The 243,793-nt window shown below is 41.0% G+C and overlaps 1 protein-coding gene across 3 annotated transcripts; it reads right to left on the bottom strand.

Annotated features, from left to right (window-relative positions):
* Nucleotides 1-17,311: 17,311 nt before the first annotated feature.
* LOC126195353 (uncharacterized) lies at nt 17,312-178,577 on the bottom strand. 3 transcript variants are annotated; one of them, XM_049933932.1, is made up of 14 exons: nt 178,421-178,577; nt 142,945-143,116; nt 131,268-131,313; nt 121,450-121,721; nt 98,616-98,803; nt 97,387-97,516; nt 74,668-74,733; nt 74,518-74,577; nt 72,496-72,580; nt 49,394-49,555; nt 47,738-47,874; nt 44,478-44,740; nt 30,714-30,818; nt 17,312-19,905 (listed from the first exon to the last, which is right to left on the bottom strand). In XM_049933932.1, exons 2-14 carry the CDS (start codon nt 143,059-143,061, stop codon nt 19,767-19,769), a joined length of 1,770 nt encoding a protein of 589 aa, XP_049789889.1. In that variant the 5' UTR covers nt 143,062-143,116; nt 178,421-178,577; the 3' UTR covers nt 17,312-19,766. The 3 variants fall into 3 exon arrangements, with proteins under 3 accessions (XP_049789889.1, XP_049789887.1, XP_049789888.1); XM_049933930.1 differs by lacking the exon at nt 97,387-97,516 and adding an exon at nt 81,288-81,429; XM_049933931.1 differs by lacking the exons at nt 97,387-97,516; nt 178,421-178,577 and adding exons at nt 81,288-81,429; nt 178,280-178,416.
* Nucleotides 178,578-243,793: the final 65,216 nt, after the last annotated feature.

Below are 243,793 nucleotides of genomic sequence, written 5' to 3'. Positions count from 1 at the left end.
GTGCAGTGCCATGTGTTTCAAACAGTGCTTCTAGCGACAGCTGCTCGCACAATGCGAACACGCCCACCGCGCAGGCAGCCGCCCCGCATTTTGTAAACATTCCCCCTCTCTCGCGCGCCAACCAAGTTATTCGGCAGCCATCGCAGTTCCCCGTGCGACGCCAATGCTTCTCTCATGCACGCCGGTTACTCAAGGCAAAGCTAACAACAGACAGTTGCTGCACGCCCTGATCCACTCCATGCTGTGCATGCAGGCAACCTCTCCAAACAAGTGCTCACCATGCTCACGTAATAGGCATGTGACTTTCGTGCTGCCTTTTACGACTCGCACTAACGGCTACGCCTCATCGCGCCCAACTCGTCCCAAAACTTCACGTCAGGACGTTACTCAGCCTCGTGTGCAGTTCTCAGTCTCTTCCGTCACTGATGGAATGACACACAAGGTAATTACCACTGCCGGCCCTCCTATTAGGCATAAGGTTAGATGCCTCAACCCCATTAAGTTGTGTGCGGCCCGGTAACAAAGTAACAAACTTCTGGAGGCAGTCATTCTACAGCTATCGGACAGCAATTGGTCTTCACTGATTCACCTCGTCATCAAACACGATGGTTCTTTTTGAATTTGTGGTGATTACAGATGCTTAAACGCTTGTACCATCACGAACAATTACCCAGTGCCGAACATAATCGATTTCACCCATATGTTATTGGATGCCACAATCATGAGTGTGATTGACTGTAAGCGTGCCTATCACCAGATTCCCATAGCACCGGAAGACATTCCAAAGACTGCTATGCTATCATCACGCCAATCAGTTTATTCCAATACAACTTCATGCCATTCAGCTTAAAGAATGCGGCACAAACGTGGCAATGTTTCATTGACTCAATCTTACGACAGTTCGAGTTCTGCTTTGCATACCTGGATGACATACTCATTTTCAGCAAGTTGACTGAGGACCACGAAGATCATTTATCCCAGGCCCTCCAGACCTTGAACTCCAATAGTGTCGAGGTCAACAATGATAAATTCCAATTGCGCCAGTCTTCAGTGACATATCTGGGTAACACCATCTCCGCAGATGGAATACAGCTTCCCAAATCCTGCATGCAGGCTATCGCGTCATTGCCACCCCTGGCTTCGTACAAAGAACTCCGACGTTTCCTGGGTAATATAAATTACTACTGTCGACATCTACCTTCTGCCGCCACCACGCAGGCCACACTGACGGACTCACTGTCCAGCAAACAGACTTCAGTCCATAAGCCAGTCCGTTGGTCTGAAGCTGTGCTAGAGGCCTTCAGGGCTCTAAAGACAGCCTTAGCTCACACCGTCATACTCGCCCACCATGATCCGCCTACCAAGTTGTTCATCACTACGGGTGCCAACGGTATCACGGTCAGGGCAGAATTACAGCAACGCAAAGGCGACACGGTTTCACCCCTTCATGTCTTCTCTAAAAAACTGTCTACAGCACAGAAGAAATATTCCACTTTTGATAGAGAACCTCTGGCGGTCTATGAAGCCATCAAACACTTTCGCCCTGACATCGAGGGCCATTCTTTCTTCATCCTTACTGTCCACAAACCCCTGGCAGACGCCTTCTGCAACCCTCCCAAGGACCCACCCCCTTCTACCTGGTCTCTCAATTTGCTAAGGACGTACGCTACATCAAAGACATGGAAAACATCCCCGCTGATTTCTTTTCGCCGATCAATACTGTCTCGTGCATCATCGATTTATCCGACCTCGCCACTCTCCAGGCCTCTGACGAGTAATCTCAAGCTCTCCTCACGGATCCTCAGACATTGCTTGTATTTACCAAAGCCGTGTTCCCTGGCATTTTGGACAAAGTGTGGTGCGACTCTTCTACTGGAACTCTGCGGCCATTGCTCCCTCCCACGTTGAGCCGACAAGCTGTTGACGCCTTGCATAACCTTGCCCACCCTGGCATCTCCATCACCACATGCTTCGTCATCGAGCGTTTAGTTTGGAAAAATGTTAAGCAGGGCTGTCAAACCTGGGCATGCTGCTGCATTTCCTGCCAATGCAACATGATCAGATGCCACACCTCCCACCCCCCCACCCCACCCCCCACCCCCCACCCCCTTGGCAAGTTTGACATTCCGCAAGGACGTTTTCATCATGTACATATCGACCTTATAGGCCCTCTGCCACTGTCAGAGGACCACAGATATATCCTCTTCACAATTGACCGCATGTCTCGTTGGGTGGAAGCTGTTCCTTTACCCAACATCACAGCAGAAACCGTGGTCAAGGGATTTGTCTCATTATGGATCGCTAGGTTCGGTTGTCCATCCACCATCAACACTGATGTGGGGGGGCTGTGTGGCATCGATAGATCAGATCGACCACGTAAAGCATGATGTTTGAACTCTAACTGCTCTCATGAGCTGCCATGTTAATGTTCCAGTCAGCCTTTGTACAGTGTACACGTGTATCTTTCTTTGTGCTGAAATATATATATATATATATGTATAAACATTTATGGGAACAGTTTGATGCGTGTACAGTTATCCGTATTCCCATTTCCCATAAAATCATGAATTAATTCCATTTATGAAAGATGCACATCCTGGTAGAGATTTTTACATAGTGTGATGAAATTAGCTTGTCATTGCAAGGCAAGAGAAGTTTTGAATTTTTTCAGTTCAAGAAAACATTTTTTTTCTTTTCCGCTAAAAATGAATATTTGACTGAAAATAATTTTAAAATAGATTAAGAAGTTTCTAAACTACTAAACTATTTACAGAGCACTTACATGACATGGAAAAACTCGTCTGGAATATTTTCTGAAGGTTAGTGAGGATAAGTCATGGGTTGAAATCAATTTTCCATAACAGCTAAACTGGTAGGCCTTTGTACAGTGTACACGTGTATCTTTCTTCGTGCTGAAAAAAAAAAAAAAAAAAAAAAAAAAAAAAAAAAAAAAAAAAAAAAAAAAAAAAAAAATATATATATATATATATATATATATATATATATATATATATATAACAGAGGGAAACATTCCACGTGGAAAAAATATATCTAAAAAGAAAGATGATGAGACTTACCAAACAAAAGCGCTGGCAGGTCGATAGACACACAAACAAACACAAATATACACACAAAATTCAAGCTTTCGCAACAAACTGTTGCCTCATCAGGAAAGAGGGAAGGAGAGGGAAAGACGAAAGGATGTGGGTTTTAAGGGAGAGGGTAAGGAGTCATTCCAATCCCGGGAGCGGAAAGACTTACCTTAGGGGGAAAAAAGGACAGGTATACACTCGCACACACACACATATCCATCCACACATACAGACACAAGCAGACATATTTAAAGAATTAAAGGTGACATTGATTCAAAGCAAAGGCACAAGCATCAACTGTTATATAATATCTGGGTCAATTTATCAGAAGAATATGAGATCTGTCCCAAAAATTAAATTAACTTCGTCCATAAAAATTTTCTGTATGTACCTTTTACTTATTGTGCATGGTCTTCTGAGAAATACTCTCCTCCACAATTGATACACTGCTCCCAATGCCATTTCCATTTCTGGAAGCAGTGTTGGTACACCTCTTGCAGGATCGTGTCAAGTGCTGTCTGCAAATTTTATTTTATCTTGTACATTGTTGCAAGTCTTCACCATTTCAATGGGGTTTTCAGCTTTGGAATTTAAAAAAGAAGTCTTCAGAGGCCAGGTCTGGAGAGTATGGAGGATGAGACAGGACAGTGATTTCGTTTTTTATGGAATAGTCATGCACCAATAGGGATGTATGTGTGGTTGAGTTATTGTGATACAAGAGCCATGAATTATTTCACCACAATTCAGGCCATTTCCTTCTCACATTTTCTCACAGGCTTCACAACATTTCCAGATAGTACCATCAATTAACAGTTTGTCCCTGTGGCACAAATTCATGGTGAACTAATCCTTCAAAGTCAAATAAAACTATCGGCATGGCTCTGACATTTGACCTGATATGGTGACCTTTGTTTGATCTTGGAGAACCTTCCCCATCCCATTGGGAAGGCTGAACCTTGATCTCAACATCATAACCATAGATCCATGTCTCATCACCAGTTATGATTCTCTTAAGGAACACCTTGTTCTCATTTGCACGATCCAAACGCTCTTCACAGATTGTGGGGCAAAGGTCTTTCTGGTCTTGACTCAGGAGCCGTGGGATGAACTTGGTGGCAACACGATGCATATCAAGATGCTGTGTAAGAATTTCATGATATGATCTAACTGAAATGTTACATTCTTCTGCAGTCTCTCAGACATTCAGTCTTCAATTGACATGCACAGTTTAATTGTTGTTCCTGACATGAGCATTGTGAATAGACATCGAAGGATGTCGTGAACGAGGATCATCTTTAACGTCCATCCAGCCATTCTGAAACTGTGTGAACCATTTTAAGACCAAGTACAGCTTAATCATTATCACCATAGGCTTCCTGCATCATTTGATTTGTCTCTGTAAAGTTTTTCTTGAGTTTCAATCAAAATTTAATGCAGATGCATTGCTCCTCCAACTCTGCCATCTCGATATACAGACAATGTTCTACTCAGTACAGCACTGAACAATAACTCACAGACATACAACAATGAAACTTCTCACAGTCATGCATTGAACACAGGCATGTGCAGGGACACCAACTACATTTTGCTCCAACATACCATTGGTGCAAAATTACGAATGTTCTGGAATTTTTTGAAAAGACCTCACATTTGAGTTTATAGAAACAAGCTACTTATAGAAACAAGCTACTTATAGAAACAAGCTACTCTTGTTTTACTTCCACTTAGCAGTGCAGATACATGTGAAGCAGGATTTTTTGACTATACTGCAATGAAGACAAAATTCAAAGATAAAGTTCAGGAACAGGCTGACACCATGCTAGAATTAGAATTAGCGGTAGTAGTAGTAGTAGTAGTAGTAGTAGTAGTAGTATTAGTAGTAATAGTAGTTTTATTCATCCGTAGATCTCTCTTTACAAGGATATAGGACATATCAAAGTATTTACAAGTTTAGACCAATTTAAAATAAGCTAATTTGTGTACACATACCCTTTTCAGACTTCTAATTCGAGACAATCATTAGGTTTACTTCTGGCATAAATACTTTTTTTACATATAACTTGTTAAATAATGTAATGCTGCACTGTATACTTATATCTCACTACCAATCACTGCACGCACTATACACACATTGTTTCATGACACCTGACTCACTACACATACAGGTACTATTGTATCTGATATCAAGAAGATTTGTGTGAGGAATTTAAGGACCCCTTTATCACTGAAGCCATTGAAAACTTTATTCCACTTTGTTGTTATGAGTTAAGAAAAATATAAAATAATCACTAAATACATTTGAAATAAGATAATTCATTTTTTCTTATTTAAAAAATGTTATTATGATTTCTATGTTATTAATTATGACTATAATGGAAGTTATCATTGACTAAAACTAGTCTTTCTCAATTTTTCAAACTTTCAAGTTTATTAACCTTAAAAAAAGGGTGTTTCCATAAAGTACAAGGATTCTCAAAGTGTTCTGTCAGAGGAAAAGTTTGAGAACCCCTGGAAATTAAGACCCTCTTACCCCCCATTCTTCCCACTCCTGCCACAGTCGTATTGAACCACATCCCAACTCCCCAGCCCTGCTCCCAACCGCTTGCCTCATCTATCATGATTAGATTAGATTAGTTTTTCGTTCCATAGATCCGTGTTCAGGAGATCCTCGTGGATGTGGAACATGTCACCCTTTTTTTTTTTTTTTTACTAATAGTATGAATATATACAATACGTCATTTGTTTCTATTAAAAAATTCGTCAATGGAGTAGAAGAAGTTGGCCACTAGTAAGTCTTCAGGCTCCTTTTAAACTGATCTTTATTTGTTACTAAATTTTTTATGTTTGCTGGCAAATTATTGAAGATGAGTGTTCCTGAGTAGTGGACCCCTTTTTGAACTAAAGTAAGTGCTTTTAAGTCCTTGTGCAGATCATTTTTGTTCCTGGTATTGTATGTATGAACTGAGCTGTTTGTTGGAAAAAGAGATATATTATTTAGGACAAATTTCATTAATGAGTAAATATACTGAGAGGCAGTAGTTAATATACCCAGTTCTACTGAAGAGGTTTCTACAAGACGTCCATGAATTTACTCCACAAATAATACGTATTACCCGCTTTTGGACTCTGAAAACTTTTGTTTGACTTGAAGAGTTACCCCAAAATATTATACAATATGACATTATGGAATGAAAGTAGGCAAAGTATGCAAGCTCTTTCACTTTTATGTCGCCTATGTCTCCTAACACTCGAATTGCAAATACAGACTTGTTAAGGCGTTTCTGCAGTTCTGTGGTGTGCTCCTCCCAACTGAATTTATTATCAAGTAGTAATCCCAGGAATTTAAGACTGTCAAACTCTTCTATTTGCTCTTCTTTGTACTTTATGCATATGCTGGGTGGAAACCTCTCACAGGTTCTGCATTGCATATAGTGAGTCTTTTCGATGTTTAGTGTCAGGAGTTGGCTTTAAACCATTTATTAATATCCATGAAAATATCATTAGCAGATCTTTATAGAACTACACTCAACATACTATTTATTGCAATACTTGTGTCATCAGCAAACAAAATGAACTCTGCTTCTGGCAGTGTAATTGATGAGAGATCATTAATGTGCACAAGAAAAAGCAATGGCTCCAAGATGGATCCTTGTGGGACACCACATGTAATTTCTTCCCATTCTGATGATGACTGATGACTTAATTCACTAGTCCCTTGCACTGAGACCATTTGTTTCCTGTTAGCGAGGTATGACCTGAACCATTTTGCAGCACTGCCCGTGACACCATAGAATTCTAATTTATTTAAAAGGATGTTGTGGTTTACACAATCAAATGCCTTTGACAAATCACAGAAAATACCTGCTGCTTGTAACTTGTTATTTAATGAATTAAGTACATTTTCACTGTAGGTGTAAATAGCCTTTTCGATATTAGAACCCTTCAGAAATCCAAACTGTGTCCTTGATAATATGTTATTTGTGGTCAGATGGTTGAGAAGCTGCCTGTACATTACTTTTTCTAAAATGTTTGAGAATGCTGGCAAAAGTGAAATCGGTCTGTAGTTTGATGGCATCTCTTTATCCCCTTTCTTGAATAGAGGCTTAACATCTGCATATTTCAGCCTGTCAGGAATTGTCCCAGTTATAATTGACTGGTTACACAAGTAACTTAGAATTGTACTAAACTCACAAGAACATGCCTTAATTAACTTTGTTGATATTTCATTGTAACCACTAGAATGCTTTGTTTTTAAAGATTTTATTATGGAAGTTATTTCTTTTGGTGAAGTGAGTGACATATTCATGTACCTGAAGCTATTTGTAATGGCTAGTTTCGGATATTCAAGTGCATTATTTACTGATCCTGACAATCCCATTCTATCAGTAATGGATTTAAAGTACTTGTTAAACAGATTTGCCACACAATGCCCATCGGTTACTAATGTGTCCTCTACCCTTAGTGCTATTTGCTCCTCTTTCACTATATCCCATATTGTTTTTATTTTGTTCCCTGACATTGCTATATTCTTCTCATAGTGCATTTGTTTAGATGTCTGAATTACTTTTTTTAATATTTTACAGTATTCCTTGTATTTAGCTAAATCATCAGCATTGGAGCTATTCTTGGTCGACAGATACATTTTCCTTTTTTTCTTACAGGAAATCTTTATTCCTTGTGTGATCCATGATTTTATTATAGACTTCTGTTTAATTTGAGTAACTTTTAGAGGAAAACAGTTTTCAAACATGGTACTGACATTGTTCATGAATGTGTTATATTTTTCATTCATGTCATGAGCACTATAAACATCTTTCCAGTTCATATCTTTGAGGAGTTTTCTAAAACACAAAATTTTTGGTTGATTGAATACTCTCCTGTACACAGATTTAGCAGTCTTGATAATCTGCTTAGAATTTACATCTAAAACAAGGAGCTGCGTGTCATGATCTGATAGTCCATTTATTACAGGTTTTATGATATGAATTTGTTCCTTTGATTTGTCTATAAAAATGTTATCAATGGCTGTCCTTGAGGATTTAGTGATCCTAGTTGGAAAGTTTACAGTGTGAGTTAGATTGAAAGACAACATTACTAACTGCAGTGAATGTTTACTGGAAGATTGCATTAGAAAATCTGTATTAAGTCACCAGCAATCAAAATTTCTTTGTTTCTTCCTGTTAAATAACCCAAAAGAGCTTCTAGATGATTTATGAATAGCTCCTGCAGGTGCTCGGTAAATAGTTACTGTTATATAGGATCTGTTATGGAACTCTACTTCTGTTGCACATGCTTCTAGATGCTGTTCTAAACAGAATTTATTAATGTCAATGTTCTTGAATTTATGGCAGTTTTTAATAAATGTGGCAACTCCTCCTCCATCCATATCTACTCTGCAGAAGTAGAAAGCTAGTTTAAATCCTGAAATGTCTAATATATCTATACCAGTGGTCACTTGATGTTCAGAGAGGCAGATTATGTCAATTTGGTTAGATGAATTCATTTCATCGATACAAATGAGTAGTTCAGCAACTTTATTTCTGAGACCCGGAATGTTCTGGTGTAATAAAGATAACTGATACTGCATACTAATGGGATTATAACTGCTTTGGTGAAGATGAACTGGCAGTTTCTGATTACTTTCTGTTAAACATTGTTTAAATGGAGGCTGTATGCTAAAATCTGACTCCTGTTCATCTGTTTTCTCAAACTGAGTGTGTCTGCCAATCTCTCTTAAAACTCGTTTTCTATCCCCCTTCCCTATCCTAAAAAAGGCATCCCTCTGACACCTGTGACCACTGGTATTTTACCGCTTGTGACAGTGTCCCCCCTTAAGTTTTCTGCAATCAGCCCAGACAGTTTTCCCTTCCCTTTCCTATTGAGGTGAAGGCCATGCCTAGTATAGTCCCACCTATCAATAGCATCCACAGGAATCAAACCAATATGGGACCCTATATCCATCCTAAGCAGCCACTCCAACTCAAAGTTCACCCTCCCTACAGAAGAGTTCAAATGAGGCCGATCATGGCGTCTCAACACAGACACTTATCCCACACTTGTATACTTCATTGCTGATGCTATCTTCACCAGGTCACTCTCTATGGAATATTCAGAGTCTCTGTCAGTGCTACTTCCCGGACCACCCACTATAATCATGGCATCCTCCTTCGTGAAATCCTTGCATAAAGAGCCTATATCCTCTGTTACCTGTCCCAGATCTGCACTAGGCTTGAAAAAGTTTGTGACCTGGTACTCTGGACCTAGATTTTCCTGCAGTAGTTGGCCGACACCTGTACCATGGGAACTACCTAACAACAGAACTTTCTTTCTCTTTACAAATTTCCCTGTCTTTTTCAAGTCCTTGAAATCTTGTTGTGCCCTTTCTACAGCTTCAGCTACACGAGGCTCATCCGATTCTGACTGAGGCAACAGGTCAAATCTATTTTCAAGATTTATCACAAAGCTGTCTGATGCTCTCCTTTGTCTGTTCCCCCTATTACCTGTTGCCACTTCCCACCTCTGTTCACCCTTCTCCCTCTTTAACCTGTCCAGATCCTCCCTTGCCTTGTCTAGGTCAGCTTGAATAGCTGCAATTTTCCCTTCCTGTTCCAGTATATTCCTATCTGTACTGCAGATCCTACAATACCACTGGTGAGCCTCATTTATGTCCCCATTTCCCACGCCACTACATTCGCCCCAATGAAAGAAACTACAGCACCCATCACACCATACCCCGGAACTAATGATCCTACGGCATGTCACACACTTCTCACTCATGGCAAAAACAGAAATCATATAAACTGATTTAAGTACTGACTAAAACGTAAACAAAGGACCCTAGAAACTATTCAGGCAGATATAAATAAATTGAAAGAGTAATGAATAAAAAAACTGGTGATTACATATAAGTTTAAGTCACTGTTTACTTACGATATGCGCACATGGAATTAAGCCTAAAATCTGTGCTATAGGTGCGAGAAGGAAAATAAACTTCTTACCCCGTTTAATCTTATTTAACACTTCCACTAATGTAACAACACTTATAATATATTTATACCAACTGGAAACGCTTACTTATGATTCGCGCGCATTAAATTAGGCCTAGGATTCATGCTACAGGCGCGAGAAGAAAAATACACTTCTTACACCGTTTAATCTTATTTCATACTTCACTAACACTTCCACTAATTTAACAACACTTATATTATATTTATAACACCTGTAGACGTTTAAAAATATTAAAAATAGCTTAATAACAATGCTTTTTATAATTATTTAGTGCAGCAAATACTCGAAGAGTCCGCGTCGGCGCAGTGTTGCCAATCATATCCCTGCAATAGACCTTGATGCAAGTCCTGTCCCACACATCCTCCATCCTCCCGTCACTACCTTCTCCAGTCTGGTCACAGGCAGCTCCTATTCCATCAAAGAAAGTGCTATCTGTGAATGCAGTCATGTGATCTACAAACATAGCTGCAACCACTGTCCAGCTTTGTAAGTGGGTGATAACCAACAAGCTGTTTGTCCTCAAACTGTGGCCAAGGGACAGTTGGATCACCTAGTTGCTGAACGTGCTGCCCAATGCAGTGTGCTTCATTCAAGCAACTGCTTCACAGCCTCTGCTATCTGGATCCTTCTTATCAACACTAGCTTTTCTGAATTGGACAGGTGGAAACTATCCCTACAGTATTTTTTATGTTCCTGTAACCTCCATCGCCTCAACCTTCACTAGTCTCTGCCCTTCGTCTAACTAAACCTTTCGCTGCTCCCACTCCAGCACTGCACAGCCTTCTACTCCACCAACACACCCACTTTTTTTCCCTCCTCTACATCTCTCCTTTTCCATCCCCCCCCCCCCCCCCCCATCCCAGCATGCTCCCACAAGCTGCACTTCATCTTCCATCACACCTAATCTTCCATGTCTGCCAGTTGCTATACACAGTCTAGCCTCAGTAGCTTAAGACAATGGTCATGTGTGTGTGAGTTGTGCTTGTGAGAATGTATGTGTGTTTTGTACTAATGAAGGCACCCTTGTGGCCAAAAGTTTAAATGTACAGCAGTCTTTGTTGTGCCTGTCTGTGACTGTGTCTCCTCTATATGGTGAGTAGTGATCTACTCTTCTCATGATACTGTAGTAAAGTGTTCAATTATATCCTACATAAAGTCCTGCTATGCAAGCTTAAATTATACAGTTTGTGTTGGTGGGAGCTGTTCTAGAAACTGTTGCAGTCTACTTGAATAACAGATGACAGATTGTCTCAGTGCAAGGAGTAGACTGAAATGAAAATAAGTTACAACATAGTGTGCCACTGGGATCCATACTGTGGCCTCTGTTGTTCTTAATTTTTGTTAATGACATAGTCTCCAATAGGAAAACCTTGCAGTTCGTGAATGATACAAACTTGTTTTCTAAAGGGGAGAATATCATTCACACTATTTGGTTTTATTCAGTGAGACCGAGGATTAATTTTTCATGAACAAGATGAACATAAATGAAGATAAAATGCAGCTGATGATTTGCAGCCTCATTGATACTGGAGCACTGTGTGACACAACAGCCATTAAAGCTTTGGGCTTTTTCACTGATACTAAGTTAACCTGGCAGCAGCACACTAGACACACATGTTCCAAATTTTCATAGGTCCCTTACCTCTTGAGAGACTAAAAGGTATCCTGCTAACAGAAAGTACCTACCAACAGTGTACTACTGGAATTTCCCACAATCACATTAGCTATGGGCTATTGCTGTGTAACCACTCTCCCGGCTGCAAGACTGTGCCTTTATTGCAAAAGAAAGCAATAAGGACCGTCATCTCAAGCAAAAAAACTGATGACTGTAAACCATTTTTTCAGATTAGGATATCAGCGTACATATATTCAGCTACCCCATTCGTACAAATATAGATCTTGAGACCTACAGAAAGAGGAATGAAATTCATTGAAACAGCTCTGACAACACAGTCACTATAGACAGGCCAAGATATTGATTAACAAAGACACAAAACTGCTTCCCAACAGTGGCCCTAAAATTATTCAGTGCACTACCTCAGGATAGTCAGTCATTACCATTGAAAAAATTTAGAAATAATTTTTTTTTTGTAAATTAAAAGAGCAACCTTTTTCCAGTACTAAAGAACATTTCTCTGGTGACAGAACTACCTGAGCTGTGTATCAGTGTCATGACCACAAGAACAACAATCCTGCTCTTTGAGTACACACTGTTCTAGTATTGATTTTATAGTTCAGTTATTATTATAAAATAAATTTTAATCTAGTTCTCTACTTTAATATATTTTTAGTATCCATTTTAGTACCACAGTTTGAACTGCGATAATACACACATTTTATTGAGTTAGTGTATATGTGTGGATGGATATGTGTGTGTGTGGGAGTGTATACCCGTCCTTTTTTCCCCCTAAGGTAAGTCTTTCCACTCCCGGGATTGGAATGACTCCTTACCCTCTCCCTTAAAACCCACATCCTTTCGTCTTTCCCTCTCCTTCCCTCTTTCCTGATGAGGCAACAGTTTGTTGCGAAAGCTTGAATTTTGTGTGTATGTTTGTGTGTCTATCGACGTGCCAGCGCTTTCGTTTGGTAAGTCACATCATCTTTGTTTTTAGATATTTTTTTCCCACGTGGAATGTTTCCCTCTATTATATTAATAATATTGTAATCTTGACACAGTCTGTCCTGCCACGGCAGGTGAATGATATCATCATCATCATCAGCCAGTTCAATCATTAGATGATGTGGCCTCTTCAAGTCGTGGATTCAGGTAGGCTTTCAGCAGTCTCCTCCAAGTGGGACGGTCTTGAGCAGTTCTCTGCCAGGTGTCACCAGCGATCTTCTTGATGTCTTTGTCCCATCTGTCTGGTGGTCTTCCTCTGGGCCTCCGGTGCTCTCTCGGACTCCAGTACTAGCTTCGTCCAACTGTTGTCTTTTCTTCTTGCGACATGGCCAGCCCACTGCCATTTCGAGGAACCTACTGTCTCTAAGATGTCATTAACCTTCGTCACAGACCGGATGTCATCTGCCATTTTCCTGTCCTTTCTTGTATAGCCCAGCATTGATCTCTCCTTGGCTCTCTGTGCTGTCCTAAGTTTCCCTTTTGTAAATGAGTTCAGTGTCCATGTCTCGCAGCCATACGTCATCACAGGAAGAATGCATTGATCAAATACTGCTTTCTTCAAATTTACTGGCATTTTTGATCTGAATACTTTTGAATTCTTCCCAAATGCTTGTGCCAGCCAAGCTTGATGCGTCGATAGGTTTCTGGCCTTATGTATCCCTTCATATTTATAATCTGGCCAAGGTAGACATATTCATTGACCTCTTCTAATAGACTGTCCTTGACTTTCACATCTCCAGCTGGGGCCCATTTGTTGGACATTACTTTTGTTTTGGAAAGGTTCATGTTCAAGCCAACCAGCTGAATGAAAATGTCTGCTTGTGTCTGTGTATGTGCGGATGGATATGTGTGTGTGTGCGAGTGTATGCCTGTCCTTTTTTCACCCTAAGGTAAGTCTTTCCGCTCCTGGGATTGGAATGACTCCTTACCCTCTCCCTTAAAACCCACATCCTTTCGTCTTTCCCTCTCCTTCCCTCTTTCCTGATGAGGCAACAGTTTGTTGCAAAACCTTGAATTTCGTGTGTATGTTTGTGTGTCTATGGACCTGCCAGCACTTTCGTTCGGTAAGTCACATCATCTGTGTTTCTAGATATATTTTTCCCACGTGGAATGTTTCCCTCTGTTATATTCATAGCTAATAAATAGTTACATGAGGTGATTCTCTAGGTAGGCTTGAGGTCTCTTAGAAGAACTTTGAAGCAATAAAGTGGATGAGTCACGTAACACAAATATTGACAACTGTTACACTAAATGTCAGTGTCTGTGTGTGTAATAATTTACATTAAAAATCTGTAACACGAAACTGTTTACTATAGCCTGTGCTACATAGGACAGCTTCACTGCACATAGAGCCAGAGCGGTAAGGAAGCGTGGAGGGATGGGAACAGCACAAGTGTGGCAGCAGAGAGGGGACAAAGTCGACATTGCTGAACTGTGTTGCCAAGAAAACAGTCAGGCTCGTTTGCTTACAGTACATCATATTATATGTTCAAATCTATGAGGGGAATAGTAAATATTAATTTTGATCAGTTGTCATGAGAGAAATATTAATTGACGTCTTGATGACATTGCGTCCACTGCTCCACAGATTTACTCTGAATTACGTCAGGAGGCGAGAACAGTTGACACAGCTTCATGAAGACGTGAAGTACAATTATTCTCAAAATGACAACTGTCTAACAACAAGATTTTTGATACTGCTTGCTGTAATTATCATTTATTGTGATTTGAACTGTATTATAAGTAAAAATTTAATAAACAACAAAATTAACTTCAGGCACAAACCGAAACCATTCTATTTGGTTGACAACTGCTTCTACTCAACAGAATTTTTAAATATGTGAAAGGTGTATATGTGTGTGTGTTTGACTATAGTTAAGTGTAATCACTGTGCATAAAAAAGAATTAGTGGTAGGAAAGACTAATGTAAAAGACTATCGTAAAAATGGTCAGCAAGTTGTCATATTTTTCGCTGCTAATGGGCATTATGAGTGTAAACTAACTCATTCGACTTACAGTGAGAGACTGCATTTATAATCAAGCAAACAATTACTCATCATCTGGGAATAACTCCAGGGAATGCTGACTGATAACATTGAAACCCACCGATATCTCGACAAGTAACAGCTACTGTCATTTTAGGACCATATCCAGTTCGTGCCTTGAAAATGACAGGTTTACATGTGGAAATACTGGACTTCTGATGAATTTATCCAGCTGCATTCTCATGTGTTATTAGAGCACACAACATGTTGGGAGAAGCTTAACTTCTTCTTGGGAAATATGTTGAACATTATAGTCTGCATAAATCAAAGGGTACAAAGTCCTAATCAAATAGTCTAGGAAGTTCTCATTATTATGTATGCAACTGATATTTTAACAAACACATTTTTTAAACCATGAGCCTTTAAAACTAAGAAATATTATTACTTTGTTCCAAAGTCTACATTGTAATACCATTGTCACTTCTATTTGAGCCTGTTTCTGAACAATCCGATGTAAATTTACAATGACAGTTTCAAGGCTTATATCCATCATCACTTGCCCGTAAACTTCTTCTATCTGAAACTTCTCAGCATGTCACACAGACTGTGTCCACTCTACAGATGGGATGTTATCTATTGCCTCATGCACAAACCATTCAGTGTATGTTATCTTGAATGTTTTGTTTTTTTCTCCAACACAGCCTTAACCCTTTGTCCAAATTAATTCCATTGGGCTATACAAATGGTGATACATGGGTTAACGCGAAACTGTGTGATCCCGTACATGTGCAAGGAAGTCAAGTTTGTTTGTTCTGTCATGTGACTTGTATAAATTAATGAGCTGCATGAGATCGGCATGTGTCTGGTTTATAATGTGCTTAATATTTTTATTTTTAAGCCAGGGAAAAATATCCACTTTTCTGGTGTTTGTAATTGGTGTTTTCTCTATAATAGTCAAATTATAATGCAATGACTAACTTCGAAGTGAGGTATGATAAGAATTGTGAATCACATAACAAAACTGACAGCGTTCATTTCTGAATGGTAGTTACAGCTATTTTTCTTACACGTAGATACAAGTTTATTCTCAGAAACAAAACTGGAAGAAGAGTCAGCATGCAAATAATTATCTGAGGACCTATTCCTATGAGAACCTTAAGACGGCCAGTACCATCGCTCATTTTCCAACAGATTATCCTGGAATGATTCTAATTGACCCATGTTTCATCAGGGTAATACATTGTTGAACTATCTCCTTCTCTTGTATCATGAATCTTTATATGGAATGTAGTTTGTGCTGCACCTATGTCACTTCTTTGAACTAAAAACTTCCTTCTTAACAAATCTGGAACCAATGCCTCTTAAAATTCTTTACACTGACGAAGTGCGCACCATTGAAGCCAATTTTCTCCTGCATAACTGTAACACATTTTTATGATGTCAGGCATTCTCACTCACATGGAGCACTTTAAAACATTGTTGTTAAGACCACCAATTTGTGTTACAGGTTCCTTGTGTTTTTGATGCTTTCCAGGTGACCCTACAGGTGACACTTTCATTTGCAATTCTCTTGCCAGGACCACATGGTTCTGGAGTTTATTCTTGTGCCTTCAAATGTCAACAGCAGGTGACCTGCTATCAAATTCACATTTGAAAAAGTTATAAATGTGGTAAATAATTCCCCTCGCCTGATTATGAAGCACTTCACATTTACTGCTATCACGTGACTTTTTTTAACCACACTTAAACATTTACAGATACACATTCACAGTTATAGTGTTACAAGAAGAAAAAAGAAAACAAAAGAAAACTAAAAGCTGAATGAAGAATTTGGCTGTCACGAAGTATGGCAACAGAGCAGCGTATAGGAGTGAGATTCTTCCTGTCTAGCTGCAACTCACTGCTAGTGGCTCTGATAGAGAATGAATATTATTGGTGGCCAGTGGCTAGTGGAGGGGGATGCGCAGAATGGCTGATAACTGGGCTGCCTTCCTACATGATGTGGACTTTAGTAAGCAGAAACCACTAACTTCTATTTGAAAATTGTTCTTCAGCATATAGTGTTAAATACACGTACTGTGTTGTTAAGATATTGGATGGTGAAACTGTTATGGAAACAGACACTTTAGAAGTCAGAAGAATCTCAAATGTGCCTAAACCTGATAAGTTCTCATACCACTACTGTCTATAGAAAATGTGAAGAACAATGCATCTAACATATTTTTTACCTTTACAGTTATTATTTCTACATGCAAAAATAAGTCAATTAAGGTAAATTTTGAAGGTGAATACAGTATTTGATTTTAAATGAACTGATAGGTTCTAAAGACACCTAAAAGCCTTTAATATCAAAAATCACTACTTAACACGAGGAGATAAAGTTGATACTTGATACATATGTAACACCACACACACACACACAAACACACACACACATTTTCTATATACCAGAAGTTGAGTTTATAAGGAAAGCAAGATTTATTTCTCTCTCTTCCTTTACTTTCTCAAAAGAACATGAATTACCAATTACTAGTATTTGAAATGATGATGGTGACAATAATTCTTTTTACAGGTTTCTTGAGCATAATGAACTACTAAACATAAAATTCCTTGTTACGTATTTTATTAAATAATTTCATAATAAAGATATACAAAAGATCTTTGGTAATGAAGTGCAGTGTACCATGAAAGATTTTGCAATTATAGAAATGTGCATGAAGATGTAGTGTGTTGATGAAAATTGTAGTTTCTTTACAGTACACAAGACAAATTGTAAATTCACATTACTAACATTTGATAGTAAATCATGCTGTAGAATTCTTAATAATTTTCAAGTTTTTTCTTTGATCACAGTGACAGCCAGATCACTGCAGTAAATACATTCTTTTTGCAATGGCTGATATCAAAATGCAAGAAGTTTCACCTGAAGATAAGGTGATAGCTCATGAAATATTTCCACATATATAAACAACTGTAAGTATTACAAACAATAGATATTACAGACAATAAATCAGTGGCAGTCCCATCATGAAGTAATAATTTGCTCTGCAGACAAAGCTACATCAGTGACAACATAGATAGGAGCATGAAAACATGTTTGAAGGAAATGATTTCCTACTAGAGGGATAAAACACTAAATGATTACTGGAAACAATCTTTCAAAATGCTACTGTAATATTTTGTCTTGTGAATATACAGGGTGTACATACAGTCCGGGAACACTTTCAATTATTTATTGCACAAGAATCAAACATTGTACAGGTATCATAAATAAGTCATTTTGAAGAGAAACTCTGAAAGTTTTTTTTTTTCCCCTGTGTATACCGCCACAGCGTAGTTTGGTAATTTGCCGACAGTCAGTGCTAGTCACAAACATGGCGAGTTCAGGTGCGGAGCGAGCTTTCTGTGTGTTGGAGTTCGACAAAAACAAGTGTGCTACAGCTGTTCAATGGATGTTTAGAACTATGTACAGTAAGAAGCCACCACAAAGGAAGACCATTTACCACTGGCACAACAAATTCGTTACGACGGGTTACTTGTACCCGGCAAAGAGAAGCCGACGTCCCAGTGTGAGTGAAAAGAATGTGGAGCACGAATGAGAGCACTGTCACTGGATATTCCTACTTGGACATGTTGGAGCAATGGCTGATGCCTCAAATGCAGTCGCACTCTCCATTCATCTTTCAGTAGGACGGGGCTCCACCCCATTTTCATCGTGAAGTGCGTGGGGACCTGAACACGGAGCTGCCGCATCGCTGGATTGGCCGTGCTACAGAAGGGCACAGCTGTTTCATGAAATGGCCTCCCTGATCACCAGATTTCATTTCATGTGAATTTTTTCTGTGGGGACACGTTAAAGATCTGGTATATGTACCACCTCTACCACGTGACATAGCAGACCTCCGGGAGAGAACATGGGAAGTGACTGCCACAGTCGAAGATGCCATGCTGGGACGGGTATGGCAAGAATTCAATAACTGTATTGATGTCTGCCGGGTCACTCAAGGTTCGCATATCGAATGTTGGGAAAAATAAAAACTTTCAGAGTTTCTCTTCAAAATGCAATATGTATGACATCTGTACAATGTTTAGTTCTTGTGCAACAAATAATTGGAAGTGCTCCCGGACTTTATGTACACCCTGTATATAATTTAGCATACTGAGCCTTGCAATTAACCAGAGTAAGATTTCTTTTATTGACTTGTTCTTATTAAATAGAATGCATATTACTGACAAGGAACATAATGAACATGACTGGCAATTTTAAATGACCATCTTGTTTTTTGGGCATTTTTAGTTGTGTTTCTCCATTACATGATGCTGACAGTGTGTATATGAGAACAGTTGTTATAATTTAGGGTAAATATTAAATTTGTTTATAAGTACAGAAATCTCCAAACCAGTGTCTCCAATGTAGATAAGAAGATTTTAGCTATTGCTAATTCAAAAATACATTGTCATATGAATCAGTAGTAGTATGCATATATGTGTTTTGTGTGTGTGTGTGGTTTTTTTCACCATATCTGTTTCATGTGTTACAAATGTTTTTCAGCTTATTTATCATAGCTTATCTTAAAAAACTAACTGAATGAATGATAATTTAAGAATCACTGGGTATAATGTATCACAGCCTTAATCTATCAATGCTATTAAGGTACAAGAAACTTTCTTCTGTACAGAAAACATAAAATACAAGAATTTATCTCAAAACACTTAATAATCAAATCACTTTACATTCATGATTCAATATAATATATTGATTTTGCACTGGTTGCTTTCTCATTATCCTTCATTGTGAAAACAGTTAAATAATCTGTAAAGAATGCTAATGACAGGAATGAAGAATATTAACAACTTATACACATAGGAACACAGAACATTGCAAAATTTTCAGCGAACAAATATATTTACAAAAAAAGGTTGAATATTTATTTACAATAAAAAAGTCTGATCTGTCCTCTCTATTCCTGCATGTACAGTAATGCTGTACAGCCTTGTAAAATATTCAGTCAGAAACCAATTGTTCTTACGAAATATTTGCACTACAAACATTCAGTTTCCTCAAGTCCTGTATAAAACACTTTTGAGATATTTTGGGTTGTTCGATTTATAAAGTATTAGATTGTCAAGACATTTTTGAAGTTCCCAAACATCTCTCAAGTCTTCTTCAGATCCTTCTTCAAAGCTGAGGTAGGATGTCCTGGGCAGGAAAAAAAATAGATATCATAAAGAGACAGTAAAAAAGAGACCTGAAAATCTTAATTAGGTACATCTGCGTATTCATTGAAAATAAACTAATGAGCCAAGACATAATGATCACTGCCCTCCATGTGAGAGCGTAGCAGAGACAAATGGGCAATGTTTGTAGTAATGGTACTAGCTGCAACTGGGGAAATCCACTAAGACATAAGTGACTTTGACAGAAGGCAGATTGTTATAGCCTGGCACATGGAAACAAACATGTCAGAACTGGTGAAGCTGGTAGACTGTTCACGTACACTGTCGTGAGCATCTATGCAAACAGGTTGAAGGATGGTAAACCAAAATTACGTGCAAGGTGTTGGATGACCATGGCTGGTAGTAGAATGTGGAGGTTGGAGGCTTGTCCACTCTGTAAAGAAGCCAATCTGATGAAAGAGAGATAGTGCTGGTACAGGCACAAGTGTTTCAGAGAACACTGTTAAGTGCACATTGTCAAACATAGGTCTCTGCAACAGATGAATCGTGTGTTCTCATATGGAGTCAAAAACATCAGTTACGGTCGCAGTGGGCAGAGGTCATCAAGACTGGACCATGAATCAGTGGAATTGTGTTGCCTGGTCAGATGAATCACATTTCACTATCCAGAATGAGATTTTCACTCTGCAGCGGAGTGTGCACTGATATGAAACTTACTGGCAGATTAAAACAGTGTGCCCGACCGAGACTCGAACTCGGGACCTTTGCCTTTCGTGGGCAAGTGCTCTACCATCTGAGCTACCAAAGCACGACTCATGCCCGGTACTCACAGCTTTACTTCTGCCAGTACCTCGTCTCCTACCTTCCAAACTTTACAGAAGTTCTCCTGCGAAACTTGCAGAACTAGCACTCCTGAAAGAAAGAATATTGCGGAGACATGGCTTAGCCACAGCCTGGGGGATGTCTCCAGAATGACATTTTCACTCTGCAGTGGAGTGTGCGCTGATATGAAACTTCCTGGCAGATTAAAACTGTGTGCCCGACCAAGACTCGAACTCGGGACCTTTGCCTTTTGCGGGCAAGTGCTCTACCATCTGAGCTACCAAAGCACGACTCACACCCGGTACTCACAGCTTTACTTCTGCCAGTACCTCGCCTCCTACCTTCCGAACTTTAGAGAAGCTCTCCTGCGAAACTTGCAGAACTAGCACTCCTGAAAATGTTGCTCCTTGGTCTTTCTGCATTTCAGCACAATTTTCTAGTAGTGTGAATTCTTATCGCTATTCAATAGCATCATTCAGAAAAAGCTTTGTGGTAGTTCCAACATTATCCAGTAGGTCATTTATATATGTTGTGAAAAGTAATGGTCCCATAACACTTCCTTGAAGTACACGCAAAATTACTTTTATGTCTGGAGATTTTTCTCCAATAAGAATAACAAGCTGTGTTCAGTATGCTAGACACCCTTCAATCCAACCACACAGCTGGTCTGGTATTCTGTATGTTCCTGTTTTGTTTATTAGGCAGTAATGTGGAACTGTATCGAACATCTTCCAGAAGTCAAGGAACACAGCAAAAACCTGGGCACCAGTGCCTATTGCTTTCTGGGCCTCGAGGATGTACAGATTGAGCTGGGTTTCACACGATTGTTGATTTTGGAACCCACATTTATTCCCATAGAGCAGATTTTTGGTCTACTGGAATTTCATAATTTGTGAGAATTAAATAGCTTCAGTTTCCTTTCATCTGTTGAGATGTTTTCATTGTTTTTTCTATCCCATGCTCACGTATTTTGATATCTGTCATTTTGATACTCATGTGATGATTTAATTCCCCACTGAAACAGTTTCGATAGAAGGTGTTTAGTATTTCATGCGTCTCTCTTTCATCCCCTATTTCAGTGCCTTTATGGACACACAGTGTCTGGACAGTGGCTTAAGTCTATTTAGTCAGTTAACACAAGAGAAAAAATTCTTACGATTTTCTGTGAAGTTGGTAGATGGACTTTTGCTGTTGAATTAGTTGAATGTTTCACACATGGCTCTCCTTATTCTAATTGTGGTTTTGTTCCATTTTTGTTTGTCTATGATGCTTTGGCTACTTATAAATTAGCAGTGAAGCTCTCTTTCCTTTCATAGTGGCTTTTTAACATGGATGTTGAATCATGGCGGGTATTTTCCAGCTCTCGTAACTTTGCTTGGCACATACCTGTCTAAGGTCTAATGTAAAATACTCTTGAACCTCATCCATTGGTCCTCAATATTTTACATTCTGAAGATGGATTTTTCATGTTGACTGCTCAGGTAATCTGGAAGCTGTTTTTTGTCACTCCTGCTAAGTAGAAGCATTCAATAATGCACTGATGACCTTATGATCACTGATTCCCTGTTCCATGCTAACTGAGATGAAATTTTAGGCCTGTTGGTGACCAGAGTTCTACTTGTAGTGTGTTGCCTCCATCACCACCATTCAACCTATTTTTCAATCTGAATTTAGGATTTCACTGCTATTAATATCTGGCTTCAACCAGCTTTCTACACCTAGTTCTGTGTGGGCATTGTTATCATTTATAAGTGAGATAGTTCTGGGACCTCTCCATAGATGCTCCTGCAATTAATTAATACTGTATTAATGTTTTCTTTCTCCAATATGTCATGACGAATCTCTTTAATAACCCTCTTCCACCCTGCCTTCCCCCATCAGTATGATCTCCACAACTGCCCCTGCTTATGGCAATCTAGGGGTTCAACAATGATCAGTGATGGAAGTGGACCTATTGCCACCCCCTAAGCCACATCTTGCATCCCTCATATTCACCTGAGAGACTCATCAGAAATCAAACTTAGTAGCAGAGATCAATCTGCAGAGAAATGAGATATCTCAAGAGGTGCAGCCACTTCTATGCCACACCCTCTGTTTGGCACTCACTCCCCCATTGGCAGACTGAAGTACCACAATGGGGGCATATGATGGGCTAGTGCTGATGTCTATGCCTCTGGTCATGGTATTGGCTAACAGCGGAGCAAAGATTCTACAGGAACATTTAGTGGGGATGTCAGCATCTATCTTTCCCTTACTCAGTGAGCCGGGCACAAGCCATGCCACTTTTGCCCCTACATGCTGGTTAAATGGGGCAAAGTTTCTTGTGTCTTACAGATTAGGGTTCCCTGCTAAGCTGCAGTATCAATATGAAGTATGAGATATTGCAGTTAGCAAGTATTAAGAGTTGCTCACGGCTCTGCAGATGGTGCAAGCCAGGGGTACAAGAGCTGCGCCCTCTGGAATTATTTCTGAACTTAAATGTCTGTGCACAGACACAAACAGCCACTTGCTTGTTATCTTTTGCAGTGTTCAGACCAGGTAATTTCAGAGAGTATTTGACTATTGCCTGTAGTGCAGATTCTCTCTTTAAGCATTTACTCTGGAGTGATTTTATACACTTATGATGTCCATGTTGTGTTTTAGGCTCTGCTTCTAGCCAGACATTCACTACATAAACTTAATTATTACTGACTACTCGGAACAGCCATTTGTTTAATGGTCATCATGTGATGACTGATATTAAGCTCTCACTACATACACCGAATAGGATAGTAAACCATCTGCAATGAAATCTTTTGCTTCATAAATACCTACTTTATACATACATATAATAAAACGGGACTTAATTCCTCTTAAGCATCACAATATTGTAACTCTGAAAAAAGGAAATGTTCTACACATTATGTTCCCCAGATCATTTTTGCCTTATGCTGATTTCAGCTGCTCATACTCTTCATTTCACTTTCTTTCTGTTCTACTTTTCTTCATGACAAATGCTATTTGGAAAGGATAACAATCCTAAATGGAGGAACAATGTTGAAGGTGTGAATAATTTATTTAATTGGTGCACAGACAGGAACAGACCTATATCATTGCATTGGTCATAGAAAACATTATCCGTCAAGTTTTGAATGGTACAGAAGAGGTGCATAACAAGCCCCTGGTAAGAAATTTTACATGCACTTATCTCTTACAAAGTATGCTACAGAACCTTCAGTAACATTGCATATATGATAATGAAATAACTGCTCCAGTCCCACAGTTAGTTCAATAACATGGCTAATTTCAGCTAAGATACAATCTTCCTCAGGTGTTCATTCTGACAAATTGTTATTTTTAACTATGAGCCCAAGTAATAGGCTTCACAAGAACTGTGTATATATGAATGTGAAACATAGCATTGTAATCACTATTAAATTTCAATCCTATAATCTTCTGTCATATACACATTGTATAGGTTGAACCATGTGCTCATGCATACACTATAGTATGTTGGAGTAAGTAACTGAAGATAATGATGTACAAATTGAAAAACCAATTGTATTAAAATCAAACTATGCAAAGCAGCTATTACTTCATTACATACAATTGTATAGCTGCATAACATCCTCTAGGACAGGCAAAGCATGGACAAAACCAATTTATATTGGAAGCACTTTTGAATCTTGTCAAAACTCTTCTTACAAACTGTATGACATAGCATATGTAATTGCTGTGAGAAGAGTATCCTGCATAAATCATCCCTTAGAGATGATGTAAGATGTAACAAAGTCCTCCAGAGTTTTAAGTAATAGGGAGTATTGTGAAAAATAGCATGTCTTTCACAGTCTCAATTGGCACTCATGGATGAATGGTAAGATAGGGCCAGGCAACTGACATCTTTCAGTAAGAAGGGTTAAATTTGGAGGCAAATTAATATAAACATAACTTGTACAACTACTCAACAAATACTTGTGGGTAAAGATAATTTCACAAAACTGCAACACTGCTGTAACTGTTCAATTGTAAAAGAAAGGAAACAGAAAAAATTTTAATAAACTACAGAAGAGCTCCTCTCCGTAATGTGAATAGTAGTTATTGAAATCATCGCCATCCATACAGAAGAAGACAGTGGTTCTTAACCAAGTGAAGGAACAAGTTAACTTTAGTGTATTTGCAAGTGATGAATGGAATTATAGAATTTAGTGATGAGTATGAATTACCATTTCACCCCAGTTTTGAAGGTTTTGACAAAGTTTCTGAATGAATTTTGACTAAGTCTAGGCTAACTTTCTTTGAGAAACAAGGCACTCATTTAATGTTCAAATGAAGATGACAAACAAACACAGTTAATGTAAATTTTTAACATAGCAATTGAAGCTCCAAAATACATTGAACTCAAGCAGGAATATAAAATATTGAAATATTGTGTCTCAAGATTTTGTGTTATTAGTCAAAATATCCCTAACCTAAAAGCTACAACCAGCAACACTCCTCGGCAAAATGAGAAAATGTGTATTAAAAATGGGGAAGGCTGGATCATGGTAGTGTTGCAAGATGATTATGAAGACAACCTGCCTACAATTGCATGTAATTTCTTATACTATTCTTGTCATGAACCATGGGCCTTGCCATTGATGGGGATGGCCTGCATGCCTCAGTGATACAGATACATGTACTATAGGTGCAACCATGATGAAGGGCTACCTGTTGAGAAGCCAGACAACTGTATGGTTCCTGAAGAGGAGCAACAGCCTTTTCAGTAGTTGCAGTGTTAACAGTTTGGATGATTGACTGATCTGGCCTTGCATCATCAACCGAAACAGGCTTGCTCTGCTGATGGTGCAAATGGCTTAAAGCAAGGCACACCACAGCTGTAATTTTTCCCAAGGGCCTGCAGGTCTGCTGCATGGTTGAATGATGACAGCTTCCTCTTGCGTAAAACATCCTGGTGTTACCCCATTTGAATTTCTGGGTGGGAACTACTCAGGAGCATTTCATCATCAGGAGAAACAAAATTGGTGCTCTATAGATTGGATATGGAATGTTAGATCCCTTACTTGAGCAGGTAGGTTAGAAAATTTAGAAAGGGGAATGGATATGTTGTAGCTAGATATAGTGGGAATTATAGAAGTTTGGTGGCAGGAGGTACAGGACTTCTGGTCAGGAGAATAAAGGCTTATAAATACAAAATCAAATAGGGGTAATGCAGGAGTGGGTTTAATAATGAATAAGAAAATTGGAATGTGAGTAAAATGCTATGGACAGCATAATGAATACATCATTGTAGACAAGACAGACACAAAGCCCACACCTATCACAGTAATACAAGTTTATATGCCAACAAGCTCCAGAGATGATGAAGAGACTGAAGAACTGTGTGATTATATAAAACAAATTATCCAGATAGTTACAGGAGACAAAAAATTTAATTGTGATGGGGCACTGAAATTCGATAGCTGGAAGAGGAAGAGAAGGAAACACAGTATGTGAATATGGACTGAGGGAAGGAAATGAAAGTGGAAGCTGCCCGGTAGAACTTTGCACAGCGCACAACTTAATCACTAATGTGTGGTTTAAGAATAATAAAAGAAGGCTGTATATGTGGAAGGGGCCTGGAGGCACCACATGGCTTCATACTGATTATATAATGGTAAGGCAGGGATTTTAGAACCAGATTTTAAATTGTAAGGCATTTCCAGGGGCAGATGTGGAATCTGACCACAATTTATAGGTTATAAGCTGTAGTTTAAAACTTAAGAAATTGCAAAGAGGTAGGAAATTCAGGAGATGGGAACTGGATAAGTTGAAAGAACAAGAGGTTGTTGAGAGTTTCTGAGGGAGTAATAGGCAGCAGCTGACTAGAATGGGGAAAGGAATACGGTAGAAGACAAATGGATAACTTTAAGAGATGAAATACTAAAGACAGCAGAGGATAAAATGGGTAAAAAGGCCTAGTAGAAATCCTAGGATAACATGGAAAATATTGTATTCAACTGAAAAAAGAAGAAAATATAAAAATTCAGCAAATGAAGCAGGTGAAAGGGAATACAAACACATAAAAAATATTTTTTTTGAAAGATGACTATGAACAGCCATGAAGTAATGTATAAAATACATGTTTGACCATCAGCTGCTCTGTTATTTAAAACCCAAGTATCAACTGGTTTCAGTCACAGACCATCTTCACAAATTAGGGTTAAAACAGGTTATCCCCAACATCACAACTGCCATTACTTAAATAAAGGCCACACCTCATGTGCAGAGCAAGTCATGAATACCAGTGTACCACACAGGACTTGTACAGGCAAACATACTGTTTGGAATCCAGATCCTTCCCTCCACCACAAGCATTTGTGAATTACAAAGTTGGGAGTTTTCCTTGCAACACATCCTTTGCTCTCGTAACCAGCCTGGGATTAATATCTGTTAACCCACTGTCACCACACTCTCTACCCAACAGTTTCCACTTATTCTGTCATATCACTGCCCCCCCCCCCCCCCCACCACACCTGTTTACATCTCCACATCACCTCCATTATGTGACACTCTCCACTGGTTTTGGCACCTGTGCATCACATACCTAGCCCATTAGCCCATACACCTCCCACACCTTTCCACCGCATTCCTACCCAATATACTGGCTGCCTCTCTCAGGGCCACTACCTACCCATCCCCAACCCACCTTCCTGCCTCCCCCCCCCTCCCCCACCCTCTATCCACTCACCCAGTCAACCTGCCAAACTGAAATCATGGCACTGTGCATCTTGCTAACACTGTGTGTGTGTATGTGTGTGTGTACCAGTACACTAGCTGTAGAAAGGATTGATTCTGAAAGCTATCAAGTTTTCTTTCTCTTTTGTGTGTGCCTGTTGATGACTCAATGCATCTGCTATTCAGTGAGTGGTCTCCTCTACTCCTAAATTATTTACATTCTATCAGTATTTTCCTAATATATTTATGAATGATTAAAATTTGTTATCTTGATAATGGAACAAAGCCTAAAGAAAAATCAAGACACGTTCATAAGATCTGTCAACCCAGAAAAAGCATTTGACTACTAGTATCAAAAATCAAGACTTAATTTGAGGAAAAATTTCTGAAAACCACAGTGTACCTGCATATTCCTTTCCCCTTCTCTGCTTCTTTCCTCCCCCCTTCCCCCTCCTGATGCTGCACCATTCCTACACACTCTCACTGGCAGGGCTACAGCATCCTACCCTACCTCCACTCTGCTATCCCTCTCCCTCCACACTCCACACCTCTTGTACACTCTCCCCTCATAACCCCCCCTCCTCCCCCCCCCCCCCCCCCAGGCACCGCCTTGAACATACCTCAGTCAACCTCACTGCTCAGAGCAGTAAGGCTTTAGCAGCTGGAGACGACAGTGGCCACGTGTGTGTGTGTGTGTGTGTGTGTGTCTCAATTGTGCATGTCTTTTTCCCTGTCTGTCTAACAGCTTATCCTACTCACAAAAATACTGCTGCTCATCACCTCCTCTGTATGTTGAGTAGCATTCTATCCTATATAATATTGTTATTCCTTGATCATGGATTTTCGTTGTTTGATTTTGTCTAGTTTATTCTCTTCCATTGTACAAACCAGTTCAGTTTCCCTTTCTTCCATTTCTTTATTGCATTACATTATTCAGTGTTCATCCTTTTGTTCCTCTACTTCCTTATGTTTATTTCTCACCTGCCAAACCAAACATGCTTTCCTCTCACTTAACAAGCACTCAGGGATTCAGTAACTTCTGAGTTAGCCTGTAGCAATGGTCTCAACCACTTTCGAAACATGGCAACATGCCCATGTTGACCATACGTGCAGCTATGTGTTTGCCACTTCTCACATATATTCATCCAATTTGCACTTAGCGGACACACATAAAACCTACCAACCACCAGCATACCTCTATCTTCACAGCTGCTACCCATTTCCACCAAAAAATCCCTTCTGTACAGCCTTGTCACTTGTGATCATTGCATATAGTCTGACAAGAAGTTACTTTTCAGATAGCTCCCATTGAGACCTTAAAAGACTGAAAGTAGCCTCCCAATCTTGTTCAGAAACAGCTCTCTCACACCTGGTCTCCCAACACGCCCACTGACTTACCTGAAAGAAGTCTTTCCTCATGATTCAGTAACATCCAGGACTGGAAAAACTGAATAACACTCTCTGCCAGGGTTCTGACTACTTCTCGTTGTCTACTGAAATGAGAAATATTCTCCCCACTATGCTCCTCATCCCTCCTACAATGGTACTCCATTGTCCGCATGATCTTTCGAATATTCTGATCCATCCCCATTCCATCCCTGCTTCTAAACCGTTGCACCCTGGTTCACACCCTGCTTGATAGCCTAGGCCATCTGGATTCTTACCATCAACATCACTTTTTCTGAAATGAACAGGTGGAAACCTTCCATACAGCACATCCTTTGTTTATGTAACGACCCCCCCCCCCCCCACCACCCAACCTGAGCTTAGCCTTTGATAGTTCCTGTCCCCTGTATCTATCCATTTCCTTCTTACACACACTTTCTGTGCTCCCCAGCACACACCTGCATAGCTCTTCTCCCTCATCTGCTCCTCTCTTCTCCCACCACCGCCATCACAGCCTCTTGATGCTTCATGTATTAGCCCAACACCCTTTCCCCATGATGTCCCTGCACACAGGTAGCATTACTGCAACTTCTCACCACCTCTATCCTGTTATCTCCTCCCCATCACACACATACAACAACTACCTACCTCAGCTGAGATCACTGCTCACCACTGCTGGGTCTTAGCACTCAAGAGACAACAGTCATGTGTGTTTGAATTGTTTGTGTATGTGTTTTTCTATATATTGAGAAGGACTCTCTCCTATGCTTAGTCCATTTCTAATTGTGTCTATCTGTCACTCAGTGCCTCCTCTATGTTATGAGTATAAGTCTAACATTTCTGATATTTTTGTTAAAGGTGTACTAATATAGAGGATGAATCAAGTAAGACATAACACACCTTTTATTTCATGAACAATTACAGATATCGTAACAAGGTTTTCAACAAATGAAAGTATGGTAAGGTGTATGCACTTTGGTATGTGATAAAGAGTCTTAACTCGTATATCGAATGAGATACTGAAGCAAGTTTTTTTAAATTTTTTTATGGAACTGTATACTTTCCATAACTGCTGTCAGTAGGTCTTGGAAAGACAATTACAGTTATATAGAACTTGTTAACATTGACACTGAAACCTTTCACAAAAGAATTCAAGAAATGCAGCCAGAGTCAGTTATTGCAGTGTAATCACCATTAGCAAAGTTCTAATGCCAGGCTCCATTGTTATATGCAGCAAGACTGATCTACACTACTCAGATAAAACCTCATTTCCTGTGTGACATAAATACAAGGTCAGTTATGACTTTTGTGTATGGAACTATATCTTATGCTAGCTTCTGGGGCATCATATGGGTCTCAGAGAAACCATTTTAAATATTTGTGCAGTTCCAGGTTTTATTGGAAACAACTATGGTTATGTCAAGCAGTTGTCCATTTAAACCCTCCCCATTGCTGTTTACTCATCAAAGCTGAAACGGAAATGTTGGACATTCATACTTCATAAAGACAAACAGCCCTATTTATGGTGAAAGAAACTACTGAATGAGGTTTCTTAATTTTGAAATGAAAAAGAAAAAAAAAAAAAAAGCCTGACCTGTTTGCCTGAATACTTCTTAAAAGTAAAACACCTGCTGTCAGACAAATGTCTTTTCAAGCACTTTCAGATGCCATTAATTATGTATATCATTCCATTAAAAAAAAATCATGCTTGTATCAATATCTTGATCAATACAAGAGTTAAGACTCTTTATCACTCACCAAAGTATGTGCCTCTTTACTTACTATTGTTTCCCCAAATACCTCATTTCAATGTCTGCAACCATTTGCAAAACAAAAGGGGTGTTATGCCTTACGTGATTCACCCTGTTTATTGTCCACTCCAAGAAACAGAAAGTTTTGAAGAATGAATATGGAGTAAAAATTTCATACTCTTTGAGGCTGCTGAGGAGTTGATGGAAGTGATCAGGCAGTATATATCTTCGTAGTGGAGCAATATGCCTTAGTGTCTGCCCATCTTCTGAGAAACCACTGAACCTGTAGACAGTAACAAGAAGTCATACAAGTTTAAATGAGCCTCAGTTTGCTTATTCCATACATTAAATAAATCTGTTAAATATCTGAGATGTATGGAGAGCAATGGTTATGTTGTTATTCTATAATTTTTCATTGTGTAGCCTGATAAAATACACAAAAGAGAGGAACTGACAACATTTAAATTTGTGATTTATAATGTAAACCAAATTTAATATATATTTTTTTTAATTACTGGTGTGGCGGGCCTCACACTTTTTGTTGTTAGGGTGAAATTGCACTTTTTTCACCATCCGATTTTCCAATTCATGTTGATCTTCTGATGACTTTATTAGATGATAAATGCCAGCATCAACCGCAAACAATCCAAAAGGTCTGCACAGTCTGTCTCCTAAATTGTTCATATACATTAAGGATTCTTTGGAGAATACAGATGGCTTACTGTCAATGGCCGTGTACTGTAATGAATCTTCCTGGCAGATTAAAACTGTGTGCCGGACCGAGACTCAAACTCGGGACCTTTGCCTCAGCAAGGTTCGCAAAGAGCTTCTGTGAAGTTTGGAAGGTAGGAGACAAGGTACTGGCAGAATTGAAGCTGTGAGAACAGGTTGTGAGTCATGCTTGGGTAGCTCAGATGATAGAACACTTGCCCATGAAAGGCAAAGGTCTCGAGTTCGAGTCTCGGTCCAGCACACAGTTTTAATCTGCCAGGAAGTTTCATATCAGCGCACACTCCACTGCAGAGTGAAAATCTCATTCTCGTGTACTGTAACCCTTCTGACAGGAAACCAAGAATCCAATTGCACAAGTAATACCTGCCTTAAGGGATCGAAAGTTGTGACACATCAGCCAAGACAGCCCGATCTACATTGTGCTTTGCTGTGGAGGCTGTCAATCTAACACTGCATCAATTGCTGGAGAATAACAAGCACACTGGCATACCTGAAAGTGCTTAACATTAAAACCTACATGAAAATTAAAGAAATGTGTTGAAACATAGTAAACAAACATGCTGCATAGGCACACTGTGGGTAAACTTAAAGTTAGTGAAGGCAACATATATACAATCATAAAAATACAGTAGAAATAAATCTCCTACAAGAGACACATTCTAAAATGGGACTATATATATATCTTTTGAAAATGTAGTGTATATGACTGATGTGAAGGAGACACCAAAATACATGGAAACTGATTATGGAAGAATAAAATAGGCTACAAAATTTAAATATATATGTGAAATAATACAACAATACTTTGGCTAAGATGCTAACTTAGTGAGAGCAAGGAAGCTGAAATGGGTTTTCAATTAACAAAACCTTGTATAATAAGAAATCTTTATCCATAAATGCAAAACTCTGTCATATAACACTGTCATTAGACCAGAATGCCTTTATGCTTCAAAATTCCTTTCATTAAATACAGCCAAACAATTAGGTGAAACAGAAAACAAAGAAAGGAAAATAGTCAGGAAAATTAATGCCAGAACATGAGAATTGAAAATGGAAATTAAGAAGTAATAAATAAGTTTATGAATGAACAGAACAAATATTAGGCAGAGGAGAAGAGCTGTATTGTACAAGCATCTAAAAAGGCTAGACAAGAAAAGAATAACAAAAAGAATTTTTAACTTATTTTGACAGAAACCTTAAAACATCAGTTTAACACATTTTTGTTGCATTGATGTTACTGAACAATGTCATAAATAAATACTTGATTACTAGATACAGTCAGTTAAGTTCCATATTTCCATCAATTAATCTATAATACTTTAAATAGTCATATTGTAATTAGAAAATGCTCTTCACACAGAGAATCCAAATTCTAAGATAAGATTGTATTCATCCAAGATAGTGAAAGTTATTATGGGCAAGTAAAGAAGTTGAAGAATAAGAATAATAATAATAAGAAGAAGAACAAGAGTAAGAAAAAGAAGTGGTTAAAGTATTATAAGTAAACTAATGAAAATACGGAAATTAACTGACCTTATTGTAGTATTTGAATATTAATTTATGATCTTATTCAGTAACATCAATGCAAAGCAAATCCTGTGAAAGTAAGTGCATTCTGGAATGAGGCTTCAACTCTTCAGTACAGTGTTCATTCATAAGGTTTTTCAAATGATTATTTTATTTTATATATTTTTACCATACTTCCATCCAGAGGTGCTTCATCTGTTGAGCACACACTACAGGGACCATGTTGTCAGGGATTTCACATATGCATTGCCCATTTTTGGGGAGAAAACTAATGGTAACCTTTTTGTGATCCTGTTTATGTTCTTTCACCTGTTACATATACCCCGAGTGGGCCCATACAATATGCTGGTCTACCATGTTTTGACACTTTTCTTCTAATTTTTCATTTATGCTTTATGTTTAACCTGTTCAGATATGCCAGTGTGCTCATTGTCCCCAGCCAAATGATGTGGTGTTATATTTCTGGCTTTCACAGCTGAGCACAATGTAGATCACACTTTCCTAACTGATGTGTCACAAAGTTTAACTGCAGAGATATGCAAACATTGTAATTCTTGTAAGCATTTACGAGAACATTCTGTACATTATAAACACTGTGCTAGAGTATAAGCAATATGATTACAATGCAACCAATTAACCATTTAAAATAATCTTCCAGGCATTGGGTAATGATGATGATGGTGATGGTTGATGACAGTGACAATAATCACCACCAACACTTCTTTCAATGACTACAGTTCTGCATTGTTAAAATTGGCTAGATCTTTTTCTTTAAAGATGTTGGATGCAACATGTGGTAGCATTAGATTCACCATAGAATCCTACTAAACCAGCTGTTTCTGTGCTGCAACTGGTGAACCACTGCTCAACATCCAGCCGCAGCTTCTCATGATGTGACATGCATACAAAGTAAAATAGATGGTGGAGAGTCCTCTTCTCATTATCATGTTCGCACAATCCATAGTATGCATTTGGAATACCTACAGAAACTGAATACATCACCTACAGCATCACTTATCCATCTATTAAATTGAGCCACATGTTTTAGGCAGGTATTGGAACAAGGGGAATACCTCAGTGGTAGAAAGCTCCTGATTTGCTTTGACTCCCTTAATCTCTTACAGACAATTCAGCATGTGTACTCAGGGTATAAATCAATCCTAATGGTATAGGCACTGTTTATATAGCAACATAGTCTTTTATAGCCAAGTCCACTTCAGTGAAATTCTTTGGAGTCTGTGTCCATATTAGGCTGTGATAAAACAACCAATGTTTCATTTACTGTTGTCAGTATATTTCATCAATTTGATCGTGATTGTCATTTCTGCTTCACATATGCTATTGGGTCCTGCTGCTTCAGTGAACATTACTGGAAGCACTGTCATTACTGCCTTAACTGAATAACAGGCTCAAGACTGAGGGATATCAGATGTTTATTGCTAGAAATATTTCACATCAATTTTCACCAGTTACCGTCAGCAACCAGTGCTATTGCTAAGAAAATTTTATGTTTATTTTATTGGTTGTCATCAGTGCCATCATGATCTAATGATATTTACAAATTAGCTGGTGTTAACTGAGACCTGCCAGTCTTCCTAATACCTCAAGTATTTTGTTTAAAAGATACAGTGGGACTGCTCCACATGCATTCAGCCTGCTGGCTTGCAGTAACTGGCAATCAAGACAGAAAACACCTGAAGCTCTCCCCATAGTTCATAGCAACTGGCTGCATTGCTACTCTGACAGCCTTAATGAATTTTCACTTGTGGCAAATGGCCGTCTGACTGAAATACTTTTTCTCATGGCTCAGTGGATTTAGTTTACTGATTACACAGTATATATAATGCTTGTGCTCCATAATATGTGTCTTTGGATAGATAAAAAAATCTACTCACCAAGCAGTGGCAGGGGAACACACACAAAAGGGTTTAACTTTTACAAGCTTTTGAAGACAGTGGCTCCTTCTTCTGGCAGGAGAGTTGAAGGGGAAGGAAGAGGGGTGAAGGAAAAGGACTGGAGAGGTTTAGGGAAAGGAGTACAGTTCAGAAAAGTCACCCAGAACCCTGGGTCAGGGGAAACTTACCAGACAGGGTGAGAATGAAAGACTGATTGTTGCGGACTGCACCATACGAGATTTGAAAACCTAAGAGCTTAAAGGTGGAAGACAGAGTAATATGCAAGACAGAGATTACTACTAAAATAGCATCCATGAGTTAATAAGAGTGAGAAGCTAAGTGCATTGTATGTAACAGAGGTGGGAGGAGAGAGAATGAAAAATAGATGTCAGAAAATGAAAGATGTAGAAAACTAAAAGGGAGTGAAGAATAAAATAGTTACCATGAAGAAATGCTAAAATGGAAGGAATTAATGTAAATTAAGGCCAGGTGGGTGGCGAGAACCAAGGACATGTTGCAGTGCTAGTTCCCACCTATGGAGTTGTTAGAACTGGCGTCTGGCAGAAGAACCCAAATGGTGCGTGTGGTGAAACAGGCACCAAGGTCATGTTGTACAGCATGCTCTGCAGTGGGTATTGTTTATTGCCTGTATACCTCTGCCTATACCTATTCATCCTGACAGATAACAAGTTGGTAGTCATGCCAATTGTAAGGGGTCCGCAGGCCCTTACTACTAAATTTGCGCTCACACAGGTCGACAGGGCAACTATCGAGTAGTGTGTGTGCAGGTCGCGAGAGCTAGAGGGGGTTCACTGGAGTGCCGAGTGCTGCTTGGGTAGATTCCCGCGAGGCGGGAAGAACTGGGCGGAGAGCAGTTAGAGTTGAGATGTGCTGAAGTAAGGGTGTGGTAGGTTCCCGCGAGGCGGGCAGAGCTGTGCAGAAGCCAGCAGTCGAATTAATGCAAATTACCGGCAAAGGGAGTGGCCAGCGCCGTGGTTTAACCCCTTTGTGTTAGGATTATACGGGAAAGTGAGAAAGTTTAATTACAGAGTGATTTCAGTGATATTAAGTGCCGCTATTGAACTTCTGCGTCTACCGCGCCGGCATTACCTGGATTACAGTGACTGGATGTTGCGTGTGATGATTAAGAATAACTAAAGAAACCTGTGCTGAGATTAGCCGTCATTAACAGTGTATTGACGAAGGCAGTGGCTGTCTCCTTATTTTGTGCTTTTGCTGAGAATATAGATCTTGTTTGTGAAACTGTGTTGTGTCCTTCTTACCACCAAACAGTACGTATTACCATATTTGCGAAGGACAATACGGAATGTAACATCCCCTGAGCAGTCCAATCCGATTGCCAGCCCATTAGGTACACGGTCACATTAATTAATTATCTAATTTTGGGCTGCTATTCAGATCCCGAACGAGCGGGAACAATAAAATAAATAAAGGGCATGTTACACCCTTGGCTTACCGTGAAAGGACAAGTGCAATTTTCGGACGAGTCGTACTAATTTTTCTATGTGGAATCGGGACAGTGCATGAACGTTAAAATCGCGACAAGGAACAGTGCATTTTTTGAACAATACGAAGTAATAATATCTCACAATTGTGACTAAACTGTTTTTCTTGCCATATTAAATAGAACAATAGCGTCAACAAACTGTGTTGTAAAGTGCAAATGCGAAAATCCGCGCGAAAAACTGTGAAAAGTGGACACTAAAGAGAGACACGTGTGAACAGTAAAATAGTGAGACGAGGCGAGATTTCGTTACAAAAGTTGTTAGAAAGGTGTTTAATGGTAAAATGTTGACTGAAATTGCTTTTTGAACAGTGAAAATCGGACGGTTTAGTGTGGACCCGTAAACTGTTATGCTGACGATAATATATGGTGGCGACGCAATTAGTGAATGACGTCACGCAGAGCCACGTAGCAGTTGCACCAAAGAGCTTCGATCCGCGAGGTGATTTCACACGACACCACGGCGAGCGACGCGACTTCGAGATACCGAGCGCAATCCCGACATCTAGCGGCTGAACTACAGACTACGCCCGCCTACAGCGCCACGGAGCGACGCAACTTCGAGACAACGAGCGCAGTTCTGGCATCTAGCGGCCGAACTACGAACTACGCCCGCCTGCAGCGCCACGGAGCGGCCGACGGGGAACTACGTCGCCTTGCAGCTGATCTTCAACTTCACGCGAGCTCCAGCGGCGGCACAGCCATACCCACCTCAAACGTCAAAACATCGCGACTCGCGGTAACGTCGGTTGGTGAGTGAAGACGACGGGTTAAAATAACAGTAAATTGCAGTGTGCAATATTCACGATGAATAAACAGTTTTTAACTGCTATTTACATTAGGAAAAGTGCTCAATTGCAGTAATTTCCGAAAAGTTTGTGAAACGCACTCTGAAATATAGCATGCTTACTTATGCACACTGCACTGTATAAATGGTAATTGTTTTGGTAATTTTGCATTTATAGATTTGTGAGTGTTATGATTATCTTGTCTGAAACATTTTTACATAAATTGTGTATGTGAAAATTGTTATTGGAAATTTAGGTTTTTGAGAGCGGTTATGTTCAGTACTCATGCATGTTGTATCATTTTGGGAATTAACTGAAAGGATTGCAGGGACTGTTTGATTAGTTTCATGGTAATTAGGAGTGTTGGGTTATTGGAGGTTATTTTGTATTACTTGCCGGGGCATTAAATATAAACCAAACATGTCTACGAAAGATAAGCAGATCTGTGAGGCAGTAGTTGAAAGGAAAGGGATAGGACAGGAAGACAGGGATGATTCAGGAATCAGTGATGGTGGACTGTCATTAGATAGCCCACCAGCACATTCAACTAGTTATCCTGAGACACCGGGACAAACGATGAGAGCTAAGCTAATTTCAGAGGATGCAGAAATACGATCAATGTTGGCAACCTTGCTAAAAGAAAGTAGAGAGAGGGAAGAAAGGTTACTCAAAGTAATAGAGAAGGGTTTACAAGAAAGGGAAGAAATAATACGAAAATTAGGAGAACCACTAAAAGAAGAATTCCGAGAAACTGGAGAATCAGTAGAAAAGGGTTTACAAGAAATCAACGCATCATTTAAGAAAGGTTTACAAGAATTTAGAGAAAGCTTGGAATCAGGTAAGGAAACTATAATACAAGAAATCAGAACCTCGTACGCAAAGACGGAATGTAATCTGAAGAAGGAAATGCAGGAGTTACCAGAACGACTGAAGATGAACGTCGACGAGAGAGAGAGTAAGCTACAGAAAAATATAGTCCAGGTCCAGGGAGACATGGAGAAGATGGAAGGAGAATTAACAAAGAAGGTAGAAGACGATGTTGAAGAAACTGAAAACGAATTGGGAGAAAAGATCACCGAGGTGACGCATATGCAGAAACAATGCAACGATGTGGTTGAGGGGATAGGAGATAAGCAAAACCAATTGGCAGTCAATCCGAGAAATGCTATAGCCGTGCAGCGAGAAGAAGATGACCAGTGGGTTGCAATCGAAGGTGAGGCCTTCACTTGTGGAATCAAAAGGAAGAAAGGGACTACTAATTATGATCAGTTTGGAGGAGGATTAGTGAAGAAATGCTGGCCCAAAAGTCGTCAGTGTGCAGCGCTTGAGGACCCACTACGATGCAGACCACTTAGTAATTGGAAAGGAACGTCGGAAGAATTAGCCAAACATTTGTGTGAATTGAACGAGATTTTGGAACAACCCCTGAATGATAACGTAATGGTATATGCGATAAGAAGAAGATTGAATCAGAAAAGGCAAGGAACCGTATCAAGGAGCCTAATCAAAGATAGGGAGGCCTTAATGAAGATACTGGAGCAGTTGGAGTCTATTAAATCACAGAAATACAAGCAAGCTAATGATCGAAACAGAGAAGGGAGTAATGACCCAAGGATTCATATTAATCATTCTTCTGATTACCGAGGAAGAGGCGGAGGAACCGAAAAACCGAAGGACACTCCAGGTGAGGTTCGGTCAAGAGTGAGGGCTACTAGGAACCGAATAAACCTGCTAAGACATGGTTAGGACATTTAGCTGTAAAATGGACTTTTGAAAGAGGGAAGGGTTTATTTACATTGTGTTTTGTGATGTATTACAGTTAGAGTGGCATATTTCACGTCAAAGACTATCTAAGGATGAATATAAAACCTGTAATAACTATTTTTTAGTAATAATTCATATGTTCTGTGTTTAGGTAATGATTTTTGAGTATATATGCTGTGTGTGTTGTCATTTTAATATTGGACTAGAGAGGACTATTGCTGTTTGACGTAAAGGTTGTAATTTTGGACAATGCCATTTATGTGATGTAATAACCTTTTGTAAATTATTGTGGAGGCAGCCCACTACCGGAGTCCAGGATTATTTTGACAAATTGTAAATTCATTAATTATTTGTATTGTATGTTCTGTTCAAATGTAGCCATGTTTTAAATCCCTTGCCGATTCTTTTTTGCCTGCGGTTCAAAAGAAGTTTTTGAGGGCGGGGATGTAAGGGGTCCGCAGGCCCTTACTACTAAGTTTGCGCTCACACAGGTCGACAGGGCAACTATTGAGTAGTGTGTGTGCAGGTCGCGAGAGCTAGAGGGGGTTCACCGGAGTGCCGAGTGCTGCTTGGGTAGATTCCCGCGAGGCGGGAAGAACTGGGCGGAGAGCAGTTAGAGTTGAGATGTGCTGAAGTAAGGGTGTGGTAGGTTCCCGCGAGGCGGGCAGAGCTGTGCAGAAGCCAGCAGTCGAATTAATGCAAATTACCGGCAAAGGGAGTGGCCAGCGCCGTGGTTTAACCCCTTTGTGTTAGGATTATACGGGAAAGTGAGAAAGTTTAATTACAGAGTGATTTCAGTGATATTAAGTGCCGCTATTGAACTTCCGCGTCTACCGCGCCGGCATTACCTGGATTACAGTGATTGGATGTTGCGTGTGACGATTAAGAATAACTAAAGAAACCTGTGCTGAGATTAGCCATCATTAACAGTGTATTGACGAAGGCAGTGGCTGTCTCCTTATTTTGTGCTTTTGCTGAGAATATAGATCTTGTTTGTGAAACTGTGTTGTGTCCTTCTTACCACCAAACAGTACGTATTACCATATTTGCGAAGGATAATACGGAATGTAACATCCCCTGAGCAGTCCAATCCGATTGCCAGCCCATTAGGTACACGGTCACATTAATTAATTATCTAATTTTGGGCTGCTATTCAGATCCCGAACGAGCGGGAATAATAAAATAAAATAAAAGGGTATGTTACACAATGTAAAAGGCCAAACAGTGTTTACATAACAGCTGGTATATGACCTGTCATTTCAAAGGTGGCTCTGCCTTTGATAGTATAGGTTTTGCCAGTTACAAGGTTGGAATAGGTGGTGGTAGGAAGTGCATAGGGCACATTTTGCATTGGCGATGGTCATAGGGGTAGGAGCCATAGGGACATGTGTGTAGAAGAAGATAGGGTCTGACAAGGATGTTGTGGAGATTGGGAGGGCGGTGAAAAGCTATTCTAGGTGTGGTGAGCAATATCTTAGACAGAAAGGATCTCATTTCATGCCATGATTTTAGGAAGTCATGGCCTTGTCAAAGTAGCTGATTAATACATTCAAGACCAGGATAATACTGTGTGACAAGGGGTTACTCTGAAGTTGTTTTTTGGAGGTATCAGAAATACCAGGATTGGATGTAATGGCCTGGGAAATCTGCTTTTGAACTAGGCTGTTGGGATAATTACGTCCAGTAAAGGCTGAAGTGAGAGTGATGGTGTACTGCTATAAAGAGTCTGCATCTGAACAAATACGTTTGCCTCGAATGCCAAGCCTGTATGGGAGGGAACGTTTGACATGGAAAGAATGGCAACTGTCAAAATGTAAGTACTGTTTTTTGTTAGTAGGTTTAATGTGGATGGAAGTGTGTAGCTGACCTTTGGTGAGGATGAGATCAACATCAAGAAAAGTGGCATGGTATCTGGAACAGGACCATGTGAAATTTAATTAGGAGAAGGTGTTTAGAAATTTTTGAAGTTTTTAGGATCAGCCTCACCATGAATCCATACAGCAAAGGTGTCATCAATGTATCCAAACTAAACCAGGGGCCGAAGGAAAGCCCCCTCCAAGCAACCCATGAAAAGATTGCCATAGGAAGGAGCCACCTCAAAGGTGAAGTAATTGCTGGTAAGTATGAAGTTGATTAAAGTGAGCAAGAAGGATGTCATGGGTTTGGAATCAGGTGGGCATTGACTAAGGAAATGTTCAGAAGCAGATAGACCATGTACTTAAATGATGATTCCATCATTATCCTTCCACAGACGGAGAATCTACCACAGTGGTACTTGACCAACAGGATTATGTTAGTGAAGGTCTATGTACAGCATCTGCCATCAAGATCCCATTCCTGGGATTCAAACTAACCTCCAGTCCCTCCTAAAAACCTCAGGCCCCTCACAAGGACTTCACTTCAACCCATAGAACTTCATACCTCACCCAAACCAACCACCTCCAACTTTTACGTTCTTCCTAAGGTCCACTAAGCCAATCATCCTGGCTGTCCCAGAGTTGCTAGCTGCAAAGCACCCACCAAATGGATATCTGCCTTAGTTGATCAACACCTGCAACCCATAGTACAAAGATGCCGCCCCCCCCCCCCCCCCCCCCCCCCTATATTAAAGATACCAACCAATTCCTAGATCATCTGAAATCTGTGACCATCCTTCTCCCACCAACATGTCTGCAGCTCGTAGTCTAGTGGATAGCATCCCGGGTTCAATTCCCGGCCAGGTTGGGGATTTTCTCTACCCGGGGACTGAGTGTTTGTGTTGTCCTTATTATTCCATCATCATCATCCTCTTCATCATATGTGACAGTGTCTAGATTCGATTGCGAAATGAAATGGGCTGTGTAAGAATTGGTACTTTGTACAGGTGCTGACGACCATGCAGTTGAGCACCGCACAAACCAAACATTATCATCACCCACCACATACCTTGCTTGTCACCACTGATGCCATCTCCCTCTATACCAACACCCCCACTTACATGGTCTGTCTGCTGCTGAACATTTCCTCAGTCAATGCGCACCTGATTCCAAACCCATGACATCCTTCTCAGCCAACTCAATCAGCTGTATACTTACCAACAATTACTTCACTTTTGAAGCACAGACATACAAAAAGATCGTGGGTACAGCCATGGGAACCAGGATGGCACCTTCCAGTACCAACCTTTTCATGGGTTGCTTGGATGGGGCTCTCGTGGGATCCATAAGCCTTCAGCCCCTGGTTTGGTTTAGGTACACTGACGACATCTTTGCTGTAGGGACTTGCGTTGAGGCTGATTCTGTAAAAATTTCTCAAATTTGTAATAACTTCCCCCTAATTAAATTTCACATGGTCCTGTTCCAAATACCATGCCACTTTCCTTAATGTTCATCCCATCACCACCAAAGTCAACTACACACTTCCATCTGCATCAAGCCTACTAACAAAAAACTGTACTTACATTTTGACAGTTGTTGTCTTTTCCATGTCATAAGTTCCCTCCCATACAGACTTGGCATTCAAGGCGAAGGTATTTGATCAGATTCAGACTCTTTATAGCAATACACCATCACTCTCACTTCAGCCTTCACTGGACGTAATTATCCCAACAGCCTAGTTCAAAAGCAGATTTCCCAGGCCATTGCATCCAATCCTGGTACTGCTGATCCCTCCAAAAAACAACTTCAGAGCTCACTCCTTGTCACAAAGTATTATCCTTGTCTTGAATGTATTCATCAGCTACTTTGACAAGGCCATGACTTTCTAAAATCATGCCATGAAATGAGATCCATTCTGTCTGAGATATTGTCCATCACACCTAGAATAGCTTTTCATCACCCTCCCAATCTCCACGATATCCTTGTCAGACCCTATCTTCTTATGCACCCATCTTCCTGTGGCTCCTACTCCTGTGACTATCACCGCTCCAAAACTTTCCCATGCACTTCCTACCACCACCTATTCCAGCCTTGTAACTGGCGAAACCTATACTATCGAAGGCAGAGCCACCTTTGAAATGACAAGTCATATACCAGCCGTTATGTGAACACTGTTTAGCCTTTTACATCAGCATTACTACCACCCCATTAACAGTCAGGATGAATGGATATAGGCAGAGGGAGTATACAGGCAACACACAATATCCTGTTGGAAAACATGCTGCACAACATGACCTTGGTGCCTGTTTCACCACACGCACCATCTGGATTCTTGTCCCAGACACCAGTTTCTCAGAACTCTGCAGGTGGGAACTTTAGGAGTAAAGGAGAACATTAACCAAATAGCAGAAGTGTTGAGTCGTTGACAGGCTCACACGAAAGAGAAGGAAAACTTGCTAGCTTTCAGATTAAATCCTTTCTTGAGCTGGAGTACACACACACACACACACACACACACACACACACACACACACACACACACAAACACACAAATTAGGCCCACCTTGATGCAGCAATTACAGGTTAGTATTCACATGCCTTTTAAATTCTGTACTCTTCATAGGGAGTTATAAAAAGGTTTGGCTGTATGTTCAGGACACTGAAGAAGGCACTGAATAATCGACTAATAGAACAAATGCTTCAAAGGCTATCATCCAGTAATGAACTGACAATATTACATATTAATAGATCACCAGAAAAACAGGTGTAACTAACATAGTTGCCCATATATACCTTATTTTTTAATCAGACACCAGTCGCACTATAGCACTGGGAAAATTTAGTTGCCTGGGACAATGCAGCCATGTGTGTGCACATGCCCGCACATGTGCAAGCATATTTTCTTTATTATTTAGCTCTAAAGAGCCCACTGGCGAAAATCTTAGCAATGTGTTGAGTCTCGTGTATGTGACTATTGATCGCTCAGTGGCTCAAGTATACAGTGAGTGGTTGACTTTACTGTTAAATTATTTATTTATTTAATCTAAAAAAGATGTGTAAGACCTATAGATGAAAAAGGATAATAATCATTATCTGTATCCTACAAAATTAATGGCAAAATACGTTTTGTTTGTGAGTGTGTTGTACCTTTATTTGGGATTTTTCTGTATTAATTTTTGGACTCTTACAGAAATGTTATTATACAACTATGAAGTGCATTTTCAGTTACTTTTAATTTATTTAGGGTGTGCACAGAAGTTCAAAGTAAAAAATTGGTAACTTGAACTTTCTATTATTATTAATGTTCAAAACTGTGTAAATGATTTGCAGTTCTACAGTTTCTAGATGCAAAACTCATGCTTGGTTATGCTCTTAGGCTTTTGTGGTCTGAGTCAGTTTCCTTAAAATTGTTCTGGGTTGTAGACCATGTCATATTGTAAAATGATAAACCAACATTTTGGTCATTATTTCTAGTGGTCTTTCTCAAGGCATGTAAATGCAACATGCAATAATGTCCAAAAAATTGTTTATATCATTTTACAATGTGACCTTATCTAGAACCCAGAAGAATTTTTATGGTAACTCATACTGAAGCATTTACAGTGAATTCAGTCACCATAGCAATTCTGGTTGTATGCAGCAATCCTTGTGAATAACTTACAAATAAAGTTTCAAATGCAAGAGCAGAGGGAACTGCTGGGAATTTGATTGCATAATTGAAAAGATTTTGTTGTCTATGTGCGAACACTGACATAGAGCTCCCTATTTCTTCAACTTTTCAACAGAAGCACTGTACACTACATGTGAAATACTACTTTAAAGTAATTATTTACATTATTAGACTGTGGATAATACCTTACAACAAAGATCTTCTTGTAAACATTCCTTTGTATATTGTTGGTTATCATCTGAAGTGCATATGTAAACAGATCACTATTTGGCCTTGGCTGAAAATAGTTTATGATATAATTGTTCTCCAGAGCATTCTGGTGTAACACTGCACTTGTACTATCAACAATTATGATCACAGTATCATCTTCAGACAACAGCCTTTGAATCCATTCTTGCCGGCCAATAGCAATTTCATTCCACTGATGTGGGTCAAAGACATCGCAAACCTGAAAGAGCACATCTGAACTTTACTTATATTCAATAAGTATTATATTATCCTCTCTATAACAAAATTTTTTCCACATGCTTGAAGGCTCTCCTTCAAGTCAAAGTTTACATTTTGTTGAAAAAACAATATGATGTAATGGTTTCTGTATACAGTGTAGCTATGTCCAGGTTATTTAAAAAAATGTAAATCTTACATCCTTTACAACCATAGTTCACAAATACTGCAATCATAATTTTGTATCCTACCCAACTCACAAAGTGTCTCAGATTGTCCTTACATTTCTCATGCTACCAGATTCATATTTCTTGGCTCATACCTCTTGATCAACCCTGGCCCTTGACCTGTCCAACCCACCTACCAGTCACAACCAATCCAAAGTCCATAATAAATTTCTTCTATCCCATGACAGGAGGAGATACAGTAGACCACAGCATATTGTTAAATAAGTTAGATGAACTGGGAATAAGGGGACTTGTGAAAAAGTGGTTCCAGTCATATCTAAAAAATAGAAGACAGATAACTGAAATCTCACATATTTCAAGTTGCTCAAACTATATTTTAAAATATACTTCAGACCCAAATTATGTAAATATTGGTGTCCCACAGGGTAGTGTCCTTGGCCCAATACTATTCCTCATTTACATAAATGACTTCCCACAGAGCATCAAGCATGGACAAACAATATTGTTTGCAGAATGACTCAAATATTCTAATCAGTGACAAATCACCAGATGCACTGAAAGAAAAAGCCAAACAAACACTAAACAGTGTACGTGAGTTGGCATCCAATAATAAACTAACACTAAATTAAAAAAAAAACAAATGCTGTTAACTTCTATGTCTGCAAAAAACCACACTATAACAACTTTAAGTTAAACGATGAAACTATAGAATGTGTAGACTACACAAAATTTCTTGGTATGCATGTTGACAGTCAGTTAAAGTGGGAAGAATATATTAAAATACTTACATGGGAACCTCCCCATTGCACCCCCCTCAGATTTAGTTATAATTTGGCACAGTGGATAGGCCTTAAAAAACTGAACACAGATCAATCGAGAAAACAGGAAGAAGTTGTGTGGAACTATGAAAAAATAAACAAAATATACAAACTGAGTAGTCCATGCGTAAGATAGCCAATATTAAGGAGACAATGAAGCCAGGTGCGCCGTGGTCCTGTGGTTAGCGTGAGCAGCTGTGGAACGTGAGGTCTTTAGTTCAAATCTTTCCTCGACTGAAAATTTTACTTTCTTTATTTTCGCAAAGTTATGATCTGTCCATTCGTTCATTGATGTCTCTGTTCACTGTAATAAGATTAGTGTCTGTGTTTTGCGACCACACCGCAAAACCGTGCGATTAGTTGACGAAAGGACGTGCCTCTCCAATGGGAACCGAAAACATTTGATCGCAAGGTCATTAGGTCAACCGATTCCTCCACAGGAAAGCACGTCTGATATATTCTATGCAACACTGGTGACAGCATGTGCGTCACATGACAGGAATATGTTGTCGACCCACCTAACTAGTACACTTGGCGAATGGGTAAAAAGATTCTTCTACCTTGCCCGATTTAGGTTTTCTTGTGGATGTGATAATCACTCCCAAAAAGTGATGAAAACATAAGAGTTTGTCACAAACTGAAAATAAAAAGTTAAACTTTCCACTCGAGGGAAGACTTGAACCAAGGACTTCTCGTTCGGCAGATGGTCATGCTAACCACAGGACCACGGCGCTCCTGAGCTTACACTGTCCTTCACAGCAACTATCTTGCACGTGGACTACTCAGTTTGTATATTTTGCTTATTTTTTCACAGTTCCACACAACTTCTTCCTGTTTTCTCTATTGATCTGTGTTCAGTTTTTCAAGGCCAACTTATAACAAAATCTGAGGGGGGTGCGATGGGGAGGTTCCCTTGTTAGTAACAGAATCGCTACAGCATGCTATGCTCTTAGAATTCTGACTGCAGTGTGTGGTACTACATGTGTCAGATCTTTATATTTTTCTTATATCCACTCTGTTATTACCTATGGAATAATATTTTGGGGAGTCAACAGTAAAAATATTCAAATAGTTTTCAAATTACAGAAAAGAGCAATTCGTATAATAACCAAGAGTAGCAGTAGGGCTCACTGCCTTGAACATTTCCAAAAGCTGGAAATCCTAACTGTCCCCTGTGAATACATTTTTCAAAGTATTATGTATGTAAAAAAAAAATAAAATAAAATAAAATAAAATAAAATTGACTGCTATATGAAAAATTCTTTAGTACACAGCTATGAAACTAGAAACTAATACAATCTGCATCTAGAGAGGAAAAATAAAGTTAATACTCAGCAGAGCTTGTTGTACAATGCCATTAAATTATATAATAAATTACCCCAAAAAATAAAAGATATATTGACACAATCGGACAGTTCAAAACAAAACTAAAAATTTTTTTATTAAATAAAAGTTATTACGCAGTAACAGACTTTCTGAATTAAAAAATGTAGTGTAATTAAAATAGCCTGAATTGTAATACATGAGGAAATAATTATAATATGAAATCCAGAATTGTACAGTACTATAAGAAAATTACAAATTACATAAGGATATAAAACTAATTTAAGATACCTCAAAAATGTGTGTAAATACTAATTGTATGTGTATAATTGTAGGTATATTGTATTGTATATGATTTTGCTGACGAAATCCACACAATGTAAATTGTTACTTGGATTAATAGAGCAATAAAATAAAATAAAATAAAATAAAATAAAATAACCTTTCAGGTTTGCTGTGTTAGACTCTCTTTCTCTGAACTCCATGTGGCGCTGTGCTTTAAAGAGCACACTGTGTCATATGACAATATTTTGTGTGTGTTAGAATGTCATCTGTGAGCTGTGACTTTTTTTTCTTATTCTTATGTATAAATTTAATGACTTTGCCCTCAGTATTTAACAAAAGATATTCTTCACCATCCTAGTAGCAAATACTTGTTTGCTGTCAACTTACCTCCCAAGAAGACACCTTCTGGAGTATTTTTCTAAATGTAGTCATTAGGTCCATAAAAGGTGAACAATCACATGCATACAAAAGCAGAATTTTATCTCTTGGAAATATTCTGGGAGTCCAGTGTGGCTTGGTGCCCCCTAAGAATTAAAGACGAGCATTAAGTATGTAAGAATATAATAAAATATGTACATGAAAAAATATATTTGGAAAATAATAGAATACTGCTGTAGGTGGTGAGGGAAAACATGAATAAACAATTCCTAATTTTACATCAGTTTTTAAGCCCAATAATAATAGGAAAGAAAACTGCTCTGCACCTTTGGTCACTTACAGTATGATGAAAGACAAATTTCCCTTCTTTTCAGAATTTTTAATCTTTACTTTTTCTTTATGAAAAGAATGTATTGCTACTCACCATAAAGATGACCCACTGAGTTGCAGAGCGCACAATGAAAAGGTTGTTACGCATTGAAAGCTTTCAGCCAAAGCCTTATTCAGCAAAGAAAACACACACACACACACACACACACACACACACACACACAAGCCTGTCTGCAAGCCAACAGGTTATTTTTATGGTGAGTAGCAATCTACCTTTTTCCTAATATTGTTGATATTCCAACCTGGAATTTCCAGTGTTTGATTTTGACTTTTCTTTTTCAGTTTTCTCTCTTTCTCTCTCATTGTATTGAATATTTCATATGATATGTCTTCTTTTGCATTTTATAGGTTGTGTGACAGGTTCTTACAGGGAGTTAAAGTAGAAGGTGAGAAGACACTCTGTCTTAAACATTCTTTTTGATTTCAGGTAAAAGAGGACCTTAATACAAAATTATTACATATAATATCTCAAAATATATTAGGCAGCCATTATTAAGCAACTAGGCATGGAACATGATTGACAGATCTTTCTTCTAGTGCACTGCTGCAAAAATCTGGCACTAAAACATCATGTGATGTTTACAAAATATTGAAAAATTAAAGCAGAACAAGTCTCTCTGAATGTTTATGTTGAACTATCTATCATTAGTTCAATGATTGTTACAATCTCCACCATCTACCAACTTTAACTTATTAAATGTAATTGGATAGATAAAAATCTACTCACCAAGGAGTGGGAGGAGGAACCACATATAAAAGGTATTACTACAGGCAAGATTTGGGAGCCAGTGGGTCCTTCTTCTGGCAGAAGGGTTGAAACGAAAGGAAGAGGTATGAAGAAAAGGGGCTGGTGAGGTTTAGGGAAACAGTAGAGTTCACATAAGTCACCCCAAACCCTGGGTCGGAGGAGACTTACTGGATGGGATGAGAGGGAAAGACTGATTGTCTTTCCTTCTCATCCTGTGCAGTAAGTCTCTCCTGACCAAGGGTACGGGGAGAATTTTCAAAACTCTACCCCTCTAAACCCCAACAGTCCTTTTCCTTAACCACTCTTCCTTCCCCTTTAACCCCTCTGCTAGAAGAAGGAGCCACTGGCTCTGTAAGCTTCCAAAAAGTCATGCCTTTTAAATGTGTATTCTCCTGCCACTGCTTGGTGAGTAGATTTTTATCTATCCAATTACATTATAACTTTAACTTATTTGTCATAATGACACCGATGGATACAGAAAATGTATGCAGGTTAAGTGTAAAATAATACCTTTTAGAGAAACTAACCTTCATTATAAGACAGGTATCTCCTAAAATATTTCACAGCATGTATGACAGCAGCAAAAAAGGCAAGTGAAGCAGCTGCCCCCAAACCAATGTAGATGTAAAAAATACTGCTATCAGGTGACACGTCAGGAATTCCAGTAGGAGCTACTCCCTTAGCAGCCACTGAAAATGAAACAAATCAGTTTAAGGTTCATTTAAATAACCAACACATACAGACTATAACAGAAGGAAAATCAAATGTGTGCATTGTAATGGAAGAGGACAGTGGACCACTTTCATTATATACTGGACTACTCGATATGATCAAAAAGAACTAGAGCACTTGACAAACAAATATTTTTCATGGATTATAATAACTTTGAGGATTCTTTTTTAAGTGAACAAATGGTAAAATAATATGTTATCCTTATCCAGCTATAAAAAATTAAAACATATTATTCTTAACTAAAAAGCCAAATATACAAAACATTTCCTAAATGACGAAGAGTCATTTCAAATAAGTAATAATTATTCTCATTAATGTTATTTCTATAATTTATAATCATTGATTTAGAGAGATCCACTTCAGTTGCACTAATTATTTATTCAGACCATGGCCGGTTTTGGGATTTTAAATCCCATCTTCAGGTTTATGAAATCATTGTATTGGTAACACATAACAAGCAGTTGGGCCAGTCAGTGCAAGAGCTTCAATCACTGCATGTTGGCAGAAACTATCTGCCACCAGGCAGTAGAGACAGTAGGGGTTGGCTTTCCTACCATGCTGTTGCCTGGTGGTGGACAGTTTCCACTAACATGCAGTGACTGGAGCTCTTGCTCTGTCTGGCCTGACTGAATGTTGTGTGTTACCAATACAATAATTTCATACACTGGATGATGGGATTTTAAAATCATGAAACAAGTCATGTTTTGAATAAATAATTAATACAACCAAAACAGATCTCTCTATATTAAATATCATGCCTCTCAATTATGGATCTGCTGTGTACCATATTTACTCCACAATTTATTCTGAGTAATAGTTTAAAAGAATTTGTAAAAGAAATAATGCATCATATGTAAATACTCTGGATGTAAAATTGATATTTTGTAAGATTGCTGTACTGCTGGTGTTTTATATTTTTGTTCTGCTTGAGATAACATGTTCTGGCATGAGTTAGTTGTTGTCTGTACTTGTTATTCAGTTTGTCTGTCTGCTAGAGAGAAGGGTGACAAGTTAGCTGAGTAAATGCGGTTTAAAAGTAAAGTTGTGCCAGCAATATTAAATCAATTTTATATGAACAGCTTATTATTCATCTTAATATTATGCACGGATACAAAACTCAAATGTCTGTTTGTAACTTAGCGGAATCAGTTTATCTTCTAGACACCACAATGAGAAAAAGAAAACTACAAAGGACTACAACAAGGAAGTTAAGTAAAACTAATTTCCATTAATAATGTTCATGCTGTGGGAATTAGTTTCTCTCTGAACATGACACACAATAAAGTAGTATTACTAGGTGAGTAGGGTAAAAGGGAATGGAAGCATGTCATGAAAGAAAATCCAGATTTGAAAAGTTGCTTTATTGGAATATTAACAAGTCACTATCAGTTGCACAAAATTACCAAAATGTCTATGAACAAAGAAACCTTGCGCCAGGTGGTATACCAGTTCATGTCACGAGAGATCAATTAACTTAATCTCTTTAGAAAACATGAAGGACTCCTATGATACAGGAAATGTGACTAATTTAATATAGGGATTGAAGAACTATGCAATACACTATTAACTGGCCTTACATGGATAATGTGAGCACATCTAATCTAAAAAAAAAGAGCAATGCAAAAATGAATACATATCATGAACTGAAGTGTAGTTACAATCCACTAAAACAACTGATGCAACTGCATGGCACAATAACAAAGTTGTGGTCCACAGGTGAACTAATCTAACAATTTTTGGATGTGAGGTCCGCCAGTTACGCAAAACACCATTTTTCTCAGTACCCAAACAATTTTCGGCACCACTGTGCCATCATCAGTGGGTTTTTGTTTTTATTTATTCTGCAATGTGAACATTTTTGTTAAATGATTATAAATCATGGAAGCATGTCATGAAAGAAAATCCAGATCTGAAAAATGTTCACATTCCAGAATAAATCAAAACGAAAACCCACTGATGATGGCACAGTGGTCACGAAACATGTTTGGGTACTGAGAAAAATGGTGTTTTGCATAACTGGTGGACCTCACATCCAAAAATTTCAACTGCAAACACAGCCAATACAAGGAGCTGCAAATCAAAAAGATGGATAATCTAACAATGTTTGTACTTCATCTCTAACAGCCACATGCACAACACCACACTCACTGTATTTTAACCTGATACTCCATGATCAGAATGGCCACATTGAGACGGTGGTGAATCTTTCAGGCCCCAAAATATCATGTCAGTCCTATACCAGCTAGATCTCTGTAGGCATCAAGAGAAGCCTGCAATACTGACTGTGTAATAGGCACAAATAAGGGACTCACCTTTGCTGTGAACCTATCTTGTAGCACTACAGCAAGGCTTCAAGTGATGATAAAATTAGTATCATTTAATCACTGCACTTGTCATGTGGAAAGTTCAGTGCCATTGCAGGAAATGCTGGAGTTGGGAGCAGTTCCTGTAGCAAGCTTTGTGGGTAAAATGCAGGCACTGTGACAAAGAGGTATGTGACAAGGAAAACACTTGTCCTAGGACCCTTACAGCTCACAATGACTTTTTCTGGGTGATTTATTGTCTGCTATAATGTGTGATGGAAGGTATGAACACATAGTAGTGCATTGGCACAATGCAGCTGATACAGGAATTCTAATTTCTGTATAATTTGCTTCAGGGACAATATATCTGGAGACAATCTACCACAACTAAACCATTGTTAAAATGATGTCCAATGAAATTTTTAAAAATTTTTGTAAAATGGAGTGAAAATGTAAAATGGAGTGAAAATTAAAGATGGAGAACATTCAAATACATTTGCTGCACATACAAAACTGTGCACAGTGAGAAAGGGCTAAACAAATGACCACTTATGTAACAACACTCTAAAATATGTGCAGTGAGAGAAGAAATAACAGTTTGGCAAGAAGATGTGTGTACATTTGGCCGAGCGGTTCTAGGCACTACAGTCCGGAACCGCCCGATTGCTACGGTCGCAGGTTCGAATCCTGCCTTGGGCATGGATGTATGTGATGTCTTTAGGTTAGTTAGGTTTAATTAGCTCTAAGTTCTAGGGGACTGATGACCACAGCAGTTAAGTCCCATAGTGCTCAGAGCCATTTTTTTTATGTACATTTCATGGAGTGAAATTTTTGTACCTTCTAACAAGGTATTTAGTACCACAACACTTAATTTCAACTAACATTTAATAGTCAAATTAATAAAGAGGTTCAACAAGATTACCACATCAAGGAAACATTTTCATACATACTACTTGTCACAAAGTTTGAAATGCAAGAAAGTCAGTGACTTATTTCATTACATTAATATGAATCATTGTATCACTATCAATGTGATAAGACTCTTATATTGTACCAATATATATTTTACATTTTGCTTGAAAAAATGTGAAAGTATATTAACAGATCTTTAATAATGGGATTTAATTTGACCAAGTCAACTGCATTTGAGTTTCATTAGTTTTCCAAAATTCCTGAATGGTTCTTACAACAATATGAAAAGGATAGATTGCAACTCATCAGACAGATGAAGTGTCAAGTTGCAGACAGGCACAATGAAAAAGATTACTAAAATAACTAAGCTTCTGGATAAGTCCTTCTTATGAAATAGAAAACCCACACACAAACACAACTCACACATATGTAGACACTGTCTTGGGCATGGGGCCTGACTGCAACTGCATCTCACGTGAGTGGCAGTTTGCTAGGGTGTGTGGTGGGGCAAGGAGGAGGCACGAAGTGGGGTGCAGGAGGGATAGCAGGGCATGGGAAGGGGCAGATGCTGTGCTAGGAGCATGCAAGGACATGGTGAGGACAAAATAGGGCTGATAGAAGCAGTCTCAGTTCTGATTGTTGGGGAAGAGGGGGAGGGGAAGAAGGGGGGGGGGGGGGAGACAGGAGAGGAGTAGAAAAAGGGACAAGACTAGTAGATCTGTTGGTGGTAAGGAAGGCATATTTAGTGCTGGTGTGGGAGCAGAGAAGAGAATAGGTAGGTGGAGGGTGGAAACTAGCAAAGGCTGAGGCCAGGGGTGCTACAGGACCAAAGGATATGTTGTGGGGAGAGTTTCCACCTGCACAATTCAGAAATGCTGCTTATGTTAGGAAGAATCATGGAGGCACAGACTATAAGCAGTCACTAAAGTGAAGCACATTGTGTTGGGCAACATTTTTATTTACATCAACATCATACTCCACAAGCCACCAAACAATGTGTGCCAGAGAGTGCTTCTGGTACCACTAAATGATCCCATCTGCTTCTACATTCCATTCGCACATGGTGTGTAGGAAGAATGATTGTTGGTACACATGTGTATTAGCTCTAATTTCTTGAATTTTCTCACTGTGGTCATCTCCCAAGATGTGTATGGGAGGAGGCAATATGCTGTCTGACTCTTCCCATAAAGTTCTCTCTCTAAATTTAAATAGTAAGCCTCTCCGCGATGCACAACACCTCTCTTGTCACAACTACCATTGGTGTTTGTTGAGTACCTCTGTGACACTCAAGCATGGATTAAAAGATCTTTTGACAAAACACACCACTCTCTGTTCGATCTTCTCTACCTCTTCTATTAGTCAAACCTGGTAAGGATCCTAGATGGTACACAATACTGAAGAACTGGTCAAACAAGAGTTTTGTAAGCCACTTACTTCATGGGTGAGTAATATTTCATTAAGACTCTTCCTATGAATCTGCATCTGCTTTTCCTACTATTTGTTTTATATGGTCATTCCACTTAAGGTCACTCTGGATAATTACTCCAAGATATTTTACAGTAGACTGTTTCCAACAATTTGTCATCAATAACGTAATTGTACAGTAGTGGATTTCTTTTCCTATATGTGTGCAATACATTACGTTCATTCACATCCAGGGTCTACTCCCAGAGCCTGCACCATTCATCAATCTTCTGCAGGTCATTCTGCAACTCAGTACTGTCTCTGATGTTGCTATTTTCTTATAAACAACTGTATCGCCTATAAACAATTTTAGAGAGCTTCCGACACTTTCTATTTGATCATTTATATACATTGTAAACAGTAATGGTTCTAACAATCTTCCTTGGGGTATCTCAGAAATTCCATTTACATCTGTCAGTTTTTCTCCATTAAGAGCAATGTGTTGAGTTCCATCTGTAAGTAAGTCCTTTATCCAGTTACATATCTAGTCGAGTGCTCAGTAAGCTCGTATTTTTTTCACTAAACGGCAGTGCAGAATGGTGCCAAATACGTTCCTGAAATCAAGGAACATGTCATCAACCTGAGTGCTGTTGTCTACAGTGCTGCTGATCTGATGGACGAACATTTCACAAGATCTCTGTTTGTGGGATACATGTTGATTTTTATAGAGGAGATTTTTGTTCTGCAAAAATGCCATAGTGAGTGAACACAAAGCATGTTCCATAATTCCACAACAGACTGACATCAAGGACTTAAACTTATGATTATGTGCATCTGTTGCGTGACTCTTCTTAAAAATGGGAAAGACCTGTGCTTTTTCCCAGTCACCAGGTTCCCTTCATTGTTTCTGCTATCTATGATAAACTGCTGCTAGAAGGGGAGCAAGTTTCTTTGCATAATCTTTATAGAATCTTATAAGTATCTCATCTGGTATTGATGCCTTTCACTACTAAGCAACTGTAGTTGATCTGCCATTTTGATATTCATATGATGACTGGAAGGAGGGACTGTGTTTTGATCTTATGGGGTGAAACAATTTAAAAAGACCAAATTTAGCTTTTCAGCCTTCACTCTGTTATCTTCCTTTTCTGTGCCAGTGTGGTCACTGGTTTAATGGGCAGAGGATTTTGAACCACTTACTGATTTTACATAAGACCAAAACCTCTTAGGGTTTATATTTGCATCAGTCAACAAAAGTTTACTTCCAAAGTCAGTGAATGCTTCTCTCATTGCTCTCCTTACACTCATTTTTGCTTTGTTCAGCTATCAGTTGTCAGGTAGGTTTTAACTTCTCTTGAATCTGTGATGAAGTTCTTTTTGTTTGTGTAACAGTTTTCTAACATGGCTATTAAATCATGGTGGGTCATTCCCAGCCTTTAAGACCTTTCTCGGAACATTCTTGCGTAAGCTATCTTCAACAATGATTTTGAATTTTTCCCACTTGTGCTTCACATCTTCACCATCAGAACTGAATGTTTTGTGCTGACTGTTCAGATACTCTGCAATTTGTATCCTGTCACTCTGGCTAAACAAAAATATTTTCCTACGTTTGTTAACATTCCTTATAAGATCTATGGTCATAGTTGCTATCATAGGCTTATGACCACTGATATCTTCCTCTGCATTAACTGATTTGATAAGTTCAGGTCTGTTTGTCACTAAGAGGTCCAATACATTACCTTCTTGAGTCTGTTCTCTAATGATCTACTTCACGTTATTTTTGGACAAGACATTCAGAATGATGTCACACACATCTCTGTCTCTGAAACCAATTTTGATAGCATGTCCCTCCCAATCTACGCCTGGCAAGTTGAAGTCGCCCCCTATTACAACGGCATGCTCCGGAAAATTATTAACAAAATTATGCAAATTCTCTCTGAGTGCACTACCACAATAACTCATGACCCAGGTAGTCTATAAAAGCATCTGATTACCATTTTTGACTGAACTTTGATGCTTAACTTCATCCAGATTAATTCACATTCACAAAACTTTCGTAGATATTGTCAAAAGCTTTACTGCAGTAAATATGCCACCATCACTGGTGACTAACCTGTCCTTATGATAAATATTCCAACCTAAACTTAGAATATCATTGCTATTGACTTCTGGTTTCAACCAGCTTTCTGCCCTAATACTATCTGAATGTTCACACGTTCCACATCATTACGAAGTGTCATATTCATGATCTATGGAACAAGTATTAATCTAATCTAATCTGTTATAACCTTCAATTAGTGACACTAATTATGGAACCTTTCCTTGGATGCTCCTGCAGTTTACTAATATTGTCCTAACCTTTTTTATATCCGATCTGCAAGGATGAGTATTGTCTATGATCATTGCAGCTGATGTAATTTCGAATCTGGCAGACAACTCATCTCTGATCCCAAGGGAGGGTTCTCTATCCAAACAAATCTCCATGTGCACACATCACATACTCCCCTACCCTAGCAGATGCTTCCTGCATGTAGTGCAAGGCTAACATGTTAAGGGGAACCCTACAATTTTCTAGGTCAAGACAGTTGCAGAGTCATCTGAGAATCTGGTTTAGATCAACTGTGTGGCCCAGCTCTTACTTGGTAACAGTTTGATGATGGTCATTCATATGAACAGACAGCTTATTAGTTGTCATGCCCACATAGAAAGTGACACAGCAGTTGTAGCTTAGTCTGTTCGTAGATCGTGTGGCTGCTTTCACAAGTAGCCCTTCTTTTGAAGGGGTAGGAGATGGCTAAGACATGACCCGAGAAGTAATTGTGGGAGGATGTATGAGACATGTCTGGCATGTAGGTCTATTGCAGAAGTGGAATAGGGATGGACAAGGAAATGTAAGTCTGTAATGGCCTCAGTGAGACCCTTGGTATATCTGGAGAGGGACTGCTCATTACTGCAAATGTGATGATTGTGAATGGCTGGGCTGTGTGAAAGGGACCTCTTGGTGTGGAATGGGTAGTGGCTGTCGAAGTGGAGATATTGTTGGTGGCTGGTAGGTTTGATGTGGACATCTTTCCATACAGCCTAGCCACTTTTGGTCATCATATCAGTCCTTCTCCAAACATGCCAAGAGTCTCACTGATGCAGTCACAGACTGAAATTACCCTCTCAGTCTAGTCCAGAAACAAATCTCCAATGCCTTGTCTCTCTGATCACCTACTACCTCCCACATACCCACTGTCCAGCCACAAAGAAGCACTCATCTCGTTACTCACTACCACCTAGAACTGAAGCAACTGAATCACACTCTTCACCAACTAACTCTTGTTGTGCCCTGTAATGAGGCACAGTGGTGTTCCACAGTCCACTGAATCCACACAATACCCCTGTCCATCCCTATTGCATCCCTGCTCACAGACACTTGTCTTGTGGCCCATATCTCTGCAATAGACGTAGAAGCAAGACCTGTCCCATACATCCTCCCACTACCACCTACTATAATCCTGTCACAGTCATCCTATATCACATCAAAGGCAGGGGTACCGCAAAAGCAGCCACATGGTCTACATGGGCATGGCAACTAACAAGCTGTCTGTCCATGAGAATGACCGCCACTGGACTATGGCAGGGCAGAGCTGGACAACCCATCTGTCACTCATACTGTGCAAAATGGTGCATTTAACTTCAATGACTGCAAAATGGCTAAGCAGGGATGGCTAGAGGACAAATGTAAGGATGTAGAGGCTTATCTCACTAGCGGTAAGATAGATACCGCCTACAGGAAAATTAAAGAGACCTTTGGAGAAAAGAGAACCACTTGTATCTATATCAAGAGCTCAGATGGAAACCCAGTTCTAAGCAAAGAAGGGAAATCAGAAAGGTGGAAGGATTATATAGAGGGTCTATACAAGGGCGATGTACATGAGGACAATGTTATGGAAATGGAGGAGGATGTAGATGAAGACGAAATGGGAGATACGATACTGCATGAAGAGTTTGACAGAGCACTGAAAGACCTGATTCGAAACAAGGCCCCGGGAGTAGACCACATTCTATTAGAACTACTGACGGCCTTGGGAGAGCCAGTCCTGACAAAACTCTACCATCTGGTGAGCAAGATGTATGAGACAGGCAAAATAACCTCAGACTTCAAGAAGAATATAATAATTCCAATCCCAAAGAAAGCAGGTGCTGACAGATTTGAAAATTACTGAACAATCAGTTTAATAAGTCACGGATGCAAAATACTAATGCAGACGAATGGAAAAACTGGTAGAAGCCGACCTCGGGGAAGATCAGTTTGGATTCTGTAGAAATATTGGAACACGTGAGGCAATACTGACCCTACGATTTATCTTCGAAGCTAGATTAAGGAAAGACAAAGCTACATTTCTAGTATTTGTAGACTTAGAGAAAGCTTTTGACAATGTTGACTGGAATACTCTCTTTCAAATTCCACGTGGAGTGTTTCCCCCTATTATATTCATATCATTAATTTGAACCCAACAGTTATGTTTGTTATTGTCACTGTTGCATTTCTAAATCTTTTCTGTCATCTTACTTTCTCTTTTTGTTTGTGACTCAGTACCCTCACCCTTAAAACCCACATCCTTTCGTCTTTCCTTCTCCTTCCATCTTTCCTAATGAAGCAACCGTTGGTTGTGAAAGCTTGAATTTTGTGTGTGTTTTTGTGTTTGTCAGTGTCTCTATCACCATACCAATGCTTTCGTTTAGTAAGTTACACTCCTGGAAATTGAAATAAGAACACCGTGAATTCATTGTCCCAGGAAGGGGAAACTTTATTGACACATTCCTGGGGTCAGATACATCACATGATCACACTGACAGAACCACAGGCACATAGACACAGGCAACAGAGCATGCACAATGTCGGCACTAGTACAGTGTATATCCACCTTTCGCAGCAATGCAGGCTGCTATTCTCCCATGGAGACAATCGTAGAGATGCTGGATGTAGTCCTGTGGAACGGCTTGCCATGCCATTTCCACCTGGCGCCTCAGTTGGACCAGCATTCGTGCTGGACGTGCAGACCGCGTGAGACGACGCTTCATCCAGTCCCAAACATGCTCAATGGGGGACAGATCCGGAGATCTTGCTGGCCAGGGTAGTTGACTTACACCTTCTAGAGCACGTTGGGTGGCACGGGATACATGCGGACGTGCATTGTCCTGTTAGAACAGCAAGTTCCCTTGCCGGTCTAGGAATGGTAGAACGATGGGTTCGATGACGGTTTGGATGTACCGTGCACTATTCAGTGTCCCCTCGACGATCACCAGTGGTATACGGCCAGTGTAGGAGATCGCTCCCCAAACCATGATGCCGGGTGTTGGCCCTGTGTGCCTCGGTTGTATGCAGTCCTGATTGTGGCGCTCACCTGCACGGCGCCAAACACGCATACGACCATCATTGGCACCAAGGCAGAAGCGACTCTCATCGCTGAAGACGACACGTCTCCATTCGTCCCTCCATTCACGCCTGTCGCGACACCACTGGAGGCGGGCTGCACGATGTTGGGGCGTGAGCGGAAGACGGCCTAACGGTGTGCGGGACCGTAGCCCAGCTTCATGGAGACGGTTGCGAATGGTCCTCGCCGATACCCCAGGAGCAACAGTGTCCCTAATTTGCTGGGAAGTGGCGGTGCGGACCCCTACGGCACTGCGTAGGATCCTACGGTCTTGGCGTGCATCCGTGCGTCACTGCGGTCCGGTCCCAGGTCGACGGGCACGTGCACCTTCCGCCGACCACTGGCGACAACATCGATGTACTGTGGAGACCTCACGCCCCACGTGTTGAGCAATTCGGCGGTACGTCCACCCGGCCTCCCGCATGCCCACTATACGCCCTCGCTCAAAGTCCGTCAACTGCACATACGGTTCACGTCCACGCTGTCGCGGCATGCTACCAGTGTTAAAGACTGTGATGGAGCTCCGTATGCCACGGCAAACTGGCTGACACTGACGGCGGCGGTGCACAAATGCTGCGCAGCTAGCGCCATTCGACGGCCAACACCGCGGTTCCTGGTGTGTCCGCTGTGCCGTGCGTGTGATCATTGCTTGTACAGCCCTCTCGCAGTGTCCGGAGCAAGTATGGTGGGTCTGACACACCGGTGTCAATGTGTTCTTTTTTCCATTTCCAGGAGTGTACATCGTCTTTGTTTTTAGATATTTTTTTCCCTCGTGTAATGTTTCCCTCTATTATATTCATATCATTAATTTGAACCCAACAATTATGTTTGTTATTGTCACTGTTGCATTTCGAAATCTTTTCTGTCATCTTACTTTCTCTTTTTGTTTGTGACTTCTTACCCTCTCCCTTAAAACCCACATCCTTTCATCTTTCCCTCTCCTTCCATCTTTCCTGATGAAGCAACCGTTGGTTGTGAAAGCTTGAATTTTGTGTGTATCTTTGTGTTTGTGTCTCTATCAACATATCAACACTTTCGTTTGGTAAATTACATCATCTTTGTTTTTAGATATTTTTTTCTCTCGTGTAATGTTTCCCTCTATTATATTCATATCATTAATTTGAACCCAACAATTATGTTTGTTATTGTCACTGTTGCATTTCGAAATCTTTTCTGTCATCTTACTTTCTCTTTTTGTTTGTGACTCCTTACCCTCTCCCTTAAAACCCACATCCTTTCATCTTTCCCTCTCCTTCCATCTTTCCTGATGAAGCAACCGTTGGTTGCAAAAGCTTGAATTTTGTGTGTATGTTTGTGTTTGTTAGTGTCTCTATCAACATACCAACACTTTCGTTTGGTAAGTTACATCATCTTTGTTTTTAGATATATTTTTCCCATGTGGAATGTTTCCCTCTATTACATTCAACTATTTATTTACAGTAACATAACAGATTTTGTGGGCAATAGCTTCCAAGAACTGATCACACTATGCCTGATAGAGATGATGTGTTACTTCTTTGTGATACTTTTTACAGACAACTTTCTGAACAAATGGCAGGGTGTATGTATACATGGACAAGGAAAAAAAATTCCCGGATTTTTCCCGGTTGAAAATACACTTTCTCCCGGGTGAAAATACACCTTTTCCGTGTTATGTGACGGTATACTTTTCCTCGGGGCTGTAAAACTTATCAATCCTTAGAATGTTTATGGTTTTCTACACAGACATAGAATTTGCCGTCACTTTAGAAAACGAAACCCAGGGGGGAAAAAACACGTTTTGGAAAGATCTTTGATGTGCAGCAACATGTACGCTGAATTTTTTCGTGTTACGGAGGTATAAATTCGAATTCCACCAAACACAGCATGTTACTTTCCGAAGTAATGAAATAGAGATTACGACGCGCTTTTGTAAGCCAGTCACTGCTCATGTCACGTGATTTCACCAGCTGATGACAGCATAGGACACGTGACGTAGTCAACCAATAGCAAAGATCAATCTTCAGTAGCGCGAACACACAAAAAAGAAAAGTTAATGGTTTAAATTAATTTATATAGTGTTGCTATAAGAAAAACAAAGCTTTCACAAATAATATTGGTCTCGAAGATTAATAAGCTGCAAGAGGAGCTAAGCTTCCACATATAATAATGATCTTTTTCGCGTGTTACACTTTAAGATACATCACACAAATGTGCCAGTAAAATTTTTAATAACGACATTCTTCTGGGCTCGAAATTCTTCTAGATAGTCGTCCTCAAAGAGTTCATTTTTAAATGAGAGTCAAACGCTCTGTGATTTAAGAAATTCGTCGTACATTCTCGCACATAGGTCATCTTGCGTGAAAGGAAATTTTCTTTGAAAGTAACACTTTTCAAACCACCATTCGCAATATTTTCCCATGATCTGTTAGAAATTGGTTCGTTTCAGCAGTTGCCAGAGAGCGCCAGACAACAGGCGTCACTGCACCTGCGCATCTACGATGGCGCAGGAAGCCCGCATGTTCATACCGTAAAACATTAAAAGATTTTGCGTTATGTCATAAAAGAAACAAGACCTCAAAGGATACTTCAAGAGCATCGGAATTTCGAGAACCATACTGAAATGCATAATTCGGCTTAAAGTGCCCAATCGTATGTCCAGATTCAGATGTAAATTTTCTGGAGTACCAGTACTGTATTATCTCATGTTTGGTTCTTTATTATGGCACAATGCTATATGAGCTAGAAGATGGAAAATGTGCACTTGAAATGCAGCGAACAGTTGAAACTAGCCAACAGTGTGAAATTAAACACTTCGTTTCAAATAAACTGACTGCCTCAGCACAAAAGATTAATAAAAGCCATATCTCTTTAGCAAACCAACAAAAAATTTCATTGTTCTGCAAGGCGATTGATGCTTGACTGTCAGAAAGGTGGAAATAAAACCTGAAACTAACAACATATTTTAGCCTTCTGTAATTATGCGAACGTATTTTAATTCATTTGGTAGCTCTCGGCCACAGAAATTAGTTTTGTTTTCATTTAATGTGAGAGCAATAAACGAACAGGAAATAGCAAAATCACTAAACGTAAACACAGGTCATGTGGAGACTACCCGCCTCCCCACTACAACTCAGACTGCTCTGTGCATCAGCCCCGTATCTACGATATTTCTGAACCGGAGCAATTTAGATAGTGGCGCCCAGCCATACATCTGTAGCCAGAAGCAGGAGAAGGTACTACTCATACGTGACTTAACTGCGCATGCGCAAGAGCCCGCCCGCAACTGCTCAAATGAATCTACTGTAAACAGCTGTCACGTAACATCACATCGGAGGTAATTTATTGTTAGGAAGCATTGCATATTCTTCCTAATGCCTTTGACACACTGTGGTTCGCAGACGCTTGTATGAGAACTGTGTATATGGTGCATTTCCTTTGTGACTTTAGTTTTATTTTCTTTTTTTCTCTCGTTCATGTTTTCTTGCTGTAGTAATATTCTGCAGAAGCGGGATACAGTAATATCCTTTGTTAGAATATTGGTTCTTAACATTCAAAATCACAAAAATCTAACTGCTAACAAAAACAATGAAATATTCCCGGAATTCTAAAAAATTCCCGAGTTTTTCCCGGACGAAAAAATTCCCGGGTTTTTCCCGGATCTCCCAGATGTCCCGGGTCGTTTACACCCTGAATGGGTTATATGAGTCAAAGCAGATCATAATACATAATCCAGAAAGCCATTTACTCAGAAATGACCTTATTTTAATCAATGCAGATTACCAGTAATTAAAAAAGCAATACTGAATCAGTGATAACTCTTAATACAAGTTATTCTAAAGACTGATTGCAGAGTCATGTTCCATATATCATATGCTATTATTGATATACATGGCAGTTTTTATTTTAGTAATTTTTTGGTTATTTTATTTTATGTTTTTGGCTCTTTTATTCTCATGTCAACTCCATTCAATCGATGATTTGCATTCATACAGAACCAATTCTCTATAATGGACTTCCATGTCCATTATACTGAGGTGACCAATACAGAAAATTTCCCTTTGTCTTAAATTAACAATATACACTGTAACACAAAGAAAAAGTGATGCATCAAGAAAGAATTGTGTGAATGGTTGGAAATCTGTAGGTGTGATATACATGTAGAGATAAACAAATAATTACAGTTTCAGAATAATTAGATGATTTATCCAAGATAAAGACCTTCACAAACTGAGCAATGCAGTAATATGTTGGTCCACCTCTGGCAAGCAGTTATTTGGCTTGGAATTGATTGATAGAGTTGTTCAATGACCTCCTCAGGGATATCATGTCAAATTCTTTCCAATTGGTACGTTAGATAAAAATCCCGAGCTGGTTGCAGTGCCCTGCCCATAACGCTCCAAACATTTGCAATGTGGGTGAGATCCGTAACCTTTCTGACCAAGGTAGGGTTTGACAAGCACGAAGACAATCAGTAGAAACTCTCACGATATGCAGGTGGGTATTACGGTGTTAAAATGAAAGCCAAGGATAGCTTGCTACAAAGGGCAACAGAACGGGGTGGAGAATATTGTCGACATACCGCTGTGCTGTAAGAGTGCTGAAGATGACAACCAAAGGGGTCCTGAAGTGGCACCCCAGGCCATCACTCTTAGGGTTTGGCCTGTATGGTGGGCAACAGGCTGATATCCCACCACTGTCTGGGGTATGTCCAGACGTGTCTTTGCTGGTCACCAGGGCCTTGAACCTCATTGACTGGAGTACAAATGTTTTAAGCAATGAGTCCTACTTTGAAATGTGCCCCGATGGCCAACAAAGATATGTCCAGAGGCGCTTCAGACAATGGTGGTATACCAGCCTGACTGTTGCCCGCCATACTGCCCGACAACCGGGACCGTTTATTTTCATAGTAGGACCTCTGAGGTTGACATTCGTGACACCCTTACAGAATAGCAGTAAGTCATTGATACTCTACATCCCATTTTGTTGAATTCCATGGCAAGCCATCCTGGGCTTACACTTAAGCAAGATAATGGCCACCTGCACACTACAAGAGTTTCTACTGCTTGTCTTCATGCTTACCAAACCCTACCTTGGCAGCAAGTTTGCCAAGTCTCCCCAATTGAGAGGATTTGAAATATTATGGACAGGGATCTCCAAGCAGTTCAGGATTTTGATGGTCTAACATGTCAACTAGACAGAATTTGGCACGATATCCCTTAGGAGGAATCCAACAACTCTGTAAGTCTATGCCAAGCCGAATAACTGCTTGCATAAGTGCCAGAGGTGAACCAATGTGTTACTGACTTGTTCAATTTGTGAAGCTCTTTCCCTTGAATAAATCACCCTATTTATTTGTCTTTACGTGTACATCACATCTACTAACCTCTGTACCATTCGGATGACCTTTGTGATGCGTTATTCCCCACACCTTTAAAGTATTAAAATATAAGTGAATTAAGAGGCGTGCTGTCATTATGACATCTGGCATGCTTAACATGTAACAGTGACATCAGGAGCCACTTTATTAAAAGAAGTTGCCTCAGTTGAAGGTGCGATTATGTACAGTAGTCAGTGTAAAGGGCAGGTTGACACATAATGTGTGCCACAAACATTAAATCAGTTTATTCACTTGACATAATGTTATGGTAATTTTAGGCATCTTAAATTTTCACTCCAAGTTTTGGTCTACAATAAGAAAATAAACACTTAATATGTAAAGTATTTCAGTAGTAGCATGAACATATCAAAAGAAGTTGTTAATTTGCCAAATAACATAAAAACTGCTTGAAATTTCCTGTTTCTTTCTGTATCAATGATTTTACACTTATTTACTCTGGCAGCAACTATTTGCTTTTGGTCTCCGTTGGTACATCATTTTAGGGGACATTGGCTGGTTAAGTAAATGTCAATGTCAATGAACTTCTCCAACAGCTGTGTAACTTAAGAAGTTATTTTATTTTATTTTGAAGGCTTCCCGTTTCAGCATTTCACTGTGCCATCTTCAGAGTTGCTATCAAGGCTTTGAATGAAGCACTAGTTAAATGACTGAATTCATGATTTCCAGGGATTTATGGCACTATATGACATTTTCGGTTATTTGGAGAGATCATATGGGGCCTGAAGATCGTAAAGTGAAATACTGAAACTGGTAACCTTTGAAATAAAATAAAATAACATCTTAAGTTACACAGCTGTTGGAGAAGTTTATTGACACTGACAATTTACATTTGGTGTCAGAAACATCACTTATTCTCAGTGAAATAATAGGTTTTGTGGGGAACAGTTACCTGACAGTAGAGCACTGCTCAAATAATTTTTTGACACCTATGAAAAGTATTTGGAGCACTTGAGCTGTCACAGCATAAGAAGTAAGACAAAATACCTCTATTAGATAACTAGTTATATACCAAAAGGTGTTGTTTTAATTAATATTACTTAATCAAAACAGTGGTAAACATACAGTGATAACATTCCAAATACTTTACCTTGCCTCTACTCCAGATTTGTGCTCCAAAAATCAAATGCAATAGTCGATACACTTAATAATACACCATCCCTACAATGTAAGCTTTCACATTCAGTCTTCAGTTAAAGCTTATGGGCTGAGAGGTCACAGTCAATAAAAAATTATTACCTAAAATTTTGTCTGTGACTGAAATGCTCCTGCTGGGATGAAATAGCAACTGAACCAGGTGTTTGAGCACACCCCAAATTTATAGAGTTGTGTAACACAGCCAGGTGGGTCTATCCTACTTGTTGTTTTAGCACTCTTAATGCCAATAGTATTTTTCCCTTTTTTGGATATACAGTACCAACTTGAAATATCCAATTTCTTATTCAACCAGAAATTCATAAAACTTTATTATTCATTGTTTAATTTCTTGATTACTTATGGCAATAGTATAGTTAATTAAACTGGAAATATTCTATTTAATGGAATATTAGTAATTTATTATACATGCAAGTCATTATGTCAAGGGTGCATGATTTTGGTTTTGGTAATAAGGTTGGCACCACTTTGGTTCGACGAGTTGCTGGGCAGAGATGCGGTATGTTCCCTCTGGCAGAAACAGTGGTGTCTCACACCTCTGAGTGGAGGCACATATTATACTGTGAGCTAAGTTTCTGGGTTTTTGAATACGGCGTGCATAAGATGATAGCTGACAGTAATGGAACCACCCACGAGTCCTATTTGGGCAGAGTCCACACTTGTGACTGAAGAATCTATAGCTCACTGGTGTTGAGCGTGAAGCTGTGGCTGTGATTTTTGACATTTTGAATGTAGGATGTTATTGTGTGACTCAGAACTAAATATGATCAGCTAGTGCAAAGAAAGATAGTGCTTTGATCAGGTATTGTAAGCTGGTGTTTTGCTAATTCTGCCATCATTTTGGCCAGAGTCATTGAACTGTTTTAGTTTGCTGGAAACTGTTGTAGTTTGTTAGATAGTAACAAATCTGCACATGTACTGGAATCAAGTGGAGGTTTAATAGCAGCCAACATTAATTGTTGAGACTCCAAACCTGGAAACACTGATGATCATCCTAAAAGGGAAGCTATTGTTCTTAATTTCAGAAATTGTAATATAAATGGCAATTTTTGCAGTCATTATGAACTTCTATTTTAAAATTTTGGTCTTACAAAATGGCTTTCGGAGCTTTGTTATATGGTTGTTGATGTGTTCATCTTATTTCTGTTACAAGGCATCTCTTGGTATTATTTAATGTTTTAAGCTATCTGTTTAATAGAGTTCTAGACTCAAAAGATATTTTGTTGAGGTGTTCCTCCTCCCACTGAAGTTTTTTAGTTTTCTTATTTAAACAAATGTACAAAATTTTATTATTGGTAACTTAATCAATTGATGCCATCCCTTCAGCCTAATGTCCAGTACTGCCAGACTGTGGGAAGGTGAAATTTTTGATGAGCTAAATGTTTTTTACCCCTCCATGACCCATGGGCCTTGCTGTTGGTGGGGAGGCTTGCATGCCTCAGTGATACAGATAGCCATACCATAGGTGCAACCACAGTAGAGGGGTATCTGTTGAGAGGCCAGACAAACGTGTGGTTCCTGAAGATGGGCAGCAACCTTTTCAGCAGCTGCAGGGGCAACAGTATGGATGATTAGCTGATCTGGCCTTGCAACATTAATCAAAACGGCCTTGCTGTGCTGGTACTGAGAATGGCTGAAAGCAAGGGGAAACTACAGCCGTAATTTTTCCTGAGGGCATGCAGCTTTATTGTATGGTTAAATGATGATCATATCCCCTAGGGTAAAATATTCTGGAGGAAAAATAGTCCCCCATTTGGATCTCTGGGTGGGGACTACTCAGGAGGATGTCGTTATCAGGAGAAACAAAACTGGCGTTTGCAGATCAGAGGCTGGAATGTCAGATCCCTTAATCGGGCAGGTAGGTTAGAAAATTTAAAAAGGGAAATGGCTAGGTTAATGTTACATATAGTGGGAATTAGTGAAGTTCAGTGGCAGGAGGAACAAGACTTCTGGTCAGGTGAATACAGGATTATAAATAAAAAATCAAACAGCAGTAATGCAAGAGCAGGCTCACTAATGAATAAAAAAACTGGAATGAAGATAAGCTACAATGAACAGCATAGTGAATGCATTATTACAGCCAAGATAGACATGAAGCCCATGCCTACCACAGTAGTACAAGCTCCACAGATGATGAAGAGACTGAAGAAGTGAATGATGTAATAAAAGAAATTATTCAAATAGTTAAGGGAGACAAAAATTTAATCATCATGGTGGACTGGAATTTGATTGTAGGAAAAGGAAGAGAAGGAAAGTAATAGGTGAATATGGAATGGGAGTAAGGAATGAAAGAGGAAGCCACATGGTAGAATTTAGCACAGTGCATAACTTAACCATAGCGAACACTTGACTTAAGAATCATGAAAGAAGGTTTTATACACCCCTGGAAATGGAAAAAAGAACACATTGACACCGGTGTGTCAGACCCACCATACTTGCTCCGGACACTGCGAGAGGGCTGTACAAGCAATGATCACACGCACGGCACAGCGGACACACCAGGAACCGCGGTGTTGGCCGTCGAATGGCGCTAGCTGCGCAGCATTTGTGCACCGCCGCCGTCAGTGTCAGCCAGTTTGCCGTGGCATACGGAGCTCCATTGCAGTCTTTAACACTGGTAGCATGCCGCGACAGCGTGGACGTGAACCGTATGTGCAGTTGACGGACTTTGAGCGAGGGCGTATAGTGGGCATGCGGGAGGCCGGGTGGACGTACCGCCGAATTGCTCAACACGTGGGGCGTGAGGTCTCCACAGTACATCGATGTTGTCGCCAGTGGTCGGCGGAAGGTGCACGTGCCCGTCGACCTGGGACCGGACCGCAGCGACGCACGGATGCACGCCAAGACCTTAGGATCCTACGCAGTGCCGTAGGGGACGGCACCGCCACTTCCCAGCAAATTAGGGACACTGTTGCTCCTGGGGTATCGGCGAGGACCATTCGCAACCGTCTCCATGAAGCTGGGCTACGGTCCCGCACACCGTTAGGCCGTCTTCCGCTCACGCCCCAACATCGTGCAGCCCGCCTCCAGTGGTGACGCGACAGGCGTGAATGGAGGGACGAATGGAGACGTGTCGTCTTCAGCGATGAGAGTCGCTTCTGCCTTGGTGCCAATGATGGTCGTATGCGTGTTTGGCGCCGTGCAGGTGAGCGCCACAATCAGGACTGCATACGACCGAGGCACACAGGGCCAACACCCGGCATCATGGTGTGGGGAGCGATCTCCTACACTGGCCGTACACCACTGGTGATCGTCTAGGGGACACTGAATAGTGCACGGTACATCCAAACCGTCATCGAACCCATCGTTCTACCATTCCTAGACCGGCAAGGGAACTTGCTGTTCCAACAGGACAATGCACGTCCGCATGTATCCCGTGCCACCCAACGTGCTCTAGAAGGTGTAAGTCAACTACCCTGGCCAGCAAGATCTCCGGATCTGTCCCCCATTGAGCATGTTTGGGACTGGATGAAGCGTCGTCTCACGCGGTCTGCACGTCCAGCACGAACGCTGGTCCAACTGAGGTGCCAGGTGGAAATGGCATGGCAAGCCGTTCCACAGGACTACATCCAGCATCTCTACGATCGTCTCCATGGGAGAATAGCAGCCTGCATTGCTGTGAAAGGTGGATATACACTGTACTAGTGCCGACATTGTGCATGCTCTGTTGCCTGTGTCTATGTGTCTGTGGTTCTGTCAGTGTGATCATGTGATGTATCTGACCCCAGGAATGTGTCAATAAAGTTTCCCCTTCCTGGGACAATGAATTCACGGTGTTCTTATTTCAATTTCCAGGAGTGTATGTGAAAGAGCCCTGGATATGTTAGAAGACTTCAGATAGATCATATAATGGCAAGACAGAGATTTAGGAACCAGGTTTTAAATTGTAAGACATTTACAGGGGCAAATGTGAACCCTGACTACAATTTGTTGGTTATGAACTGTAGACTAAAACTGAAGAAATTGCAAAAAGGTAGGAATTTAGAGATGTGGGACCTGGATCAACTGAAAGAACCAGAGGTTGTACAGAGATTCAGGGAGAGCATTAGGAAATGACTGGCGAATACAGGGGAAAGACGTACAGTAGAATGAATGGGTAGCTTTGAGAGATGAAATAATGAAGGCAGCAGATGATCAAGTAGGTAAAAATTCTAGTGCTAGTATAAATCCTTGGGTGACAGAAGAGATATTGAATTTAATTGATGAAAGAAGAAAATATGAACAATACCATAAATGAAGCAGGCGAAAATGAATACAAACATCACAAAAATGAAATGGACAGGAAGTGCAAAATGGCTAAGCAGGGGTGGCTAGAGGACAAATGTAAGAATGTAGAGGTATATATCACTAGGGGTAAGATAGATACTGCCTACAGGAAAATTAAAGGGACCTAGGGAGAAAAGAGAACCACCTGTATGAATATCAAAAGCTCAGGTGGAAAATCAATCCTAAGATAAAAGAATGTAAAGCAGAAAGGTGGAAGGAGTATATATAGGGTCTATACAATGGTGATATACTTGAGGGCAGTATTATGAACATGGAAAAGGATGTAGATGAAGATGAAATGGGAGATATGATACTGTGTGAAGAATTTGACAGAGCACTGAAGAACCTAAGTCGAAACTAGGCTCCAGGAGTAGACAACATTCCATTAGAACTACTGATAGCCTTGGAAGAGCCAGCCATGGTAAAACTCTTCCATCTGCTGAGCAAGATGTATGAGGCAGGAAAAATACTCTCAGACTTCAAGAAGAATATAATAATTCCAATCCCAAAGAAAGCAGCTGTTGACAGGTGTGAAGTTTACTGAACTATCAAAATAAGTCATGGTTGCAAAATATTAACACGAATTCTTTACAAACGAATGGAAAAACTGTTTACTGACCCTACGACGTATCTTAGAAGACAGGTGAAGGAATGGCAAACCTAAGATTCTATCATTTGTAGACTTAGAAAAAGCTTTTGACAGTGTTGAATGGAATACACTCTTTCAAATTCTGAAGGTGGTAGGTGTAAAATACAGGTAGTGAAAGACCATTTATAGCTTGTATAGAAACCAGATGGCAGTTAAGAGAGTCGAGGGGCACAGAAGGGGAGCAGTGGTTGAGAAGGGGGTGAGACAGGGACTTAGCCTATCCCCAATGTTGTTGAAATGGTATATTGAGCAAGCAGTAAAGGAAACAAAAGAAAAATTTAGAGTAGGAATTAAAATCCATGCAGAAGAAATAAACACTTTGAGATTTGCTGATGACATTGTAATTCTGTCAGAGACAGCAAAGGACCTGGAAGAGCAGTTGAACAGAATGGACAGTGTCTTGAAAAGAGAATATAAGATGAACATCTATGAAAGCAAAACAAGGATAATGGAATGTAGTCAAATTAAATTGTATATAAACAGAACTGGCAGTCTGTGAGAGACTCCCATTCTTACTATGAAACACTGAAACTTATTTAAAATTGGCCTACAGCTCAATTTAAAATTGTATAAAATATAATTTTTGAACAAAAACACACACCATAACATGACAGATGGCTTGACTGATACCATAACAATGATGTGACAAGCCACTGTTTCAAAAGAAGCTTTCACAACTGAAATGCAGAGTATCTATGTGTCTGTCAAAAGATAGATTAAAATACATGTAAGACATTGAAGTGGGATTGTGTTTTCATTTTCCATGCCATAACTGTGTGTTGACAGCCTGGTGGGAGCCATATTGGTATTCATCCCAGAGCATGATGCAGGTATATGTTTTTATTTATGTTGGAAGGAAATAGAAATAACAAACATTCATAAACAACTTTTCCTTAATATCCAAAACAAAGTATAACGTAAGACCTAAAATGAAATCATACAACTGTATCTCCAGACCAAGTGACATCAGCAAAAACATATATACCCACAAGAGTTGTGGAGTTGAGTATCTACTAAGGTAAATTAATGGGGGCTTGATAAGTTGCCGAAAATAAATATTAGGTAGAGTTCAAGACATTGGAAAAAACAGAAGACATTGTGGTTAAAATAGTCTCAAGGTAGTAATGGTTGCATCATCAAGCGAGCAAGTGTATTGCCTCATGAGAGCTATTACGTGATGTTAAAGATGATTAAGACATTCAAGTTAACTATATTAAAACACTGACATATGAGAGGACAAATAATCATGAGGTTTACCAATAAGAGACAAATCAGATGCAAAAATGTTGGTTTCATGCAACAAAACACATGGTTTCTTTAGCTGCAGAAATGTCTCTGGATCCTGGAAGGTATAAAATGGAATGTGATAACATAAATGTACTGTATTCACTTAAATTAAAATAATTACCTAGATTGTAGACCCAAACACAGCTGTGGCTCTTAAGTGTCCACACTGAACTGCTGTCACATCGATCATCATTCAGAACCTCTGCCTAAATAAATGAATTATCATGTTACCAAACACAGACACTAGAATTATGGTATAACAACAGTTGTATAAGACAGTTTCTCAGAGAAGAATATGCTTATTTTATAGCAAATTTTAAAATTTTATACAATCAGTTTAGTATAGTACAAGCTCTTATTGGTTATTGACTTCCAAATGTGTCTGATATGCAGGGCAAGTTGTTATCATTTATTTACTCCACTGTTTGTATTTCAATGTGGCTTTTCTGTGTCATATTAAGTGAATGTTATCACCATGAGTGTGAATGATATAATGGTCACTGTATTCCATTTATATTTGAACACATATAACAGAAATATTTTTGTCTGAGAAAAACACTTTCATAATTGTGTGAATAATGGCACTGATGGTATCGCAAAGAAAAAGTTACATCACAAAGCAATTTTGTATACCTAAGAAATTAGACTCTCTGTAGACTCTGAAAAGGCATTTGACAGTATAACTAGAGCAAAAATTTGGAGTTCACTGTGAACTTTTGGAATCCCCAAGAAAATAATAGCTCTCGTCAAGTGCATGTATGAAAACTACACATGCCAGATTAAACATGAAGGTCTGCTTTCAGATCCAAAAGCAGTGAAAACAGGAGTTAAGCAAGGCTGCATGCTCTCACCAATACTTTTTAACATAGTACTTAATCTTGTAATTGTGGAAGCAATAGATAAAGTGAGAGGAATAAAATGGAGCAATGGGGCACATCTACAAGACCTAGATTTTGCAGATGATCTTTGCCTTCTATCCCACAGCCTAAATGACATGAAAGAGAAGCTAGAAGATCTGAAATCTGCAGTGAAGGAAGTTGACTTGAAAATTAACACCCAAAAAACTAAAGACATGCGGGCAAATGACAACAGCACTGCAGAGCTTAAGCTTGGGAGTCAGGTAATTGAAAAGGTGGATAAGTTTTGCTACTTTGGAAGCAACATTACAGCAGATGGTGGTGCAACAGAGGAAATTAACAGTCACATCAACAAAGCAACAGGAGATTTTACAACTCTACGCTCTATCTGGAGAACGAAGGAAATATCACTGAGGACCAAATTGCGGATATTTGAAAGTAATGTAAAATCTGTTTTCCTTTATGGATGTGAAACATGGGAAGTGACAAAACAGCTAATCCACAAGCTGCAGACATTCAACAACAGGTGCCTGAGGAACATCCTGGGGATACGGTGGCCAAATGTCATCTATAACGAAACTCTTTGGGAAAGAACAAACCAGAAGCCAATTGAGCTGCAAATCAGAAGCAAGAAGTGGAAATGGTTAGGACATACTCTCAGAAGACCAAATGAACATATTGCGAGAGAAGCACTTGACTGGATCCCGCAAGGATGACAGAGACGAGGCAGGCCCAAAATGACATGGAGATGGTCAGTTGAAGCAGAAGACCATCAGCAAGGAATAGGATGGGAAGAAATGAAGATACTAGCAGAAGACAGTACAAGATGGTGTTCCTTTGTTGCAGCCCTATGCTCCACATAAAGAGTTAAAGGAAATAATAATAATAATAAGAAGAAATTATGCCACTTGGTATAAAAAGATATTTTTTAACCTCGCATGTTATTATTAGAGTAAAATAAAACTGTTATCAGGAAAGCAAAATAAGGACTATGACAATGGCTAGTTACTCATGAAATATTAGCTAAATGAAAAGTGATACTCTTGTAAGTATGGTATTGCAATTTTATTCACACAATGTGCCTTAGATGACCATGTCTGCAATGGTTATTGGAGATAGATAACCCAAACAGGATACTCTTATGTTTATTTTACACATCTAGTACCATTAGACCGAATTGAAGACCAAATCTCCATAGCATGGAATAAGTTAGTACACGAAAATAATATCATAAAAGCTAGTAATAGATGAAATAATATTTACATGAAAAATAATATGTAACTTACTCTTATACAATAATTTCCAGGGGTGACATTAAATATCCTACATGATAGACCAACAGCCTCCTGTGAAAAGAAACAAAATGTAAGTGATATTTTGCACCAAAAACTAGGAGCTGCAATGAATTCCGTATGTTAAATATTCAGAATACATACTGGATCACATTCTGGATGCCTATGGTTTGGGTTGTTTGTTTCACACTGTTGCACAGTAACATTTGGCTGGAACATGAGTACACAAAATATTATAAATATTTACAAAAACTGATATGTAAAATTACAGACAGCAAATAACATATTCAAATAAATTTGATAAATACAGAGAAGAGTACCATTTATTCGAGATCTATAAAATCTCACATCTTCATTTGTGGTTTGCAACACATCTCTAAATGCTGCAACTTCTGTGACTTTTCTTGACAAATTTTGGTATCAATTTGATTTTCACCCACATGAACCAAACAGGCTGAACTCTTTTGCAGCAACTTTAATACTATTTTGAGCGTGATGAATGTGGTTCACTAACACTACCATAAAAAAAGGTACCCATCATGTACAAATATTTCTTCACATACTCAAATCATTGTTATGTTTTGGTGTGTCCAATGTGTCCTCCTATACATATTTTTAAAACTATTAATCAAATGACATTTCCAGATCATTAGTCCTACCCTAATGTTCCTACCCCTGCAATAGTTCCCATTGTAAAATTTTCCCCACAAACCCACCCACTATCACGTACCACTTCCCTACCATAGGTAAATTCTAAATCATCAAAGGCAACAACAAACATTTTGCTCACTGCATAGTTTTCTATATATGAATGAACTAAATTACTTAAGTGCCATGAATGAATACAGAAGAACTGTCTGCCTTGGGGCTATATAGGTGCTGAACATGCTGTACAGCCTGATTCAGGGGACCTTAGAGCCTGCTACAGAACACTAGGCATTTGCATCCTTCTCCACACAACCAGTTTCCTTGAACCCTGAGAATTGGAAGTCACTATCCAACTTGTTCTTGTATGTCATCACTTTCCTGGACTTAGCTTCCATTAAGATATTCCCTCTTTTTTCTTTAAATTTTTTTCAGCAATATTTCTTTACTCATTTACTAAATAGTTTACTTTTTTTTAATCTTCGTGATTCCTTACCTCTTTCTTTTCAGTTTTTCCCCATCTCCTTCTCCACTTTCCTCCTATTTTTCAGTCGCACTATTCATTGAAATTCTCATTTCTCTAACCCCTACCCCCTCTTTACCTCTCATTCTGCCATTTTATCAATGTGTTGACTGCAGCAGGCACAGTGCATAACAATGCACTGCCTTTGACCTCCTACTAATCCTGATGTCTCTTCCTCCACCTTTGTCTTTCCTCATTCTAACAACAATGAGATCCCTCTAAAACTGGGATTATGTGTTACATGGCCCTCCTTCCTATGCTTCCCAAATCTCTATCTTTGTCCTCCCTGAGGTAGGTACTAATAGTTCTGAGGGCTATTATAGGTTTCTTGCTTTTGTAAGTGTCTATTAGCAGTACTTAGAATTTAGCATCCTAGAGATAAGCACTGGCCAGCCATTCTGAAGAGAGAATGTATGTGAATGAGGCAATGACCTATTTCATGGTAAGGCTTGGGAAAGAAGAAGCATACACATACTCTTGATTACACAACCAACAGTACATTATCAGGCTGACTAGTACTGTAATACAGACCGAAGCAGATGACAATGGGAACGTCATAGAGGTACAGAATGGAGGATAAAGGCAATGTTGTAGGTAAACAAAAATTAAAAAGATGTATGAAGAGGTAAAAGGTTGAACTTATGTAGGCAGAAAATAAAATAAAATAAATATTTGCTTGTGGAAGGAAAGATGAGCAGCAATTTCTGTTGAATGTAATATGAGCCACTAAACTTTGTGCAGCAATTTCTGTTGACTGTAATATGAGCAATTTCTGTTGACTGTAATATGAGCCAATAAACTTTTAATCAATAAGCACCACTTTTTTGGACGTTTTAGTTCCATAAGATTTTTTCTAATAGGAATACACACACACACACACACACACACACACACACACACACACACACTCAAATCATCACATTCGCTGGAGCAGCAAGATTGTTTTCTATTATGTGTTTCTGTGTACCATGCATTAATCCTCTATGGGTAAGTGGTTGCCTTTCCCTTATTTTATGTAACTGTGGTTTAATGTATTATACACTATCTGATCAAAAGTATCCAGGCACCTATTAGTGGTCATTAACATGGGGTGTATCCACCCTTCGCCTTTACAACAGACTGAAGTCTGCCAGGGGCATTTGCAGTGAGGTGTCTGACTTGGAAGAATGGCAGTCCATTTTTCAAGTCATGAAACCAGAAAAGATAGTGATGTATGCTGAGGTCCAGAGCAAAGCCAACATTCTAACTCATCCCAGAGGCATTCCGTTGGGTGTGGGTAGGACTATGGGCAGAGAAGTCTATTTCAGGAATGTTAACTGCCCTCAAATCACTGCCTCATAGATACTGCTTAATGACATGGTGCACTGTCGTGGTGATACAAATAGTCATCATCTCCAAATTGTTCCTCTACCATACCCAGTACACAATGTGTGTTCATGTCCTCTGGATTTTGCAATTTATTAAGCACAATAAAGGGACCATGCCATAAACAAGAGACACATCCCAATGCCATAACATTGCCTGCTCCATCACTACTGGCACTACATGTGAAAGCAGGTGTTCTTCATGCATTCACCAAATCCAAATCATTCCATACCAATTTTCACAGGTTACAGTGTGGTTCATCAGTCCAAATCACTAATTTCCAGTCATCCAGTGTCCAGTGGTGTTGTTTTTTATATCACCTCAAGTTTTACTTACCACTGACTGCAGAAATGTGTAGCTTATAAGGAGCTTCTTGACCACTGCATCCTTTTGTAACTCCCTATGCACAGTCATCAATGTGCTAGCTGTTTTAGTGGTAGCACTTTGGAACTCACAAGTGGTTCCATCTTCTGATTTCATGTGACTTTTCACAACCACTCTCTGCAGTGCTTGACAGTTGCTCTCTGTTAGCACATATGGTTTGCCTACTCTTGGTTTAGATGTTGTTGTTCCTTCACATTTCCAGATTACACACATCACCAACAGTCAACTTGCACAGCTTTAAAAGAGCTGAAATGTTCTTCACAGATGTGTTACTCAGGTGACATCCAATAATTAGTCCACATTCTAAATCACTGAGCACTCCTTACCTATCCTTTCTGCTGTTACCGCTTCTCTACTGACAACACTATATTCCCAGAGTCCTTTTATAGTGGCAGGTCCACCTCTCATAACATCTACTGGAAAATACTTCATTACAAAGGAGGTGTCTGATTACTTTGTATCAGACAGTGTATATTAAAGTTGTGTCCATTCAATGAAGTTATATCAACTATTTTACACTTACCACCTCTACAGCTGCTGAAACGTTATCTGATTGTGAGAGATTGCTCTATAAAGGGATGGGAGTTTGGGAGAGACATCAATGGTAGCAGATTGGAGAGTGGCAAGGAGGCAGAAGAAAATAGTATTAGGAGGAAGGAGATGGGGAAGCAGATGCTATCACTACCACTCATTCATCTGCAGCTGAAATGTTGTCTTCCTCCTTTTAGGTCTGAAAGTCCATTAATAGAAGGCACAATGTCTAAACAATTTTGCATATTTATATAACAGAGGGAAACATTCCACGTGGAAAAAATATATCTAAAAAGAAAGATGATGAGACTTACCAAACAAAAGCGCTGGCAGGTCGATAGACACACAAACAAACACAAATATACACACAAAATTCAAGCTTTCGCAACAAACTGTTGCCTCATCAGGAAAGAGGGAAGGAGAGGGAAAGACGAAAGGATGTGGGTTTTAAGGGAGAGGGTAAGGAGTCATTCCAATCCTGGGAGCGGAAAGACTCAGTTGGCGAGTGTATACCTGTCCTTTTTTCCCCCTAAGGTAAGTCTTTCCGCTCCCAGGATTGGAATGACTCCTTACCCTCTCCCTTAAAACCCACATCCTTTCGTCTTTCCCTCTCCTTCCCTCTTTCCTGATGAGGCAACAGTTTGTTGCGAAAGCTTGAATTTTGTGTGTATATTTGTGTTTGTTTGTGTGTCTATCGACCTGCCAGCGCTTTTGTTTGGTAAGTCTCATCATCTTTCTTTTTAGATACAATTTTGCATATTTGTTTTATTTATTCAGTAGGCTTTACTATTTTGATTCTTGTGGTGATTTCATTTCAAGAAAATAATGTAAATGTGTAAATACACTACAAAGACACACTTCTGAATGTTTTGAATTCTGGGACATGTCTGTAATACTTGAAACATCCATGTGAGACACATCAGTTGCAAAATACAGTTATTGATTAATACCTCAACAAGTAAGATAATTCTAAATTGTCTCCTAATATCACTTTATGACAAACGTGAAAGCTAGGTCTTGAAATAGATTTTAACAAAAACTTCAAACAGTAAATTCATTGTGATAATTATCCTTATCATAATAATTCATAGACTGGAGAACAGTAGGTTCCAGAAAATATATTTTTCTTCCCTTCTGCCTATCCAATAAATAATTGTGTCTGTATTCATCATGTCATTTCTACATCTATCTGAAATTCTTCTGATCATTGCTCCGCCTAACTGATTTCTTTTTACACTATCTTTCACACAGTAATACACACATACAAAAGTGATCATGTGACAGTGTACAGGCACATTGCTCATCTGGCACTGGACATGAACTCTGACAAAGAACCAAACCTGCTCCAAAGTATGAACTGCATAGGGAATTGTTATGGATCAACTACAGGAGTGGGACAGAGTGTGTAGATGAAAGTTCTATGTTCACACTTTGCCAATTAAGTCATCAACACACATGATGGTGGCAACAAGGTCACTTTCAGAAATACTGAGCTCCCGGAAGCTAATACCCATATGTATATTTGTGTACCAATTTCTCAAATGACATATAATTATTGTTGCTGAAAAAAAATACTGAAGGTAAATGGGACAGCTAGTAACTTTAACTATTTTTATATAAAGCCAGAAGAGAACAATATTTTTTTTAAAAAAAGAAATTGATTTGGCGTTAAAGAAGAGAACATAAATGAAGAAATAAACATAAAATTATTGTTGTAAAGCACATGCTGGATGCTGGGAAAGTCTTGCTGTCCAAGTGTAAATTAATATACTGTAGTTTGTGTGAAAGTGTGTGTAGTGATATAACAACTGGACATCAAAATGCAGGCAGACAGATGGACACTAACGAAAAAAGCCACCCATACTGTTGCAAGCCAGCACCCAGCACTATGCTAAAAATAAAGATGTAACTTCCAGAAACCATCTGAAGATGAAACTGAAAAGGTTTGAAAACTCGTTCATGGAAAAAACATAATTATTCAAAAAGTGACTGGTTACAGTTTTTATTTGTCCGTATGGGCATGGCACAAAATATAAACACACAAGTGAGGTGCTCAGTTTCTTCTCTCTCTAGAAATTGATACTTCACTGCATTTGTAATTAATTATATTCTATTTTATATCTTTAGATCAAGCTGGATATTGTTTTGACCCCTTTATTTTTGATACATGTAAATTTTTAAATATTAAATAATGCCCACAGGAACATTAACATGCAAAGTTAAAGATAAAACACAAAAGCTGCAGACAAGATGAACAATAAATCACATAAGCTGTAAGCAATTATGGTCATAATAAACCTGGGTTCAAATGGAATGAAAGAGACAAGCCTCATTAGAAATATGTTTGAGAAAAAGAAAGTAAGAAAAAAAAGATCCTATTAATGAATTTGCTGGTCATTTCATACGTGAAGATCATTGCTGTACTTCCCATTAAGACTCACAGTGACTGAAAATTGAATCTATCATCAGCTTTTTCTCCCACAGTGTTGCAAAGCGAATAAAAATAATAATTAAAAAGAGAATAACACAGAAAGCTTGAAATTAAATATAAAAAGTATGAAAACTATAAGAGCATTTCTTTATTCCAGTATTGCTGATAAGTAAATATTTTCTCTTCTAACTATAGCATTGGTTCCAGGCCAATGATGGCCATTATCACAAATTTCTTGAGCCTTGTCTGCAGTTAAAAATCTAACAACTTAATGTTCAAGCAAATATCCATGGGCTACACCTACACTGATCAGAGTTCGGTAGACATTTTTGAATAAGATGAACACCAGTCTCAGACTGCCATCATATTCCAGAACTCAGAACTCACAATCTTAACTTGAGCAGTCAGGCACTTAGTGTCCCCTTACTGAACATACAGCTTTCTTGCAACAATTTAAGTGATGAAAGCTCACAAAGTAATGATTTAATTCATTCAAGCCCACTTCTGAAACACAAGCCATGAGGGAATATTAGATGTATTTAATGATTTCTGAGAAGAAAGGTAATGGAGGCCCTCCACAATTTCAAACTAAATCAAACCTTTTATGTTTAACAACTGATGTTTAGTGGCTGTGCCTTCTAAAATATGAATAAATTGTTAAGGTCATAATGTACAATGCTTGTTAAGGTCAGATGTTTTTTATGTGGTTAAAAGTTTACGAAATCACTGCATATGAAATGTTTTATGACCTGTGGTGAAAAGCATTTCTCTAGTTCACTGTTCAGTTTGATGCCACAATCCGTTCTTAATATTAAAGCAATAAGAAATAACTTTTGCTCTTAAAACAACCCACCACCTTCGACAGCTTATATGGCATCTTCTTACCATTTTTGAGCTGCAGCAGGACTGCACAATGCCACTTGTTTGACATGACTGATTCCCTGCCTCTCGCTCTATATATCCCATACTAACAAGCAATGGAATTTTTCCAATCCATGAGGAAGTAATGTTTATAAATGCAACATTTCTGTAAACACAGGCAGAATGCCACTACAGAAATTACACTTTATGGAAAGAAATTCAGAAAATGTTTAAACATTGAGCCAAGATTTGATTAAAATGACTACAACAGAAAGGAAATGACAAAAAGAATACACGAACCGGTGTAGAACTTTTCTGCAAAATACACAAAATTATAGGTAAAACAAAGAAAGCATTAGTAATGCAAGGCTGTTAATTACATTCAGAGGCAATTTATTATACCACAGGTGCCCACAAAACAAGAGAAAGCAGTAAAAAGCAAAATAATAATTAATCAAGACTAAAATATTTTCACATAATAATAAAATATTTTATTGTCTTTAGGTAATTACAGCAGTTTCCTTTATTTTTAGACAATGCATAAAAATTGCAACAGTTTACACTCTCTTTGCTATAGTGTGATGAACAATAATTGGCAATAAAGACAGTCACAGCAGTCCAGGATAATTAGATGAGCTAGTAAATTCTATAACTTTCAGCTCAGCTTACTTTTGGTGTAACTTAAGCACAAAAATGGAATTGAAAAAGAGGACACTGATCAAGTAACTTAAAATTTTAATATTACATCCTGTAATCCTTTATTCAAGTAAGTATTAAGAGGGTTTGCTGAAAAGTAATGCCTCCATATTTTTTATTGAGAACTCTTAAAGCCTCTAAAATGAAAAAAATGTTGTTAACAGTTGTTGTTGTTGTGGTCTTCAGTCCTGAGACTGGTTTGATGCAGCTCTCCATGCTACTCTATCCTGTGCAAGCTTTTTCATCTCCCAGTACCTACTGCAACCTACATCCTTCTGAATCTGCTTAGTGTATTCATCTCTTGGTCTCCCTCTACGATTTTTACTCTCCATGCTGCCCTCCAATACTAAATTGGTGATCCCTTGATGCCTCAGAACATGTCCTACCAACCGATCCCTTCTTCTGGTCAAGTTGTGCCACAAACTTCTCTTCTCCCCAATCCTATTCAGTACTTGCTCATTAGTTATGTGATCTACCCATCTAATCTTCAGCATTCTTCTGTAGCACCACATTTCGAAAGCTTCTATTCTCTTCTTGTCCAAACTATTTATCGTCCATGTTTCACTTCCATACATGGCTACACTCCATACAAATACTTTCAGAAATGACTTCCTGACACTTAAATCTATACTCGATGTTAACAAATTTCTCTTCTTCAGAAACGCTTTCCTTGCCATTGCCAGTCTACATTTTATATCCTCTCTACTTCGACCATCATCAGATATTTTGCTCCCCAAATAGCAAAACTCCTTTACTACTTTAAGTGCCTCATTTCCTAATCTAATTCCCTCAGCATCACCCGAATTAATTAGACTACATTCCATTATCCTTGTTTTGCTTTTGTTGATGTTCATCTTATATCCTCCTTTCAAGACACTGTCCATTCCATTCAACTGCTCTTCCAAGTCCTTTGCTGTCTCTGACAGAATTACAATGTCATCGGCGAAACTCAAAGTTTTTATTTCTTCTCCATGAATTTTAATACCTACTCCGAATTTTTATTTTGTTTCCTTTACTGCTTGCTCAATATACAGATTGAACAACATCGGGGAGAGGCTACAACCCTGTCTTACTCCCTTCCCAACTACTGCTTCCCTTTCATGTCCCTCGACTCTTATAACTGCCATCTGGTTTCTGTACAAATTATAAATAGCCTTTCGCTCCCTGTATTTTACCCCTGCCACCTTTAGAATTTGAAAGAGAGTATTCCAGTCAACATTGTCAAAAGCTTTCTCTAAGTCTACAAATGCTAGAAATGTAGGTTTGCCTTTTCTTAATCTTTCTTTTAAGATAAGTCATAAGGTTAGTATTGCCTCACGTGTTCCAGTGTTTCTACGGAATCCAAATTGATCTTCCCCAAGGTTGGCTTCTACTATTTTTTCCATTTGTCTGTAAAGAATTCGTGTTAGTATTTTGCAGCTGTGACTTATTAAACTGATAGTTCGGTAATGTTCACATCTGTCAACACCTTCTTTCTTTGGGATTGGAATTATTATATTCTTCTTGAAGACTGAGGGTATTTCGCCTGTTTCATACATCTTGCTCACCAGATGGTAGAGTTTTGTGCTCACCAGATGGTAGAGTTTTGTCAGGACTGGCTCTCCCTAGGCCGTCAGTAGTTCCAATGGAATGTTGTCTACTCCGGGGGCCTTGTTTCGACTCAGGTCTTTCAGTGCTCTGTCAAACACTTCACGCAGTATCATATCTCCCATTTCATCTTCATCTACATCCTCTTCCATTTCCATAATATTGTCCTCAAGTACATCGCCCTTGTATAGACCCTCTATATACTCCTTCCACCTTTCTGCTTTCCCTTCTTTGCTTAGAACTGGGTTTCCATCTGAGCTCTTGATATTCATACAAGTCGTTCTCTTATCTCCAAAGGTCTCTTTAATTTTCCTGTAGGCAGTATCTATCTTACCCCTAGTGAGATAGGCCTCTACATCCTTACATTTGTCCTCTAGCCATCCCTGCTTAGCCATTTTGCACTTCCTGTTGATCTCATTTTTGAGACGTTTGTATTCCTTTTTGCCTGCTTCATTTACTGCATTTTTATATTTTCTCCTTTCATCAATTAAATTCAATATTTCTTCTGTTACCCGAGGATTTCTACTAGCCCTCGTCTTTTTACCTAGTTGATCCTCTGCTGCCTTCGCTACTTCATCCCTCAAAGCTACCCATTCTTCTTCTACTGTAGTTCTTTCCCCCATTCCTGTCAATTGTTCCCTTATGCTCTCCCTGAAACTCTGTACAACCTCTGGTTCTTTCAGTTTATCCAGGTCCCATCTCCTTAAATTCCCACCTTTTTGCAGTTTCTTCAGTTTTAATCTACTGGTCATAACCAATAGATTGTGGTCAGAGTCCACATCTGCCCCTGGAAATGTCTTACAATTTAAAACCTGGTTCCTAAATCTCTGTCTTACCATTATATAATCTATCTGATACCTTTTAGTATCTCCAGGGTTCTTCCATGTATACAACCTTCTTTCATGATTCTTAAACAAAGTGTTAGCTATGATTATGTTGTGCTCTGTGCAAAATTCTACCAGGCGGCTTCCTCTTTCATTTCTTAGCCCCAATCCATATTCACCTACTATGTTTCCTTCTCTCCATTATCCTACACTCGAATTCCAGTCACCCATGACTATTAAATTTTCGTCTCCCTTCACAATCTGAATAATTTCTTTTATTTCATCATACATTTCTTCAATTTCTTCGTCATCTGCAGAGCTAGTTGGCACATAAATTTGTGATACTGTAGTAGGTGTGGGCTTCGTATCTATCTTGGCCACAATAATGCGTTCACTATGCTGTTTGTAGTAGCTTACCCGCATTCCTATTTTCCTATTCATTATTAAACTTACTCCTGCATTACCCCTATTTGATTTTGTGTTTATAACCCTGTAGTCACCTGACCAGAAGTCTTGTTCCTCCTGCCACCGAACTTCACTAATTCCCACTATATCTAACTTTAACCTATCCATTTCCCTTTTTAAATTTTCTAACCTACCTGCCCGATTAAGGGATCTGACATTCCACGCTCCGATCTGTGGAATGCCAATTGTAAACAGTATACATCTTTATTCTTCACGTCACAAATTGGTGTTGTTCCTATTGTTTCTCTCAATGGGTGGGATTATACTAGGCATGGTCTTCACCTCAACAGGAAAGTGAAGGGTAAACTGGCTGAGAAAATAGCAGGAAAGTTAAAGGGGGGAGGCACTGTCATGAGTGATAAAATACCAGTGGTTATAGGATTCAGAAGATACCCTTTTTTAGGGTAGCGAGGACAGAAAGAAACCAAATTTTAAGAGAGGTTAGGACTGAGACAAACCTTCAGTTTGAGAAAGCAACCAAAAAACTTAACTCAGTCATTGTGAAATGTCAGCTATCTTTAATGCATCAAAATATTCGAGGACTGAGAAATAAAATTAATGAATTAATTACCTGCATAGATGAATTAGAGTCTTCAAACCCAGCTGACATAATCTGCCTCTCTGAACAACATGTGACCACTGGTACAGAACTTTTAAGTGTTACAGGGTTTAGGTTAGCATTTCACTTTTGTCGAGCAGAAATGGAGAAAGGAGGAGTTGCCACATTCATCAGGAACTGTCATAAATTTAAGAACATATACATTCATAAATTTTGCCTAAAAGCATGTGCAAGAGAAGCAGAATTTCACAAAAAGTTCTTCATAATATTAAGTGTATATTGAGCACCTGCAGGTAACTTTAATCTGTTCATAAACCACCTTGAAGCTATACTGGTCCATTTAACAACCAAAAACAAAGAAATAGTGGTTGCTGGTGATTTCAATGTAGATTTCCTTAAAGACTCTCCCAATAAGAACTTACATGCGTTAGTAACACTATCATTCAACTTACTTCCCACGGTAAAGTTCCCCACTAGGGCAGCCAATTGAAGAGCCATTGATAATATCTTTATAGAAAAGCCCAATGAACAAAATTATATTACAAAACCAATAGTCAATGGCCTCAGACCATGACATGCAGTTCTTTCTGTTAAACGCTAATACTGAACAGGATATTAAATTTATTAAATCTGAGCTCAAGAGGGTAATCAATAAGCCAAAAATTGATTATTTTAGGACACTCCTCAGAGACATTCACTGGAATGATGTTTACAGTGTTCATGGCATGAATGAAAAATATAACACTTTTGCTAATAAAGTGCTTACCTTATTTGAACACTGTTTTCCCCCAAAACTAACTAAGGTTAGAGCAAAGTCTACAAAGAAGCCAGGGATTACTCAAGGAAGGGGTATCTTGTAAAACAAAAATAAAACTGTATCTGTCAATCCGAAACAGTCCTGATGTTGATGCTATAGCACATTGCAAGAAATACTGCAAAATATTGAAGACTGTAACACGGACATCAAAGTAAATATATTGCAAGGAAAAGATAATCATATTAGATAACAAAATAAAGACAATATGCGATATAGTGAAGAAGGAGACTGGTAGAACCAGACATGAAGAGGGACAAATAGCATTAAGAGTAAATGATACATTGGCAACAGATGTGTATAATGTTGCAGAACTTTTTAGCAAACATTTTATAACTGTTACTGAAAAGATGGGGTTGTCAGGTTCTGTAGATGCTGCTATGGAATACTTCAGACCAGACATTTCAAGTAACTTCAATAATGTGTATTTGACCCTCACTACCCCACTGGAAATAATTTCAATCATAAAAACTTTAAAATCAAAAACATTTAGTGGGTGAGATGAAATATCAACAAAGTTAATTAAAGGATGTGATTCTGAGTTAAGTAACATATTGAGCTATCTGTGTAACCAGTGGTTTATCAGTGGAATATTTCCTGAATGGTTGAAATATGCTGAAGTTAAGCCATTGTTTAAGAAGGGAGATAAAGAAATAGCATCAAATTTCCTTCCAATTTCACTTTTGCCAGCATTCTAAAAAATTTTAGAAAAAGTAAGGTACAATTGGCTTTATAACCATCTTATCCCAAATAACATACTGTCAAAGTTGCAGTTCGAATTTATAAAGGGTTATGATATTGAAAAGGCTATCTACAGTGAAAATGTGCTTAATTCATTAGACAAAAAATTGCAGGCAACTAGTATATTTTGTGATCTGTCAAAGGCATTTGACTGTGTAAATCACAATATCCTTTTAAGTAAATTAGAATATTATAGTGTAACAGGAAATGCTGCAAAATGGTTCAAATCTTATATCTCTGGCAGGAAACAAAGGGTGTTATTAGGAAAGAGACATGTATTAAGCTATCAGGCATCATTCAACTGGGAACTAATCACCTGTGGAGTCCCACAAGGTTTCATTTTAGGCCCCTTACTTTTTCTTGTGTATATCAATGACCTTTCATCAGTAACGTTACCAGATGCCACGTTCGTTTTGTTTTCCGATGATACAACCATTGCAATAAATAGCAAATCAAGTGTAGTCTTAGAAAGATTGGCTAATAAAATATTTGTGGACATTAATCACTGGTTCCTAGCCAATTCTTTGTCACTAAACTTTGAAAAAACACACTACCTGCAATTCAGAACTTGTAAGGGGTGTCCCACGAGTATATGCCTAACATACGATGACAAGCATATAGAAGAAGTGGACAGTGTTAAGTTCTTGGGATTACAGCTTGATAATAAATTCAACTGGGAGGAGCACACTGCAGAACTGCTGAAGCGTCTTAACAAATCTCTATTTGCAATGCGAATTGTGTCAGACATAGGGGATATAAAAATGAAAAAGCTGGCATACTATGCTTACTTTCATTCCATAATGTCATACGGGATTATTTTTTGGGGTAATTCATCAAGCCAAGCTAAAGTTTTCTGGGCACAAAAACGTGCAGTAGGAGTTATATGTGGTGTGAACTCAAGAACATCCTGTAGAGGCCTGTTTAGGAAACTAGGGATACTAACTACTGCTTCCCAATATTTTTATTTGTTAATGAAATTTGTCATTAAAATATATATCACTTTTTCAAACCAACAGCTCAATTCATGGAATCAATACTAGAAATAAGAATAATCTTCATGAGGATTTAAAGTCACTTACTCTTGCACAAAAAGGTATGCATTATTCAGGAACACACATTTTCAATGAAATTCAGTTTAAGAGAAACCTAAAGAATTTATTGGTGGTCAACTCCTTCTACTCCATTGATGAATTTCTCAGTAGAACCAAGTTTTTATACAGCATAATATTATGACAGTGTACTCAATATATTCATATCAGAATATTATGGCAGTCAGAGTAACTGTCAGTCACCTCCTCAATAAAGACACAAATGACCATCCAACAAACAGAAATGGAAAATCATTACACAAAATAAGAAAACTTTAAACTGACAATGATTGCTCCAAGTGAAGCAGGCAAAAGGCTATTTAATAATCAACCATAATAATTAAGACAGTGAAAGGAATTAAAATCGCTAAAAACCACATAAAGTCAAAATATCCACGGGTGTACTGCCGGTCTACAGTGTCCAACGGGCACAATATTTCGGCGATCATACATGTCGCCATCATCAGGTGAACTGACGGACTGAGCTCCTGTGAACGTGCCGGCACGTTCACAGGAGCTCAGTCCATCAGTTCACCTGATGATGGCGACATGTATGATCGCCGAAATATTGTGCCCGTTGGACACTGTAGACCGGCAGTACACCCGTGGATATTTTGATTATCAAATACGCCAGGAGAAACTCAAGAATCACAACCACATAAAGGTTTATCTCACAGAGGAATGTATGAACAGTAAGGGCAAGTATTTAAAATGTAATTAAACTTCAGATGTTATTTTATAATGAAGAGTGTATAAACATGATGGATAAAAATGTACCAACCATTTGCAATTGAATAATTTTGAAACAAAATGAATTACAGTTACTGATAACATGCAAAACAGCAGTGTATATGTTAAATTTGTTTCTGGTAGTTGGTGCTGGCAGTTCACATTGTCCATGTGCAGGTGGTGGGGTTGATGCCACAGTACAATAAAGTAGAAAACAATCATCTAGCAACAATGGCTGGGATGAGGTTGTCATTTGTGGAATTTATGGTTGTATTGAAGTGATATTGCAAGTATCAGAATATTCACTATCTACAATGGTAGTGGCAGTAAGGGTTTAAAATATGGCCACCAACATATTTCAAAATTACCTGTATTTATGATAAGTTCAAAGCTGATGGAACCGATACATATGTGAAGAAGGCAAGATCCAGCCAGTCACAAACAGTTACACATCCAGTGTCCAAAGCCACAGTATTGCAACATTTCATCCATTCACAACAAAAATTAGTAAATCAAGGAGTGTGCGAAAGCAGGATGAGTCACTCAAGAGAAAGAAACTTCCATAAGGGTGCAAGGTGGAACATGTAAATTCCAAGAATGCTATCTATGATGTAAAATTACTTGGATCAAATAACTGAATGCTATGAGTAGTTTGAGCACATGGTAGATGAGGGTGACAAATTTTCTGGAAATTTGTTTAGCCTGACAAGCCAATATTGAACCTAAGTAATACAGTGAAACCATGTCGATTGTGTTTACTGGGCTCCTGAATATTCTCATGTTCATTTGAACTAGGTTGGATGTAGTCTGTTATCATGTGGTTTGATTGGTCCCTTCTTCTCTGGGGATATTATAACAGGTCAAAATTGCCTCAGACAAGGGTTTTGCTTGACATTCAAATACTGCATGAAGGTGAAATGTCTTAAAGGAAACAAGGTGAAGTCCGACCTTACCATCATCAAGATGACAGGATGTATCTAGGCAGATCAAAGAGGACTTACAGGGTACCCATCTTGCTCTCCAGATTTAACACCTATGGACTTTTAGCTGTGGCACCATCAAGTACATTGTGTGTCAACAAAACAAGCTACAATCAATGATCTCCATAAAAAAAACTGTTGCATCATGCACTACAATAATGCTAAACACTTATAGCCATAGTTTGATCTGTAGTTCAATGCCATCAGAATTGTTTAGAAGCTTCTGCTGGTCATTTCAGACATACAATATGACTCCAAATGCCAAGAATTGTACCTACAAGACAAATCTTTATGAACGGGCTATCAAACAGTGAGTATATATTTTTCTGGATCCCCTCCCCCCCCACCTGCCCTCTCCCCCCTCTCTCCCATTTATGTGAAGACCTTTTACGTGCCTGTAAAATGTGAACCTTTTTTTAATTGTAAATGTCTTTTATACTAATTGTAATTAGGCCTCAGTACAGTGTGGAATGGTAGGTGTTATCAGAACGCAGGTAACATCTGTCTTGGTCTTTTGCTTATAAAACTGTATGATACACCCAAACTTTCAGCTGGAAATTGTCAGCTGCAGTATGCGGGCAATGAATGGATGAATAATTTGTTCCCTATACTTTTGTAAATTACTAACCTGAAACATTTGTCATAAATCAAACAATATTAAATTCTTATAGCCCTTGCAGAATAGTAAAATATGATTAGCCAAATTACAAAACATTAAGTAATTTCAGAATAAACATCATATTATTATGCCTGTCTTTACACTTTACATAGTCACTCCTCTCACAAATTCACCACTCAGCACCCTGCACTCATACTTGTCACATCATTAGGTCTATCCGTGTTTAAGTCTGGGATCACAGAGCACACAGACATCTCCACATTGGTTAAAATGAAAGTTTGTTGTTGGGAAGTCAATGCTCAGTATCTATGCAGCTTAAAGTGTGCAACTATCCAGTACACAGATAGCATCACTCATCTGTTTGTGAAAAAGTCATGGACTGGAAGGTGTAATTCTGCACTCCAACATAATAAGTGTGGAAAATATGTTTGCAAAGACTTTGGAACTGCATAATATCTTTGTGTCTTAAAATATTGGGTGAGTTAGTAAAATTTTAATGCTCTACAAACTCTAACTACTAAAGTACAAACTCTAATTACTAATTATAAATTCTGGTGTCCATACTACAAACTATTTCTTGTGCACTGTTACGTTCGTGTTCCTGTCACTGTATGGTAGGCCTTTGTGACGTCCGAAGGACTGAGACACTGATTAATAGGTGGATGAGTTCTCTTCCAGATATGTGTGCAAAGGCAGAGCTGCACATCTCTTTACCTGCAGAAACTATAATTTGTAAAACTGGAACTGCTCTCTAATGATGTAATAGTGAAAATAAAGTGGGATGAGCCACCTTTAAAATTCATCTGTTGTGTAGTCTACATCATGTGACACTCCCTTTCATAGTGCCAGTTTTCAGAATATCTTTTCAGTGCATCAAGATAAATAAACTAAGTGCAATATCAGCATCAGTTAACGGGAACATTGCAGGTTCTATACATAATCATGGAACGAGAATTTGGAATTACATTTAGCTAGGAAAAACAAACAAAAAATTCAAAACAGCAAATTACATAAAGGGGATAAAATTGTATAATAAATTGCCAAAGGAAATGAAAAAGATTACTTAAATTCAACTGTTTAAAAAGACAGCTAAAATGTTTTTCATGCTTAATGCATACCACACAATTAAAGATTTACTTAGACGACAGAAGAGTGAATAGTAATGAAAGAGAATAACTACAACACCTTGTCTCATTTCGGTACATGATCATGGTTTACTGCTTTCACAAGGAAAGCATGTCAAGATGTAAAATGCACGATATTAATGTCAGTTTTTCAGATGGACTGAGGAACAGAGATGAACATGGCCTGGAATGGAGTCTGGAGTTGAGGTAAGGGGAACAGCAGCATCTGAAGAGTCCAAGGGACATCAGCAGATGCCTATGGAATGTGAAAGGGACATCAGCAGATGTCTATGGAATGTGCAGCAGTGAAGAACAAATTGCAAGTTACCTGAAACAAATTGTACATAAATAAGGAACATTACACAATAGGAACTTACTGAATGAGGCAGCACAGATGTTAGGAGATTGACTTTGTATTTGGGAGGATGGAGTTACTCTGTCCAGCTATCCTGACATGCTTTTTTGTGGTTTTCCCAGATCTCCAAGATAAATTCCAGGATGGTTCCTTAATTAAGGCCATGGTTGACCACCTGTCCTATCCTCATAGATTACCTGTCCCATCCTCATAAAGCATATTATGTATGCTGTGTGTTGTATATCTTGATCTATTGATTTGCACTATATTACCCTGACAAATCCCATCACTGTGAGATGATCCTTGGTTGAATAAAGATAAATAAACAAAATGTACAGACAAGAACATAAATGTATTAAAAAAAGAGTTCATGTGGAAAGCACTGTTTTCTAGCAATATATGTGGAATTACTTGTTACCAGCACGAATTGCATTAAAAAACATAATAAATTATGTGTTTATACTAGCCCCTACAAAGGAAACAAAAGAAAAATTTGGAGTAGGTATTAAAATTCATGGAGAAGAAGTAAAAACTTTGAGGTTCGCCGATGACATTGTAATTCTGTCAGAGACAGCAAAGGACTTGGAAGAGCTGTTGAACGGAATGGACAGTGTCTTGAAAGGAGGATATAAGATGAACATCAACAAAAGCAAAACGAGGATAATGGAATGTAGTCAAATTAAATCGGGTGAGCTGAGGGAATTAGATTAGGAAATGAGACACTTAAAGTAGTAAAGGAGTTTTGCTATTTAGGGAGTAAAATAACTGATGATGGTCGAAGTAGAGAGGATATAAAATGTAGACTGGCAATGGCAAGGAAAGCGTTTCTGAAGAAGAGAAATTTGTTAACATCGAGTATAGATTTAAGTGTCAGGAAGTCGTTTCTGAAAGTATTTGTATGGAGTGTAGCCATGTATGGAAGTGAAACATGGACGATAACTAGTTTGGACAAGAAGAGAATAGAAGCTTTCAAAATGTGGTGCTACAGAAGAATGCTGAAGATAAGGTGGGTAGATCACATAACTAATAAGGAGGTATTGAATAGGATTGGGGAGAAGAGAAGTTTGTGGCACAACTTGACTAGAAGAAGGGATCGGTTGGTAGGACATGTTTTGAGGCATCAAGGAATCACAAATTTAGCATTGGAGGGTAGCGTGGAGGGTAAAAATCGTAGAGGGAGACCAAGAGATGAATACACTAAGCAGATTCAGAAGGATGTAGGTTGCAGTAAGTACTGGGAGATGAAGAAGCTTGCACAGGATAGAGTAGCATGGAGAGCTGCATCAAACCAGTCTCAGGACTGAAGACCACAACAACAACAACAACAACAACAACAACAACACCAGCTCCTACTAAATTGAGGATTAAAAGTTTCTTCTGCAGGCCCTTTCAACTCTGGATGAAACAAAGAACTCGGAGGTTAAAATGATAAGTATATCCTTGAAAGTTTTGGATTTACCAAGCTATATGTTTGCATCAATGGTAGCGCATATACTTTTCGGAAAACTGTTAGATAGGTTGCAATGCCACTACAGTGAAGTTCCTCACTTACACTTCTCAGAGGACTTGAACAAATGATATAAATGGCGGAAAATGTAAATGGCAGGAAATTACTTTTATGCACTTAGTGTACGTAAGTTTTATATTTCATGAACTTAAGGGCGGAAACTATCCAAAAATTTACATAAGTCAAACAGGCAGAATGTCTGAAATGTGCTTCAAAGACCATGCTTAAATTCACAACAATAAGACAGCATTTGGTGCACATCTTCTAACACTGAAGCATAGAGTTGGAATTATTGATATGCATTTGGAAATGTTGTACAATAAACCTAAGGAACATTTCCTGACAATGCTGGAAGAAATTGAGATTTTTACACACAGTCTGCAAGATCCTAGAAACACATTAAATCAACAGAAAATTTTTATTGACAGTGCATTTTTTAGAAACTTTGAAGGCCTCTTCCAATCATCCACCTCGTTGCAGCACATGTGTGATCAACAGTCCCACTCTTCAAGAAAAGACAGCAACAGCCCTTCAGCTCACACACCATCCTAGCAGCAGGACAATGCAGACTGGTTTCCATACATACTGCAAAACTGTGTGCCATACTAAGCCACCAAGCATAAGCAAATTCAATTAACTGTAACTGTCACACCCAGATCCCTGCAACTTTACTTGCTGCACGTAGTTTCACTTTAATAATTTATTGTTTTTTACTTTTTACAGTTTTATACTTTCAATTTTTTTTAAAAATTTTAATATTTAGTGACACTTCATGCAGTTCTAAGTCCTCTACGTAATTCTGCTTCCACATTTTTATCATCTTCATGTCTTTCACTGTTTATACAGCCATTGTTCTAAGACTACACTTTTCTAATATTTTAACAAAATTTTTTATAACTTTGTATTTTACACTTACAGTGTAACACCTTATGGTTTTATACTTCCAAAGTTTCACACTTTTAATATTTTTGTTAAATGGATGACTGTAATGAGTGACTGTACAGTGTAGTGTTGGGTTTATGTTGTTATGGATGAAGGGAAGGGAGAGCATGAAACTCAGTGTCACCACATAGCAAACTTATGTTGAAAAGCACCAAGCGGGCCACTGAGCTTTACATCCCTATCCAACAGACAAATCACCATCAACAGTAACATATGCCCTCACTTCATGAGATACTGTGGAGAGGTTTGGAATCTAATGCAGGACACTAGCGCAAAGACCAGTGATCAGAAACTTTATGCCACCACCTCTCCTCCTCTTGGCACCCAAATACCGGCTGTGAAACTTTCATCCACCAACAGGATTCAAGCTGGCTGACCTCCAAGCTGAGCAACACCACACCACCATCTCAGCTATGCAGGCAGATTTGTAAAATATATTATAACACTAAATTAGGGGCATGGAGCAGTATGAACTTTAAAAACAAACTTATTTTTAGGAATGAAAAAGTGGCTGTATTGACATTACTAATTATGGCCAGTAAAATTTTGTCTTAAGTTTTATTTAACTGTAAGACTTTCAAAACTGTTATATTTTTGATATCACTGTTTAACAATGTACTATGAGAAGTAATGATCACTCAGTTACATGATATGTAAGGCTCTTTAGGTTTCAGAATTTCTATGTAATGAAATAGTGTGCTAATGTCTGTAAGTCTACATAACTACATTTATTTACTTTCCAGTTTTTATTTGAACTTTGTTCCAGTAATGAAACAGTTATTTAACATTCAATCATGATGAATTACATCTATATAAAAAAAAAAGTTTCTTTTTCACTATTTGTTTACTATCTAATCAAACTATTCACACTTCACACTTTCACAGCTGTTGCATGATCCTCTGCTCACACAATATTTTCTTCACAATTGTTAGTCTCAAGTGTGTTGCTCATATTTTGTAACTACTGGAGGATCCATATAATATTCATCCAATGATAACAATTTAAGTCGCACAGAAGCTCACTAACCACTGAATTTTCCAATGTTGAAATTAAGTTACTAATTATTCATATTTTACATTAACAGTCTTTTGCCTAAGAGGTGCATTAAAATATTTTCAATTAACGCCAAAAACTGTTATGATCACCAGCGCACTCTATACAACTAACACACTGGCGGACTTCAATAATTTTGCTCCAGCTACCATTCACTGAATTGCTGAATGTCAGAGGAATCTGTTCTTTTGCCTCTCCTACATGCATAACATACTTTGTAGTATTTCCATCAGTGCAACAAGAAACAACAGTTGTAGCACATGAATGGTAATGATTATGGTTAGTGCCTCACAATCATGTAGCATTTCATACATTTTTCCATTAGTTCAAGAATCAATAGCATGTGATTTCTATTGGCATACTTTTGCATTGATTTAGAATGGTCAATCATGACAATGCCTTACTAAGGAAAAAATGGGCAATAAATAAATTTATGGCTGACATAAGAATTTTCTAATGTGTAAGAGAACCCTGAATGAAAACCAAACAATGAGATGAGTAAGGGCAATTACTCACAACAAGGACAGAAGCATTGTGCAGAAGATAGGTACCAAAATAAGAACTGAAATAAAGCTTACAAACTTATGTTCTTCAATGCCCACATGCATGCAAACAGCTATACAGTACCATTGCTGTCTCCTAATTCGGTGCAAAGTTGTTTTGGATGGAGGTAGCGAAATGAATAAGAAAGAGCTGAGGGGAAGGAAAGGACACTAAAAAGATACATGTGCTAGCAGGGGTTTTGGGTGGGGGAGGAGGGGGTGGGGGGGGGGGGGAGAGCAAGGGAAGGAGGGTGAATATGATTCCAGAGAAAACTCACTCTGTTGCAGGCAAGGGTAGTGAGTAGCATGTTGCACACATAACTGCATGCAGCAGAGGTTGCAGCTGAGTAGAGCAGAATAGAGTAAAGGCAGAGGGAGATCTCTGAGAGGACAAGGTGGAGCAAGTTCCATAGACATACAAACTGAAATGAAATGTGAGTATCCAAGGGCAATAGTGAGAATAAGACTCTGATGTTGGAAGGGGAAAGGGTAAAGGGTTTAACAAGAGCATAAAAGTAAAGCTGTCTCAACCTGAAGATTTGATTCATTACTGGAATGCTTTAGCAGGCATGATCCTATTACAAATGGTATCCTCTTAACTTCTTCTGCCCTTTGAGAGGACTAACAGTTGAATGTACAGTCTGAGCAAGTTTAACTTCGAATTTTTTTGCATTATCAGTTCATTTCTATGGGTAAAATAAAGGATTAATGACAAAAATATCCTAATATTGTCATTATTCTGTCCTAGATTTCCCATTGTTTGATTTTATTAAATATCCTAGGACTGATTGTGGACTGAAAAATTAAACAGTTGAGCAACTGAGCAGTCTGAAATTCACCAACTTAGCCATCAAGCCACAAGGCAAGAATATATGAAGACATATTGCACCATCAGTAACAATACAAAAAATTCAATTTTTCACAGTATGTTAGGTTAAAGGAAAATAATCGAATAAGTCTATGCATAATTTTGTGATTTACTGCAGTACATAATACAATGCTCTATATCTGCAACCATTTGAGTAAATGTTGTACATTATTCTAAGTGCTAAAGCAAGATGCAGCAGACATGCATTCTCAACTACAGAAATCAACTTAACCATGCAGTTGTATACAAACAAATGCCCATTATTGATAATTATTACCTCAGTGCATTCAAAATATATAATGAGCCCTCTCTCTTCACAAACATATTATACACAGCATTTGTATGTTTAGCTGACAAATATTGAAATACATTCAGAATAAAACTCTATTTGGAGTTCTTATCAGTTGTAAGAATGTGATGATATTCATTTTACACATTTCATGTGAGGGAACGGTAATATCTTGTATTACCAGTAATATTAAATATTTGTGAAGACAGAAGGCAATATTGCAATAAGTGTAATTCTAAGTGAGTAATACTCTTTCCCTTATTCAAATTTTATATGTTACACAATATTAATCTTCTTAAGGCAAAAACTACAGTAACAATTGTGCAAAAGAAAATCTTACACTTAACTCCACCACCAGAGGATTCTCCTTCTTGACATCCAAATAACAGTTTTGTTTTAGGGAGAATATAATGAGATGAGCATATTTGTTCCAAGACTGATTTAAAGGGAGCACAAAGTCTATTTTCTTCCTAGAAAAAATTAAGAATACATTTAAAATGTAATTTAATTAAAAACTACAATAAATGTTTTCCAGAAGTCCTGGCTCTTGGAACACATCTCATAACTGGAGAAACAGATTGCTTCCCAGATGTAGAGCTTGCACCTTACACCCAAGTATGTAACAGTTAACACTTAGTTTCCAATATTTTGCAAAACGATCTGCAAAGAAAATCAGTAAAGGCAAGATAAAGGTGACAAAAGGAAAACAGATTAATTAGCCCAATTATGCCAGCATTTTTACTGTTGTAAATGTTTCCAAACCAGACCAGAGAGCTCATGCATAGTTCCACTACCACCGCTATTATTACACTATTTTTGTTGACACACAGAGTATGAACCATTATTATGCAAACAATTCTATTCTCAGAATTTCATAATTCATAGAACAAATAATTTTATAATTTCAGAGTGATAAGGTCTACAGCTGCGATGAATTTTTTGAAAGATTTCACGATGCTTTCAACTGCCATTCTCTTTATTTTATGTATGATTGTACAATGTCGGCATTAGGCCATTTTCAAGTATTTTATGGGTGGTTTTTAGTAGTAAATTATGCCTTGTAAGTCATTGCTCCTATGACTCCATGGTATGCTCATAAAATAAATCTGAGATGTTTTATGCTATTTTAGGAGCACAATACTTCTGAGCAGTTATTGCAATAACTGCTCTTAAAATAGCATAAAACATCTTGGATTTATTTTATGAGCATAACATGGAGTCATAGGAGCAATGACATACAAGGCATAATTTACTACTAAAAATTATCCACTTGAAAATGGCGTAAGGCCGAAATTGCACAATCGTACATAAAATAAAGAGAATGGCAGCTGAATCTTTCAAAAAATAATTTTATGTTGTAGAAGAGAAACACAACACACACACACACACACACACACACACACACACAGAGAGAGAGAGAGAGAGAGAGAGAGAGAGAGAGAGAGAGAGAGAGAGTAACAGGGATAGAGATAGAGAGAGAGAGAGAGAGAGAGAGAGAGATAGAGAGAGAGAGAGAGAATGTTTAGTGCTTATGATAGTATTATTATCAAACATAAATTTCATACTCACGCATGTGGATTGTACTCGTACGACATATTTGGGGTTTGTATAAAAGTTTTTTGGTAAATTGATTTTATGAAAATACTGTTAGAGTATCTGTTTAGCTTTAACATTGGATTATCATCAGATGTTCTATTGGGGCGAACTTTTAGCATGTAACACCCCGTGAATACATTGTGCAATTCAGTTTCCACATACTGAAAAGAAAATCACAGCAACATTAGGATATAAATAATTAATCTCATATACAGAAAAAAAGTAAAACATTTTTCTTAGACATATCCCATTACAAGCTGAACTACAGATTTTAGTAGGAGTTAGTCACATGGAGTGAGGGACCCTTCAAGGTATACAGTCACTGTAAAGAAACTTGTAAGGAGAGAAAGTTTGATTCCATGGGAACAACAGTGCACAGTGAGTGTGGTATCTTTCAAAAAGGAGAAGGAATCCAGCAATCAGCTGCTTGACTGCTGAATTCCTTTTCCTTTTTGGAAACATAGACCACTGCATAATCAGCGTAAAACAAAGCATACGGCTATAGACAATGAGATCATGAATGATATGTGTCTGGCTGTCAAGAGGACACTGCATTAAGCCTTCAGTGACTACTGTCTCAAAAAAACGAAAGAAATTCTGGTCATTTGTAAACTCTGTTAGTGACATCAAAGTTAGTGTCCACAAACTCATGGGCAACACAAGAAGTGAAATTGAGGGTATTAAAGCAAAAGTAGTAATGAAAATTAAGAAGTACTGCCCCAATTTATTTCTCCCTTCACTGCATAGACGGATGACATATATATTAGTGTAAATGGCACTGAGAAACAGCTGAAATCGGGAAATTAAACAATGCTTCAGGATGTGATGCAATCCCTATCAGATTAAATACAGAAGTTGAGGTTGAGTTAACATCTCTTCTAATTGCAATATACCACAAATCTCTCAAACAAAAAAAAAACTATGGACAGTTGTTGCAGGAAACAGAGGTCACAACCATCTATGAGAAGGGTAGCAGAAGTGATCTACAAAGCTACCATCCAACGGACTTGACATTCATCTGTCGTAGAATATTAGAACATATTCTGAGGTAAAATTTGATGAGTTAGCTCAATCAGAATGACCTGTTCCATCTCACTCAGCATGAACTTTGAAAACATCAGTCATACAAAACTGAACTTGTGCTTTTCCCACAAGCCATAGATTCAGGCAGTCGGGTAGAAACAGTATTTACTTACATCTGAAATGCATTTGGCTCAGAACCATACCTACACTTTTATTGAAAGTATGATTATATCAACATATCAAGCAAATTTGTGACTATATTGAAGATTTCATGGTAATATGTTGGGTAGAGTTGCTGATGTCTCGAGGTAATTTCTGGTGTGCCTCAGGAAAATGTGTTGGGACCCTTACAGTTCATGTTGCACAGTATATATTATAAATTTATCATGTATTACATAATAAAAGCTCTGCTGCAGTTCCAGCAGTAAATTTAATGTGGGCATGACAACCAACCACTCTCCATCTGAATGAATGGCCAATGCCAAATTGTGGCCAATGGCAGAGTTGACTATTCAGTGGTGGAACACACAGCTGAGCACAACCTGCTTGATTTCATGGCTGCTTTACAATTCCCACCCTCTGGATCCTTCACGACTTCACCAGCTACTATCAATTATGTAGATGAGATTGTGGCACTTCCTAAATTCTAAACTTTAACGAGTCCCACAGTCTGCCATAGCAGATCACTTTCCATGCACAGTCACAACTAGATGCTCTTCAAAGCAACCAAGCTATAGTGGACACCTGCTGACTGGAATGTCTCTCCCCCACTACTGCAATCTGCTTTCTGGTGCTCTGCCTGGATCTCCTGTTAATGTGTGCGGTACCATTCTTCAGCATGCACTAGTAACGAACAGGCGCTGCAGCATCAGCATTAATATTCCTCCTTTCATTGTGAGCCAGTGCTACCGTTTGTGAGCCAGTGCTTCTGTTTGTGAACCAGTGCTTTAGTTTTGGACCAGCACCTTCAATATGGAGCCAAGTACCACCACATGATGACTATTTGGGGACAAATCAGTTGAGTTGGTCTTGAACATTGCTTCAGGCACACAGCTTGCGAGTACCATAGCTTCCCAAGCAGGACCAGTCACAATTCAGTGGCTTATGCACTGTGTGTTGTTTTCACTTTATTTTTCCTGAGGTGCTTTGGAGAGTCACCTTCTGATTTCTGGAGGCTGTAAATTTCAAGTGCAGCAACACACACAAATGACCTGTACATTGTACGGCTATGTGCCAGTTCCAAGCATCCATCTGGAGCATCCAATTCAATTATCACACAGCTTTGTATTTTCCTTCACATGCGACTATGCCTCACCACAGTGTCCCCCTTAATTTTATTCATCTTTACCCAGGGGACTCTGCTACAGATGAACTTCTAGAATGTAAATTGAGCTTTGGAACTCCTGTAAATCTTAGTGAAGGTTCCCTCCTATGAACTTTAAATGTGTGTTTGTTCTTGTAGCAGAAATGATAAGCTGAGAACTTTTACTGTGCAAGTTGTACCTAAATTGTATACAGATTGTATATTTCCCTTTATGTTTTTGTTAGATGAAATGTATTAGTGTCTACCATAATAAATAGTTTGTGTTGCCAGAACTTTGCCCTCTGCTTTTTTGTTGCTTCACTAGAACATGTATTTCATGGCATTTCCAACCTTCTCTTCTTTTCACCTTAATTTCCCTCACCCTATAGCTGTGATGTATGTTGAGCAATTAAATACTTCTGGCACTGCCTGCATTAACACGGTTGTGACCTGGACTTCAAGCACCCCATTAAACAACCCCAGTTCCTCACATACTCCATACAAGACCTTCCACATTGGGCTACCCTTCGTGTACGTCTGTGTTGCTCCATAAGGTCTGCGCATGTTTTGTCATTTCCATCCCTCACCTGCACTCACAAGTGCACCAAGTGTACAATTTTTTTCCTCTGCCTCCTGGGTGGGTTCATCCTGCACTCGTGCCTGATCAGCAGCTTACGTCAGGAAGCCATTCTGTGATGCTGACCCCTGAAATGTTGTCTGCAGCAGAGAGTGTTTCATCCAGTCATACCCCTGTACCTAGCCCATCTGAACTGCTAACTCAGTGGACAGTTTAAATCAGTTTCTCACTCAGTTTGCCCAACTCTTGACCATGTTATGCCTAAGGAATAGATCCCGCCTCCAACATATCAATCAAACAGAGCTTCTACTCACTTCCCCACACTTGACACCTGTGACCTGCACCTATGGTTTTTCTCTGTCAGGGCAATCTTAACTGGGTCAGGAATTATGAGCAACACAATACAGTTTGACCTTATCATTGCTAATCTTGAGTGTACTGTTACAGCAGAGCCCCATGGCATCATCACCAACCCTCCGTGGTCTAAAAGCTACTGTATATTAAAAGAGCACCTAATCATTTGATTGGCATCACCTGAAACACTGTGTTCCAGCACATTATTTTCTCCACAGTAGTGTTCCCACAAGAGGCCCACCCAGCTCCTGCAACACCTCTGTGCCTTAGCTGAACCCAATGTCTTGCCAGACAAGCTTTTATTCCACAACTGCAATACTCGCTTGCCTGCTGTGATGTTCACCGTGTACGGCATGTTGGTGGACCATGCCGTCATAGCAGAACAGTCATTTCAGTCCTTCAACTCCTACCTGGCCACAGCTAATACCAAGTCCCCTTAACCTCATCACCCCCCCCCCCCCAGCCACCAACTCTGGTCCCTTCCTGCCACCATGGCAACCACAAGTCCCCCAGCCAGCAGTGCAACTAGCAATTCTGTCCCCACAGCCCACACTTCATCATGCACAGTCAGGACTAGCATAAACACGGCACATTTGAACAGTGAGATGACAATCTTACCCACTGCCTTTGATCGTTTGCACCTGCCAGCTTCTACGATTCCCATCCCACCCCAATCTCGTGCAGCCCAAGGTTACTACGTTACAACCGAAACATCTCGGGCAACTATGCCTCCTCCATTTACAGCAACTGCCAGCACACACACACACACCAGTGCAAGCGTGTTACCCCTCACCCAATTGGTGTGCTCAAGAATTCATGTAATGCCGAGCCCATGTGCTGGTATCACACCTGCTTTGGTAGTGACACCATCAACTGTAGGCCACTGTGCTATGACACCCAAATGCAGTCAGTGACTGGTATCAGGTGCACCCATTTGCTCAGCAATTTCCCAGTGCCTGTTCATGCTTGACCACCATAAACCCATCTCACCAATCGCCAACCTCATTGACAACAGCTCAGACCCATCCATCTCCATGAACAAACTCCTGCCCTGGTCGAGATCCCCTCCCCTTTCCTCCTCCCTGCCACAAACAGCTCTGTCATCACTACCTACAGTCCCCATACTCATTGCATTGATCTTGGCCTTGATGAAGAGTTTCAGCATGGCCAATTTCCACTGATCCAATCCTCGGTCAATCTTCTCCCCAGCCTTACACAGAATCACCTAGTCAATGGCACGCTGGGTCACTCCACCCTCTGCCTTTTCTGCCCTGCCACTCACCTCGACATCAAACAACTTTCTTACACCAGCCCTTTTGTTAATCTCCTTTCCCACTGCTCACCCGCCCTTATCCCCAAGGTGCCCCACATCATGCTGCACTACACTATGACTACTCTGGGCCCTCCAGTTCACTGCTGTGACTGTGATCTGTCACTGGACAAGTACAAGTTTGTGGGGGTAGAAATTGAGACTTCCATTGCCACTGGAATCCTTCGCCCATCCAAAAGCCCTTCATCCTCTGCACTTAATTTAGCACCTAAGAAGGATAGGATCTGGCACCCCTGTGGTGGTTATCAGTAACTCAGTGCAAGAACCATTCCTGACCATTGTCACATTCTGTTCTTATGCAGCTGTAGTGATGACATACCTGGCACCACCATAATATTCTTATCTACTCGCGGGACACGGCTGAACACCATGTGCACCACAGGAAGATTTTTGCTTGCCTCAAAAGTTTAGAGGTCATTCTCAACATAGAAAAATTCATTTTCAGGGTAGACACAGGTCACGCCATTTCTGTTTCTGGCTTGTAATCCATACCTGAGAAAGTCCAGGTGATCTCCTAATTTCCACATCCATGACATATAAAGAGTTTTGCAGATTCCTAGGAATGGCAATTTTTTTGTAACTTCCTTAAAAATGCGGCCTCTGTTTAGAGTCCTCTCCCTGATGCACTGCAAGGAGATGGAACAAAGGGTAATACGAGGGCCGTTCAGAAAGTAACCTCCGGTTGATTTAAAAAAATACACCAAGTTAAATAAAAATATTTTAATATATACATCTTACAACTACATCTTTGCACTATTTTTCTACATAGTCTCCATAGCGATTGAGGCACTTATCGTATCTCTTCACAAGCTTTGAAATTCCTTCTGCATAAAAATCACCCGCTTGTGCCTGGAGCCAGCCTGTGACCGCATCTTTGAGCTCTTCGTCGTCATCAAACCGCTGTGACCCGAGCCATTTCTTCAAATGCATGAAGAGGTGATAATCACTTGGCGCCAGGTCTGGGCTGTAAGGTGGATGGTTGATAACGTCCCACTTGAAGGACTCAAGAAGGGCCGTTGTTCTGCGAGCAGAGTGAGGACGGGCGTTATCGTGCAAAAAAACGATACCGGAAGTCAGCATACCACGGCGTTTGTTCTGTATAGCCCGTCGTAACTTTTTTATTGTTTCACAGTACACATCTTGATTAATGGTCGTACCATGTTCCATGAATTCAACCAACAACACCCCTTTGGCATCCCAAAACACCGTTGCCATCAGTTTTCTGGCAGAAAAATCTTGCGAGGCTTTTCTTGGTTTGGTAGGCGAATTTGAATGTGCCCACATCTTTGATTGTTCTTTTGTCTCAGGGTTCACGTACTTAATCCAGGTTTCGTCACCGGTCACGATTCTGTTTAACAATGGTTCTCCTTCATCCTCATAACGTGACAGAAAGTCTAATGCAGAGGCCATTCTTTGAGTTTTGTGGTGCTCGGTAAGAATTTTGGGCACCCATCGTGCACAGAACTTACGGTAACCCAATCTTGCTGTCACTATATCGTACAAGAGAGTCTTAGAAATCTGTGGAAAACCAGTAGACAACTCCGACATTGAGAAACGTCGATTTTCACGAACTTTTGCATCAACTGTCTGAACGAGTTCGTCAGTCACCAATGATGGTCTACCACTCCTCTCTTCATCATGAACGTTTTCTCGTCCACTTTTAAATAAACGTACCCATTCACGGACAACTCCTTCACTCATAACTCTTGGTCCGTACACGGCACAAAGCTCACGATGAATAGCTGCTGCAGAATATCCTTTGGCTGTAAAGAACCTTATGACAGCACGCACTTCACATTTGGTGGGGTTTTCTATTGCAGCACACATTTCAAACTGCCACAAAAACTAAACTAGCGCAGGTACGACGTTCACTCAACCACGGCTTGATGCCGACTGACCTGTTGAGTGCGTGAACGCACAGATGGCGTCGCTACTCCCCCCACAACCCGCACTGTGACCAATCGGAGGTTACTTTCTGAACCGCCCTCGTATGTCCATACCCTAGGCCCTGCCTATGATAACCAGTTTCAATACCAATAGATATGATTGGAAACTGCTCACTGTCTATGACACAGTGAAGAACTTCCACCCTTTGGTTAAGGGATGCCCATTCACCATCTTCACTGACTACCACCCTCTTATGGCATGGTTTTGTCAGAAAGATGCCACCCAAATTTTGCACTGTCTGTTTCTTCGCAAGAGTACATGGCTCAGTTTTCTACTGATATATGCCACATAGCTGGTGTCGATAACATTGTCACTGACTGCCTCAGCTGCTCCTCCTCCTTCAGCCCTCCACAATAGGTCAATTACGTCAAGACCTGAATACCAACCTTGTTGTCCAGCTCTAACAGGTCTCTAGCACAGACCTACACATATGGTGTGAAATCCTTCCCAACCACATGCACACTGACATCTCCAAAGACCGCATCTACCCTATCTCCCCACCACCGCCTTCTGAAAACCAGCTTCCAACCACCTGCACAGTCTGGCAACTCTGGTGTCTGCTGTCCCACTTGTCTGTCACAGCAGAAGACCTTCCCCTCGCAGTCGCACCTAGATGCTCTCTATAGCACCTGTGCTATAGTGGAAACTTAGCAAATGGAATGTCTTTCCCCCACTACCACAATCTACCTACTGGTAGTTATGCCCAGAATTCACATCCATGTGTGACGCAGCATACTTCGGCATACACTAGTGATGAATGATCAATGCAGCATTCGTGTGAATGGTCCTCCCTTCATTGTGAACCAGTGCTATTGTTTGTGAGTCAGTGCTTTAGTTTCTAACCAGCATTTCAACAAGGACCTGTGCACTGACGCACAACAACTATTTGAGGACCAGCTGCATCAGTCAGCCTTGTGCATTGCCTCAGGCAGACAGCTTCTCAAGCAGGACTAGTCGCAATCCAACAGTTTATGGCTCACATGCCATTTTCCATTTAATTTTCCTGAGATCACATATTTGCCTTTTTGTTTTGGTAAATGAATTGCAGCAGTGTCTACCTTAATAAACAATTTATGTCGGTGAAATTTTGCCCTCTTGCTTTTCCTTTGCTTCACTGGAACATGCATTAAACATTGTTTTCTGCCTTCTCCTTCGTTTCTCCATGGTGTCCATTGCCCAATAGCTGTGCTGTACATTATGCAGGGAAATATTTTCAGCACTGCCAGTGTTACCATAAGACCTATCCCTACAACACGGCCTTTGATACTATAATTTTCCTAGCCTTCTTCTATTCTGGCTCTCCCTACCAATCCATTTGTCCAGGTGACTGTCCCGCAGTGTATCCTATGAACCTGCTGACTCTTTTTCCCAGCCATAGTCCTTCCCTGAGTCTACCTTCTATTCCCCATCTACTGTCTCCCATCACTCACTCCACATGACATTATCTCTTACTAATCAAGCCAGCATTGTATAGTCAGCTGCCATAGTGTGCTTATGGAGCAATAAAAGCACATGGCACAATACTTGCTTTATTATTTAATGAAAGCACCACATCAGTGCCTACTTCCATATGGCACTTGCTACCTCGAATACTAGTAAACCATAACAAATAAAGGGGGAAGAGGAGGAAAAGAAGCCAGGATATCAGCTATGGAAGACATCTGTTGCATGGGTAATCTACCAATTCCACGGAGTGAGTTGCATAGTGGGAATGTGTAAATGTCTGAGCAGGTTGGCCCTTACAATTATTACAGTGTTGTTTATACAAAAAAATTGAGTGATGGGTATAAGTATTGTGAGACCTCTGCAAGATGTGCAGTTACCTACTTCACACAATGTTCATATTGCTCACTTATACTGACTAATTACTTCATTTACTAGAGCTGCATTACCCAGCAGTAAATTTGAGAGACCAACAGAGAATGGCAGAATGTAAAAATAAGTTGGTACCTTGCTCTTCAAGCATCATTTACTAGAGCTGCATTACCCAGCAGTAAATTTGAGAGACCAACAGAGAATGGCAAAATGTAAAAATAAGTTGGTACCTTGCTCTTCAAGCAAATGCAGTCTTTACCAGATGATGAGTAGAAATGTTACAGTATTTCAGTGCTGAAAACTGGATGGAAACCTGATCGCTTTCAATAACAAAACTAATAAAAATAATTAACATGAGAAGTTTGTAGATTGTATCTGAGATTTCTTTTCTGCTATTTTCATAGTCTGAGACAGATCTACTACAAAGTCAATTCTGTTAATTGGTTCTTGTTATTGAATTGCACATGAAAAAAAGAATGGTCATGTATTGCAGCAGAAAACAGAAAAAAACAGTACAAGTAGCATAAAACAATTTAAAGATGACAGTCTAGTTGTTAATGATAAAAACTGTATGGGAACACTTCAGTCATATAAGGAATAAAACTAGAACCAATGTAAATGTTACATTATGAAAAGTATAATTCAGCAAAAGAAACATATTAAGTTTTAGGATTATAGGTGAACAAACAACGAAGCTGAGGAAAGCAAGTGGTGTTACACTTTAAAAATACTTAACCCTTTCTGCATCTGCGATTCCAAATGGCATCATTAAGTATTCCTGGCTTTTTTGAGCTTCCCAATGCTTCAATGATACTGTTTGGCATCGCTTCATGTAGTTCCAAGTTTGGCCAACAGACCACAGTGGTGTTTGCTTTCATGACTCGCCGTTTGTTTGAAGTGCAGAACAGATAAGTGTCGTGAGTTGTGCTACTGCATTTGTGAGTGAACAATAACTGTTGTGTTTAGTTTTATTCTGTGTATACTGAAATTCTTGGTTATGGAACCAACTTTACGTAGTTCCTCAAGGGCAAGGGAAAGAAATACAGTAAGTTTACAATACAGTTATGTATGCATTTTTTTGAGTAATTATTATGTAATTTCTAATGATACCATTTGGAATCATTATTTTATTTATTAACCAATAGCTTCAAAAGAACTTTTGCAATGGATATGGCATATGTGCAACATATACAGTAAATATTCATCACAAAAAAATTTTCCCTAATTTTTTTCTAAATGTGACGCACAAAGGGTTAAAGTGGTTATAATGCTGGAAGAGTGTGTGGGAAAAATAGCATCACTGGCCAGAGAAAATGACTCACAGTGATCTCTCTGAGGGTTGACAGTTGCAGGGCAGTTTGCTCTGTGACTCAAGGAGGAGGAGGAGATTAGTGTTTAACGTCCCGTCGACAGCGAGGTCATTAGAGACGGAGCGCAAGCTCGGGTGAGGGAAGGATGGGGAAGGAAATCGGCCGTGCCCTTTCAAAGGAACCATCCCGGCATTTGCCTGACGCGATTTAGGGAAATCACGGAAAACCTAAATCAGGATGGCCAGAGACGGGATTGAACCGTCGTCCTCCCGAATGCGAGTCCAGTGTGCTAACCACTGCGCCACCTCGCTCGGTCTGTGACTCAAGGGTGTTACATTGTGTACCCTTGTATGTATCAAGTTTCTATAAAATGAAGTGTGTTGCATGCTCCATACCACTGTATTTTTATTATTCATTACCATTATGTACCAGAGTTCCACAATGGTGATTGGTGACCCCCGAACTTTGCATAAATACTAAAACAGTGCAAATTCGCATTGCGACAATGTTGCCATCACACCCCCATACTGTTACACTGATTGCGAATTTCTTATAACTCTTACAACCCTCATTATCGACAGACGAACAGTGCTCCATGTGTTGCCCAAGTGATTAGAAATGACAGTGACACTTAAACATTGCAGACTTGTCACAAATTGCAAAGGCACAACAATGCAATGCAATTGCCAATCCACTTATTGACTTTGTTACAGACTCTACCAGTGTAATGTCCATCACGGCCATTATTGTACGCACTAGGTATGTGTCCACTTGATGCATATGATGTCTCCTCCATGCTGCGCAGCTGGCTGGATTACCGGCCACCACCCACCTACAGTTCTCCCTGTGCTGTGTGGCCATATTACAACCACATTACCAAACCGAACAGTCAATTGCTTCACATCTCATACTACCACCATTCCATATGGACAACTTGTGCCTGTGGTTTGCGATTGTTGAAAGCATGTTCACCTCCAATGCCACTGTCACGGGTGACATAAAGTACATCACTCTACTCAACTAACCTGCCACTCACACTGATGTTATCTATGACATCATCCTGGCACCAACATCTATGGACAAGTATAGGACTGCCAAACCAATGCTCTTACAATGTTTCTCCAGGATGCCTGAAGAGCAACTACACCAGGTATTTTACAACAAACATTTACAGGATGGGAGACTCTCCAAATTATGGCAGCATCTTTGGATCAAAATAGACCTGTGTATCAAGCCTGATGAGGTGCTGTGGATGATCTGAATCATCAAGCTCCCATACCAAGTGCACGTTGTCTTCACTTGCCCCTAGTAACCATTCCCCCCGACACCCACCTGTCCCTGGCTGACCACCTTTTTGGCATTTCTTAATATAGACACAGTTGCCGAGTGCTCCCAACCTTGCCCAGGCAACCCAACAACATTCTGCAACTGCTTTCTGATGCTGCTGCCTCATGGGCTGAGGCAGCACCTGCATGCGACGCTGCTTGCCGTGCCATGTCCTAAACCACAATTTGCTGACCGTGACGCACATGTGCATCTGCAGATTACCACCTCGCTCGGGCAACCTGGCTCCAGCCTATAGCTGACATCCAACATCATTCTGCTGCTTGGGACACTGACTTCCATGTGGCCCATGCTGACAAACTCTCAACCAGAGGCTCCGCACTGTGTTATTTTTTTTATCTTGTCAGCCATCAACAAAGGCACGGTGCACCACATTAACGATATACCCAGCCCAGAGATTAATCAGTGCCCCAGAATTCTACCCACTGGCTGCCTCCACATGGTGAAGTCAGTGGTGGACAAGTTGTTACAAACTGGAATTGTTTCCCCATCATATAGCAACTGGGCCTCATGCATCCACCACATACCTAAGAAGGGTGGCTCAGCTAGACTTTGTAAGGATTATTGGTGCCTTGAATGTTCATGCAATCATGGACAATTGCTCAGACCCTAGTATCCAAGATATCATACACTATCTTGCTGGTGCTAAAGCGTTCAGTGTAACTGACTGTAAGAAGGCGTATCTGCAGATACCAATGTTCAAAGATGACATTCACAAGACTGCCACAACCCCACCTTGTTGATTGTTCGAGTTCCTTTTCATGTCTCATGGATTAAAAAACGCTGCAGAAACCTGGAAACACTTTATAGACAGCCAGCTTTCTAAATTTTCTTTTTCTTATGCACATCTGGGTGATATCCTCATTATTTTGCCAGACATAGACTCATACTTCCTCCTTGAACAATTTCTTGGTGCTCTCAAAGCCAACAGTGTAGTGATTGACACTGAAAAATGTCTATTTCATCAGGTGCAAGTCACATCCTTGGGCCACATCATTACTGCTTCTGGCATCCACCCAGCTCCACAGCACATCAAGCTGATATATAACCTACCATCACCAGCTGACTGCAATGAACTCCTTTGTTTCCTCGGAATGGTCAGTTTCTATCATTGTCACGTGCCCCACACCACTGCCCTGCAGGGACACTTAACAAAGGTCCTCAGAGACAAAAATACAACCGCTCACAGGAAGCTCAGGTGGACCACGGACATATAGCAGTCCTTCCAAGCGATGGAGGACAATCTGATTCAGACAGCCCTCTTAGCTCACCCGATTCCTGAAGCTCCCCTGTCCATCACCACTGACACTAGTGATTTAGTAAGAGGAGCCATCCTTCAGCAAGAGGTCAGCAGTTCTGATCAACTCTTGCATTTCTTCTCCCATAAGCTCACCAAGGCACAGCGTATGTGGTCAGCTTACGACTGGGAGCTACTGGCCATAGATGAGGCCATGCGGTATTTCTGATAAGATTCTGAAGGACACCCCTTGTCATTTAAATGGATCACTGGCACCTAGCTGATGCCATCTGTAGCCCACCAAGGATGAATGCCTCTGTCATTACCATCACCTCGTATACATTAGACGATTCACTAAGGTCATCTGTCACACGAAAGGTACAGACAGCATAGTTGCCGATTACTTGTCTCGAATTGGTGCCATCTCGGTCACGGTCGACTTCGACAAGCTCGTGCAGCCTCAGCAGGATGATCCTCAGCTACAGGACCTCTTAATTATGCCTCCTTCACCCTCATCATTGAGCCAAAGTTCATCCCCAGTTCAACCTGCCCTGTCCTCTGTGACACTTCCCAGGGATGTATATGTACACTTGTCTCACAGCAATTCTGCAGAATTATTTTTGACCCGTTTCACAACTTCAACCACACCAGTGTCAAACCTTATAACTGAATGATATGTTTGGCCCCATGTTAAGTGAGACTGCAAGTTGTGGAGGAGGGCCTATGTACTGTGCCAGTAATGTAAAACCACCTGGCACACTCACCCCTTGCTAAGCACCTTCCAGCTACCGAAGGGATGCTTCAAACACATTCATGTGGACTTTGTTGGATCCCTTCCCCCCTCTGGCAACTATCACTACCTCCTCTCCATTGTTGACTGGGTAACACACTGGGTAGAGGGTACCCCCCATATAAAACATCACTGCCGAAACAGTTCCCAGAGCTCCGTATCTACCTGGTTTGTGCATTTTGACTGCCATGCCTCCATAGCTGTGGCTCAAGGTAGGCAACTGAAGTCCTTGCTGTTTTACAAACTCTGTAAACTATGCAGCATTACCCATTACAGAACCACCACCTACCACCTTCAAGGTAATGGGCGTGTTCAGAGGTGGCACCACACCCTAAGGCTGCTCTTATGTGACACAGGGACGACTGGTCTGATGCACTCCCGTGGCTGCTGCTGTGTATATGCACAGCTCGGAAACAAGACATCAGTGCCTCACTAGCCAAGATTTTATAAGGCAAGACACTACACTATCCCTTCCTGATGATTTTGTCTCTTTTGATCACCCCTCTATGCCAACCTGGCTTTCTGCCTTGGTTGACAATGTTTGTATCTGCACAGCTCGAAAACAAGACATCAGTGCCTCACTAGCCAAGATTTTATAAGGCAAGACACTACACTATCCCTTCCTGATGATTTTGTCTCTTTTGATCACCCCTCTATGCCAACCTGGCTTTCTGCCTTGGTTGACAATGTCTGGTGTCACATTACCAACCTTCATGTCCCCCTCTTCTCCTCCAGACCCCTCCTAAAATTTTCATCTCCAACACCTAGCCAAGTGTGACCATGTCATGCTGTGTGACAATACTGTCTGCACTGCACTCCAGCCCCTTTTCTCGAGCACACATAGAGTTCTCCAATGTGACCCCAACACCTGTGACATTCTGCTTAATGTCAAGCCAGTTACGGTTTCCATCACCTGACTGAAACCTGCCTGTCATCTCATCAACAAGCCTTCTCCTGATATAGACTTTACCATCACTGTGCCCCCCCCCCCTCCCCTTCCTCTTCCCTCACACCCCACCATCCCTCCCTGCGTTTGATCATTTCCAGACACTACTCAATGTCTGCTGCTTTCACTCAAAGGATCTTAGTCTCACAGTTACAGACGAGGAGCTACAAGGGTCCACGATGACTGCACGGTGTCACCTGAGTACCTGGTACACCATTTCCGCGAAGTTCCCATCTTGCCTGATAGCATTGACCCCACAACTCTTCATGCACATTGCACTGATTACGGTCACCTGATCATCTTCACTACTTGCCTGCCCCCGCCAGACAGCGAGCTCCTTGCGGAACCACCCAATACACACATACTGGGGGATACATCTTTCCCACATCCTCCACCCGTGCTCACCTGTGCCATCCACACACTCACGCATTTCCTTGACTATCATCTCTACACCCTGCACCAGACCACCCTTGCCAATGCTTCTGCCATCCTGGTTGTTGCCTCCACACTGTGGAGGGAGTGGGGGGAGGGGGGAGGGGAGGATGGAGGGACCGTTAGTTGCTGGAAAGACTAAATCAACTGACAGTGATCTCTCTGACAATTGACAGTAGCAGGGCAGTTCGCTCTGTCACTCGAGTGCGTTATGTTGTGTATCTGGATACGTACAGAGTTTCAATAAAATAAAGAGTGTGGTGACTCCATACCACTATATCATATATTACTTGATATCACTACAGACTGGAGTTCCACAAGTGTTAATGCTTATTAGGCCTAGGTGCATAGTCCACAATGGAATGGTATACTATCCTGTGGAAATGCTACTTTTTCAAAACAGTCATTTCCTGCCATCTATACATTTGAAAGTACCTGTTTCATTAAGACTCAAGGAGAGTTTTCAGCTTTGAACAGTGAGAGCCACACTTATGAAGCAAGCAACAGGAATAACTTTCTTAGAGATGTACAAAAAAATAAAAATATCATGACACTGTATAACAAAAACAAAAAAATCTCTTTTTGCATTTGCAGATAGGATCAAAAGAATACCAAAATTTAATCTTCCACAGCATTAATGAATATTTGAAACATTGCTCAAATCTGTAGATTCTGCCTTATAATCTCTCTACTCAGAAAGTTATATGTATGTGTCTATCGACCTGCCAGCGCTTTCGTTTGGTAAGTCACATCATCTTTGTTTATATATATATATATATATATATATATATATATATATATATATATATATATATATATATGTATATTGATGTATTTCTATTAATTAATATGTCTAAAAACAAAGATGATGTGACTTACCGAACGAAAGCGCTGGCAGGTCGATAGACACACAAACAAACACAAACACACACACAACAAAATTCAAGATTTCGCAACAAACTGTTGCCTCATCAGGAAAGAGGGGAAGGAGAGGGAAAGACAAAAGGATGTGGGTTTTAAGGGAGAGGGTAAGGAGTCATTCCAATCCCGGGAGCGGAAAGACTTAACTTAGGGGGAAAAAAGGACAGGTATACACTCGCACACACACACACACACACACACACACACACACACACACACACATATCCATCCACACATATACAGACATGTCTGCTTGTGTCTGTATATGTGTGGATGGATATGTGTGTGTGTGTGCGAGTGTATACCTGTCCTTTTTTCCCCCTAAGGTAAGTCTTTCCGCTCCCGCGATTGGAATGACTCCTTACCCTCTCCCTTAAAACCCACATCCTCTCGTCTTTCCCTCTCCTTCCCCTCTTTCCTGATGAGGCAACAGTTTGTTGCGAAAGCTTGAATTTTGTGTGTGTGTTTGTGTTTGTTTGTGTGTCTATCGACCTGCCAGCTCTTTCATTCGGTAAGTCGCATCATCTTTGTTTTTAGATATATTTTTCCCACGTGGAATGTTTCCCTCTATTATATTATTAATTAATATGTGTACGTATGTGTCTTTTGTGCCATATTTGTGGACATTAAATTATGTTTATTATTACTACAGGATTAATTAATACAAAGATCAATAAATAACAACATTTAGCTGCATTCTTGTTATCTTCTGCCAGGCCTCTCTATTCAGGACATCCTTCATGCATACATCTCAATGGTCCATTATTTTTTTTTTTATGTGATCATTCCAACAACATTGTAGTTGCTGCTTTTATGTCTGCCATCTGGTCTCCATTCAAAAATTTTCTTTGGCCACTGATGATATGCCATTCTCAACAAATGCCCATATAACTTTAATGATTTTCTTTCAGTTCTACCTGTCATTGTTTCATTTGTCGTCATTCTAGTTCTTACTTCAACATTAGCTTTTTTTCTCAGATTCATAGCATAAGGTATTCTTACTTTAGCAAAATCAATCCACGTTTCAGTAATTATGCGTCTTTTGTGTTTATATGTATGTACATAAAATTCTATTTTCTTGCACCTGATTAAATAAAAAAAATGCTTGTAACTCTTCAGGCTTTCCCAGCGATCTAATGACATCTTGGGTCGTCAGGTGTTCTGCTGGATATCAGCGTCGTACTTGCACGATATTTCGGTCACGTAGCTCGTAACCTTCATCAGGTGCGACCTGAGACTGCTCCTCGAGTGGACCTGGTCCAGTATTTACGTCTATGGCCTTCCCCCTCCACCAACGGCTGCAGGCGCTTCCTCTGTGGTCCGCACCCATTCCCTGCGACCTGCTGGAGCGTTGCTGCTCCGTTTTCTGTCTGCTGCCGTTCTAGGTGTTCCCTCTGAGGTCTCGCCCACCAAACCCACTCCTGGGGGTTTCAACTACGGTCGGGGGTACCAAGCGTTCACCCTGTGGTCCGCACCTGCTCACCACGACCTGTTAGAGCGTTTTCGCTCCGTTTTTCGTCCGCTGCGGCTCTGGATGTTCCCTCTGCGGTCCGCGCACACCAGTCCCACTTCTGGGTGTTCCATCTTCGGTCTGGTGCGCCTGGCAGTCCGTCAGGGGCTCGTTTTCCATCTCCATGTCTCTGGTTCTCCTGTTTGTGTAGTGTTGCAGCTGGCCCCGTTGCTCCTTTAACAGTTCCAGAGCTGGATCCCAGGCTCTGCTTAGCTGGTACCCTGTGTCACGGTTCATAAGATCGTCAGCCATTTTAATTTCTATCGATTCTCTTATAACACTGTCCCAAAATCTGGGTATGGAGACAGGAGACCTTTCAAGTACTTGGCTGTTGTGTATGTATCTGCCCCAATATTACAATTGGATGTAGGGGCACGCCCTCCTTGTGTATTTTAGGCAGACCATACAGTCTAGGTGGGTGTTTGTGCTAGAATCTTGGTATCCTCATACTTCATGGCATGATCTAGTTCTAGACAGTGTTCAGCAATGGCTGACTTAGTCACCTGCCTTAATCTAGTGTGCCTCTGATGTTCTTTGCACCTGATCTCCACAGTTCTTGTCGTCTGGCCAATGTAGGACATGCCACATTGACAAGGTATATTGTAAATCCCTGGGTTTCGTAACCCCAGGTCGTCTTTGACACTCCCCACCACCCCCCGATCTTGTTGGATGGACAGAAAACACACTTGATATTGTGTTTACGGAGGATCCTACTGATTCTGGCAGAAATAGAGCCAGCATAGGGCAGATATGACACCTTCTTTGCTTCATATTGGTCTTCTTCAGGAACCTGTGGTATAGTGGCTGGTTGGAGTGCCCTCTCAATTTGTCTGTCCGTGTATCCATTCTTGGAGAAAACTGTTTTGAGACGTTCTATCTCTATAGGTAGACTCTCTTGGTCTGGCAGGACACATGCTCTGTGGACCAAAGTCTTCAGAACCCCATCTTCTGTGCAGGGTGGTGACAGCTGCTGGCCTGCAGATATAAATCAGTGTGTGTTGGTTTTCGGTACACACTGTGGCCAATTGATCCATCTGCTTTCCTCTGGACTAGTACATCCAGAAATGGCAGCTGGCCATTCTTCTCCAGTTCCATGGTGAACTTGATATTAGGGTGGCATGAGTTAAGATGTTCAAGAAACTCATTGAGCCTGTCCATCCCATGTGGCCAGATCACGAAGGTGTCATCCACATACCTAAAGAAGCATGTGGGTTTAAATGTGGCTGTCTCCAATGCCCTCTCCTCAAAACTCTCCATAAACATGTTGGCAACCACAGGGGGCAGTGGGCTGCCCATAGCTACACCTTCAGTTTGCTCGTAATATTGGTTTCTGTACAGGAAATACATGGATGTCAGTGTATGACTGAACAGGCCCAACAGAGCACCGTCAAATTTCTCTGCAATCAGTTCTAGTGAGTCCTTCAGAGGGACCCTGGTGACCAGCGATACCACATCGAAACTAACCATGATGTCCGAATCTGTGATGTGCAGTTGCTTGAGGTGTTGCAGGAAATCTTCTGAGTTGCGGATGTGGTGAATACATTTCCCCACGTATGGAGACAGGAGACCTTTCAAGTACTTGGCTGTTGTGTACGTATCTGCCCCAATATTACTGACAATTGGACATAGGGGCACGCCCTCCTTGTGTATTTTAGGCACACCATACAGTCTAGGTGGCACTGGCGCTTTTTTCCGTAGTTGTCTGCTGATCTTATCGGGCATCCCTGTTTCCTTCAAGAGAGCACTAGTCTTCTTGGCCACCTTGTCCGTGGGGTCACACTCCAGAATTCTGTATGCAGGGTCCTCCAGAAGTTGGCGTACTTTCTCATCATAATCCACCCGCTGCAAGATGACAGTGGAGTTCCCTTTGTCTGCTGGCAGTACCACAATGCTGTTGTCTTCCCGGAGTTTCTTGAGTGCAAGCCTCTCCTCGGTTGTGATGTTCAATTTCGGCGGCTAGGCCTTGGTGAGGGCCCTGCAGGTCTCTCGGCGGACTTCCTCTGCCACATTAGGTGGAAGTGTGGCTGCAACTTGCTCTACTGCACTGACGAAACCTGAAATGGGTACATTTCTAGGGGTCGTAGCAAAGTTGAGACCCTTGCTGAGTACCTTTAAGGTTGTATCATCAAACTGTATGCCACTCAGATTCGTCACAGTGCGTGTCTCTTCCATCTGCTGTGCTTTCTTACTCATGCGGTCAAAATTTGCAGATTGGCAAGATGAGGCATTCCTTCTAGCACACTCAGCTAAAGACCAGGAGGCACGGTTTACCCAATCCCAGTCTTCTCTTGTTAAGGAGGCTGCCATGTACAGATGAATGTGTAACAGCTCCCTGGCCACAACATCTAACCTGTGGCGCATATCTCGAATCCTCTCTCTCACCAGTGCCATGCTGGCTCTGCGTTTTATCTTGTTCGCCGCTCTGGAGTTGATGTGATGTTTAATTCTGGCAAATACTGGTACCACTTCTCCATCTCGACACCTCAGCAAAAAACTGAGAGAACTCAGCATCTTCCCTTTCTTCTGCCGAAGCTTGTCCAGCTTCTGGATATTCTGATACATCAGCAGACAACTACAGGAAAAAGCGCCAGTGCCACCTAGACTGTATGGTCTGCCTAAAATACACAAGGAGGGTGTGCCCCTATGTCCAATTGTCAGTAATATTGGGGCAGATACGTACACAACAGCCAAGTACTTGAAAGGTCTCCTGTCTCCATACATGGGGAAATGTATTCACCACATCCGCAACTCAGAAGATTTCCTGCAACGCCTCAAGCAACTGCACATCACAGATTCGGACATCATGGTCAGTTTTGATGTGGTATCGCTGGTCACCAGGGTCCCACTGAAGGACTCACTAGAACTGATTGCAGAGAAATTTGACGGTGCTCTGTTGGACCTGTTCAGTCATACACTGACATCCATGTATTTCCTGTACAGAAACCAATATTACGAGCAAACTGAAGGTGTAGCTATGGGCAGCCCACTGTCCCCTGTGGTTGCCAACATGTTTATGGAGAGTTTTGAGGAGAGGGCATTGGAGACAGCCACATTTAAACCCACATGCTTCTTTAGGTATGTGGATGACACCTTCGTGATCTGGCCACATGGGATGGACAGGCTCAATGAGTTTCTTGAACATCTTAACTCATGCCACCCTAATATCAAGTTCACCATGGAACTGGAGAAGAATGGCCAGCTGCCATTTCTGGATGTACTAGTCCAGAGGAAAGCAGATGGATCAATTGGCCACAGTGTGTACCGAAAACCAACACACTCTGATTTATATCTGCAGGCCAGCAGCTGTCACCACCCTGCACAGAAGAATGGGGTTCTGAAGACTTTGGTCCACAGAGCATGTGCCCTGCCAGACCAAGAGAATCTACCTATAGAGATAGAACGTCTCAAAACAGTTTTCTCCACGAATGGATACACGGACAGACAAATTGAGAGGGCACTCCAACCAGCCACTATACCACAGGTTCCTGAAGAAGACCAATATGAAGCAAAGAAGGTGTCATATCTGCCCTATGCTGGCTCTATTTCTGCCAGAATCAGTAGGATCCTCCGTAAACACAATATCAAGTGTGTTTTCTGTCCATCCAACAAGATCGGGGGGTGGTGGGGAGTGTCAAAGATGACCTGGGGTTACGAAACCCAGGGATTTACAATATACCTTGTCAATGTGGCATGTCCTACATTGGCCAGACGACAAGAACTGTGGAGATCAGGTGCAAAGGACATCAGAGGCACACTAGATTAAGACAGGTGACTAAGTCAGCCATTGCTGAACACTGTCTAGAACTAGATCATGCCATGAAGTATGAGGATACCAAGATTCTAGCACAAACACGCACCGAGACTGTATGGTCTGCCTAAAATACACAAGGAGGGCGTGCCCCTACATCCAATTGTAATATTGGGGCAGATACATACACAACAGCCAAGGGACAGTGTTATAAGAGAATCGATAGAAATTAAAATGGCTGACGATCTTATGAACCGTGACACAGGGTACCAGCTAAGCAGAGCCTGGGATCCGGCTCTGGAACTGTTAAAGGAGCAACGGGGCCAGCTGCAACACTACACAAACAGGAGAACCAGAGACATGGAGATGGAAAACGAGCCCCTGACGGACTGCCAGGCGCACCAGACCGAAGATGGAACACCCAGAAGTGGGACTGGTGTGCGCGGACCGCAGAGGGAACATCCAGAGCCGCAGCGGACGAAAAACGGAGCGGCAACGCTCCAACAGGTCGTGGTGAGTGGGTGCGGACCACAGGGTGAACGCTTGGTACCCCCGACCGTAGTTGAAACCCCCAGGAGTGGGTTTGGTGGGCGCGACCTCAGAGGGAACACCTAGAACGGCAGCGGACAGAAAACGGAGCTGCAACGCTCCAGCAGGCTGCAGGGAATGGGCGCGGACCACAGAGGAAGCGCCTGCAGCCGTTGGTGGAGGGGGAAGGCCATAGGCATAAATACTGGACCAGGTTCACTCGAGGAGCAGTCTCAGGTCGCACCTGATGAAGGTTACGAGCTACGTGACCGAAATATCATGCAAGTACGACGCTGATATCCGGCAGAACACCTGACAACCCAAGATGTCAAAAAAATGCTTGTTTTGCTAGAATCAGTCAAGATTCTTTACAAGATACTTCTGATCAAATTGTGTGCCTATGGAGTAATGTCTGAGTTGTGTGAATTGCTTCATGATTCCCTGTCAATAAGGTCACAGTTAGTACTAATTGACAGAAAGTCGTTGAGTAAAATAGAAGTGATACCTGGCGTTCCCCAAGGAGGTGTTATAGGCCCTCTGCTAGTCCTAATCTGTCTAAATGATTTAGGACACAATCTGAGCAGTTTTCTTAGATTACTGTCTCTTGAAGTCATCAAAAGATCAAAACCAATTGTGAAATGATTCAGACAAGATATCTGTATGGTGTGAAAAGTGCTAGTTGACTTTAAATAATGGAAATTGTGATGCCATCCACATGAGAATTGAAAGGAATCCACTAAATTTTGTTTAAATCATAAATCACTCAAATCTAAACACTGTAAATTCAGCTAAATACTTAAGGATTACAATTACATATAACTTGAACCTGGGACAATTACATTATTAATTTTGTGATGTAAGTCAACCAAAGACAGTGTTTTATTGGCAGAACACTTAGAAAATGCAACAGGTCTTCTAATAGGACAGCCTACACTAAGCTTGTAGTCCTCTGCTAGAGTACTGCTGTGCCATATGGGGTCTTTACCAAATACGATTGACGGAGGACATAAAAAAAAAAATCCAAAGCAGCCAAAGAAAGCCAGCTCAATTTGCATTACTACAAAATAGGAGACATAGTTCTTGGATCCCATAAGTGAGCTGGTTTGGCAGTCATTAAAACAAAGGTGTTTTTTGTTATGGCAAGATCTTTTCATGAAATCTCAACACCAACTACCTCCTCCAAATGCAAAAATGTTATATTCATGCCATTCTACATAGGCAGCCATGATTATTGCAATAAAATAAGAGAAATCAGAGATCATATGAAAATATTTAAGTGTTCATTTTTCTCATACACTGTAAGAGAGTGGCACAGTAGGGAAATAGTCTGAAGGTAGTCTGATGAACCCTCTTTCACACACTTAAGTATGAATTAGATTAGTCATGTAGAGGTAGATGTCGATGTAGATGAATATGTGCTGCTACCACTCTAGACATAATATTGCAGCTGATACGTGCCTATATTTTGTACATGCATGTAAATATGTACAGCTTTATACTGTCATATGTTTTTATAAATTCTATATTATAAAAATGTTAAAAAGAGTGTTGAATAAATAAATAAGTACACAATATTAACTACAGTACATGTAAATAAAAAAGAACCCAACTGATTATTTACAATCATTCGGCAAAATTCTTTATAATTACATGTAAAATATTAGGTAACATTCAAAAAACATGGATACAAACCACTGATGCACAAGAACTGCATGTACTTGATTCATTCTTCCCACTGCAATGGTTCCGGTTGATCACTTTCCTTGAATGTGTTACAAACTCTTGATGAATGTGACTTTTCTTGCATTCATCTTCTGTTTTAGCTGATTCATTCATGAGAAGTGTAACTTCAAAGTCTATCAGTGTATCTGGTATTGGAAATTTTGCTGTGACTATTCCCTGTTTTGAATCTTTGAGATTCAGTTGAAATTCTTCCTTTGGGGGATTCCAATCACTGATATTTGCTGAAAATGTAAGATCATGTAAAGATGTTCTGTCGATTTTTAAGAAATAATAATGCAATAGATACATACTCTCTAAACTTTAAAGTTTTTAAATGATGAAGACATAATCACAACACTGTGTGAATGGTCATATGAAAAGGACATAATAATGTACACAAACAATTACAATATTAAATCTGAATAAGCAATTATCACAAGGAAAGGAAAAATGTAATCATGTGATTCATAAGATACCACACCATCCTAGGAAGAATCATGGTGATTAATGACACAAGCAGATTTTTGCAAACTGACTATGCTGCTATTCATGTCCCTTCCCCTCTTTTATATATATCAGCCAGTTTAAATTAATAGGTGCTGAATGAATTTCAAGTAACACTCCACCAAATAATATGAGAAACAGTTAAAGAATCATCAGTACTCAAAAATAAAGTAAAATATGGTTGGTATAAAAACATTCTGTATACATATTTTTTGCTTGCGAAAACTTCGGCTATTATTCATACTTATTTTCAGTTTGTTTCAGGTATCCTTTAAAATATGGTGACTTGTTAAAGTGAGCTGCAAGAAGGAAGAGCCTGGAGTTAATTCTGCAATTATCATTATACAGCTTTCAGCTTAGAAAGAAAGGGCATATCTGATTACTGTAATCTAAATAGTTCACAAATGGTTTAGCTCCTCCTGCATATCTGGGAATGTGTGTATATTTAGATTCAAGAAGAGCAGGGAATGAAAGAGTAAAGATTCAAGAATAAATTTTATGAAACTAAAAATAGCCTTATTGTTTCATAAAAACAAAATAGTAACCAAGATAAAGGAAGACTATACAAAAGTGCACATTTTTTGCACATATATGAAATCAAAATGTGCTGCTGGATAACATTCAGAACTATGTTACTACAAATCTGTGAACTGCGACAAGTTTTCATCGTCTACTGTAATGTTCAGATGGTGGCTGAGGCTTTACAGCTCAAGCATGTCCCATTCTTTGATGGTGGGCCTCCTGATGTCACCTAGCATGTGAAGAGGGTTCTTATGACAATGCACTGCACATTTCAACTGCTCACTATATGCTCATTTGAGTTCTTGTCAAAACATTCCACTCAGTTGACTTCTACAACCTGAAGAAAGGTGTCTGTAAGGTACGTGTGGCATGTTTGTGTATTATTGTCTTGAATGACACATCACTCAAACATTGACCATAGAGCTAGGTAAAAGGCTAGTTGATCCTACCCTGATGCTGCACAGCCCTTAAAGTACCCTCGGCAGTAATAGGAGGTGTCCAAAATCTTCAGCTTTCTTCTGAATTTGTGAGACTGCAGGCCTGAGCTGTGCTTTGGTACCTGGCCATCTCCAGGCTCTTCTATGATTATTGACAGGTGTGAGACAAATACTCCATGTGTTGGGAAAGAGAACCCAATACCATGGATCAATGTTCCATTACACATGTTTGTTCAAGCATCTTCACATGCAAACTAATGCTGAGAATTTTGTACTGTTTTTTGTGACAGATGCCTAGAGCCCAAATTCACTGTGTGGAGATGATTACATGTGGTCTGATCGAATCCAATACACTGACTTTCCTTCAAAGAGGCAGAATGCAGCTATGGTTAATTCTCCTTGGGGTGCTTATAAGCCTTAATTTATAGTTAACTGCCATCAGCAGGTGTTGTTGACTGTAGGCCACCATTGTGAGGCAGATGTTCAATGCACTATGTCTCAAAATAGCCACCAAATGTTTGCTATTGTGTACCTCAATTAGCTAGGGAACTTCCAATGCTGATAATCCTTCTTGCCATAATGTGACAATGCACATATGGTCTGAACCCGGGCCTTGTTAACTCGGTCGAAGGTTTCTTCCAGCCACACACTGACGAACCCGGAGTGGCAATAAAAGACAGCTAGAGAAAAGCCAAAGCCAAAGTTTTAGATCATTCATGGAGAAGGATTGCACAAACATACCATTCTTTGGCTGTCATCCAGACTCCTGCATTGAGGACATAGAAACAGGCCTCCCTGGTGTAGAGAAGCAACTGAAGGAGTTGAAAACAAATAAGTCACCGAGTCCAGATGGATCCTAATTTGGTTTTGCAGAGTAATCAGAGGCATTAGCCCCTTATTTAGCTTGCATTTATCATGAACTTGTCACATACCACAAAGTCCCAAGGAACTGGAAAAAAATGCAGATGGCTGCTGTATATAAGAAGGGTAAAAGAACAGGCCCACAAAATTACAGACCAATACCCTTCACGATGGTTGGCTGCAGAATTCTGGAACATATTCTCAGTTTCAATACAATAAATTTTCTTGAGACGGAAGAGCTTCTGTCAACAAATCAGTATGGATTTAGAAAGCATGACTCTTACGAACTTCAGCTTGTCCTTTTCATACATGATATCTTGCACACCATGGATGAAGGGCACAAGGCAGAACCCATATTCCTAGATTTCCAGAAAGCATTTAACACAATGGCCTGCTGCAGACTGTTAACCAAGGTATGCAAGTAGAGACGAAGTTACAGTTGTGTGAGTGATGTTGGGACTTCTTAAGTAATAGAACTCAGTATTTTGTCCTCATCAGTGAGTGTTCAGAGGCAAGGGTATCGTCATGAGTTCCCCGGGGAAGTGTGATAGGACCAATCTTATTCTCTTGATTCATTAATTACCTGACAGTCAGGGCAAGCAGCAATCTGCAGCAGTTTGCTCACGACACTGTGGTGTATGGGAAGGTGCCATTGCTGAGTGATTCTAGGGGAATACAAGATGACCGAGACAAAAGTTCTAGCTAGTGTGATGAATGGCAGCTAGCTCTAAATGTAGAAACATGTAAGATAAAACAGACAAGTAGCAAAAGCAATCCCATAATGTTCTAATACAGCTTTAGCAGTTTGCTAGTTGACACAGTGGGGTTCACTAAATGTCTAGGTGTAACACTGCAAAGTGATATGAAATGGAATGAGCATGTAAGGATCATAGTGGGAAGGCAAATGGTCAACTTCAGTTTATTGGGAGAGTTTTAGGAAAGTGTGGTTCATCTGTAAAGGAGACTGCATATAGAACATTAGTGTAATCCATTCTTGCATACTGCTTGAGTGTTTGGGATCCCACCACATTGGATTAAAGGAAGAGATCGAAGCAATCTGTATGTTAAATTTGTTAGCAGCAGGTTCGATCAACAAGAAAGTATTAAGGAGATGCTTCAGGATCTCAAATGGAAATTCCTGCAGGGACAGCAACTTTCTTTTTGAGGAATGCTACTGAGAAGATTTAGAGAGTTGGAATTTGTGGATGACTGTAGAATGATGCTATTGTTGTCTATGTACATTTCGCACAAGGATCATGAAGTTATGAGAAGTTAGGGCTCTTACAGAGGCATACAAACAGTCATTTTTCCCTAACTCAGTTTATGAGTGGAAAAGCAAAGGAAAAGGCTAGTAGTGGTACAAGGTACAGGCACGATGCTGTGATATGATCCTTTGCAACATGCTCTCTGACTGAAAAGTGTATACAAGCAGCAATCTCGAGATTGGAGAGACAGTGTATGCTGCTGAACTGTATTCAGAATGCGTGTTTACTTCTTTCTGCATTACAATGGTGGATGAGTAAAATGATTTCCAATGGTCAAAAAGGCACTGAGCAAGAAGTTTCAAAACAAAAAATTACAAACTATCAAACTAGAAAGAGTGGTGCAGAACTGTTTTGAGCAGTTTATATAACTCTGGCCTCTAGGTATGTTAAATCACAGATTATAATACTATCCAGGGACTAACAAAATAGTTACTTCTTAATATCATCCATCTTATGAATTTGAGGTAGTGGGTGTAAGTAAATCATTCCGTTTATTTAGCATATCATTCCGTTTATTTAGCATACAACCAATTAAATAGTGAAAATCGACACAATGTGTTTCAAAGAGTCCTTCTCTAATCAACTGGCTGTCCATAACTAAATCATTAAACAGATTTAATGCATCCCAGTTATCATTGCTCATGGGTAAAAAAAAGTGCATGTGGTTACTACGTTCTTGCTCTAAGGTGAAGACAATTTTCTCATGGAAATCATTAAATTTTCTGATGATTTTGTCAAAACAGGATGTTTTAAAATCTAGCGTTTCTGAAATATATGAGATTATTTATTGCAAACAATATGTTGGTGACATACTCTTGCTTATGGATGGAACTAAAGATGACACTGACAAAATTGTCAGAGAACTTGAGTCCTATAAACAAATTGACTTCACAGTAGGGCATGAAAGTAGTAACTGCATCCAATTATCCAATTTTTGAGCCTAGAAGTAATTAGGACTGATAATTTGCATGTATTAGTGTCTTCAGAAAGCCTACTGCAACATATGGAGAGAGTCCAAACGAATCATGCCACCCCACGAATACACTCCTGCTCATAGATTAAGGATAATGCTGATACATGGTGAAACAACGCTCTGATGGGCGGTTTGCACATTTAAATCATCTTGGGGTATGACAATGTGGTGCATTTGATCTCTGGTTGTTGCACGGTGGTGCTGGCAGCAGTCCACATACGCAGAGGTGTGTTAGTGCATCTCAGAGTACGGTGCAGCGAGGAAGTGTGCAGACGTTTTCAGATATGCTAATGGTGACTATGTGTTGAGAATGGCTCAAAGAACACATATTGATGACGTTATGAGGGGTAGAATACTATGGTGACTGGAGGCTGGTCAAACACAGTAGGTCATAGCACGGGTCCTCCGTGTGCCACAAACTGTGATCTCAAGAATATGGCAACGATTCCAGCAGACAGGAAACATGTCCAGGTGCTACAGTACGGGACGTCCACAGTGTACAACACCACAAGAAGACCAATATCTCACCATCAGTGCCCGCAGACGGCCACAGAGTACTGCAGGTAGCCTTGCTCAGGACCTTACCGCAGCCACTGGAACAGTTGTCTCCAGACACATAGTCTACAGACAAATGAACAGACATGGTTTATTCGCCCGGAGTCCTGCAAGGTGCATTCCACTGAGCGCTGGTCACAGGAGAGCCCGTAAAGCCTGGTGTCAAGAACACAGTACATGGTCATTGGAACAGTGGTCCCAGGTTATGTTCATGGATGAGTCCAGGTATAGTCTGAATAGTGATACTCGCCAGGTTTTCAACTGGCGTGAACCAGGAACCAGATACCAACCCCTTAATGTCCTTGAAAGGGACCTGTATGGAGGTCGTGGTTTGATGTGGGGTGGGATTGTGATTGGTGCACTTACACCCCTGCATGTCTTTGACAGAGGAACTGTAACAGGTCAGGTGTATCGGGGCGTCATTTTGCACCAGTATGTTCACCTTTTCAGGGGTGCTGTGGGTCCCACCTTCCTCCTGATGGATGATAACGCACGGCCCCACCGAGCTGCCATCATGGAGGATTACCTTGAAACAGAAGATATCAGACGAATGGAGTGGCCTGCCTGTTCTCCAGTCCTAAACCCCATTGAGCACATCTGTGATGCTCTCGGTCAGCGTATCGCTCATGTCTTCAAACCCCTAGGACACTTCAGGAGCTCCAACAGGCACTGGTGCAAGAATGGGAGGCTATACCCCAGAAGCTGCTCAACCACCTGATCCAGGGTATGCCAACCCGTTGTGCAGCCTGTGTATGTGTGCATGGTGATCATATCCCACATTGATGTCAGGGTACATGCACATGAAACAGTGGCATTTTGTAGCACATGTGTTTCAGGACGGTTTTCTTAACTTATCACCAATACCGTGGACTTACAGATCTGTGTTGTATGTGTTCCCTATGTGCCTATGCTATCAGCGCCAATTTTGTGTAGTGCCATGTTGTGTGGCACCACATTCTGCAATTATCTTAATTTATGAGCATGAGTGTGTATAAAGAATTTGCACTCATAAGTTTGGTGCACAGTGGGGCAAATATGCCAACAGATGCAGAGGAGAAAATGAGTTTAAAATAAAAAATAGACGAATTAAAAATTAGTAAGCAAAGGGAGTGAACAACACTTACAATATAGGTATGGTGAATCAACTTATGGAAAACTAGGAGAAGAGGGTATAAGTGGAACAAGCCAATGATAAAAGAACGATTGTCACTGTGCCATATTAAGGTAAAATCTCAGAGAAATAAGGTAATCTATTCAAAGAGAACAATATAAAGCTACCATTACAAGAGAGAAAGTTACCAAGATACAGTTTACAACATGATATTGAGAAGATGAAGAGTAAATTAGAACATTTGGGAGTCTAAGGTACAATGTTCATCTTGTGATAAAAGATACAATGGGCAGAGTGGGAGAACATTTTCAATGATGTATGAAGAATACAGAGATGCTTTTAGGCTGGATTATTATGACAAATCAGTAGTAGCGAAGCAAATGTATGAGAGAGGCAACCCACTAAAAGATACTTACGTATATTTAGAGATACCATATGCAGAGAAGAAGGGAAAAAAAGCTTAAGTTTCTTGAAGGACTCAAAATAACTATCCGCCAGGACAGATTTCGTAGTGTGCTTAATGTACAACTGGGATACAGTCACAATGGATTCCTTAAGCTTTTCATGGATCTTTATGAGAAAAATATCATAAATTTTCCAGGAACTATTATTAACCATTTGCTGTTGTCTTTGAATTAGGAGGCACTGTCAGTTACTCAGTGCATTAATGTGTCACTGTGCACTTGTGTCTCTGTAGAAACTGTTTGCTAAGTCACCTGGAAAGACAACAGGCGGATGCAGCCAGAAACTTGCTGAAGACTGGTGAGTGCTATGGGAATCAAACAATAGTGTGATTCACCTGCACGGATGCAAATGTAAGATGAGGACTTTTTGTCTTAACTGTTTTACTTCATGACTGAGCTGTGTGGCTCGCCAGTGATACATCGATTTGCACATTTGTGCTATCTTTTCCCCTGGACATTGGGTCTGGGTAGCAGCACCACCTGCACACATCTGGGAGGTGCGGCAACAAGCCTCGGGCAGTTAGGAATGGACACTGGTTATCAGTGGACGTCTCCTGCCTGCTACAACATCTGGGCTGGCTTCAGCATAAGTTGGCAGCATGTACAACAAGAGCAGCAGAGATGTTCTCGTGTGGCCATATTGCCGTGGTTAAGCTGTGGATGTGCAGCAGGGCCTGCCTGCATCTTCCCTGGGAAGTGGCTCATGTGACCCACCAGATAGTATTTTTTTACCTCAATAGTCGCTAATGGCTTGTTCTTTTCTCAAGTGACTGTGGTGAGAGTGTAATGTTGCATGTGCAACGTATTTCTGATACATTGTCTCACCTTGTAAGCCCTTTGAGTTTGCAGTCTCTAATGTGACCACGTGTCACAGCTAGCTGTCTTGTGCTTAATCTAAACTGAACTTAACGTGCTAAACTATGGTGGTGAGCTGCCTGTTGTCATTGGGTTAATTTGTTGAATTAATGGCTGCCCCTAATTTGCCTTGTTATTGCATTTGCTATCCTGTGAATGAATTAAAGTTTCTAACAGTTATAAAAGAGTCAGGCTAGACAATACCAGTGAGGGTATGTTTTGCAATTAAAGATTGTTTTATAAACTAAAGAGTGGTTACTGTTCACGCAGGTTTAAATCTGTGTTACACATGATGAATTCTACCCCGAGTTCTGGTTGTTTTACCTTATAGTGTTGGTTTTTAAGTGGCAAGGGTGAATTTGTGTGTTTTAATGTAATGTTTGCTGTCAATTTTTGAATTTGGGCCTTGTGTTGGATACATGCTTTGGCTTTCAGGTGGCCTGTCTGGTTTATTTATTCATGTCATTAGCCCATTGCACTGTGTTTGTGTACTCATGTCATTACTGCCTGCCAGTTAGTTGTTTGCATAACTGGCTGCCACATGGCTGTACTGGCTAACGCTTGTGTGCACTCCCATCCTGGATTTTCTTAGGCACCCACCAAAGCCTGATAAATTGGTTGTTTCGTTATGTATGTCCGTAACTGAATATGATACATTCTGTTGCCACTTGCTTATGCTAAATCTTAGTCTGTTACAGTTGTGGCTTCTTGGATCTGTGCAGACAGGAGTCTGTTATGTGTGGTGCCATCAGGGGATCTTGCCTGGAGACGAGACTGATTGGGCTACCTAACTGGTGGGCCTGTGGCCTAAATTGGTATATCTTGTGAAATTATCCTGTAACTTTTTTAAAAAATCCAATAGCAGTAATTGAAGCCTGAAAGGGCAAGTTAATGTGTCTTCATCCCATTATGCTTGGCTTATTGATGGTAGCATTGAATGTTTGGATAATTTGTTTATTCATTACTCTGGACTCGAAAATTGTAAGAATTGAAGTCTTATATTTTAGGTAAATTAGTGTGTTAATTCATTTAGACATTATAGTAGTTTGCCTTTGAGACTGGCTGCTTCTAGTGTTACCATTTATTAATCACTGTATTATTTCTGTATTTGCACTTCAGGTAAATTTTGAAGGAGTTGCATTTGATTGTCTTGCAGGAGCAAAATTATTTTTAAATTGATCCTGTATAACTTGGTCGTAGGCATATGGAAATTAGGAACTATTTGGTCCCGCTGTTTCAATGTATTTAATTATTTTATTGTTCTGTCATATATATATTTTTTTAATTTTAGAGGAAATCATCTATACATTCTGCTGCTATATTGACTATTTCTCAATTATGAACAGAGATTGTAAGAAATCATATTGTGCCGCTTTACACATAATGCACTCATAAACTCTAGCAGTGTATATTATTGGAGAATGAGCCTTTGGTTGGCAGCCACTAGAAATGTATCATTTGATGGTCATCTGTATGTTAAAAATCTGGATGCACAGGTGATCAATACATTGAATTATTCAATTATTTGTAATTTGCTGTCATGACCATTTACAAAAGTAGAATCTACAGACACAATTATATACTAATTTGGATTACAAAGAGGTATCCAGATGACAGACCTCACATGTCGAGACGTCTTTATATCACACTGCAGAATGTGTGATTGCTCAACAACAGTCCAATATGTGTCTGTCTTAAATAACACAGAATAATTTGAAACCTCTACATACTTTATAAGTGATTAGACTGTTCTAACATCGCTCTATAAGTGATGAGACTGTTCTAACATCTGACAGATTGCCAGATACTTTAAGAACTTTATCATTATCTGAATGTTTAACTAATGCCACACAACCACTCATGTGTTTCCACAGTAGCCCTACAGTTCTAGAGTTAGCCTGATCTCAGGGGTTGCTGGGTTTTCCAAAATGATTTGACTGCTTCTCTGAGTTCCATTTCTCTTGACAATTGTTGGATGCATCTCTCTGGTATGCAGTGCCTTGACCTCTATGACTGTTTCTGGGTCACACTTGTTTTTTCTTCTATAAAAACATGGGTCTCTCTCATGACACTCCTCCATAAAGCCACTGCCAATATATATAATGGTTGACACTATTATAACCCTTGCCAGTTTTAAGCCTCTTGATTTATTCAAATCAATCAAAAAACTTTCTACAAAGTAGTGAATATATGTAACATTTGTTTTTTATTTATATGAATAATATCAAATGAAGTACTCACGAACTACATTTTCTGATTTTCTTAATGAACAGGAATGTGTTATCTCCTGAAATAGAGAGAGCAACCATTATTAGAACTAGTAAAACATTCACAAAATATTTATCATCAAATTTATGTAGGTGCATTCAAAAAAGATGATGATTACCTAGCTACTACATGAGAATACTAACAGTGAATAACATATACAAACAGTTTTACTTGTATGTTGTCCAAATTAATTGATCCATTCTCTAATGGGTTAATCTGGATGCTTCACATACATATTACACATGATGCTGTAAGCTATAGTTCATAATTTTGACATAATTGTTGCTGTTATACTAAACTTACTTTAAAATATATTTCCTCACACACACACACACACACACACACACACACACACACACACACACACACATACACAAATGAATTAAACAAGAAAAGAAAATGCAATCAATTTGGCACAATTAAAGAAGCAATTTGTATTTTACAAAATGAAAAGTTACTTTAGCAGAAAGCAAAATAAAATTAGATGAATGGAAAATGTTTTTGAGGATAACAAAAGCACCCAAGATTATTATGGGAAAAAGTGCAAGTTTTAGTAATAGGATGCAGTGAACATTACCCCAAACAAAGTGATTCGCCTGGATTCTTCAACAGGCAGATAAACTGAAATTGTTTATTAATTTTGTTAAGTTCCTTCAGCTAAGAATTAAGATCACACCCTCAACACATACTATGACTGGTAGTGTGGTTCAGTATGTTCCTCGTATAAAAACTGTTTTGAGTTTAGCCTTGTACAAAAGTGAAACATGGATGTTAAACCACAAAATTACAGGCCAATAATCTTAACATCAGTTGTCTGCAAAATTCTTGAACATGTTCTCAGTTTGAATATAATAAATTCCCTTGAGATGGAAAAGCTTCTGTCAACAAATGAGCACGGATTTAGAAAGTATCATTCATGCAAAACTAAGTGTGCTCTTTCCTCACATGATAACCTGTAAATATGGACAAAGTGCAACAGTTAGATTCCGTATTCCTAGATTTCCAAAAAAACTTTTGACAAGTTGCTCCAATGAAGAACGTTAGAGAAGGTATGAGCATATGGAATAGATTCACAGATATGTTATTGACTTGAAGACTTCTTAAGTAATAGAACCCAGTACATTGTCATTGATAGTGAATGTTCATCACAGACAAGGGTATCATCAGCAGTGCTCCAGGGAAGTGTGGTAGGACCATTCTTATTGTCTGTATACATAAATGATGTGATGCAGAGGTTGAAATGAGCACATAAGGACGGTAGTAGGAGAGATGATGGTTCACTTTAGTTTGTTGGGAGAATTTTGGGAATGTGTGATTCAGTAGTAAAGGAGAGCACATATAGAACACTAGTGTGACCTATTCTTGAGTAACAGTCAGGTCATATTAAAAGAAAACATTGAAGCAATTCAGAAGTGGACTGCCACATTTATTATTGGTAGAATCAATCAACACATGAACATTATGGAAATGCTTTGTGACCTCAAATAGGAATCCCTGCAGAGATGACAAGGTTTTGTGAAAAATTTAGAGAACCAGCATTTGAAGCTGACTGCAGAACTATTCTATTGCCATCAACATACTTTTTGAAACTTCCTGGCAGATTAAAACTGTGTGCCTGACCAAGACTCGAACTCGGGACCTTTGCCTTTCGTGGGCAAGTGCTCTACCATCTGAGCTACCGAAGCACGACTCATGTCCGGTACTCACAGCTTTACTTCTGCCAGTACCTCGTCTCCTACCTTCCAAACTTTACAGAAGCTCTCCTGCGAACCTTGCAGAACTAGCACTCCTGAAAGAAAGGATATTGCGGAGACGTGGCTTAGCCACAGCCTGGGGGATGTTTCCAGAATGAGATTTTCACTCTGCAGTGGAGTGTGCGCTGATATGAAACTTCCTGGCAGATTAAAACTGTGTGCCCGACCGAGACTCGAACTCGGGACCTTTGCCTTTCGCGGGCAAGTGCTCTACCATCTGAGCTACCGAAGCACGACTCACGTCCGGTACTCACAGCTTTACTTCTGCCAGTACCTCGTCTCCTACCTTCCAAACTTTACAGAAGCTCTCCTGCGAACCTTGCAGAACTAGCACTCCTGAAAGAAAGGATATTGCAGAGACATGGCTTAGCCACAGCCTGGGGGATGTTTCCAGAATGAGATTTTCACTCTGCAGCGGAGTGTGCGCTGATATGAACATTCATTCTGGAAACATACTTTTTGTATAAGGATCACAAAGACAAGAGAATTTAGGGCTTGTATGGAAGCACAGAGATAGTCATTTTTCCATTGTGCTATTTATGAATTGTGAATTTTGGTTTATTTGTCTCACAATACACATAATCTAAAATGTCAAGTGGTCTTGATGAAGTACCTGATTTCATATTAAAAGCATGTGCTCACCAAATAGCAAACCCTTTGGCAAAAATTTTCAACCTCTCTTTAAAAACTGGTGTATTCCAAGATATTTTTAAAATAGCAAAAGTCTCACCACTGCTAAAAAAAGGTTCTTCTGAAACTACTGACCCATGTCACAGTTAAGTTCCTTCTCAAAAATTCTAGAAAAACTCTTCTATGACAGGCTTTTAAGTTTCATAAATAAATATGCACCTCTTACAGTACAACAACATGGTTTTAGAAAGTCTAAATCCACACAGACAGCAATTTTCGAATTCTTAGACTGCATTTTAAAATCGCTTGATCAACATAAATTAGCTGCAGGTATTTTTCTAGATCTATCAAAAGCCTTCAACGTCCTGGAAAACATCTGCTCGAAAAATTAGAAAGACGAGGAGTAAGAAGTGTAGCACATAGCTGGTTGTGTTCATACCTATAAAACTGCAGGCAGAAAGTACCACTTCAGTTTGAATTCAACAAAATGAATAAAACAAGAAAAAAATCCTTTCTTTCTTTCTAGGGAATTACCAATAAAATATGGTGTACCACAGGGCTCAATCTTAGGTCCACTACTCTTCTTGATTTATGTGGACGACTTAGTTGAATATACAAGTCCCACAAAAACTATCCTGTTTGCCGATGACACCAGCATATTGCTCACTGGATCCAGTCCTGAAACTTCTATGAAAAGACTTTCTGAATGGTTCACAAGAAACAAACTCATTATAAATACTGAAAAAACTGTGTGTGTCAATTTTCATTTAATTCCTCCAACTTATCAAATGTCTATTCCAGCCCAATTAAAAAATGATCCCCTATAAAATGTAAGTGTCACAAAATTCTTGGGTCTTTGGTTTCAGCAAGACTTAAAGTGGGACACACATATAAATAACTTGTGTAGAAAACTATCATCTGTGTGCTATGGCCTAAGAATTTTAAAGGCTACAACAAGCAAAACAACAGTACTGCAGACATACGATGCACAGTTCCACTCACTAATCCGATATGGGATCATTTTCTGGGGATACTCAACTCACAGTGTAAAGGTTTTTAGAATGCAAAAAAGAGCTTTAAGAATAATTTGTGGCCTTAAAAAGATGGAGTCCTGTAAATCCCATTTTACTGAGCTTGGTGTTCTAAATGTTACAAGTTTATTCATTTATGAAACAATCTTGTTCACTAGGGACTATCTCCTGAAAACAGGCAAACTGCTACAGAACAAAAGTGTACACAACTATAGTACCAGAAGGGAATCAAATATACATCAAAAATATCACAGAACAACCACCTATCAGAGGAGCATAATTAACATTGGTGTAATACTACACAATAAGATACCAGAGGAAATAAAAAATACTACTCATCCAATATCTAAAGCTAAACTAAAGGCATTTCTAATAAAGCACTGTTTCTATTCTATCAGAGAATTTCTGAATAAGTAACAATATTAATTGTAGTAGGTACCTAATTTTAATTGCTAATACTATGTATTATTGTAACTTATCTTTGACCTGTCCAATATCAATTGTACAATTTGTGCTATAAAAAAAATCAAATCAAATTAAATATTTTGATTCCGTTACAGAAGACTCATCAAAATTACAGTAAAATTTCACCTTGAACACAGAACAGTTGATGTTAACAAACAGCACAATAATAATAATACAATTTATTTATATATACATAAATATAATCTAACACTTAGTTACCTCTTGCTCAAATTATCATTTCATCCTCCATGAATTCTTCTACTGAATGGTAGCATTTCTTCCACGGAATCTGCTGTAGCTTTGTTTTTCTTCTGTCTTCATATTAAATATGTTTTTGTCCATTAACTTGTTTCACACTGTCATCCCCATATACTGTGGACTCTTTATATATAATTTCAGCTGGTGTGTGATTAGCATAAACTATTTTTATTTCTAATATTATGTGTCTGGTTAAAATGATTATCCTCAAATAATTGTTGTCTGCAGTGTAGGAAGATTGTAATTTCATAAATGTATATGGAGGGAACTGTTGGGATTTGTAGTTTTCAAAATAATGAGCAACAAGACTCTGTTTGCTGTGCTGTACATGTGTATCTGACAATTTTCTTTTGCAGTTTCATTATTCAAGATACTCTATTTGAACCTCCTCAGAAATTTATACCATACCTAATAACAGATTCAAAATAACTATGACAAGTGAATTTTTGTATACTCAAGTCAGTAGAATTTGCTAGTATTTGCATTGCAAATGCAAAACTGCACAGTTTATTTGATAGGAAGTCAGTATGTGTATTCCAGCTTGTTCTTGTCATAGGAATTTGAATGTGTCAACTTTTTCCGTAAGTTGATTTTTATGTTGTATTTTAAGTTCTACACATCTTGAATGTTTGGTCTCGAAATGTACCATCTTGGTAGAGTGCAAAGAGATTTACTTTACTCTGCTACTCTAACATCTGACTTTGCCACATTTATGAATTTTCATTTAAACACTCTGAGATTTGAGCTGGATTTACAATAATGTTACCATCTACTTTAATCCTAGATATTTCATTACTACTAACTTTAACACCTAACTCTGATCTGACAATGGACCACATTGTTTTTGTCTTACTTTTATGTTGTACAATGAATTTATTGTTTGCCATTTGTTTGACAGCCTTCACAACTTTTTTAAATATAGCTTTATAATGATGAACATACTCAGTAAAATGCCTGTTTTTACTATATTTCAGTTTATTGTGGAGACCAACATGAAAGGAAATCTCTGTGCTTTGCATTGTTCATAAAGGGTCATAACCCTTGACTTCAAATGTGATGTTTGCCAAGCAACAAGGGATACGATACAGCCCAATGTAGCAGTTTAGTAACTTTTCCAATACTACTGCTTTCTGCATAGGCATATAAATCCATATCAAAGTCTCCTGCACTGTATGTCACTGGCCAGTGCTTCACATTATAGTACTTTCGGTTGTTCTATTGGACGTACAAGGCGTGTTTGTGAGCCCACTGCCTTGCTTCTTCAGTCCTTGTGATGTGGTGTTTCATATAGTCATCCTGATTGCAATGGGAACAGAATATCCATTCTCATCTCGGCCTTGTGACGATGGAGCAGAAAGAATGGTGTAGAGACTGAAGACTTGCTTTCCTGTGTTGTATGTGAATATCATGATCGGCAGCTTGTATCCCAATCTCTCTGTTCAGCAGCAATGTATACTGAGAGCATATCTGCCAACATCTTATTACATTGTTCTGTGAGGTGATTAGTCTGTGTATGGTAGGCAGTTGTCATCCTGTGGGTGATGCTGGAATGTGAACTTACCTCTGATACTAGTCTCAACTGCAAAACTTTTCCACAACCAAAGATCATCACATGGGCAGCAGCATGTTTCAAAATGAAGTCCTCTACAAGGGAAACTTCAATTTCCAGAGCTTTGGCAGTCGGTACAGCTTTGGTGAGACCATGGTGGGTGAGACAGTCGGTACAGACAACAGTCCGTAGATTCCTACTTTTTTACTTTAGAAACCTCCCCAAGAGGTTGATTCCGATATGGTGGAATGACACCACTGCAGGCAGGATTAGTACTAGATGCCCCGGAGATAACTGTGGCAGGTGCTTCCCTCACTGGCATTCCTCACAGTGATTCACATAGTGTCTAATGGACCATTAGAGACTTGGCCAATGATACATGTGTCTGATTCTATCTAGAGTCTTCATGAATCCCCGGGGACTGGATGTTAGAGCATCATGAGAATACTACACGATAGCTGGCCATACAATGAGATGGAATGACGAGCAAACACTTCCATGCTATTGGATCATAGTTCCACTTTTACTGTGTTCTGTTTATTAACTGGAATCTTCCTTTGGTGATTTCCTCCTTATTCAAGGCTTCTATGGTTTATAGCAGTGCTGGATCTTCACTCTGCTCAGCAGCAATATCATTTAATGCAGCAATGACCGAGATTCCATTCTCACCATTCTTGTGTTTGGACCTGCTTTTGTATACCACTCTGTAGCCTTACTGCTCACCTTTCCCATCAACCCAGCGCATCCTTCAGGCTAGTCAGCTGGCATAAAATGATGGTCCATCAAAATGGTATGACCAGAACTTGTTGATAGCCCAAACAACTGGCACTTTTCTCAATTGCAGAATAACTCAACTCAGAATGGAAGAGCACTATCCACCTTTTTTTCTGAATTGGGTCTAGCAATGTATCTATTTCACAAACACTAGCATCATTGTGAAGTTCTGTCTCAGCATTCTTGTAATAGAATGCTAAAGCTGAAAAAGATATTAGCACCTCCTTAAGGACAAGGAAAGATCTTTCTTGCATCTCCTTCCATGAAAATCTGGCATCTCCCTGCAGTAGTTCCTGCAAGGGTCATGCTCTGGTGCAGAAGCCCTTTATCAAGTACCAGCAGTATCATCACATTCTGAGAAAACTTCTGGCATCATGAATGTGACAAGGAGTCAGAAAATCTGTGACTGCTCTTATTTTCTTTGGACTAGGACAGAGTCCTTGCCATATCCTCCAACCACAAGATGTTTATTTCTTGGTTGGTGAAGAGACATTTTCTGATGCACACGAAGACCTGCAGTCGTAAACACATTAACATGATTGTCAGGTGGCTTAGATGCTTTTTAAATGACTTAAAAGAAGTGACAGTGTTGCCAGATAGCAAAGACACATAATTCATTTACGGAATTGAACAGGTTGTCCATCATATGTTTGAACGTGGTTGGCATGTTATGCTGTCAAGAGTTATGAAGGCAGTCTTTTCCTGGTCAACTTTGATTTACCAATACACTGTTTGCATGCCCATAGTTGAGAAATTATTTGCTCTTTTCACACAGTCTAAAATGTCATCAATGTGCTGCAATGAATAGGCATCTTTTTTCTGGCCTTTTTCAGTCATTGGTAATCAAAGCAGAAAGTGCTGTGTGCCAACCTTCTTCACGTGTACCACAGGAAAGGACCATAGGCTCTCTGAAAGTTCAATGGTGTTATCTTGCAGCATCTTCTCCACTATCTCCCGAATTATCCATTGTTCAGCTGGTGACACTTAGTATGAGAATTGGCTAATTGGTGGATGATCCCCAGTGTTGACAAAGTATTATACCATGGACCCCTTAGTTTGTGTTTACTTCACCCTGGATTCAAAAAGATCCTAAAACTGCCACAGAATGGCTATCACTCACCAATGCTGTTCTTTGGTCTGGCTAGATCCTATTTACAGTTCAATAGTGGTTCCTCTACTGCGTTGTCTGTAGTGGTAGTGGAGCATGACTCTTCACCAGTGCCACTAATCTATTCTTCATCAGTGACACTACACTACCCTTCCTGAACTGGGCAGCTGTCTGTACATACAGAACTTTAGGGGTGAGTTGTGGATGTTTTGAAAGTTAGTGATTCAAAATTGTACTTGACCACTTACAATATTTATAATTGTCACTGTCGTGTATATTTATTTTCTGAGTCTGACAATTTTTTTTGTAATGAACAAAAGCTTAAAAGTTTAACTGAGCATTTCAACTACTTCTTGTCTCATTGATGATGGTGGGATAAGAGTCTAGAGCAGTCTTTGTTATTTGTGTTTGTTTGAATAGCTTCACCAGTCTGGAGCTCTGATCTGACACATTCTATGACTGCTTGTGATGCCTGCAAAAAGTCACATCTAAGAACAACATTATGATTACATTATGTCTGATAAGATATTCTTGTAGTACATGTTTCTGTCAGCTGGATGTATTTCTCATTTGTGACTTTCAGTACAATCACTTTGATATTATGTAACACAGTCTTCATTAACTGATGATGATAAACATTCGTCATTATGGAAAAGGAAGCACCTGAGTCATTAGTGCCTGCACAGGTTGGCATTTGATCATCATGTCAGTGATTTCCTGATGTCTCTGTGACTGTCATGCATGGAGTATTTGCATCTGTTGTGGTCTCACCTCCATAGATGATCATCTTGCTTAGTCCTTCTGAAGTCAGTGGCTAGGTGAGTGGCTGGTACCTCTATCCGACAATGAGAAATGGATACAGCATATTGGAGAGTCCTCTTGTCCAGAGTATGGTGATGGCATTTGTCCCACAGGTCAACTATAACCATCTGCAGTTGCCTGGCATGAACAGAACTATTGTGGCATAGCAGTCGTTGAAAATTTGACTTCTTTCTCTGCTCTAGTGTACAACATGTCTAGAGTGTCCATAGTGGGAACACACTAGCAAGCTGTCCTCTTTCCTCCAAATGGCTGTTCTTCTACATGAAAGTCAGTTTTAACCACATTGGTTGGGTACTGGGTTGTTGTCTGATCACCATACCCTGGACAAGATCGCTCTCCAATGTGCTGTATCCATTCCTCATTGTTGGATAGAGGTACCAGCCACTCACCTAGTCACTGACTGAGTTGGTAAAGTCCATTCTTCCTGATGCGTTTGACTCATGGCAGAGACTGGAATTTATACCAGCTTCTTTCTCAATTGTTCTTGAACCATTGCTGAGGTATGCCATCAAAGTGAAAGTAGACATTTGCCATACACATCATGCCATCCCACTTTTTGCACTTGGCAACTCAGTTGAATCACTTCAGCTATTTCCTCAAGCCCTGGCCAGCATCTCCAGAGAACGCTGATGGATTTCTGCTGTGCAGCTGACTCACTGCTGGCTTCGAATCCACTGGTCTCCTGAATATACGGACCATGGGAATGATGTAAGCTGGTACTCCAGTTCCTGTTCATGTAGGTGATGGTTTTTATGTTGCCTGATTGGAGTAACAGTGATGTGAGTAACAGTGATGTAGATGTTTTAAAGTACCTGGCACCTCTACTAAACAATGACACTTTGTAACCACACTCAAGTCCAAATCCAAAGTATGACTCCTAGCACTAAAAGCAGGTTTATTACAAACACCAATGTAGAGCCAGAACAGAACAGAACTCCTGCAGGGAGAGTTCAGCTATCCACACAAAGATCAAATATTCAGAATACCAGTGTTTATACAAACATTAAATATGCCAGAATATACAAACACAAGATATTTCCAGAACATTCCAGAAATGATAAATCCTAAATAACTAATAATCATTGGTCCTTAAGTTTGAGCTGGCAACCCACAGCACGGCAAAGCCACAATGCATGCACCACGGCTCGTGGCAATATTACAGATGGGAACTGAATTGGAAGCCTGCAAGATCATTGCCAAAACAGCAATGTATTTATATTCAGCAAGAAAAATTGCCTTATAAAGTCATCCATTAATTTATATAAACTTCCATATTTTTTTGTAAAATTGGAAATCATTTTACTTTCTGTAGATGTAGATTTGTGGGCATGGTTGTTAACAAACGGGGCACCACAAATAGATGTCATTCCCAAATATCTTAAGACAAAGCATGTCTCCTGCTGGTTGCAAATATTAAGCAGTACTAAAACCCCCTGAGAATCTTTTTTATGTTAGTAATAAATACAATATGTGCTCATACATTTAATACAAATACAAACCTAAATTTGCAAGCTACATTTGTCTATCAAACACAGCTTAGATTACTTTTAGGCTAGATTTCCTTCACTTCTTTCTTCCCCTCCCTCAAAAAGTACCTATTTTTATGGTGTTTCACTATATTTTCAGTTTCCTTTGTTTTCCTTCAATTGGCTATTTTTCATCTCTCTTTAAAATTTATTTCCGCTTTGAACTCATCAACTCATTTTTCTTCTTGATCCTTTACAGTCCCCTACCTTGTTGCCTAAACAAAAATGCCTTGTTCTCATTCTGTCAAGCACAGCATGACTTTCCTGGATTTTAAAATACTGCCAACTATTTTCACATCATACCAAAGTAGCTTTTTATATTGCAGGAAAATGTACAACAGAAAAAGACAGTAATACAAATTTTTATGATTTCACAAAGTCAGAAAACTAGCTGAGTTACCCACACAGGTAAATTATGTGGAAGACTACTGTGTATACCTATGTACTGCACAAATTGAGGAGCAGTGTCAGTACAAAACTCCTATTATATGCATATTTGACTTTCTTCTACACCCACCTGAATTATAAACTACTACTACGGAATAATTTTGTAGGTTCAAAATTAGTGTTTAATATGTGAAAGAAAGCATCAAATTGTTTGCAGAACCTGGCATACTTGAATCACATAAACCTTGTTTCAGACAACATACTATAATGACAGTAAAAAGAAAACTATGTATAACCTAAGGAGATCAGCCATGACAATAACTCACGAAGTGGACATACAATTAAAAAACTTTATGCTAGGCTGGCAAAAACACATAACAGCAACAAATATCTTGGTCTTGTCTACTTCAAAGAATTACTTGTAAAAGCCTACATAGTAATAGAAAATTTAAAACTGTCATTGTAAAACAGATGAAAAGTAGAGGATTTTACTTGGCTCTAGAGTTCCAGGAGTGTGTGAAAAATGACCTATATTTCTTATAGGAATGAACTAAAAAAGAAAAGGAAAAACCGGACTGTATTACATAACCATAAGTCATCCTGTATATCTGTTTTATTCCTGTCTTGTACTACCTGTCGTTTACCTAGCTGGCTAGAGTGGCTGGAGATAACAGTCATGTGTGTATGAGGTGTACCTCCTTGTGTGTGGGTGTTGCCCTTTCTTTTCTAAAGACGGCTTTGGTCGAAAGCTTGGTTTGTAACAGCCTTTCCACTGTTCCTGCCTGCAGCTCAACATGTCGTCTTTACAGTGAGTGGTAATCTGTCCTTTTCACAATTGTTGATATTCCAACCTGGACTTTCCATTATTTATTGTTATAATCATTTACCTAATTATACAGTGTATTTATATTTTTTATTAGTTTCTTGAACTTATTAACATTTACCTAATTATTTACTAAAGCATTTGTGTTTGTAAGTTATTTTATTACTGCTCTCATTCTGCCTCTGCCCAACTCCTCAATTCCTGTAATTTTTCAGACACAATTGACTGCACTTTCTGTTTCTCCTTCCCACATTTAATCTCTCCATTTGCTAATTATACACTAACTTTCATTTCAATAGACTAATAGTCACTCTACTCAATTACCCTGTCATCTCTTCAGTTGAGAAATAATCAACTAATTTATTTGGTATGTACCACCAATCTCCCATGATATATTACTAAAAAAATTACATAATTAAAATTATGTCTATCCTATTTCAACTTTTTCATTACCGGTCAATTTGTAACTAAAATGGAGGAGCTTTTCTTATCTTATTTTAATTTTGTTTGATATTTAACTTACATTCTTTATTCTCTGTCCATAAGATGTGTAGCAGTCAGGCTGAGGTGGAAGTGATGACACCAACAGAATGACTACCAAAAGGTGTGCAAGCACCAAGAAGATTCTCTCCCAAAGCATTTTATATCTGCTTTCATTTCTTCATTCTGGTGTCTTGCTGAAATATAGTAGTGTCCTGAAAAGAATTGAAAATGGTTAACACAATCAAGAGTGACACAGGAAGGTAACAATGGGAAAAAAAAGAAATTTAGTAAATGTTCTAATGTTACTGGTCACTTATAATGAAAACTGTGAATAAAACTGAAAAGAAATAAAATTATCTTTGACTTTGCAAGTTAGTATCAAGTAGATACCAATAGGAATACACTGAAGAATCAAAGAAACTGGTACACCTGCCTACTATTGTGTAGGACCCCTGCGAGCACGCAGAAGTGCCACAATGTCATATGGCATGGACTCGACTAATGTCTGAAGTAGTGCTGGAGGGAACTGACACCATGAATCCTACAGGACTGTCATACATCTGTAAGAGTATAAACAGCACGTTGCAAGGCATCCCAGATATGCTCAATAATGTCCATGTTTGGGAAGTTTGGTGGCCAGCAGAAGTGTTGCACTTCTGCCATGTTGAACGATTCTCTTCAGTCGTCGTTGGTCCTGTTTTCGCAGGATCTTTTTCCGACCATAGCGATGTCAGAGATTTGATGTTTTACCGGATTCCTCATATTCAAGGTACACTCGTGAAATGGTCGTACGGGAAAATCCCCACTTCATCGCTACCTTGGAGATGCTGTGTCACATTACCTGTGCGACTATAATATCACGTTCAAACTCACTTAAATTTTGATAACTTGTCATTGTAGCAGCAGTAACCGATCTAACAACTGCACCAGACACTTGTCTTATAGAGGCACTGCCGACAATAGTGTTGTATTCTGTCTGTTTACATATCTCTGTATTTGAAGACGCATGCCTATACCAGTTTCTCTGGCGCTTCAGTGTATATGAAGCAGGTATTACGCTACTTCTTCAGCTGTCTTAGTTTCCAAAGGCCGTAGGTTGACAACCTCCATTAAAAGATCTTGATACACCATTATGAATTTATATTCGCCATTCCTGTGTGACAGCAATTCTATCACAGCCTCTTCACATCCTCAGTTCGTTTCCGAACTCACGCCGACAAACAACAACGTTCCGGAGTATAACAAATGAACACCATGTGACCTCAGTAGTGGTAACATAATGTCGCCCCTCTGTCACCATCAGCTTCTCGTTTCGACCTCCACCAAAGCATATCTGTATCTGTTGGAATACACCTGTCTGTATGCATAAGAATATATCCAAATATTATGCCTTTCACCAATGTATTTGATATATGTTTACGTTCAACAAATAAAGTTGGCATTCTACAACCTGGTAATATATTTATCTTATTCATCTATAGTACTGTAAATAGCATAAATAAATATGCTCATGTTTTAAGCAGTTAATAAATGTTAAACTGTGTGTGCTACATGCTCAACCCACATACACACCACTTTAATGTTTAAGCTTTTTGAATATGCTAGTCTGCTCATTCCCTCCCATCATTGGTCGCAGTGGTAAGTTGGCAGCTTCAACAGCTAAAAGTAGATCAGACTTTCCCAATGTGTGTGTCACTACATTTTAATGGGCGACATAGTCCCACATATATCCTTGTAATACAACATATTTTATTTTTTAACATGAGCTGCAATAATTTATTATACAGTCTGAGATAGTCTGTTCAAGTCAGCAATCACATCAGGGAGCCCCTGACAGCTCTGCTTCCTAGCAGTTCAAGTGATGGTAAAAGCACTTAACCGTAGTTACTATTCGCACCTAGTGGAAATGAGATTAAGAACCTCCTGGTCACTAGGTCAGCTTCAGGCTATACTCGGCTGAGGCAGGTGTGCACTTTTCAGGCTTGCAACAATGTGCTAGCCTGCAGCAACTAATGTGAGTGAAAATTGTGGTTCTTTTCAGTATTTAGAAGAACATGTCGTACAGCATAGTCGATAAGGTAGGTACGTAAGTTCCGAGTTCAGGCCTGACCGACCGCCGTGTCATCCTCTGCCAATGCTGTCATTGGAGGGCCATGTGGTCAGCACACCATTCTCACAGTCGTTGCCGGGTTTCCTTTCCTTGGAACCATTACTAATCGGTCTAGTAGCTGCCGCCAGCTTGTCTCCATCCCACATTACAGGTATTAAGGAGATGTTCCCCTGGAAGACGACGGATTTGCGCCCTCTCATCGGTATGATGATGAAGGTATCACGATTCGTCACAATTCTGCCACTACTTCAACGTCCAATGCCAATGGTCATGTGCCCATGTCAGTCATAGCTGCCAATGTCATGGTGTTAATGTTGGCACATGCATGGGTGGTTGGCTGCATAGGCCCACCATTAGGAGCGTTCAGTGCACTGAGTGTTCAGACACTCTTGCAATCCGCCCAGCATTAAAGGCTGATGTTAGTTGTGCCACTCATCTGACCAGGTCACGGTTTTCCAGTCGGCTATGGTTCAACCGATATGGCGAAGAGCACAGGAGAGGCGTTGTAGGCGATATCGCGCTTTTAGCAAAGCACTCGCGTCGGTCGTCTGCTGCCATAGCCCATTAACTCCAAACATCCCGCATTGATTTCTGCGATTATTCCATGCGGCGTTGCTTCTCTGTTAGCAGTGACAACTACGCAAATGCTGCTGCTCTCGATCGTTAAGAGAAGGCCGTCGCCCACCTCGTTCTCTATACTGAGATGTGGTATTCTCAGCACGCTCTTGACACTGCGGATCTTGCAATATTGAATTCCCTAACGATTCCTGAACTGGAACGTCCCATGCATCTAGCTCTCACTACCATCCAGGGTTCAAAGTCTCTAAATTCCCTTCGTGCGGCAGTAATGACGTCAGAAATGTTTTCACGTGAATTACCCGAATACAAATGACAGCTCCCCCAATGCACTGCCCTATTATACGTTGTGTAGGCGATACTACGGCCATTTGTATACGTGCATATCGCTATCCCATGACTTTCATTACCTCAGTGTATGCAGAACCTAAGCCGTTGAAATTTATTTGGATATTAGTCTTCTAAAGTAGATGTGTCTCTTCGTAATCTTCCTGTTAATGTAAAGTGTATCTGATGCGGAAATCCTTATCCAGCCCACCAGCATCGAGAAGAGTGGTGATAAGCACTGGAAAACTACAATGACGGTGACATCTGAACCTTCTCGGAACGCGCTGGGGTCGAATCGAAACAGTGCTCGTCTCCACGATATAACAGTCACACAACACGTTACTGCTCTCAACGGCTCAATAATTTCCTTATTTGGAAGATATACAAAGCGAGGAATAACACTGTACTATTCACTTGGCTAACAGGTCATTTTCCTTGCTACGTGAAAAAAACTAAACAGATATTGTGACAGGTACTTTTAGTGTTTTGACTTGTAATTATTATGTTAGTCTGATAAAGGTTCAAAAATATACCTTCAATTACTGGAATAAAATTTTATTAGACTTTACCTTCTCATATTTTATGGATGTAAATTAACAGATAAAAATTATGGGTATGCACTGCTGAACAGTGACCTCGCATTTCCTCTGTGCTACAAGACTTGTGCGACCGTAAACTTAAAAAATCTTCAAACGGAAAACATCACTATAGTTGCCGAGTCATCGCATAATACGGTGTAATGGAGTGTGGTTATATTTCTATACTAATGAACTGTTGATTCTATAGTCACTCAAAATAATTAAACAAAATACACTGGTAAGCCAGAATATTATGACTACCTAACTAATAGGCGGAATGTTCACCTTTGGCGCGGATAGCGCCGACACATCTTTGGATGGAAGCAATGAGGCCTTGGTAGGCCGCTGGAGGAAGTTGGCACCACATCTGCACACACAAGTCACCAAATTCCCGTAAATTCCGGAGAGCGGGGCAATGAGCTCTGCGTCACGTTTAATCACATCCCAGATGTGTTTGACCTGGTTCAGATCTGGCGAGTTGGGGGGGCTGGGGCAGCTAGACAAGCTCAAGTATTGTGGCATGAGTGGGACAGTGCACAAATGGTTTAATTTGTACCTAACTGGAAGAGTGCAGAAAGTTGAAATAAGCAGTTCTCATAATATGCAAAGATCAGCACATTCCTCAAACTGGGGAACTATCAAGAATGGGGTTCCACAAGGGTCGGTCTTGGGTCCTTTGTTGTTCTTAATATATATTAATGACTTGCCATTCTATATTCATGAAGAGGCAAAGTTAGTTCTCTTTGCTGATGATACAAGTATAGTAATCACACCTGACAAACAAGAATTAACTGATGAAATTGTCAATAATGTCTTTCAGAAAATAACTAAGTGGTTCCTTGTAAACAGACTCTCACTGAATTTTGATAAGACACAGCACATACAGTTCTGTACAGTAAATGGTATGATGCCATTAATAAATATAGACCTTAATCAGAAGCTTATAGCTAAGGTAGAATATTCAAAATTTTTAGGTGTTTCCATTGATGAGAGATTAAATTGGAAGAAACACATTGATGATCTGCTGAAAATGTTTGAGTTCAGCTACTTATGCAATAAGGGTCATTGCAAATTTTGGTGATAAACATCTTAGTAAATTAGCTTACTACGCCTATTTTCACTCACTGCTTGCATATGGCATCATATTTTGGGGCAATTCATCACTGAGGAATAAAGTATTTATTGCACAAAAGCGTGTAATCAGAATAATAGCTGGAGTCCACTCAAGATCATCCTGCAGACATTTATTTAAGGATCTAGGGATATTCACAGTAGCGTCTCAGTATATATACTCTCTTATGAAATTTGTTATTAACAACCAAACCCAACTCAAAAGTAATAGCAGTGTGCATAACTACAATACTAGGAGAAAGGATGATCTTCACTATTCAAGATTAAATCTAACTTTGGCACAGAAAGGGGTGAATTATACTGCCACTAAAGTCTTTGGTCACTTACCAAATAGTATCAAAAGTCTGACAGATAACCAACAATTATTTAAGAAGAAATTAAAAGAATTTCTGAATGACAACTCCTTCTACTCCATAGAGGAATTTTTAGATATAAATTAAGAAAAAAAAATTATAAAAAAAAACAAAAAAATAAAAAAGTTGGTATATTAACTTAATTATGTTGTTAAATTAACTTAATTATGTCAGGTATTGGAAAATTTGACTCGTTCCACATCATTACGAAATATCGTATTCATGATCCATGGAACTAGTATTAATCTAATCTAATCTACTGTGTTCCTCAAACCACTCCAACACACTTCTAGCCTTGTGACATGGTTTATCACCTTGTTGGAAAACGCCACTGCCGTCAGGAAACATGATCTTCATGAAGGGGCGTATGTGGTCTGCAACCAGTGTACGATACACCTCGGCCATCGTGGTGCCTCGCATGAGCTCTACTGGGCCAATGATTCCACACGTGAATATTCCCCAGAGCATAAAGGAGCCGTCGCCAGCTTGTCTCTGTCCTGCAGTACAGCTATCATGGAGATGTTCCTCTGGAAGATGACTGATTCGTGCCCTCCCACTGGTAGGATGAAGAAAGTATCACGATTCATCACACTATGTAACATTCTGCCACTGCGCCAGTGTCCAGTGCTGATGGTCACGTGCTCATTTCAGTCGTAGTTGCCGATGTCGTGGTGTTAACATTGGTACATACATGCTGTGGAGGCCCATCATTAGGCGTGTTCAGTGCACTATGTGTTCAGACACGCTTGCACTCTGCCCAGCATTAAAGTGAGATGTTAGTTCCGCCACGGTTCACTGCCTGTCCTGTTTTACCAGTCTGGCCAACCTATGACGTCCGACATCTGGAGTGAGTGGTGGCCACCTCACGACGTCTGGGCACGGTTTCACCTCGGTTTCGCCACATGTTGAAGACACTCACCACAGCACTCCTCAAGCGCCTGACAAGTCACACAGTTTCCAAAATGCTCATGGCGAGCCCCCGGGCCATCACAATCCGCCCTAGGTCAAACTCAGATTGATCGTGCGCCTTCTCCATTCTACTCACGGACAGCACCGGTCGTGACTAGCAGCCATTCCTCACCAGGTGACGCTGCTATCACCTGGATGGGCTTACATCGATAGTAGGTTTGTGGTCATAATGTTCTGGCTGATCAGTGTATCTTTCTTCATTTAAAAATAAAAGTGTTCAAAGAAAATTATTTTTGTTCCTGAAGTTTAGTTACTTGCTAGTGCTGAAAACAGGGGCACGGAGGGGCATATCGTCTCAGAAAGGTTGGAAACCACTAGTGTATGAAGTGAGCATAACATATTGCTCATGTTGCTGATATTAAACCGGACTTGTCAAGTAACATAAGTGTAACGTTTTTTATTTCCCTGTTTTTAGACATTAATTTACTAGTAACATCTGTGGTGGACAATTGTTGTTGTTATGGGTGTAAATCAAAACATCTGGAAGGAGGAACAGTTAATTTCCATAGGTAAGTACCAGAAAGTGACCTGGAATGACAAAAATCCTGTTCTGTGCATTTGAGTGCCCACTCCATAGATCTTCCTATTCCATGAATAAATCGGAATATTCAGTTGGACGAGGCCAGTTCAGCGAATATTGTAAATTATTGCAGGTTCAGTATACAACTCCCTCGACCATTCAGAAGCTCATCTCCCATCTTCGCTCGACATACGCACCTTAAGTGTTCAGAAATGTAACACTGTGCACTTCACAAAATGCAAACATATAGGTGCCTATGACTACAATACGAGTCACAACTGGAATTGACTCATACAGTTACCTGGGTTTAATTATGTGTGGAGATACGAAATGGAATGATCACACAGCCCCATTCGTTGGTGAAGGACGTGGTAGCCTTCGATTCTATTTATTTTATTTTTTATTTTGATCCAACATCAACTGATTACAAAAAAAGTTTTTTTTTTGTTCCAGTATTCTGACAGTCTTCACTGACAATACACTGATTAAATGCAGTTAACCCAAAAATGAAATGCTCGCCATCCCAGAAAATTGCTCAAGTTCATGCAGACACGCACATTGATCATATAAAAAGAACAGCACGAATCATGACAGTTTGTTTCACCACAGGCGATAATCACGGAAATGCTGAGAAAACTGAACTGTACGACGCTTGCACATGGATGCTAATCATCCTGCAAAAGCCTACATAGAAAGTTTCAAGGATCAGTATTGAGGATATTTAGTAATATATAGGAGGTGGGCCAAAATATGGAAACACAAAAAACACAACACATTGCTATGCATAATATGGCATACGAATACTGTTGGGATTTAAAACAGCTTCCAGTCATCTCAAAATGGTTCAAATGGCTCTGACCACTATGGGACTTAACATCTGTGGTCATCAGTCCCCTAGAACTTAGAACGAATTAAACCTAACTAACCTAAGGACATCACACACATCCATGCCCGAGGCAGGATTCGAACCTGCGACCGTAGCAGTCCCGCGGTTCCGGACTGAGCGCCTAGAACCGCTAGACCACCGTGGCCGGCCCCAGTCATCTCAGAATGGATGAATATAGGCCCTGTAAGGTTTTCATGGATTATTACACCATTCTTCGTGTAAAACAATGACAAACTCTCATAACAATGATGGAGGTGGATAGTGGTCAGGTACCCTTCTCTCCAAAGTAGGGCAGAAAGGCTCAATAATCTTGAGATCTGGTGATTGTGGTGATCAGGGAAGACACAACGATTCATCCACATGGTCACGAAATCCGCCTTGGGTTGTGCACACTGTGTGAACAGGGACGCTGCCCTCTTGGAACACAGCATTACCACTGGGGAGCAAACGTTATACACACAACAAAAAAAGTTTTGCCTCACCTCGGTTCCGAGAGTTCCGGAACCTGTACAGAAAACGGAAATACAGATCAACATAAACATCATTTTCCCCCTTTTTAGTGCTTATGAAAACCACACATTGCATATTGTACCACCATACAGTGAGACATTCAGAGGTGGTGGTCCAGATTACTGAACACACCAGTACCTCTAATACACAATAGCACATCCTCTTGCATTGACGCATGCCTGTATTCATCGTGGCATGCTATCCACAAGTTCATCAAGGCACTGTTGGTCCAGATTGTCCCACTCCTCAACGGTGATTCGGCATAGATCCCTCAGAGTGATTGCTGGGTCATGTCGTCCATAAACAGTCCTTTTCAATCTACCCCAGGCATGTTCGATAGGGTTCATGTCTGAAGAACATGCTGGCCACTCTAGTCGAGCGATGTCGTTATCCTGAAGAAAGTCATTCACAAGATGTGCACGATGTGGGGGCGAATTTTCATGCCTCGCCAATATGTTGCCAATATGGTTGCACTATAGGTGGAGGATCGCATTCACATATCATAAAGCTGTTACGGCACCTTCCATGACCCCCAGCGGCATACGTCGGCCCCACATAATGGCACCCCAAACAGCAAGGAACAAGGAACCTCCCCACCTTGCTGCACTCGCTGGACAGTGTGTCTAAGGCGTTCAGCCTCAGTGGGTTGCTTACAAACACGTCTCCAACAATTGTCTGACTGAAGGCGTATGTGACACTCATCAGTGAAGAGAACGTGATGCCAGTCCTGAGCGTCCATTCGGCATGTTGTTGGACCCATCTGTACTGCACTGCATAGTGTCGTGGTTGCAAAGATGGACCTCGCCTTGGATGTCGGGAGTGAAGCTGCACATCATGCAGCCTATTGTGCACAGTTTGAGTCGTAACACGACGTCCTGTGGACGATGTCCTGTGGCTGCACGGAAAGCATTATTCAACATGGTGGCGTTGCTGTCACACTTCCTCCGAGCCATAATCCGTAGGTAATGATCATCCACTGCAGTAGCTGCACTTGGGCGGCCTGAGCGAGTCATGTCATCGACAGTTCCCGTGTCTCTGCTTCTGCTCCATGTCCGAACAACATCGCTTTGGTTCACTCCGAGACGCCTGGACACTTCCCTTGTTGAGAGCCCTTCCTGGCACAAAGTAACAATGTGGACGCAATCGAACCGCAGTATTGACTGTCTAGGCATGGTTGAACTACAGGCAACATGAGCTGTGTACCTCCTTCCTGGTGGAATGACTGGACTGATCGGCTGTCGGACCGCCTCAGTCTAATAGGCGCTGCTCATCCATGGTTGTTTACATCTTTGGGCAGGTTTAGTGACGTCTCTGAACAGTCAATGGAACTATGTCTGTGACACAATATCCACAGTCAACGTCTGTCTTCAAGAGTTCTGGGAACTTTTTTTGATGTAGGTATTATGGGATAGTCTTGATCAGCCAAAATGGTCACATAATCCTTGACAGTGATGTGACCTTGCAAAGTAACCATGGGGCCCATAGAGTACCATGGTATGGCTGCCCAAATCGTCACATATGAGTCAGAGGTATGGACGTTGACAGAACACGATAAAAATGCACTAAGAACCATTGAGCGGAAAATACTACGCAAAATCTATGGGCCAATAAGGAAGGAAGAAGGCTGGAAAATACGCTACAATGCCGAATTACAAGAGTTAATACAAGGCAGGGGCATAGTAAAATATGTGAAATCGCAGCGAATACGATGGCTAGGGCACTTGGAGAGAACGGCAGAGGATAGAATTCCAAGGAAAATTATGAAAGGTGTGGTCCATTCAGCTAGGCGAAAAGGGAGACCTAGAAGAGGATGGATCGACGAGGTAATAATGGATATTACCAGTATGGGAGTCCGGGGGTGGAAAAGAGCAGCAAATAACCGAGAAGTGTAGAGGAAGATTGTTGAAGAAACCAAGGCTCACTAAGGGCTGTAGCGCTACTGAAGAAAATATCATCGCCGATTCCCCGCCATATTTCACTGTCTGAACTTAAACTCGCCCAGAAGCTGAAAACATCAGGCCCAGTACCGTTTTTCCATTGTTCCACAGTACCACGTTTTCATGTTGCGGGCATCTGCATCTCGGGTGAGCAGCTCGCCCTCCAATTCCCCGCTTACGGAGCTGCCTTCGTGTTGTTTTGGTAGTGACAGGGTCCGCGAGTGCGACATTTAGTTCTGCAGTGACTTTTGCACCATTCGTCCTCTTATTTTTCGTCAGAATCCTCTCCAATGACCGTGTCCGTCACCATCACCCAACACACGCTTTCGAACGCCTTGTGACTTAGTGGATGATGTTCTTCTGCTTTCCCTGCACGCGGTATAAATCTTCGATCCGGTGCCTCTTGAAAAACGAAAAACTTCAGCTACCTCGGTTACAGGAGTATCCACCACACGACGACAAACCATTTGCCCCCGTTCGAATGCACTGAGTTTCTACATAATGCACTCACAGTTACGCAGAACACTGCTCTGACAATGATTGACACTTTGAACATTTCTTTTCTTTTTTTTTTTTTTGTCATCAGTGTTCTGACTGCTGTGATGCGGCCCGCCACGAATTCCTCTTCTCTGTCAAACTCTTCACCTCAGAGTAGCACTTGCAACCTACGTCCTCAATTATACGCTGTATGTGTTCCAAGCTCTGTCTTTCTCTACAGTTTTTACCCTATACAGCTCTCTCTAGTACCGTGGAAGTTATTCCCTCATGTCTTAATAGATGTCCTATTATCCTGTCCCTTCTCCTTATCAGTATTTTCCACACATTCCTTTCCTCTCCGATTCTGCGGAGAACCTCCTCATTCCTTACCTTATCAGGATTCGTCTGTAGCACCACATCTCAAATGCTTCGATTCTGTTCATTTCCGGTTTTCCCACAGCCCATGTTTCACTACCGTTCAATGCTGTACTCCAGACGTACATTCTCAGAAATTTCTTCCTCAAATTGCGGCCTATGTTTGATACTAGTAGACTTCACCTGGCCAGGAATACCCTTTTTGCCATTTCTAGTCTCCTTTTTATATCCTCCTTGCTCCGTCCGTCACTGGTTACCGTAGCTTACTGCCAAGGTAGCAGAATTCCGTAACTTCATCTACTTCGTGACCACCTTTCTCACTCTTCTCATTTCTGCTACTTCTCATTACTTTCGTCTTTCTTCGATTTACTCTCAATCCATACACTGTGCCCAATTAGACTGCTCATTCCGTTCAGCAGATCATGTAATTGTCCTTCACTTGCATTCAGGATACCAATGTCATCAGCGAATCGTATCATTGATATCCTTTCACCTTGAATTTTAATTCCACTACTGAACCTTTCTTTTATTTCCCTCATTCCTTCTTCGATGTACGAATTGAAGAGTAACGACGAAAGACTACATCCCTGTCTTAAATCCTTTTTAATCCAAGCGCTTCGTTCTTGGTCGTCCACTCTTATTATTCCCTCTTGCCTCTTGTACATATTGTATACTACACGTCTCTCCCTATAGCTTAGCACTATTTTTCTCAGCATTTCGAACATCTTGCACCACTTTACATTGTCGAACGCTTTTTCCATGCCCAAAAATCCTATGAACATGTCTTGCTTCCATTATCAACCACAATGTCAGAACTGCCTCTCTTGTAGATTTACCTTTTCTAAAGCCAAACTGATCATCATCTAGCACATCCTCAATTTTCTTTTCCATTCTTCTGTATATTATTCTTGTCAGCAACTTTGATGCATAAACTGTTAAATTGATTGTGCGATAATTCTCGCACTTGTCAGCTCTTGCAGTCTTCGGAATTGTGTGGATGATTTTTTCCAGAAGTCAGATGGTATGTCGCCAGATTTATACATTCTACATACCAAAGTGCATAGTCGTTTTGTTGCCACTTCCCCCAATGATTTTAGGAAAAAAAAAATGGAAACTGAGCGTATGGCATCGTTGGCCGGGAGGCCCCTATTTTTTTATTTTGTTTTTATTTTATTTTTCCACCTTTTTTTTCTCGATGTTGCTTAACTTCGGTGATCGGACGAGAACCGATGTATTTTTTTTTTTTTATCTCCAACCTAGCCGGGAATCAAACCCGGGCCCACTTGCATGGGAGGCGAACACGTTACCACCCAGCTAAGCAGGTGGACAATGATTTTAGAAATTCTGATGGAATGTTACGTATCACTTCTGCCTTCCTCCATCTCTCTTAAATTCTGATTCCCTATATCTTCTAAAGCGATTCCTGTTTCTTCTTCTAACAAATCTTCCCCCTCATAGAGGCTTTCAATGTATTCTTTCCACCTATCTGCTCTCTCATCTGCATTTAACAGTAAAACTTCCGTTGCACTCTTAATGTTACCATCCCTGGTTTTAATCTCACCGAAGGTTGTTTTGTCTTTCCTGTATGTTGAGCCTGTCCTTCCGACAATCATTTCTTTTTCGATTTCTTCACATTTTTCATACAGCCATTTAGTCTTCGCTTCCCTGCACTTCCTATTTATTTCATTTCTCAGCGACTTGTATTTCTGTATTCCTGAGTTTTCCCGGAACCATTTTTGTACTTCCTCCTTTCATCGACCAGCTGAAGTATTTCTCCTGTTACCCACTTTGAACGTAGTGAGGCCATGTCACAGGTGCCGTTCGTGTTCAAGTACAACAGTGCCACCAGCAGGCTTGGCTAGCCCTGCATTTCTCGCGGAGCTCTCATATTTTTGTCCAAATCTTGTACCATAGCCTCCCATGGGTTCCCTAGTGACAACGCAGGCAAGGTTACATTAGTTAATGCGTGCGCAGGGATATTTAATCACCTGTTCTTCCCACGCTTCTTACGCGATTGTAATGGGAAGGAACTCAAGTGAGAAGTGCGTGTACAATGTATTTTAATGTGATTTGCCTGTTATAGGAGTAAATGTAGAAATCCCTGCAACATTATGCACTGAGGCCTATTTCAATCGTAGTTACGAAGTTGGCATGCACTGCCGAACATATTTTGCAATAGACGACGAATACGCGCATGGATAATGCAATTTATGAATGGGAGGGATAAAACTAAGCACACTAAATGCCATGCTGATAAATCGTTAAGCTTCATTATAAAATGATTAGGACATACCTATGGAAATGGGCGCCCACCCCTTAGAGTGTAGGGGATCCAGGACTCAGACCACAGGCACATATCCACCACAAATTTGTGTGTCTGTCGTGCTAAGGGTTAGGTGACAGGTGGATTAAGTCCATGTCTTACGCGCTATGTGTAGCAGTAATTACGTCATTTTTCTTGCCATTTGTAGGTGAAATCAATCAATGACCTCAGCAGCTGAAGAACCTACTGTATTTGCACTGCAAATTACAATTAGCATAAGTTCTTAGGAATTCCGAATACTAAAGCAATTGTTGTCGTTTTCACATCCTCTTAGATATATAATATTGTGCCCTGCCCGTGACGTAATAACATACTATTATCTTTTTATATCGGAATATTAAGTTTTGAAGATATAATTTAACCACTGAGTCAATGAACTGCGCTGAAGTCAGCGAATATGTACGCCCAGAATAATGAGAGCGGCGAATCATTATCATCTGTATTTTGTTCTATATAAGAATGCGCGGTCCTCTTTTCTCTCTCTTCTTTAATCGCGCGTCTCTCCGACAGCATCTTACGCTAACAGACTCCTATTTTCTTCCATTTTTTCGAATGAACTAACTTTGTATTCCTGCTGGGAATTTATTTAATCATTCTATGATTATCGCCATTTGCGAGTACTAATATGATCTTATTATGAATGCTTTATTCTTTCGCTCCTGAGTTGACTAAGATTATTGTAATTCCCAAGTATTTCGCCGAAATACGGCACAATTCTTTATGTTCAAAACTGTGAGAATTATTCACAAAATGTTAGATTTCTGTACAAATTATTTACTTTGTTAAATAATAATTGGTTAATTTAACATTTCTGCTTTCATCTCGTAACAGCAGTCCCAAATTTCCAATTTATAACTGTTATAGAAATTTCTTTACTACATTTTTTTCTTACGGTGATAGCGCGATACTCACGAGATTAAATCAAATTATTCTGAATTTCTCGCAAGGCGAGAGGACAGTTAGAAATTTCCCTGGGATTACAAAAAACAAAAATTAACCGTTTCTCAGCACGCTGCTTGCCTACTGATCTCCATTTCAAGCAAAAAAGGTAAAAAGAGTAAAATAAATTAAGAAGTGACGTGATAATATTGTGCGTTCAATCGTATTGTGTGCATTTTCTGATAAAATTATTTTTTATTATACAGTCAAAAAAAGTGGCGTATGTGTGAAATATCAAATTCATTTACTATTAATTAAGGATAAGAAGTGATACCTCTAATTATTCCACGGACCAATAGTTGTGTGTGAATATTTAAGTATTAAAGGTATCTAGTCTCATGCATATATAAATAATAGTGGAACAGAAAATTTAATTGGGATACGTTCAGTTTGAAGAAAGTTTGCTTAACAGTCATTAAATTACTGAACTATTGCCAATATATGAACATACTATAAGCTTAGGTTACATCCATCGTAATTTATGCCAGCCGAAGCATAAATTTCCACAATTCGATAATAATATCATCCATATTTATAAAATATACCATAGTCAAAGAGATTTAGTAGTGTTAGTAAGACTGTGTTTGTAGTTTTTTTCTGTATAAGACGGGGTATCCAAAAAAAGGAATTATTTTTTAAAAGCTATATACTTTCAAATTGTTTACAAAACAACCTTATCCCCTTTAAAATACTCTCCATTATAGCTAATATATTTGCCCTACTGGTGCTTCCACTGTTCGAAACAATTTTTTATAGTCATCTTTAGAAATGGCTGACAGCTCCTGCCTCGTTTTTTTCTCGACTCCTTCAATGTTGTCAAATAGGTGTCCTTACAAGCCTCTTTTCTTGCATGGAAATAAGAAAAAGGCACACGGAGCCAGTTCGGGCGAGTAAAGTGCGTGGGGCATGCCATTTTAGTCACAAACTAACAGAGATGGCTGTATGTGCAGGTGTGTTGTCGTGGTGGAAGAACCAGTCTCCTGTCTGCCACAAATCGGGTATTTTTTGACGAACACTGTTGCACAGTGTTCTTAAAATTTCAAAATAAAAGGTTTGATTGACGGTCTGACCTGGGGGAACAAACTCTGAATGAACTATGACCTGTCATCAAAAAAGCAAATCAGCTTTGTTTTGATGTTTGATTTGACAACTTTTTTTTTTTTTTTTTTTTTTTTTTTTTTGGGGGGGGGGGACGGAGTGACAATGGCGTCTTCCATTGGCCTGACTGTTGGTTTGTTTCTGGGTCGTAACTAAAGCTTCGTGACTCATCACCAGTAATGACCTCTGGATCAGTTTCAAGCTTTTGTTTCAGAGTAAGACACTTTTCAACTCGACGTCCCTTTTGACTGTCATTCAGTACCTGAGGAGCATACTCCACAGTAGCCCTTTTCAGTCCCAAATCTTCCGTTAAAATTCGCTGAACCGAGCTCCAAGGTAACCCACTAATCTGTGACGGTTGATCAATTGTCTGTCAAACGGTCTGTGAGCACAAGCTCTCGAATTTTTTAAATATTTTCGTCAATTCGGCTAGTTGATGGACATCCAGAACAGGGTTTGTCATCAATCGATATGTTGCCATTTTTATATCGAGCAAACAACTCGTAAACTTGAGTTTTTCTCACAGCGTCATCTTGGTAGGCTGTTTTCAACGTTAAAACAGTTTCAGCAGCATTTTTACCGAGTAGGAAACAAAATTTCACAGCTGTACGCTGTTCATTTAATCTTGTCATCATAAGAAACGAAACAAGAACAAACCAGCGCTAGCAGAAACAATCACTGCAGATAACCAGTAACAGGCCATGTCGACAACATAGGTGGCAATGAACTGGGAATGACTTGCGCTATACACACCTAGCGGCAGAAATCCTTACTACACAAGTTCGGTCCACGGCAATGTTATTCCGTTTTTTTTTTTCCTTCTTTTTTTTGGGATACTCCCTCATATTCTTGTTTTAAGCGGCAGAATTACCTTTTCTTAATGATTTATCGCTTCGTTTTGTAACGCTGTACATAGCGCGATGCGGGAGCACTACCCAATCATAACTGAAATACCTCCTGTTTTGCTGTCCCTGTTAAGATACACATTTTAACTGAATACCGCGAGACACTGATTTAGAGCAGCTCGATCGAGCAAGTTCACAAAATTCGACAAAGAAACTGCAACGTAAAACAAACCGATGTTTTCCGTTGACAGTGGGCGTCGCATGACACACATGATGAGTAGTATTTGTTTGGGTTAACGCCATCCACACACTGTAAAAACGACGTTCGAAATATTACCCAAAACACCAGAGAAAATTTTCCTGACGACTATTACCAGAAACATCCGTTATTGTGTACATAAAAAAAAGTGTCACGTGTTCCTACAGGAGGCAGTCAAAACTAGAAGATAAGTTCCTATAATAATTTTATGTCCGGAAACCAAAACCTATTGAGATACTTGGTGAAACTTCCCGGCAGATTAAAACTGTATGCCGGACCGAGACTCGAACTCGGGACCTTTACCATTCGCGAAGCAAGTGGTCTACCAACTTTCTTTTTTTCTTCTTTTTTTTCATTTTGTTCGTTATTGATAGTTGTGTATGGTCGTTGCGGGCGTCGCAAGACATCCTGTTCAAGTTCGGTGGTTGATCCTTCGACTCAGTTTTTTATTACAGAGGCCAACCGGCTCTCTGACCGAACACGCTGAGCTACCGTGCCGGCTATCCAACTGAGCTACCCGAGCACGGCACGCCCCGTGCTCACAGCTTTACTTCTGCCTGTACCTCGTCTCCTACCTCCGTCTCGGTCCGGCACACACTTTTAATCTGCCACGAAGTCTCATATCAGCGCCCACTCCGCTGTAGAGTGAAAATTTCATTCTAGAGATACTTGGTGATTGTAGTACTCGGTGGTGTAGGCCGTCTTATTGTTGCAGTTCACTGCTCACGGCTGAATGGTTATAATTTGCTCGACACTGATGGTGGTGTTGGCAGCAGTCGTAGCAATGCGGCGATATGGTACATTAGTCAGTTGAGGCTATGTTGCCCACGTACTACGTTAACGAAACAAAATCAGCGATTCCGTGCAGTGTGGTCAATCTGCACTGGAAACAGTGCAATGGAGGCCTACTATCCCAACAGGGACACGGTAGACGTGGTATTCTGTTGTGGGCTGGTGTTGGCAGTAATCTCCAGGCCCTTGAATTGTGTGCTGAACGGCATCCACAACGCGCCATTCCATTTGCAAGAACGCTCAGCAGGCTATTCCAGCGACTTGCAGACTCTGGATCATTCCTACAAGGACCACGGTACGCCCTGCACAGTTCGCGGGCCAGAGGTGGAGGAGCAGATATTGTGAATTGCAGAAGATAATTCTGAAGCTAGTGCGCGAAGAATTGGAGCTGCTGTAGGTAACAACCGTACTCTAGTACGGCCAGTTGTATACCAGCAGTTGCTTTATCCTTACTACATACAATGCGTGCAAGCTTTTCTGCCAGGCGACCACAATGTCGGATTATAGTTCCGCCAATGGCTTCCACAACGGATTTCTGATCTAATACCTGTTGAGATATGGGCCACTGAAGATACAATTTTCATGGACTGTGCGGTGGTTCCAGCGGAGGTTCGAGTCCTCCCTCGGGCATGGGTGTATGTGTTTGTCCTTAGGATAGTTTAGGTTAAGTAGTGTGTAAGCTTAAGGACTGATGACCTTAGCAGTTAAGTCCCATAAGATTACACACACATTTGACCATTTTTTTGATACAATTTTCTGGAACACTGTACTAGAAAACAGCGACACTGAAGAGCCAAAGAAACTGGTATATGCATATTCAAATACAGAGATATCTAAATAGGCAGAATACGGCGCTGCGGTCGGAAACACCTATATAAGACAACAAGTGTCTGGTGTAGTTGTTAGATCGGTTACTGTTGCTACAATAGCAGGTTATCAAGATTTAAGTGAGTTTGAACGTGGTGCTATACTCGCCACACGAGCGATGGGGCACAGCATCTCCGAGGTAGCGATGAAGTGGGGATTTTCCCGCACGACCATTTCACGAGTGTACTGGGACTATCAGGAATCCGGTAAAACATCAAATCTCCGACATCGCTGCGGCCGGAAGAAGATCCTGCAGGAACGGGTCCAACGACCACTGAAGAGAATCGTTCAACGTGACGGAAGTGCAACCCTTCCGCAAATTCCTGCAGATTTCAACGCTGGGCTATCAACAAATGTCATTGTGAGAACCATTCAACGAAACATCTTCGATATGGGCTTTCCGAGCCGAAGGCTCACACATGTAGCCTGATGACTGCACGACACAAAGCTTTACGCCTCGCCTGGCCCGTCAACACTGACATTGGACTGTTGATGACTGGAAATATGTTGCCTGGTCGGGCGAGTCTTTTTTCAAATGGTATCTCAGCAAAGAAGGGAAAGCAGAAAGGTGGAAGGGGTATATAGAGGGACTATATAAGGGCGATGTACTTGAGGACAATATTATGGAAATGGAAGAGGATGTAGATGAAGATGAAATGGGAGATACGATACTGCGTGAAGAGTTTGACAGAGCACTGAAAGACCTGAGTCGAAACGAGGCCCCGGGAGTAGACAACATTCCATTGGAACTACTGACCGCCTTGGGAGAGCCAGTCCTGACAAAACTCTACCATCTGGTGAGCAAGATGTATGAGACAAGCGAAATACCCTCAGACTTCAAGAAGAGTATAATAATTCCAATCCCAAAGAAAGCAGGTGTTGACAGATGTGAAAATTACCGAACTATCAGTTTAATAAGTCACAGCTGCAAAATACTAACGCGAATTCTTTACAGACGATTGGAAAAACTGGTAGAAGCCGACCTCGGCGAAGATCAGTTTGGATTCCATAGAAATGTTGGAACACGTGAGGCAATACTGACCCTACGACTTATCTTAGAAAATAGATTAAGGAAAGGCAAACCTACATTTCTAGCATTTGTAGACTTAGAGAAAGCTTTTGACAATGTTGAATGGAATACTCTCTTTCAAATTCTAAAGGTGGCAGGGGTAAAATACAGGGAGCGAAAGGCTATTTACAATTTGTACAGAAACCAGATGGCAGTTATAAGAGTCGAGGGGCATGAAAGGGAAGCAGTGGTTGGGAAGGGAGTGAGACAGGGTTGTAGCCTGTCCCCGATGTTATTCAATCTGTATATTGAGCAAGCAGTAAAGGAAACAAAAGAAAAGTTCGGAATAGGTATTTAAGTCCATGGAGAAGAAATAAAAACGTTGAGGTTCGCCGATGACATTGTAATTCTGTCAGAGACAGCAAACGACTTGGAAGAGCAGGTGAACGGAATGGACAGTGTCTTGAAAGGAGGATATAAGATGAACATCAACAAAAGCAAAACGAGGATAATGGAATGTAGTCGAATTAAGTCGGGTGATGCTGAGGGATTTAGATTAAGAAATGAGACACATTAAAGTAGTAAAGGAGTTTTGCTATTTGGGGAGCAAAATAACTGATGATGGTCGAAGTAGAGAGGATATAAAATGTAGACTGGCAATGGCAAGGAAAGCGTTTCTGAAGAAATAATTTGTTAACATCGTGTATAGATTTAAGTGTCAGGAAGTCGTTTCTGAAAGTATTTGTATGGAGTGTAGCCATGTATGGAAGTGAAACATGGACGATAAATAGTTTAGACAAGAAGAGAATAGAAGCTTTCGAAATGTGGTGCTACAGAAGAATGCTGAAGATTACATGGGTAGATCACATAACTAATGAGGAGGTATTGAATAGAATTGGGGAGAAGAGGAGTTTGTGGCACAACTTGACAAGAAGAAGGAACAGGTTGGTAGGACATGTTCTGAGGCATCAAGGGATCACAAATTTAGTACTGGAGGGCAGCGTGGTGGGTAAAAATCGTAGAGGGAGACCAAGAGATGAATACACTAAGCAGATTCAGAAGGATGTAAGTTGCAGTAAGTACTGGGAGATGAAGAAGCTTGCACAGGATAGAGTAGCATGGAGAGCTGCATCAAACCAGTCACAGGACTGAAGACAACAACAACAACAACAACAACAACATCGACTGGATGGACGTGTACAGGTATGGTGACAACCTTATGAATCCATGGACCCTGCATGTCAGCAGGGGACTGTTCAAAGTGATGGATGCTCTGTAATGGTGTGAGGCGTGTGCAGTTGGAGTGATATAGGACCCTGATGTGACTAGATACGACCCTGACAGGTGACATGTACGTAAGCATCCTGTCCATCCATTCATATCCAGTGTGCATTTCAACGGATATGGACAGTTACAGCAGGACAATGCGACACCTCACACGTCCAGAATTTGCTACAGAGTGGCTCCAGGAACACTCTTCTGAATTTGAACACTTCCGCCAGCCACTAAACTCCCAAGACCTGAAGATTATAGAGCATATCTGGGATGCCTTGCAACGTGCTGTTCAGAAGAGATCCCACCCCACCGTACTGTTACGGATTTATGGACAGCCATGGAGGCTTCATAGTGTCAGTTCCCTCCAGTACTAATTCAGACATTAGTCGAGTCCACGCCGCAACGTGTTACGCCACTTACGCGTGCTCGCGGGGGCCCTACACGATATTAGGCAGTTTCTTTGGCTCTTCAGTGTATATAGGCCTATTACGAAAAGTAATGGTCCTTTATGGCACGCCAAAAGTAACTTTTACGCCTGAAGACTTCTCTCCCTTGAGAATGACATGCTGCGTTCTGTTTGCTGGAAGCTCTTCAGTTCGATCGTACAGTAGGCTTGATATTCCGTACGCTTGTATTTTACTGATTAGGCGGCAGTGGGGAACTGTTTCAAACGCCTTGAGGAAGTCAAGGAACACGGCATCTGCAACACCCCATTGCCAGCGACGTGGAAGTCGTAGGATACTCTTAGCAGTGCCAGTTGCGTTGATTGCTCGAGCGGCGCGGTCTACTGCCAGAAGAATTTGTAGCAGTTCTGAAGCGAATGCCGTGATGTGTTTCCTTCAGTTTTGAATTCGAGTTGAACTCACGAGGGCTTAAATCAGGGGAGTGCAGTAGGTGCTATAGTACTTAGCAGCCTCATCAGTCGAACAAATCAGTAACAGCTTGTACTGTACGTGCTTGAGCATTGTCCTGCAAAATGATGGTCAGGTCCTGCAGAAAGTGTCATCACTTCTGTCTCTACGCTGGTCGTAGGTTGTGTTCCAAAAATGAACAGCATAGAGACTGAAGTGATGATACTGTCTGCAGGGCCTGACCATCATTTTGCAGGACAATGCTCAAGCACGTACAGTACAAGCTGTTACTGATTTGTTTGACTGATGGGGCTGCTAAGTGCTATACCACCTACTGCATCCCCCTGACTGAAGCCCTTGTGAGTTCAACGCGATTTCAAAACTGAAGGAAACACATCACGGCATTCGCTTCAGAACTGCTACAAATTCTTCTGGCAGTAGACCGCGCCGCACGAGCTGTCAACACAACTGGCACTGTTAAGAGTATCCTACGACTTCCACGTCGCTGGCAACGGGTTATACACAATGCTGGTGCCTACTTTGAAGGTCAGTTAGCCGGCCGAAGTGGCCGTGCGGTTAAAGGCGCTGCAGTCTGGAACCGCAAGACCGCTACGGTCGCAGGTTCGAATCCTGCCTCGGGCATGGATGTTTGTGATGTCCTTAGGTTAGTTAGGTTTAACTAGTTCTAAGTTCTAGGGGGCTAATGACCTCAGCAGTTGAGTCCCATAGTGCTCAGAGCCATTTGAACCATTTTTTTTGAAGGTCAGTTAAAGTTTGAAACATGTATCTATTTCGTAAGAGCTGTAAATATATAGTTGTCACTATTAAAGTTCCAACGCTCGTATTAGGAGTCACACTCTAGCCGTTCTCACCGTAATCTTCGACAATCTACGCATGTCTTACTCCCAAGATATCTTTTTCCAATTATTAAGTCAATTCTGGTTGGAACTGCTCTAGGTGACACAGAGTTATGCTTATTTTTGCTTTCGGTCTCCTTATCAATCATACTCTTAAGTCTTCTAGAGGATTTCTTTCTTTTTTTTTCTCCAAACAGTGGGTCGTATATGTACCAAGAGTGTTGAAATTGTTCTGGGCCTTCCGATTTTTCTGCTGCCAACCTATACTGTTGCAAGGTCTATCTTGTCCTCCTCATCCACGGGTATCCCTTCTGTTACTGACTCATATTTGTAGTAAATCCATGTACCTAACTAACGTTTATTTTCAGCAGCAAAGGTCATTCCAGTTTATTGCAGTCTGCACAGTACTTTTCTTATTTATCCAAAGTGGAATAATTATTTACCTGATATTGCCATAATGGACTTTTAGCTCTGTTCCCGCACTTACAGAAAATTATAATGAATTAATGGGGGCCCGCCTTCTTGCGAGAAAACAATTTTTTTGATCTGTTTAATCCCCGAGCATATTTCACCACATTTGAGACAACAATAAAAGAAACAACTCGCTGAAGATGCCACAACTGTGCTGAAACATGTTCGGGGATTAAACAAATCGAAAATGTGTCTTCTTGCAAGAACGTAGAGTCCCTCTTTAACTCGCTTAACCGATGCTTTTGTTGTCTGCAGTTACACATCTCTTTTCGTCTCCATTACTCTGCGTTGTTTTACATATACATTTAATAATATTGTGCGCCATTTGCTATCATATTTTTCGTCCAGCCCCAGACGAAATAAGTGAGCCTGGGAAAAAAAAAAACGCCTTGTTAGCGGCAATCGTTAGCACGCTGCTTCCGGGACCCGGGGAGACGTACCGGTCTGGAATCGATTCCTCCCGGGCCGATGTGTCGGACAGCCTGGATGTGCGCTTGGTCAGTACCCATGTCCCTCCCAGTTACAAGATTCGTAAACAGTTAAAAAACGTTCGCATACTTTCGCGTGGGATAACATTAGACGCAGACAGTTGGGGGTCCACAAATTCCGTGTGCGGGGGAGTGAGGGGGGGGGGTGATGGCAATGGCGGCTCCAGGAAGGGCGTTGGGCCATCCTCTACTACCAACGTAGCCAAATCCAATAATTTTTGTGACGATCCCATGAAGACACCGGATGAAGACTAGGAAAAAGAAGCAGGGCAGCCCATAAATGCATTCCGACATTCAGCTCCACTGGCTTAATGAGAACACGGAAACCTAAATAAAGCTGGCGGGACGAAGCAAGGAATCGTAATCCTTTTGAACTTGAGGTCAGTATCTTGGCCACTGCGTTGTAACTGACGGCAAGACATATTCTTACCACTACCGCGTATTAAGCTATTGAGTGCAACCTCTTCAGCTCGACTAATAAGAAATATATTTACCCATCTAATAGTTCTGTTACATGTAACTGACGATATAGGGCGCTGAAACTTGCAGCAGTACGGTGTGACACCTTGCAGAAGGTGAAAAAAGTATTGGTGTTTGTATCTTTGCTGTTACATGGGTTCTGTATGCAGACAAAGGTCACCAGTTCCTTTGTGCCGTATACGACACGCGGGAGGCGAAGAGGGTATAAGATTTGGCAATCGTCTGTACTGGATCTTTCGGCATGAAATCCCACATAAATTTAAGGGGTAACCTGTTCAAATATTTTTTAAAAATCGATTTTTGGCTTAAAACGTTCTCTAGGATGTTTGCTTTACTGTAATGTGCATCCCAAGCTAACGACTTAAAACGCGATCTGTGCTAAAAAGAGTCTCCGGAAGGTTATTCACAGAGGGAATAACATGTCGACTCGCGGTAGGTGTGACAGCATGTAACTTCGACGACGCCCTAGTAGGCATTAAGGAATTGTGAAAGTGTTCGAACTTGCGATCGGGCCGGCCTGTTAACAAATTTCGCACTAAAGCGGACGAGAAGCGCATCGAGAGAGCAGAGCAGCGAATAGCAGAATGTGCCAAAGAGGCGTATACAACCACCACTGCCACGAAGACAATGAATGAGGATTTCCTGTTGCATCTTGAAGGATGCTGTATGGTTCCGGGATCGCATACATCGCCGCTTTGCGTTATCTTCTGAGGCGAAATAAATTGTCATTTTGTTCAACATGTCACCATGTTCTTAGAACTTGACATTTTTCAATTGTCCGACGTATGCTGATAAAAAAAATGTAATGAAAATGACTCGTACAAAATTATTTTGTTACAGGTCCAGTACGAGGCCTTCTGGAATGCTTGCCGATGACCAGTATTGCGGCTGGAAGGGATCCTTCCATCTGATGCAGCGGTTACAGGGAGCGCCCGAAGGGGTCACGAAACTGATTTTTTAAAGACAAATGTGTAAGGAACAAAATCCTTCTTCAGATTCAGCATTGCTTTTTTTTTACTTGAAAAAACGATCACGAAAATCGCCTTTTCACTGCCCCCTTAAGTTGGAAAACTGTCTCTTTCTGATAATTAGTAACTTTCGTTGACAAACGGCAGGGAATAATCAATAATGGCTAACAATGTTCACAACAAAAAGAAAAGAACCCGACAATATCCTTTCACAAGATTAGTGGTAGACGTTATAACGCGCCCGTCGTGATATTCTACGAAAGATGTTAGTTATCGAAAATATGACCATGAAGACATCTGGTTACCCGACGCCGACTTATAATTAAATTTCAGTACATGCCGTAAAATTATACCAGTTTTATGATCACGTGCTGACAATTGGTAATTAGAATGAAACAAAACCGCTCTGAAAAATTGTAGGCTGGCATGTAGTTGCTAAATATGTGTAACACTACCTCACTGGATCACATATTGATCTAATAACGTAATAACACTAATAATTAATACTCAGTCACACTATCACGCGCGCACATTGAAGTACTACTCATACAGATAAAATACTGCGGGTTACAAAACTGAAAGATTGACTGCAATGGCTGAAACAGCACCCGGTAACAAAGCTTTATACCGTACTTCAGTGCCAAAATAATTTGTTATGAAAGACTGAAAATAGTCGATAGAAGGAATCAGTTGTTTAAACTGGTTTTAACTCAATAGTCTCAGAATGTGAACGCAAACTGTTAGCGAAAAACTGCATTTGGTAATTTCCAAGAAACAATGTACCTCGAAATCGCGGCTTCACTGCGAGCAGTATATATCGATCGCTCGACTCTCGAAGCGGGAAATATGGATACTGTTTCTTGTTTGGATAACTGAACGTTGCATGAAAGTAGCAGAACATCGCACCAGAGAAGTCATGAGTGAATCTAGTGAAACGTCCATGTCGAATTCTCTCACGTGGAAGCAGTTGATTTCCAGTATGAGTAATACCAATTAGGTACTGACCAGAGCATCGTACTTGTTGCGTGTTGAATACGTAAGTTTACATTACAAGAGACTGCGTCGGAGTGCGAACTTTCAGTGAATACGGTATATGGCTATTGCGGCATTTGTGGGGAGGTGTGTTGTGTTATTGTTACTAATGACAGAATCCCCATTCTTGCCGAAAACAAAATTTTAGAAGTAGATGAGTCTTACATCGCAATCCGCAAGTATGGAAGAGGACGACTACGTAAGAATAAAATAGAATGTTTAAGGATTTATAGCGGAGTCGAGCGGGCGTCAGGAAAGTGCTTCATTATACGTGTGTTTCCAAAGGGAAAGAAAACGTTGTTGTCTCTCACTGAACATTTCATTTTACCAGGTGATCACCGATGGTTGTAAACCATACAAAACATTGGAAAACGAGGGAACTGATCAAGACTTCATCAATCATTCAGTAGAATTTTATCGTCCGATGACCGATGCACACACAGAACACTGTCTCTGGAAGTCACGAAGTCTATTAAGAAAGAGGAAAGACACGAGTATCGAGATTAATTGTACATATTTCAGTTTTTATATTTTCACAGCTTACGACTGTCTGGCAAATCTGTGACACTCTCCTAGTTTCCATAAAAGACGTGTTGAGAATGTATCCTGGGTAAGGGAAAAAAGGAATTTGTCCGTTGCCTACACCACAGATGGTATTGTGCACGACGATGGTATGACTGATAAGTGATTTTATTCATTTCTTTAAGAAATTATCGAGAACGAAAAAAGAGCAGTTACTCTCTCTTCTCGAATGACGTTCTATTTTCAATATGTTCCTTTTTTCACGTCTCTCTTGTCAACATCTATATATACATCGCAGTGACGGCACTATTCCGATGCGCGCGCAGTAAGGTTGCGACTTCGATGGGCACCGTTCCGTGGAAATTATCCTGCTCTTCACAAGTAATTATGACTTTGCGGGATTGTTGCTGTGACATAAATAATCTCTATATCTTTCCTCGATCCTTTTACAGTCATGTTACGTTAATTATTATTGAGTGGCAGATATCTTCTGTGGTTATTTCCACATAAAGCCACGTTATAAATATTCTTCCATACGTATTTCATCGATCATCACAGAATGTTCACAGTTACACATAGTGCACAACGAACCGACTGCCACAGACACTTCTCTCAAAGTTGTTCCGATGAAGAAATTGACTGGTTAACAAGAGCAGCTCACGCACACGTGCAACCATCCTTTACATACTTTGTTTCCTTTTAACACACATTCTATTTTTCGATATAAATTAACTTTTGAAATAACTGATTACACAAATAACATTATCCACAAACACTAAAGTGCTCAGACAGAAATGACAGCTTGTGCAAACAGTTCCTTATGCTGATAACAGATGGCGTCAATGGCGATGGTTACAGAATATTACAGAACACTGGATTGAAATTAACCATTTACTGGTACATGCAAAAATACTGTGAAAAAAAAAGTATCATCTCACACAAAAGGCGCTTCGTGTTACAATACAAAAACTACATTGTTTTTCCTGTGACTGAAAAATGGTTAAGTATTGCAGCATTTCATGTGAAATATCTTAAAACAATTTTGTTTTAGCACAAAGTGCCGAACGATTCCATATTTTCCACATTTGACAGCCGAATACCCCTGGGGACAAAGCCTACATCTTACCGGTTGGCCCATCCTCTGCCCAGTGACCAAAACTGACCTACTGCACATTATTGACCGTCTCAGGAGCTGCTGTTTACTTCTTACTGTGAAATTACTTTCCATCCAGTACTCAAAAGCCAGGTTTCCTCTTCCACGGAAAGATCAGTCCATTGGCCACGTCCCAGGTAAGAATTCACTAACTATTGTGTATAATAAGTCATCTTTAAGATTTCCTCTTTCCGTCTACAACCAGTTTTCGTTGCGTAAGAAAAACAGCGTCACAAAACAAGGAAGAAACTGTTGCACCGGTAATTGACACTCACATAACCTTGCACGGTAGCTGCTAAAGTTGCTCTTTAGTCAGAAACTTCACCAGAGACAACAGACTATCGTTGTATATGAGAGCTTAATAGCAGCTTGCTAGTACCATTGCCGATTGAAAGACGAAACTTTAAATGCGATGCAGGAAACAGTCTGCAATTTTGGTGTTGCTTGCGGGCAACACCGTAAAGCAGAGGGTTAATAAACTCAGAAACGAAAACTTTGCTGTAGTTTTACGTCTGGCAAGTCAGTGACTAATTCTATGTTTCTGCATTGACATAACTTTGTCGTTGCAGCAAGGAGCATCATAAATTATTTAGAGGTAATTCTAAGAAGTGAAATGAAATGAGGTGAACACTTAGAAGCAGTAGTAGGGAAGACTTCGATTTGCTGGAAGCGTTCTGTGGAGGTGCGGTGAATTTCTAAAAGAAATCTCGGACAAGACGTTAATGCGACCCATTCCAGAACACTGTTCCGGCGTTTGTAGTCATCAAGTAGGTGTTATAACAGAAATCAGAGGTATTAAGAGATGCGCCACTAGATATAACATATACGGCGAGGTAAGGCCGTCATCAATCCGAAGATTGGCTTGAGCAACAGATAGCTTTACAAGCCATCATCCTGTCGCAGTGATACGCCGTTGCCTTGCTCCTATCTCTGAATTTTACCCATATTTATAGGGAGGGCCGTACGGTTTGACAAGGACGCCGAAACATGGCGCAATTCGGAATTTTTGACATTATCAGACACTGCCAGAGTTGAGAGAAGTGGTAAGTGTAAGATAAAAATACTAGAAACCCAAGATGTTTCAATACGTACTCGGGCACTTTACCAGCGTGGCACCGACCCACGCGAAAGATTAACAATCTTCTCGGGGAATCCTGTTTGGTAAATTTAGAGAACAGCTTTTCCAGGAAAACTGTGCGGTGATTCTGCTGTCACCTTCGCATATCTCTACAACGAACCGTAAGAATAAGATAACAGAGATTAGGGGGCGCACTGCGGCATATAAGCATTTCCCCCTTGCTCAGCTCGAGAATGGAAAAGGAATGAAATTCCCTAATATTGGTACACTGTTGCTTCCTCCGCACATTATGCAATGGCTTGCGGAGCATTCTGAAAAACGGAAAATTTTAAAATTGTGTTGGTAGCCCCGAGTGATTCTAAACTCAGAGTAACATATCGAAACCAGCTCACGCCATCTTGGAGTTTAGTTAACACGGATACAGTATGTGGAGTGGAATGTAACATGATTTTTCCGTCAAAGCTTTTTATAAAATCTGTTAGTATAGGTTATCTGTTTTGTGGTATGCAACATGATTTTTCCGTTAAAGCTTTTTATAAAATCTGTTAGTATAGATTATCTGTCTTGAGCTGACTCCAATCTGATTAAAAAGAATTACACCAGACGCGTTACGCTTTTATTTATAAAAGCATCTTCTGTGGTTATTGGTGTTTCTTTACATAATTTGCTCCTTCCCTTCGTGCTAGCAGTGGTTGGTGTCGACAGGCTTCCATTTCGTATCTGCACTAGGCAGTTTTTGGCCTCCTGCGTTATTTCTTGTGCTGTACTATTTACAACTGACTTTCTTAACTGTTTTTCATTCTTCACTACCCTGAATTTTGTTGTATTGCAGCCACCGGGCAGTCTGTGATTATATCATCGCAGTAGCAGACTGTCGCGCACGGTTCGAGGAAGCCAGCTCACTGGGAAGTGCTGACGTACCCAGCTCGGAGCCATTCGAGTGTGTTTATAAGTGCCTGCGCGCCGTTGTAACTGTTTCTTAGGACAGCTGAGCGTTGTTGGGAAGGTGTTTACAGATGGGGTCAGTTCTGGCGATTCGGATTTTCTATACGGGCAGTCATATGACAGTTGCCAGCAGCGAGTAGGTGTCTTAATTACTCAGCAAAAAGGGTTTAAGTTCGGCTCAAAACAAAGTCTAAGAACGAAGAGCTTAACTGCTTCGATTAGCTTCGTGGGTAGTGTTTAACGTTGCTGGTTCATGATTCAATGGTTGCGGGTTCGATTCCTGGTAACCACAAATTTTTCCGGGAAGATATGGAACAATGTTTACTTGGCCTAGGAAGTGTTGTTACGGTAGATAGATAGACAAGAGCCACATTGTGGTTTTACTGATTACGCAGAAGAGGACGAGAAGCGGTGTGAGATGAGTCAGAATATACTGTGCGTTTAACCTCGTGAATCACCATAGCCTTTCAGCCCAACGACTGCCAGGTGAATCAGACAACATATTTGTGTTCACATTCGCGTTAATATCAAGTGACAATTTTTTAAAAAATATGCAATAATTTAGATTTGTTTTGAACGTGTTTCACATATTTCACTACGTAACAAGCATATCGAATATGTCTTAGATACTAGAAAATCCTTGGCTTCCTAACTAGATGAGATCTGCTAAAATGCCTCTCGGAAAACGTAGAGCATTTTGTCGCAACATGTGTATTGTGGGAAGGTTATATGTTCCTCGTGTTCCAAGTATAACGCCTTGCGCCATTTCGTAGTAGATAATCTTCTCGCCTTACGGCTGATACTCCCACTTTCCATACCACAGTGGCGACTTTTCTGTGTGTATGTCAAATTTGAATAATACGGTCTTTGGTAGAAAATAGCTAATTCACAGATAAACGTACAAGGGTGTGCTGAAAAGTAATGCCTCTGAACTAAAAGTGAAAACTCTTAACGCTTTTTACGTAAAACAAACGTTATTAACATTCTACATAATTACTCTTCATGTGTATATATTTGCAGTGATCTGCCGCTAGAGGGCTCAGAAACGTAGCGTGTGACGTAGTGGTGTGTAATGTCTAACGTAACTATGTGCGTGCGTGAGAAATAGCAACTATGTGGGTGTGTGAGAAACAGTGTGCAGTAATCGAGTTTCGAGCTAGAAGAGTTCGTCCGAACATGGAGAAACCTCTTCTTCAGCATGAAAATGCCATAAGACACACGAGGGCAGTGACACCTGCAACAACCAGACTCCTTCGGTTGTCATTAGTCCCTACTTGGACCTGTCTGATTTTCACCTGTTTCTAAAAGTTTGATAGTGGTGAAGTGGTGCAAGCAGAGAGGAGCGTGTTGCTTCGTCAACAACGTTAAACATTCTACAGTGACGATATCAATAAACCGGTGTATCTTTGGGACAAATGTGTTCGTCACCAGGATATTCATGAAGAGGCAAAGTTAGTTCTCTTTGTTGATGATACAAGTATAGTAATCACACCTGACAAACAAGAATTAACTGATGAAATTGTCAATAATGTCTTTCAGAAAATTACTAAGTGGTTCCTTGTAAACGGACTCTCACTGAATTTTGATACGACACAGTACATACAGTTCCGTACAGTAAATGGTATGACGCTATTAATAAATATCAGAAGCATATAGCTAAGGTAGAATATTCAAAATTTTTAGGTGTGTCCATTGATGAGAGATTAAATTGGAAGAAACACATTGATGATCTGCTGAAACGTTTGAGTTCAGCTACTTATGCAATAAGGGTCATTGCAAATTTTGGTGATAAACATCTTAGTAAATTAGCTTACTACGCCTATTTTCACTCATTGCTTGCACATGGCATCATATTTTGGGGCAATTCATCACTGAGGAATAAAGTATTTATTGCACAAAAGCGTGTAATCAGAATAATAGCTGGTGTCCACCCAAGATCATCCTGCAGACATTTATTTAAGGATCTAGGGATATTGACAGTAGCTTCTCAGCATATATACACTCTTATGAAATTTGTTATTAACAACCAAACCCAATTCAAAAGTAATAGCAGTGTGCATAACTACAATACTAGGAGAAAGGACGATCTTCACTATCCAAGATTAAATCTAACTTTGGCACAGAAAGGGGTGAATTATACTACTACTAAAGTCTTTGGTCACTTACCAAATAGTATCAAAAGTCTGACAGATAACCAACAAGTATTTAAGAAGAAATTAAAAGAATTTCTGAATGACAACTCCTTCTACTACCTAGAGGAATTTTTAGATACAAATTAAGAAAAAAACAAACAAAAAAATTATAAAAAAATTTAAGAAAAACAAAAAAAATAAAAACAGTTGTTATATTAACTTAATTATGTGGTTAAATTAACTTAATTATGTCATGTACTGGAAAACTTGACTCGTTCCACATCATTACGAAATATCGTATTCATGATCCATGGAACTAGTATTAATCTAATCTAGACATGAAGAATAAGGATGCAGGATGTTAATAACGTCTGTTTTCTTTAAAAAGCTGTAAAGAAATTTCAGTAAAAAATTAGAGGCACTATTTTTAGCAAGACCTCGTGTACGGTACCTATGTTTACTTGTGTAAGTCTATCAAACTATACTCAAACGCTTGAATAACAAGTAAACGTTTGTAGCGTAGTGTAACCGAAAATTAACCAATATGATAAGGATCTTATTGCGTAAATCCTAGGAGATATCGGCTAAATATACATCAGATGCCACAACAACAGTCCTTAGGAAGTACGAGAGATATGGATGTAAATCTTGAAGGATATTAAAATACAATAAAAAATTTTCTGATTATACGCTGATGACTACAGTGCGAGTGACGATGAAACAAAAGACAATTTCATAACTGCATCTATTACATATACTAGACTTGTTTTTGTATTTAAAATTATATACCTCATAGAACTATTAATGATAGTAAATTTTTGTATTATAGTTTCTGCAAAAATTGCCATTTTCTCCTCAACTTAATATACAGGGTGTTACAAAAAGGTACGGCCAAACTTTCAGGAAACGTTCCTCACACACAAATAAAGAAAAGATGTTATGTGGATATGTGTCCGGAAACGCTTAATTTCCATGTTAGAGCTCATTTTAGTTTCGTCAGTATGTACTGTACTTCCGCGATTCACCGCCAGTTGGCCCAATTGAAGGAAGGTAATGTTGACTTCGGTGCTTGTGTTGACATGCGACTCATTCCTCTACAGTACTAGCATCAAGCTCCTGCACATTTCAGTCGAAGTGTTCGTACGCTTCCCAACAACAGATCAGGTGATCGATGGATTGGTAGAGGCGGACCAATTCCATGGCCTCCACGCTCTCCTGACCTTAACCCTCTTGACTTTCATTTATGGGGGCATTTGAAAGCTCTTGTCTACGCAACCCCGGTACCAAATTTAGAGACTCTTCGTGCTCGTATTGTGGACGGTTGTGATACAATACGCTATTCTCCAGGGCTGCATCAGCGCATCAGGGATTCCATGCGACGGAGGGTGGATGCATGTATCCTCGCTAACGGAGGACATTTTGAACATTTCCTGTAACAAAGTGTTTGAAGTCACGCTGGTACGTTCTGTTGCTGTGTGTTTCCATTCCATGATTAATGTGATTTGAAGAGAAGTAATATAATGAGCTCTAACATGGAAAGTAAGCGTTTCCGGACACATGTCCACATAACATATTTTCTTTCTTTGTGTGTGAGGAATGTTTCCTGAAAGTTTGGCCGTACCTTTTTGTAACACCCTGTATATGCCGAATCGTGGACAATGCTGTCGCCTTCCTTGTCGGTCAATACAACAAACTGGCAACAATAATGTACTCCAATACTGAATGAAACGAGAGAAACAGAGTGGATACAATCGCCGCTCATGCATCACAACAACCAACTGACAGCATTCCTCACACGTCTTAACACGCGATTTCTGTTACCTCAACAGTTATGTATGTAGACCACTATAAAATATTTAAAATGTATTCGCAAATCGTAAGATGTTTGTAGCAGATCTACGGGCTCGACGAGCGGATTGACACTTCATGGCTTCCAGTTTTTATTTTCAGCATTTTCGTGCTACAGTACCCTGGTTCAATCGATCTTCACAAGCGCCTTATCCGTTGAGCAGTCGGAACTTGCAGTGAACAAAACGTTCGTAAGCAAACATACCCATCTCGGTGGGTAATTTGATGTCAACGGTTCCTTTTCAGATCGAATTAAAACGAATTTTCATGCGTTGATTATTCACTATTTGTGTAACAGTTGACCACTATAATCGGCAAAAATTAGAAATCTCTGGTACAGTGACTTTATTTAAAGCTAAAGTGGTTAAAGGAATTGTATTCTACCTCCATCTCTAGATACCTCATTCTCTAAATTCTCTGTAATATGAGAAAGATCCACTGAAGGCAACTGTAAACAATATCTTGTGTACGAAAACTGTTTATGGGAATCAATACTGAAGAAAACCCAGAAGCATTATTTTGCTTATCCAAAACAATAACAAACTGGTAGTGGTAATTATTATGCTTCAGGAACTTACGTTTTCATTTGCAGTATTAACATAAAAGATACAGATATATTTACGTTTAACTGTAACGGTTTGATTCCAGTAATTACCATTGCGTGACGCTCGATATAAAACTGTTATACTCGTAATTTCAAGCACCGAAATCAGAACCAAGCACGCGCTCAATTTGAAAAATAAATTAGCATACCGCGATGTGTTTTACTTGCATTCGGATTTCATTTCGTAATAGACACAAACCCTTTGTTTTTTGTATTCCCATTTCACATAATTCGACGTCAACAATGTACCGTCGTAAGCGGAATGGTAAGGAAAACAAATAAAGAAAAAGAAATAGAAGTTTTTGGGGCCAACCTCGTAAATATTAGACAACACGTTAACCTGTTTGTCGCGTTATACAATACAGCAACACTGACAGCTTACTCAACTTTCGTCTGAACAGTTTTTAGCTATAATTTTTCACACAAATTACTTAGTTAACCCTGTTTCCGAAAATACGGCACTATTATCGCTACTTCTAAATGATTACTCTGCAATTCACAATTAAGTACTGTTACAGAGGGTTCATTGAACCACCTTAAAGCTATTTCGCTACCGTTCCACTCTCGAAGAGAGCGCGGGAAAAACGAACACATCTTTCTTTGCGAGCTCTGATTTTTCTTGTATTTTTATGATGATCATTTCTCCGTATGTAGATGGGTATCAACAAAATTATTTTCACACTATGTGGAGAAAGTTGACCGAAATTTTATGAGAAGAACCTGCTGTATTATTGCCACCCCAAGCGGTGTGTCATGTTCCTGGCACTCTCTCTCCTATTTCGCGATGGTACAAAACGAGTAGTCCTTCTTTGGACTTTTCTGATGTCATCCAACAGTCCTACCTGATGCGGATCTCACCCCACACAACAATACTCCAGAAGAGAACAGACAAGTGTAGTATAAGTAGTCTCCTTAGTAAGATCTGTTGCAGTTTCTAATTGTTCTGCCACTGAATCGCAGTTTCTGGTTTGCTTTCACCACAACATTATCTATGCAATCGTTCCAATTTAAGTTATTCGTAACTGTAATCCCTAAGGACTTATTTTAATTTACAGTTTTTACATTTGTGTGATTTATCGTGTAACAGAAATGTTGTGGAGTCTAACAGACTACAACTCCATTTTAAATATTTTGCAAATCAAAAATAATCTTTGTATTGTTTACGCTAACTAAAACGCAGTGATGTCTCACTGAAGACGCACAATGGCTTGGCAAATCACACGATCTGTTCAAACGAAGCTGCAGCAGGATGTTACTGACGACAACAGTTATCGCTTAGCAGTTTGCCGGGTGGCGCAACGTGCCGCCCTGGACATCCCACAGGCATCAGCGTGTGAGATTTAACAGAATCACGCGCGGGATAGAACCACAGCTCATACTCCGCGTACTTGACCGTTGATACCGCAGTAGGTGGAGGATAAGATGTTAAATCGCTCTCATAAATCAGCAACAGTATTTCCCTCTCTCCCACTTACTCGTTGCTAGGAGAGAGAGAGAGAGAGAGAAAGAGAGAATGAAACAAATGAGAAGAAACATATCATTCGACGTGTTCGTTGAAAATTTAGTGTCGCAAATGCAGATTGCAGCGCATTAATGGCTCACTCGCCTTAGAGACGTCACTAACCGTGCTTCACAGGACGCAAAACATTCGCCGAAACATTTGACTGCAATTATTATATCGCTGGTGCGCTGTGACGAACTCTCACCAACCTCCGCCTTACAACAATTTCGTGCACGCAGCTCATCACACAATTAAAACATTTCACATTAAAAACACAACGTGTACTGACCAACTGCACGCCTTCGACTCTTCTACGCGCACATTATTGAAGCATTGTTCAGTTATCCTCAGCGATATTGTGTGTAGGCGAAGCAACGTGGAGTGCTGGCAACAGTTATGAGACCAGTATTCACTGTAACGATGAACTCACCGTTGGTTCAACTGCGGACGAGAGACAACCACGACGAACACATTGTACAATCGACGCAGCACTTGACACGCAACTTCCCGCCTCCGCTGCCTGCGCGCGACTAATGCCCCTTGCGAGTGGCCTCAAGTGGGATTCAAGGTTCCCCGTGACTGAGTGGTTTAAGAATGCGCCCACAGATGGCACCACGGGCCACGCGCGGCCATTCAGGTCAGCGAGACAAGTCATGCAGAAGCATGCGCAGGCGGTGGCGGTTTTTCGAGCGCTCAGCGGATGTACAAGATGACGAGTACGGTGGGGCGCCATAATGTAAAGATTACTACCGTCAGAAAAGGTTCGACTAACGGTTCTCTCGACCCGGCCTACTTTCAGTGATTCGCTTGCTTCAATGTCTGCGGAATCATTTCGGACCATGTAGTTACTACATCCTGTCTACTATCTGTTTCACGCGCGGATCCAGGGCTCTGTTCGTGGAGAAAGGTCGGGGGTCACCGTTTGTTTCTCCCCCCCCCCCCACCTTCCATAATTAAAAATTGCCGATTTTAGCGTAAAACTGATGCCTACGATACTAATAATAGCAGTAAAAATATTAAATGTTTTAATATAACAATAAAATAACGTTTTGGAAAAGTTTTCGTCTGCAGTGTTAATATGAAAGATACGGTTGTATTTAGGACTGTTTAACTGAAACTTTGATTCCCATTATTACTGTCCTAACAAAACTTGAAAATGTAAAAAAAATGGAAAAATCGATCAAATGTTTTGTGAATGACATGTCTAAAAGAAAGAAATAAAACAGATTAGAGAAAGATTTCGCAACATCATTTGCTGTACATCATTTCGAGTATCATTAAAATGCATGTGAAATGTTTCTCTACTCTGTTTGATTTCTTACTTTTAGACAAATCATCACAAAACATTTGACCCATTTTCCATTTTTATTTTTATTTTCATACTTGTTCAGAAATTATGAACCTACTGACTCCTCATCCGCATATTCCGTTCTCGAAACGTTCTGAATGTAGTTCAGATGAAATCATTTAATAGTTAAATGTGCTACCAGTGTAATGTGCAAAATGGCTATGCCTTGAAGAAACGGACATTTTGACACTTCATTCACATAGCTCGCTGCAGCTATTCGTGAAATCTTGCAATTATACCTTGAATATTAACTTGCCTTGATTACCATTACTACTTTCACACAATTAAATATTTCTAACATTTACCTCACATTGGTGAATTTGATGTTCCATTTGTCCATTTCTCTATCTTTGTTTGGCTGTGAAAATTCGGACAAAAATCCATTGTGTAATTTATAGCGAGTCTTGTTTGCGCTTCTCTCAACTATTTGACCAATAATAATGATTTTCATGGAGGTGTATTCTGTCTTCGCAACAAAATGAAAGGCAGTTTGTTAGTTTGTTTTTCGCCATAGGCGTTTTGCTTGTGTTATTTCTGGATCATCTTCAGTTGCCTGTAATGCGCAATTGTTTGATATACCCTATAATAAATGTTAAATAATGTAACTGCTATAGCACGTTCTTGGATGAGGCACCATTTCTAGAACGGTTTTAAATTTTTTAGTTATGCAGTACAAGTAGATAAGTATTCATATCCACTATGAGTCAACGTGACTGTTCAGTTTTGTCAACTTAAAATAGTGTTGCTAAAGGTATCGATTTGCATGACGCAATTTTAAAATTTGCAACAGGAAAAGCTAGAAAGGAGAGATTCTAAGCTACATGTTAAAACAACCCATCAGTAGCAAGATCTTTGATTATCTCCACTGCTTCCTTAATAATCATTTATCTACTGATTAGGTTAATAGTTGTTCCACATGTCATGAATACAACACTGTGTAATGACGTGGAAACTGTCAGTTTACAAAAGGATTCTTTACAGTTTTTTATTAATTGTAGAATTACATTTAAAAATTCATCTGTTGAGTAGGAGTTGTCACAGAGGAATTCGAGTTGTTTTTAAATGCTGGTTGATTATCTGTCAGACTTTTGATGCTTTATGACAAGCGATCAAAGACTTTTGTGGCAGCATAATTCACACCTTTCTGCGCCAAAGTTAGATTTAACCCAGAATATAGGAGAACAGCCTTTCTCCTAGTGTTGCAGTTGTGCACATTGCTATTGGTTTTGAAATGGGGGTGGGTCATAATAACAAATTTTGTAGTTGAATATATATGAGCATATTGTGAACTACTGTGACTGTCCTTCGATAAGTGTCAGCAAGATGATCTTCAGTGGGCTCCAGCTACTATTCTGATTACACACTTTTGTGCAACGAATGCTTTTTTCTTTAATGATGAATTATTGAAAAATATGCCACACGAAAGCAGTGAATGGAAATAGGCTTAGTAAGGTAATTTACTGATATGTTTATCGCCAAAATTTGCAATAACCCTAATAGCATAAGCAAATAAACTCAAACTTTTTTGCAGACCATCAATGTGTTTCTTCCAATTCAATCTCTCATCAATACACGTACCCAAAAATCTTAAATATTCTGCCTTAGCTACAGACTTCTGCTCGAAGTCTATAGTTACGAATGATGTTATGCCATTCACCGTGCAGAACTGTATATATTTCGTTTTATTAAAATTTAATAAGTGTACATTTGCAGAGAACCTCAGCTAATTCTTGTCTGTTGAGTGCGATTACTACACTTGTATCATCAGTAAAAAGATCTAGCTTGGTATCTTGGTGAATACAGAGTGGCAAGTCATTAATACGTGTTTGAGTATATCAGAAAAGTAAGGAACCCAAGAGTGGACCCTGTGGAACAGCATTTTCATACCTCTCAGTTTGGGGAATCTGCTGATCTTTCCACATTATGTGAGTGGTTTCTTTTTCATCTTCCTGTACTCTTCCAGTTAAATATGAATTAAACCATTCGTGCAGAGTCTCACTCATACCACAATACTTGACCTTATCTGGAAGATCTCCATGATTTTCACAGTCAAAAGCATTTGTTAAATCACAAAAAATTCCAATAGATGATGTTTGCTGTTCAGAGCATTTATTATTTGATCATTTGATCTTTTGATCATCATTTGATCTTTTATATTGAAAAGCCTTTCTAAAAATCAAATTGCTGTTTTATTATGAATTTATTTTTACAAATATGTGAAGTTACTCTTTAAAACATTGCTTTTTCAATAATTATGGACAAAGTTGTCAGAAGTGAGACTGGGCAGTACTTGTTGGCATCATACTTATCCCCCTCTTTATGCAATGGTTTAACAATGGCATACTTCCGTCTACTGGGAAAAATGCCCTGTTTCAATGGCTGAAATCCTACTTATTTGTTGGGTAAAAGCTTTCACTACTCTGTTGGAAATGCTGATCTACCCAACCACGCTCACGTCCCGTCCTCACAGCTTCAGTTCCACCAGTAAATCGTCTCCTACCTTCCAAACTTGACAAAAGCTCTCCTGCAAACCTTTCAGAACTAGCACTCCTGCAAGAAAGGAAACTGCAGACTGAAAATTTCATTCTGGGAACATCCCCCAGGCTGTGGCTACGGCATGTGTCTGCAGTATCTTTTCTTCCAAGAGTGCTACTTCTGCAAGGTTCGTGGGAGAGATTCTGTGATGTTTGGAAGGTAGGAGATGAGGTACTGGCGGAATTGAAGCTGTGAGGACAGGACGTCGTTTGTGCTTGGGTAGCTCAGATGGTAGAGCACTTGCCCGAGAAAGACATAGATCCCGTGTTCGAGTCTCGGTCCGGCACACAGTTTTAATCTACCAGGAAGTTTCATATCAGTGCACACTCCGCTGCAGGGTGAAAATCTCATTCTGGAAACATCCCCAGGCTGTGGCTAAGCCATGTCTCCGCAATATCCTTTCTTTCAGGAGTGCTAGTTCTGTAAGGACGGGGCGTGAGTCGTGCTTGGGTAGCTCAGTTGGCAGAGCACTTGCCCGCAAAAGGCAAAGGTTCTGAGTTCGAGTCTTAGTCCAACACACAGTTTTAATCTGCCAGGAAGTTTTCCTAATTTCAGAAGGAGAGGTGGGTAGAATTTCAGTTTTATGAAATTACTTAGGTACTGTCTCTTCCATAAATAGCTTTATCTTCTCTAATGAACATCTGGATACTATTTTTTCTGCAACATTTAAAACTGATTATTAAAAATGTTTTCAATTACTGACTTTTTCCATAATCTCTTTATTCAGTTGGATGGTAATATAGTCTTCCCATTCTCTTGGTTGCCCTTTCAACAAAATTTCAAATTATTTTAATTTCACTATTAGAGGTCCTAATCCCAGACACAGAAGTGTATTTTACTCGTTTCCATTCATAAAAACTGTTTACAAAATAGTTAACGCTATACTTCCCTTACTTAACCACTTGTATCAAAAACTGCTTTCCTAACAAAATTATTTGATGTTTTTGTGGGGTTGATGGAGTTAAGAGTAGGTGAGTAGAGGCGGGGGACAAGTTAAAAATCCGCACCGGGTGGCAAACTTCCAGGCTACACTGCTGCATATGGCTATCCAAGTTTAGAGTTTTTGTCTGTTAATACAGGGTTATGCTTTGTTTCTAATGAGCTCGCTGTCTCCAGAAATTTAAATGTAAGTCATTCTTGAAATAATTTAGGGAAAGCTCAGTGTAAGAGTGATTATAATTCAAGTTCCAGTTTTAAAACATTGTAAAAAAATGAAGCGTGTCTCAAAATGACGTTAAATTTGAATTGTGCAAAAAGTATAGAAACAAAAAAGTTTTGTGTAGAGAAACATATAGAAGCATGTGCCTGTGAGCTTAAATTAAATAAAGGCACATTTATAATTGTAACTGTATATAGGTCCCCATCGGGAAATTTTCATCTATTTCTGAAAAATTTGGACTCCTTGTTGTGTTATCTGTCAGACAGGGGGGAAGCAAATTATTATTTGTGGGGACTTCAATGTAGATTCTCTGAAAGAGGGTAATAGGAACAATGACCTTGAAGTATTACTCGATTCTTTCAATTTGACACCCGTTATTGATTTTCCTACTCGGGTGGTAAAGGATAGCAGCTCACTGATAGATAAATGCTCAGCCTGTTGAGAATGGTCTTTCTGATCATGGTGCACAGCTAGTTACAATATATACCATAGCTCCATTCGGCAGTACTAAACAGTCCTCCAAAGTAGTATGTTCAGTCAACGATTTAACAATTGCAATTTTCAGGAAAAGCCTACAACAGTTAGACTGGGATGAGGTGTACCGTGAATCTGATGCCAATTTAAAATGTAATTTATTTCATGACATTTTTGTAAATGCATTTGAAAACTGCTTCCCCAAGAATATAGTTAAATATACTCGTAAGAAACCTTGTAACAAACCATGGCTTACTAAGGGTATAAAAATATCTTGTAACCGGAAAAGGGAAATGTATCTGATAGCAAGAAAGAGTAGTGACCCAGAAACTATCAAACGTTATAAAAACAACTGTGCTACATTAAGAAAAGTTATTAAAAAATCCAGAAGTATGTGTATCATGTCTGAAATTAGCAACTCTGATAATAAAATTAAAACAATTTGGAATATTATTGAAAGAGAAACTGGTCAACCAAGAGCACAGGAAGACAGTATTACCATCAAACAGAATGAAAACTTTACGAACAAAAAGTCAGAAGTTGAAAATATGTTTAATAATCATTTTCTAAATGTTGTGAATATAGTAGGATCCAGGTGTTCATTAGAAGATGCTAGGCTGTTAATGGAAGAGGCCATACCTATGCAATTTGATACAATTGTAATCTCACCCACTTCTCCCTATGAACTTAGGAAAATAATAAACTTGCTTAAAAGCAAAAACTCACATGGAATTGATGGCATTTCCAGCAAAATACTAAAAGCTTGTTCTCAACAGATGAATAGGAATCTCAGCCACCTGTGTAATAGATTCCTGGAACAGGACATTTTCCCCTGATAGACTGAAATATGCTATTCTTATACCTTTGCATAAAAAGTCGATAGATCTGATGTCAACAATTACTGTCCAGTCTTCCTTCTAACAGCTTTATCCAAAATTTTTGAGAAAGTAATGTATTCAGAAGTAACTTCACATATCTGTAAAAATGAGGTACTAACAAAATGTCAGTTTGGCTTCCAGAAAGGTTTTTCAACAGAAAATGCCATATATGCTTTCACCAATGAAATTTTGAATGATCTGAATAACCGAACACCACCCACTGGGATTTTTTGTGATCTCTCAAAGGCTTTTGATTGTGTAAATCATGAAATTCTGCTAGACAAGCTCAAGTATTGTGGCATGAGTGGGACAGTGCACAAATGGTTTAATTCGTACCTAACTGGAAGAGTGCAGAAAGTTGAAATAAGCAGTTCTCATAATATGCAAAGATCAGCACATTCCTCAAACTGGGGAACTATCAAGAATGGGGTTCCACAAGGGTCGGTCTTGGGTCCTTTGTTGTTCTTAATATATATTAATGACTTGCCATTCTATATTCATGAAGAGGCAAAGTTAGTTCTCTTTGCTGATGATACAAGTATAGTAATCACACCTGACAAACAAGAATTAACTGATGAAATTGTCAATAATGTCTTTCAGAAAATTACTAAGTGGTTCCTTGTAAACGGACTCTCACTGAATTTTGATAAGACACAGTACATACAGTTCCGTACAGTAAATGGTATGACGCTATTAATAAATATAGACCTTAATCAGAAGCATATTGCTAAGGTAGAATATTCAAAATTTTTAGGTGTGTCCATTGATGAGAGATTAAATTGGAAGAAACACATTGATGATCTGCTGAAATGTTTGAGTTCAGCTACTTATGCAATAAGGGTCATTGCAAATTTTGGTGATAAACATCTTAGTAAATTAGCTTACTACGCCTATTTTCACTCATTGCTTGCACATGGCATCATATTTTGGGGCAATTCATCACTGAGGAATAAAGTATTTATTGCACAAAAGCGTGTAATCAGAATAATAGCTGGAGTCCACCCAAGATCATCCTGCAGACATTTATTTAAGGATCTAGGGATATTGACAGTAGCTTCTCAGCATATATACACTCTTATGAAATTTGTTATTAACAACCAAACTCAATTCAAAAGTAATAGCAGGGTGCATAACTACAATACTAGGAGAAAGGACAATCTTCACTATTCAAGATTAAATCTAACTTTGGCACAGAAAGGGGTGAATTATACTGCCACTAAAGTGTTTGGTCACTTACCAAATAGTATCAAAAGTCTGACAAATAACGAACAATTATTTAACAAGAAATTAAAAGAATTTCTGAATGACAACTCCTTATACTCCATAGAGGAATTTTTAGATACAAATTAAGAAAAAAAAGAAAAAAAAACAAACAAAAAATTATAAAAAAACAAAAAAAAATAACAGTAGTTATATTAACTTAATTATGTTGTTAAATTAACTTAATTATGGCATGTATTGGAAAATTTGACTCGTTCCACATCATTAAGAAATATCGTATTCATGATCCATGGAACTAGTATTAATCTAATCTAATCTAATCTAATCAATGGTGTGAGTGTACAATACAGTAATAGGGTAAAGCAGGACTAATGCACTTTAATCAAATCGATATCAAATTAATTTATTAATTGGTCAATTAGTTACCCCCACACCCTGATGGCATTATGAGTTTTCCCCAACCAGCATGTGGGTTCCTTTCCCCTCCCTGTCCCTCCCACTCCCTCACCCTGGGAAATGATTGGATGTTGAAAATTTTGCGGGGAAATTATAAAATGGCTGGAAATTCAAATTTATTGGCGGGAATATCCAGGTTTGTGAGTTCACCTTGAGGTTCGGAAACCGACTGACCTAGTTCACACTTCACGACACTACCACCAGAGGACTCTGTTGGCCCTCCTCTGCTCTCCACTCCCTCTCTCCTTATCTCCCCCTTTCTCCACTCCCACCTCCCTCATTTTGAAATTGCTGGGAATAGGACTCAGTCTGTGCTGGGTTGCCAGACAGGATGGATATACGTCTTTATCTTGTATGCCGTGTGGAAATCTTTTGTTTAAGCAATTTAAGTAGGATAGGGGTTGTTGCCATTGATCAGTCATTAGACAGTAACTCTGGCCAATTGCATCAATAACTGCCAGATGTAGAGTAGATGTTTTTGCTATTAGTCTAGCACTATAGTGTTGCTCCAACCAGTCTAGCCAATGGTCATATATGGGAAGGATGGGTAATGGTGGTAGTAGTAGAAGTAGTAGTAGTAGTAATAATAATAGGACAGCAATCTATCACTGAAGTATAGGGGAGTAGCCTCCGTCCATTCTAAGACTGTATGATTGCTGGGATAATTTTGCCTTTAGTCTAACACTAGAGAGCTGCGCCAGCCAGTCTAGCCAATAGCCCTACATGAGAAGTTGGGTAATAATGATAGGACAACAAGCTGTCACAGAAGAACAGGAGAGTAGCCTCCTGCTAATCTGCAAGTGAGTAGCTACTGGGAGGAACATAAGGATGGGTAATAATGTAAGTAATATTAGAACAGCGACCCACTGTCTCACTGCACTTGTCTTTTTTTGATATTGTGATTTCATTCCTCTGTCCATATGGGCAGTGGAGGGCTGGCAGCAACACAATCCGCCGCTCTTCAGCCAAGTGACATTAAAAATAAAAAGATGAAATAATAAATATAAAAGACAAAAGAAAGGGGAATGTAAGAACATAATAAGGGGAGACAATGGGGGTTAAAATATTCATGTACAAGGAGACATTCACTGTGGGAAAGTTAAAAAAAGTCCACATAAAGATAAAAAGCATGGTTGCTGATGTGTGTAGCATGTAAAATACACTGAAGTTACACACCCAAGTTGAAAGATGGCCTCAGTGTTAAAACATACCAGAATGATGACACTTTAAAACTACTATACGAGATGGAGCAAACACAACGAAGAGTAAAAGCTGCCAGGGGGACCTGCCGAGAGAGGGGAGAGTGGAGAGGGTGGGAGGAAAAGAAATGGGGTAGGGGGCGCACCAAGAGGCAGGAGACAGGGAGGGTGGGAGAGGGAAGAAAAGTCAGGAGGGAGTGCAGAGACGTGGAAGGGGTGCACTGGAAAGGGAGGGGGCTTAGGATGCAGGAAAAGAACAGCTCAGGGGAAGGGAAAAGGAGGGGAGAGGGATCCCTGAGGAGGGGCTGGATGGTAGGGTTAGAGTTGGTAGGAGGGGTAGATATCAGGCCGAAGTTAATCACCCAGGAGGGGTAGACATTGGAAGGTATGTTGGTAAAGGAGGTGGAGGATGTGGAGATGGAGAGAGAGCGGGACATAATGGTAAAGGCATGGCAATGGGCTCGTAGTAGAGAGGATAGGAGACACCAGGTGGTGGTGGGGATCGAGTTTCACGAGGATGTACAGGGTGCAGGTGTATTGGAGGAAAATAGAAGATCTGGGAAGGGGATGAGGTCGTAGAGGATCCATGTGGGGGATGGAAGGCAGATTTGGAAAGCGAGGTAGAGTGTGTGGTCTTTGAGGTTTTGGAGGGCTTTGTAGGATCTGAGTGGGACAGTAATCCAGGTGACACTGGCATGATAAGATGGATCAGGGATTTGTGTGAAGGATGGTAGAAGGATGCATTCCTCACATCCAGCCAGAGAGGAGTTTCAGGAGGCAGAGTCTGTTGTGGGCTTTGTGTTGGATCATAAGGACATAGGGAGTCGAGGTGAGGTGATGGTCGAGGGTGAGGCCAAGGTATTTCAGAGTAGGAGTGAGGTGGACAGGATGACCATCAGTGGCAAGGTAACAATCTTGGAGCCAGAAAAAGGGGGTAGTATGACCTATGACGATTGCAATGGTCTTGGTAGGATTGATGTGAAGGAGCCACTGGTTGCACAAGTCAGTGAACTACTCGAGATGGGTCTGAAGGGTACTTTGGGACTGTTGAAGGGTAGGACAGAGGGCCAGGAAGGTGGCATCATCAGCAAATTGTAGGAGGTGAACAGGCAGGTGAGGTTTGGGTATGTCTGCAGTATACAGGAGATAGAGGAGAGGGGAAAGGATGGATACTTGGGGCACACTTGCAGTGGAATAGAACGTATGGGAGTTGGTATTGTCGATAGTGACATAGGATGGACAGCAGGAGAGGAAAGAAGCAACAAGATGGACGAAATTGATGGAAAGGGTGGAGTTCTGGATCTTAAACAGGAGCCCAGGATGCCAGACACAGTCATAGGAGTCTGGAGATTGAGTGAAACAAAGGTAGTGGAACAATGGGAGTTAAGTTGGAGGGAACAAAGATTGGTAAGATTAAGGAGCTAGTTGTTGGTAGAGGAGGAGGACTGTAAGCCACACTAGATAAGGGGAAGAAGGTGGTGCTGGTTAAGGTGGTGATGAATACATCAGGAGGGGATGGACTCACAGAGGTGAGGCAGATGGGATGATAGGAAGAATTGTCAGAGGGGGTTTGTTGGGTTTAGGGAACAGCAGGACGTGGGAAGTCTGCCACAGATTGGGGTAAAAGCCAGTGGAGAAGATGACATTATTCAAGGTAGCAAGAACGGTTGGGAAGAGGAGGGGGGGGGGAATTCCTTGAGGTGGCAATAGGTGATACCATTGTGACCACCGGGTGTTGCTACATTTGAAGTGGAGTATGAGTTTGATGTCATGTGCTGTATTGGGCCTGTTTATGTCTGGGGGGGGGGGGAACTAACCCAAATACTGAAAATGAGGGGATAGTGATGGGATGGAGGTATCATAGTGTTCAATGACTGTGGGTAAGAAGGAGTAATCAAAGTGAGAATCGTCAGGAATGGAGAAGATCTTGGAGAGGTGGGAAGCCTTACTGAGGTTGTGAGGGAAGGAGCGGTCGTCATAGAGAAGGGGGAAGTTTGGGGTGGGATGGCTACCAGTAAGGCAGTGGAAGGCAGACCAGTACTTGGAGGAGTAGACTCAGAGGGTGGCGATCTGTCATGTACATGCCTGGCAGGAATACCAGCGTTTCTTTGCTGTTAAGAGGTTGCAGATGTGTCGTTGTAACTGCTGGTGGCAGAAGAGTGTATCCTAGTCATGGGTGTGGAGGAAGGAGCATTAGAACCTACAGGATTTGTGGAGAAGAAGCGTGGCCTGTGGAGGGGGACGGTGAGCATGGATAAGCATGGTAGGAGTGTGGGTCTCTATGGTGTTAGTGATGGTCTTCTGGAGGAAGGACGAGGCATGGGTGATGTCAGCCAAGTAGTGACAGGTAAGTGGATGCCTTTAGACCTGTGAGGCAATCGATTCCCAGCAGGCATCCCAGTCGGATCAGCGGTAGTCATAGACAGACTTCAGAAGGGCAGCAGGGTGGGCAGCAGGACGTTGGTGATGGGATGAGGAGATGGTGAGAAGAAGTTGGTTGCTACGAATGGGGTTGAGGATGTCTGTGGTTATATGACCAAGGAGGTTGAGGGGGGAATCAAGGATGACATATGGGGTGGAGTTACTTTCAGGATGGGTGTGCTGTGGTAGGGTGGCAAGGTCTTGGCTGTGGATGTTGAGGTATGTGGCAATTACATAGGTAGAGGAGGTGCAGTCAGCAAGGCAGATGAATTTGTAGGAGAGAGGAGCTATGGAATGGATGTAGGTAGTGGCACAGGTATCAGTGAGGCAGAGGAAAACGACACTGAGGATGAGGTGTTTGGTCAGGTCATTGAGCAGGGGTTGCGGTTGGAGAGGGCCAATAGCAACCCCCCTCACACTAGGGGAAGGGGATTGTCAGTGAAGGAGGTAAGGAGAGATGTGGACAACATGGTGAGGTTGGAGGAAGGTTTCATTAAAGGTGGGGGGATACGACCTGGTACTGGGACTGGGTATGCATGAAGAGGTATTTTTTTGCAGGGAGGGAGCAAATGCTTAGGTATAGGAGATGATACTGTTGGCTTGTCAGGGGGCAAGATGGGTTAGGAGTGGAGGGAGGAGGAGAGAGGCTTAAACAAGGGTCTAGGTGGGTGAAGTTGAGATGGGCCTGGTTGTGGAAGCATGTGGCATAGGTATTCAAATGGAAGATGGAGCAGGCAGCAAAGGAGATCTGCTGGAGGATGTGTGGGCATTGGAAGGGGTGGATATTCTGGAAGACAATGGTCAGGAAATGGATGATGTCTTTGGCCATAGGAGGTGGGCAGAGGTGGAGTCAGTGGTCTGATCGATGGGGCGAACAGGAACAGTTAGCTCAGGGTTGGTGGGAAGGGGTTTGGCCTTGCATTTGGAGAAGTAGGTTAGGTGGGACTCATTGCAGGTGTTGCAGAAAGGAGTTTAGAACATTGTTTGAGAAGTAGGAGGCTTTACAGTGGGGGCAGGTGCGAGGAGGGTGGCAGTTTTGGGTGAGGTGGTCGTTGTAGAGGAGACAGCATTGGCAGTGGTAGGACTGAGGAGGGGAACGGAAGGGGTCAATGGGTGGCGATGATTGAAAAGGAGGGCTCCATGAGACAGGAGGTGATCTATGGATGATGTGGACTCTGTGAACACACACATCAGGAAGGTAGGGACGGGCTGAGCACATTTCCAGGGTGAGGTGGGCATTCAGTTCCACCCCTCCACCTCAGTGACCACAGAGCTGAGCATTGTGATCAAGGCAGTGAGGGTTGGTGGACGGCGAGGGGATTGGTGGTGATGGGGAGAGGAAGAGGTAAGGAGTGGTGTGAGAGATGCTTGTGTGCCAAAGGCGATACAGGGAAGCTTCTGGAGGAGGGCAGTTTGAAAAGAGGGAGAGGGAGATTCGATAAGGACAGAGTCTGCAGTTGGATAATCTGAGCAATGGGGGTACTGGGTATATACTTGCGGATTTCGAGTGTGAGGGTGCGGGCATCAAAGAATTTAGAATCGAGGTTGGAAAGGACGAATGTGTGGGTTGGGAATGTGGAAGGAAGGGTGGTGTCCATGGGGGGAACAGAAAGAAAATGGGTGGGTGGTGTTTTCTTGGAGGAGGGGATGGAGACGAGGTCAGCATCCAGGTGTCTGGGGAGTTTTTGGTGGGGGTGGCCTGGGGGGAGACTTGAGGGACTGGTTGGTGTGGGAGGTGGCGGGAGGCAGGCCTCTCATGTGAGGCAGAGGCACTTTGAAGGGAGAGTGGGTGCTCCGTGGTGGCTGCTGCGGCGTGGCAGGCGGTGACACAAGCTGGGGAAGTAGGGGCAGTCGTAGCAGTGTGAGTGGGAAGTGGGGGAAAGTCATCCTGATGGATGGTAGTGGTGGGAATAGGGGCAGGAGCATGAGTATAAGCAGGGGGAGGAGCAGGGGCAGGGGCAGTATAAAGGTGGTATATGGGGGGGGGGAGGAGGAGATGAAAGGGGGAGAGACTGTGAGGAGGGGAGGTGGAACAGACAGGGGAAGCCCAGAGGGGGCACTCCAGAGGGGAACAGAAGGTGGGTGCAGGGGAGGGGGAAGGAGAGGGTATAAGATTGTGATGGTGGGGCGTCCATGGTGGACTGTGCGATCTACCGGCGGCAGGCGTCGCCGAGGTAGGGAAAGGGAACGGAGATGGGCCACGAGGTGATGGGCTGGGTGGCGGCAGGCACTGTGCGGCGGCGGCGGGAACCAGGCGGAGACCAGTACTCCTCGAATTCCTGACGCGAAATGTAGATTCCTTCCCCTTATTTTCGAAAGTAGAAGAAATCAGACCATACACTTGTTTTCACATCGCTATAGTACAGTTACTTTTTATGAAAACCCTGAGCAACACTATGGCATAGGCTATATTTTCTCTATGTATTCTCTCAGCAGGTAGAAAAATGTGTTCTTATCTGCCATGTCCTGCATTACGGGACTAGAATATTGAATTCGTTTTTGCCTTATGACGGAGTGCTACGAGCATGCTATGCTTCTGGCACTGAGTGCCTCCCCACTTTCGAACTCTCTTCAAGTAAACATAGTCTCGTTACATACAAAGTCTTTCGAGGTAAGAGCACAGAGAAGTTGTAAATATCTCCCTGTGTAGGTGGGAGATTGAAATTCCATTCAAATGTCTCGCCACAAGGAAAAAACGCCTGATTACCGCTCTAACTCTTGAATCATATGCATGGCACTCTCACCCTCGCTTCCACCTGCGTGGTAGCATGTCACTGACGTCAATTTGATAGGCTAATTAATTAAATTGATCATGAGAGTCCCTTTGCATGCCGAGCAATTTTTACACTCGCCAGGTAACCGTTACAGATGCTTCTGTGAGGCTTCTGGAGGCTTCCTACACGCTAAGTAATCACTTCCTCCGATACGAAAATGGGTGGTAACCGTCGTCAAACAGCTGAAGACATCCAACGCTAATTGCATTCTGTCTCTCGGTTGTCTTGTCATGCTCGTGCACGTCGTGCTTAGAATTCTGGTATACTGCTCCCTACTAACCCTGATGAGACCTGTTCGTCTATGTGGGTAGCAGGTTGTTTCACTCTCTTCTCCATCCCTGCAACGCTTCGGCCACCTAGTCGCATGTGAACAGCTGTCTTGCGTTGCCGCGGCGTCACGAACCTCCACCCACACATCAGTGCTCTTCTGCTCCCAGATGACAATCCACCGCTCACTTTGCCAGACAAAAAAAAAAAAAAAAAGGCTTTGAGCACTATGGGACGTAACATCTGAGGTCATCAGTCCCCTAGAACTTAGAAATACTTAAACCTAACTAACCTACGAACATCACACACATCCATGCCCGAGGCTGGATTCGAACCTGCGACCGTGCGGTTCCAGACTGAAGCGCCTAGAACCGATAGGCCACATCGGCAGCTCGGCCGGCTTTGCCAGACAGCTGTTAATGATTCCAGACCCACAAAAGTTGTCCTCTCCTTCTCAGAAGGACTGGGTTCTTAAATGTCGCTGGGGTAAATACCAGGATGTTGAACAATATGCTTCCCCCATCCCTCCTGCAAACCAAAACATTTTGAGATGTATTTTCGAAACATCCTGGAAAGGCTGACGCCATGAACAATAGCAAACTACCTGTATACTGTCCGCCACACCCCAAACGTGTATAAATGTGCAGACCTAGGTTTCCCTCAGAATACAGCCTCACAGAAGCATTCCTACTGGCTCCCAGCAAATTAGTGCGAGGATGCTTCAAGAACTCAAATGGGAATCCCTGGAAGGAAGACGATATTCTTTTCAAGCAACACTATTGAGAACCGACATCTGAAGCTGACAGCAGAAGGATGCTACTGCTGACAACGTACATTTCCCATGAGGACCACAAAGATAAGATACGAGGAAATAGCGCTTATAGGGAATCATATGGGTAGTCTTTTTCCCTCGCTCTATTTGCTAGTGGAATAGGAAAGGGAATGACCCGTAGTGGTACAGTGTGCCCTCCACCACACACCATATGATGGATTGCGCAGTAAGCATGTTGATGTAAATGTAAATTTAGTCTACTTATTAAGACGTCAGTCCATCCATTTATAGGTACACAAAACTCACAGTAGAATGTTGCCCCTTATTTATCAAGAAAACTAAGGACGGAACTTCTAGGGCAGATTGTCTCTCTGCAGAAACCTTCGTCTTAGCCCATAATTGGAGGCCGGGGTGGCCGAGCGCTTCTAGGCGCTACAGTCTGGAACCGCGCGACCGCTACGGTCGCAGGTTCGAACCCTGCCTCGGGCATGGATGTGTGTGATGTCCTTAGGTTAGTTAGGTTTAAGTAGTTCTAAGTGCTAGAGGACTGATGACCTCAGCAGTTAAGTCCCATGGTGCTCAGAGCCATTTGAACCATTTAGCCCATAATTTTCTCATTGCAGTAACTTTGCGAGACGTATGTGAGTGGTTGTAGTATGTTTGACCGCAATACTTATTTTGTTGTTGTTGTTGTTGCTGCATCTGGAAGGCGCTCAACATCACGGTCATCACCGCCTGTATGCTGACTGTGTGAGATGAATGGGGCTAAAGCACACAAAATGAGGATAGCCTAAAATACAACACAAGACCACACGTGCTCCCTTGTACTCTTTTTTACATGAACACAGAACAGTCCTCTGAATGGTACAATGGAGCAAGCGAGTCAAGGCAGACCATTACAAAGAATGATATCTGATATGGACAGCTGCTTAGAAGAAGCAGAACTCCGTTTTCGTCGAGTCTTGTTTACCTGCTGTATTCTCATGAATACACTCCTGGAAATGGAAAAAAGAACACATTGACACCGGTGTGTCAGACCCACCATACTTGCTCCGGACACTGCGAGAGGGCTGTACAAGCAATGATCACACGCACGGCACAGCGGACACACCAGGAACCGCGGTGTTGGCCGTCGAATGGCGCTAGCTGCGCAGCAATTGTGCACCGCCGCCGTCGGTGTCAGCCAGTTTGCCGTGGCATACGGAGCTCCATCGCAGTCTTTAACACTGGTAGCATGCCGCGACAGCGTGGACGTGAACCGTATGTGCAGTTGACGGACTTTGAGCGAGGGCGTATAGTGGGCATGCGGGAGGCCGGTTGGACGTACCGCCGAATTGCTCAACACGTGGGGCGTGAGGTCTCCACAGTACATCGATGTTGTCGCCAGTGGTCGGCGGAAGGTGCACGTGCCCGTCGACCTGGGACGGGACCGCAGGGACGCACGGATGCACGCCAAGACCGTAGGATCCTACGCAGTGCCGTAGGGGACCGCACCGCCACTTCCCAGCAAATTAGGGACACTGTTGCTCCTGGGGTATCGGCGAGGACCATTCGCAACCGTCTCCATGAAGCTGGGCTACGGTCCCGCACACCGTTAGGCCGTCTTCCGCTCACGCCCCAACATCGTGCAGCCCGCCTCCAATGGTGTCGCGACAGGCGTGAATGGAGGGACGAATGGAGACGTGTCGTCTTCAGCGATGAGAGTCGCTTCTGCCTTGGTGCCAATGATGGTCGTATGCGTGTTTGGCGCCGTGCAGGTGAGCGCCACAATCAGGACTGCATACGACCGAGGCACACAGGGCCAACACCCGGCATCATGGTGTGGGAAGCGATCTCCTACACTGGCCGTACACCACTGGTGATCGTCGAGGGGACACTGAATAGTGCACGGTACATCCAAACCGTCATCGAACCCATCGTTCTACCATTCCTAGACCGGCAAGGGAACTTGCTGTTCCAACAGGACAATGCACGTCCGCATGTATCCCGTGCCACCCAACGTGCTCTAGAAGGTGTAAGTCAACTACCCTGGCCAGCAAGATCTCCGGATCTGTCCCCCATTGAGCATGTTTGGGACTGGATGAAGCGTCGTCCCACGCGGTCTGCACGTCCAGCACGAACGCTGGTCCAACTGAGGCGCCAGGTGGAAATGGCATGGCAAGCCGTTCCACAGGACTACATCCAGCATCTCTACGATCGTCTCCATGGGAGAATAGCAGCCTGCATTGCTGCGAAAGGTGGATATACACTGTACTAGTGCCGACATTGTGCATGCTCTGTTGCCTGTGTCTATGTGCCTGTGGTTCTGTCAGTGTGATCATGTGATGTATCTGACCCCAGGAATGTGTCAATAAAGTTTCCCCTTCCTGGGACAATGAATTCACGGTGTTCTTATTTCAATTTCCAGGAGTGTATTTCAGTCTTCGATGTATAGCATTTGAATCCACCTGATTCCGACGAGTGAGAGATATCCCCTGGCAAGTTACAGACCTCTGCTAATTCTCTCGAAATCTCGTCACGTTCTGACAGTGGAGTTCCATTAGTTAGCAGGCTGACAGGCAGAGAACTATCACAACGAGAAGAATAGCAGGAAATTCACAACCATGCAGAGCATACACGGACTGCACAAAGAGAGTCCGAAGTATAACACCTACAATTCATCGGTATCAACTGACGGTCTATAAATATGACTCTGTACATGTCGTAACCTCCTTTACCGTGTACCTTTGATTACCGCGCCAGAGATACGACAGTGTAATGGTGTCCGAGTCTTCATTGACGGTGCAGTCTCTTTCCCTCTCCTCTCGTTATTTTGGTAACATCGAACAGAGTAAAATTACGAATTAGAAAAATCTTCGCTAACGCTACCTGGCAGAGATGTCAATAAGATTTTACCATGTCTCTCTCTTCCGATATATCACAAAACAAATACCATCTTCTTGTTGGCATCGACCATATGTGGTGATCTCAGTAAATATACAATTATTGCTCCACTGGAACAGGAAAACAGTGTTCAGAGTCGCTTCTATGGACCTGCGTAAAGTTTCGTCACCTGTACTGGAGGAAGACCATATCGACTGTCAGCAACAAGGAGAGGTTTCCTATGTTGTTGTTTCGTAAGCAGTTTCATACATTTTTTTTGCTGTAACAGTGTCTGACTACAGTTGTGTACACAGACATACATTTTGTTTTTCTGCCATGACTTTGAGGTATGTGTCAAGAGCTAAACTGTCATTAATACTTTTCGACCCATTGGCTCTCACAGAACGCTGGACATCTCATGGTGTAAACTGTGCTGCTCCCACAAAACACAGGATGGCTGAAATACAGTGAGAGACAGAGGCAGCGTATCTTATTGAAAAAAAAAAATGCAGAAGACACCGCAATATATGGAAACTGAAAGAGTTTGCGGCATTGCGGAGTGTTTCCAAACAGCTGTCCGAAAGTGATTACATCTACATTTAATCTCAACTTTCACAGCGACAGGGTAGCAGACGTCTTGGTGTTCCATTTCGAAGAGACCAAGACCATTGATTCCTCATATTGCAGCCATGTATGCGTTCACTGGTTTGGTGTTGGGCATCCCCGGGAGGTGTTGCTCCCACCATAACTCTCCCCATCTCAAACAAGTGGTGTCAGTTAATCATTATGTGGTAATCAACAGAGTACCAGTGGACGGATGGGATGGAAAAGACACCGTCAGTATGGGACGATGTACTGTAATGAGCACCACAGCTGATAATGGGATCAGTTTTAGCAATTTCACCAGTTTTACCGTAATTTAAAAGCCAACCAATGACACAGCAACATGCTTCCCAATTTATGTTGTTGTTGTTGTTGTGTTCTTCAGTCCTGAGACTGGTTTGATGCAGCTCTCCATGCTACTCTATCCTGTGCAAGCTTCTTCATCTTCCAGTACCTACTGCAACCTACATCCTTCTGAATCTGCTTAGTGTATTCATCTCTTGGTCTCCCCCTACGATTTTTACCCTCCACGATGCCCTCCAATACTAAACTGGTGATCCTTTGATGCCTCAGACCATGTCCTACCAACCGATCCCTTCTTCTGGTCAAGTTGTGCCACAAACTCTTCTTCTCCCCAATCCTATTCAGTACCTCCTCATTAGTTATGTAATCTACCCATCTAATCTTCAGCATTCTTCTGTAGCACCACATTTCGAAAGCTTCTATTCTCTTCTTGTCCAAACTATTTACCGTCCATGTTTCACTTCCATACATGGCTACACTCCATACAAATACTTTCAGAAATGACTTCCTGACCCTTAAATCTATACTCGATGTTAACAAATTTCTCTGCTTCAGAAACGCTTTCCTTGCCATTGCCAGTCTACATTTTATATCCTCTCTACTTCGACCATCATCGGTTATTTTGCTCCCCAAATAGCAAAACTCCTTTACTACTTTAAGTGTCTCATTTCCTAATCTAATACCCTCAACATCACCCGACTTAATTCGACTACATTCCATTATCCTCGTTTTGCTTTTGTTGATGTTCATCTTATATCCTCCCTTCAAGACACCATCCATTCCGTTCAACTGCTCTTCCAAGTCCTTTGCTGTCTCTGACAGAATTACAATGTCATCGGCGAACCTCAAAGTTTTTATTTCTTCTCCATGGATTTTAATACCTACTCCGAATTTTTCTTTTGCTTCCTTTACTGCTTGCTCAATATACAGATTGAATAACATCGGGGAGAGGCTACAACCCTGTCTTACTCACTTCCCAACCGCTGCTTCCCTTTCATGTCCCTCGACTCTTATAACTGCCATCTGGTTTCTGTACAAATTGTAAATAGCCTTTCGCTCCCTGTATTTTACCCCTGCCACCTTTAGAATTTGAAAGAGAGTATTCCAGTCAACATTGTCAAAAGCTTTCTCTAAGTCTACAAATGCTAGAAACGTAGGTTTGCCTTTCCTTAATCTTTCTTCTAAGGTAAGTCGTAAGGTCAGTATTGCCTCACGTGTTCCAGTATTTCTACGGAATCCAAACTGATCTTCCCCGAGGCCGGCTTCTACTAGTTTTTCCATTCGTCTGTAAAGAATTCGTGTTAGTATTTTGCAGCTGTGGCTTATTAAACTGACTGTCCGGTAATTTTCACATCTGTCAACACCTGCTTTCTTTGGGATTGGAATTATTATATTCTTCTTGAAGTCTGAGGGTATTTCACCTGTTTCATACACCTTGCTCACCAGATGGTAGAGTTTTGTCAGGACTGGCTCTCCCAAGGCCGTCAGTAGTTCCAATGGAATGTTGTCTACTCCGGGGGCCTTGTTTCGACTCAGGTCTTCCAGTGCTCTGTCAAACTCTTCACGCAGTATCGTATCTCCCATTTCATCTTCATCTACATCCTCTTCCATTTCCATAATATTGTCCTCAAGTACATCGCCCTTGTATAGACCCTCTATATACTCCTTCCACCTTTCTGCTTTCCCTTCTTTGCTCAGAACTGGGTTCCCATCTGTATTGTATTCCTTTTTGCCTGCTTCATTTACTGCATTTTTATATTTTCTCCTTTCACCAATTAAATTCAATATTTCTTCTGTTACCCAAGGATTTCTACTAGCCCTCGTCTTTTTACCTATTTGATCCTCTGCTGCCTTCACTACTTCATCCCTCAAAGCTACCCATTCCTCTTCTACTGTATTTCTTTTCCCCATTCCTGTCAATTGTTCCCTTATGCTCTCCCTGAAACTCTGTACAACCTCTGGTTCTTTCAGTTTATCCAGGTCCCAGCTCCTTAAATTCCCACCTTTTTGCAGTCTCTTCAGTTTTAATCTACAGGTCATAACCAATAGATTATGGTCAGAGTCCACATCTGCCCCTGGAAATGTCTTACAATTTAAAACCTGGTTCCTAAATCTCTGTCTTACCATTATATAATCTATCTGATACCTTTTAGTATCTCCAGGGTTCTTCCATGTATACAACCTTCTATCATGATTCTTAAACCAAGTGTTAGCTATGATTAAGTTGTGCTCTGTGCAAAATTCTACCAGGCGGCTTCCTCTTTCATTTCTTAGCCCCAATCCATATTCACCTACTACGTTTCCTTCTCTCCCTTTTCCTACACTCGAATTCCAGTCACCCATGACTATTAAATTTTCGTCTCCCTTCACTATCTGAATAATTTCTTTTATTTCATCATACATTTCTTCAATTTCTTCGTCATCTGCAGAGCTAGTTGGCATATAAACTTGTACTACTGTAGTAGGTGTGGGCTTCGTATCTATCTTGGCCACAATAATGCGTTCACTATGCTGTTTGTAGTAGCTTACCCGCACTCCTATTTTCCTATTCATTATTAAACCTACTCCTGCATTACCTCTATTTGACTTTGTGTTGATAACCCTGTAGTCACCTGACCAGAAGTCTTGTTCCTCTTGTCACCGAACTTCACTAATTCCCACTATATCTAACTTTAACCTATCCATTTCCCTTTTTAAATTTTCTAACCTACCTGCCCGATTAAGGCATCTGACATTCCACGCTCCGATCCGTAGAACGCCAGTTTTCTCTCTCCTGATAACGACATCCTCTTGAGTAGTCCCCGCCCGGAGATCCGAATGGGGGACTAGTTTACCTCCGGAATATTTTACCCAAGAGGACGCCATCATCATTTAATCAGACAATAAAGCTGCATGCCCTCGGGAAAAATTACGGCCGTAGTTTCCCCTTGCTTTCAGCCGTTCGCAGTACCAGCACAGCAAGGCCGTTTTGGTTATTGTTGCAAGGCCAGATCAGTCAATCATCCAGACTGTTGCCCTTGCAACTACTGAAAAGGCTGCCCCTCTTCAGGAACCAAACGTTTGTCTGGCCTCTCAACAGATACCCCTCCGTTGTGGTTGTACCTACGGTACGGCTATCTGTATCGCTGAGGCACGCAAGCCTCCCCACCAACGGCAAGGTCCATGGTTCATGGGGGGGGGGGGCAATTTATGTATCACTGCTACATTACCTCTCCAGTACTTTACTAATACCATATGCTAGATTGTGAATGCAGATAGATGACTGTGCAGTACATCCATTCACGATTAATTCTCGGACATAAACACCAAAGTATACCAGACAGCGTCTTATGCCGATGCAGTTAAGTTATCTACATATTTCTAGCACTCAATCATCATAGTGCAGAATTTACCATTATGATTGGCCGTCTTTCTCTGTGTTGATGGCCGGCCGAAGTGGCCGTGCGGTTAAAGACGCTGCAGTCTGGAACCGCAAGACCGCTACGGTCGCAGGTTCGAATCCTGCCTCGGGCATGGATGTTTGTGATGTCCTTAGGTTAGTTAGGTTTAACTAGTTCTAAGTTCTAGGGGACTAATGACCTCAGCAGTTGAGTCCCATAGTGCTCAGAGCCATTTGAACCATTTTGAGCCATCTGTGTTGATGGGAGTCAAAGGTATTCTCACATTCGTATGATAAAGTTGGAGATGGAAATATCTCCCCGCATTGTCTTTGACCAGCCCTTCCTGCAACTCTTCCTTAATTTGTAACTGACCGGAAGTAGAAGGGTACTATACCTGCTACAATCCACGTCTTGTGTAGGAACAGAGCAAGCTGAGTCCATAACCGCTGTCCAGCCTCTCCAGATGCGTTCATGTCGAGGAAGTTAGCCCCGCTTATCGATGTATTGTAGATAAGAGAGTGTTGTGGTAATATAACAGATGGTTAAGAAGAAACGCGTGGTTTATGCATAATGGAGCTCTCCAGACAGACGGACTTTGACGCATTTTACATAAATCAACTATGCTGTCAGTTCTGAAGTATTGTAGTACTGAAACTTCATGGCAGATTAAAACTGTGTGCCGGACCGAGACTCGAAATCGGGACCTTTGCCTTTCACGGGCAGGTGTTCTGCCAACTGAGCTACCCAAGCATGTCTCACGCCCCGTCCTCACAGCTTTACTTCTGCCAGTATTGTTGTACTGTCTGGGGTCCGTACCAAGAATGTATTAGCAAGAGAGAAATGTTTGTAGAACATAAACACATCGACTCCTAAGGCTACAAATATAAACACATGCACTCCTAAGGATACCTGGATCGGAATTTCTACAGGATATAATGTTAAAGCCATGTGATTTCCGAAATATTAGTCATTCGGAGTGCAACGCTCTTAACACTGTAATGCAGGCCATATGTGTCCAACATCTGACATCGATCCGTACAGCAAGTTTTCTACCCTAATCACTCTCGTGACAAACTTTAAGATGATAAAACTACTTCCTCCTACACCAAAGAAAAACAAATATTCTTTGTATGCATGCACAATATACAGGGTGATTCAAAAAGAATACCACAACTTTAAAAATGTGTATTTAATGAAAGAAACATAATATAACCTTCTGTTATACATCATTACAAAGAGTATTTAAAAAGGTTTTTTTTCACTCAAAAACAAGTTCAGAGATGTTCAATATGGCCCCCTCCAGACACTCGAGCAATATCAACCCGATACTCCAACTCGTTCCACACTCTCTGTAGCATATCAGGCATAACAGTTTGGATAACTACTGTTATTTCTCGTTTCAAATCATCAATGGTGGCTGGGAGAGGTGGCCGAAACACCATATCCTTAACATACCCCCATAAGAAAAAATCGCAGGGGGTAAGATCAGGGCTTCTTGGAGGCCAGTGATGAAGTGCTCTGTCACGGGCTGCCTGGCGGCCGATCCATCGCCTCGGGTAGTTGACGTTCAGGTAGTTACGGACAGATAAGTGCCAATGTGGTGGCGCTCCATCCTGCTGAAATATGAATTGTTGTGCTTCTTGTTCGAGCTGAGGGAACAGCCAACAAATGCTTGCTGGATGCGTGCTACATTTTCATCACTCGTTCTCGGCCGTCCAGAACTTTTCCCTTTGCACAAACACCCATGCTCTGTAAACTGTTTATACCAACGTTTAATACACCACCTATCAGGAGGTTTAACGCCATACTTCGTTCGAAATGCACGCTGAACAACTGTCGTCGATTCACTTCTGCCGTACTCAATAACACAAAAAGCTTTCTGTTGAGCGGTCGCCATCTTAGCATCAACTGACGCTGACGCCTAGTCAACAGCGCCTCAAGCGAACAAATGTACAACTAAATGAAACTTTATAGCTCCCTTAATTCGCCGACAGATAGTGCTTAGATCTGCCTTTTGTCGTTGCAGAGTTTTAAATTCCTGAAGTTGTGGTATCCTTTTTGAATCACCCTGTACTTTCCATAGGTGTAGAAAGTCCAGTGCTCTTATCATATTACAATACAGAAGTTATGCTATGCTCGCATCAGTCCTATAAAATGATCATCAGCAATGGAAATTGCATCTTATGAGAAAACAGGCAAATGCGTATCAGCGGTGTCCGACACGTGGAATTACACACCGTGCTGCTCTAACTCTGTAAACAGGACAACTGTCAAGCAAATGTACACACGCAGCGTATTCAGTACCTCACAAACCTCTGTCACTGACTTGAAAAAGGAGACAGTTTACATCACTTGTGCTAAGCCATCTGGTGTGGCCGAGCGGTTCTAGGCGCTTCAGTTCAGAACCATGCGGCTGCTACGGTCGCAGGTTCGAATCCTGCTTCGGGCATGGATGTGTGTGATGTCCTTAGGTTAGTTAGGTTTAACTAGTTCTAAGTTCTAGGGGACTAATGACCACGGCAGTTGAGTCCCATAGTGCTCAGAGCCATTTGAACCATTTTTTTGATAAAAAGAACCATCTTGCACACAAAAGCAAACACCGATTCTTTGCAACACGAATTTTACATACGTTTTCGGAGCTGTATGACGCCAAAGCCTGCTGTTTACGAAGTTCAACCCCGATTATGGTTCGGAAATTGTGATATGTTCACAATAGTCCTATAAAATGATCGTCGGCAGCTGAAAAGGCGTACGAAGAAACAGCGACATCTTACGAGGAAATAAACACCAAGGTTAGTAGCCAGAGGAGATGTTACAGTATTATCGCAGTTTATCATCGTTCCTGGTAACCTCCCTCTTGCACACAAAAGTCATGGTCCGATGTCAGGTTGTATTGCTCATGTGAGGCATAATATGGCCGTTTCACCGTGACAAATCTCTAGAATGCCTCCTCTTTCTATTATTAAGATGTGTATACGGAGCATCAGTCCACACTCTCCTCCAGAACACGCAATTTTATTGATTTTGGTCAGTATTCATTTCATACAGTATTTTTCTTTAATTTTATGTATTATTGCTGACGTACCCATGTGTAGTTCGGTTTTCTACGGGAATATTTGCGCGTCTTATACATCAGCCTACTAAAACCTTCTAAGACTTCCCGTCTTCCCGATGATCCACACGCATGTATTTTGGACAGGACCGTCATGAAAAGTATAGTAACTGTCGCTTCATATTTATATGTGGCTGAAAGAATGGTGCTGATGACGGATGTACTGGAAACTCGAAATCTGGAAACAATTCAGTGTATTGCTCAAACCCATCAGGGAGCATGGTTTGCCGCGCGGGATTAGCCGAGCGGTCTGAGGCGCTGCAGTTATCGACAGTGCGGCTGGTCCCGGCTCAGGTTCGAGTCCTCCCTCGGGCATGGGTGTGTGTGTTTGTCCTTAGGATAATTTTAGGTTAAGTAGTGTGTAAGCTTAGGGACTGATGACCTTAGCAGTTAAGTCCCATAAGATTTCACACACATTTGAACATTTTTTGGAGCATGGTTTCCGACTCGTGTAGTGCTGCACCTAATGGAAATTCCAAGTTAGGAAGATTTTCTACATGTTCATTTGATTTCCACTCCACTGTGTAGGGATCTGCAACAGGGAGTTAGCATGTGTACAGGGTTGATTTCTGTTGCTGCTCAGATTTTTTTCCCATAGGTACGCTACTGGCCATTAAAATATGCTACACCAAGAAGAAATGCAGATGATAAACGGGTATTCATTGGACAAATATATTATACTAGAACTGACATGTGATTACATTTTCACGCAATTTGGGTGCATATATCGCGAGAAATCAGTACCCAGAACAACAACCTCTGGCCGTAATAACGGCCTTGATACGCCTGGGCATTGAGCCAAACAGAGCTTGGATGGGGTGTACAGGTACAGCAGCCCATGCAGCTTCAACACGATACCACAGTTCATCAAGAGTAGTGACTGGCGTATTGTGAGGAGCCAGTTGCTCGGCCACCATTGACCAGACGTTTTCAGTTGGTGAGAGATCTGGAGAATGTGCTGGCCAAGGCAACATTCGAACATTTTCTGTATGCAGAAAGGCCCGTAAAGGACCTGCAACATGCGGTTGTGGGGGCGTCAATACGAACAAGAGGTGACCGAGACGTGTAACCAATGGCACCACATACCATCACGCCGGGTGATACGTCAGTATGGTGATGACGAATACACACTTCCAATGTGCGTTCACCGCAATGTCGCCAAACATGGATGCGACGATCATGATGCTGTAAACAGAACCAGGATTCATCCGAAAAAGTGACGTTTTCCCATTCGTGCACGCAGGTTCGTCGATGAGTACACCATCGCAGGCGCTCCTGTCTGTGATGTAGCGTCAAGGGTGACCGCAGCCATGGTCTCCGAGCTGATAGTCCATGCTGCTGCAAACGTCGAACTGCTCGTGCAGATGGTTGCTGTCTTGCAAACGTCCCCATCTGTTGACTCAGGGATCGAGACGTGGCTGCACGATCCGTTACAGCCATGCGGATAAGATGCCTGTCTTCTCGACTGCTAGTGACACGAGGCCTTTGGAATCCAACACGGCGTTCCGTATTACCCTCCTGAACCCACCGATTCCATATTCTGTTAACAATCATTGGATCTCGACCAACGCGAGCAGCAATGTCGCGATACGATAAACCGCAATCGCGATCGGCTACAATCCGACCTTTATCAAAGTAGGAAACGTGACAGTACGCATTTCTCCTCCTTACACGAGGCATCACAGCACCGTTTCACCAGGGAACGCCGGTCAACTGCTGTTTGTGTATGAGAAATCGGTTGGGAACTTTCCTCATGTGAGCACATTGTAGGTGTCGCCACCGGCGCCAACCCTGTGTGAATGCTCTGAAAAGCTAATCATTTGCATATCACAGCATCTTCTTCCTGTCGGTTAAATTTCGCGTCTGTAGCACGTCATCTTCTTGGTGTAGCAACTTTAATGGCCAGTAGTGTATATGCCCTTATTGCTTACCACATGTGATTCGTTATTTCTGTTTATACCTTCTAACTGTGATACGTATCCAAAATCCTGTCAGAACATCTACAAACTATGGCTATTGGGTGTTACCCCAGTAATAAGTTATTTGTTTGTTGACAATGTGTCTCTCTCTAGGTTGGTTGGTTGATTTTGGGCGGCGACCAAACAACAAGGTCATTAGTCCCATCAGATTAAGGAAAGATGGGGAACGAAGTCGGCCATGCCCTTTCAAAGGAACCATCCAGGCATTTGCCTGAAGTAATTTAGGGAAATCAAGGGAAACCTAAATCAGGATGGCCCGATGCAGGTCGTCTACTCTCTCTACCTACAGAGCGCATCTCCCCAGCAGCGTCACTAATAGAGTAACAGTTAGCAAGTTATACTCCGAACTGCAACCATCCACCGCTGAAGCTCTACACGTGTACACAATCAATCACAAAGTCTCGACTTCAACTACATGTACGTTATTTTCGACAGTGCTACAGCTCTGCAAGTAGCGAAATACTCTTCGCAAAATGTTCTGCACAGGGTGTAAACACATTAAATTCATCCTGGTAAAGAGCATAGCATCTTAGATATAATTTATGTTACCAATATTTATAACAATATCTTCTAGATTCTCCAGTAATAAAAACCACCCAAAGCGTCCTGGTGCGCCTGTCGCAACCCCTTTTGTTTTCTAAAGATCGATGATGGTGGCACATGACAATCCCAGTCACGCTACTTTGTGTGCTAGAGGTCCAATGGATGGAGGGAGACAGTCCTTCGTGAGTATCATTCTCATGTGCAAGTTAGAACAGCACATTAGTCTGACAGTATAGTATAGCACTGTACTCGAAAGCATCCATTGACGTCCAGCCACATATTCTACAGTTGCAGTGCATCTGCTCTATTTTGTGTATATCTGTGTGACAGATGGCTGCCGCGAACCAGTCCCCCCACTGGTGGGTTCACCTCTGAACATAGAACGCATCTCAGGGCGGAACCAGTGACGGTGCGTATTTAGTGCGTGACTGTCAGTTGAAGCGGGGGTCCAGTCTGAACTGCTGACTCCAGAAGATGTGGAGAGTAGATAATGGTCCTAGGCCACCTGTGCGTTGTGCACATATTAGACCAGTTGTAGGTCAGATTACCCTATGTTTGTGTGCAATTCAACCAGGAGCCTGTATGCACCTTGCTCGATTTGGGCAGCAGTATTTCATTGTTAGGTTACCAAAGGAACCTTGAATTTAGAGTGATCTGTAGAGCGCATCCCTTGTGTGCCTCATCCAAGAGAAGTTCGGCTGTTAATGGGTAGATGTTGCCTCTGGTAGGTGGTTCAAATGGTTCAAATGGCTCTGAGCACTATGGGACTCAACTGCTGTGGTCATAAGTCCCCTAGAACTTAGAACTACGTAAACCTAACTAACCTAAGGACAGCACACAACACCCAGCCATCACGAGGCAGAGAAAATCCCTGACCCCGCCGGGAATCGAACCCGGGAACCCGGGCGTGGGAAGCGAGAACGCTACCGCACGAATCTGGTAGGTGAACTGCGTAGGAAGCTCAGTTCCAATTTTGACGTCAGTCACCTCAGTTCAGTTGAGGCAAAAACCTATTGCAACTCCTTGCCTATTTGCCTGATGCTCTGACAAATAGACTGATTCGCTTGGCCGATGACGTCCCTGTGAGGCAAACCTCATCTACACTATCACCCCCAAAAATGATAATCTTGAGGCGGTTGATTAATGGCATGACATGCGATGGTACAATATTAGGTCGTCGTCCCACTATGCCTCTCCAATTATTCTCTGGTCCATAAGAAGAAAGGGGAGATTATCGACTGTTGTTGACTATAAGGCGTAGAATGAGAAAGTTATTTTGGAGGCCGTTCTCTTGCTGGATCTCCATAACTATTACACGTGGTTTTCTGGAGCGCGTTTCATTATTGTGTTGGATCTGAAACAAACATGTTATCAGATTTCCTTAACCAAAGATCTCGCCTATGGAGAGGGCAGCCCTTCTGAACTTACGAGCAGACCGGTATACAGTGGTACTTAAATCGGACGAAGATAATGCTTCTGTTTAATGCTACGGGAGGACTATATTAAAAAGATCAATGTTTTATTAAGCGACTCAACATATCACAAAATAGATAAGGATCCCACTACCCGAGTGGTGAGGAAAACATCAGAACTTCTGACTAACAGTTCCACCGAGGCTGTATGGATTGCCAATGATCCACAAGGATAAAGTGCCGTTACGTCCAATTGTGGGTAATACTGGAGCAGACACCAACGACTTAGCAAAGTATTTGTCGTCTTTGCTCGAGCCGATGGTAGGAAATTGTCCACATCACATAAAGAATTCTAGTGATTTCATCAGCAGATTTAAGTTATTGCAGCTGCAAAGTTATGACTTGTTGGTCAGTTTTGATGTAGTTTCACTTTCTACAAATGTACCTCTTGTGGACTCACTACATGCCACTGACAACAGGTTTGGAGCTGACATTACATTTGAGCACACCCTCTCCTCTACATATTTTTTATTTAACAACGAGTTTTATGAGTAATCATACGGGGTCGCCATGGGGAGTCCTTTGTCTCCCCTGGTGGCCAATTTTTTCATGGAAGATTTTGATGAGCGGGCACTCGGCTCAGCCACTTTTAAACGAACAGTATTTTGGCGATATGTTGATGATCTTTTATAGTGTGGCCTCATGGTTTGGATAGTCTGCGTGAGTTCCTACAACATCTGAACTCCATACACGAAAATATAAAATTTACTACGGAGTTGGAGAAAGAGAGTTGCCTGCCGTTTTTAGACGTCTTGCTGCGAAGTAAGAGCGATGGCACACTTGGTCATTCAGTACATACAGGGTGTTTCAAAAATGACCGGTATATTTGAAACGGCAATACAAACTAAACGAGCAGCGATAGAAATACACCGTTTGTTGCAATATGCTTGCGACAACAGTACATTTTCAGGCGGACAAACTTTCGAAATTACAGTAGTTACAATTTTCTACAACAGATGGCGCTGCAAGTGATGTGAAAGATATAGACGACAACGCAGTCTGTGGGTGCGCCATTCTGTACGTCGTCTTTCTGGTGTAAGCGTGTGCTGTTCACAACGTGCAAGTGTGCTGTGGACAACATGGTTTATTCCTTAGAACAGAGGATTTTTCTGGTGTTGGAATTCCACCGCCTAGAACACAGTGTTGTTGCAACAAGACGAAGTTTTCAACGGAGGTTTAATGTAACCAAAGGACCGAAAAGCGATACAATAAAGGATCTGTTTGCAAAATGTCAACGGACTGGGAACGTGACGGATGAACGTGCTGGAAAGGTAGGGCGACTGCGTACGGCAACCACAGAGGGCAACGCGCAGCTAGTGCAGCAGGTGATCCAACAGCGGCCTCGGGTTTCCGTTCGCCGTGTTGCAGCTGCGGTCCAAATGACGCCAACGTCCACGTATCGTCTCATGCGGCAGAGTTTACACCTCTATCCATACAAAATTCAAACGCGGCAACCCCTCAGCGCCGCTACCATTGCTGCACGAGAGACATTCGCTAACGATATAGTGCACAGGATTGATGACGGCGATATGCATGTGGGCTGCATTTGGTTTACTGACGAAGCTTATTTTTACCTGGACGGCTTCGTCAATAAACAGAACTGGCGCATATGGGGAACCGAAAAGCCCCATGTTGCAGTCCCATCGTCCCTGCATCCTCAAAAAGTACTGGTCTGGGCCGCCATTTCTTCCAAAGGAATCATTGGCCCATTTTTCAGATCCGAAACGATTACTGCATCACGCTATCTGGACATTCTTCGTGAATTTGTGGCGGTACAAACTGCCTTAGACGACACTGCGAACACCTCGTGGTTTATGCAAGATGGTGCCCGGCCACATCGCACGGCCGACGTCTTTAATTTCCTGAATGAATATTTCGATGATCGTGTGATTGCTTTGGGCTATGCGAAACATACAGGAGGCGGCGTGGATTGGCCTCCCTATTCGCCAGACATGAACCCCTGTGACTTCTTTCTGTGGGGACACTTGAAAGACCAGGTGTACCGCCAGAATCCAGAAACAATTGAACAGCTGAAGCAGTACATCTCATCTGCATGTGAAGCCATTCCGCCAGACACGTTGTCAAAGGTTTCGGGTAATTTCATTCAGAGACTACGCCATATTATTGCTACGCATGGTGGATATGTGGAAAATATCGTACTATAGAGTTTCCCAGACCGCAGCGCCATCTGTTGTTGACAATTGTAACTACTGCAATTTCGAACGTTTGTCTGCCTGAAAATGTACTGTTGTCTCAAGCATATTGCAACAAGCGGTGTATTTCTATCGCTGCTCGTTTAGTTTGTATTGCCGTTTCAAATATAGCGGTCATTTTTGAAACACCCTGTAGATAGCCCACTCACACAGACCTATACTTGCAAGCCGTTGGTGGCTTCTATCCGGCACGAACGATGGATGTCTCGAAGACATTGATCACCGAGCCCACGTCATCTCTGACACCGATAGTAGCAAGTGGAACTGGAGCACCTGCAGACTGTATTTCTGAAGAATGGGTATTCGTCCCAGCAAGTGGAGAGAGCGCTCCAGACCTGTAAACAACTAAGCAAAGAAGAGGAAGAGGCCTTTAAAACGACTGGCTATTTACCATATATTGGTAATATTTCAGCGAAAATAGGCAGTATAATAAGAAAATATAAAGTGAAAGCAATCTTTCGCCTTCCTGCAAAAATTTCGTCGCTGTTGGGATCTGTCAAAGACGAACTACTGTTACGCAAGGCAGGTGTTTACAGGATTCCGTCTGAATGCGGCAAATCTTATATAGGGCAAACGACACGTACTGTGCAGGATCGCATTGTAGAACATCAGCAGCATGCTCGCCTTCTTCAGCCTTGTAAGTCTGCCATCGTCGGACACTGTATTTCCATTGGTCATGTCATCAATTACAGTTCAAATGGCTCTGAGCACTATGGGACTCAACTTCTGAGGTCATCAGTCCCCTAGAACTTAGAACTACTTAAACTTAACTAACCTAAGGACATCACAAACATCCATGCCCGAGGCAGGATTCGAGCCTGCGACCGTAGCGGTCTTGCGGTTCCAGACTGCAGCGCCTTAAACCGCACGGCCACTTCGGCCGGCCTCATCAATTACAGTGAGACCAAAATTGTGGCCCATACGTCTAACTTTCGGAGTTCTATGATTAATGAGTCCGTGGAAATACGACTGTCTGACAGTGAGTCTCTTATTAATCGAGATGGCGGTTTTCAATTGAATTCGGCATGGAATCCAGTCGTCGAAAAACTTCGTGTGCACCGTGGCCGGCGTTGTTCTGTGATGGAACCGCGGGGAGACAATCGAACTGATATCGATGCGGCGAGTTTTCACCATGGAGGGCGCGCGGCGCAGCAGAATCAGAAAAATGGGTCAAATGGCTCTGAGCACTATGGGACTTAACATCGGAGGTCATCAGTCCCCTAGAACTTAGAACTACTTAAACCTAACTAACCTAAGGACATCACACACATCCACGCCCGAGGCAGGATTCGAACCTGCGACCGGAGCGGTCGCACGGTTCCAGACTGAAGCGCCTAGAACCGCTCGGCCACCTCGGCCGGCGCAGCAGAATCGGACTCGCTCAAGTAGCGCACGCGCAACGCCAACTGAATCCACCCGCACGTGCCGGCGGGGCCTTAAATACCAGAGCTCAGTGCGTTTTTGCCGTGGTTGCCAGTCGCTCAGATTTCTTTGCGTGTTTATCCGTTGTATTACAGTGGTGAGCTCTTTGTGAGCTGCCGTCCACATATCGTCCTACTTTCGGTCGAGAGAAGGGAGAACTGCAGATAAAAAGAGATGGCAATCACAAAAGCCGCGTGCATTAGTATCCAGTTCGTACCTTTTGTCTCGTATCCTTTTTGTCTTTTTTTAACGATGGCCAGGTTGGTCTTTCGTAAAATATTACTCGATCCTGCCGACTTTATGTGATGTTTAACCACAGAAAACTCGGGCGCGATAGTACTGCAGAAATGCCACAGTACTCTGTAGTTGACGAACCTGGTGCGCAGTGTCCTCCCCGTAGAGGGAAGTTATATGAAAACGAAGTCTTTCGCGACGGCACTGTTGTATAAAACATTCTCGGACTACCTCACCAGTCAACCGTGACGGCGGATATGATCTTAGCGGCGCATGGAAGCGAGTTCTCGATGCAAAGAAGAGTCAGACATATTTCTCGCAATGTTTACCACACGGCTCGGTGGCGCTGCCAGCGCAGACGTTGACACCAACTGCGACAGCATTACGTAATTACCGACCAATCAGAAGCCATTTATAGGCTATTTAAGGGGACCACACTCAGATATCTAACCTATGTTTATTTAGGCATGTATTTGACCCAATTCTGAAAAACTATTTGATGCAGGACCTTAATATTTTTTACTGTATGTTACATGGTGCTAACAGAGTCAACTGTACTTAAACCTACTTTATCCATTTTATAGTTTTTAAGAAATCCTTTTTTGAATTTATTAACAAAAATATTAACTTTTTTCTGCACAAAATATTTTTTGTGAAATTCCTAATGGGGGAATGTTAATGAATGCAGTGCCAGGGGTGGCTTTTTATGAGATGCAGAGTCTCTGAAAATTTCGTTAATTTATCTATCATAGTTTCTCATATAATGGGCCAAATGTAATGAAAATTTTAGTTTGCGGGAAACTGACTTTAAAGAAAAAAACTTTTGAAATTTGTTGCTTATAGTTAATTAAAACTGTCCTGTTGCATATGATGGCCCTTCTTTGGCCTCTAGCAGGTCTTCCAGCTTCTTTTCACCTTTCTAGATGTTTGTCTTGCTTTCTTGGCCATATTAGATGCAGACCTGTCTGTATCGGGTATCCTCATTTTATCGCAATGTTGCAGCCCAGTGATCATATTTTCACCAGGATTAATTCCCAGCTTTTTCAGTACCCAACAGTTTCCAATATTACCACAACTGAATGTAATAACAGCATCGTGAACGCCTAGTTTCATTGTATGCATGCCTACAAATACAGTTATGGGAAGGCGGTTCCAAATTATGCTGTTGAAACATTCATTTTGGTTCTGTGTCTGCCCATGCAGACATTTCCTTAGAAGGTCCAGATGAGCCAAGTCTCTGAAAATAGGTTTAATTGCTGTAATAACAGCTGCAGGAAGAGAATGCTGGTGAGGATAAGATTCTCCAGTTGCCTGAGCCCTATTGTATTTGCACCACGAATTTTCTCCTGATGGACACAATCCATGACATGGCTTATCATCAGTAGAGGACTTATGGAAGAATATGGCCCAAACATCTCTCTTCATTGCCTCCAGGTTTTCTTTATTTCTCGTAATTGCCCATAGTATACCTGCAAGTTTTCTATTTCAGTTTTAGTTAACCGACCTCTACATCTACATCTACATCTATACTCCGCAAGCCACCTGACGGTGTGTGGCGGAGGGTACCCTGAGTATATCGGTTCTCCCTTCTATTCCAGTCTCGTATTGTTCGTGGAAAGAAGGATTGTCGATATGCCTCTCTGATTTTATCCTCATGGTCTCTTCGCGAGATATACGTTGCAGGGACAAATATACTGCTTGACTCCTCGGTAAAGGTATGTCCTCGAAACTTTAACAAAGGCCCGTACCGAGCTACTGAGCGTCTCTCTTGCAGAGTCTTCCACTGGAGTTTATCTATGATCTCCGTAACGCTTTCGCTATTACTAAATGATCCTGTAACGAAGCGCGCTGCTCTCCGTTGGATCTTCTCTATCTCTTCTATCAAGCCTATCTGGTACGGATCCCACACTGCTGAGCAGTATTCAAGCAGTGGGCGAACAAGCGTACTGTCACCTACTTCCTTTGTTTTCGGATTGCATTTCCTTAGGATTCTTCCAATGAATCTCAGTGTGGCATCTGCTTTACCGACGATCAACTTTATATGATCATTCCATTTTAAATCACTCCTAATGCGTACTCCCAGATAATTTATGGAATTAACTGCTTCTAGTTACTGACCTGCTATTTTCTAGCTAAATGATAAGGGATCTATCTTTCTATGTATTCGCAGTACATTACACTTGTCTACATTGAGATTCAATTGCCATTCCCTGCACCATGCGTCAATTCGCAGCAGATCGTCCTGCATTTCAGTACAATTTTCCATTGTTACAACATCTCGATACACCACAGCATCATCCGCAAAATCCTCAGTGAACTTCCGATGTCATCCACATGGTCATTTATGTATATTGTGAATAGCAACGGTCCTATGACACTCCCCTGCAGCACACCTGAAATCACTCTTACTTCGAAAGACTTCTTTCCATTGAGAATGACATGCTGCGTTCTGTTATCTAGGAGCTCTTCAATCCAATCACACAATTGGTCTGATAGTTCATATGCTCTTACTTTGTTCATTAAACGACCGTGGGGAATTGTATCGAATGCCTTGCGGAAGTCAAGAAGCACGGCATCTACCTGGGAACCCGTGTCTATGGCCCTCTGAGTCTCGTGGACGAATAGCGCGAGCTGGGTTTCACACGACCGTCTTTTTTGAAACCCATGCTGATTCCTACAGAGTAGGTTTCTAGTCTCCAGAAAAGTCATTACACTCGAACATAATACGTGTTCCAAAATTCTACAACTGATCGACGTTAGAGATATAGGTCTATAGTTCTGCACATGTGTTCGACGTCCCTTCTTGAAAACGGGGATGACCTGTGCCCTTTTCCAATCATTTGGAACGCTACGCTCTTCTAGAGACCTACGGTACACCGCTGCAAGAAGGGGGGCAAGTTCCTTCGCGTACTCTGTGTAAAATCGAATTGGTATCCCATCAGGTCCAGCGGCCTTTCCTCTTTTGAGCGATTTTAATTGTTTCTCTATCCCTATGTCGTCTATTTCGATATCTACCATTATCTTGCTTGGCACATACTCATCTAACACATATTGTACGATGGTTTTGAACTTTGTCCACTGATCCTCAACACTATCTGTACTTGAGACAAAACTTTTGTGTTGAGCCATCAGGTACTCTGAAATCTGCTTTTTGTTACTTTTGCTAAACAGAAAAATCTTCCTACCTTTTTTAATATTTCTATTTACGGCTGAAATCATCGATGCAGTAACCGCTTTATGATAGCTGATTCCCTGTTCTGCGTTAACTGTTTCAAATAGTTTGGGTCTGTTTGTCACCAGAAGGTCTAATATGTTATCGCCACGAGTTGGTTCTCTGTTTAACTGCTCAAGGTAGTTTTCAGATAAAGCACTTAAAAAAATTTCACTGGATTCTTTTTCCCTGCCACCCGTTATGAACGTTTGAGTGTCCCAGTCTATATCCGGCAAATTAAAATCTCCACCCAGAACTATAACATGGTGGGGAAATCTACTCGAAATATTTTCCAAATTATCCTTCAGGTGCTCAGCCACAACAGCTGCTGAGCCAGAGGGCCTATAGAGACATCCAATTACCATGTCTGAGCCTGCTTTAACCGTGACCTTCACCCAAATTATTTCACATTTCGGATCTCCGTCAATTTCCTTCGATACTATTGCACTTCTTATCGCTGTAAACACGTCTCCCCCTTCACTGTCCAGCCTGTCTCTGCGGTATACATTCCAATCTGAGTTTAGGATTTCATTACTGTTTACGTCTGGTTTCAGCCAACTTTCTATCCCTAGTACTATATGGGCGTTGTGACCGTTTATTAATGAGAGCAGTTCTGGGACCTTTTTATAGACGCTCCTGCAGTTTACTATTAGCACATTAATATTGTTATTCCGTTGCATTTTGCCTACTCCTACCTTTCCGCGTCTCAGGAGGCGTCTTGTCGGGCCTAGGGAGGGAATTCTCTAACCTAAAAAACGCACATGTGCACTCCACACGGACTCCGCTACCCTTGTAGCCGCTTCCGGCGTGTAGTGCACGCCTGACCTATTCAGGGGGACCCTACATTTCTCCACCCGATAGCGGAGGTCGAGAAATTTGCACCCCGGATCTCCGCAGAATCGTCTGAGCCTCTGGTTTAAGCCTTCCACTCGGCTCCAAACCAGAGGACCACGATCGGTTCTGGGAACGATACTACAAATAGTTAGCTCTGACTCCACCCCGCGAGCGAGGCTTTCCGCCTTCACCAATTCCGCCAACCGCCTGTACGAACTGAGGATGACCTCTGAACCCAGACGGCAGGAGTAATTGGTGCCGACATGAGCAACAATTTGCAGTCGGGTGCACCCAGTGCTCTCTATCGCCGCCGGCAGGGCCTCCTCCACATCTCGGATGAGACCCCCCGGCAAGCAGACAGAATGAACACTGGCCTTCTTCCCCGACCTTTCCGCTATTTCCCTAAGGGGCTCCATCACCCGCCTAACGTTGGAGCTCCCAATAACTAATAAACACCTCCCCCCGTGTGCCTGTGCGGTCAACAATTTTCCATCTTCTAATTTTTTTCCTCTCATATCAACAGTTAGTTTTCTCAGCCTTGTTACCAAACGTTTTTGAACATGGGCTACACATTCTATTTTGATAATAATGGCATCTCCATATGGCTTAGAGTTGATAGTGGGTGGGTTGACAGTGGGTGACGCAAAAGTGGGCATGGCACATAAACACACGTGGTAGGAAAATGAATGCTCGAAAAAAATTTTTTCAGCAAAATATTTTTCAGAGTACTTAAATAAAACATTAATCTATCGAAATATGATGAAAACCGAAAATCGATTATTTTCGACCTCAACCAAGGTGTGGTCAACTTAAGGCCGCTGCAGCAGCAGTTTTCAGTCAGTTGCTCCCAACGAAGACGATGGAGGTAATCGGCAAAAGCTCAAAGTTTTATCCTGAACCGAGAAAGCCCACCCATGGTGTTGGTCGCTTTCAAAATTCTTGCTTAGCCAGTTTTGAGTACTCTCCTAAGACCGAGGATGTTCAATGGATTTAGATACTGTTTGGTATTTAATATAGACGTAGATTCAGTATTCTGTACGACAACTCGTTTTATTGGTAAGGAAATGTAACTCGTCTACTTTGCAGCTAACTTTCATACCCTTGTTCAACTGGTATGTGCATTCTGGAAAGATGAAGATCTTGTATTTCTGGCTTACAAGGAAAGTGTCACAGTTGTCCTTAATACCACTGAATATCGCAGCAAAGAGGCATCGTTGTTGGAAGATATCACTTACAAATGCCTAAAACGAGACCCAACTCTGTCATAAAGCAGAAGAACGCTGGATCTTGCGACCGAACCGCCGAATCTTTCCATCAGTAAATGGGTTATGTTCTCAACTGACTCTGTTGTTTTAACCCCCTCCACTGATGGAATGACCCGCTTCCTAATTCCGTATGTATAAAACCAATACGGACTTGTAGCTGTCACGCCTTTGCGCTTACTGCTACGTATTTTAACCGTAAATAGCTCAGTCCTAATGGTAAGAGGTAGTAGTGAATTCACGTTGTTAATATTTGAATACAGCACAGCTGCCACAAGCTCAGCTCACTTCTACTCCACTCCTACCTTCGCCATTGCACCACATTAACTAGGTGCTACACGGACCTTGCTAAATTCACTTGCGTATACATTTTTGACCGTTACTCGCCAGTATTTACCTAATGATTAGTACACTCCTAACCGGACTATTTCCCAAAGAGCTGTGATGATTGAACGGGTTCGATCCACGGCCTACAGTGCCCTACAGTTCACACGGTAACACTGCCTACCTGACCCACTTAACTTGGTAGTGAGCTTATGTATCCAATCACCACTGCTAGCAGCAGTGGATAATCCTATCAGCACGACGAGAGCAGCAGACTTACCGTCGAATCCTCCTGAAAATACTTATAACTACGGTCGCCAGCTCTGAAGGAGCAAAAGAATAAATCAATTTTTGGCTCGCTTCAAAGTGAAACGGCTTGAGTTGAATTTAAACTTAATTCTGAATATTACTTTGATCATTCTAGGTGATTCTACAAAGCAAATACTCTCTCAATTTCTGTGAGTTGGCTTGGTAATTACTACCAAGACAATTTATGCAACTTGGGTTAACAAAATTCTATCCTTCAACTTATTTAATGATTTTGGATAATACTCTTTGGACAATTGATATAGAATTAGTTAAGTGACTTTACTTGAAAGGTTACTCTGAAAAATTTAAGTAACTATAAATAGGCGACTCATTCTGGTGTGACCATTGCTCTTTTCAACATTCTTATACGCTAAAGTATTCTACAACTAAAAGAATTGTAAATGAAAGAGGCAATGGTGGCCTCAGTCTGATTTCACTATTCTATGTTTGAGGTTACTACACTTTACAATGAACAACATGCGTCATAATTTTACTCATTGCTATATTCAGTTCTCTGCACTTGTATAAAAGAAAACTGGTATTCTCCTTTTACATGTATACAAAGTTCGACTTAACAATTGCAAGCAGTCTTGCCTTGGGTAGACGTGTCGGTGCTGGTGGTGAGATGCATGTGGCTAACGCAGCTCTTCACGCCTCATGCCCTTAATGATGGCTGGAACTACGAGCTGTAGCACTCGTATTAGCTACTGCACATCCGCCAAAAAATCTGGGCGCAGGAACTCTTACAATCAGCCCCAGTGGCATAGAGACGGCTTCGACAACCATTCGTCGCGTTCTACTCCACAAACGGCGACGATATTCGCCTCTTCGCTGTTGCACAATCACTTTTGCGTGAGTACAGTTACGCACGTCCAATCACGTCAACACTCCACAGGCCAATCCATTGTTCAGTCCCTGTGTCTCCAGCTACCCCTAGCTACGCTCTTATCACCAAGAGTGGGGGCGTTCCCCTACCACCTTTTTACCGAAATCATTTAGTATTTAAGAATATTTATATTTATTACCCTGGAGTTCATACCAGTCATAATGATTTACTACTAGCGCTTTACAACATTAAATTATACAGTAATACCTTATAATTATCAAGAAAAAGAATACATTTGACTCCGAGAGCTTAGTGCATTGTCTGACAGGTAACGCTAATTCCCAGTTTCGCCAATAGATGGCATCAGGGTGCACTCCCTGGCAGTCTCACACAAGCGCGCCCGTGTCCGACGCGCGGGCTCCAAATTACTGTCAGCCCACCATCATTTCAGTTCCGTTACAATCTCCTGAAGAATTCTGGTCTACCAGAGGATGTCATCTGGTCTACCAGAGAGCTCCTAGACCTCCTAGGCTGTACAGATTATTTAAAGTCCACAAGGAAAGAATTCCACTAAGGCCAATTGTTAGCACTATTCGTTCTCCTTCCTACAGGCTGGCCAAATATTTAACTAAATTCATGACTCCGATAGTTGGCCGCTGTGAACGTCACATAAGAAACTCCTCGATGTTCATTGAGAAAATTAAACAGATCAGAGTTGGCACAAACGATATTTTAGTCAGTCCGGATGTGGTGGCACAGAAATTTCTCCCTGAAACGATAAAATTGTTCCAATCAGATATGAAGACCACCTACTTCTTATACGGCGGTAAATTTTATAAAACGAGGACGGAATGGCTATGGGTTCTCCGTTTTCTCCAGGAATGGCCAGCTTATTTATGGAACATTTAAGGGATGTGCATTAAATTTGGCCTCCCCTTCGTCCATCTTCATTTTGTCGTTATGTCGACCACAAGGCGTAGAAACTCTTGAGCACTTCCATGAACGTATGGACAGTATACACCCAAACATACCACCCTGTCCAGAAGAGAGCGGTTTTAAATACACTGGTACAAGGGCCAAAAACTGTTTCTGTCGAGGACCACTTGGATTTCGAAATTAATCATCTGAAGTGTCTGTTCCAAAAGAACGGCTATGGGACCCGTGAAATGAAGTAAGCGTTCCCCGAGAAAAGCAAACGTGAACAGTCACGTGATGAGCCAGTGATTGTAGTCCTTCCTTTATGCAGCGCTAGGTACAGTAAAATATGGACATTCCTGTGAAGATGAGGTGTGAGATCTATTTTTCGACCTCCTAAGGAGATCAAGGAAATGTTACACCCTGTTAAGAACAGTATTTGCCTGAAGATCCTTGGGAGTTACAACAAGCCTTGTGAGTGCGGAAGCACCATTCAAATTATTTATAGTGTTCTTTGAGAATATCATATGTGTCATGATGAATGCTAAGCAAGAACTGATTTTGATTCCATGTGCAATGGATAATAACCCATACATTTAAGGACAGCAAGATGTAGAGAATTAAATCATCAAAGACTTTCCCACTCCAAACACGGCTGCATACATGTTACTGATGCATGATCACGTGATAAATTACTCACCTCTCACTGGGTTCGTACAGTGACTTGCATAAATGTAGAGGTACTGCTTTCACGATGACACCTCAGAACGCGATCTCCATTGTGAATACACAACAATTTTACGATGAGCATGGACGATTTATGTTTAAGAATATAGCCTTTGTTGCATTCACCACTGCCGGACAAGTAATAACGGCCTTCTACTCAAACGTCGCTTCGGCATGGATGTGTGTGATGTCCTTAGGTTAGTTAGGTTTAAGTAGTTCTAAGTTATACGGGACTGATGACCTCAGATGTTAAGTCCCATGGTGCTCAGGGCCATTTTATCAAACTTCGCTTCAGCCCAACCATTTGAAACTGTAATGCGTGCCAAGCCCGGAAAGAGTGCGATTTTGTGATCCAATTTCGATCATGGAAGAACCTAGGATGATGATGGGCTAAATGGCTCTGAGCACTATGGGACTCAACTGCTGAGGTCATTAGTCCCCTAGAACTTAGAACTAGTTAAACCTAACTAACCTAAGGACATCACACACATCCATGCCCGAGGCAGGATTCGAACCTGCGACCGTAGCGGTCTCGCGGTTCCAGACTGCAGCGCCAGAACCGCGCGGCCACTTCGGCCGGCCTAGGATGATGATGAAATAGTTTATGAAGATATGGTGACATCACTCAAAAAGTTTTGATCACACAGCCAGCATTGTTTACGTCAAGGTCGGTTCAAATGGCTCTGAGCACTATGGGACTCAACTGCTGTGGTCATCAGTCCCCTAGAACTTAGAACTACTTAAACCTAACTAACCTAAGGACATCACACACACCCATGCCCGAGGCAGGATTCGAACCTGCGACCGTAGCAGCAGCGCGGCTCCGGACTGGAGCGCCTAGAACCGCACGGCCACCGCGGCCGGCTTTACGTCAAGGACTGTGAGATCTACAAGAATGGATATATTCACAATTTCGAATCGTACAGATGTCCATCTCTTCGATGACTCGAATAAATGCATGGTAAAAAAGACGACAATGGTTTTATGCGTGCTTCAGTTAATGTGCAAATGCTTTTAAGTTAGGTTACCAATAACTGATATTTTCTTAAAAGCTGTATATACTCAACTTCTCCATCACTTACACGTTTAAGGTGAGTATTCATAACATGTTGCCCATGTGGTTCATCAAAGATGAGAGGCATAATTATAGATGCTCACTCATTCACACACCTTAGAATAAAACAGCAATGTGCTAATAAATGTAATACAGTGTTCTTTGAACAGTGAAACCTGTGGCTTGATACAAGCAAACCATCGCCTACGTGGACAGATTACGGCTCCATTTGTCACTATAACCCTGCAACTTATGACTGAATTCGGGCTGCCGCTACCGGTTTTCGCCTGTAAATAAGACGCAGCTTGCTGCGATATATGACTTGAGTGCCAGTAGGCTTGAAGAAAATCTCCGCAGATATAAAATGCCATTGTGTGGAGAAGTGTGATGTAGCAGGAGCGGGCAACTGTCCCCGATATATGGACGCTGATGACTGCGCAGTTGGGCACCCTACAAACTAAACATCATCGTCGTCTGTCCCCGATATGACGTTACTCTTAATGCACAACATTCAGGCAGCATCAGCCGTCCGAGACACAAGCAGCAAACGGGTAGTTAACCGATTTTGTGGTATTCTACGAGTTATATACACTACTGGCCATTACAAATTGCTACACCACGAAGATGACGTGCTACAGATGCAAAATGTAATCGACAAGAAGAAGATGCTGTGATATGCAAATGATTAGCTTTTCAGAGCATTCACACAAGGTTGGCGCCGGTGGTGACACATACAACGTGCTGACATGAGGAAAGATTCCAACGTTTTCTCATACACAAACAGCAGTTGACCGGCGTTGCCTGGTGAAACATTGTTGTGATGCCTCGTGTAAGGAGGAGAAATGCGTACCATCACGATCCCGACTTTGATAAAGGTCGGATTGTAGCCTATCGAGATTGCGGTTTATCGTATCGCGACATTGCTGCTTGCGTTAGTCGAGATCCAATGACTGTTAGCAGAATATGGAATCGTCGAGTTCAGGAGGGTAATACGGAGCGCCGTGCTGGTTCCCAACGGCCTCGTATCACTAGTAGTCGAGATGACAGGCATCTTATCCGCATGGCTGTCACGGATCGTGCAGCCACGTCTCGATTCCTGAGTCAACAGATGGGGACGTTTGCAAGACAACAACCATCTGCACGAACAGTACGACGACGTTTGCAGCAGCATGGGCTGTCAGCTCGGAGACCGTGGCTGTGGTTACCCCTGACGCTGCATCACAGACAGGAGCGCTTGCGATGGTGTACTCAGCGACGAACCTGGATACGCGAATGGCAAACCTTATTTTTTTGGATGAATCGAGGTTCTGTTTACAGCATCATGATGGTCGCGTCCGTGTTTGGCGACATCGCGGTGAACGTACAATGGAAGCGTGTATTCGTCATCGCCATACTGGCGTATCACCCGGCGTGATGGTATGTGGTGCCATTGGTTACACGTCTCGGTCACCTCTTCTTCGTATTCACGGCACTTTGAACAGTGGACGTTACATTTCAGATGTGTTACGACCCGTGGCTCTACCTTTCATTCGTTCCCTGCGAAACCCTACATTTCAGCAGGATAATGCACGACCGCATGTTGCAGGTCCTGTACGGGCCTTTCTGGATACAGAAAATCTTCGACTGCTGGCCTGGCCAGCACATTCTCCAGATCTGTCACCAATTGAAAACGTCTGGTCAATGGTGGCCAAGCAACTGGCTCGTCACAATAGGCCAGTCACTACTCTTGATGACGTGTGGTATCGTGTTGAAGCTGCATGGGCAGCTGTACCTATACACGCCATCCAATCTCTGTTCGACTCGATGCCCAGGCGTATCAAGGCCGTTATTAGGGCAAGAAGTGTTTGTTATGACTACTGATTTCTCAGGATCTATGCACTCAAATTGCGTGAGAATGTAATCACGTCAGTTCTAGTATAATATATTTTTCCAATGAATACCCGTTCATCGTCTGCATTTCTTCTTGGTGTAGCAATTTTAATGGTCAGTAGTGTAATTTCATGTGTGTGCTTTGGTAGTTTAGTGTCTCGAATTTCTGTGTGTAATATAATATTTAAAAGGCATAGTTCTCACGTTTCCATTTGTGTCGAAAAGTAAATTGATGTTGTGACGTGTTACAGTTCCTAAAAAGGAGCGAATCATTTAGTCTCACCTGAGTGCTTTTGTAGTTCACTTTTTGAATCACCGTGTGTTAATTTAATTTATTAGATACAATTCTTGCACATTCATCAGTGCCTGTGCGTGTCGATAGGACTTTGTTTGTGCAGTGTAGTTTTCCATGGCCTTTAGTATGGATAAGGACTGTGATTACTGTTTACGAATGGGAGCCGAGTTGATGACACTTTGGTCTGAGCTCCAGGCTGTGATGGCTTTGGTTACACAGCTTGAGGCTGCAGTGAATGAGCGTCACTGTTGTGTGCTGGCAGTGGGAATCCAATGGATGTCCAACACGATCCACGAGTCCGCCGATCTGTCTGCGCCGGTGGCCATCCCAGTTACTGCTCGGACTGAGGTTGTCACTTCACCCACAGACGATTGGGAGGTCGGCTCAGGGCATGGCAGGTGGCGAAAGGATTCCCAGGCGGCCGAGCGTAAGGCCTCCCCAGTTAGTCTGACAAACGGGTTCCAGGTGCTATCTGTGGCTGGCACTGTCCCTTAACCAGAGGCAGTCGTTTGCCCTATTTCAGAAGAGATCTCTCAGCCTGTAAGACCCGGGAAACCACAGACGGTGGGATTATTAGTAACTGGGAGCCCCAGTGTTAGACGTGTTATGGAGCCCCTTAGGGACATTTCTGCCAAGGAGGGGAAGAAAGTCAATGTGCACTCTGTGTGTATACTGGATGGAATCACTCAAGATGTTGAATGGGTTCTTCTGGATGTGATGAAGAGCAAGGGTGCAGCCAACAGCAGGTGATGGCTCGCGTCGGTACCAATGATGTGTGTCGCTTTTGGATTGGAAGAGATTCTCTCTGGCTTCGAGCAGCTATGAGAAGTGGTAAAGGCTGCCAATCTTGCTTTGTGATATGAAAGCAGAGCTCACCATTTGCAGCATAGTCGACAGGATCGATATGGGACCTTTGGTACAGAGCACTATGGAGGGTCTGAACCAGACGCTCAGACGGCCCTGCGACAGTGTAGGCTGCAGATTCCTCTACTTGCGCCATAGAGTGCTGAGGTTTCAGGTTCCGCTAAATAGGGGTCCCTTACACTCAGGAGGCGGCTGGCTACATGGGTAGCAGGAGCTGTGGGCGTGGACTAGGCGGACTTATAGGTTGGAGGGTATCAGGAAATTAAAACAGGGCTTCAGTCTGAAAGGGTGTAGGCCGAACACAGAAAGACCGTAGTTCTAGGGACCATCGACATAACAGTTGCAAATTGTCGTAGCTGTGTTGGTAGCTCCAACCGCTACTAGAAGGCACCGATGCTCAAATTGTTATAGGCACTCAAAGTTTGTATGTGTCGAGGTCATTCTTGGCAACCGGAATAAAATAATAATTGGATCCTTTTATCGACCTGCCAACTCAGATGAGAATTGCTGAAAGGTTCAAAGAAAACCTGAGTCTCATTTAAAACACGCACCCTAATCGTACATTTGTAGTTGGTGGTGACTTCAATTTACCCTCTATATGTTGGCGAAAATATATGTTAAAATCCGAAGGTACGCGAAAAACATCATCCGAAATTTTGCTAAACACGTTCTCAGAAAATTATTTCGAGCAATTGATTCATGAACCCACGCGAATATTTTTAAACGGTTGTGAAAACGCACTTGATTTCTTAGGAACAAATAATCCTGAGCTAATGACGAGCATCAAAACGGATACAGGGATTAGTGAACCCAAGATTGCCGTAGCGAGAGAGAAGACAGTATCTCCGAAATCCTCAAAAAAATAAACGAAAAATATACCTATTGAAAAAAGCGTATAAAAATTCGCTTGACTCTTTCCTGAGAGACAGTCTCCGGTCCTTCCAAATTAACTGTGGAAGTGTAGACCAGATGTGGCTTGAATTCAAAGCAATATTACTGACAGCAATTGAGAGATTTGCAGCAAATAATTTAACAAACGACGGAGATGATCCCAGCTGGTGCACAAAATGTATCAGGACACGATTTCAGAAACAACGGAAAAAGCATGCCAAATTTAAACGAACGCAAAATCCCCAAGTTGGCGATCTTTTAGAGAAGCTCGAATTTTAGCTCGGACATGAATGCGAGATGCCTATAATAGATTCCTCAACGAAACTTTGTCTCGAAACCTGGGAGAAAATGCAAAGAGATTCTGGTTCTATGCAAAGTATGCTAGCGGCAAGACACAATCAATGCCTTCTCTGACTATCGATGACAGTGCAGTTAAAGCAGAGTTACTAAACACAGTCTTCCGAAATTCCTTCATGAAAGGAGACGAAGTAAATATTCCGGAATTCGAATCAAGAACAGTTGCCACCATGAGTAACTTAGTAGATATCCTAAGAGTAGTAAAGCAACTTAAAAGCTTTTCCGATACAGACTGTACACAGATTAAGTTCCTTTCAGAGTATGCTGATGCATTAGCTCCACACTTAAAAATCGTATACAGCCTCTCGCTCGAAAAAAGATCCAAACCCAAAGACTGGAAAACTGCACAGGACGCGCCAATATTCAAGAAAGGCAATAAGAGTAGTCCATTAAATTACAGGCCCATATCATTACGTCGATATGCAGCAGGATTTTGGAACATATACGAGTATTGTGTTCCAACATTATGAACTACCTCGAAAAAAACGGTCCATTGACACATAGTCAACACGAATTTAGAATACGTCGTTCTTGTGAAACACAACTACCTCTTTACTCATACGAGGTGTTCAGTGATATTGACAAAGGGTTTCAAATTGATTCCGTATTTCTAAGTTTCCAGAAGGCTTTTGACACTGTACGTCATTAGCGGCTTCAAATTAAATTGTGGGCTCATTGAATACCGTTTCAGTTATGCGACTGGATTCGTGATTTCTTATCAGAGACGTATTATCTGACCGAAAGGCATCGAGTAGAAAGAAGTGATTTCTGGCGTTTCCCTCTGCTGTTCCTTATCTATACAAATGATTAGGAGACAATTTGCGCAGCCGTTTGAGCAGCCGTTTGAGCAGCCGTTGTTTAGTAAAGTCATTAGAAGATCAAAACCAATTGCAAAGGGATTTAGAGAAGATATCTGTATGGTGCGAAAATTAGAAACTGACCATAATAATAAAAAGTGTGAGGTTATCCATATGACTGCTAAAAAGCATCCGTTAAAGTTCGGTTGCAAGTTAAATCAGTGAAATCTAAAGGCCGTAAATTTGACTAAATACCTAGAAATCACAACTACGAACACCTTGAAATGGAAAGAACACATAAAAAATGTTGTGGGGAAAGCGAACCAAAAACTGAGATTTTTTGGCAGAACATTTAGAAGATGCAACAGATGCACTAAAGGGATTGCCTACACTACGCTTGTGCGTCCTATTTTGGAGTATTGCTGCGCGATGTGGGATCCTCACCAGATAGGATGAACGGAGTAAATCCAGAAAGTTCAAAGAATAGCAGCAGTTTTCATGTTATCAAGAAATAGAGGAGAGTGTGTCACGGACATGACACAGGATTTAGGGTGGACACAATTAAAACAAAGGCGTATCTGGTTGTGGCGGGATCTTCTCGTGGAATTTAAATCACCAACTCTCTCCTCCAAATACGAAAACATATCGTTGACGTCAACCTACGTAGGGTGAAACGATAATCGTAATAAAATAAGGGAAATCATACATCGCACGGAAAGATATAGATGTTCGTTTTTTCCTCGCGCTTTTAGAGAGTGGAATAATACAGAATTATTGTGAGGATTCTTCGATGAACCCTCAGCAGGCACTTAAGTGTGATTTGCAGAATATCCACGTAGATGTAGATGGAGATGTAGATATAGAAGATGTAAAGTGGCTAGCTGGTACTTCAGCGGGTGGCGGTTGTCTTCCAGAATCATTAACACACGATTTTTGTGAATGGAAGTATACGTTTTTCGCTGTCTGTATGTGTGAATAATAATATGGTTGGTTGTCTAACGTAACGCTTTTTTTTCTTGTAGAGTTCTTCATCGAGGATGCAGTCATGGGAATGGACGAAGTGCAGCTTATGGTTGACGGAGCGCCCACTATTTTGCCTGCAGCTGCAACATAACAAGGCGAATACAATAAATATGTGATCCATCTTCCCCCCCCCCCCCTTCCCTAGTGCTCCCCCACACTCTCTGTCTCTTTCTCTCTCTCTCTACCCTTCTTTCCTCTCCCTCTTTCTCTCCCTCTTTCTTTCTCTCTCATGTCTCGTGTTTTTTTTTTCTTTATAGAAATAGCCAGCCTTGATGATATTCCTCGTGTGGGCTCCCAGAACTTGACAGACCGGCAGATATGCAAGTGGCATTGGTAATTCACAGAAGACCGCTACATATACTTACACATACATATGATGTTTATGAAATGTTCAAAAAGTGATTCAAATGGCTCTGAGCACTATGGGACTTAACAGCTATGGTCATCAGTCCCCTAGAACTCAGAACTACTTAAACCTACCTAACGTAAGGACATCACACAACACCCAGTCATCACGAGGCAGAGAAAATCCCTGACCCCGCCGGGAATCGAACCCGGGAACCCGGGCGCGGGAAGCGAGAACGCTACCGCACGACCACGAGCTGCGGACTATGAAATGTTACTACCTTTATTCAAGGAGACCTGCACATGATTATATACATGTGTAGCAGGGTAGGATGGGTTAATCAGGTCCCTAGAACCAGATCCCAGGACGTGAAAGACATTCAAATATGTAAGTGGTACTAGTAATTCACATTGGAGTATACTACAAAAGTACCATGCATAAAAATCTTATAAGGTATTATTATTGAGTTGTGGTATAGGATAGGTGCTACTAACATGACACAAATCTCCACACATGGATGAGCTATCATTAATGACTGTATATGTATATAGCAGTAGTAGTAGTAGTAGTAGTAGTAGGAGCTGATATTTCCTCTTCTTCTACAATATCAGTTTACACTTGCATGCATTACTTATTGTTTCTCTTCTAGGTGCTGTCAAAGACAGTACTGCTTTCTTGAGGGTGGTTCGTTGCCACAGCCAGAGAATCACAACTGACACCTTTCTCCAGGGCGAGCTCCTGGGGAATGACACCAGTAGTACAGGGGCGGATACGCAATGATAATTCATTAATTAATTTAAAAAACGGTGCTAATATTTTACGCTTGCTAATAAGACTTATCATATTTTTCTTTTCTAGGCGCACCTGATGATAAAGTTATGAGGTCTGAAGGGATCCACACACATTGAGATGGATGTTGATGCTGAGCTTAACAAAACATAGAATCCAATATTCTGGATGATAATGATGATGAAGATTAATGGCTGAAATCCCTATCTGGTGATACCAATGCCGATGATTTTCTGTATCAATACTGGAAATTATTATTATTATTATTATTATTACTGGCACCTGCATATGTCTCTTAGACACTTGATATCATTGTCGGTTCTTTCTTTGCAGGAGTGCTGGAATCATCTGGAGGCATGTTTGTGCCAATGGAAACACCACAGCCAGAGCCATAGACAATGCGTTTGTCAACATTGGCACAAAGGGCCGATCGATGATGTGTTCACTGCGCCCATGAATGTTGCGTTCACCTCACTTCAGTCCATGATCCTGGTATGGGCTGTCAACATGGCACATCTACTGCATCGCTGGAAAGACCTCTGTGCCCTGGACTGCAACATCAGCACCCAGAGCGGTCATGCCAGCACACAGGACCAAACAGAGGTCCACTGGTCTGCCCTGTTAATGCCTGCATTGGATTACGCTGTAGTTGCTGGTGCTTTTGGGGATCAGATCTAGACAACTCAAACGCGTACTACCAAGACGCTACACTTTCATTAACCCATGTCTGCCCAACTTGGAAAAGAAGCTCTCAACAATCATCAACGACCTCCTGCGGTGTAATCGCATTGCTGTTGATATAACTGTCGAATAAATAAATAAATCAAAGTAAAAGTGTTTACGAATATTAATCTTGACGCTAGGTAATTGAAATAAAAGTTCTTGGAGTTGAACGGTTGTAACTCAGATTATTGAAAAAAAAGTTGGGGTGAATTTAACATCGTTTTGTTGCTCCGCTGCAGTTGATTCTTCTTGTAAATTTCTTAAGTGATGATGGGGCAGAGAACACCATGGTTCTCAAGTAACGTGAAAGGCCTAAATGTGATGCAGATGTACTCTGATTTAGAACTCTGACTATTCTTTACTTTTTGACTTATGTTACGTCACTCAGTGCAGCTCGAAATCCTACATTGTACTGACCCTCTTGGGCAATTTCTCGCAGATCTTTTGTACATCCGCTGACAGTTGGAACATTGTTAATTATAGTTATTTTCGCTGATTACAATCACACAAGTTGTTCGAAATTGCAGAAAACGTTATCATTCAGTGGTTACAATTGAAATACATGAAATAGGATACAAGGTCAAATACATACCTGTCTTTTTCATGGAAAAATAAGTGAAATGATTTAAATAAACAATTTTGATTACATTTTTGTTAGCTGCACTCAAACTATATCATCACAAGTATTCCTACTATGTTTTCTTTTGTTCAAATGCGTATGCACTATTTTTTTTTACTCTTGACAGAATTTCACTATACAGGTTTCCCATTTATCTTGACCACCCTAAATAACTGTTTGTCCAGATACAAATTAGAAAATGTTTCAAGCAAATGTTCTTTAGCCGTCAGGGGGACATCAGTCATGATGATTGATGACCCCCTGACGGCTTAAGAACATTTGCTTGAAACATTTTCTAATTTGCAGCTGGGCAAACAGTTATTTAGGGTGGTCAAGATAAATGTGACACCCTGTATAATCCAGTAGCCTAAATAAACACTTTGTCTAAATCCTCACTTTAGTTTTGTATTGTGAATTACAGTAATTACGAAGTGATTAAATGTCATTAAGTTAAAGAACAGTACATCAAGTTGAGAGCATGACAAACGGATTTGTTACAGATTTCTAACATTATAAAATACAGTATATTTGGTGCTTTTTTTCTTATCCAGTTGTTAGTAATTGAAATCGTTTGAGATTTTGCCTGTTACCTTTCATTGCCCCCGTCCAAAAAGTTGGTACAATCACAGGCTGGACAAAACGTTTGCAGGCAGTTCACAAAACAGCTAACAAAGTAAAATAACTTACACATTCCTGCATATGATAGTAATAACAATATGAACAATACGTCCTCTAGAAGTGATGGGTCATGTGAAACAATAATACTGTGATAGAAGAAAACTTTCTCAAGCTTTCCTTATATAATACAGAATCTTTTTCCTTAACATAACTCATTCTCAATAACATTGGATTAAGGCAGACGGGTCTAACATATCTTCTAACTTTCATTTGTAGGCAGGCAAGCACAACTCATACCTCAGTCTTTCACTTTAAACATAACACTTAGTGCTAGTAACATATATTTTCCTATGTAAGTTTCGTAGTCAGTTATCAATATATGTTCTCCCTTTTTCTTCAAACCACAGTCAATTTACCGTTAGTCTCTTCCCAATGCTAAAAACATGTACAATAAGCTATTAATAATTTCCCAACGTACATAATTTAAATTCAAATACATCTTCCCTTTCCACACAGAGCATATCAGTATAAGTTTTCTTCCTTCCTATGACAGAACATTTCAGTAAAATATCAGCTCTCTCTCTCTCTCTCTCTCTCTCCAAATATGTAGCAAGTAATCTGTAGAGCATACATCAACTAGAATAACCTCAGTGTATCATATCTCATTCATTCAGTATGTGTAAGTAAACATGCATCAGATAAAAATTCTCAGTTTATACAATCACATAAGAAGTAAAATACAAATTTTATGTACAAGGTAAGTAAAGTAAATGAGTAGCGTTCATAGCAGTTATGTTCATGCACATTTCAAAAATAGAAATGATAATTCTGAATTCAACAAATCGCATACCTAAACCTAAGTAAAACTTCTATGTATGTAGATGTACACTTCATGTTTCAAGCAAGGAAAAATACTTTCATAAATCTCAAATTCAAGCATACGCATATATACACACCTAACACGTGTTACATTTAAATGTTTTGGTACTGTTGTCTACTACTAAATCTGTATTTACATCTGCACACATGCTCCACAAGCCATCGTACGCTGCGTGTCGGAGAGCACCCTGTACCACTATCAGTCGTCTCCTTTCCTGTTCCACTCGCAGATAGAGTGAGGAAAAAACGACAGTCTATATGCCCCCGTATCAGCTCTAATTTCTCGTATCTTATCTTCGGGATCCTTACGTGAAAGGTGTGTTGGTGGCAGTAGGATTTTTCTGCAGTAAACTTCAAACGCTGGTTCTCTAACCTAACTTTTCTCAATGGTGTTTCTCGAAAAGAACGTCGCCTTTCCTCTCTCAGACTGTTAAAAAATGTTGGTGTGAACTTAACTTCTTTTTGTTGCTCCGCTGCAGTTGATTCTCCCTGTATATTTCTTAAGTGATGACAGGCCAGAGAACACCATGGTCCTCCAATAAAGTGAAGGGTCAAAAAATAATGCAGGTGTACCCAGATTTATAACTCTGAATGTTGTTTATTTTTTGACTTGTTACGTTTCACGTTTGCAGCTCAAAATCTCACATTGTAATGGCCCCCTTGGGCCATTTCTTGCGCATCTTTTATACATTCACTGACAACTGGAACATTGTTACATATAGTAATTCCGTTAATTTCCATGTAAACACAGCCCACACCATTACGGAGCCACCAACAGCTTGCACAGTGCCTTCTTGACAACTTGGGTACATAGATTCGTGGTGTCTGCGCTACACTCGAAATCTGCCATCAGCTCTTACCAGCTGAAATGGCTACTCATTTGACTATGCCGAGGCTTTCCAGTCGTCTCGAATCCGACCGATGTGGTCACGAACCACGGACAGGCGCTACAGGCGATATCGTGATGTTAGCAAAAGCACTCGCGTCGGTCTTCTGGTACCATAGCCTATTAACGCCAAATTTCGCCCCACTGTCCTAACAAATAAGTTCGTCGTAAGTCCCAGATTGGTTTCTACGTTTTTTTTTTATTTTTGGAAAAAGTAAGATATTTATTGAAAAGAGAAGAATGTGGGCTCACAAATAAGCTGTACCAATCTAGACACAAGAAAACTTTTGTTGTTTTTGTTGTTGTAGCCTTCAATCCGAAGACTTGTTTGATGCAGTTCTCCATGCTATCCTATACTGTGCAAACCTCCTCATCTCCGAATAACTACTGCAACTTACATCCTTCTGAATCTACTAGGTGTACTCATCTTTTGGTCTCCCTCTACAACTTTTACCCTCCACCCCCCCCCCCCCCCCCACCCCATACACAAACTTTCATCCAATACTAAATTGGGGACCCCTTGATGTCTCAGAATGTGTCCTATCAACCGATCTCTTCTTTTACTCAGATTGTGGCACAAATTCCTCTTCTCCCAGTTGAATTCAGTACCTCCTCAGTTTTGTGATCTACTCATGTAACCTTTAGCATTGTTCTGTAGCACCACAATTCAAAAGCTTCTATTCTCTTCTTGTCTAAACTGTCTATTGTCCATAATTCACTTCCATACATGGTTACACTACATACAAATACTTTCAGAAAATATTACTTAACATTTGCATCTGTAATCGATGTTGACAAACTTCTTTTCTTCCGAAACGCTTTTCTTTCCGTTGCTAGTCTACACTTTATATCATCTCTACTTGGGGCATCATCCGTTACTTTACTGCCCAAATAACAAAACTCATATACTACTTTCAGTATCTCGTTTTGTAATCTAATCCCCTCAGCATCACTTGATTTAGTTCGACTACATTCCATTATCTTGTTTTACTTTTATTGATTTTCATCTTATACCCACCTTTCAAGACAATGTCCCCTTTCAGCATCTCTTCCTAGTCCTTTGCTGTCGCTGACAGAATTACAATGTCATTTGCAAACCTCAAATTTTTTATTCCATTTCCCTGGACTTTAATTCCTTCTCCAAATTTTTCTTTGGTTTCCTTTATTGCTTGCTCAGTGTATAGACTGAATAACATTGGTGACAGGCTATAAACCTATCTCTCTCCCTTCCCAATCATTGCTTCTTTTTCATGTCCCTTGACTCTTATAACAGCCGTTTGGTTTCTGTGCAAGTTGTAAATAGCCTTTTGCTCCCTGAATTTACACCTGCTACCTTCAGAATTCCAAAGAGAATATGCCAGTCATCATTGCAGAAGGCTTTCTGTAAGTCTACAAATGTTAGAAACGTAGTTTCGCCTTTCCTTAATCTATATTCTGAGGTAAGTCGTAGGTTCAGTATTGCCTCGCATGTGCCCACATTTCTGCGGAAACCAAACTGTTCTTCCCCGAGTTCGGCTTCTACCAGTTTTTCCAGTCTTCTGTAACGAATTCGTGTTAGTATTTGCAACCACGACTTACTAAATTGGTATTTCGATAATATTCACAGCCGTCAGAATCTGCTTTCTTTGGAACTGGAATTAATACATCCTTCTTGAAGTCTCATGGTATTTCGCCTGTGTCATATGTCTTAGACAACTGATGGAATAATTTTGTCATGGCTGCTTCTCCCAAGGCTATCAGTAGGTCTGACAGAATGTCGTCTACTCCCACGACCTTCTTTCGATATAGGGCATTCAGTGCTCTGTCAAATTCTTCTAGCAATATCATGTGTTCGATCTCCTCTTCATCTATGTCCTCTTTCATTTCTGTAATATTGTCTGCAAGATCATCTCGCTTGTATAGACCCTCTGTATACTCCTTCTACCTTTCAGCTCTCCCATCTTCCATTAGGGCTGGTTTTCCTCCTCTTCTCATAGTCGAATACCAGTCCCCCATCGCAATCAAATGTTCGTCTCCCTTAACTATCTGATTAATTTCTTTGATACGTGATATATATATATATATATATATATATATATATATATATATATATATATATATATATATATATATTTCTCTTTTCTCCAAAAGCCTCTTTAATTTTCTGCAGGCAATATCTGTCTTCCCCCTTGTGATACACGCTTCTCTGTCCTTACAGTTGTCCTCTAGACTTTCCTGCTTAGCCATTTTGCACTTCCTGTCAATCTCAATTTTTTGACGTTTGTATTCCCTCTCGCCTGCTTCATTTGCTGCATTTTTATATTTTCTCCTTTCATCAGTTGAATTCAGTGTCTTCTGTGTTAACCAAGGATTAGGGACTTCTACTAGCCCTTATCTTTTTACCTATGTGATCCTCTGTTGCCTTCATTATTTCACCTCTTAAAGCAACCCGTTCGTCTTCCATTTCATTCCTTTCTCCTGTTTTAGTCTGCTGTTGCCAAATGCTCCCTCTGAAACTCACAGAAACCTCAGGTTCTTGCAGCTCGTCCAGGTCCCATCTCCTTAATTTCTTCCTTTCTGCAATTTCTGTAGTTCTAATTTACAGTTCATACCCAATAAGTTGTGGTTAGGGTCCACATCTGCTCCTGGAAACGTCTCACAATTTACAATCTGGTTCCGAAATCTCCTGGTGTCTCCAGGTCTCTTCCACGTATACAACCTTTTTTCATGATTCTTAAACCACGTGTTTGCGACAGCTTTTCCTCCTCTTCCTTTTCCTACAATCGAACACCAGTCCCCCATCGCAATCAAATGTTCGTCTCCCTTAATTGGCTGTATAAATTCTTTGATACGTAGCATATTCCTCTAAATTAGGCATGCCGAACTTCGGTCAAACATTGACCGCCTTCCCGCACTGGACATCCATTATGGCAGTGCCTGTAACGTCACTAGTGAATGCGCCTACGCCAGACAACGTGGGTCATTGAGCCTCTCCTTCTAATCCAGGTATCCTTCAGGGACGAACCCCTTCTTTGTTACAAGCTGTAACTTTGCATCATCAAGGTGTGCAGCTCAAGTGATGAGCATGTCCTCCTGATCCACTGTCTCTGCATGGTTCTGAACAGGCACATGCATCAAACATAGAGAATCCAGGAAGCGGGCGTGTTATGTTTTTCGTGACTCGTTTGGAGAATGAGATGTATTTTTCAGCTGACAGAACACTTACATTATTACGTTTCAAACTAAAATTACCAAATGCTCATCAAGGATGTGAACATCATACCCGCTCAAAGGAAATGAAAGGAAATGGGTGTATGTTGTGACAGTTGTTATTTCAATTTGAATGCACTGTGTACTGTGTCGTGGATCTTCCCCATTAGATGGCACTGGTCTCTATGTGGAGCTTTCGCTTTTCTATCCAACGGCTGCCCACAAATATAAAAGTCAACTGCCTGCTTGTAACTGTCTGCTTGTATAAGTCATCATTCTCCTGTGATTCGGTCATAGGAATGTTGTTGCAGTAAGTCTCATCAACACGCCACCCGAGTTTTTCAAGCTCAGCTTGCTAATATCTTAAAGGATTATCCCTGAAATGTGATGCGAAGCCGGCCGTAGTGGACGAGCGGTTCTAGGCGCTACAGTCTGGAACCGCGCGACCGCTACGGTCGCAGGTTCGAATCCTGCCTCGGGCATGGATGGGTGTGATGTCCTTAGGTTAGTTAGGTTTAAGTAGTTCTACGTTCTAGGGGACTGATGACCTCAGAAGTTAAGTCCCACAGTGCTCAGAGCCAAATTTTTTTTTTTTTTTTGTGATGTGAATTTATTAGGCCTCAAGTCATAAGAAGATTCAGCTTGATATGCAACCACATATTATAGATGTTGTTCTATGATGTTAGTATGAGAAGCAGTGGGGTCACTTTCACAATGCACCACAGGAGTTAGAAGGCACTCGATATCCGCGTCTATATGATGACTGGACAGTGCTCTTGTTGATGGGCATTCTTAAACTTCAAGAACTTGCTTGCCTCATTAGGCATCTACACACTTCTCGGTTCCTGACTGTTGACCTATGTTATGTTGCTCTTTTTCGGACTGGGATTTGCATGGGACTTTGCCAGTGAGTGCATAGGTACGCCAAGGCGAATAACCTGCAAATGAGTGAGGAGGAGTGTATGGCATCTGACGATTTGAGTTACATACTATACTTCGATGTAAACAACTTGTGTAGGCATGACACATAAAGAGCTGGAGAATTGCCATGGATGTACAATACGATAACCATCAAACTGGATAAGTTCAAAGAGGTGGCTGCGGATTCTAGTGAAGCATATGTCGTGGAGGCAGACCTGCCACGTCTTACCAGTGGCTTGGCACTATGTCTGGAGCGACCAGTCCCTCACTCCGTCCCCAAACTGGTGATGACGCTGGGTTATAAAAAGAGATACACCACGCACTACAGAAACCCTCGGCGGTGCCTCAGTTTGGGGATAAAACTCATTAGTGCCACCCACGCTCTCTCTTTCAAATAGTGACGCCGGTTAAAGGAATATATAGATGACAGTACCGAAAAGAGGACTCTCGTGACGTTGTTGTTGTTGTTGTGGTCTTCAGTCCTGAGACTGGTTTGATGCAGCTCTCCATGCTCCATACAGTAAAGCTGCATGTCCTCGGGAAAAATTACGGCTGTAGTTTCCCCTTGCTTTCAGCCGTTCGCAGTACCAGCGCAGCAAGGCCGTTTTGGTTAATGTTACAAGGCCAGATCAGTCAATCATCCAGACTGTTGCCCCTGCAACTACTGAAAAGGCTGCTGCCCCTCTTCAGGAACCACATGTTTGTCTGGCCTCTCAACAGATACCCCTCCGTTGTGGTTGTACCTACGGTACGGCCATCTGTATCGCTGAGGTACGCAAGCCTCCCCACCAACGGCAAGGTCCATGGTACATGGGGTATGGGGTCCACACTCGTGACGTGTGGATTTGAAATGGATTTCTGTTTTGAAATTAGTTATTAATTCAATTTTCGGGAAAACCTTGAGAGATCTGAGATAGCGCCGCGAAATTCATTTAGCTTCCTGTTGGATTGGACGCTGTGGCAGGAGATTACATTGCAAGGTCAAATTTTAAGCGGACCACTATCTTCAGTCAAGTATCAGTAGCTCTGGAGACTTGCTAAGGTTTCGGTACAGTTCACGGAGCGTGTCTACGTGTATACTGGACCTTTCCAAACTCTACATGTATCATCTCCATGCACAATGGTCTTACCGGCCGTTGTGGCTGAGCGGTTCTAGGCGCTTCAGTCTGGAAGCGCGCGATCGCTACGGTCGCAGGTTCGAATCCTGCCTCGGCCATGGATGTGTTTGATGTCCTTAGGTTAGTTAGGTTTAAGCAGTTCTAAGTTCTAGGGGACTGATGACCTCAGATGTTAAGTCCCATAGTGCTCAGAGCCACTTGAACCATTTGAACCACAATGGTCGTCTTTCCTGAATTGTCTACTACTCACCTGAGTGGTTACACGGCCTATCTAACGTAAGAGTTCACCATGACCATGTGCTATAGCTCGCTCTACAATTGCCCAATGTCGCTGCAGCTTACAAGAAGATCGTACGTACTTGCCCACGTACTTGATTCGTATTGATAGGGGTGTAGATCATGGCTAGGACTTCAACACACGTAGAAAGAGAGGCGCAACTCTCAACCGTTTTCGAGAAAATCAAGTCTGAAAGTTTTAGGCATGGGTATAATGTATAATAATTTCTGGTCGTTAGTAGGCAAGGAGTCAGTAGCGGATCGAGCAAGCGCGTGGTTTCAGAAAATGGAGGCCTCTGGCTTGAATCTCGCTCCCGCTACTGTTTTCTTTTCCTTGGGTCCCACGTATTTCTAATAACAGGTTTATTACGATTGTAATATCTAAGGAATGATTTATTGTTAACAAGATCTTCACCTTGAAAATTCGGGTTTTGCTCTAACATTTTTGAGGTAGTTTGCCATTACTACCGTATTTCTGCAGATACGTTTCAACCCAACAAGACACCGTTACTCGGTATAGATACAGTTGCGGTTTGGTACCACTCACCGTATTCCCTGGTAATCCTGCAGTTAGTTTTGACCCGCCAGAAACAGCTGCAAGTACACAAACAACTTTCGGTTGGTGGAGGGGGAAAGGGAACAGCGTTTACAAACACGGAGAATACTCCGTTCGTACGTTAGCTCCGGAGACAGTTACATGTCATCGCTCCAAGATATCTGATTTTACGAGTAAATGTATTGGTGTGCCTGGTACTTGGACAGAGAGAGAATGTGAAACTGTGAAGCAGAATCGCTTTACAGTGAAGTTTCAAAAGCTAAAACGGCATTTGTGTATAGTGAACAGCTTAGACTCCAAAACGATCTTATCGCTTCGAAGTCTTCTGCAGTTATAACACAAGAACACTTGCAAATTAGGGAAGAAGTACGAGGGCCGTTCAGAAAGTAACCTCCAGTTGATTTAAAAAAATACACCAAGTTAAATAAAAATATTTTAATATATACATCTTACAACTACATCTTTGCACTATTTTTCTACATAGTCTCCATAGCGATTGAGGCACTTATCGTATCTCTTCACAAGCTTTGAAATTCCTTCTGCATAAAAATCACCCGCTTGTGCCTGGAGCCAGCCTGTGACCGCATCTTTGAGCTCTTCGTCGTCATCAAACCGCTATGACCCGAGCCATTTCTTCAAATGCATGAAGAGGTGATAATCACTTGGCGCCAGGTCTGGGCTGTAAAGTGGATGGTTGATAACGTCCCACTTGAAGGACTCAAGAAGGGCCGTTGTTCTGCGAGCAGAGTGAGGACGGGCGTTGTCGTGCAAAAAAACGATACCGGAAGTCAGCATACCACGGCGTTTGTTCTGTATAGCCCGTCGTAACTTTTTTATTGTTTCACAGTACACGTCTTGATTAATGGTCGTACCACGTTCCATGAATTCAACCAACAACACCCCTTTGGCATCCCAAAACACCGTTGCCATCAGTTTTCTGGCAGAAAAATCTTGCGAGGCTTTTCTTGGTTTGGTAGGCGAATTTGAATGTGCCCACATCTTTGATTGTTCTTTTGTCTCAGGGTTCACGTACTTAATCCAGGTTTCGTCACCGGTCACGATTCTGTTTAACAATGGTTCTCCTTTGTCCTCATAACGTGACAGAAAGTCTAATGCAGAGGCCATTCTTTGAGTTTTGTGGTGGTCGGTAAGAATTTTGGGCACCCATCGTGCACAGAACTTACGGTAACCCAATCTTGCTGTCACTATCTCGTACAAGAGAGTCTTAGAAATCTGTGGAAAACCAGTAGACAACTCCGACATTGAGAAACGTCGATTTTCACGAACTTTTGCATCAACTGTCTGAACGAGTTCGTCAGTCACCAATGATGGTCTACCACTCCTCTCTTCATCATGAACGTTTTCTCGTCCACTTTTAAATAAACGTACCCATTCACGGACAACAACTTCACTCATAACTCTTGGTCCGTACACGGCACAAAGCTCACGATGAATAGCTGCTGCAGAATATCCTTTGGCTGTAAAAAACCTTATGACAGCATGCACTTCACATTTGTTGGGGTTTTCTATTGCAGCACACATTTCAAACTGCCACAAAAACTAAACTAGCGCAGGTACGACGTTCACTCGACCACGGCTTGATGCCGACTGACCTGTTGAGTGCGTGAACGCACAGATGGCGTCGCTACTCCCCCCACAACCCGCACTGTGACCAATCGGAGGTTACTTTCTGAACCGCCCTCGTATTTCACAGAATTTTCGAAATGCTAGCGGAGAAATAACTCGTGGTACAAAACGAACTAATCGCCCGCCAAGACATCGATGAAGAGGGCGTGTGTGAAAAAACTGAAGAAGTCGCTTCATCTTCACCAGACGATTACTGGGCCGAAGAGAAGCAGTCGAAAATGGACGGCGATTACGATCCGTAGTACGAGGTCTGTTCAAAAAATTCCGCAACATCCGTAATTTTGCACCAATGGTGTGATGGACCGAAATGCGGTTGGCATCCCTCCACACGCCTGTGTTAAATATGTAGCTGCCGAAAGTTCATAACTGCATGTATGTTATTTTTTGTTCAGTGCTGTACTGAGTAGAACATTGTGTCGCACAGTTTGCGAATTTCGAGATTGCAGAGTTCGAAGAGCGACGCGTCTGCATTAAATTGTACGTGAAACTCAAGAAATCCTTTGCAGGCGCACACCAAATGATGCAGAAAGCCTACGGTGATAGGCGCTGAAGCCGTACTCGGTGTTTCGAATGGTTCACACGGTTTACAAACGGCCGGACGGCCGTGAAATACGACGCTCGTTCAGGACACCCTTCGACGTCAACCGACGACGGTCATGTCGGGAACGTCAACGAAGCTATCCCTGCTAATCAAAGATACTGCAGAGGAATGTAACATTTCAGTGGGTAATGACACGGAAAATGTGAGAAGAAAACAGCCTGAAATGTGGCGAGACAGTTCACGGTTCTTACACCAGATAACGCACCTGCACGCTCGTCCCTGTCGGTGCATGACTGTTGCATAAAAAGCGAAATCACTGTGTCGTCTCACCCTCCGTATTCTCCAGATCTGGCCCCTGCGGATTTTATTTTATTCCAAAAGTTGAAAACCCCGCTGAAAGGACGAAGATTTGCAACGACAGACAACATACGAGAAAATTCGAAGACGGCGCCTCTTTCGATCCAGCAAGAGGCGTACCAAGACTGCTTCCGGACGTGGAAACGGCTTTAGGAGCGGTATATCGGTTATGGAAGAGGGTATTTCGTAGGAGACCACGCAGAATAAGCAAAAGATAAGCCTAGAAAAATTTTGAGGACCAAGTCCCGGAATTTTTTTTATACAGACGTCGTACAGTACTAACAAGATTAGGATCGTCAATCTATTTGGCCGCTCTTCGTTGGAGCGGAGGTTCACGCCTCAGAATCATGAAAGGTTTGAAAAGACGGGAAGAAGATGTAAAACAAGGTGGAACAAGCATGAAAAATTGAAAACAATTGATTCGTGGACTTTTGATCCTTTCATAGAAGCTCGAGAATGCAGTCAGCAGGCGACGACGAGAAACTTGCAGCATTGGGTTCTTGCTACTGCTAACCAATTTCATGATTTACATTTTCAAGCTTCTGACTCGTGGGTTGTGCTCTTCAAACGAAGACATCGGATTCGTAAGAGGGATCAGCAGATCTGTAACCGAGAGGGAAAGCACTTCGCTGCAGCAAGTCCTTGATGCAGCAACAAATTCCGAATGCAGACTCGAGCCCTCATACCAAAATACGACCAGGACTTTGTTACTAACACTGATCAAACAAGTATTACGCATAAAAGTACCTGATTCACTTACATCAACTGCAATACATTTTTATAGATCATAGGATGCTAATTTGTGAATTTTTATTCTACAGTGCCAATATCAATAAATTTATGACCGAACACCCGCACACCGTGGAGCAAAGATGGTTGTTGTGCAGAGAAAGGATTTCTTCAAATTTACACATTAGTACATTGCACAATAAGCTCTCACATTATCTGAAAAATTACTATCAACGGCCGGAGCAAAGATGGTTGTTGTGCAGAGAAAGGATTTCTTCAAATTTACACATTAGTACATTGCACAATAAGCTGTCACATTATCTGAAAAATTACTATCAACGGCCTCAGTTCGCCTGCGAGAGACCACTGACTCATTTGGACCAAGGTACAAAAAGCAGCTGATGAGTATGCACTCAAATACAAATCCCCTTACGATAACGTCTTCGAAGTCCAGCAAATTCACAACAGTAATACACGGGAAATTTCTGACTGACGTCTTGATGCCATACGTCAGAGAAGAACAATTTCTTTTGCTCCTCGATTCATGGGGAGGACAAACGAACCCACTTTTCTACGACGAAATTTTTCAAGATGGAGAGGGTCTGACAACCTGCAGTATTAAAGTAATTCCTCCAAATTAGACTACGTTGCTGCAGCCTAGGACTGCTGATGTTTCTAAAACTATCGGGAATTCGATGTATCGATGTTTAAAGAAAAGTATCATTGTTGGCACTGAGTACATCGAGAAAATTACCGATGTATCGACGAGAAAAAATCGACTTGCAGGCCTATGCAAGTACATTATAAATACACTGCCGGTTTTGGAGCAGTATTGATTTATTATTAGATATTCTATACATCAACAAACTAGAAGCCTGTCTATCCCCCTTAGAGCAAGAATTGAAAGCGAAACGATGCTCGTTCAAGCTTGTCGATAACAATTTTGCTGACAATGTTAACTGCATGTAAGTAGTACAATAGAAGGTGTCGGGTGAGTCAGTCGCTCTGTTTCGTGACATATCGAATTTGTCTGGAACACTTTATGTCGACTTCCCTCTTTTCCAGTTCTGCCAGCGCCAGCGACCTTCCCGTTGTGTTAAAATCGCGTGGTGAAGCTAAACGTTGCAGCTTCTGCCAGCCCCAGGCGCCGATTACGGCAGCATTTCCCCTCACAAGTCTCCGCTCACAGCAAAGTCCAATCTTGTCATTCAGATTTTTGGTCACCATTTTCAGCATGTGTTTTTGAAGAATGACAATGTGAAGAAATAACACACTAATTCCGTTGAAAATGGTTTTTTAACGCAACTGGTGTGCTATTTGTTCGTGTCGGAAATCTTGTTGTTCCATTCACCCAGTTCCCCCCCCCCCCCCCCTTCCCAGTGCAATTAGACTACTTCTTTTGTGCCACATGTACTTGCTTCACACGGTCAAAGAGAAAGATTGGACATGATGTAAGCTCAAACAGTAGTAAGACTGTTTCACACAGTGAAAGTAAAATTATGATGTTCTACAATTTCAAAAGAAGGGTTTCAAATACGTACCGAAAATTGTGAAAAAATGTATGTAAAATAAAAAAATCGGCTCTCTATATTGTCATTGTGATATAGATATATCGGTTGTGAGAGAACAGCCGTCTTATACAGATATTTCCTGAAAAAAATATCAATATCACGATATTTTATCAACAGCCGTAGTGCAACTCTGCTACGATTATTTTTACAGGCAGGTGAAAACTCTTACTAAGCAGCTAAAACCTTGCCCGTACATCATCGAACGCAATAGAGAGTTAGCTTCCGAGAAGATTGTATAAAAATTCATGAAGTCGTACAGCATCAGTTGCCTACACCAGTATTGCTGTATCCTTAGTGGATAAGCAGAGCAAAAGTGTGGGTTCAATTCGAGGAAGTTTTCCAGCATGTGAGGATATGCATCATAAAGCAAACAATTAGTAATAACTTGTATTAAGAGAAATAAATAGATTACGTAACTTCTGATATGTGGAGCGAAGCAAAGTACAGGATACAATGTTCTTAGATAATTTGTTCTTCTCCGCTGGCTGGCTGGTGTACGTCTGCTGTATGGCTCGTCGTCTTCTCAGCAGGAAGACTCGGTGCTCTTCTTCTATTGGCTGCTATCGATACTGCAAATATTTGGTGACATGATGAGAAATGCGAGGTACGCCGCGAAACTGTGTGATGACTAAGAACAGTACATGAACGTAAACCAAGTTCGCTTTGCAGTAGAAGCATGAAAAAACCATACTCTTGCAAAAACGCGGTATTCGTTACGTGTGGTGTATGCCGCAGTAACTATTGTTTTACATGTTTCTACGATGATTATCATTCTGATTCGAGCGATGCTCCATAAGCGTCACAAAAGTAGATACCATAATGTCAATAAAATGTCTATACTGATTTGGTTCAAA

Source organism: Schistocerca nitens, chromosome 7 (genome assembly GCF_023898315.1).
Source record: "Schistocerca nitens isolate TAMUIC-IGC-003100 chromosome 7, iqSchNite1.1, whole genome shotgun sequence".
In the NCBI taxonomy this organism is placed as follows: Eukaryota; Metazoa; Arthropoda; class Insecta; order Orthoptera; family Acrididae; genus Schistocerca; species Schistocerca nitens.
The sequence above is the reverse complement of the archived record's forward strand: the minus strand, read 5'-3'. Positions and strand labels throughout refer to the sequence as shown.

Excerpts from the sequence above, each read along its gene's own strand:
- LOC126195353 (XM_049933930.1), bottom strand. The coding sequence starts at position 143,061 with ATGCTTTGGGAGAGAATCTTCTTGGTGCTTGCACACCTTTTGGTAGTC. Across the intron at positions 98,804-121,449 it reads GCAGTTCTTGTGCATCAGTG|TATGTGGAAACTGAATTGCA; the intron begins GTTTGTATCCAT and ends TTTTCTTTTCAG. Across the intron at positions 44,741-47,737 it reads AGAAGGTGTCTTCTTGGGAG|GTTTGCGATGTCTTTGACCC; the intron begins GTAAGTTGACAG and ends GTGCTCTTTCAG.